We start from the raw sequence: 288358 nt of genomic DNA on the forward strand, positions 1-288358 counted from the left end.
TTTACTGAAAGTTGCCAAGTGCCACAAAGCAGCCCTGTTGTAGTTGATGGCTTTAATTTAAAGAAAATAATCAATTTGTAGGGCTGGCGTGATGGGGAGCAACAGCCACGATTTTATTTCAGATGTTTCTTGGAGTGGGTTTATGAAGATGTTTTATAAACAAGGTTTTAAAGTGCAAGGCTTGTTGTTATTTTATTTCCTCCAACAACCAGCAAGTGAGGGAGCCAGGGCTGTATTTATAGCAGGATTGGTTTATGGAGGAAACCTTTCAGTGGCTGGAGGGAGGAACACACATCTCCTAATGCAGAGCAATGATTGGGAGCTGCTGCTGCTGAGGAATGTGGTGCCAGAGATTAATTAGATTAATTATTATTAGATAAATTATTATGTATTTAATATAATATACAATGTATAATATAAAATATATAATATACTATATACAGTATACACTATAACACTATATACACTATATTGTATATATATATATACAATACACTGTATTGTATATATATACACAATATATTATATATTATATATTATATATTATATATTATATATTATATATTATATAATACACTATATACTATATACTATATACTATATAATATATAATATATAATATATAATATATAATATATAATATATAATATATAATATATAATATATATGAGAAGGATGAGAAGGAGCAGGTTAATCCTCCTCTCCCAAATCCAAATTCCTGCCTGCCTTTTCCCCATCCCAGCCTTCCAGATTCTCACCTGGCTAAGGCTGGGGCTGGGCTTAGCCCAGGCAGGGCAATAACAGAGGGGTTAAGCTTGGAAATTCTTCCCTCTGCTCTGCAGCACTGTTTGTCTCCTACTTTTCTCTGCTGGAAGCAGGAATACAAAAAAAAAGTACTTCTGGCTCAGCCAGTGGATGATTTTTATCAGCTCATTTTAGTCAATAAAGAAAGAAGTCAATCACTCCTGGAAAATAGCACTTTCCAGCGCTGTATAAACCTGGCCAGTACAATTGCAGAATAAATCAATAACTGCATTAATCAATAGGATGTAAACTGCTGATCTCTGTGGATAAATTGTACTGATGTAAGAAGGCTTTCAAATAAATTCCAAACCCACTCAAACTGCACAGGCTTTGAATCTGCTGAGGGCACTGGGACCCGGGGAAGATTTGTGCTGTTTCTCTTTAAAATCTCTGGGACAGCACGGCTGCAGAATAATGTAATTAAATCATGGTAGCAGTGCTCCCACAGACCACTGCAGTGAGAGCTCCAGGAAAGATCCTTGTGCTCAGATTTGCCAGGAAAAGGGGATTTCAGGGGGAATGGGGTGGGCAGCCCTGGCACAGGTGCCCAGAGCAGCTGGGGCTGCCCCTGCATCCCTGGCAGTGCCCAAGGCCAGGCTGGGACAATCTGGGACAGTGGGAGGTGTCCCTGCCATGGATGGGGTGGCACTGGGCGGGATTTAAGGTCCCTTTCCACCCAACCATTCCATGATTTCCATTATTCCTATTTCTGTGACTCTAAGAACAGCCAGAGGTGCACACAGAAGGGAAGGTGCTGCTGCTCCACCTGGAGATTTGACAGCCCCAAGAGCTGTAGAAAGTTTGGCCTCTCCATCCACCTTCATTCTTTATGAAACCCTGCATTCGAGCACCTCAGTTTGTATTTTACTTCTTACCATAACAGTGACCCAATGCAAGGCTACTAGCAGAACCCATGGATGGCTTCTAAGGGAAAAATTGGATTTTACCTGAGGAGATGCAGCAGAGTGGTTGGAGCAGAGGGATGTGACTGGGAATGTGGCTGGAACACCAACACAAGGAGAAATAAGGACATGAATGAGGAAAGTTTGTACTGGACATTTCACTGGAGGAAATCTGGAAAAAAACAACTGTAAGGACTTGATGACTCAAGTGCAACAATTCCATTTATCTTATTGGAATATTAAGATTCCTATCCTGTATCTAAGATTCCTATATGTATATGTGTATATGTGTGTGTGTATATATATATATATACACACATATATAAAATTATTTGGGATACAAGCATCATATAGCCAACCCAGTACAGCACCTTACAAAAAACCTTCTGCTCTTCTGGGATCCCCTAGCATTTCAGAATTATTCCAGTTCATTCCATAAAGATGACAAACATTTGTAGCTGCTTTTCAGCACTGAAATATATTGGTGTCTATAAAATAGGTTAAGCAAAGAAACAATGCACACCAGTATGATTAATATGACATTTTAATTGCTACGTCAGACCTATTTTCAAGTATTTAGTGCTAGGAACTGACAAAAGAAGTTCCTAATAAAAAAGCCTGAATGATTGAAGCTATTTAGAGGCCCTCATTGTACTGTGCTGTCAAAATGTCCAACTGACCTTTTCCTGATGGTAAATTTTTCCAGGGAAGATTTCATACAGGCTATTTTAATAGTGCTGATTGCCCACCCTCTCCTTCAGTTTTTAGATTAGATAATGGTCAGAGTGAGAGAAATGTCACATCCTTACCCAGACTCCGGATTTGGCCAGGGGCATTCTGTGCGAAGTCTGTGGAACCTTATTTAAATTTTAAGGTGGATATTTCTGCATGCATCATTTGCCGTTATTTTATATTTTCAGTTCAGAGCAGTCCTGGAGGTGTTGTCCCTCCCATAAATTCAGTCAGGAGCAGAGGGAGCCTATGGAAAATGGCTCAGCTCAGTGGAGAGAGGCTGGGGCACCCCTTGGCAGGAATGATGGGCTGGGGGAGTCCTGCTGTGGCTGTACCTGGGGGAGCATCCCAGAGCATCCCTGTGTGTCGGATCTCAAGATCTCAGTCCTGAGATGCTGAGCCTCCGAGACCACCTTGGGGGGCTCGGGAGTCTTGGAATGTTGCCAGAAGTGTCTGGTGGCTGGACTTTGATCCTACACAGGAGACGACAAGGATGAGGGCTTCACCGGGTGAATGGCGAAAAGATTAGCTAATTAGAGGGTGAGAAACAGGGTTTAGGATTTCTGTACAGGGGGGTTTAGAGGAGTAAGATGGAGGAATTGGGGCGTGTCCTGCCCTCCTTCTTCTTCCTCCTCTCCTCCATCTTCTTTGGCCACGGTGGCACTCTTGGATTGGTTATTACTGAGAGTACACCGAGTTATAAGAATAGATGGTATTGGGGAAAAATGATAAATATTGTATACGTAACAAAGGGTATAAAGATACGTGGCTGCCTGGGAGGGCAGACAGTGTGCCCATGGCTGACTGCTGAGCAGATCTTTGTTCGGCTGAAAGAACATCTTTTAGATAAACAATTAATAAACATAAAAACCGAAAGAAGAACTGAAGCCTCTTCTCGTCCTTCGATACGCGGGCTGCCCCAAGGCCACCCCGGGCCTTTTCAGGCCCCTCAAACAGCCGAGATAACCGGACACCTGTGGGAATGACTCTGTGCCCGCCCCCAGAGCTCAACCCACTCATTCCCAAAGCCAGGTCACCCCTGGCAGTGCCCCAGGCCAGGCTGGACAGGGTTTGGGACACCCTGGGACAGTGGGAGGTGTCCCTGCCATGGCAGGGCTGGCACTGGGTGGGATTTATTCCCAACCCAAACCATTCTGGGATTCTGTGCTTCCATGACATTGTGGCTGCACCCACAGAGGCACCTGAAACCTCATTTTGGGAGCACTGAGATGCAGCAACCCTTGGGCACGTCCAGGGCAATTGTGGGGGATGATGTCTTGGAAATATCAGTGCTGGAGGGGAATAAATCAGACATGGGAGGAGAGAAATTCCCTTAGAGTAGAAATTAATCCTGGATTTAGATGAAGTGCGCTCGTTTAACTTGTTTAACTCTTGTCACCATGATATTTTCTGAAAAATCTTCTTTGCCCAGCATTTTCTCCTGAGAAGCTGAGAAGCCACAGAAAAGAAACGCAAACAATAATTAACTGATTGCTTTGGAATGTGGTCTGGAGGTTGCTGATCAACAGGTGCATCTTTGATTGGTTCCATGTGAATTGTGTTGACCTAATGACCAATCCCAGTCCAGATGTGTCGGGACTCTGATCAGTCACAAGCTTTTATTATTAATTTCTTTTCTAGCCTTCTGATGTATCCTTTCTATTTCTTTAGTATAGTTTTAGTATATAATATGATATAATGTAATATAATATAATATAATGCAATATAATATAATATAATATAATATAATGCAATATAATATAATATAATATGATATAATATGATATGATATGATATGATATAATGTAATATATATAATATAATATAATATAATATGATATGATATGATATGATATGATATGATATGATATGATATGATATAATATAATATAATATAATATAATATAATATAATATAATATAATATAATATAATATAATATAATATAATATAATATAATATAATATAATATAATATATCTGCCTTCTGAGAACATGGAGTCAAATTCTCACCTCTCACATCCTGGGGACCTCACAACACCACAAACTGGACCTTGCTTTGCTCACAAAGGCTTGCAGAGATGGACAGAAGCATGCAAGGCTCTGATAAGAGTTTTCCACCTCTACCCTCACAATAAACCACAGTGGTTTACTCAAACTCTGATGTCTTTTGAGCAGGGAAACCAAAACCATTGGTTTATTCAAGTTCTAACATCTTTTTTGCTCCCTGAACAGACAAAATCCCATGGAGGGGAGCACAGAGGGAGCCAGGATCCCCTGCCTTCCCCCAGAGAGCCCCCAAACCCCTGTGAATAAATGAATCCCCTCCTCCACACAGCCCTACAAATCCCTGCAGGGAATTCTCCACCACTGAGGTGGAGATTAATAAAATATTAATAAAAAACCTTTTTTGCACATTTACAACACATTTGTTCATGGGTGTGATTTAAATCTCGGTGTCAAGGCATCACCAGGGCCGCATTCCAACAACCCACAGAAAACAAGGAGTTTCTGCACTCTGGGATAATGTTGATTTAGGGGCTGGTGCAATAACACACATGGGCTATTTTATTTCGTTTCTTGGCATTCCTATTCAAAAATTGCCCTATAAAGAAGGGAGAAGGTGTTAAATAAAGTTTAAATGCTCGTAAATCACAAAGAAACATTGTGCTCGGAGTGAATGGAAACATTTGGAGAGGCTCAAAATTGCTTTTTTCATGGAGAAATATTTTGTTGATGTGTTAAATTCAAAATGAAAATCCCTGACTGTGAGTCTCTTTCATGTTTTGGTACTTTGCTTAGGTTATCAAAAGAAAATAGGTATTATTTTTCCAGCTGTCTGAAAACTTTGGCTGTTCTGTGATTTTCTCTAAAATCTGCTAAGTCTGGGCCCAAAATTCCCTTTACTGGGCACCTTTAAATGGGGTTTTTAATTCAGGTTCTTGGCTGTTAAAAATCAGGAGCACTGCAGAGTTTTTCTGTTGTTTTCTTTTCAACTTCTGGTTTTAGGGGATTTTTGCTGCTCCTATTTCCAAAGTTTTTTTCCTGCAACTCTAAGTGACAAAATTCTTTTTGACCCTTTCTCTTTTCTTTTTAATGAAAGCTGCCAGCCATGTGAGCTCTTTCCATTTCAGCATCAGCTGCTTTAATAACACTTGCACATAAAAAGAGCTGGACTTTCAGTGCTTTGGGCAGCTCGGGCTCAATTTGTCCTGGTGAAACACCAACAAAAGGAGTGGGGAGCTGCAGAGGAGAAAATGAACCTGCACAAGATCTGCAGAGATTTAGGGAGGGTGGGAGGAGCTGGATTTAAAGTTTTTTTTTTCTCCTTAGGACTGCTGAGCTCTGCTCCTGTGTCCGGTTTATCTCGGCTGTTTGAGGGGCCTGTAAAGGCCCGAGGTGGCCTTGGGGCAGCCCGTGTATCGAAGGACGAGAAGAGGCTTCAGTTCTTCTTTCTGGTCTTATGTTTATTAATTGTTTATCTAAAAGATTTTCTTTCAGCCACCAGAGATCTGCTCAGCAGTCAGCCATGGGCACACTGTGCCGTCCCCCTGACCGCCACGTATCTTTATACCCCTTGCTACGTATACAATATTTATCATTTTTCCCCAATACCATCTATTGTTATAACTCGGTGTACTCTTAGTATAACAATCAAAGGTGCCACCGTGGCCAAAGAAGATGGAGGAGAGGAGGAAGAAGAAGGAGGGTAGGACACACCCCAATTCCTCCATCTTACTCCTCTAAACCCCCTGTACATAAATCCTAAACCCTATTTCTCACCCTCTAATTAGCTAATCTTTTCACCATTCACCTGGTGAAGCCCTCATCCTTGTCGTCTCCTGTGCAGGACCAAAGTCCAGCCACCAGACACTTCTGGCAACATTCCAGGAGTCCCGAGCCCCCCCAGGGTCTCGGTGGCTCAGCATCTCAGGACTGAGATCCTGAGATCCGACACTCCTGAGGCAGAATATTCACCCTGCAACTCCAGCTCCAAGGGAATTCAGCAAGGGAACGTTCACTCATATTCCTGGGATTCTGCAGTTGTCCCTTTTTTATAAAGGGCTGCTCCCATGGGAGTGACAAAATGGAGAAATGCTGAGGCTAAAGAGTCTGCTTTGGATCTTCTACAGCCAGAAAAGAACGTCATTGGTGCACAAAAGGGAGAAGAAATCTGAAGAAGTGTTTCATTGTTTACTTCCACCGCAAGGAAAAATGTTTTTACTTCATTAAGGTATTATCAGGATTTTCTATAGCACATTCATTTCTTTCTAAACCATTCTCCTCTTTTGAAAGCTCTGTTAAACCTCTTCCTAATAACTCCTGTGATTAGGAACTTTGTAGAAATCCCAGAGGACAGACTTCTAAAAGTGACATTTTATTTCCAGAGCCTCCCTGTAATTAAGCATCGCTCAGGCATTCTATTGAGCTGTAACTGCTCTGCAGAAAATCTCTTTTCACTTGAATAAAAGGATGTTTTGGGTAAAGTTAGCAGAGAATTACATTTATGTTATGAAGTATAAGAATTTCAGATTCAGTTTAATGAAGGGAAATAAAAGGAACCTGTTGTTTAATGGGCTCAGAAGGTCTGGGAGCGAGCAGAGGTCCTGCTGGACACCTGCTGGGAAGGAATGATGCAAAAAACTCTCTCAAAACCAAATAGGAGTGACCTCTAGAAAATATTTTATTGAATGCAGTCTGGGGGTTATTAAATATCACCAGCTGGAAGAGATCTTCAATGTCCCTTTCAACCCAAACCATTCCATGATCCTGTGAAGAGTTACTTGCTTGGACATCAATCTCTACCATGTGGTTCTGCAATGATTTTATCATTTTTGAGTTTATTTTCTGCCAGACCAGCCCATGGGCTCTGTGAGGAATCAGAGAAAGGTTTGGCTTGGCATGGACCTTGAGGAGGTACCAAAGTTTTGGAGCTTCCTCTGTGAATTCCCATTGCCATGCCCATGGATAACCAACATGGTTTAATGTGTTCTTTGAAGGATTTCCATGCTCAGCTGAACTTCTTTTACTCATTCATGTGCTGACACATCTTCGCCCCCATTCCAACAGTCCCCTTTTAAAAAATATTTGGGCTATTTGGTTATCTTGTAGTTATAAATGTTTACAAAGATCACACAACATGGATCTGACAGTGGGGAAAAGAAAACAAACTTCAGAGCAAAGTGAGAAGGAAGAAAAGATTTCCCAGTAATGATATCAGGCAAAGAACACCTTTTATCAGATGTAGTTGAAGCTGGCAGGAGCGTGGCTTCAAGTGTTGAGCTGCATCTCCTGAGTTGAAAGCCAAGCTCTGGTGTTTAATTTGTCATTCTGGGGACTCAGGAGATTGAAGGGCTTAATTAGCTGCTTTTATTTATATTTCAAGATGATGAAAATCAATGTTCTTCTCATTTACCTTCACACTCAACTCAAAGATGAATCTACACTTTCAAGCCACAGCAAAGAATAACAAAATCAGGAGAGAGCATCTGATCCTGCTTAATGACAGCTAGACTTCAGTTCTCCCTCAGAAAATATTCAGTGTCTCTGGAAGTTGTGCTGATCAGAACAGTCTGTGCACGGAAAAGTCCTTTCAAATGGATTTGAGAATATGTGAAGTGTCTGATGGTATAAAAGGTGCTGCTATTTCAGCTCTGCTTCAAGGCCTGCTGAAACCACTGAAAGTTTTTCCTGTGGAATTCAGTGGGCTTTGGGTTGGTCCATAGGAGACTCATTTTATTTATAAGTTTTATTATAAATTCCCCTTTTCTGCAGAAAATAGCACAGGATACTTCAAATAATGTGTTTTATGACACCTCCTCTAATACAGACAAGTGCAAAATGTAAACAAATAGCTTTTATTTAATTGAAAGTGGGTTTTTTTAACAGGATACATTGAAGAACATGAGATAAATAATATCCACATCACAAGAGTTTTAAATCCCTGCTCCCCTGCGTGGCATCAGCTTGCACAGGTTGACATTCCATTAAAATGCTGTTCCAATAACAACTACTCGGAGAAAATTTGAGACCACCCACGTGTCAATCCCAAATTAGGTTTGGCATCACTCCGTTTAATTAATGCATGTTGATTTACCCCTTCATTTCCAAGCCTATTTTTAAAAATTCATGGAATTTTGATGCCTAATATTTTCTTAATGACAGACCACTTCCTCCTCCCTCCCCCTCCCCAGTGCTGATTTTTCTCAGGAATGTTGGTTATGGTGAAGAATTAAGATAAAATCTACACTTTTATTTTTAGAAGTCCATGGCAGAGAATTGCTGGAACCAGCAAGGAAAAGGGTTTAGAAGAACAGAACCCAACAGCAGGATCCCAGATGCCAATGTAGGGTTTATCCTTTGGGATAATTTCATTGCTCCAGAGCTTAAACCTGTTCAAATATAAACAGACAGAGGTAAATCTGTGTCAGAAATTAGTTTTTCTTTACATTTTAGCTTAACAGCAATCACTGCTCTCTTTTCAAAATGAAACATTATCCACAGATGTAATTTCTATTTATTTGTTGATTAAACTGTAGTGACCATTTTGTGGAGTAGGGTTTTGGATCAACATCTCACCTTTCCCATGGGTGTCTTATTCAAGAGGGGTTTGACTATTTTGTTGCAAAACAAACTATGAATATAAATATAAAAATACTCCCTTTTCTATGAATAATAAATGATTTATGAGAGCAGAGGCTGCATCCTGGCCCACCCCAGCACAGCCATGGGACAGGGCTGAGATCTCTGTCCAGGGCAGATTTAGAGCCACATTATATGTGAGAACTTTGACTTTCCCAAGAAATCTTTTTCCTGTGTCCTTCCCTGAGCTCTGCATGCCACAGCAGCAGAGACCTGCAGTAAAAATAAGGTGTGGAGCAAAACACTCTCTCCTCTAATGAATGTCAGAATATCAGAGACAAATTTATAGGAGCCAGCACCAAAAAGCACCAGGAGGGAGGACACCTATGGCAATCTGGGAATCTGTTGTGCTTAGAGGCACAGATTTCTTCTTATGCAACAGCATTCAGAGGGGGAAAAGAAATTCTCTCACTTACTGGATATTTTTGGAATCCTAATTTCCTCACTGCTGCTGCCATCGCCACCATCGCTGACGGTTCTTATCTCGATGAGATAATCTTCTTCAAACGGGACCAGAAGTTCAGCTGAAGTGTTGTTTGTCTCCAGGATATGGGCTTTGCTCTGCCTGTTCTGTCTGTACAGGATCTGAGCAGAAAAGGGATTGGAAAACAAGAGTTTTTTCATTTTGGTTTAAGTTTTAATGGGTTTTTTGGGGGGGACTGAATGATTCTTCTGTAATGTCCCAAAGTTTTCCGAGCACTCTCAGCATCCTGCAGGGTTTTAAAAGCAATTTAAATAGGGGAATAAATTCTTCAGGATTTTGGGGTGGGTACCACAGCAGGTGGTTTCCTAGAACCTGAGAATAATCAAAGAATTCTGCAGCAAAGCCAAACTTTAAAATAAATTTGTATTTCCTTTAAAAGCAGATTTATGGGAAGGCTTTTTGGTTCATACATAGATCTTTGTGTGAGTATCTTTCAGCCTCTTTTTTAAAGGTACATTTATGAACTGCCAGAGAGTGAGAATGTTTAAATGTAGTTTATGACTGCCTTTAATGCTTCAAAGACTGTTCTCTATTCCTTATACATTTGTGCAACTCCTTCCCTGGAGATATGAAAGCAAGAAACTTTAGATAAGTAAGATCACAAGGGGACAAGAGAAATACAGGAGAGGGGACAGAAAATCCTTCTGTTGGGATAAAGTCCTACTCAGTGAATATTTGTGTAAACATCAGCCAACCATCCCAATAAATCCAGAAAAATCAGTGTTCCAGGTAATGAACACTCACTTTCCACCAAACCCCTGTACCTGTATTGTCACCAAAATTTCTGATTAATGAGATAAAGAAATCACTTACTTTGTAGCCCAACACCTCAGACTCATTCTCCATTGTTTTCACATGCTCCCAGTTGAGGCAGATTTTGGAATTTGTCAGCTTCCAGGCGATGTTCGCTGGAGGTTGACTGGGTGCTTTAGAAAAAGAAATAACAAGGATTATGATAATAACGAGATAAACTGAGTATTAATTTTCATAGTGAAGCTGAATGAGCTGCTGATATGGGAGTAGCAAATGCTTGGGTGATTCCAACCTAAAAGAGCAAAAACCATTTTCCAGTCCATCATTGCTCTGGTATTAGTCAGAATAAAGATCTATTCATAGCACAGAACCTCTTACTGTGAGGCTTCATTTGCAAAATTAGGCACAGCCTGACAGTGTCTGACAGTTCAAGTTACATTTAGAGATTTTGTGGAAGGAAAATGTTGTTCCTCTCTGTATTTCCATGTCCTAGAGGTTGTTTTGCTGTCTGGATCTCAGAAAAAGCTAAAACTGAGAGCAAACACAGAAGCCAAGGTTTCCATCAGCCAGGACAGGTTACAAAGAGCTGCACATGAAAGTCTCCATGTGATCCACCATGAAACATTGTAGGATTTTAGAAACTCTCAGCACAATAGGCTGAGAGCAGCTTTTTCAAAGGCTTTTTATGCCTAAGTGCGAGGACTTTGAAAATTTGCCTACAAGTGACTGGAATTGAATCCTGTGTGAACATGTGAGGGTGGAGCTGAGCCTTTGAACAGAGCTCAGATTTAGGCCAACACGTTCTCTCCTGCTCCATGGCACATCCTGCAGGCCCTGCTGCCTGGTGGCACAGGAAAGGAGGATTGAAACACAGGGAAAAATGAGGAGAGAGCTGGAGAAACACATTCCAGCCCTAATTCTAAATTGTTTAACTCTGGGATCCTTCTCTTCCCCGCTGCGTGTTGGTGAGTGATGGAAGGAGCAGTTGATTTGGTGATAATTTCTATCATTTCCCACAGAGATAAAACAAATGGATGGGTGCTGCTGTTTCATATCCATCTGCCTCGTGGCTTTGGAGAAGTTTAATCCATCCCTCTGGCAGGGAATGAGGTGTTGGTGGAGCTCCCAGGTGAATATCCAGGGGTGTCCTTCCATCAGCCACACTGTCAGTGCTGGGAAAGATTCATTTCTTTCTGAAGACATTCATCTACTCTCACATATATCAAACTGCAAATTTATTTAAATATGGCTTGAAAGCTCTTTGTTGCTTTCAGGAAACATTTTATATATGGAATTGGATAACAAAATAGTCACAAGAGGCAAAGGATGTCAGATACTTCATTGGCTGTGCACTCTGAAGAGGTTTGAAATCACTCAAAAATGGGTGAATTATAGCTTTGACCAAAGCTTTTTGACATAGAAACTCAAAGCTATCTTAATTCATGATCTTGGGGCTGAAAAACCACCACAGGAGGATTTGCAAAACAAAATTATCTGGATTTTTTTCCCAGGCGGAAACCAGAATAAATGATAAGAGCACTTTCCCAAATCCACAGGAATATCTGCTAGCAAAACCAAGCAGTTCCAGATCTGAGATTGGCAGATTATTTCCTCAATTAATTCCTTGTAATCAATGCTGTCAAGAACAATAGAAATCCCAAATATCTGCTTACGTTCATTGAGGTGCTGGTGTTATTGCCATGGTTTAGGTAACACTTGGCTTTGTTGCTGTACTGTGCTGAGGTTTATCCATGCAAGTATTTCCAGTATCTATATGTAATATTGATATATTTTGGGTGTATATGTATCTATTTGTAAGGGGAAAAGAAGAGGAGAGAAAAAAGAAGAGGAAGAGAGAAAAGGGAAAGGAGAAGGAGAGGAGAAGAGAGGAGAAGGAGAAGAGAAGGAGAAGGAGAAGGAGAAGGAGAAGGAGAAGGAAAAGGGAGGAGAAGGAGAAGGAGAGGAGAGGAGAGGAGGAGGAGAGGAGAGGAGGAGAGAGGAGAAGGAGAAGGAGAAGGAGAAGAGAAGGAAGGAGAAGGAGGAGAGGAGAGAGAGGAGGAGGAGGAGGAGGAGGAGAGAGGAGGAAGGAGAAGGAGGAGAAGGAGAAGGAGAAGGGAGAGAAGGAGAAGGAAGGAGAAGGAGAAGGAGAGGAGAAGGAGAGAGGAGGAGGAAGGAGAGAGGAAGGAGAAGGAGAAGGAGAAGGAGGAGAGAAGGAGAAGGAAGGAGAAGGAGAGGAGGAGGAGGAGAAGGAGAAGGAGAAGGAGGAAGGAGAAGGGAGAGGAGAGGAGGAGGAGGAGAGAAGGAGAAGGAGGAGGAGGAGAGAGGAGGAGGAGGAGGAGGAGAAGAGGAGGAGGAGGAGGAAGAGGGGGAGGAGGAGAAGGAGGAAGGAGAAGGAGAGAGGAGGAAGGAGAAGGAGAAGGAGAAGAGGAGGAAGGAGAGGAGGAGGAGAGGAGGAAGGAGGAAGAGGAGGAGAAGGAGGAGGAGAAGGAGAAGGAGAAGGAGAAGGAGGAGGAGAAGGAGAAGGAGGAGGAGAAGGAGATGGAAGTTGAATAGAAAAGGAAGAGGGAAAGAAGGGGAAGAGGAAAGAGGAAGAGGAATTTCTGCAATCCATGCCATACAATTAAAAAACCAGCAGAGAACAGCTCTTTATGGAGCCATGTCCATGGTTTGAGGACCTCAATTCCACCTCCCTAAGTACTTTTAACTGAACCCAGGATGTCACCTTGGACCTTACATCGATCTTCGAGAAGAACACTTCAATCAGAATTGCACCTCTTTGGCAGAAGGATCATTTCAGCTCTGCTGAGTCCCTGCAATAATGGGATGAGCAGAATGCAGGAATGCTGGATGCTGAGCAGGAAGACAGAGCTATTACTTTGGAGCTCCATCTCCTGCTCCAGATGCACATTGTTTATATTCTCTTGACATATTATCTCTTCTCTTATTGCAAGCGCTTGCATCTTCCCCAGACAGAGCTTGAAATTTTAATCTATATATTTAAATATTAAAAAGGTTATTTTGACTTTAATTTTTAAATGAACCATTAGCACAATCCTGAATTTGACAGAAGATAAAGTAGATGTAAAACAAAAGCAAATTTATTCCTTCTATGTTTTGTCATTTGACTGCCATGTCTTTAACTTGTCTTTCATTCAGATGCACATAGGAATAGAGGGAAGAATTCCCAGATATGAATCTATTTTCTATTGAAAAATGGACTGTGATGAAAGTAATGAAATCACAGAATGGTTTGGTTGGAATAGCACTTAAATTTCATTTCATTCATGGTCACAGACACCTTCCACCATCCCAGGTTTTTCCAAGCCTCGTCCAACCTGGTCTTGGACAATTCCAGGGATGGGTCCTGTTTGAGCCCTTCAGAAATATCTTCTCTGGATTTATTTTTCATTGTTTTATTTACAATAAATATTGGGTTTGTGGCAATTAAAAATCAATTAACTCATTCTACAAGTTGTTCCTATCTTGCACTTGGAGCAATGGCATGGAACAGCATATAGAAAAGAGGAAAAATTGGTGAAACTCAGGAGAAATATTTCCCTTTTATGCTAAAGTACTGATCAATAATTTACTGGGAAAATAGATTCCAAGGAAAACAAAACAGCAGAGGGCTTTACTTTTAGTATTAATTTTAAAAACCCCAAAAAACCTAAATTGTGTTTGTATCAATATATCCCTTATGCTGAGCTCTGCAGTGCAAAGTTCAGAGGTGTGAAAACCCCTCTGTATTTGGTGCATTCAACAGCTTCCTTTGAAACCCCCAAACCAACACAGCCTCACCCCAGAATCTCTTGTCTGACCTGTTGGACTTCCCTCCTTTATTGGCTCTGCACCTCTGGAATCCCCTGGAAGCAAGGGGGCTGCTGTTCCAGAAATCCTCCCTCGTGGGCACTGATTTAGGACCAGAGGAAGTTTCTCAGTCACAGATTTTGTTGTCTGACTCATGAAGAAATTTGGGATTTAGTTTTCCTAGCTGTTGAAGCCTTTGGCAGGGATGGGTCATGGGGAGCTGGGATGTGCCTGTCCCAGCTGGGAATTTGGGACCCTTGTGGGGAAGCCATGGGACAGAGAGAGCAATGGCAAACGTCTCTCGCAGCGGCTTGGGAGAACTTTCAAGGAGATGTAAAGGTGTGATAACTTGTTAAGTAAAAACAGTCTACAGGGAGTGTTTTTTTACTTTGTCTTTCTGTTCTTCTCAATTCATACAATTCCCTGGAATTGTATGAAAAAGGTGTTTTTGTTAACTAACCAAACAAATAGAATCTATCATTTCACTCTATAGAAACCACGCGGTTCTCTTGAATAAAACCTTCTTTTGCTCTTCCTACAATCCTGCCCCTCATCCGTTCCTGTGTCATTCTCAGCACAAAAGTGACACCCTTGTTGTGCCAGATCCAATACTCACGGGATTTTTTGGTGGTGACATTAACGGGGGTGCTGGAGGGCCCCGTCCCCGCAGTGTTGTAGGCTCGCACTGCTGCAAAATACACCGTGTTAGCTCTCAGGCCCGTGATGTTTTTGGCTGTCACATTCCCACTGACTCTGACCTTCCCAGCTGTGCTTTCCTTGGGATCATCTATCCAATATAAAACCTAAAAAGCGAGAACAAAGAACAGGCAATTCATTGTGTTCCAGCAATTAGAGGCTTGGCTGGGAAGCAGACATGCTGACAAGGACGATTTCGAGGAATACAGGAATTTTTTTTGTACTCCAATCTAGCAGGATGTAAACCCAGGCATGAATATTTATAGAGAAGCAATAACATTTCAGAGACTGAATCCCAATTAAGGAACTAAATGAAATCCTTAAACTTACAGATGTCCAGAAGGAAACCTTTGATAAGGTAAGGAATGATAAAAGCTTTGTTGGTTTTATGGTTGAACACAATGAAAAAAACCTTAAGAGACACAAAAGAGCATTTATCTCAATCATCTAAAAGGTTTTTAATTATTTTGTATCCTGGCTCTAGTTTTGATTCAGTGACACCTACTTAGACTTGCTATTTTTTTTCATTGAGTAATTGATTTAGGAAGGTTTTTGGACTGTACATGACTCTTACTACCTTCATTTGTACCTTGCAGTGGTAGCATAGAATTTAAAGTGTTTTTGACTTGTTTTCCTCTTATGTTCAAATTCAAAAAAAACCAAACAAACAAAAAACAAATAAACAAAAAGAAAGAAAAAAAGAAATTGCTTCACTATGCAAATAAAATGACCAGGCATGATATCTGACAGTACTTAATCCTAAAATCATGGAATCATTTGGGCTGGAAAATATCTTTAAGTCCAACCATTAACTCAGCCAGCACTAAACCACGTCCCCAAGTGCCACATCCATAGGGCTTTTAAATTCCTGCAGGGATACGGACTCCTCCACTGCCCTCTTCAAATGTTTGAGCTAATGGTTGGACCTGATGGTCTTAAAGGTATTTTCCAACCTAAATGATTTTATTAAGAGGAAGGAGAAGTTAAAAGCCTTTCAGTGCACCACAGCACAAGCTCTGGGTAGTTCTGGAGCACATTTATCCTGCCCTGCTCTGTCAGCAGTGCCTCCTGTGCCTGTCCCCAGATCTGAACACAGAAAGTCTGTGACAGAGCTGCAGTTCTGGGCTATAAACCCTCCCGATTATCTCAGGTGGCTTGCTGCTCATGAGAGCCAGGGGAAGATCTCCATGCTCTTGGAAGCAGCAGTTTGTTAACTGGGAGGAGGAACCAGAAGGCCAAAAGGATTCTGGAGAGGAAAGGGACAACTTCAAGGCCTGTCAGCCCATGGCCCAGCACCTCACCTCATAGCCCAGCCCCTCACCTCATGGCCCAGCACCTCACCTCATATCCCAGTCCCTCACCTCATATCCCAGCCCCTCACCTCATAGCCCAGTCCCTCACCTCATATCCCAGCCCCTCACCTCATATCCCAGCCCCTCACCTCATAGCCCAGCCCCTCACCTCATAGCCCAGTCCCTCACCTCATAGCCCAGTCCCTCACCTCATATCCCAGCCCCTCACCTCATATCCCAGCCCCTCACCTCATAGCCCAGCCCCTCACCTCATGGCCCAGTCCCTCACCTCATAGCCCAGCCCCTCACCTCATATCCCAGCCCCTCACCTCATAGCCCAGTCCCTCACCTCATATCCCAGTCCCTCACCTCATATCCCAGCCCCTCACCTCATATCCCAGTCCCTCACCTCGTAGCCCAGCACCCTGCCCGTGTGCCGGTTCCAGGGGATGGGCAGCCAGGACACCTCCACCACCGCCGCCGACACACTCAGCGCTGAGGCGCCCGCCGGGGCCATCTGTGGCTCTGGGACAGGGAGAACAGAGCTGCTGAGACACGCTGTGACCACAGGGACAGTGCAAGGGAGGGGAAACAGCAGGAAGAGCCCCTGGTGTAACCATGAGGTTTGCTCTCCGCTTATGGAGGGATGTCAGCAAAACCTGCTCTCAGAATTGTCCATTCCCTGTCTGCTGGAGCAGGTTTTCAGAGATCAGCCACACTGAGTGGTCTGAGGAACCAAACCCTCTGAGAGCAACACCTTTGAATGGCTCCCAGTTTTCCCAATATACTCAGCAGGAGCACCTTGGGGACAAATTAGTCAAAACAGGCCCTGTGCTGAAAATCATTCTAAAAATTTGCCCCTTGCTATTTTTAGTTCAGATCCCCATCTCTTGCCTCATGTCTATTGTAAATATCCAATTAGCAGGTTTGGGCAGGGCCCTTAAAAACCCTGTGAGATCTGGCTGACCATATCTGTCACCTCTTGCTGTCACACACCCATTCCCATAAGAGTAACTCGTGTTACCATCCTCTCCTGAGTAGATGATGGAAATGGAGCTCAGGGTCCCTTCTCCCTCGTTGTTGTAGACACCAACTTTGACCTCGAAAGGAGACAGGGGTGTGATGCTCTCGTTCCTATAAATGTATTTGCTGGATTCCACCGAGGCCACCACAGCTTTGGTCCAGGTTGTGGAGCCAAGGGGACGGAACATGACGACGTAGCCAAAACCTTCCCCGTTCTGGAGCTCTTCTGACACCGGCTGTGGTGACAAGGCAGTCAATAAAGGTTTGCATGTATCCACAGTTTTAATTGAATCTTCAGTCCCTGACTGTATTTTAGTGCTATTGATTTAGTTGGCTGTGCCTTGGAGAAGATAATAATGTTTGTCCCATCCGTCAATGTAATATTGAAATAAAAATCAAAATAATAAATCTATCGGGGCAATCAATTTAGAAACAAAAGATCTGATCAGCTCCATTAAAGTTGTCTCTTTCAGGCATGAAGTTTGCAAAATTAAAAGCATTTCACTCAGTACAAGTTGTAGCTTGTAGATTTTTTCCTTTCCCCAAAGGGGCATAGGAATGCTAATTTTAAATAAATTATTTTAAAGGAAAAAAAGAGCTGGGAAGGAACAAATGTATACAAAGAAATGTGTGTCAGTTGTATAATTGCCTGCCTCTGAGTACAGTACTGATGTATTTTTTTCAGCAAGGAAAAAGCCTCAAGTGCATGAACATATTCTTATTTAAGTTCTCAGAACAGAAATGTTCCTGCAAGTCAACATGGCAAAATTAATGTTTCTATTAATAAAATCTCATGTCAAGATACGTATGAAAGGCTCAAACTGAAAAGGCAATTACAGCAACACCGTGTCCAGCATGAAGTTTGGTTTTTCATGGATAAAAATACTTCCACATTCTCCAAGCAAGAGGACATTTATGAAATAAAATCAGGATTAAATGGAGAAAGGAAGTGTTTCTCAGTAAGACTGCATTTATTTCGGAGTCTTGCATGAAAGGAAGGGGCATGGAAAAGCAGGCATGGAAAATGGTGCAAAAAGACAGAAAAAGGGTCAGGACCTGAGTGCTGACCCCAACATCTTCTGCAAACTCTTGGGAGCACAAACCGTGTGAGATGATGGGGGAAATCTGGAAGCACTTCAGAACACTTCAGGGCACTTATGTTATTTTTATCATAAATTCCTTCTAATTCTAATAATAAAAATCCTGATAATAAGCCTGCCCTGGCATTTGTAACACATGTATTTCCTTCAGTGTTTTACCAACACCCAATATTCCATTTTCCATCTCTTTTCCAGCCCTGAGAGAGTTAAATGTGAGAGATGGTGCCTCACTGGGGATTTATAGGAGTCGAAGCTACTTTCTAGAGCATTTAATTTGTTTTTGAGGCTTCTGTGACCTCAGATTTAATCAAGACATTTAGTGAGTTCATCACAGAAAGCCGCAGAGTCGTGTTCAATGTTGTTTGCTGGCCATAATTATGATTTCTTCTGATTGTTTTCCGGGACATAATACAGAGTCCAACAGAATAATTTGATTGAGACCTCTCAGGTTGTTTTCTATTTTCATGTTCTTCTCCTCCCAAAGAGGAGAAAATGAAACAAAAGAGTGAAAGGTGCAGATGGAGGAAAACTTAGTTCAGGGAAAGTGGAATTTCACTCTGTTTGCAGCACGGGGAGGGAAAACATCAGCAATGTTATTTATCTAGTGGGGATTTTTAAAAATTTCTTTTGATCTGATTTTTCACTTTTTTGACCAAGCACCTACCCCATCACTTCCCAGGCTTTGCCAGAGGCTGCCTGCCTTCATCCCAGTGCCTGTGGGAAGCTGCTGGGAGGCTGGAAAAGGAGGCTCCTTCCCACAGCACTCACTTTCTACTCTCTGAAATGACCTGCACTCACCCTTTGCAACTTGTCTGGCATTAACTGCTCTGGAAATGTGTATTCTCTGCTCTCGCTGGAGTGCTGCAGAATTAAAGGGCTCATCTCCTTTAACGCATAATAGGATATGTCTTGTCAGCACAGTGTTCCAGAATGGAAAACATGTAAACAAAAGTAGGAAAAATGTAAATGCAGAAAATGGCCAAGCAGATTAGTGTGTTAAGCACCTCCTGTACAATGGAGATAAGAGGGTTATGCAGACTTCTAAACATCTTTACAACATGCCTCTTAAACTGTTTATTTTCACAAATTGTTCCCTATAACACAGAAAACTTGCTGTATATCTTACAGGCTGTTTGCTCTCCACATCCAGGGTGAAATCCAGGCTCGACCAAAGCCGGTGACCAAAAGCCTTTGGATTTCAGCAGGGCTGTGGTTTCACCCACAGATTTATCCCTGTTGGACAGCTGAGGTTCAGTGAGCTCAGAATTACCTCCCATGTGATGACGAGCTCGGAGCGGCTCCCTCCTCCTCCGCCGATGTTCGTGGGTGCCACCACGGGAACTGGAGGAGAAAAGAGGTTGGAGTTTGCAGCTTCCCCAAGGCTCAGCTTTGGGGCCAGCCCTGTTTAGTGTCTTTACAGCTGATCTGGGCCTCAGAAAGTTCACAGCTGGCACTAATTTGGGTGGGAGTGTGGATATGGGCAGGCTGGATCCAGCGTTGTGAGGCTCAACAAGGTAAGTGCAGGGTCCTGTTCTTGGGTCATAAACCATAAACCACATAAACCATTGAGAACAGCCCCATGGAGCACTCCAAGGTGAGGGAAGAGTGTCTGGAAAGTGGCTCAGCAAAAAAAGGACCTGGGGGTGCTGAAGATGAGGCCAGGTGCGCCCAGGTGGGGAGGAAGCCCGAGGTCACCCAGCCTGGATCAGCAATGGTGTGGCCACAGGAGCAGGGCAGTCATTGTCCCTCTGCTAAGGCCACACCTCCAGTGCTGTGTCCAGCTCTGGTCAGCCAAATGTTGGACTCAGAGATCCTGGAGGTCTTTCCAAGGGGGTGATCCAAGCATTTCCTACCTCACCTGCAGCCTCTCAACAGTGGAACAGGGATTACATTGCACAGCAGCCCATTTGAAATGAAATGAAATGATGTTTACACGTTTTCTGAGGCTGAAGCCATAGATGAATTTGATACATGAGTACCCTGGTTCAAAAAATTAATTAAAGAACTGGGAGCATCAAGTATCTGACATTATTATGCCTCATCAACTAATTGGCAAAATGATGTTCCATTCAGACTGTAGCTGCAACACTACTGATTTACTAATTACGCATTTGTTCAGTAAACATGTTGTTGGAGCAATATATTAATTTTTTTAATTGGTTGTATGCTTATCTTAGTGAATTCAAAACTCACAAATTGCTTTTCTCCTTCTCCCAAGACTATAGGTACCCAAAAGTTGGTTGATGAGAGTTGGATTTCTCCAGCATTCCACAGGTGTGTGAGAGGTACAGGACTGAGATCAGGGGACTTTGTTGACGTTGAAGGGGCTCATGGTGGAGAGCCAAAGACAATATCAGCATTTCCTGCCACTTGCTTTATATTTCTTCTTTAAGGTCCCTTCCAACCCAACCCATTCTATGGTTCCATGATATCATATTCTTTTTCAGCTGCTGGAGAAGTGTAAGAGAAGAGGACATCCCTGGAATGGGCAGAGACAGGAACCCTCTACAGGACATTTAGTGGTACCATCTTCAAATCTTATTTTCAGAAATTTCAAGATTGTTTTGTCATTGTCCTCATTCAGCTCTCACTGTCTGAAAAGATGATGTGTAGGGTGAGAAATAGGAGGGATGTTTGCATCTCAGAAACCTTTTTTCCCAGAGATTTTGGGCAAATTTTACCAAATCTGCTTGTCCTTCCCATTGACAAATGCATTAACCCAGCTCCAAGGGTGGCAATAAAAGCAACAGTGCTTAAAGTTCACAGAAACTGACGCCAACCCATAATATAATTTATCTATAATTAAATATATGAATTATATATAATTTCCAGATTCTAGTCCATGTATAAATAAATATCCTCTAGAAATGGGAGGAATTTCAGAATAATTTTGCTGTGCAGCCATAAGAGTGAGTCTGAGAGCAAACAGCCTGGGCTCTCCTGGAGGGTTTCACAGGGCTGTTCATTTTTGTCACTCACAATCAATGTCTTTGGGCGCATCAGAGGCAAACAATCTCAGACTGACAAGAACGGCATGGAAACAGCAAAACAAACTCTCAAGCCTGGTGTTTCACTGTTTCATGAACCAAGTGATGCTCAATTAGCTCATGTGTTAAATGTGTTTGGTACTTGTACATTTGCAAGGGGAGAATTTTGTGCTGCGGCTCAGCAGAGCCTCAACTGGGTCGGAGTTGAGAAACAGATGAAAATTTACAGCTGAGTGCACCAACAGAGGCTCAATTAATTCTCAGCTCCATTTTAATGAAATGAACAGTGGCTCATTTGCATTCACAAATCTACTAATGCTCAGATTTTAGCTGCCAAAATAGTTATTACAACAGCTCAAATTCACCCTTTCCTGGCCATGTGTTTGCTGTCCACACTGCCCTGCCGATTTCAGGTTCCTATTCTGACTAAAATATTAATAAAAGCCAATATTGTCCCACTGCACTGCAACATTTGGAGACAGGGGTTTGCAGCAGTGAAGGAGTTAAGCAGCTAAAACCTGAAGTGAGTCTTTCTGTCTCTTTTGTTAAACTTCAGACAGTGCTACAGAGCACAGAAATAATCTTCCTTGTGTTATTGCCATGATAAATAACAATAATTTTATTGTTTCTTTCTCCTCGTTGCCCCAGTCTTGTGAATCCCTCTAAGAAATAAATAAATAAAAGCTTTAAAAGATGAAAGCTTTCACTGCCTGTCTGGTTTTGAATATCCCACTTTACAAAGCCCCACGGTGGTAACAGCCACAAAAACATTCTCAAGATTAATTTGGTCTTTGTGATCAATCATGTAATGGAGAATATTCATTTGAGATACTCTGCTGGGAAATTTAAAAAATCTGACCTCCTCTGGAAGGTGCTGGGGTTGGAACTAGATGGTCTTTAAGGTCCCTACCAATCCAAACCATTCTGGGATTCTATTCCCCAGAAATAAATGGATTCCACATTCTAAAAGAAACGTGTTTTTTTCTGTATAATGTACAATACTGTATTTTGAGTTCTGTCCTGAAATGCAGCTTGCCAAACTTCAGAGCTCGGCAAATGAGATAAACAGAGAAGAGAAAGTGGATTGTAAAAGCTGCTTCCATTTTACTGCTTTCCATCCCATAAACACTGATTTTATAGGTGGGAGACAGTTGATAAGCAGGGAGCTGGGAGGAACATAAAACAAACCAAAGGTTTGGGCTGCAAATAAATTGTACCAAACTGAGCAGGTCAAAGGACTGACAGTGTTGGTCACCCAGGAATGAGGCAGCTTCCCCTGAGGTGCCAAGTCCCAGAAGATACATGAGTAAAGGTCAGACAGACAGACAGAAAATATTCCACTCTGGAGCCAGTAGAAGCTGTTGGTTTCACTGGGCTTTGGATGCTGTCATTTATTTCATCCAATATCCAGAGTTAAAATTATCCTGCTCCTCCTGATGCTCAGATATCAAATACCTCTGCAGCCAAGGGACACTCAGAGAGTGGAGTTATCACTTGATGTGCAAGTCCCTGAGCAGGGTAAAAACTTGGATTTAATTGGGAGAACAAAAATTGTTCTCCGCAATTGCATGAGTGAAAGGTTGATCAAAGGGAAGAACATAGGATAACTCCAGCTTTTATCATGGAATGTCAGAACGGTTTGGGTTGGAAGGGACCTTAAAGCTCATTCAGTCCCACCCCTGCCATGGGCAGGGACACCTTCCACTGTCCTGATGCCCTGTGCAGGCTGCCCTAGAGCAGAGGCTGGATGGAGTTACAGAATAAAGGGGATTTATTAAAAGGATATCCTTAATGGATCCACCTTGGGCAGCACAAGAGCCCAGCCAGGGCTGCACCCAAGATGAACCAAAATGGTCCCAAAATGGACAACCAGTCACAACCAGTCTCACTTTTATAAGTTCTGCTCCATTTGCACCTTGCAGTTCATTGTCCCATCCCAGCTTTAGCCCAGGCAGTCCCACCCTGCTTGTTTTTCTCTCTCCAGCCCACGGTGTTTGTGCTCTGGGGCTGAGATTTGGATCATTTGCCTTTTGTCCCAAGCTAGAGAAGGAATTGTTTTGTCTCCCTACTCTGTGAAGAGAGCTCACCATGCCCTGATATGAAGCCCAGACCCACACTCTAAAGCAGCTCAGAATCTGAAAATACAAAAGCTAAACCTGAGACATCAATCCCAGGTTGCCCCAAGTCCCATCCAGTAACGCGTTCTCATGGAACACGCTGGATCCCTGCCCGTGGAATTGGGTAAATAACCCTGTAGGAATGAGTGGCTCTGCTGCAGTGAAATTCCCACAGCTGGGAGCTGGAAAAGCCTGGCAGGAAGCAGGGCCTCACCTGCTGCTTTGGTTTTCAGGAGAGCTGAAGGCCTGCTGGGCTCCCCGATCCCAACGCTGTTGCTGGCGACCACGCGGAACTCGTACTCAACCCAGGGGCTTAAATCCACCACGGTGGCCTTGAGAGTCCTGCCATTAATGACCTCGGGAGCTGAAGGCAAACATGACACCATCAATGGGTTTTTGAGGTAATTAATGGTACACACAAAATAAAAATTCCAAGGCAAGTCCTGGATTGCTCACCTGTGGCGACTGCCTGCCATCCCACCGAGAAGGGAGTCCTGGTCTGGACACTGTAGATCTGCACTGGGCTGTTGTTATCTGCTCCAGGCTTCCAGGATAAGCCAGCAGTTGTGCTAGAAACATGTTCAACTTTAACATCTTCTGGTGGACCTGGAGGGCCTGACACGATCAGCATTTTAAGAGGAAGGTATTGGGAAGAGAAGATTCACCGCTGGAATGGGTTGGGCAACTCTTACTTTCTCAACTCAGAGGAATTATTCATGAAGCTGCAGTGTCATAAAAGCTGCACAATCCCTAAATGATGGCTCCATGCCTGGATTACATTTTTATGAGTCAGGAAAATTAATGTCTTGACGTCGCTAACATGAAAACTACAAACAAAGGAATGATTTCTTCTTTGTGTCTGACAAAGAAAGGCACCCGGTGTTGTCTTTTGTTGAACCATTGAACAGTCTGAGAATTCCTACTGAATTCAGTCAAGACTGAGGTTCAGAAGGAATGCAGGATGGTGCACTACACAAGTTTCTGATTTCTCCTAGGGTTTACAGACCTGCTCCCATGACAGCATTTCCTCACTGCTGGCAGTAAAAAGCTGAGTTAGAAAATATTATTTTGTATTATCTCCAAATAGGGGAAAGGAATGAGGTATTTTGATTTTCCCAGCCTGCACAGTGACCCAGAGATGCCTGAAGGAAACAAAAACACTGCTGAAATTAAAGGATTTCCCTCCCATCTGTGTAGCCCAAAATTTTTGCCAAAGACACCAGGGCAGAACTGCAGAGGTTCCCCTGGGTTGGCTGAACACCAGGACCATGCTGGCCACGATTTTGGGGCCAAGAGTAAAAGAAAGAGAGCATTTCACTAATGAGATTTGGAATTGACATCCTAGGAATCATTTAAACAACAGCTGATGTTAAGAATTCCTAATTCCTCTAGAAGATAAGTGTGTCTCCCTTACAGACATACCTCTCACAATTATATCTGCTGTTGCAGATTGACTGTCTAAAGAAGTTTGCACCATGCACACATATTTCCCAGAATGATGCAGCTGAATATTTCTTATCATCAAATCCCCAGAAGATTCCTGGAGAGATTAAAAAAAAAAAAAAGTAAACTAATCACTCACAACATGCTTTCCATACTGGGCATTTTTATAAATTGCTCAATATTAATACAAAATTCAGCTTTTAAATTAAAATATTCATAGCTATCATCAGTTTCTTTCATGGGGACATTTTTATTATGGCTTCACAAATAACTCAAGTGCCTTTATGAAATTTAGGGAAGAAAAATAAATGTTTGCAGCCCTTGTAAAGAAACAGTGATTTGCCAGGCACATAAACAGCCAAGGAGGAATTATGATAAACACCCGTGTCGTGTAAAGACTGTGGCAAAGAGTTTCATGAAGGAGTTTGGGAAACTCACCCTTCCAATCCTTTCAAAGTGATGGATTCCCCTGCTCAAATCAATCCTCTGGCCATTGAATGACCACGAGAAGGCCACGTCCAGGGAGGGGTCGTGGGACGCCTGGCATGGCAGCACAATGCTCTCTCCAACTGTTGCATCTGTGTCAGAGGGGGGAATTGTGATCACAGTCCTGTCTGAGGAGACAAAAAAAAAATGTATATATTTTTAATTGAAATACTTATAAAAATAGCAGCTATTGAAGGAGGTTTGTGCCATTTGGGAAATGATTTCAAACTGGCCCAAATGTTCTGTAATAAAGGGAATTCTCTCTAAAATAGAGATGATTTTAGATCACTCCTATGGCAGTACCACGACCACATTGTGTGCCTGAGAGTGAGCAGATGTGAGAGGAACACCCTAAATTAGTTTATATTTATATTAGGAACACTCTAAATTGTACTACTTGATAAAGCCCATAATCAATAGTTATGATTTCAGTCAAAAGCTTCAGACTTCTCTTAAAAACATGCCCATGCTTCTCCAAACTTGAAGAATCCTACTGGCCAAAAACTGCAGCAGAAGCAAAATTGCTGTTCATCTCCACTTACTTTACACATTGACATCCTTAATCTGTATTAATGTCAGTGGCACTTTACTCCACAGCACTGCTCAAGTTACAGCTTCAAAGACGTTCCCAGGCAGGAAAATTATTTATTTGATCATTTTTAACCCATTACATTGAGACCCAAACTTGTAGCTCTTATGAAGGGAAGTATCAGCTCACTGAAGGGGAAAGAAATGGGTTTATATGGCTGCACTTTTGTTGATATGACTGGCAGACAGATTAGAGATAACAACCACTTTGTTGTAAGCAATTCCCTTGAATAAAGCTTTTGTGCATGCAAGTGTTGTAAAGTGGTGAGAATTTAGACACATGTAGAAAATGAGAGCAGAATCACTTCAACAATATTAATATGATCTGAAAATAATGCGAGAGGAGGAGAAGGAAATGTGCACGAGCTGGGTTAGTTCAGTGCTCATCACAGCTTAACTTCAGAATTTAGGTGATTCTTAAATCACAGAATTTTGGGAAGGTTTGGGTTGGAAAGGACCTAAAATCCCATTCAGTGCCACCCCTGCCATGGCAGGGACACCTCCCACTGCCCCAGGGTGCTCCAAGCCCCATCCAACCTGGCCTTGGGCACTGCTGTTATCATAAGAAATCTCCTTTATTATTGGCCTGAAGCTGTTTACCTCCACCAAATAAATCTTGAAAATTGTCCCTTTGGGACTTACACTGGCTTTTGGGCATGAAGTGTGTTTTTTAGTAGTGATAACAAAACATAAATTAATTTATTATGGTATTCCCATCTTCTTGCACCTCTTGTTGTATCCTCCTCATGCCCACTAATGCAGAATGTTCACCTGGGTGATATTTTTTATTTCTTTTATAGGCTTGCCTTCAAAACTTTTATCTCAAATACTTTTAAAAGCTTCTTAAAAGCTCTTGGTTCTGCCTTATCCATCTATCTTGCTTAGCAACAGCAAACATGCATTATATGGCAAATCCCATTCCAGAGGAGAAAAGAGGGGAGATGTGAGTGCTGGAGGTGTAATAAAGACTTCTCCCACAAAGAATAAACAACTCAATGAGCAGCAATAAACTTAATTTGCACATTAGCCATGCTTTCCCAAGTTCTGACATTTCAGTTGAAAATAATGCTGAAGCAATGAGGCCTATAATTGAACAGCCCAAACTTCTCCAGAGGGGAAACAAAAACAAATGTTCCCTGCAAACAAGATCATTTTTATACCATGTTGTTACTCGGTGTTTTAATAAACTTCATAAATGCCAAACAAAATAGGTTTGGGGTTTTTTTTTCATGTTTTAATGGGATTTTCCCATATTGCCACAATGTATGGGGCATGTGAAAGGGGGAGAACCTTAATGAGGTCAGAGCTGCAGAAACCCTGAAGTTCTTGGTGCTTTCATCGCTGGCTGTGCTGCAGCCCCATCTCAGGTCACACTCTGAGCTGGATCAGTGCTAATTGCTCTGTCAGAAGGTGAATATTTAAAAGATTTTTGCCAGATGCAAATTTAAAGAGGAGCTCACACTGCAGGATACAGCACCATTCTGGTACTGCTGAAAAGAGGGATATTAAAATAAAATATTACAAAATCAGAGAATCTTGGGTTGGAAGGGTTTCTGAAGTTCATCTCAGTCCATAAAAGAAGGAAATGCTGAAATACCTTTAACAATGAGGTTCCCTGAGTTTCTGGCAGTTCCAAACTGGTTCGTGGCTACACAAGTGTAAAGCCCAGCATCCACCTTGGAGATGTTGGAGATCCTGAGGCTGCCATCCTCCAGGAGCACCACCCTGGGGAAAAACAAACAAAATTTTTATTTTTAATTTTTTTTTTTTTATTTAAAACCACAGAATCCCAGAATGGCTTCGGTTGGATGGGATCTTAAGGCTCATCCCACCCCTGCCATGGACAGGACAGGGACAGGGACAGAGCCCTGCCCAACCTGGCCTTGGAACTTCCAAGGATGAGGAATCCACAATTTCCTGGGCAACAATAGGAAAATAGAAATAAAGAAGACTTCTGGCCGAGGAATAGTAACAGAAATGCAGTGCGACTTTTAGTATTTAAATATTTATTATTTTAATATTTCCATTATGATTTTCCCCCTCTACAGCAAGGTGAATCTATGTTAACCAATTTTCGCCTCTTCTGCTTATTAATTTCTATATTAGAAATGTTTTATTGGCAAACTGGGGTTGATCATTCACTTCTCCAGGCGACTTCCTTACAGCAAAATCTGGAATCTCAAGAAAAAGTCAAAAGACTCAACTTGCTACTTACTTGCATTCTATTTTACCATGGTTTTGTTGTTTTTTGGGTTTTTTTTTTACAGATCCCAGTGCTCCTAAGCCAAGCTAAGGTTGTGTGTGAGCCCAGCTGCCTGTGGAGTTCTGTCAGGATTATTAAAAGATATTATCAGACTGGCTGAGGTGCTCAAATGCCACCTCACAAGCCAAGGAGCCAAATCAAATCCATCACTGTCTCATGGGGCCCCCAAACCACACTGGAGTTACTGAGTTGTTTATGTCAGTGTTCAAAGAATTGGAGAAATTGCATTTAATGGTAATTTCAGGACCATTCCTGGCTTTTATGGACAAAATTAATTTTTGACCTTGTTCATATTTTATTTTTTCATGTTTTTGAGATGCTTTGGGATATAAGTCAGGACAAGGATTGGATGTGATTTCCTGGGATAAGCTGTCACTGTGCCTGGACCCTTCTGCTGTCACATACAAGGGCAGGACTTCAGGATTTGGGGGATTTTCTACAGAATCACACAGAACACACATCCAAAAGTAGAGGATTTTAAAATCACAGCTGAATTAGCAATGAATTAGCACAGAAAATATTATTCTGTAATATTTTGGGGTTTTTTCCCCCAGTTCTTCAACATCCACATAGTAAATGTGGAACTTGAATAAATTTTTTTCTGAATTTAGAAGAAATTTAAGACATGTAGGTCCTGGAAGTTTCATAAAAATGGGGTCAGGGTCCCTGTGTGCACCTCCTCTTGCCACTAAGCTCATTCCTCAACAGGCATTAGAGAATCTGCACCCAATGCCACATTTCCTTACACTCAAAAAAATTCAGTGTAAGCCACGACTCCACAGGAAACCAGGCTCCATTCACTCACAGCAGCACTGCATCATTTTTTATATCCCTCATTTAATTGACATTTAACTCTAATACAAGGCTCCTTTCATAAAATAGAAAATATCTAATTCATGCATCACAGCTTGGGTATTTAATATTTATTACTAACAACATAAGATTGGGTGATGTACTGAATTATTAAAGGAAATGAACAATCACAAGAGCAGAAGTTGGAGCTGGCAGCAGCATCAGAACCATTAAACACACAAAAAAAACCCCATCACAGTGTGTTTCTGTTTCCCATTCTGGCATTTGTACATTTGTAACTGCAAGTGGAACACACATCAGACCTTGTCCTGCTCCTGTCACACCTCCCAACAGCTCAGCTGGGAAGGAGAAGCACTAAACTTGGATTTCTGCTGATCTTCTGGCTTATACCCCCCTAATTTCACATGTCACACCATCATCTGACCTTTCCCTGTGGGAATTCATAAAATTAGAGGGAAAATTAAAATTAAAATTAAGCACATCTTAACAAAGGTCTGCTCCTGAGCAGGGCAGGGTGTATTTGGGGGACAAGCAGAGATGTCCCTGTACAGCTGGGAAGGGAAGGGATTTAGGGTTCGGTGAAAAATCTTTGTTTCCTTGGCAATAATCACCAGGTGCTGCAGCAGCTCTGGGTTTGCCACTCGTGGTACAGTGAGGGAATAAGTTCAGGTTTAATAATCCATCATTTTGAACAGGAACTGAGCAAAACAGGAGAAGGGTGAAGGGTATTGTTTGGATAAGGAAGGGGGAATGAAGTTGTGCCAGGGGAGGGTCAGGTTGGATTTTTGGGAAAGGTTTTTCCCCCAGAGGGTGCTGGCACTGCCCAGGCTCCCCAGGGAATGGGCACAGAGGCTGCCAGAGCTCCAGGAGCCTCTGGAAAACCCTCCCAGGGATGCCAGGGTGGGGTTTGGGGTGTCTGGGCAGGGCCAGGAGCTGGATCTTGGCACCTGGGGCTGTTTCTGATCCTTGTGGGATCTTTCCAGCTGAGGATATTCCATGATTCTGTGATCCCATGAACTGAGCTGGTGTCACAGCTGAGCATCAACAGCAGCCCTGGGTCCTCTCCCTCACCCACCTCTGGCTGTTCCAAAGGCAGCTTTGAGCATGAAGAAACATTTCCAAGCATTCCCCTTCTGCCTCTGCAATATTTTTTGCATTAATGCTGCTTTTCTTCCCATCTTCCCACCAGAAAAACTGCTGGTGATAAAACAGAGGATGCAATGGAGTGGCTGGGTAACATATGGTGTTCATCAAACAGTACCCAAAGAGATTCCAGTGTGAATCAGCAAATGTTCATAAATTGGGCACCTGAATAATAATTCATAGCAAGCCACCTCGGTGTCTTTCCATCAAATATTGATGACCTGTTACTTTTACTGCAGTTGCACCTAGAAGCTCTTAGGTGCAAATTAAAATCCAGAAGTGGCATAAAGCAAAAAAAAATATAAAAAGACCATCTCCAACCCCAAAGGCTTCAGTGTAGATAAATACACAGGAAAAAACAGTCAGTAAAATACAGAATAGCAAAGGGGAGAAGCTTTGAAAGCTCCATCTTAGCCCCTGTGGATTCTGGTTACAGCTTTTCCACTGAAGTTTGGTCATGCCTCAGATTTTTCATCCCTGTATTCTTCATGATGAATTGAGACCTTGATAATTCCCATCTCTCTCATTTAGCCACTAAGAGGGGTTTGTACCCACTCAGGAGCTGGCAGTGTCACGTTTGATCTGAAGAAATGCTGCTCTGAAACAATATTTCAATGGCTGGGCAGGCTGAGGATGGAATGGCTCTTTTAATGGATCAAAAAGGAGCTTAGCAGAGAGAAAATCTGCTAAATAAAAGCTCCTGAGTTGTTTGAAACAGGTCACGCTACCTAACAACAATTAGAGCGAGCAGTAAATAAGACACTCAGGCAGAATTTGTGTAACAGCACAAAGAACTCCACTGTAATTAGTTTAGTGGGGAAAGGAATGAAAAAAAAATGTTTTTAAAAAGTGAGAAATTTCCAGCTGTCCTGAGGTCTGGGATAGGAGAGGGATGGGAAGACAGAGCACAGCAGAAAATCGAGATGATGCATTTCAAATGCAAGAAGACAAACAACAAATGTGAAATGCTGCCCTGGGTGCCAAGAACAGCAAAATTGCCCTAAACTCCCTCAGAGCCAGGACTGTGTGCCCTGGGTGGGTTCAGGGGGCTGCACTTTGTCCTCTCCCATTTCTCTCCCAAATCAGGGAGCTGTGATGCACAAGGCTGTGGGAATATTGTCTTTAATGGGCTTTGGATCAAGCTCTGACAAATGGTTTAAAAAGAAGCTGTGAAAGGCACGCCTCACCTGCTGGAAACCATTCCTTTTCACAACATTTGAGGCTGTGTGAAGGCTATAGATAATAATTCTTAGCAGCTGCATCACAAGACGAGGTAATTCCAAGTGCTGTGACGAGACAGAAAAGTTTAACTTGTCCAACACAATGCAAGGAGAATATTCTGCCTGCCAGGAAAACTGGACTTCTCTCAATAAGTAAATAAGTGCCTGTCAAGGGCCCAAAAGCACAAGATGTGAAGCAGATCTGATAAATGCAGAGCTGTGAAAGAAGGAGGAGAAGGAAGAACTCAGGGCCCAGCTGAGTTCATAAAGCTCTGAGGCACCAAGGGATTGCTTAAGCCCAGCCTAACTCTAGGCTGGCATTTCTAATTTACAAAATGCTTAAATCCTGATCAGAGTCCTGCTTTCTCCTGTCCTCCTGCCTGGTGCTACCTCTGGGTGAGCAGCTCAATTAAACCAAGCTGCTGGGAGCAAAAGAAGAGATGAAAATCAAGTTCTGACTATTCGTGCAAAGTTCCTGCACAGAGGGCAAGTTGGGAATACACAGAAATATTATTCCATGTGGAATTGTGGAATGGTTTGGGTTGGAAGGGACCTTAAAGATCATCCAGTTCCATGGGCAGGGTCATCTTCCACTGTCCCAGTTGTTCCAAGCCCCATCCAGCCTGGCCTTGGCACTGCCAGGGATCCAGGGGCAGCCTGTGCCAGCATTTTGTCACCAGCAATGTAAAATATTTCTTCCTCATTCCTAATCTAACCTGACCCTCTTTCACTTTAAACCCACCAGATATAAATATTGAAATTCCCCTCTGAGTGCCTCCATCAGGGGATGAGCTCCATGTGCAGGCAGGAAAACAAACATCTTCCCTGGGATCTGCTGGAGCCAGAGCTCCGTGTGACGTTCAAAAAGAAGAGTTTGCAAAGTTTGTGCAGAAGCCAGAGGCTGTGGGGAAGAGGTGAGAGCTCATTAAAATTGTCACACATACTTTTTTAAGCAAAGAACTTGAGAAATCAAGCAGGGATGATAGGTGCAGCTTTTAATTAACCAGGCCAAACAAAGCATCTCCGGGCGTGTTGTCTCGTGTGAACAAAAGATTGTTGATGGCTATTTGCTTTGATCTTAAGAGCATGAAAGAACAATATGTATTTAACAAGGCTGAGGGAAGAAATAAAATCTGAGAAAAGAAAGAGGTGTCAAGTCATTAGATTTAAAAGTGCAGCAGGGGTAGCTTTGTGCACTGCTGCATTGTTCAGCCAATGTGTTTTTGGGAGAGGGGGATGTTAATTCATGGATATGAAATGCATGGATTCAAACAGCAAAGGGCTTTGAAATCCCCATCAAAATCTTGAGCTGGATCCGTGTAAAACTGGGTGGATTCTGCAGCTTTCAGCACTGCCAGAAGGGCAGCTCTCCCTTCGAGGGTGTAATTCTTTTCCAAATAAAGTAACCCTGGTACTTTGTACAGATTCCCTCTCCTTGTCTCCTGTCTGCTCTCACATCTGACACCTCCCAGCCTTATTGAAGCCTCATCACGGCGCTCTGCTGATAAAAAGAGAGGAATCTGGATCTGATGAAATCAGAGGCAAAGTAATTTTTATTATCTGAGAAATCCTATTTGAAACCATGTCTGCTCAGCCTCCCTTTGCTGCTCAGGAGCAAACCCCCTCTTTATTTCCAGGCTGTGCAAAGAGATATATTGTTTATAAATTTCTCCAGACATGCTGCCAGACACTGAGACAATATCTGACTCCTCTAATTTTACCAAGATTGAGGAGCAGGAGAGGCTGCATTAAAAAACTACAAAGGGAAGTGAGTGAGGGGCAGAAGGATGAGCACAACTCCCAAACGAGTTGGAATTAGCAGTGATTTATGCAGATGGAAATGTGAGCAAAGTTTGGCTGAGTGAATGACTTGTCCCTGCTGCTGACAGCCCTGGTATTTTTGAAAAGGTCCCACTGAATCCCATCTGAGATCTGACTGTCTGTATCATATGTTAATGATCTTTGTACCTGTTTATTCTATTCTGAGCATAATTTGTATGCTAATAGTGTTGCCATTTAATAAACTGAGCTTAAAAAGATTTTCCTTATCTGCATGCTGATATAAATGAGCTTCAGGGTTGACTGACAATTAACTGGGAATCAAATAAATGTCATTATAATCTTTTAACTATTTGGATCAAAACACAATCCAGCTGAATACTCTTATTAAAATATTGTAGAAAATAATATTATTAGAAATTATTAAACGTGACGCTAGAACTCTTCCATCCTATTTCTTAAAATTCTCCCTCTCTTCCTAAAAATAGAATTATTTTTGCATCAAATCCCTGCAATTGGGACCACAAATATTTATTTATGTAAATATATACAGCCATCTGAACTGAGCTGTACTCCATCATACAGATTCCAGAGAAAACACAGGATTTTCAGGAGCTGCTGCTGCCTTTAACATAAAATAGCAAAAATTGTTTTGCTCTGTCTGTAACACACTCAAGGATTAAATGTGAGGCAGATGTTCCTCTGCGATGGCCAAAGGAAAAAAGTGACAAAAGCACCCAAATGTGCCCAAATGTCTTGTGGTGACACGTCCCAGAGCTGGCAGCCAGGGAATACTGGGCAACAGCACCTCTGTGTGTATGGGAAAGAAAAGCAGAAAAGGAGCAGAACTGCCAAATAAAACAGCTGCCAATTTCTTTATCTTCCAAGTTCTGCTGGTTTTATGAAATCTTTGTAACTCCACTACATCAGACAAAAGCTGTTCCAGTGCAGGATGGGATGTCCACACTGCCACTATTCTAATCCCACCATTAATCATCATTTTTATGATCCAGGCACTATCAGGAGCTCTGACTCAGCCCTTCACACAACAAAATTCACTCCAGATGTAAAACTAAGCCCTTAATATGGGATTTTAGTAGAATTTAACCAGTACAGAAGGGCCTGAATTGCCCTCTGTGTGGGAGTTCCATTCACTTGCAGGAAGCTGCTTCCCTCTGCTTGTCAGAACACATTTCAGGAGCACAAGAACAATAAAACCTACAGGTAACCTTAAGGAATTCTGTCCAGACAACAAGCAGCTGACACCAGCATGGCCCTGCTTGGATTTCAGAAACCCTGGAATAGAATCAGAGACCAAAAACCCCCAAAACAGAATCAGAGAATGCCAGGATGGTTTGGAGTGGAAGGGACCTTGAAGCTCATCCCATTCCACCCCTGCCATGGGCAGGGACAAATTCCCCCACCCCAGGGTGCTCCAAACCCCATCCAGCCAGGTTTCCTGCAGCTCCAGGGGGAGCCCAACCAACAGGCACAAGAAATTAGTGCATGTTTTCCAAATTCTGAGCATGTTTTCCAAATTTGGTGCATGTTGTCCAAATTTGGAGCATGTTTTCCATATTTGGTGCACGCTTTCCAAATTTGGTGCAGGTTTTCCAAATCTGGTGCATGCTTTCCAAATTTGGGGCATGTTTTCCAAATTTGGTGCATGCTTTCCAAATCTGGTGCATGTTTTCCATATTTGGTGCATGCTTTCCAAATTTGGTGCATGCTTTCCAAATTTGGTGCATGTTTTCCAAATTTGGGTCATGCTTTCCAAATTTGGTGTATGCTTCCCAAATCTGGTGCAGGTTTTCCAAGTTTGGTGCATATTTTCCATCCCACACTGGCATTTTTGGATGCTGCAGCAATACCATCAGCAGCAACAATGTGCATGGCAGCACAACTTGGACTGGAAGAGAAGCACAGAAGGTAGAATTCTCTCATCACTTTTTTTTTTTTTCCTGCAAACTCCTAATTAGGAACCTTGATTCCCAGCCTGCTCAGTGGAAAAAGATCCACTGAGATTGTCTGGATTTGGATGGAATCCTGAACATCCATCAGAAAATGTGCATGGAGCAGGGACAGGACACTGGAAGGGGGAGAGGGCACAGCACTGACACTCACTGGAGATTGGATTATTGCAATTCCTTTTGAAGGGAAGAGAGGCAGATTTCCTGGGACATCTCAGCAAGCAGGACAGCCCCTTGGAAAGGCTTCCCTTAACAATGCTGTCATAACTTGAGTGGGAGCATTTTCAAATTGCATCAGAGAGGTGCCCTGCAGAGGGGAGTTGGAATAAATCCTCTTTTTCACGTGAGAACATCCGCTTCATTTACTTCCTCCACGCTCCCATTACCTGGTGTGCTAAACACTGGCACTGAGCACTCAGCAGTGCAGGGTGAAATTAGGTTTGTTGGCTGGTTCTGTTGTGAAACTCTCCAAGAAGAGAGAAAAGAAAGGAAAAACCCTTTTCTGCTGTCTTCCCCTGCTCCAATATCCTCTGGCTGCTGCCTGGGTCAGGTAGCAATGGGGGTCCCCTCCTGCCTCCTCGTTACTCTGCAGTGCCTTGACTTCAAATGGAAACAGAACAGAGCGAGAAGAAAGGGGGAAAACAAAGGAAAATAAGATAAAGAAGAAAAAAAATAAAGTATTTCTTTTTTTCTTCCCATCATCTGTGCTCGTTCTTCCTTCTCCTTATCTCCCTCCTCATCTTTCAGTCAAAGTTTCCATTCCCCTGCCTTCACTCTCAGCGTGGGGAACAAGAATAAAATAACCAGAAAGATGGAGAAGAAGGGAAGACTGAAAGCACTTCAGGAGAGTTTGGGGTGTTTTCTGACAAGCCTTTGGTTGTAAAACTTCTGCCAAAATCAGCAGTTCTGGTGATTCCTGTGGCTGCTGCCATGTGTGATGTTCCTCCAAAATCCAGTGGCACTGGAAAATGCCTACAACCAACACCAAAACCAGACAAACCCCAAAACCAGACAAACTTCCCTGCTGAGAGCAAATAAATCCTCAGTAAATGCATTGGAACTGCCTCTCCCAGTTCTCTGCAATTCCCTTCTGTTTTCTGTCTGAAACCAGGACCAATGGATATTTTTAGCTAGAAAATCCATCCTGCAGCTCTCAGCATTCCCTGGGGAATGGTGTGATGGTGGGGCTTGTCTGGTTAGCACCAAATGTGCTGTGACACTGGGGTTTCAGAGATAAAAAAACACCTCTAAACAGCAACCCCAGGTTTGTAGGAGTCTTAAAGAGTAACTTCAGACCAAACACTGGAAACAGGCAGGTAAATCCGTCCTTTTAATTCCTGTCAGTCTGTTTGTAAGCAAGGAATGGAGCTGAAGTGATGAATCAAATTTAGCAGAGGTGGAATCAATCCCAATGGTTCTCCAGGCAAAAGTGGGATTTCATCAACAGATAAGCTTAATTTGTATTCGTGTTGACTTTCAGCAGTGGTGTCTGAGATAGCTGGAATTGCTCTGATTGCTGGTGCCCACACTTCAAGTGCTCTATTTAAATACTAAAATAGGAAATGAACTTCTTTACAAGCACACAGACACTGATAAACTAGAAGGGTTAAGGCATCTCATCAAAGCTATGCAAAACTGGAAAAGCAAGGAGGATAAAAACAGAGACACACTTAATCCAGGCTTCAAAAAACAGACTTAAAAAATAAAATAATAGTAAAATTACTAGTCACCCAACTGCATTGCTGTAGAAAGCTGGGAATAGAACAGTAAGTTCTGGAATATCATAAGAAAAATAGATTTTATATGGAACTTGGTATCTGCATGCAAATATCTGGGGTATTTTGTGTGCAAGCAGGGGGTGAGGAAAGCAGGGTGGTTTGTGGCACTAAGCAGCCTGGCTCCTCTTTGCCTGTGCCACTCATCTGCTTTGACTTAGGGCAGTTGTGGTTTTTTTCAGACACTGTGGATGGATTTCATTCCCTCAGCTTTGCTCAGCTAAGTTTGGTGTCTCATTTGAGAGGGAGGCACCTGCCAAGAACAAGTAAATAACTCCCTTAGGCTGCATATTGACTTCAGCTAAAGAATAGTCAAGTGCCATCAATCTCCTCCTTTGTTAGCAGACTAGTGCAAATTTTAGAATTTTCTATCCATTTGGTCTTGATTCCTCCCCAAGCAGATTTTTTTTTTAATTTATTTTTAAGGATAACGGATATTCTGAAGCTAAACCAACAGCATTGACATTCTGGTAATTGAAATGCTTCCCTGAAGTTTGCTGAACTGTCCTGACACATTTCTGCTCAAATTGGCTGGAGCTGAGATGCTGTTTCACAGACAATGCATTTTGTGTTTGATCAGGCCATTGAGTGAGGACTTCTCCTGTTTACCAATAATCACAGCACAAGAAGAGCTGGGAGGGACCCACAAGGATCAGAATCCAACCCCAAAATCCCACCCTGGGCATCCCTGGGAGGGTTTTCCAATCTCTCCTGGAGCTCTGGGGCTGTGCCCATTCCCTGGGCAGTGCCAACACCTTCTAGGGGAAGAACCTTTCCCAAAAATCCAACCTAAACCTGCCCTAACACCGCTCCAGCCATTCCCTGTCCCAGGGAACAGAGATTGGAGCTGCCCCTCAGGAGGAGCTGCAGACTTTTTAACTCCCTGTCTGTCTAATTCTAATTTGTCTAATTCTAATTTGTCTAATTCCACAGACACAAAACAATCCTTTACCCAAATAACCAAAAAAAAAAAAAAAAGTTTAAATGTGTTAAAATGCTGCTGGGTTTGGAATCTGGCTGTGAGCAGTGGAAGAGCAGAAGGAAAGCACAAGCAAGGGGTGGCCCAGTGTGGGGTGGGAGAACAGATCCTGAGGATATAGATCCTAAGGAACAGATCCTAAGGAAATCTACTGGGTCCTGGCTGCTCCCCTGGCAGCAGGAGAACCCCTGAGCCTGGGCTCCAAGGGGCAGCTCCAGGAACTCAGCAATTCCCAGATATTCCAAGGACTCAGCAATTCACACTCTTCAAGAAATCAGCAATTCACAGATACTCCAAGAACCTCAGCAATTCCCAGATACTCTTCAAGAACTCAGCAATTCCCAGATACTCCAAGAACTCAGCAATTCCCAGATAATTCCCCCACCCATCACAACATCTGCTCCACTCACTTTCCATGGAATTTAAGAAATGCAGCTTCCCACCTCATTGCTTTCCCATGTTTCCTCAGATTAATGGCAATAACCTGAGTGTAAAACACCAGAACCAAGAGTGCCACAGGACACAGAATTCACCAGCTGTATTTATGGCAGAGGATCCATTCCCATCCCTCACAGAGCTGGGACTGAGCTGTGTCCTACCAGCAAGGCTTGGAGCCAACAAGTATTGAGCATATTTTATGATCTCTAAATGCACTTCTTGTCCGGGCCCCCAAAAACAATTTAAATTATGAATATTTGCTTATTACTGATTATTAATGCATGGAAAGTGCTGTATATGACTAATGCATTCTTCCAGCCTACCTCATTTCTCAGTTTTCCCTCAGCTCTCCTCATTGAAATTCCGAGTGAAGTGAATCCCATATGTTTCCATGCATTCACTGCAGGGCTCAGGGATGCTCAGCCCAGGCTGGGGGAATAGCACCTCTCTCTGGCAAAGCAAAACCAGCCCCAATTCCCTTCCATTAAAATGCTCCCATCAAAAGGAATTTTTGTAAAAGAAGTTTTCCATGAGAGTCCCAAATCTGAATTCACTGAAGGCACAAAGACGTTTGTGATGAGACTGGTGTCTAGACTTGAAAATTTGTTTTATTTAATATATGAATTGTTCCTTTCTTCTCTTCTGTTCCCTCAGTTGGATACGAGGGGATAGAAGCGAGGAGAGAGATGAAGGAAGCTCCTGTTGCATGCACTGAGGATGTGACACACATGAAAATAGCTGAGATCTGTGTCAGACTCCACGGGAAGGGAGTTTGGAGCACACAAAGCTTGGCTTTTGTTGTGTTTCCTTGCTACACTGAGCTCAAACCCCCAGCACACGCCAGGAAAAGTTCTTTATCCCAGCTGTCCCTTGCAGAAGTGGCATTGCTACCCAAACCCCATTTCTGCAGATTTTGACCCAAAGAAGGAGGATAATTGCCCAAGAGAGCACCTGAAGCTGAACTGGTGGAAATCACAGGAGGAGGGAGCAGGGAAAACCAGCAGGAGGAGCCACTGTGGGATTCCCTTGGATTCCTGCAGCTGATAACCTGGAATTCCCTCTCAGGTGCCAACACCATGGACAAATCCCATTACTGGGGCCTGAACCCTGCCAATAACAGTGGAATGGAGTTATTGCTGAAAATTTGGAAGGGAAACTCAATGGAGAGGGCTGGGAATGATAAACAGGTCTGGAACTGGTATGTCCAGGTTTTATTTCACCATCTAACATTAAAAAAATATTATTTTGGCATTTTCTGCAGGATTTACATGTGTGCTTCAAGTGCAATGAAGTGTTTTACAGAAATGAGAGCAGACAAGCTGCTGAAGAGCTGAGCAATGGAGCCACAAAAAGGATGGGAAAGACAAATGGGGCTGGGGAAAACTCTGCCCTGAAGAGGGGCCTGAGGGCTGAGGACCTTCACTGCTGAACCCCAGCAAGAAATGCAGAAAATTACCCTTCAAAAATTTTTAAGATATTTTTCAGAGAGCAAGGGCCCAAATACTGCAGCTTTGGAAACTTAAAATTGACCTCAAGAACTCAGAAGAAATCTAATTAAAAATATTTAATTGTGGATATATTAATATGGAAAATCTAATAATTAGTGCTCCTATTTAGCACACTTCTCTTTACACACTTGCAAACTGAATTTAATGTAATCTCCTGTGATATCAAGAGTTCAGCTGATCAGGGAGAGTGGTTACCATGTATTCAGGACTATCAGGAATAAACTATTATCAGGAGTGAAAGGAAAAAGAGGAAAATGAAGGAATATTTTTTCCCCTTTGGGTGGAATAGGTCTGGTTTCATGATTTCTTTAACAAAAGATTAAATTTGTCTAAATAATTTAAAAGCAGCTGCATGATCTGACTTATTTAAGAATGAGCCATCGCAGAACTGGAAGGGATTGGTTTTCCCTTTTTTTAGCAACTATAACCCTACCAAATATTTTAAAAAAGGCCAATAAAAGAGCCCATAAAGGTTATAATTGCAGCACGATAAAATGGGAGCAGAAATAGGCTTTGTCAGGGTTTAATCATATCTGTGGAGAAAGGCAGACCATGTTCCCTCTCTTTTTATGTGTAATTCCAGCACTTTAATTAGCCATGTACTTTACAGCCACACGAACCCTTATTTCATTTTGTTTTCTGTCAGGGAGATCTCTGGACTAACACTGTACTGCTGATTTATCTCCCATCCTTTTTAAACCACGGCATTAGCCAGTTTGTCATTTAATAATCAAACAGCCTCATAAATTCCACTTTGCACCAGTGGCCACACTGGCAATAATGTGCATGCAGAGAGTTTAAACTCTGCCTCCTTTGTAAATCCTGCTCCTGTTATTTGCTCCCGCCCAGCAGCAGGAGCCTTCTGGGATACTCAGAAATTACAGTGTGCTCAGAATTATTGTTAGTAAATTAATACAGGAGCACAAGTAAATACTGTACAGAGTGTGTAAATATTTCTTATATCAGTAAATCAGGTGGGGAATATCAGAGTAGTGGAACCTCAAGATCCAGGCTTAGTTCAGCCAATGGAATAGGCAACACAATCAAAATGCAATCAGAAGACAAATAGAGATTTGTTTAAACACTGGTTAGAAAAGTGTTTTCCATCGTGAGTGGTTAAAATGAAAATAAAATGGCCACTTCTTAAAGGGGGAAAAGCCATTGGAAAGTTCTCTTTGGCCATGGGATGGATTGCTCACCCAAATTTCTCACTTCCACCGCCAGCACCTATGTAAAATTCTCAGATTTGCTCCTTCTTTCATAAATACTCCTGTGATTTATCTCTATTGTACATTCCTGCAGTGTGGCATAGGGAAACAATTCTCTGTGCCACCGTTTGGGATAATGTTTTAGAGAATTATCATCATTCTAAGTCTGATGTGACCCAAAGTAACCTCGTTGAGCAAGTGGTCCTGTGTGAAAATCTGTGCTCAGCTGCCAGAGCTTCATGAATTACTGATTATAGATTTCAAAGGCTGACAACAGAAGGTGACAAGAGAGGGTTGCTGTTATATTTGTGAGCTGAAAGAGATGCTGAGGAGGACTCTCAGACATTCTCAGCACTTCTGAAGACACTGCTGCCCATTTCATCCATCTGTCTCCATTTGTGTATGGAAATATCCTCAGGCCTGTATGCTACTGACAGAAATGAGGGATATTTTATGCAAGACCCTTTGATTTTAATATTCCCCCATTTAATTGCCATTAGTGTGGAATTATAGAATTATGGAGAAGCCTGAGCTGGAAGGGCTCAGAGGGATCATGGAGCCCAACTCCATGGGGATTGCCCACCCCAACAACCCCACCCTGTGCTATCAGTTTCTCTGGGTCTGGACTGAAGGCACTTGAGAGGGTAGTTCATATTTGGACTCAGGTGTTTATTATTTCTTATCAGTAAAACAGAAGTTTTACCAGTTTTATCAGTAAAAGAGAAGAACAACCATGAGTTTGGCAGCTTTTCATTGGGAGGCACAAAATGGCCAACAATCTCTTGTTACAATGTCTCCTAAAACTAAATTATCCAATTAAGAACTGACACCTGGATTATTTTCCATTTAAACCCAATAACTGATCCCAAAGAGCTGCAATGCAGACTTTGCTGCCCAATGACAAAATGCCACCCAAACCCATGGAGAAGAAGGAAGAAGAAGCATGAAGAAGAAACCCAGGATGACACCCTGTGCCCTCCATCTTGCTGCCATCCTCAACATACTAAAAATCCCAAAACCTCAATTTCTCACCCAGTGACACACCTACACTGCTCTCTATAATCTATTTCACACTTTTGTGGGTTCCAGTCTATCTTGAAGTCTGGGAAATTTTCTCCATGAATGAGGGTCAGAGTCAGTGCTGCCCTGAGGTCAGGGCACCCCAGAGCAGACACAGAAATATTCCCTGTGTGCTCTGGGTTTCCACCCTGTGCCTGAGGGCATTGAAATACAATAATGGAGATGCTTGCTGGCAGCTCAGCCATGAGGAATTGGCTCTCACCAAAGCCCACCTGACCCAAAGCAGTTGGTGAGGCCTTGTCACTGCTGGGCCAGCAGCTCAATCCTGCCTGTACGAGAGCGACAGGATGGGAGGCCAGGGGTTATTGTCCAGCCTGTAGAGCTGCACAGCAACTCTGCCCCAGCCTGGGGGCACATCCCACCTCTCTGGCTGTCTCCTGGTGAGGCTGATTCCCTCCAGCCCATGCTGGCCATGGATTAAGGGATGCTGAGCACAGACGGACAGATCACGCCATCATCACCCGCAGCTCACCCCGCTTTGCACCCACAGAGCTCCAGAGCCACCCTAAACACAAAGAGGCTTCTGGCATTGCCACCAACGAGCTGCCAAGAGCAATCCTGAGCCAGCTGGGCTCCAATCAGCTCTAAATGATGTCAAAGCAGAGGAAATGCAGCGGCCCAGCCGCTGGTTGCTGCCCGTACCTTTTGTTGTGGCGCAGAACCTCCGCACCCTTTCTCCAGGAAACAGCGGCTCTGGGAGAAGCACTGGGCTTACAACTGATTGTAACTTCCCCTCCAACCTGCACAACAGACAGCTTCTTCACGGGGTTTCTGGAAAAATCCGGGGCTGCAGCTAAAGAGAGAGAGAAGGAAGAAGAGGTGTTACTAAAGGAACTTGCCAGATTTTTCTCTTTGAGTTCAGCCAGAAGATTCAATGATTGTTTTGGCTTTTAGATTTCTGCAAAAGTAAATCTAAATCTAACATTAAAAATGCATCTAAGTACCAAAGAATTCTAATTCTGTTTCTAAAGCTGTCTACCTACCTAGAGCTGTGTCCTCTGACAAACTTTCCTGAGGAAATCTGGAGACTGGGAGAAGTGATCTATCCATGATGGAAAACAAGATTATCTGAGCAGGATAAACTTCACACTCCTGATTCAGCCACATATATTCATCTGCAGAGAGTACTCTGTCATAAGCACAGTTCTGTTCTGGCTTTCTTTTCAGAGATCTACTCTGTTTTCTGAAAATATGTTTATTTTTCCAGCAGCTTATGTGAAAATTCATTCTTGAACCGGGAGAAAACACAAGGCACTGGGTGCTCCTGAAGTCTGTGTTTTACCAGCTCTGATATTTGGCTGTTGAGCAAACTTTACATTTTGAAGTTTAGAACAGAATACTTTTACAATATATGAGCAAGCTCCATTCATGTTCATCTCTGGTTGTCATTAATGAGATTCCCTGTTCCATGTTTCTTGTTTATGTCCATATTTGCCATATGCTCTTTGTTTATAGCTAAAGCTATTTTCCCTGCTTTCTGAAATAACTTTAAAAACCTGCAGAATAACCATTAATAACTCAAACTAAGCGAGAAACAGCATTCATTAAACTGGTGTATATGTGATAATAAAAAAGATCATGCATGGATTAGATTCTTTCCCTAAACAAAGCATGAAATAAAACTAAAAAAACCACATTTCCATATGGGCAAAAAGCAAAGAAATATCAGGTTTGAACTGCCAGGTTTCATCTCCTCTTTTGTTAAATTCAAACATTTTTCAACAAGTGTCCTTTTTACTGGTACCTGCACATTTCAGTGACATTTACTCACCAATCACCCTCAGCTCAGCATTGGCATAAATGGTGTCATATTTATTTTCTGCCACGCACTGATAGAGGCCTGAGTCTGACAGATTCAGCATGGGGATGAGGAGAGTCCCATTTTCTATTTGAATTCTTTCCTGATAAGAGAAAAACAAGGAAAAAACATTGACAGAGCCGATGAGTGAACAAACAAAAGGTGTTTTAGTGTCTCACTGATGCACCTGATCAGGATTCAGAAGCAGAAATGTTGCTTTCTTGGGAGCAATGAGGATGGGTGCACCAGAAATGGGATGTGCACTCCTCTGTGTGGTGGTGGTTGTATTTCCAGCCCTCTGAGCTCTTCCAGCTGCTCAGGAAATCCAGGCACATGTTACAGCAGTTTTTCCAGGTTTTCCATGTGTTTCCCTGCACTGCTGAGCTGGGAATGTCATTTTCCTTCTCCATGAAGGTGGCACAGAAGGAGTTCCCTGTAGGGATGCTCCACACTGGGAGCCTGGAGCATCTTCAGGATCCTGAGAGGCAGCACCTCATCCCTGGCTGGTGGGACACCATTCCATCATCCCATCAGCTAAATGAGATGAGGATCACCCTCGGTGATCCAAAAGGCTCCACAGGAGAGGTGCTCCAATAACAGCAACATTTCGAACATCATCACACCCTGAGTCACAGAGAAACGAGCCACAGGAAAAGCTCCACTGAAAGCCAACACTTAAATTCCACTTGGAAAGCCCCAGGCAGCTGCTGAGAGCACAGGGAGAGCATGTGCCTCCTCCAGGCCTGCATTTCTACACACACCAACTTTCTTCAGCAATTCTGCTGAAACAGAGGCAGCTGCACAGTGGGTATATTTGGACCAGAGCTTGGAATTTGGTGTATTAAAAGAAGTTTTACTTGCTCTGCTTTGGAAAACAGAAAAAAAGCCTGTTTCATGCTGCAATCATAACTTAAAGCTAAATATCTTGTGATTTTACAATTACTACCCTCTGGAGACAATAATAGCTGTACTGCAAAGTGGAGCACTGAGGAGGAGAAAAAAAAAAAACAACATTCCCCCAAACAGATGAGTTTGGAAGATACCCAGGGGGAATATAAATCCCATCACCAAGTGCAAGCTGGAACAGCAGATATCACGGGGAGGATGCTGCTTCTCACTCAGCCTGGCTCTCCTGCCTGTGGAGCAGGAATGGAGGAGTTTGGAGTGCACGGTTTGGGGATGCACTCCAGCGTTTGATGAACAGCTACAAGCACCTCAAATGGATTTGTGAAGTGCTGAAAATCTGTCATAGAATGCTAGAATGGGTTGGGTTGGAGGGATCTTAAAGCTTCCACCTCCTGCCATGGCAGGGACACCTCCCACTGTCCCAGGTGCTCCAGCCCCAATGTCCAGCTTGGGCACTGCCAGGGATCCAGGGGCACCACAGCTGCTCTGGGCACCCTCCCAGCCAACAATTCCTTCCCAATATCCCATCTGAACCCACTCTCTGGCAGTTTGAAGCCATTCCCTGTGTCCTGTCCCTCCATCCCTTGTAAATATTCTCTCTCCATCTTTCTTTCAGGCCCTGCAGGGCCACCCTGAGGTCACCCAAAGCTTCTCCTGTGCAGGTGAGCAATGCCAGCTGTGCCAGCCTTTCCTGCCAGCAGAGCTGCTCCATCCCTGGGCTCATCCTGGAGCCTCCTCTGGGCTCTGCAGCAGCTCCAGGGCTGGGGCAGCTCTGCAGGTGGGGGCTCACCTGGGCACAGGGCAGGATCCCCCCTTTCCAGCTCTGGGGGTTCTGGGGTCAGCCCACACATCCAGATGTTTTCCAACACCCCAGCTTTTCCTTGGAGGTCTCCCAACCCCGAACTGACCCAGCCCAAGCTTGTTTAGCTTGGAAATGTGATGAGAGCACAGCCTGGGGCTGCAAGGCTGGTGTGTGGCAAGCTAATTAACAACATTACATTACTTAGCCTCTGATAATTTTTTCCGAGGCTCTGGCTACAGATATCTTTTGCATACTTAGTTTTACCTCCAGGCTGTTTGCTATGCTCTCAATGCATTCTATTTTTACAAACACCCTTTGAATACAAAACCCCCTCTCTGAAGCAAGGCTCGCGTTCCATCCCCATCCCAAATTCCCCACCGTTCCCTTTTGAGCCGGGCAGACAAAGGGAAGAATAAAGCACACGGTGTACAGGAGCAGGGAGGGTGCTGGGGTGAGCAGCCAGGTGGTCAGGCAGAGAGCTTTGACAAAGAGGAGACAATCAGAACCAGCCCCAGGGTGAAAAGCGTCGGGATGTTATTCTTCCTGGGAGAATTCCGACACGCGGGGTGCTGCGACAAACTGAATATTTTATTACATCTCCCTTGTACTTTCCCCTCCAAAGTGTCCATTCTGTCCATTGAGCAATAACATCCAGCACTTTGTTGCCTGAAGAATTGCATTTACAGCACACTGTAAGTACTGTGAAAATGCTGCTTGAAAATGTGTCTGTGAGCGTTTCATTCCTCTTTATTGAAACGCTGCAATTGAAGAGTGACAGACTCTAAATATTGCTGCCTTCAAAGAGAGAGAAACAAGATAATCTCGCTCAGAAAAAGGTGACAATGACTACAATGAGCAGGTTCAGAAAAATTGCAGTCCAGGTAAATTCTGGCTATTTTCCCCAGATGCAGGTTGGGTCTGTTTAGGACTGATCCAGCAGAAAATTATATGGAAGATTGGACCCTACTCCAACAACTTAAAATAAGCACAACTAAATCAAATAAATGCTGGTTCTGCAGCCCAGCAGGTGCTAATTTAGCCCATATGTTCTGGAAATTCTCCTGTATGTGCTCTTGCTAGGCAGGAATTAATCACAGAAAGTTTTTTTTTTTTCCATCCAAGTGAAAATGCCTCGCAGATGAGCCCTTGTGTGCTCCAGAGATGCTGGGTGGGTGCTCCATAAAATTAAAAAAAAATCAAACAAAAATAAGGAAACTTGGCCTCAGCAGAATGCAAAAAGCTTCTTATCACAGATCTCCTCCATGAGGCGGAGGATGGATGGAGCCTGGGATCCCCAGGACTGTGCCTGGAAGCTGGGCTCTCAAAGACCTGGCTTGTCGGATCTCAGCATCTCAGTCCTGAGGTGCCGAGCCACCGAGACCACCCTTGGGGGGCTCGGGAGTCCTGGAATGTTCCAGAAGTGTCTGGTGGCTGGACTTTGATCCCACACAGGAGACGACACCTGTATGAGGACAGGAGGGTTTCACCGGGGTGAATGGTGAAGGGATTGGTTAATTAGAGGGTGAGACACAGGGTTTAGGATTTCTGTACAGGGGGGTTTAGAGAAGTAAGATGGAGGAATTGGGGCGTGTCCTGTCCTTCTTCTTCTTCTTCTTCTCCTCCATCTTCTGTGGTGATGGTGGCACTTTGGGATTGGTCATTACTAAAAGTGCACCCGGCAATAGGAATAAATGGTATTGGGGAAAAATGATAAATATTGTACACGTAACTATGGGTATAAAGATAGGTGACTGTCCGGAGGGGGGACAGTGTGCTCATGGCTGGCTGCTGAGCAGAGCTCTGTCGGGCCGAAAGAAAATCTTTTAGATAAACAATTAATAAACATAAAAATCGAAAGAAGAACTGAAGCCTCTTCTCGTCCTTCGATACGCGGGCTGCCCCAAGGCCACCCCGGGCCTTTCCAGGCCCTTCAAACAGACCAGAAAAACCGACACTGGCTGATTGATGAAGGATCTCAAGGTGGTTCCCAAGTGTTTGAGCTCCAAACTCCCCCTCTCCTCCTGCTCTCCTACCTCCCTTCCCACTTGGTCCTTTCAAGTGACATTTTGCTCTTATCCAGCTCCTCCTTTTACCTTGGCCTCGCTTTCTTTGGGTTATCCTGCTACAAAGCACAGCAAATATTACCCTCAAAAGGAGCTGATTTTCAGAGCTGACTGATTAATTAAGGTGAAGAATTAACTCAGCAGGGGAGCAGCACTCTGCATGAGACCAAAGGTCCACCCAGCTACTGATTTGGAACAGAAACAGAAGAAAAGTGCAATTCAACACTGAGCATTTTGCAATTTCAGCTCTGGAATCCTCTTCCAGTCCTTTGGCATCCTACCAGTCCCCCAAACGGCAGGTTATGTCTACAAATGTATTTAGTGATTCTTTCACCAATTATAATTCGTATTTTTAAGCCTTTCTATACCTACAGCCATATATTGCAGCAGTTAAATAATTTGCATTAAGAAATTGGTGTTTCTCTCTCTCTAAACTGCAATTTCATACATTTCCAATAAGGATGAAGTCCAAGAATTGAGGCTATGAGTTGCAAAGAGTTTGTTTGTGCTATTATATTTACTTTGATATATTAATATTTACCTATTTTGGAAAATTAATTAATATATTGTGAAATTAATATAATGACTAAATAATGAAACAAACAAACAAACAAATGAAAAGATGAGGAAGAAATCAAAGGAGACAGGAATCTTACCTCTGCCATGAGGGGCTGGCCATTTTTTAGCCAGCTGTAGGAAGGGCTTGGTTTTCCTCTTGCCTTACATTCCCAAAATAAACTGTCATAGAGAGACAGAAAGGCATTTTGGATTTTTTTATCCCATTCAGGGGGTGCTGAAAAGAATATGCAAAGCATTTTAAGCAGGAGAAAAAGTATGCTGCCATTAATTAATGAACTGAGCAGGGCTAATTAATATCTGTTCAACACATTTTTATTATACTGCAGGTGAATTCTGTACAACAATTCTCTGGCATTAACTTTGGGGCAAGCTTGGGAAAATTTTAGAAATCAATGGTTCATGGGTAAGGAGTTTGGTTGAGATTTTATCCATTTTTGTGGCCAAAATGTGCAGAAATGGTGATTTTAGATGCCAGAAATCAGGAAAGCACCAAGACATGTCATTTCTGCAAAGTTTCCCTCTGTAGAAATTCACTGAGGTGTAAAAGCAGAATTTGCAGGAGCTCTGTAAACAACTGAGCCTCAAGGGCTGAGCTGGGCAGGAGCTCCCTTGGGAAGGCTCTGACATTCAGAGCAGGTTGGAGGGGAGACCTGGGGAGAATGAATAACACCAAATAAAGCCAAATAACACCAAATAACACCAAATAACACCGAATAACACCTCATTCATGGCAGAGACACCTTCCATTCTCCCAGGCTGCTCCAAGCCCCAATGTCCAACCTGGCCCTGAACATTTCCAGGGGTCCAGGGGCAGCCACAGCTGCTCTGGAATTCCATTCCAGCCCTCCCCACCTTCACAGGGAATGATTTCCCCCAAAATCCCATCCATCCCTGCCCTCTTGTAGTGGGAGCCGTTCCCTGGGTCCTGTCCCTCCATCCCTTTTCCAAAGTCTCTCCTGGAGCCCCTTCAGGTGCCCAAAGATCCTTTAAGGACAGAGTTCCCCCTGCGTAAAAGCATTCGAATTACATTTAATTTGTACTGCTCTCAGGAGGGATCACACAAAAAGCAGTGTCCAGGAAAGAATCTCTATTTTTTGGACACAGCCTTCCTTCCTCCAGAGGAAAACCCCCAGAGAACAGAGAAGGAGCAAGAGGAAATCAATTACAGAGATAATTCACCAGCACACTCCTAATATGACAAAAAAACCTCATGCCAAGGCTTCATGAGTGCTGTTTATACATTGCTCCATGAACAGCTATTAATTAATGTACAAAGCACAGTTAATAAGCACATTGTTTTAGATTGAATTAACTGATCATAATTTTATAATTGCCTGTGCTGTTATCAATCACGGCCAGGTAATCTACTGAACTTAAATTTAATAGAACTGTTTGATTGACGTGGGGAAAAAAATTAGTGAGCAACAAGCGCAAAATCTACCCCCTGAAAGCAAGGAAATAATGAAATATTTAAACCAGCAGCAGACTGTTCTATTCCTGGCATATATCTTGATATTAGCCATGGCTGCAGGAGCCTGGGAGCTTATCAGCAAAGCCTGCATCTCTTCATTAGAAGAGATTTACTTTAAAAAAAAAGGGAAAATGCTTGCCAGAGTCTTCTCAACAGATGTTAACTGGAGGCTCAGTCTTGCTTGCTGTGATTTTTTTTTTTTTCTCCTTGCTGTTATGTTTCATTTTCTTTTTTTTTGCTTTCTCCTTTGAAAGATTTATGAGGTAAAGAAAAGATCTCTCCTCTGATTCCTGTCCAAGTGTGCTGCTTTCCCTGGGTGTGAAGAGCTCCACTAAAGTGCCCTCATTCACGAGGGACCATCCCGTGGGACTGCAGGGAAACAATGCCCATGGGAAGGGACAGGGAAAGGGAGAACATTCCCAGGTCATTCTCCACTTTTAGCCAAGCTGGATGAGAGGCAGGAATGGGATGAGTTCCCTCTGCTTTGTCCTGCTGTGTTTATGGGACAGCAGGAGGTGAAATCACCTGCACTGCCACCTTCCCTGCATCTCTGCTGGACACTCATCCCTGTCACCATGGTATTTTAGGAAAAATCCCTTTGCCAGGATTTCTTCTCCTGGGAAGCTTCAGCTTCTCCTTGTTTTGCTGCTTTGGGATTGGAGAATCGTTTACCCAGCATGTGAAATTGTTTTAATTTAATGACCAATCCCAGTCCAGCTGTGTCAGGACTCTGGTCAGTCACGGGTTTTTATTATTCATTCTTGTTTTAGCCTTCTGATGTCTCCTTTCTCTTTCTTTAGTATAGTTTTAGTATATCATTGTATAGAATAGAATAGAATAGAATAGAATAGAATAGAATAGAATAGAATAGAATAGAATAATAAATCAGCCTTCTGAGAACTTGGGGTGAAATTCTCATCTCTCATCTCATCCTGGGGACCCTCCCAACACCCCAACAGATCCCTGCCTGCCTTTCCTGTCTCACACACCTGCACAGGGATTCCTCTCTGCTTTTATTAACATTCCCAACTTCCCCCCCTTCCAATCCCAGCTTTGATGTAAAATATCTCTATTTATTTGCTGAGGCTGTAACTCAGTGAAGGTCACTGAGAGCCCCCAATCAGTTTTTAATCAGCTTAACCTGACATGCACTTTCTACCTCCAGGAAGGGGCTGGGAGACTCCATCTGCACAATGCAGCACAACTCCATCCTGCTCTTCATTAAAAAGCAAAATTCACTTAATCTGCTTACCATAGACAAATAATTGACCTCTTGCAATGTTTATTCCTCGGGTGTTTGCTGCGATGCACTCGTAGGAACCTTCATCTTCCTGCTCAACGTTGGGGATTTCAAGAACTCCCCCAGTCCTGTTGTGTTGGATTTTCTTTGCCAAGGATTTTCCATCAGACCTCCTCCAGCTAATGCTTGGGACAGGACTAAGGAATTGTATTTATTGGAGAAAAAGAGACAGCATTGGTTACAGCAGAGGAAAAAGAATGTAAAATCCTTTCTTGAGAGTAGCAATATTTTTTAAAAAGAAATAAATCCTAAGCATGACATACAGAGGTTCATATAAGACTGAGACTTTATAGCATGTCCAGTTTATTTAGGAGCACAGGTCCAAAGAGGGATGAAATCCTCAGCCAGTTCTATGATTTTTCCTTAGGCCAATTTGTGTTTTCCCCTTAGTAACTCTTACCTGGGGCTCAAACCTGTTTTTAAGCCCTGTGACACTGAAGCAATGACTTTGCAAGTCCAAATAAACACCACAGAAGTTCTGAATTATTGACTGGTTCTCCCAGCAAACAAATTCCCTGCAGCACTAAAGGCATTTTCATACCCCAAAATAGGAAATATTGGCCAAGATTTCAAAAGATCTAAAAATACCAATAAATCTAAATATAAAAACAGGAGCCAAGGTAGAAGAGAGCAGACAGAGAATTGAGTGAGGAAAGAACAAAACATTGAGGCTGGAAAGAGACAGAGATAAAAAAGGAATATTTCTTTTTTCATGTTTTTGAAGCTTTCTATCATTTTCATTTGTATTTGGATCAATGTATCCCATACACCACAAAACAGTGAAGTGTGAAGGCAGCTATAAATACATCTTGGATTTCTGGTAATATCACAAACCATAGATGCCTCACTTTCATGATCTATTATGTCACCAAAACACTTTGAAATATTAATAGTCGTGGATTTCACAGTTGTTTGCTGTTTCTGCAAACTGAACTAAGTTTCCTTTTCTAACAAATTCAATTTTTAGATTTTTTACAGGGGCTTTGGCTCAATGCTGACTTCTTTTCTGCTGGAAGTAACATCCAGAGGAACTGAAAACACAACTTTCATGGAAGTTACAAGTCCTTGTTTCCAGTCTCCAAGGTCTCTGCCTGCAGTGCTGACTTACAAAGGATTTATTCCTTTTTAATAATAATAAATTCCTTTTATTCCTTTTTAATTCCTGCTCGCACCTTAAATTATTCAAATTGAAGTCCTTGTTTATTGAACAAAGAAATCAAGTCACAAATACAGAATGGATTAATTTCTTAATAATTCAGGAAGTTTGGGCCTGATTTCTGCATTTTGAGTCTGTGTGTCTGTGATGTTCACAACTTCCTCTGAGCAAGAAGGACCAGAGTTGGGAGAAATGTGAGTTCTCTGAACAATTTCCTACAAACAGGAGTGACTGGGACATGGCAGATATTGTTAACCAGTCAAAGGGCTGCGAAGCAAATCTGAGATTTTATTCCACTTTTCCTCATTTTGGTCAAATTCTAAAAAACTCCAGATCTTTCTGCACAACAGCCACTGTCACCACTACGTTTATTAATTGTCCTTTCCAACAAGACCAAAAGCTATTTCAGATATTTAATACCATTCCTTCCTAGGGAATTTCTAAGGGTTTGTTTTCCCTGGGGGAATTGTTAAAAGGTGCTGTCTCCTCCAGAAACCTCAGCACAGAACCACAGGATCATTCAGGCTGGAAAAGATCCCTGTCAGCAGGATATTTGCTGAAAAATCCTTTTGCCAGGATCTTTCTCCTGAGAAGCCTCAGAAAAGAAATGTAAACAATAATTATCTGATTGCTTGGGATGTGGCCTGGAGATCATTTACCAACAGGTGCATCTTTGATTGGTCCCATGTGAATTGTTTTTAATTAATGACCAATCACCATCAGCTGTGTCAGAATGAGTCAGTCAAACTTTCATTATCACATTCTTGTTTAGCCTTCTGATGTGTCCTTTCTCTATAGTTTGGTATAGTTTTAGCATATAATATAATATAATATAATATAATATAATATAATATAATATAATATAATATAATATAATATAATATAATATAATATAATATAATATAATATAATATAATATAATATAATATAATATAAATATCAGCCTTCTGAGAACATGGAGTTCAGTTACACATTTTCATTTCATTTTGGCAATTGCCTAAGCCGTTTATTTTTTCATAATTCTTTTGCATTCAAGTTCGTAGCACAGGCTAGGGGCACACAATACAAAATCATTTCAATTAATATTTATGTTGTTTTTAAACTTTGAAGGCATTTTTACTCTATTACTTTACAAAATGTCTTTTAATTATTTTTTTTCAAAGTCTATAAAATTATTACTGTTAGACCTGATCCAGATATGCCATGTAGGAAATTTGCCATACACCTACACATTCTTACCAGCAAACATCTACACATCCACAGGGGCTTTCAGCTGGCAGGGGGATCAGATAGGCTTTTCTGGAAATGTACATCCTTGTCAAGATGACCTTTAAAAGAGATGGACTTATAAGCCCTTAAGGCATCTCTCATCACATCCTGGGGACCTCACAACACCACAGACCTCCAAGATCAAGTCCAACCTTCCACCCACTCTCTAATCAGGAGGTGCCACATCTGCTCATGGTTTGAAGCCTTCCATGGCTGGTGACTCCAGAATTTCAGTGTTGCTTTTCCAATGAACCAATTTTTCTAAAAATCCACCCCAAACCACTCCTGGTGCAGCTGGATGGCAGAAGAGCCCATCCCCACCTGGCTCAGGCTCCCTTCAGGTGTTTTTAGAGAACAGCAAGGTTTCCCTCGAGCCTTCTTTCCTCCTGCAGGATTTCTCTACAGCACGTTAGTTTCAGTTATTTATTGAGTTATTTATCCAGTTATTTATTCAGTTGTTATAAAGCAAGGTAGTTTTGGCTGTTTAAAAGGAGCACAGCTCTGGTGCAGCCCCAGCCTGGCTCATGTCTGCTGTGCTCCAGGCAGGAAAACAGCCAGGGGAGCTTCCCAGCCTGGCTGGGACTGATCCACAGCAAGGAGAGCACGGCTGCCTCTCCAAATCCTCCTGCATATTCAGCACTTGGGGAGCAGCAACTGTGCAGCAGCAGCAGCAGCCTGCAGAATGCCAGGAGCGTTTAACTGCTTGCTTTAAAGGCGTCTCTTCTGGATTTAATTTTGTTTTTTTTTTATAACAAAGAGATTAAAGGGAACCAGCAGCCGTATGGGAGGAAAAAAACCCAATAATTAGATGCGTTCTGCCACCTGAAAGAGCTTCATCTCCATATTTCCCATTCTCTCAGCCATTTGTTTTCTCTCAGCTCTGGTTGTTGGTGAGCGAGGGAATTCTGTGCTGACACCAAGGCCAGAGGCAGTGCTGGGTGGGAAAAGGCTCCTTCTGTCGGCTTGGCCAAGGTTTGAGCAGGAGATGCTCCCCTGATCTCCTTCTCCACTCCACAGACTTTTAATCACGTCCTTGGGGATGTCTCAAGGCGAGCTCAGCTCATTTTTGGCCGAACACGAGGGTGTTTGACACTCACTCCTGATGTCAGCTGAGCAGGAGGACAGAGAAACCTCAGAGCTCATCAGCTTTGCTGTGTTTCAAGGCAATAAATCGTTATCTGCACTTGGTTCTCCTGCCAGGCAGCCTGGATTCATCAGGAGGGGCAATTCCTGGGTCAGGGCAGCAGCTCCACCTGAGCTACAGGTAAAGGAGCAGAGTCTGGCAGGGTCCATAACTCAGCCAATGCATGGGATGGACCTTCCTAGAGAATATCTGCATTTCTGCATCGATACCTCACTGCTACAGAATTACCAGCATCTTCAATTGCTGTATTTTGCAGAAAATAATGGTTTTTTGGCTGGTTCCACTTTTTTCTGCTGCTAGTTTCCACCTTTATAACCAAATCTCTTAATAGCAACTCTTACTTAGGCAATGTGAAACCTTTCAAGGTTAAAAAAAATAAAACCAGTTTGATTAAATTTGGTTTTGGTTTTCTAAATAATCTATTTAGAAATTGATGCTTTAAGGAGTAAATCATTCATTTAGAAGGAGGTAATTGTGTATAAAACCTAATTCAGCCTTGTGAGTTTTCGTGGGATTGTTTTGCATGTTCATATTCCTTGGAAGGCCAGGACCTGTCATTGCTTCAGCCCTTGCAGCTTTGGGGTGGCCCTGCCCCTCATTGTCCTTCTGTCCTTCAGTCCCTTCCAATAACCAGATTAAAAATAATAACTGCTTGGGCCTAAAAAGTTTTGGAGTACATGAAGAAACAATGAGTGCACTTCCCAAATTTATTACACTTCATACACAAAGTCTGGCTTTCTCCTGAGTAAATAAGAAAACAGTGCATAAATATGAGAGTGTCTTAGTACATAAATCTGCAGTTTATTTGAAACCTTCAGAGCATCCAGGAGCACTAATTTAATTTATATTCCACCATACAGGCAGCAGAATCACAAAACCATAAGTTACTAACTGGGAAAGAAAAGGAGATGGAAAATATTTTGTGGTTGGTGACAAGTTCTTGTCACAGCGAACGCGAAATTAATTTGTCTGCAGAATTAGAACCCACACCACGAGGGAGGTTTCACCTTTTTCAGCAGAGATGATGCATTGGGACCGTGCCTCATCTTTTGTCCTGTGCATCTGGGGGCCCTTCAAAGGGAAATTCAATCTGCATTTGGGATAATGAAGCCCGTGGTTCGTTAGACAAATGAGCCCGAGCTGAGCTTTGAAAGGCGCATCACTGCTGACACCGGGGAGAATTAGGATCTGAGGAGCGCCATAATTAAAGCATTTAATTTTGGATCCTCCTGATGGATTACCTGGAAACAGCCGTTTTCTGAAGCCACTCTCCTGGAGGCACAGCCTGAGCTGTGTGAGAGGGGATCTGCTCAGCCCTGGAAGGACAAACCCAGGCCTTGCTTTGGTCAGAAATGGAAAAAAGAAACTGGAAACTTCACTTGTGGAGCCCAAAGTCATCCCCATATCTGGGATTTCCCATAACTGACCCTTTTAAAGCCTCCTACATGAACAGTTTGAGAATATACCAGAGGTGAAGCCTGGGATTTTTATGTAAATTTAGTAAAAATGGTTATTTGGAACCCCCTTGGAGCTGTGTGATTATCTACTTATTCCAAGAGCTGCTAGAAAAAAACCCTTCTGTGAATACGTTTAGAGGAATAGGTGGGAACTTCCCATGAAAAATGAATATTCTGGGGTTGAAAGAAATCTTGTTTTATGTTATTCACATATGCTTTTTACAACCTCAGCTGGCAACAGCCCATCTGCAGGGATTGTGAACTGATTATTTCCTTTTCTTTGAGAAGGGAATGAAGAAAAATATAAACCACAGACAGAGTTTAATAAATACGTGCACCAGACATGGAAACTACTTTGCCTTTTTTCATTCCAGGGACTATTCTTATTTATCCAACAAGAAAAAAAAAGTTATTTTGAGAGAAATCTACAGAAAGCAGCACAGTGTAACTCAACTGAACATAATTCTTTCCATGGTGCTCAATCCCCTGAAAGACAGGGAGCAATAATTTGGATATATGGCATGATTAATAGAGCTTGATCCAAACCAGGACTTTTAATCCTGGCATAATATTAAACACTGTCATTGTAATGAATATTGGTGCAGAACACAAAGTCTCATCTCTTCTATTAAACTGCCACAAGCTGCAGGATTTGAAATAGTGGAGCCACTATTTCATATTTCAGTTTTCCCTCTTTCAAAGGATTAAGTGCAAGGTGCAGTTTTTTGCCTGTTTAGATTCATCAGAGAGCTGCACTTTATTTTATAATCCCATCGGAGTGAGCACTAATTTGCTTTTCCAAATCTTCTATTTGTGGTGTCTGCTCTATAAAAGAAGGTTCAAAGTCAAGGACTGGCCTGAGATCCTTTGTCCATTTGGGATCCATCCCTCCAAACCCTCTTTGCAGGGAGAAATCTTTATTTAACCCCTTATTTTCCTCAAAACAAGAAGAACTTCCAGGGCTGGTAGATGATTTGTAAAAATCCTTAGTGATATTTTAATGTGAAGTGCAAAAAGAGCTTTGCAACAGATCCATGTGGAATGCACCTACCCCAGGGTGCCCCTCAGGAGCACATTTGGGTGACTTTCAGCTCCCCCACATTAAAAAAGGCATTTCTGAGATGTTTTAAACCAAGTTTTAAACTCAGCCAAGAGCCTGGCCTCTCCTGGCTGCACCTGAACTGTGGAAGAGCCTTTTGAGCCAGGCCCAATTGGTGTGATTTGCTGTTCCACGCAGAAAAAGAGACGCTATTTCTCTAAATACCACAAAACTACTTTCATTTAAGACTTCTGCAGCCCAAAACCCCAGCGGGCTGCCTATGATCTGCCTTCAGCATGAAAGATTTCTGTTATTCACAGTGCCCAGGCAGCAGCAGCCGCAGCATTGTCGGAGCCAGCGGCCTAACAGTGTGAATATAGAAAATTATGGATAATGGGAAAGCAGTTCTGAAACCTGAGCGAGATAATAACCACCGGTGCTCGTGGCAGATCAGAGGTGCAGCTCAACAAATGCTGGGCTGAATTGATTTTAACATAAACAGACAATAGCAGGGGCCAGGGTTTTAGTGGAATTTGGGAATCTGAAGGTGCTGCTGCATTTAGATGGCTCTGCCTGCAATTGTAAGCGGTTGGAGGCAGGAAACTTCCAGCTTTTCACAATGCCACTAATCACCCGCATACCTCTAGAAATCTGGCCTTATCTAATAAGTTAAGAGTGTTTCACCTGCAATCTGTTTTGCTTGCTTTATTCACATCTAAGTGCCAGCTCTGAAATAAAGCTTTTGCACTGCTGGACATGTTGGTGAAAAGGTGGTTGAAGGCTCTGTTTAGGGAGAAAAAAACCACACAGAGTGAAACCTGTGCAGTTCTGTACGAGACATTGAACTCCTAAAAATAAAATTTAAGAGGAGAAATAGTGAGAAATTCTCCAGTGTCAGCACCCAAGGCCTCTGCTCCCAAGCAGCACCTCCAACACGGGGTGCACATCAGCACTGTGACACCAGAGTGTGTGGAAAGTGGATTTTGGCCATGGATCCCTGGTATTTAGGCAGGATAACTCCAGGGAGGTCTGGCAGCACTGCTTTCAGCTGCACATGAAGAAGAAAATCTACATTAAATCTGCATTAACCCTCTCAGGCATTCCTAAGCGCCGCATAGAAGGGTCTCCCTGAGGGATCTCATTATCCATATGTCCTCTTAGTCCCCTTTTTTCTCCTTAAGATGTTCTTAAAATGGCAAAATCTGTTCATCACATTAACATGACCCATCTTTACCCCTTCACTAAGATGTCAGTGCTTTGTACATCTCATTTCCTGGCTTTTTCTCCAGCATTGTTCAATGCTTTCCATGCAACAGATGGAAATAAGAAATGACAACTTGAAATGTAGAGCCTGCACGGACTAACACACAATTAAGGAGGTATTTAAAGAGAAGTAGCTTGACAGAATTTGGGAAAGAAAATCAGCTTTAGTCTAAGTGTGCTAAAGTCTGCTACTGCTTTTGAGCCAAAAAAAGTCCATATACCTTTAATAAAAATTATCTCTAGTATTAGTTTGTGTAGAAATCTCATCTGAAAGGCAAGGCCATTTCAATCTTATTAACTTTTTATTTGCTTTATTTTTCTACTTGCCAGCCTGGGTTCCAGAGGAACATTTGATTAATTTGTGCTGTCTGCAAGTCAGGCTTTTAACCTCTGGGAAAGCTCTAAACACTTTAAAAGCTTACAGCCTTAAAATGGATTGTCAAAGTGAACTTAAACTAAATAGAGGTCAACAATCTCAGGGTTATTTGGGCTTTTCCAACGATGCTCAGTGGAAAGACTGGGGTTTGTGGGCTGGTTACAGTGATTCAGTCCCCCAGCTGCTCCCTGAATGCAGAGCAGCTGCCTGAGCCACCAGAGCAGCTGGGAACAGGCACAGCAGTGCAAGAAAACACAGAAAAATGCAGGAAAATGGACTTTTGGAAGGAAGGGCTGCTGCTGGGTCTTCCCAGGGCTCCTCAGCATTGCTTTGGAGACAGGAGGGTCAGGAGATCCGTCCCCCCACACTCTTCAAATATAACCTGATTCCCCACGTTTGATTTTTAGCAATGAGAGAGCCCAGAGGAGGCTCCAGGATGATGCCAGGGATGGAGCAGCTCTGCTGGCAGGAAAGGCTGGCACAGCTGGCATTGCTCACCTGCACAGGAGAAGCTTTGGGTGAGCTCAGGGTGGCCCTGCAGGGCCTGAAGGGGCTGCAGGAAACCTCGAGAGAGACAATTGACAGGGGATGGAGTGATGGGACAGGGGGGAATGGGTTTAAATTGAAGAAGGGCAGGTTTATATGGGATATTGGGAAGGAATTCTTGGCTGTGAGGGTGGGCAGGCCCTGGCACAGGTGCCCAGAGCAGCTGTGGCTGCCCCTGGATCCCTGGCAGTGCTCAAGGCCAGGCTGGACAGGGCTTGGAGCAACCTGGGATAATGGAGGATGTTCTTGCTGAGGGCAGGGGGTTGAAATTCGATGAACTGGATGAGCTTTAAGGTCCCTTCCAGCCCAGAGCAGTCTGTGATTCCATGATGCCACACAAGCAAAAAGCCATTCCTTTTGTGATATCTATCAGGGGGTGAGGGTGCAGTTACACCGAGTGCTGTCGCCTGGAGTCAGGTCTCATCTCAGAGTCAAAACTACTCTCAGGAAAGAAAATCTTTGTTCCAGTTTTCCCTCCTCTTCCCACTTTCCCTCCCCCTGCACCCACGTGAGCCTCAGTCATAGCACAGTGCTCTCTCTCATTTCCTTGGGAGCACATGGCCCAATCAAAGCAAGGTTAAAAACCCACAAGATTCCCAAATCTCATTCTGACCAGAATAATTCTAACGTGACAGGAGCAGTGTTAAACCCCAGACTGAACAAAAACAAAGCTCTTACTTTCCCAGGGCGAAGCACTCCAGTCTGGCAGAGGAGCCCTTGGCGGCGTAGGTCGTTTCTGGAAAACGCACCTCAATCTTTGGCTCGTACTCCCCCATCACACCTGTGGAACATCAAAACAGCTCACTGCAGCTGAGCCCAGACCTTCTCGTGCAACACAGCTGCAGGGTGAGAGGGAGGGTGCCATGAATCTCTTCAGAGCCTCATGTTCCACCCGTGATGGAGCAGGTTTAACCTCCTGGGTGGGGTTCAGCCCTCTGCTGAAAACTCTGTGAAATCTCTCCATCTAGGAGAGAAATCTCTTCCCTGCATTTAGGAGTTGAAGAGTGTGACTTTATGCAAGTTTTACATTCCAAGTCTGCTGAGCATCAAGGTTTTTGGGATAATTTTGGGTTCACACCTCTTATCAAGCAACAGTTTTGCCACTAGTCAATCTCAGGACACTGCATTGACTCTATCTGCAAAAAAATTAGAAAATCCCACGTTCAAACTGCTTGCAAAACTCTTAAAATGTCTTTAAACTATCCAAATGTAAGTTGCAGACTTCAGGAAGGCTGATGTAATTAGATGGAATTATCATATTTGAAAATCTGGCTGAACATCTGATAAATCACAGATAATCCAGTATTAATTTAGGGCATTTAATTTTGCAGCAGGTTTGGGATGGATTTAGGAAACTAAACTTTTAGCTGAACTTCTGCAGTATCTTTTATGTGTCTCACAGTGAAACTCATTCCAGCTGCAGGGATGAACATAAATCAGGTATTTTCCTGCAGTGTCTTTGCCCAGATCCCACACAGGAAATGAACCAATTCTTGTTTTATATTTAACAGGCATCTGCATAATATTGTACATTCAACTTCCACTGCTGCCTCAGAGGCTGCCAGCATTGGAGCCAATCCAGAGGCCAGCAGAGAGAATGGGAGAGGAGAAAGGGGCTGATAGAAGGAATCTGAGAAAAGGAATAGTGATGAAAAGGAAAAAAGAATCAGAAAAGATCTTAAGCATCTGCAATCAGAGTTTGTGCCAAATTATTAACTTTGGAGCTGAGGAAGTGCAGCTTTGCTTTGTGTGATCTGCTGATGTTACTGAACAGCAGAGCCTCGCAGTGACAGCATTATTCCATGCTTTATTTATTTATTTATTATTCCATAATGCACAGCTGAGTTTTGTTTATCCTCCAAATCCAAATCTGCACAGACTTTTGTCACTGATTGTTGCCACTGCTTTGCAAACAGCACGAGTATATTGAAACTTAGGTGGGCAAACTCCCAAAACAAACTTTGTGTACAGATTTCCAGGTCTGTATTTCTCCCCATGAACATTTAATTACAAATGTTGCCAGGAAGGCATTGGTACGTGTGCAGGGGAGTTTCTCACCTCGGCAACTCGAGGCAGCTGTCTGGATTTGATATTTGAGCTATACTTAGATGACAAATTTAGAAAGATTTGTTGGATTTAAACCTCAGCATGGGCATGAGGTGGGAAATATTAACGTGCCATGTGACATTCTCTTGTTGTTCAGGGGCATTGAGAACTTTCTTTGTGTGTTCATCTCATCCCTGATAGCTCAAATGTCACTGATGCCTCAGGATTTCAGCTTTTCTATTTTCCATCTATTTGTAATTCTGTAATTCTTCAGTGTGTAACTCCAAACTCAGTGTGAGCTGCTGCTTTCCCATTTGGGGCAGACACAACAATTCCTCTCCAGGCCTGGCAATCAAGGACACCTCACTGCCTCAGGCCCAGAGATGGGAACAAAAGTGAGTTGGGGGCAGCAAACTTGGGGTCAATGACTTCATTACCTGAAGCTGGAATTGGAAGATTCACCCCCAATATGCAAATGGGCCAAACTCATAAAAGTGTGAAAACCAATGATCTATCATCCATTTTTTGGGTGTAGCCCCAAGGGGCTTTGTCTGCCCTAAATGTACCTGAAGCCCTTCAATAAATAGAACAGTTTCAATTAATAGAACAGCTTTTTATTGCCTTAATTCAGTCTGGCCTCTGTTTCAGGTAATCCCAAAAAGCCGTCATCACCGTGGGGCCATGTCCTGCTGCAGAACCTTCACTGGGGCAGTTTTCCCTCCATGGGGATGAACTCCCCCCATCTGGGGCAGGATCTGTTGGGTTTTGAGGCCGCCCAGCCCCTCTGTGCACTCACCATCGCCCCTGAGGCTGAGGGCAGTGGGGGCGCCCCACACCTGGCGCTGAGCCTCGGCACTGCTCACGGCACAGGTGTAATTGCCAACGTCCCAGGGCTCCACCTTGGCCAGGTACAGGTTTCCTGTGGCCTGGGAAACGAAGCGCCGGCTGTCTGCCCCAAGATCCAGGGTGGTGTTGTTGAAGATCCACGTGTAGGACAAGGCTGGAAAACACCAGACATGCATCACACATCCCTTCCCAGCACAACTGGTGGGGAGAATGAGAGAAAACCACTGGGGAGGCACAAATTAGCCAGGTGTGGCATCCACATTCTCTGAACGTGATCCCTTCACCCAGGGTTTTTCTCCTGGGAAGCTGAAAGGCAGCGAGAGAGGCCTCAGAGAAAAGGAAAACAATTCTTATCTCATTTGCTTCTCCTGTGTTGTGCTGCTTTGGAATGTGTTTGGAGATTGTTTACCCACAGGTGATTGTTCCATTGGATTCTGCTGTGAGTTTTTTTCACTCATTGGCCAATCAGGGCCAAGCTGTGCTGGGACTCTGGAAAGAGTCAGGACTTTTCATTATTATCTTTATTTATATATTTAAAATATTCTATATTTATTATCTTTTTAGCATTCAGTAAGTATCCTTTCTGTATTCTTTAGTATAGTATTCTTTAATATAATATAGTATAATAAATAGTACTACTACTACTATTATTATTTATATAATAAATAATATATATTATTTAAATATATAGTAATTAAGAATTTAATAATAAAATATATAATGAATAATTATTTAATAATAAAACTATAAATACATAATATATAGTATATAAATATATATATTTATATACTATATATTATACTATTATATATTATACTATATAATATATAGTATAATCTCTTATACTATATTATATATAGTATAATAATATAATAGTATAATATATAGTATAATAAATTAGCCTTCTGATAAGATGCAGTCCTCCTCATCATTCCTTCCTTTGCTGGTGACCCTGAATTTCACAATAGCCAGGTAAGCATTGCTCGAGTTTTCAGCTCATTTCAAGCCACTTCAGGAGGTCACAGCAGTTTCTGTCCCCTGCTACTTCTCATTTCCCTGCCTAGCCTGCTCCTAAGCAGGAATGGTGGTGCTGCGATGGTGTGGGAAAGCTGCTTTAGTGAATAATTTCTGTTTATGGCGCTTTCCCTCAGAAAATCCAGAGGGCAAATTACTGCTTGGTGCTACAGCTCCTTTCTTCACTCTCAGTATGGAAAAATTAAACTGGTTACATGGAGCTTGAGCACTGGATTTTCATGGAGGGATGAGCTGAGCTGCACAAAAGTATTTTGGAGACAAATTAAAATTTGATCCTATGGCCCATTTGTAAGAACATCCCCTTATCTTCCATACTTCTTGCCCCATTCTCACTTCCTGCTCTTTTCTGCCCCCTTTTCCCACATGGTGCTCCACAATGCAAATCTTTATAATGTACATCTATAAGACCAGGAAACTTGAAACTGATTTATTTGGCTAGCCCATCCTGGAAAAGCAGGCATTCTTGTGAGTTTACCATTCCCTGTTTTGGGAAAGTTTTTTGGGCAATGAGGATCAGGTTCAGAGCTGGTCCCCCAGTGTGGGGTGGCCCAGGGTGTCCTGGCAGCCCCTCTGTGCAGCTGCTCTGCACCCAACAGCAGGAGCAGGGCTCAAACCCTGCCTTTTACAAGCCACAGTAAATCACAACTTTCCAAATCTACCAGTTTAGCTCCTCTTAATTAAATGCATAATTCATAAGCTAACAGTGTTCTGCCAACAGCTTCATTTTTACACATTTCCCCCATCAACAACCCCATTCCAAAAAGATTATTTACGTTGCTTTCCCCCCCTCAGCTCCAGCTTGGGAGCAGTATGGTAATAAGTCTGCAAACTCCAGTAGTTTTGTGGAGTTTTATGTTATCAGCTTCCAGCATTTTAGGACTCTCATTAGAAATGATGCATCTCCAGGGAGCAATCAATGACACTTTCTATACTTGGCTAAATCCTGCAACGGGCTCCCTTTTCCTGCAGATAATGCGAAACTTGGCCGTGCTCTGCAGTAAACCTGGGAGATGCAGCAATTCATCCTCAGCGTGTGCAGGTCCACGTGCTCACCCACAGGATCAAAGCCCCACTTTTGCATATTTACCTGCCCTTGGACTTTGAGGTGCCTTAAAGCATCTATTTATTGAAGGAAATCTGGAGGTGGGAGGGTTTTCCTGCAGGATCAGAAATAAGGGATGCAGCAGTCTTGCAGAGACACACAGACTGTTTCCCTGTCTCAGGAACAGGTTTTTGCTGACTGCAGACTGTCTGGGCAAGCAGACCAAAGTGTGCAAAATTCTGATTTCAGCTCATTTTTTTTTGAAGGTCTCTAAGCTGCAAGACGGGGACTGTACAGAAAACGCTGAAGATTTGCAGGTAAATATTTTAAGCTGTGTTAAATTAAATGTTGTCCACATTTCTGTGGAAGAAATCCCTTGGATCTGCCTTCTCCCCAGATTTCCCAAAGCACTGAGGGCTGGTACCCCAATGTGTTTTCCTGCCAAATGGAATTCTTGCCTTCCTCCTTACTCAGACCTGCACTAAAGCACCTCTGGAAAATAAAACCACTCTGAGTGCTTGGACCTGACCTTTGGATGCCCAGATTTCCATGCCAGGATAGCTTAAACAAGAGAATCTGGGAATAATTTTAAGAATGAGTAATAGGGAAAAGCAGTTTGGAATTTCTCTGCCAAATTCTGGTGGTGGCAATTACAGAGTGAAGAAAGCCCTGACCCCCTCTAAGGGCATCCCTGTACCTGCCAAGACTCCAAAAGGATTCTCAGGAAGGACCTTTAAAATATTTTATGGCATGGAACCAAAACCAGCCATGGGAGCAGGTGATGCAGCTGAATTCTCTGTGCAAGATGGAATAAAATAAAACTCTATTAATGCCAACTTTGTGCAACACAGACATTCTTCAGGAGGTCAATCTGTGAATTAATTAATCGATAAAAGAGAACCAGACCTTTTCTGTCCTGATTTCTGTTCTCAGGGGGCTCCAGCTGACTTCATTTTCTGAAGATTCTCCCTGCCTGCTCCCCACCATTGCTTCAGGGACTATTGATGAATTTTTCCATTAATGGGAACAAGCACAGGCCCCTCTTAGTCATATTTAAATCCTTTTTCCCCCAGTATGAGGGATAGAAACACTCCCCCTCTCCTAGCTGCAGGTTCATCCTCACCCATCTGCAGGCCATCCTTGCCTAGAGCCTAATTCAGCTCCACTAAACTCTGTAGAAACCCTAATTTTAATTGACTTCAGTGGGAGTTGGATGAAATCTCAAGAGGAAGGAGCCAAACTTTGGAGATTGAACTCTTTTTTTTCATGCTTTAAAGGCATTATACCAACAACCTACTCCCTTACTCAGGATCTTTTCTTGGAAAGTTACTACAGCAACAGGTAATACAGTAAAAAATCCAGAACTGTGTTATAAAATCTTTCATTTTGGGCCACTTGGAGTAAACTAGATGAGCAGATCCACTGAGTGAGCCAAAAAATGGAGAAAAGGTGCTTTGCTCTCACTTTTATGGCAGAGCAGGAGTTATTTTATAGTGCTGCAATGTTAGGGTGTGTTTATTTGGGTTTCTTTTTTTTTTAATTTGTGGTGTCAGTGTCTCTTCTCACCCCAGAGACCCCAAAATCTGGTTAATCCACCTTCTCCTCCAGGTGGGCAATTCCTGAGCTTGGCCAGGCTGGAGAGCATCTCCCACCTCTGCCAGCCCTGAGAGTTTCCCTGCAGAGCTCGGCTGGGAATGAGCTGATAATCATTCCTGATAGACAGATCTGGGGGGATTGAACATTCCAGTGCTTCCCTCAGCCCGAGCAAACCCAAACCAGTGCTGCTGCTCAGGCTGGGCTCAGGGAGGGGGATTGAAGATTCACAGGAGCAGAGAGAAAGGCACTCCCAGCCCATGACTGGGTTCTGTAGAGGGAGAGACACTTCAAACCCTCCCTTTCAGATCCTGCACTTTATCAAGGGCAGCATTTAATAGGAAATGCAGAAATCAAAGGCCCTTTCTCAGCTCATCTCCTCCCATCCTCTGCACACACCCAGTTTCACGTTTCACCTCCTTCCCCAGCCTCCTGCAGGCTGAGAATTGGGAATTTTTACCCTCCCAAGCAGGTCCACAGGGGGCTCCAGCATCCTCAGGAGTGTTCTGGGGTTTATTTATCCTCCCTACAGCAATGTCAGCACTCAGGAAAGCCCAGAGCCTCCGTCCCCCTCCCAGCCCTGGCAGCTCTTGCACACCAATAAATGCAAATGCAGAGTGATCCTGCTGCTCCTAACAAGATTAGCAACTTCCTTAAAGCTCTGCAGGGAGCCAGCTCGGAGGAAACAGCCTTTAGATCACGCTTCACTTCTGAGGAAATAAATGAACAACAGTCCACCCCATAGCCTTGTGTCAAGTATTACCATTTAGGCAGCAGCTTCTGAAGCACAGGCAGGTCAAGCTCGTGTTTAGCTGCAGAAATTAAAGCTTCTTCCAGCTTCCTCCCTCCATGCCTTTCCTTATCTCAGAGATCTCTAGAAACCAATTTATTTTTTTTCACCAGGAAAACATTACTATATTACAATAGAGTAAAATATTGCTATATTACAATAGAGTAAAATATTGCTATATTACAATATAGTAAAATATTGCTATATGTTGATTACACAGGGGAAAAGGGCTGACCTAAAGAACTTAAGGCAGAGCTGGGATGAGGTTGAGGGAGAAATCCAGCTCACCTGGTCCCCCCTGCCCTGCTGAGCCTCACTAACAAGCAGAGGGATGGCAGAGCTGAACTGTGCAAGGTGTGGAAATGAGCCTCATAAATAACCAGAGACATAAATTAGTGAGGAGGGGCAGGCTGAGGGAATAAAGAATAAAGGGGTTGGGCTGGGTCAGGTAACCTGGGGCAGCCCTGCTCTTGCTTTAAAAACTAATTACAGGCTGTGATTTTTTTTTGTTTGTTAACTGTAATTTTTAATGTCCTACTTGATCTAAGATATAAACTTGGTTGGGTATTTTTTTATTTCATGCTTGTGTTTGATCAGTCGTGAAAGTCCTAATATTAGTTCACAGCAATATGGAATTCTCTTTTTGTTCTCTGAGATGCTTTAAAGCTGATGTGAAAGCTGCTGGAGAAGCCTTTTTGTACATTTGTTTGTTTGCTTGGTGAGGTTTGTTTGTTTTTGGCTTCTAGCTGACTAATATATTTTTGTCCTCTATTTAAATGAATCACTCATTTTTCTTGTACAAAAATAGGTTAGCAGTGCTCTCAGCTAAGAAACCAGCACACAAAAAAGAAGCAGCACATCTTTTCTTGTCACCTCTATTGGAAAATGAGGTTTAATTCCAATTGAGCTTTAAATATTTTAAATATTTTTGACCATGGACCAACACTTTAGGTGTCTGATAAGCAGCTGGGTGTCCTGATGAGCTCTGCAGAGTTTTCCTGTGAGCAGGAGGTTTGACTCCAGTGCTGTGGTGCAGGACCAGACAAACTTGGCAACGTGAGAAAGAGAAGTGAGACACTTCCCTGGAGACCATGGGTGGTAGAAACACTTCTGCAGCTCTCATTCCATCTCCTTGATGTTATAGGGGAGGAATTGAATTAATGAACCCTCCTTGTTTTCCAGTCTATTATTTCTATTCCTCTTCTTCTATTGTTATCCTGGCTTTCAGAGGTTGGCAGGAGGTTTTACCCAGTGCTTCCTATTTCACATTTCCTATATTAATAGCAGCTGCTTCAAACAACTGCTGTACAGAGGGTTCCTGTCTTCCTTCAAGTCATTACATCACAGGAAAGGCAACTCTTTCCCTGCTGCTGGGGCTTATCTTCCAAATTCCTTGACATCTCTCTAATTCCTGACACATTTAAAGTGCTGCACACAGCTCTTGTAATGTGAGCTGGGAGCACAGTTTGTAATCCTTCCTCCTGTAGGTATTGAGAGGTGGAGGCAAGGGCTGCAATTAAAAAAACCTAAATATACAATCCTTTCCAGCAAAAATGACTTCCCAAGCATCTTGAAATAGTCTCTGACTTGTCATGGCTCGCACCACGTACTCCATCCCCATGGTATATAATTCTGGATGCTGAGCAGAGTGTTTAGGGATGACAAAAGGACTCGGGCTCTGCTCTCTGGGGACTTGTTATTGCAGGGAATGGATTTTCCAGGCTGGTCAGCAGCTCCCAGCTGCAGGAACACTCTGGGAAAGGCTTTGCTGGTGGATACCATTTTGTCACTTCAATTAATCTGGGGGGAGCTCACCTGGTAACTATTTATTTGTTCTGAATGTTTTCCTCCCCTCCTTCCTATTTGTCAAATCATAATTTTACCCTGCAGCAGGAGGGAAATGGATAGTTCAGTGGCTGCAGGATGGATGTGTTGTCTTTCTGCCTGTCCCACTGATGCATTTGAGGAACTCTTTGAAGCCTCTCGTGCCCTTAAGGACCTTGTTTCACTTCATCTCCTTGATTATATCCTCCTTTCATATGGCTGTAAACACCCAGTGAGCTGACACTGCCTCTCCCTAGGACTGGAGGGGCTGCTGGTGATTGATGGGCTTTTCTCCCTCTCTGAAATGCTGCCTCCTCTTTCCACATCACTATTCACCTTCTCCTGGGAGTTTGGCTCATAACTGCTGCTTTGAGAAGGATTGAGCATTGCTGGGAGCGGGACATGGGAAACTGCAGCTCCTGTGGGTGTGTGGTCGCTGCTGCCAAAAGCAGGAAGGGAGTCATCCTAGAGCTGCTCATTCTTTAAGGGCAGAACAGGACAATTTGGTAACTTTGTCATTGATATTTCCCCTCTATTAATGAATGTTTGCTTTACTTGCTTAAAATTTTCACCTGGATTTACGCCACCCAGAAAGGAAGATCTCCAGGGGCTTATGGTGAGCACCCCCAAATAATTAATCAGAAAACTCCTTTTCATTCCCCATCTGAAGCACTGAAACCTGATCTAAGCCCTCCTTTAACCAGGCAGCTCACCTCTCCAGAAGCCCCTTCCAATCTAAATTATTCTCTCATTATCAGGCAGGGATAAAATCAGGGATTCAAGAGCAGAACCCAAACCTTCAAGACAAATGCAATGTGTCCGATGCAGGATTCAAAGGAGGGCACTGAGCAGCAAGCACTAAAGGGGAAAGGAGCCTTTCCATGCAGACCTGGTGTGGTTTTGGTGCAGGAGGAAATGCTGAGGGCTGATTTTCTGCCATTCCATGAGACCCAAGGCCCTGGGATAAGCAGGAATGTCAGCAGAGAGTCTTCATGCTGTCCTTGCCGTGCCCAAGGAATGACAGGTCACATTTATACCTTGAGTTTTAGGTTTTTCTGTTCTGTTTTGGTGTGCAGCTTTTAGCTTTATATTAAGTGTTACTGGGATCTTTCCACAGGGTGGTGAGGACAAAACAATCCTGTTCTAGCTGGAGACTCAAGGACAATCTTCAAACTTCAGGCCCAAAGCACAAACAACAGGAAAAGAGGAGGGCAAGCAAGCGAGGAGGATGAAACTTCATCATTTGAAGCTATTAATTGGACAGTTGGCAAATGGAGTAAAACTTATAAAAATGTGAGATCTTGTGACCAACCCCATTTTGGAGCCATCCAGGCAGAGCCACAGCTGTGGCTCAGGTAATGCCAGGGTGTGGCCTTTGAAGGCACTGCAATAAATATCCACTTTATTCCTCTTAACTCCATTTAGCCTCTGTTCCAGCTCCTTAACACATCACTACTCCCTGATATAATAATAAAATAATGAAAATAATTAAATAATAAAAATAAAATACAAATAAAATACAAATAAAATAATAATAATAAATAATAATAATGAAATAATAAAACTAAAATAATATAAATAAAATAATATAAAATAATAGGAAATAATAAATATAAATAAAATAAAAATAATAAACCTAAAATAATAATAAATAATAAAATAATACAAAAGAATAAATATAAATTAATTAATTAAAAAATAGAATAGAATAATAATGAAATAATAATATAATAATAGGAAATAAGGAAATAATAGGAAATAATGAATAACAATAAAATCATAAAATTAAAATTAAAAGAACACAAAATAATAATAGAAATAATAATAAAATAATAAAAAAGGGCCCTGAAAAAGCATTAACCCAGCATCATTTGAAGAAACAAAATCCAAATTTGTTGTAAACCCAGGTAATTGATGCAGGAGCAAATATACCTCCATGGTGGGGGGGAGTTCCACAGAGCAGGACCACTCCTTGTCCCTCTCTCACTGACACCGGGCTTCTCGGCCTCGTCTCGAAGTTTTCCAGGTCTTGAGGGAGAAGGAGAAAACAAGGCCTGGTTATTGTCCATCAGAGCTATTCCCAACTGCATCCCAATTTATTAACTCAAAACCAGCCACATATTGGACAGCAGAATTTAATTTCCTGGAGAAACTGTATGCAAGAATAGCTTGTCCAACCTGATATTGTGGAATTACAGGATCATTGAGGTTGGAAAAGACCTCCCAGCTCCTGCAGTCCAACCATTACTGAGTCCTTTGGCATTCACAAAATATTTATTCCTGCAGCATTTCTACTGCAACTTTGGGAATTTGTGTTTACAATTTCTATTTGCAAAGCCAGTCTATTATTCCACTGCTTTTCCAGCATCATTTTTTTGGAACTTGCCAGGCTGGATCTACATGAGTTGGAAAAAAAATGTATTTTGTTGTGTTTCCTTTTCCATAGAAATAGAGAACAGCTGTGTTCTATATATACAAGTGATAATTAAAGATCAGCAGGACTCCCACAGAGTGTAGGTTTAAATGATGATAAAAATATGTTGTTTTCTTTAAGATTCTGGGCTGGCCCAAACTGGCTGCAGTGTTTGGATATGTTTTGATTGCCTTGAGCTTTAGCACTGGTTTTAGAGGGGAGAAGAGAGGACTTCCAGTGGGAAATCTCCTGTCCATGCCCATCTCCCACAGGTGATTTTTATGGCTCTTAATGTCTATTTTTCAATCTGCTGCTTCCTCATGTTTCACTGAGATGTTGAAGAATTACCAGCTTGGTTCCTGTTAATTCAATTACAAAACATGACACAATAGCTGTGCTTTTAAAAGAAAAGATTATTTACTTTTTGATCCAGTTCTCATCCTAATGAGAACCCTTCCCATTTTCTTAGAGCCATTTGGGAAATGATTGCTCGAAACTCATTCAAAATATGCTTCAATACAATAAATATCAGCTTCCCCTTAAACCTCTTTATACCACAGAGCTGTAAACTGCCTGCCCTAAGCTCATTTTATTTACCTTGCTGCAGATTCTTGTTTCAAACAATTGTTCCATTTTTCATCAGCTGAACACCAACCTGAGCCAGAGTTCAATAGAGAGAAACAGCCCTCGTTGGTCAGAGCAATAACGATTACTACCTGTACAGCCTCAGCTATTTATGTCAATATATCAATTTTCTCCCCCTTAGCTGAACTTTACACAGTTAATTTTTCTTTTCCTCCTCTTCATCTCCTGGATATTGGTCTCCTATGAAGACATTGTCTGCTCAGAGGGGGCTGGATTGAATTAAGCACCTGTAGCACCTCCTCGTGCTGTCATAGCACAATGGATGGGCCCTGTCAATACACGGGGAAAGGGTTTTAAACTCTGATGTTCTTTTAATTGCCTGCTGGCTACAGCTCTGCCTTGGATTCTGGGTAGTCCAAGGGGGAAAAAACACAAGAAAGGCCAAGAAAAATAGAAAAAAAAAATTATTTAGTTGTATTTCACCCTCTAATTCTATATAAAAGACAAGATAGTAGACGGACATAATATGACTAATTAGAGTTTGGCTTCATTAGAGTCCAGTGTCTGAATTTGTGGGTTTATTTACTCATTTTGAAAATTCCATCCGAGAAATTTTACCACATTTTCTTTCTTTCCTGGCAATTGTTTTCTGAGAAGAAAAAGGCCAGCACCAAATATTTGTGTGGAAAAATGGTCCCTGGAATTCCTGTCAAGATTTGCTTGGGGTGCCTGCTCTGAGGCTTTGTGCCCTGGGATAAGGGAGGAAAAGATCCTCAAATTTCCATATTTATTATATTAATTTTTTTTTTTTAATATTAGAAAGGTGCAAAAATTCAGATTTTTTTAGGATTCAGGCACCAACAACAAAATTGGTTGCAGTTCCTTCAGCTGGTAATACAAAACAAATTGCAATTTCTACTTAAAAATAGAGTTAACACCCTCCCAAAAACTCTGGGGCAGTATGGAAAATCTGTGCACTCTAAGTAATTCTTCCCAACCTTTTCACTGTGGGAAATCAGCCCTATTTTTTATTTTTTTGCTGAGAACAAAATTTCAGTTGTTATGAGACATCCCAGAAAGGAGGGAGAAAAAATAAAGGAAGCACAGTGCAGCAGCAGGAAAAGGTTTTCCTGACAATTGAGAATTAACTGTGTAATACCTCGCTCTGAAATGGGAATAGATTTTGGAAAGTAATGAGCTGCTAGTAGCAATTTTTAGTTTAATGACACAATATGTCATGTTATCAGTTTTACTCTCATTTTAGGTGCTGTGTCACCTGTCCGTGTCTCTCCATTAAAACCGTGACGAGTGTCCCTGACTGGAATAATTAAAAGCAGGAGGATGAGATCTCTGAGGGATCTGCTGTTTTGCAGGGAGCAGGACTATTTTTGATTGTACAATGGAATCATGGAATGATTTGGGTTGGGAGGGACCTTGAAGCTCATCCAGCTCTACCCCTGAGACAGCTTCCACCATCCCAGGCTGCTCCAGCCCCAATTCCAACCTGGTCTTGGGCACTGCCAGGGATCCAGGGCAGCCAGAATTTCTCTGGGCACCTGTACCAGGGCCTGCCCACCCTCCCAGGGAACAATTTTTTTCCCAATATCCCATTTTCCCAATTTTTCCCAATTTTTCCCCACTTTTTTCCCAATTTTTTCCCATTTTTTTTCCCAATAGCCCTCTCCCTTTCAGTTGAAACCATGTGGGGATGAAGTTGGCTGTGCCTTTTCAACCTCCACTTTCCAACCTTGAGGTTCAAAATCCGTGGGCAGGAGTTTGGCCTCTTTCATGGCCTGTTTGTAGCTTTGATATACAAAGCAACTCGGATTTTCCAGTGAGGGAGAGGAGATTTCCATCCCTTTATGCTTATTAATCATAGGTATAAAAAAGCAGCTGTGGAGGCACATAAATCATCATTTAATCTCTTCATCTCACCCATGACAGGGACAAATATGCAATGTCCTTATTTAACCCAATTTTTAAAGGCCTTTAGGAAAAGACATTTTCTTTAAAGAATTCACTGCACTGCTTAACTCCGAGATCTTCATCATTCTGCATCCTTTAGAAACCCTCACCTCCCCAAAATTTCACAGGCCAAACCAGAAATGATCTTTTGCTTTGATTGATTTTGATAGATAATTGTACAAAGTGAATTTATTCAGTGCCTTTTTCTGTAATAAAGAATCATTGAAGAACAAAAGAGCCCCAAACCTCTGAAAGAGCAAACCAAGGCAAAATAGATGAAGAGAATTCATTAGTAGAGTCGGTGTTGCTTCTGTTTTCATCTTTATTGGACTCTTCCTGCAGGCAGGCAGCATCTCCCATGGAATATTGTGACACCTCATTCGAATGGGTTCAATAATGAGCTATAAAATAATCCACTTTTGCTTTGCAGTCCAGGTGGATGAGAGAGGAAAGAGGTGGACCCTCAGAAATAATGTTTGTCTTTGACACAAAGATTTCTCCATCTATTTCCCTACTTACAGGGTTGCATTTTCGATGATTTATTGCATTTTGAAATGCGTTAAGTGTATATATATAGGAAAAAAAAATTACCTGAGGATACAAATGCAGATATTCTACTTTGTTCTTGTTATTCAGAAATTCTGGCTGCTGTCAAAAGCCCTTCTCCTTGCCCTGGGTGTTCGTTTACACCAGGAGAGCACAAGCACTGTGTTCTTCCAGCTCCTGTTCCCTAGCACAGCTCTATAACGTAACATGACATAACCTAATAAAGCAGAATGTTGCTTGTCAAAAAGAGTATCAACTAAGAAGGCTAAGATCAGGTGTTTGGCACACATTTAGATTGCTAATATGCACTTAGGAATAAGATGACTATTTAACAGATGGTATATTTGCTAACTTCAGTGTTTCTGCAGAGATCTATAAATAAATTATCACCTAGTTCCTACATAATTCCTTTCATTCTTTGTCTGTATTTATCTCACTTGAAGAACAACAAGTTCCCTCACACTCCATTGCTCTCTCAGCTGCGAGTTTTAACAAAAAAACCACTTTTTTTTTTTTTTTCCCCTGGATCTGTGCATGTTGGCAGACTGCTCTTGGTGGAGCAGGATTAATCAGTTGGATGTGATAATGAGGTCGTGGGGGCCAAGCAAAATGCTCAGTGATCCTTCCCAGGGAGGAGTGGGAATGATGCAGGGACTCAGCTGCGGGTGGCACGGCCTCGTCTCCTGCAGGGCTGAGCTCTCAGCACCCCAAACAGATGGCATTTTGTGGGGTGGGGTCAGGGAAGGGCCTTTTCTGATGGGAGCAGGAGTTCTTGGGGTGGGGGAGGCTGTCAGCCCCTCGCTGGGAATGAGGGGAGGAGTGGGGAGAAGAAATGGGTCAGAGCATTTTTCGCTGGTGTAACCCAGCTTTACCCTCTGGGCTCAAGGATGTCATCATGTGCAGAGGGGGGCATATGTGGCCCGAAGTTTAGAGTCCGACTAGCTGAGGGCGAAAGGCCGACGCCCCTCTGCAATTCCTGGCCAGCACCCCTTCGGCGTCTGAGGGCCTCGGGCTGTGCTGGCTGCGGACTGGCTCACACCGCTGGTATTGGGGAGGAACGGAGCTGACCATTTCCCGGGGGTTAAACATCGGTTTATTGAAGGTGTTGCGGGATCCAAACGCGGGAAAAAGTTTTTTCATAGGGGGTGAAACAGGATTATAAAGGAGGGGGTGGGTACAGGCGGAACCAATCGGGAAAGGTGAGGGGATGAACTTCACAGAACTGATACTCCATGGAGACCAATAATCAAAAGGTAAAGGAGGTGTCCTGGGACCCCAGCCAGCCACCATCTCCAGAGAGAAGGTTCTCGAAACCTGGGAGGAGAAAGGGAGTGATTGACTGGACCTAGGGAGGAAACAACTTTCACTTATAAGGGAAACCAGGGGAGGAGCAATTACACATCGGCAACTATGAATAGCGGTTACTATAGCAACTTAGCTGACAGGCTAGCCCTGGCGGGAAAAACTGGGGGAACGAAACCATTTTACACATAATAGGGGAGAACAATACATAAATTGGGGGAATAACACAAGAAACTTAACAACACACTACAACAATCATGGAATTACAGAAGGTTAAACCTTAAAGCTCATCCCATTCCACCCCTGCCATGGGCAGGGACACCTTCCACTATCCCAGGGTGCTCCAACCTCCCTTTATCCTGATTTATGGCCTGAAAGTCTTCCAGGTAGATGTTAAACAGAATAAAACCAGAGCTTGAGAAGAATATCAGTGTTGAAGAAGAATATCAGTATCATTTTTCACCTGGTGTAACCCAGCTTTACCCTCTGGGGTCAAGGATGTCATCATGGAATTACAGAAGGTTTGGGTGGGAAGGACCTTGAATCCCATCCCATTCCACCCCTGCCATGAGCAGGGACACCTTGCACTACCCCAGGATGCTCCAACCTGCCTTTATCCTGATTTATGGCCTGAAAGTGTTCCAGGTAGATTTTAAACAGAATAAAACCAGAGCTTGAGAAGAATATCTCTGTTGGATGAAGATGACCATCACTTTGCTGTACAAATGTGCCAGTGAGAGAAGCAAATCCAGGCTGGGGGAGGTGTTTGCCTGAAAAAATGGTCTCTGGAGACAGCAACAAAATGGAAGTGGTGGACAGAAAACTTTCCTGCTGAAGCAATTCCATTAATTAATAGGTTAATTAATAGGTTCAGCCATACCTTATTTTTTCCTTAATGTTTTAAAGCTCCTAAAAATTGAAATAATCATAAATCCCAGAGTGCTTTGGGTTGGAAGCACTTAAAGCTCATCCTGTTCCACCCCTTGCCATGGGCAGGGACACCTTCCACTAGACCAGGGTGCTCCAAGCTCCAGTTGCTGACTGCTCTTTAATATATTTATTTTAATTTCCCCACTATTACCGACATCTGGGTTTTTTGTTTGCTTTATTTTAATTTAAAACTGCCTTTCAGGTGTTGGAATACCAAATTTAACTACACAACAAAGTGATAGGTCAATTTTCCTGGGATTAGGGAACTGCTTCCTAAATATATTGGATAGGAACAAAAACCAAATCACAAGCAGAAACTCATTTATTTCAACCTCCCAATTGTGTTTGAAATTCCTGAACCTGCTCAGGGACAGTCCACCCAAATCCATCCATTCCAAACCAGTCCATCCTAAGAAGGAGCATAGAACTTCTCCAAGGAAACCAAGGAAATTTGGGTGTTTTAATATATGAAATTTTTACAGACAATTAGAGAAACTCCAATTTATCACCTTGCATAATTACCACAGTTCATCTGAATTAAAGTGATTTCATGCTTTCTTGAACTTTTGATAATTTTTTTTTCCCCTCATAAATGTTTCGTCATTACATAATCCCAAATATAATGGCTGTAATTACTTGGTATTGAAATGTGCAATGAATGTTAAGGCATGAGGAGTAAGAGCTCCTCACAAATCAGCCACGCTCCTGAGGACAAATCAATACAATTCCTCACATTTCCATGTGCCTGTGTCAAATTGTGATAGATCACTTCTGTTCCCCTTTTTTTTCCTTCTGTGTCTCCTCTAGCCTGTGATATATTGCAATGGGAGAGGTGTTCCTGCAGTGAGGCAGCACAACAGGAGTTTCCTCACAGGGAAATGGGGCACAAAGCTCAGCACTTTTCCAAGGAAGCTCCTGGTTATGATTTGCTGGGAGTATTTCCAGCACCTGTGTTATCAGCTGATCATTAGTTATTTTCTTTTGCTCTGGCTGTAATGAATTAGGGGCCCCATTTGGGGCTGAATTTGGTGCCTGAATCTGAGAATTTAGATAATAAAAATGAAGCCTATTGAATCTTTATCTCAAATTCTAGAAGGCCCCATGCTTCCAGATTTTGGGTTTGCTATTTCTTCTCTCACATAAAGGAAGTCCCAAAAAATTTGGGGTTAAAGCTCTTTTAGCTACAGGCTGTGCCTATCCAGACCATCCCAGACCCCTCCTGGACACTAATCCCTGTTCTTTGCTTTTCTGAGTATTTTTGTACTGAATTACCTTGTAGGAGAGGAGCACCAATCTCTTGCAGCCTGGATACTACAGGGTATTTTATGGAAAATTCCTTATTTCTCCAAATATGTCCCAAAGGAATGGCTAATCTCCTTCCCTCCAACTTCCACTGCAAAGTAAACTCTCTTTTTCAGCTTTCCAAACTGCACTAAACTTGCTGAACAAACCCTCTGACAGTTCCTTTGTCTTGGTAATACTGTCAATACATTAATCTTTCCCCGTTAGCATCTAATCTCAATTTTTTAAATGTTCTAATTGATTTTCTATGAATTCAATTCTGAGATTAAGAGTGGTGTTATCTCTAATTAAGGTGTCTGAAAGCTGCTTAGTATTTCCCATTTCCTGCCTTTTAAATACTTGGATTTTCTCCTCAACACCTGCTGAGTTCCTCTGCTCCATCTGAAGCACTCGTGAGCCTTTAACACTTCAGGTCTGGAGGATTTGGAGCTGAATCAGCCAGGAGCAGCCTGGGCAATGCCTGAGTGTCTCTTTTTACCAGCACAGGCTAAAAATCCACTGGAATTACCACTTTTGTTCTCATTTCCACCTTAGGGGGGCACTGCACCCCAGAGTGGATAAAGGAAAAGCTGCCCTGTCCCCCAAAACTCCCTGATGGAGCTGCTTGTCAAAAATGAGGGGAAACCACAATCACTGGTCCTGTCCTTATCTGTGTAATCATCCAAAGACCTTCATCAGTGCTTCCTTATTTAGTTAAATTACTTTGGAGCTTCCAAGGGCAAGGATCTGTAATTTACACTTCAGGATGGACACAGGCCCTGGGTCCTCAATTCAGCTTAAATGATCTGAATGGCCAATCCAGGCACTCATTTTCAAGGTGGGGAACAATAATTTCTGCCACAGTCTGATTGTCTGATTCAATTAAAGAGTGAAAATGCCCTTTACAAAGTAATATCAAGCTTCTCTAGAGGAAAAAAGTGGAAGGTCACAATTAAATTAAAAGGGAGGGTGAGGTGAGAGGGGGGGAAAAACCCTGAGCTGGCTTGATTTTTGTTCATGCACCAACAAACCCAGAGCACAGAAACATATGCTGGGAAGCTGTAGAGCAGGTCTACATCTGGCCTTTGTTATTTTTTTCCCCCTGCTTTTACAGAGTTAGCAGCATAAAATATTAAATTTCTCTTCTGAGCTGAGCACAGGACTTGCTCTGAGCAGTAAGTGTTGACACAGCCTTGGGGCTCCTGCTCCAAAGCCCATCTGCAGGCCAGAGGCACAGCTGAGGAGCTGCCCCTCTCCCAGGGAGGGGCACACAGGGAATATTTCTTCAATATTTCATATTCCTGAACAGTTTTCTCACTTGTCACGGCACAGTTCATTTGTCACCTGTCATCACCAGAGTCACTTCGCCGTCTGCAGGAGTTTTCTCCAGACTGGAGAGCTCTTAAAGACAGATTTCTCTCCCTGGGCTGAACCTCAAGGGTCGGATTTCTCCCTGCCACAACCCCACTGATCCTCCTGACTTCCAGGGGAGACAGCCCTGGCTGCTGTGGCAAATGTCCTTTTGGCAGGGGGTTCATTCTTATCCAAACCCTCTCTCCCTCATATTTCCCACTGCTCCCACAGCAACCTGTTTTTAACTACGTGGAGATGGTTCAGGAACTTCTCCCTTCCCTCAGACCTTGACCTTGCTGTTGGGGACACATAGCTGTACCCTGATTCTGCAGGAAGGAACCTCTGGCATCCCTGCCCTGGGTTCTGATGGATACAGTCCCACCTAAGCAAATAATTCATTCTATAATGCTTCTACCAACAAAATAATAATCAAAGCTCATAATACATCCAACAAAAAATGGCAAGGAAGAGAGGAAAAGTAGCAAGAAAGAGAGGAAAAGTGGCAGGGAAGAGAGGAAAAGTGGCAAGGAAGAAAGAGCTCTCACACACTGCTGTCAATGACCGTGCCTGTTTCAGCCCTTCCCAAATTCCTGCCCAGCCCTTTGGAGATCTTGATCCAGCACAGAATTCTTGTAGAACTACCCTGAGTTACCCCAGCCCCTTCTTTACCTCCCTCAATCCAGCTGCAAACCCTCAAAGAATTCCTTCCAATGGGAACTTCAAGATTTACCCGAGCGATCAATGGAGAGGATTTTTGGATGTGAATCTGTCAGTGGGATTTCAGGTGCAGGTTACATTATTTGTTCTTGCTGTAGCATTTAGAAATGGATATTTACAGCTCAGTGCACTCTCTGTGCCAGATGTGGTTTTGCTGTTGAGAAAAGCAATGCCTCTGACCTCATTCCTTCACTCCATGAAAAGTCCAAATGTTTCACACTGTTCCTCCTTCTCCACTATCAGCTGCAGAATAGACATTTTATCTGCTGCCTTAAAACATTACACAGGATAAACCTTCACTGCAAAAAGAATCGATCAATTAATTTCATTATTTTATTTTTAAAAAGCCAATCATTTATTCCAAATAATTCAGTATTTTTTTCCCTTGCAAACCTCCACCATAACTTCTTTTGTCACACCAAAAAAATGAACAATCTGATGTGAACATCGTGGATATTTCACTCAATAATGTATTGGAATCTACATAATCTTGTCTGTAATGAAAGAAGAACAGATAAAATAGCAGATCTAGACTGCAAACATAGACAGGTTTTATCCTTCCCCAGTATTAAATTTTATCAATCAGAATCTATCAGCTCTGGGACCTGTGGATGCTTTGTTCCCCACCATATCTCAATCACATATATTGCTTTTCCAATACAAGTGGCAATGGGTTGATTTAGGATAAACACTTTTAAAGGACCTAAAGAAGAGTAAGTAATATAGAACTGAAAGATAATCTTCAAATACTCTATGTTCCCTATTGCTACTTTATCTGCCTGGTTCACTGCCTGTAATGCTCCTTACAACCTCTCTGCAATGTAGATCTCTCTTGCACAGATAAAAAACCTCCTTTTATAATAAAAGTCTAAGGAACTAACCTGGAATAAAGCAGCTTTAACCAAGTGCTGATAGAGCAAAGCCTTGAACACAGTGGTTAAGTACTCTGAGAGAGATGTTTAAACCATGGGAGGGGCAGAAAAGTGGAATTTCTGGTGTGCCTGGTCCATTACAACTTAAAATAAACAGGACACTTGGTGTCGATGGACATCATGTGGGCTCTGAGAATGCAGAGGAGACAAAAAGGGGGAATGATGGAGAAAGCAAACCCCCTTCCTTATGGAGATATCTTCTGGTTTTAAGATTCCAGGCTGTTCTCTGTGTCTTCAGGAATGTCAGGAGATTTGCATAATCCCATTCTTGTGATGCCAGAGTTTTAAAATAGAAGTTCCATTATCACCCTGCCTTGTCCTGTCAGCAGGCAGGTGAAACCCTTCCAGGCTTCCTGCTTCATCACTGCTGAGTGGTGGTTCTTGCTTTTCCTGGAGCTTGTGAGGGGGTTTGTGTGCACAGAATTCTGCAAAGAAATAAACACTGGGAAGCTCAGAAGGGAGATGAGCTGAGCATGGTGAGGTCTTGCAGTGGTTTTGGTCTCGGGGTGATTAAATTGCATCACTTCAGAGGGATCTCTGCATGTGTTCTGCTCAAAGTGGCCCTGAAGGATGCCCAGAGCCCCAGTTTGGGGTGGGCAGAGCAGGACAGTGACCCCTTGGAGAGCTCTCCCTGTTGGAACCAGCCCAGAGGAGGCCACCAGGTTGATCAGAGGGCTGGAGCACTTCTCCTGTGAAGAGAGCTGGGAGAGCTGGGGCTGTTACTCCTGGAAATGTCATATTCCTTACAAGAGTGGTTCTCACCAGGTTTTTCCTGATTTTCTCAAGAAACTCTGTGAAGTAAAGGGGCAAAAAAAGAAAACAAGCCTGAGGCTGCTGGGTCTGGTCCATGGAGAGCATCCATTAAGCAAAGACCTTGGTGTGGTCTCCTGCCACGGGAACTGCTGCAGAGAGAGCTGGAGCATTGGCACAGAGTGTCCATAACAATCAAGAAGTGATAAATGAAAGTTCTCTTTCTTTCCACTCCAAGCAGAATTCTGACAAAATACAGGGTTTGTTTTCTGTAACTCATTCTGCTCAGAACCTGGCCCTCAGCTCCCCACACCAGGGAGGGTGGCTGCTGCTGCTGCTGCAGTGATATTGGATTCTACCTGTGCTTAAAAGTCCAAAAGGCAATTTTGAGCTGTGAGGCTTTTTAGTGACATATGGAAGAGATGACAGCAGCACTTCCATCCTCCACACAGCATCGATCCACAGCAAATGTTCCCGCTGCAGGTTGCATTTGTTCCTCACCTGCTGAAGGGAAGGCTGGGAGGTGTTACCAGGATCACCAGGAGGGCTCTGCAGAGTGTGCAAAGGAGAATTTTGTGGGTGATTCTCCACATGTCTGCCGTTCAGATGTGTTTCTGCATCAGAGGAAGTGGGGTTGCAATGAGGTGAACTATAAGGTCCCTCCCAAATCATTCTAGGATTATATAGAAAGCCAGCCTTTTAAAACAGAGAGGTGGGGTCAGTGCTTTACTCAGCACATGTGGGGTAGAGAGTGGTGCTGGAATGAGGACAGAGACTAAGAGAATTGGGGTGGTTCAGCCTGGGTGACCTCATGGTGGCCTTCCAGTGCCTGCAGGGAGCTACACGAAAGATGGGGAGAGACTTTGGAAAGGTCCTGGAAGGGCAAGACAAGGGAGAATAGCTTCCAAACTGCCAGATGGCAGGGTTAGGTGAGATATTGGGAAGAAATTCCTCCCTGTGAGGGTGCTGAGGCCCTGGCACAGGGTACCCAGATAAGCTGGAGCTGCCCCATCTCTGGATATGTCCAAGGCCAGGCTGCACAGACCAATTGGTGCAGAGAAAAGTGGCAGAGGGTGGAACTGGTTGATCTTTAATGTCCCTTCCAACCAGGCCATTCCATGATTCCCTGTAGATAGAGGCAATTCTATGGCTTTACCTGACACGTCCCTAAAGGGAAAAAAGGAATTTAGAATGCCATGTCAAACTTTTGGGGATGTATTTTTGATGGTGAACTTTTCCTGGCACTGACAAGCTGAGCTCTTCCTGCTTCCTGCTCCTCAGTTATCAGCTGGTCACCCCTGAGTGCCTGTTGAGTGCTGAACTGAGCAGTTTATGCCTCCTTTTGAAAAAGAAAGGCACTGCCAGAGTTCATTCCTGCAATCATCTGCCAGGGAGCCTGATCAGCATTCCAGCCCTCGTGTGCTGTGATGAATTAACAATCAGCTTAAAGACCCAGAGAGCTTTACTCCAGGTGGTAGTTACAACAGCTAGCACACCTTTTAATCAAATACAATTGTTACAGAGGGATTTCTGGACACACACAGCACCACAACACAACCCAGCCAGAAGTGTAGGTGCCATTTAGCCTTAAATTCATGCATGTCCAGACTTTGCAAATTCAGCCTATCTGATCCAAGCCTATTGATTTTTCCATTTTCTGTTTCAAAGCATACACTGCCAGTGAAAAGGGTTATGACATCCTGAGGCTGCTGGATTGCTTTGTGATGTTTCTGTAATTTTTGTGCACTCAGAGGTAAATAACACGATGAAGTAATCAGATGAAAAGTGGGCTTTTATGCTGGCTGAGCATCTCCCAGCCAGCCCCTCCAACAGGGCTCTGCTAAAGCTCAGCCTGTCACCATCCAGCAAACACTAAATGGGTTTGATTGGGTTTAACATATTCCTCCCTGAAATGGTTAAATGCTAATGGTGGGCTGTTATTTTTGTGTTTCGGAATGGCAAAAACTCAGTCCAGGAGAATTATTGCTTCTAATTTGTTATTTCAGCAAAACTGTGTCTTCTGTCTCTGACAAAAAGCATATGGAAGCTCTTGGGAGCTGCAGATTTCCTTCCAAGTGCTCCAGCACTGTCACTCTCAGCCACACTGCTGTGAGCACATCATCACTGGCCAAGAGCAGGGAGGGTGGCAGTGTCAGGAAAATGCTGCTGAGAATAAGCACCAAGCAAAGCCCTGAGCAGCACTTGGAAAACCAGGAGAATTTGGTTGGAGCCCAAAAACTCCAAGGAGAAATCCCTCTTTGGTCTGTAACATTGTGGGGAACTTTAAAATACTAATGGCTGCACTGTGTGCCCTTCTGTGAGGTTCAGGGCAAAGGGACCAACTCTAGGCAGGAAATTAGATTGTTGTCCTTGTTTCTCAGAATTTCAGGTCTGAGAAATCTGCAATCATCGTGACTTTTATCATCAAGGGTAGAATAATTTGACTGAGAATCTGATTTAAGATCCCTAAGCAGCAAGATGCTTTCAATTAATACTGAATTTTCTGGGTTTATGCCCTGAATAATTATGAATTAGGTTTGCATTTGATTCTTTTTCATTGTGGAATCCTTTTTTATTCTGGTTTGTTTAATTGAACTTCTTAATTCTCCTGCATATCCCTTAATGCCTCTGCTATAGATGTGTTTGAGAACTAAAAGAACAAGTAACAGGCCTGGACAGGCTGTTTCATGCAGCCTGTTACAGGGATTTCCCTCAAGACCAGTTGTTTGCACACAGTTATTTTTGCTTAAAACTGAGGAAATAATTAAAGCAAATCCCCTGTGTGCCTTGGGAGAAAGTTCTGGTTGAAGCCATACTGAAGCAGTTTTCCCCAACAGGTTTTTTGTTTGTCTTTTTTTTTTAAGGCATGAAATGCCTTAAACAAAAATGCCTTAGGAAAAATTTCACCGCTGAAAGAGTGGCCAAGCTCTGGAACTGGCTGCTCATGGAAATGATGGAGTCCCCATCCTTGGAAGTGTTCAAAAAAATGAGTAGATGTGAAATTTTGTGATGTGGTTTATGAGCGGGGGGAGATTGGGCAAAGGCTTTTACTTCATTTTAGGCTGAGCTGAAGAGTTCCAGCTGACCTTGTGCTGGGTGTCACCACTGGCCTGGCAGGTGGAAGCCCTGTGGGTGGCAGAACATGACCCCAGCCTGGACAAGGACAAGGACCAGGACTCTACCATTCTGAGCTGTGGAAAAGCTGAAGGAAAAGCTCTCATGTCCCCATCTCTTCAAGCTGAGTTGGGCCTAGCTCCAAGATGAACTTCCCAAACGTTTTACTTCATTTTAGGCTGAGCTGAAGAGTTCCAGCTGACCTTGTGCTGGGTGTCACCACTGGCCTGGCAGGTGGAAGCCCTGTGGGTGGCAGAAATGCCCCCAGCCTGGACAAGAACAAGGCCCAGGCCCAGGCCCAGGACCCTGTTCCTGTGCTTGGCGCTGGCTGCATGAGCAAAGGCCCGACACCAAAGCTTTACAAACTTCCACCCCAACAACTGCAAAAACACACGTGGGCTGCTCCAAACGTACTGCTGGCAGGGAGCAGGGGACGTGCAGGATTTATGGGGAGCTTTGGAGTTTATTTATGACAAAACAAGCCTCGTGCAGGAAGGGGGATGCCAAGGGCCTGCCATCCTCATGCATTTACGTGCTCGCTCTCCCTGCCACTGCCTCTCATTTTCAGCTTGTAGCTTTAATAATCTATGCCACTGCCTTCTGTACAATATTCCTCCTGCAGCTTTCCTTTGACAGCTCTGGTTTTAATAGAGGATAAGCACCAAACTCCAGCTGAATCTGAAGACATATTTCTAATCTCGTCCCGCGTTTATTTTGCTTCTCGGAGAACTTCCTATCTTGAACAGAGGAAAAAAGTATTTTTTATATATTAAGTTGACATGTTGAATAGGTTTCTGGAGGTATCATTAATTCAAGCTCCAACTCAGAGTTAGTTACCTTGTAGTAAAGAGACAAATACACATAAACCCTGGTACTTGGATAATAGGTTTGATTCAATTCTTTATCAGGGAGATTGCAGTAATATGCCAGGCATCCCAGTCCAGGGAAAAATCCCATTTTGTGAGGTGTTGAATGAAAGTGTCATCACAGCAACGTGCCTGCCTGCCTGGATTTTAAGATACAGCCTGAAGTATTGGTTGAAACAAAGAATTAAATTGGATGGCAACATGAAAATAAGAAACAAGGAAATGTTGACTGTGAAATAAGAGTTTCAAGGTAATTTGTTCCACTATTCTCATCAGGTCATTATGACGTTTTCCATGTACTGTGGGTTTTTTTCCTGTTGTAAGACAACTTAAAACTCCCAGTTCTGCACTGATGCTGCTAAATTGAAGCATTTTCCTGTAAATTTGTGCTTGTCAGTGTAAATAACAGCCTTTGATTTGTCTGTCCTCTCTCTTCTCCATGGGGAAGGAGGTAAATATCTGTCACCACTACTGGAAAAGTGGTGCAGTGCTTGATTATGGGATAAATTTAGGATTCTGTGGTGCTGTTAGAGCTGGAGGACTGGAGCAGGCTGAGGGCTGGGGGCAAAGCAGACCCAGCTGTGGGATCTGCTCCCTGCAGGAACTTTGGGAAGTGTTTGGGTGGGGGTGTAAAACTTAAATAAAGGAACTGCTTGATGTAAAATGCCGAATAATCACCAGAGCCCTCTTTCTTTCACAGATATTCCTGGTTTTCCCTTCTCCCCCCTGCTTTCTTTTTTTCAGTTTCATTTTTTTACACCTTGTTTGTCCCTGCATTTAAGGATATTCACTTTCCTTAGGTCTTTTCCCAGCTCCCTGCCTGGCCTGCCTTGGTTCCTTGAGGATTACAGACTCCATGGACAATTTTGAGGTGGCTGTCTATTCTTGCTCCTTTTTAAAATGGAATTTGTTCTGTCACTAACCAACTTTCACCTCCAAATCTCAAAAAATATTCTCACACAGGAAGTCTGGCTTGAATAAATGTTTCAGCAGAAAAAGTGGTAAAATAATGAATCAATTTTTTTTTTTTTACTTTTGACCAGCCCTTGGGAATCAAAGCTGTTTGAGAAATTCAGGGTAAAACATTATTAAATGAGGTACCAGTGATACACCTTTTGATCAGCTCTGCTGAAAGACACTCTGTGAACCAGCCTGACCTCTGATGTCTCCTTTGTGTAACCCCTGTGACACGAGGTTTGCTATGAGAAATGGAACAAGATTAATAATTAATCCGTTTGCTGGTGTCTGAAATAGTGACACAAGGTTGGCTTTAGTCACATGTTTTATTAATGAGCTTTGAAAACAATTGCTTTCTCCCAGCAACAGACTGCTCTGAGCTTTAGACTGAAAAAAAAAAAAGAAGGGCTGGAGGGAATATCTGGAGTTTTTTGGTTGTCACTGTTGTTTCTCCCCCTCCCCAGGGCATTCACAGAACTCGGTCACTGCATCCAAACCTTGTGAAAAAGGTTGTGAAGTTGTGAAGGAGTGAAACGGGGAGCAAAGATGAAATAAACTTTAAATCATCTCAAGACAGACAACGTGCTCGACCTGAGGGAGCTGAAATGTGAAATATTTCAGAGAGCAGCTCACACTTTTACACATTGTGTAAGGAAAAGGAGTGTTTCATTGGTAATGTAAAAAAAAAATTAAAAAATCAGTGTGCCAATTAGGGGAACAATGTTTTTGTGTCTCAATTAGACCTCGTTAGCTACAGAAAACTCAAAGCACAACTTTTTGCAACAATTCCCCCCCAGCTGTAGCTACCTGTGGGATAACAACAAAACCATTGTCCTAAAAAGTGAGAACACCTTTATTAAGTGAAGATAATTGTGCTCATCTTCCTTGACCTTTCAATTTCCTGATTTTTATTCTGGCTCCCGAAGGCAGCAGCCATCAGATGTCTGGTTTTGTTATTAATATTTACTAGGAACATTTTGGGGGTTTTTTTAGGAATTTTTTAGGAATAAGCAGTGCAGAAGGAAGTCAAACCTTTTGGACAGAATCCCCAATGATCCTTTAATTACCCAATAAATTACAGTCCATGTGCAGAATTAATAGGAAAATAATGCTCTAATAAATATGATCTTCCCAACTTACATGCAAATTGAAGCTTTGCCTTCCTGCTCAGAATTGTTCCAAATGAATTTGTGGCCAAACACTGGTATGTTCCAATATCCTGATTTTTATGTGGGTTATTGATTGCCAAGCTGCCTCCAACCAACCTGTAGTGATAACTCATGGTAAGATCAATATCTGTGCCATTTTGCTTCCACCTTTGAGGGGAAAAAAATCAAATTATGCTTATAATTTACAGAGCCTATTCATATTTATCTTAAATAGTGTGCTGTAGCATACCTGTAATGATAAAAATGTAGTTAAATATCACAAAATTAGATCATTTTTCACACATGACTGCTTCTTACATCAATCATAATGATAGCAATAATGGCATTCTTTGGAAAATCTTTACTTCAGTCACCAGTGTTCACCCAAATGTCCACAAAAAGTAATTATAACTTATTCAAACAAAGTTATCCATTCAGTCCAGAGGGGGGTTGATACCTTGTCTACAACTACATTATTTTTTATAATATGAATGTGCTTTACAGTCCTTGCAAATGATTAATCATGAATTTGGCAACCAAAATGCTTTGGAGATGTAGATGAGGAAGGATTGCACTTGAGAGGGCAGAACAAGAGCTGAGAGGGAAGTTTTTATGCAGCAAGTCTGAGACTGATCATTTAATGATGAGAACGCTGCTATTTTAAATCTTCATTTGTCCCCGTTAGTCCACTAAGCAGAAAATGGATTGTGTCTGCAACATTACCCAGCTGTTTACAGATGTCAAAATACAATTTCTCTTTCAAAGAAAATAAATATTACGTGTTTCAGGAAGAGAATTTTTGTGGCTTTGCCATTAGTCTTGCTGGGGTTGAATTTTCCTTGCTCACGTGGGGGCCAAAGGAAGAATAAAGGACTCAGCCACTGAGGGCTGCAAGTTTTGGGGTTGTTAATGCCACTTTTTAGGTGGTCAGCAATCCTAAAATGACACAACCAGGTATTCTCTTCCCCTGATTTTATATCAGAGCCACCTCCTCAGCCTTTGTCATCTGTGCTGGTCTCTGGGTGTGATTCCAAGCCCTCCGTTGGGTGGAAGGTTCACACAGACATTGCCAATGGCTCAGTTTGGGTTCCTGGCAGTGCCCAAACCAGGGGCAATCATCTCCTTGTTAATTACCTGAAGGATCACAGCATAAAAATGATCCATTTCTGCTCATTTGCAGAGCTCCTGGCAGTGAGGGCAGTTTCTCCAGGGAACAAACTCAAGCAAACTCACATTTATCCCTGGAAATCTGAGCTGGATACGCAGCACAGGATTCTGTCAGCCCTCTCTCCACACACCCACACTGCTCAGGAGCTGCTTTTGTGCTGGAGCATTTCCACCCTGGGCTCTGAAATGCAATTCTGTTCTCCAAGCACAGGGAGTGCCCTGACCTCCAGATGAGCACTTGTTGTTGTGAAAGATAATGACTGATTAAATATGAAATCAGTGGAATTCTGTGAGCAAATTCTAATAATGTGAAATCATTTCTTTGCTTGCTGTCTCCCCTTCCATGGATGCATCCACACTGAATAATTTGGGTGCAACTCTCAGGAATTCTTCCTAAAAATTCCAGCTGATTTTTGGTGTTTCTGTACCTCTCCTCAATTCCTTTTTGATATTTGCTTTAGTGGGTTCAGGTTTTGCTGTTATTTTAGGATATTACCGTTAGCATTTTGCCATATTTCAGGATTTACATATGCTCCAAGTTGTCTAAAGCTTTCCATTTTCTAATCTAAGATATTCTGGTATTTAATTTGCCAGTTCTCTTTAATTTCAGAATCAATCACTGAAATAACTGCTGTCATCATTGCATGGCTCCCAATTAAGATCTATAATTGTTTTTCCAAACAAATGGGAAGACGTTGGCTTAGCTGCTGCAAATGAATTCTTCACAGTATCCCCATAATCATTCTAATCACCATGGTACAATGATTATTAAACTTTGCATATAGATCAGGGGTTCAGCTCCTGGTGTGGCTTTTTCCCTAATTAATATGTTTACATCACTGAAGGAAGCGAATTAATGAATTCATGTGGTAGACAATGATTTAATGACTTTATGTGTTCTGCAGTGTATTAATACACAGAAATCTGGATAATTATTTTAGGGAATTTTTAACATGAGCCCCTTAAGGCAGAGATCATCGATGTAGTTTTGTGCGTTTTTTTCATTCAACCATTGGAAAATATTTTTCCTCAGTTATGGGAAATACATTCTGGATTGTTTTTCTTTCACCAATTGTTTCAGAACATAAACTTTAAAAAATTTCCTATATTCTGATGCTGAATTGATCAGTTCCCTAGAAGCCCAAGGACTGTGAGTGGGTATATGCTCACAGGATTTAACAAATTCTCTTTTCAGCATGCTGCTATAATAAAAATATCAATATTTTTATGACTTCATTGTGTTCTATATTTCTTAGATTATTTGCATTCAAATGGAAAAGTCCTGCCAAGCCACCTGAGGCTTTGTTGTAATTGGGAAAAGGATTTGCAAAACCCCCCTTCATGTACAGCACTTCCAGTCGGGAAGAAAATGGGAAGTGTAAAAACTCTTTTCTGTGAACAAGGCAGCAGAGGGTGAAGGAGATTTTAATCCCACCCCAGTTTTGAGGCAGAATCTGCACTGATCCAAGGAAAAGCATCCCAGGAAAAGGACACAAGAGCAGAGCTGCAATTTCTGTGCCCAGGGTGGATTTTTGGGATTACTGGGAATGCTTCTCCAGCTTGATGCAATGATTATCAACATATTTGATGTCATTTGCAAGCCTTGGAGACTTCGTGCTCTGTTCCCTCCCTTTCATTTGTGTGCTCCAGTTATCCTCGTGCTGTTGGATTTGGATCGGATTTGAATCTCTTTATCTCCTTTTAGTGCAGAATTCTGTGTTGGGCTGAAATATTAAAATGTTCTTCTAACCAATGCTGCTTATGCTGCCCTTGGATTTATTTATTGGTTCCATTGACTCCTCCCTGAGAAGATTATGGAGGGGGAAACACCCTCAATTTCCAACTTGTATGAAAATACAGGATTGTGGGGTTGCTCTGGATATTGAATGGAAGTGCAGGAAAAATCAAACAAAAAACATCAAAATACTGCTGGAAACACTGCAGGGTGTTCAAGGATAGGCTGGAAGTAAAAAAAAAAAAAATATATGTAAAATTAATTGAGTCAGTTGGTGATAAACCCTCTGGTGTTTATAACCAAAAAAGCTTAAGTGCAAAAAATGATAAATCTAACTTAAAAATTTGTGTTTATTTACCACCAACATCACACCAGGAAACACCTGGAATAATGTATTTGATAATATAGACTATTTTGACTTTATAAAAAAGGCATAAGAGATAAAATTATGCTTATCAGAACATTTATATAGATTTCTTAATGGTTTCAGAGATGCTTCCATCCACATTTTTGTTTGCAGTGTAATCTGTGTTCTCTGTTACTTCCAAAGGGAAAACTGTGTCTCATTTTTATTACTCAGCCCTTCCACCTACATTTCTACACAATTCTTGCACTGTGCTTCTCAGACACACAATATTTTGAGGAGGAGTTGCAAAAAAAATCTCACTATTTTTGACAAGTCTATAAGATTAAAAGAGTACCTAGTAAAATCAAACTTTTAGGAAATGCTAAGCATTTTTTATTTCAAGAAAAGGCATTTATCAGCATATTTCTTGATGTAAAAACTGCTAAATAGCAAATTAACTGGAATCTAACTTTCTTCCTGTTGGAGTGGTTCTGTATTTCTGAATCAAAGGGAAACCTCCAGCAGTCCTTGCTGTTCTTTGCCATCAACTCAGCAAAGGAGATGATTAAAATTTCATACTGGGCTTGATTTATCTAAAATTGTTGGAACTTTAAATATATGGGCTCAATCCTTATCTGACAAAGGCAGCATTAGCTGTGGTGAAATCAAAGACAAGTGAAAAGCTCCCCGTTCCCTCCAAATCGTGGTGTAATTGCAGCAGCGATTGTCTGATAACTTTTAATTGACCTCAGGGCTCCAGGATCCATCCCCAGATGTTGATCTCATATCCCTGGAGCCACGGAGGCTTTGCAAGAAAAGAGAAAATGGGAATGGTGATTAAAAAACCAGGGGATTTAATTGATAGGTATGTAGAAAAAATTAAAGGTAAAATATGGATATCAAATATGGGATGAGGGAAGATTTCCCAGCTCTCCTGCCTGGTGGGAGCTGCTGTCTCTGCTCTTTGTGGGTGTGAGGAACCCATGGGAGATACAAGAGTCCAGGAATTTCCTAGGGAGCTGCTTAAATATGAAACAGAAGGGTGGAAAGACTTGAAATTCATGGCCCGAGCCATTTGATGTTCATGTTGAGAACAGGGAGAACAAATGGGCTGGGAAATACATGAGGGGTTCTACTCATAGGAGGAGAAGAAAAAGGAAATTAAGGATTCCTTTCATAAAGGAAATTGAGGGTTCCTTTCATACAGGAAATTAGGGTTCCTATAATAAAGGAAATTAAAGAAATTAAGGGTTCCTTTCCTAACACAATGTCTGGGGACAGATCAAGCCATGAAGTCCACAAGCCAAGCTGATAACCAGTGGTGGCCCTTCCCAGGGAAGGCTCTGGTGAGAGCAGTTAAAATCTCTTCAATAAAAATTCTCCAAGCATTTGATAGCACATTATTTTCTTTCATGCCTTGCATGAATGATTTATTCTTTATATATAATTTTCCTTCAACTCAACCATTACTTTCCTCATTATTTTCTGAAGAAAGCACAAAGTCTTTTTTTTTTTTTTTCCCTAGATTCTCAGCTTTTCCTCTTATCCAACTTGGATTTCCAGATCCTTGGGGCAACAAGTTATATTGTAAATGATGAATCCATAGTTACCAAATAAACAAAAAATCCTCTGTACCAAGGTTTTATTAGGTGACTCCTGTAAGGTATTGGAGCTGTTTCTCTAAACAAACACCATAAATATGAACATGAAATGCTGGAATTAGAAAAGGGAAGGATGTTGCTCTTCTGCTTTCCAAGCATTTATTAATGTATGGAAAGTTTTATCGAGTACAGATGCTCAGTGTTTCCATTCTCCCATTTTTCACAGCTGTTCTGTGGATTCAGAATTAATTCTGTATATTTTTAAATACTTTGGGGATGATTTTCAATTATTTTGTTTTCCTGTGTTAATTTTCTTTACAGCAAAGCAGCAAAAATATTTTTCCTTCATTCCTCAAAATTTACTGTAAACTTTGTATATTCTTTCTCTGAGCACTCAACAGATTTTGGGGTGTTTGTTTCTGGTGGTGCAGTGACTAAAACACAATTACACAATTCAAAGAGTGACAGTGAGACAGAATTTCCCCAAGGTTGACTTCACCTGTAGTATGGCAGTGGATATCCTTTAGCTGTGCAGTTCAGGAGGATCTCTGGATTTGCTGAGCCCATGGAATAAGTGATATCATATGGCTCTTGGATAAAAATAGGCCCATGAAGGGTTTCTTCCCCTGTGAAAGAAAAACAATAATTTCAGATTAGGTGTCTTTAGCGTGTCCTTCCACATAAAATTGTCCTTTGGAGTCCTTTGCTTTCAGCTGCAAGGTAAGCTCTGCTGTTATACCCACCAGAGAATCCACCTCCAGACACTGCACGGTTAAGGAGGAAATATTTCAAGGCTGATTGATAATAAAATCGCAGAGCTCAGCTGCTGCTGATTTATTTTGCAGGTGACAGTGAAGCTTCTTTGCATGTTTCCCATGGAAGCTCCCAAACGTGCCCATCCAGCTCCTCCTGGTGCTGTGCTTCAGGACTGGCAGCAGGACAGGATGGAATTGTGGAATTGTGGAATTGTGGAATTGTGGAATTGTGGAATTGTGGTTCTGGTTTGGTGCTCCCTGCTCACAGCACAGTCACAGGGAATCACTCACCCCCTTCTCCTCTAACCCTTCCCATCCCTTGAGATATTATATTTGTATATTTTATGTGTGAATTTTTATACTGGGATTAGGGTTGTTGATGGGGTTTTTGTTTGCTTTTTTATTGGTGTTTTGGGGTTTTCCCCTCCTCTTTTTCAATCATTTTAAAACAGGAGTAGCATTACATAATCAACCTTTATATCATATCTAAAATTAAATGATTGATTGCAAGGCAAACCAGAACTATTTCTATATTTCATGGTGATCTTCCTTGTTCTGGGGAGCAGGGCAGAAGACAATTTGTTCAGCAAACCACGAGGGCAAGGCAGAGCAGCTCTCTGGGATGCTTAAATAATCTTTGTTTCTTGGCCTGCCACTCTTCTGGGTTTAGTGCCTTGACAAATTTGAAGACTTCTTTTTTCGCTATTGCTACAATTGACCCTTTGACTTGTCTCTTCTTTGGGAGGAATTTGCTTCCCTTCTGGGTTCATTTCCTCAGTCCTTGTTACCTTCCCAGAAGAAACTGCCAGGAGAAGTTTTTCTGAAGCCACAAAATGACCCAGGGATCATTGTTCTGCATTTTAAATCCCTGTACCCAACAGGGTCAGTGGAGAACTACCTGATGTACATAAAAACCTCTACTTCACCTCATAAAAATGTAAATATTTTGGTAAACCTGGGATTAATTCCCATTTTTTTTCCTAAATGGAATTTAGACTCATTTGTCATTTGCAGACTATTGAATATCTTAATTTTATATCCCCTTCTCATGCCCTTAATGTGTAGAATAAGGACACAATGTTTTACAGCTCCTTTCCAGTGGACATGCCACAGTCCCTGTCACAAAAATACTGCCCATGAATTTTAGTACAGGCAGCTTCTTGCTGTTGTTTTGTTCTCTCTTTAATATCCTTTCCTTGCTGGCTGATCTGCAGCAGAGAATAACATCAAATTTGTGAGAAATGATGTGCACTCTCAGAGCCAATGGTGTCCTAGGAGTCCATCTCTTATTTATAGAAAAGGTCAGGCTGGTCATTTCTAATTTCCTGATGCATCCTTTTGTGTTTCCTATAGAGAATGGCCATATATTTCTTCTCCATCCTCCAGGTTCAGTACAGCCACTATGATTTCTCCAGAGATACACATGACAAATGCATTTTTGTTGGGCTGTTTGCTTTTGTTAAGGTTTAGATAGTTCAGATTTTTAAAAAAATCAATTGGAATATGAATATTTGTTTAAATGTTTCTATACGTAAAAATCATGTGTGAATCCTCAGTATAATACTTGAAAGTAAATATAAACTCTTCTAATGGAATGTTTGATAAGAACTTAAAATGTATTTCTTTATGATGCCAAATCAGTTTGATCTCCTTAAAGACCATAATTATGCCAGCCTGAATTCAAAGCTAAAGCAGGAAAATGAATCATCATTCCTTCATTCATTGCATGAGATTGTCTTCAGCCAATCCAGGCATTAACACAGAAAGAGGAAGAGGAGGAAGCCTGGTTTTCTACAATTATGGAAGAAGCAGGGGTGTCCCAGTGCTCCCCAGTCACTGGTGTATGGACAATGGGTGGATATGTCACACTCTGATATTCCTGTCAAATTCGGTTCAAGAGGTTTCACTCAGCCATAATAAATATTTAGATATTTATGCACTTCCTCATCCAGACAGGGAGAAAGAAGAACAAATCTGGAGTTCACACTTGATCAACTTAATTTCCAGCCAAATCCTGCTCCCTGTTCTTTCCTGTTTCTGACTCTGGCTGGATTCACAATCAGCTCCTTGTGAGGTCTCTGCCCAGCTGGAAATGCAAGGGGGAACATTCCAAGAGCAGTTTAGGCTGGCCCAGGCCCAGGCTGCAATGGGACGATGGATAACTCAGCAGCCAATATTGTAAATTAGCTGACTTTTATCCCTTTGCTGCACACATCTTCCTTCCCATCAGGATTTTTTGCAGAGTGGAGTTGGAATTACCATCACTCCAAGCTGCTCGGTGACAGCAGATAAAATCTGTTCGGTGAAATTGAGATTGCCCCAGAAACATCACGATCTATTTGCAGGGAGAGGTTTTAGGTTTGCCTGGGAGAATCAGCTCCAAGGAGCCAAACTCCCGAGGATTCGCTGCTCCAGGACCAGGGATGGGCAATTCTGGTGGGCTGGGAGAACAAAGAAACTGAGGCTGCCCCATCCCTGGAAGTGTCCAAGGCCAGGATGGACAAGATTTGGAACAACCTGGGACAGTGGAGAATGTCCCTGTGGGGTGAAAGTGAATGAGTTTTAATGTTCTTCCAACCCAAACCATTCCATGGTTCTGGATGTACCATATCAGAGAAACCTTACGAAAGATCACAAGGAGAAGATTCTAAATGCAAAACTGCCATAATTCACATAAGCAAACCAGATAAGGAGGAATTTATCCAGGCTATTAAGTTCCAGGAAGGCTGTAAATTCCAGGGGTAGTGAGTTTCTAATGAATCTTTCTTAATGTGCCTTAGATAGAGCTTCATATCTGATCCAAAACATTAATATGACTTTATGGGCCAAAGCTGACACCTGATTAAGAGGCGTCTTTTAAATCAGTGTGATAGTAAAACACCTGTCAGCTCCAGCAAAAGGGATGGGACAGGTGAATTAAACCCTTCCCCCTTCTAATGACAGCAGAAAAACTATGAAAAATCCAACTTCTTCAAAATCTGTTTAATTTTTCAGCTGAAGATGTGGGTAATTTGTAATGGGAAGACAGGGAGTTTATGGGGTGCACAGATTTTTAAATGTCATGGAGTGTTTCCCTGGGGTTTTTGATTGAATCTTGTCAGAAGCTGAATGAAATTATTATTTCCTTCCTCAAAGGCCTGGACCAGGGAGCTCAAGGACTTTGAAAGGAGCTTGACAGATGCAAAATGAGAGGTAATGGATGAGACACTGCTTGGTACCACCTGAAGTAACACACGTCCCTTCAAGGAGTCAGATTTTTACACTGGGAGAGAAGATGGGGAAAGATGAAGCAGAGAAATGGCCATGAAAATGTTGTGTGGAAAGAAAAACAGCTTGTCAGGAGCACAGGCAGGGTTCCCTCAGTGCCACCCAGCTCTCTGTAGTGAACAGGGACACCCAGATTGGATCTTGTAGGTTTGAGCAGCAAGAAGCAACCTAAGACCTGCAGGATTTTCCCAAAGGGCCTTCAACTTTCATGTGTTTTCTCCCTTCAGATGTTGATGTACAGAGCTCCAGAGGCACGGGGCTCCTTTCAAGTCTCAGCTTCTGTTGAAAGAGTCAAACTGGGAGTGCTGGTGGAATTCCAGAGTGTCTCTGCTGGCAGACACCAAACCAGGGAGACATTTATCTCCCTGTGATGTTGGGAGAAGGGGAGGCAGGGATGAGGCACTCAGGGGAAAATCCTGGATCTGCTGAAGTCAGAAAAACTCTCAGTAATGATGGGGAATTTGGCACTCAAGCCCAGGGTTTATAAATGAAACTGTCTTTAAAAAACAGGCCAGAGTGTAAGGCATCCCTTGCACAGAATCATGGATTCATTGCAGCTGGGAAAACTTCCAAAGCAACAAATCCATCCATCCATCCATCCATCCATCCATCATCCATCCATCCATCCATCATCCATCCATCCATCCATCCATCCATCCATCCATCCATCCATCCATCTCCATCCATCCATCCATCCATCCATCCATCCATCCATCATCATCCATCCATCCATCCATCATCCATCCATCCATCCATCCATCATCCATCCATCCATCCATCCATCCATCCATCCATCCATCATCCATCCATCCATCCATCCATCCATCCATCCATCCATCCATCCATCCATCATCCATCCATCCATCCATCCATCCATCCATCATCCATCATCCATCCATCCATCCATCCATCCATCCATCATCATCCATCCATCCATCATCCATCCATCCATCCATCCATCCATACCATCCCATCATCATCCATCATCCATCCCATCCATCCATCCATCATCATCCATCCATCCATCCATCCATCCATCCATCATCCATCCATCCATCCATCATCCATCCATCCATCCATCCATCCATCCACCCATCCATCCATCCATCCATCTCCATCCATCCAATCCATCCATCCATCCATCCATCCATCCATCATCATCATCCATCCATCCATCCATCTCATCCATCCATTCCATCCATCGTCCATCCATCCATCCATCCATCCATCCATCCATCCATCCATCCATCCATCCATCCATCCATCCATCCATCCATCCATCCATCCATCCATCCATCCATCCATCCATCCCAGCACCATCCCCACTCAACCACGTCCTCAGCTGCCACATCCACACTTTTTTTGAACACTCCCAGTGATGGTGATGCTGTTCCAATCCTTTAGAACATTTTCCATAAAGAAATTTCCTCTAATATTCAATCTAAACCTCCTCTGTCTCCACGTGAGGCTGTTCCATCAGGGAGACAGTGGGAAAATTGTGCCCCTTCCTTGAGATTTGAAAAATAACGAGGGCAAGCAGATGGAAGGAGGCACAGCTGGAATCTGGCATTTCCCAGGAGCTGGCACTCCAAGTGCCCCTTCCTTTGTCCCCTCTTCCCCTGTGGCTCACTTAGAGAACCCCACTCTTGATTTGAGTTTGGAGATAAAACTTTTATTTAATCAGGGCTCCTCCAGCCCTAAATGGCACAAAAATTTGAAATGTTTTCAGTAAGTCAATTCTGGATGCTGTCAATTTTTTTATCCTTGAGAAATGAGTCAAATATTCCAATATTTTTCCTGTTATTTTCATGTTATTTAAACAGGATGTCTATGGTGGGGCAGGTAGGGTGAGCTGAGGCTGATGTAGCAAACAACATGCTCAGGTTATGGACTGACTGCATATTTTCCTTGGGTGTGAAAACAAACAATCAAGCTATAAAATACAGATTTAATTCCTAATATAACTTATTGTCAGAAACTAGCATAGAAAATTAGGGTGTAATATATCACAGGTGATAATTATGGAAGTATTATGCAAAAACTGTCATAGTAATGAGAATTATGAGCCTTTTTCAATTAAATGTATATAGTGACAAAAGGTTTTGTCATAATGTGATACTCCCAACATTTTTTTAAAAGTTCTATAATAACCAGTATTGCTTCAACACTTTCTAGGAATATATTTGGGTAGCAGTGAATTTATTACTCATCTAACAGATACACACATTCTAATCCCAGAATAATTTAGGATGGATCCCTAAATGCCAAAATATGACATTTTCTCCTGCTATCACCCTGAGTACAGCAATCAAACCTCAGATTTACAGGACACCATGTTCCATACAAACCCCCAAATATTCCCCAAAGATTCCAGACCAGGAGTTCACGTTGCAGAGAAGGAAAATTGCTCCTAATGGATGGGTTGTGGAGAGCATTCAGTGGAGCTGCACTGATTTAAGCTTTCTGCTGGAGATGAGCACAGATTTATGAACAATTCATTGTGGGGATGTGTGGAAAGGTGCTCCAGGAGAGGGGCTATAAATACACAATGTGTCACCTGTATTAATAATGGAATATTTTACTGAAAAATAAACAAACATGTGAGCAACAGGGCTGAAATTCCTACCTGGGCCTGACTTTTTTTTTTGGCATTATGAAAAGATTTCCCAAAGACTTTGTGCTATTGTGGGAGCTGCAGACAAGTGAGATAAGAGGTGAAAATCACCTTTCCATTAGCGTGGGTGATTTGTTTCATGTCATGAACTTGGGCATGTCCTTCAGATGGAGAACTCTGGTGGAACAGACACCTAATTATGGAGACAAATATCCCTGATGAGGTTGGAGGGATGTGCCTTTCTGATGGATACCAATCCTGACGTGCCCCCTGCTCAATGAAACTTCATTAGTTTTTTGTGTTACTAGGCAAGATGAATAAATAATAATGAACCTTTTCCGGTGGAGAGCACAAGCATTTTGTTCACTGTAATTCCAGGTCTGAGGGAGCCCCAGATCCAATGACAGATTCTGTTTGCTGCATTGTGCTCCTGTAAAATTCATCTGGCACTGTTGCCAAACTGACTGAAGGCTTAATTCAATAATTTATGCTACAGGAGAAGATAACAGCTATATCATTTAATGTCCTGCCACTTAAAGAAAAGCCAGCATTTTGTTTCTCTCCAACTTTTCTCTGTTTTAAATGTAGCCGTGCTTTGTTCTTAGAGGATGGAGAGTAATTAAGCTCAGATGGTTGTCGTGTGAATTCTGGGTGATGACTCCCAAATTCCACTGATAGATGCTCTGTCAAAGCCTTCCTAATGTGAGAGGGAAACATTGACTTGAATAAGCACATAGCAACATGAGAAACTGCAGTTCTGCTTACACAGAAAATATTGAAAAAAATAGAGGAATTTGGGGAAATTTCAGACCCATTTGAGTCTTTGCAACTCTTCTTTCACACCCAGGGACTGTGGAGACAGAGGGGACAAAGGAGAATTGCTGCAGTCAAAGATCCAGCCACACTGGAATGGAGAGATATCATGGAAAAGGTTTGTTTGCAAATAATTTGAATTTACTAAAGCAAGCAGTGATTCATCTTTGCTTCCAGAGGCCACACTTGGTAATTCCCACTTATGCTCAACAGCAAAATTGTTGTAATGTGAAGTTGTATTTTGGTTCTGCAGCACTGAGAGTCTCAGACCTTGTAGAAATCCAGATAAAATCTCCATTCTACAGCACTATAATGCAGGTGGGTGTTTAAGCTCCTTGTAGAGTTATTTAAATTTGGTTTATTTATTTTGAATTGCTGGAACAAAATGGCTCCTTCCCAGATGCTTGTTTTTCTCACTAGGGCTGAAGCAAGAGGCATGAATTAAACCAGTCAGGAATTAGCTGCAAGACCCTGACATCAGTGATGATTTTATATGTTGATAACAAGGTTTATATCCTGGGATAACACTTAGAAATAATTGAGATCATGAAGATAATAGAAAAACACGTGGAGACCATTTATTTTTGTAGCCCAAATTACTGCCACGGCAAAAATTCCTCAGGACACAGAAAGATCTGATATAGAAATTTCAGGCTGCCACCTACTTCTTGCTTTCAGATGATTGATAGCTCAGGAAGAAAATCTTGGGGTATAAATCATCTCAAGCAATGATCCAGGCAGGATTAAAAAACTCTTTATTTTCTTGCATATAATTGAAGAGGAATGCAAGGGATATTTAAAACATTTTAAACCTAAGGCAGGTCCTGATTTAAATTAGATGATTCAGGCAGGATATTATCAAAATATTTATTGTATTGACTGACTGATTCGCATGCATTTGTCATCACAATACTGGCAGCCATTTGAAGGATCAAAACTAAATTTGGAACTTAAAGTTTTAGGGAAAAAATCGGTCTTTCTTAACCAAAAATCAGGTTGCAAAATTGACAATTTGCCAGTGAAGATCTACCTGAGATAGATCAGACCTCGTGTGGCTTTTTTGTGGCTGTTTGGGTAAGATGAATTTTCCTGGCCAGCAGCACTTGCAGATCTGCCTCATCTTGAGAATATTTATGTTAAATTCTTATTTTGTCATCCTGGCAAAAAAAAAAAAAAAAAAAAAGAAACCAAAAAAAACCCAAAAAACATCTTAACTATCATGAGCAGCAGAAGGGAAATAGAGATTTAAACAGCAAAATGTGATTGGGATTTCACTGGACATAATTTTATCCTTTGACTCCTCCTGCATTCCAGAAAACAGGGAGGTGAAATCACACCCCTGGAAAAGGCAGGATCATCCTCTGTTGTGGAAAATATCAGGCAAGGAAAATATAATTAGCATTGAATATTCTGTTATTGTGTCTAGCCCGCTGAAAGCTCCCAGGCACTTTCAAAATAAATAGAATAAACAGAGATGAATGAAACTGAACTCTGCTAAATATCATCAATGAGGATCTGCTTTATTACTGGCAATTAAGAAGGGAAAGTCAAAACACAAGCTCTCATTATCACTCATTGATTAAAACCCAGTTAGAACATTGCAATCCCAACCAGCCCACTGCTCTGCTCGTTCTGCATTTCAGCACTGAAAACAGCACAATATTTCAGAAATAATTAGGAACACAGAGTTAGTGATCAGCCCTAATGTTCCCCAATAAAATTGCCAAAGCAAATGATTATGGATCAGCCAAAAGACACTATTTGAAGCCATCATCTTTTGTGGCTGTTTAATACCTTCATGATGATTTTCTTTTTTTTCCTGAGTAAACGCAAATGAAGTTAAAATCTTTCCAATAATGCAACCCTGGAATTTAGCAGAAGTCACAAGCATAACTTTGCAAATGCTCTTTTGTTGGGAAATGACTGCCAGCCACTGAGTACTCAGGCAATTTTAGTCTCTACTCTCTATTTTAGAGGAGCTAATATCAACATTTCTGATGTAGAGCAAGCTGGGAATGTCTCACTGTCAAAATCACTGTGCTTTTCCATTCAAGGAAAAATGACCTTTATCTGATGTGTTCTACAAAAAAAAAATAATAAAGAATAAAAAAAGCAATGACAGCATAAACAACAAAACAAAAGGCAGCTGAAAGGAGGGGGAATGATAGGTGCTCTGAAATTCTGCTTGGGAGAGTGAAGGGAAGGGTAGCGAGGGCTTGACCAGAGACGTGACGTAAATGTTGCTGCCCATGTCAGCAGGCTGAAAATCCAGGGAAAATTGGAAATTATCCCGTTTAGATACTCTTTCCTCTCCTAATGTCAATGTTTGATGCCATTTTAAAGCCGCACAGGAGCAGCAGCCCAAATTTGGGGTTTGAGGTGTCCCTGTTCACCCTTCCCAGGGTCTCACCCAGAGAGGAGCCTGCAGAACATGGAATGCCAAATGGGAAGAGTTTGCACCATTTGTCCTCCTGTAGCTCCTGTGCAAGTTTCCAGAGGGAAACCAGAGCCTGAAATGCTTTTCATGAGCAAATATGAAAAATTCCCTAATTCTGGCAGCTGTTCCATGGCCGGTGCCAGTTCAGCTGCTCCATCACCCTCTCACCTCCTCCCTTATATCTCTACTTTAATTCTTTGTTTAAATCCAGCCATTTTAGGAAACAGGAATGATTTATTATTAAAAAATACTATTTTTTAATATATATTAAAATATATACATACATATATATATATACAAATATATAATAAAATACTATATACTTTTACGAGTTGTAATTTCCAATCAAGTCTTCTCCTATTCTATCATCAAAATTATTTCACAAACCCATTTTTTTCCAGCTGGGATTTACATTGATCCCTCTACACTTTGGGTTCTACCCTTTCCCATTATTTCACTTCAACTCCCTGGTTTTTAAGAAGCTCTTAAAAATTAATTTATGTCTTTTTCCCACCTGGAAACATCCAGAAAGGACATAAATGCAGGAGAAAAAGTGAGTCCAGGTTTAGGACGTCTCAGTCCATTGAGTTCTCTGTGATTTTTGTAGAATTTCGCTGCTTGGGTTGGAAAAAGAAATAAAAATCAGACAATCTACAGCAGGAATAGCCTGATGGGAGCTTTAGCACCGGGCCAATAATGAAATGCAGGGAAAACATTTCATATCTATTACTTTGGGGTAATTTTTCTCTAATCCAAAAATCACAAAACCGCTGTAATTCTGCGGAAATCTCGCATACTTGGCTGGCATATTTTCCCCAGCTCTAGGAGGAACTGATAACAGGCTGCTGAATTACTGCTTAATAAACCACTAAATGAGTGCCATCCAAGATAACGGGGCATTAAATGACGGCTATTCAGGGAAAAAGTAGAAGTGCAGAGAGAAATGCAAGAGGACTCTTTGCATAGAGGGAAATTGGATTAGGCATCTCATCTCTGCCAGTGGTGGAATTCAAACTGCAGCAGATTGGGGGAAAAAAAATTATGGAAAGTGTTTTGATGCCAAAGAAAGGAGGACACTCCATGCAGGGGCTGCTTGTCATTGCCTGAGCTGGGACAGAGTGTTAAAATTGTGGGGGTAATGTGAGCAGTGAAATGTGATAAATGCAAAGACAAAATGAAATGAAAGCAAAGATGAAATCCAAAAAGGGAAATAATGGATGGGTGAGATTATAAAACAAAAGAAATCAAGAGGTGTTAATAAATATAACAATATATTATATAATATATATTATATATTATATATTTATTATATAGTATATAGTATATAGTATATAGTATATAGTATATAGTATATATATATTATATATTATGTAGTATGTAGTATGTAGCATATAGTATATACTATATAGTATATACTATATATATATATATATATATACTACATTCTATATCTATATATGATATATATTTTTATTAATATGTTTTATTATTATATATATTATATATATTATAATATATCTAAAATATAATTTATTTTTAATAATATAAATAAATCAGTAAATATAGAGGTGATGGAGAATTTCAGGATGTGAATGTGAACACAAGGGTAAGTGTTGAATTCGGGCTGGATCATTGAACTACACAATGCTTTGAGTTGGAAGGACCTTAAATCCCATCCAGTCCCACCTCTGCCATGGGCAGGGACACCTTCCACTGTCCCAGGCTGCTCCAATCCCACCCAACCTGGCCTTGGGCACCTCCATGGATGGGCAGCCAGCCCTTCCCTTTTCCCCAGGTTTCTGTGGGATTCAGAGTTGAAGTTCCTGTCCTTCCCCAAGGATCCAGTCCCGATCGCAGCGCGCAGGTGTGTGAGGAGCTGCCCTGTCCCTGCCATCCATCTCAGCCTGGTGCCATCCATCTGCAGCAGGACGGGTCCCACAAGGCTGCTCAGAGCACATTTGCTTGACTTGTGGTGCTTGGGAAATTGTGTCCTCCTGAGTGATGGCCACGGTGCAGCATCTCCAGCAGAGTTATGACAAATCTGCCCAAGGCCATATTTCTGGGCAGTGGCATAATCAATGATGGATTCAGCTCAAATTTCAGGAGATTTAGACTGCAGAGTTTCAAAGCAAAGAGAGGAGGGTGTTCCATGTTCCCTCTCCTCAATAATTGCAGCCAGCTGAATTTACAACACGTCCTATTTCACCGCATTCATTTTCTGTGTGTTTGTGTTTTCACATCCCTAATATCTTGAAAGCTATGCAGACATCTGGTAAAATGTCACTGCAATACAATAAATGTTTGTTTGAGTATTTTGATTTGACTGGACATCCACCTTTGGGCTGACAACAATTTTCTTGTCTCAATTCCTCCTATAAATTAGTTGTGCATATGCAAAAGCATTTTTCACATATCAAACTGGGACAGAAATCTTCATTCAGGTTTGGTTTCCTTAAAGTTTGCATGAATTTCTGTTGGTGGTGTGGTTCAGATTTTTATCCAAAACTCTTAACCCAAGTTATTTCAAGGCACAAATATGAATCAGGCTGAATTCTGTTCACAGGATTTTGTTCTTTTCCATACAAATTCTAGATGCTCACCTTTCAGGTCACTCTTAATCTGTAAATATTTTATTTTAAATTAAGAACTTGGACATTTCTCTGGGAAGGAGAGGTTTAATAATATGTAGATATTTCTGCTCTCTAAATCTCACTGTGCACTCTTAGTTTTATGTGATTTTTCTTAGATTCTCTGAAGAAAAGACATTGTTGTTCCCTGCCAGTGAGCACTGAAAGTCAGTGGCATCACTGGCAATAAAACCATTTTAATTTGCAGCCAGACTGGTGGGATATTAATGAGGTTTACCTTTCTTTAAGGCAAATTTGTGGAGTACATGTGCAGCACCATTTTAATTGAAGCACCACACATAATTTCGTGTATCGCCAACTTATCTCCTGGAGAGGCTGGGGGTTAATTGAGTGAATAAAATAAATGTAGACTAATTAGGAGATGACAAGTTATAGCTGATAAGGTCACTTGTCAGGCAAATATGAATTCAATATCTGTTGCATAAATTGTTACATTTTCTCTGGCCTAGAGCAAACTATTTGTGTGTTGCAAACTCACAAATGTACAAGGAAGACACAGAGAAAAGTCTTTTATTTCTGCCATGTTCAGTGTAAATCAAAATAAATCTAAATAGAAACAGAAGTTGGAGGTATCACATTATATTCTGATTTAAGTTGCATTATACCATCAGTGATTTTAGTAGCTTTAGACTAATATGACTGAAACATGAATCTGATTAATGCTCAATAAGTTACTGGAGATTAACCCCTTTGTTGATATTGTATTGATACCCATTTTTTTATAAGCTGTAGGAAAAATAATAAATCATCAAACCCGATTTGGCATAAGCGTATGAAGTGAGACAATGTTAGAGGATGAAGAAATTGCATTCCATAAATCACATGGGGACTGGGGGGAAATCCTTTCTGAGGATTGAGCCTAAGTTTGGATAGATTTTATTCTAAAGCACCTTAAATTTTCCAGGGTGAGCCCAGGGCACTGACATGGAGCCTATCCCAAGGTTTTGGGGTGGCATCCTGGGACCTGCTGGGCAGTGAAACAAAGCAAACCCAGCCTGGCCAAGGGCACCCAGCAATGCCCCAGAGGAGAGGCCGCTCCCAAGGGACAATGTGCTCTGATTTTCTGACAGGCTGCTCCTTCCCCAGACAATTCTCCCAAATGATAACGAGCTTGGCATCTGCTTTTAAGGAATTCTGGTGGTAAACAACCCACCCAGGCTGGAGTGCACAGAAATAACTTGCCATGGAAATAACCTTTCCTTGGCTTTGCAGCGGTGCTGCAGTGGTGCCTGAATCCCTGCCTGCCCCTGGGATGCAGGGATGCTGGGGGTGCTGATACCTGGCACAGGTGCCCAGAGCAGCTGGGGCTGCCCCTGGATCCCTGGCAGTGCCCAAGGCCAGGCTGGACATTGGGGCTGGAGCACCTGGGACAGTGGGAGGGGTCCCTGCCATGGATGGGGTTGGAAATAAATGATCTTTAGGGACCCTTCCAACCCAAACCATTCTGATTCTGTAATTCCCTGACTCTTCCCACAGCCATTTATACCCAACCTGAAATCCCCAGATAAAGCCCAGCGACCAAGATTGTCTCTTTAAACTTTACCATTAATTTCTGAAGATTGTTAAACTAAAACCAAATTAATATTCCTACTCTACCTATAAATACAGATATAAACTGGCACAGGTGCCCAGAGCAGCTGGGGCTGCCCCTGGATCCCTGGCAGTGCCCAAGGCCAGGCTGGCATTGGAGCTTGGGGACACCTGGGACAGTGGGAGGTGTCCCTGCCATGGATGGGGTGGCTCTGGATGAGCTTTCAGACCCCTCCCAACCCAAACCTTTCCATCACTCTCTGATTCCATGACAAAAGAAAGTTGAAGCTGCTGCCTGTGTGCACAGGTTTGTTTGCAGAACAGCTCCAGCACAAAAAGCTCCTGCAGAAAAGCTCCTGCACCTTTTCCACGCCTTTTTTACACTCCCCTGAAATGGCTGCAGAAAGAACCGTGCAGAAATAAACCCTTTTTTCTCTGCTTTTCCTCAAACTGCTGCAATATTCAGGACATGTCAGAGGTTCTGTCACTGGGAGAGAGCCCTGCTAATGCCGGGCCCACGCCAGGAACCCCCTGGCCATTAATGTGAATTTTCACTCATGACTCAAGCACGACCTTTGTGTGTCTCCTGTTTGTTTGGCACCAAAGTGAGCAAAGCTCCCAGGCAAATAACGAAGAGCTGCTGCTGCTCCAGAGGAAATATTGCCCCAGCAAACAGTGCGACAGATCCGATCTCACAGAGAGGACAATTTAAAGCTACAGCGATTTCCTTGCTGATACCTTGAAGAGCTGGAATTTTTCAGTCACCTCTCACTTTTCCCTCAGAACCCTCCTCCCTCTGTTGTGTTTGGAAGCACTGAGGACAATTATTCTGTTCCTGAGGAGCTCCGGGGCTGCAGTGAAAGGTGCATTTGTCATTACAAATATCTTTGTCCACCAGAACTTTTCATTGCCACCAAGAGCAGCTCCCACCGCGGCAGAGCTGGAAGGAGTTTGATTAAAAGAGCTGATTTCTGAGCCGAAATGAGTGAGTTACAGGTAATTAGAGCAGGCTGAAAAGCAGGACGATGATGTTTGGAGTGAAACAATGTCACACACAGTGCCTTAATTAGCAGCAAAAGTGATTTAGCAAAGTAATATTCTAATTCCAATCCAATTGCTACAAATTATTAATAACAATAAGCATGGAATAACCAAGATTCACTAACAATGAGATGCAATATCTGTCACAGGAAAACATAGGGCCCCTTTCATAATGAGATTGTAATTAGAATAGAACAATAAAGCAGATATTAATATTGAGCACAGGACAAAATACTGGCTATGCTATAACCAGGAGGGGGAAAAGTGCTATTGCTAAAACTCTACAAGGGTCTAAAAATCAACTATATCAAAATAAAGTTTATAATGCTGCAAAGCAGGAGGGAATTCAGGCAGTGTCTGATCCAGAGGATGAGGATTGGCAGCTCTGGGTGGCCTTGGCACACAAGGGGAAGCAGAGACCCCTGGAAATGGGGGCTGCAGGTCCCCCCTGTGCCTGAGCTCTGCCTCCGCACCCCAAATTTGCCCTCCTGCTCCCCTCTCACCTCCTGCAGGAGCAGCCCTGGAGAGCTTTGTCTGCCTTTGGATGGTGATGGTGATAACTGTGCCAGCAACCACAGCAATTGCTGAGATAAATCCTCTCATGGTGCACGTGGGGCTGCTCCTGCAGCTCCTGGAGCTCTGCAATTCCAGGACAATTTTAATTTTTAATTTTTTTAAGAGTTTAATCCTAAATATGAACGGAGTAATAGAGAAAAGGGGTGTTCTGGAGGATGAAAAACAAATGTAAGGTAAATAAAAAAATTCCATTCACATTATTACTGGCTGGCTCAGGACTATAACCCAGTCTCCTGGGAAATGCGTGGTTGGCCTGTGATTTCCATTGTTTTGGGAGCTAAAACTGGGAAAACTGTGGGACCTGGGAATCTAACTCTTCTTTTCGATATCCTAGTGAAAGAAATAAACATAAAACTGAAATCAGATGCTTTAGGATTTATGAGGCTGATTCAATTTTTTTTTTTCCTAGTGACTGTTTTAACAGCCTATTAACAGAATGAAAAATATATATTTGATCCAATCTATCAATGAAAGGAGAGCTTTCCTCATGGCCCAGCTGTGGCAGCTTCGGAGAGAAGCTACCCCAGACACTTCCATCCATCCAGCTGGAATAATCCATATTTCCCTCCCACTGTCCCAGGACTGCCACATTCCAAAAGCAATTTTTTGTGGCAATCACCAGATTTCCTCTTGCAGACTGGGATGAAAAAACACCTCCCAACACCAAGAGGTTTATTTTTGTAATATAGGCACCATAACCACAGCCTAAATCATCCTGAGGGGTTGGAAATCACTCTGGGAGCTCAAATTCTGTGATAGCACATTTTCTGACCCCAAATACTAATAATACTAATAATACTACTACTACTACTACTACTACTACTACTACTACTACTACTACTAATAATAATAATAATAATAATAGTTTGATATTTTATATAACATATAATTACGTATTATTGTTATAATAAATATAATTTAATATTATTATTATTTCCTCTTGTAAATAATAGTAATATTCATTTATATAATAATATAATATAATATAATATAATATAATATAATATAATATAATATAATATAATAATATATAATAATATATAATAATATATAATAATATATAATAATATATAATAGTAATAATATTATAATAATTTTATATATTTATTTATATTTTTATATAATACATAATTCTATATTATTGTTATAATACTTTTTAAGTGCTTTTTTAATACATTAAAAAGGGGGTTTTTTTTAAAAAAATAATACATTTTTTAAAATTTATTTCTTTTTTGCTGCCAAGAGGCCAAAGGAGAAAACGCCAATTTTTGAAACCCCCAGCTGGAGTGGAACTGTGGCAGCAAGATTTCCCCAGGAATGTCAAGTAGCTGTGAACGCAGTGAATTCCAAGAAGTTTTCAATGTTAATTCCTGCTCAACAAAAAGCACACACATAAACAGCGATCAATAGGCGCTAAATGAAAAAGAAGTAGCAAATCAATAACCCCAGACGTTTTATTTTCCAGCTTCTGCAAACAATGGGAGGGATGATCAGCCTGTGATTGCGTGGAAGTCGCAGATTTTGTTGCAGCACTTCAAAGTTTGTGGGCACGATCTTTACCCGTGTCAGGTTTGCATGTCAAAATAAAGTAGAGTTAATTTTTGGGGTTTTTTTTGTTTGGTTGGTTTGGTTTTTTTAGGGTTTTTTGAGGTTTTGGGGGGGTTTTTTGTTTGTTTGTTCATCTGTTTTGGTTTTTTTGTTGTTGTTGTTTGTTTTTGTTTTTGGGGTTTTTTTGCATACCCAAGGTGTGATTTCTGAAAATAAAAAAAGAAATTCTCACTACTGCTCGTTTAAAATTAGACTCCAGCTGGATTTCTCTCTATTTCATGTCGGACACAGATGATCCTTGAGGTCCCTTCCAACCCAAACCCTTCAGTGATTCCATGAATTTATGGCCATCATTCTCTCCATAATAAAATCTGAGGTTTCAAATGTCCATTCTTCAATTTAACCACTGGTTGTGGAGATTAAAAGGAGTGGATTTGGTTCTCAAACTCAAAAAAATCCATGTTGGTAACTCTAAAATGGAGAATCTCAAAGTTCAGCTTCTCTGGGCAACCTGTGCCAGAGCCTCAACCATTTTAGGGAATAATTTCTCTCTCAAATCTGATCTAAACCTACTCTTTGTTTAAGCAATTACTTTGTTTAACCAATTACTTAAAACCAGCAATTTTCCTTGAAAATGTTGTGCTTCAATAAACTGTTTCACTAATATATTATTGTGCTTTCTTAAGTTTAATTTCTTTATATTTAAATTTGCCATTGTTGACAATAGAAAACGCTCAAAATATTTGAAGTGCTTAATCACCTGCTAATTTCTACTTCTTGGCAGTGATAATAAGGTAAAATTGAATTGTCTTTGAAGCTGTTGCAACAAAAAAAGTGAAAAAAGAAATTAATGGCTTCTAAAGTACCAGGATGTTATTTTAAAAAGTTAATGAGCCTTTTGTGTTGGGAGATAAAATGGGCTGATATGAAACAGGAAGAAATCATGTAAAGTTTAAATAAAAGGGGAAAAAAGTAATGCAAAGCAACTAATTGAAAAGATTGGGAAACAGTAATTATTTAAACCAGCATAAAAATAGACAAGGCCTTTCAGACTAAAGAATTTAGACACTAGAGCCATATGGAAAACAGAAAACTCTGGTGAATTCACAGCCATGAGCTGCAGCATCTCCACCCCACTCCAGGACCTGTAAATAACATTTCCCTGATAGGGAAATCAATCTCAAAGTGCACCCTCAAAGCAGCCCCTGAGCTCTCAGCTCTCTCCACCACATCCCTGCCCTCAGGGGAATCCCAAAGGGAGGATTTTATGGGAGATGAAGCACAATGAGGGAGATTCTTCTGTAGGGTGAGTCCAGCCCATGGTCGGGAATGTTGGACACAATTCCTGGCTCCAGCTTTGGGGTGGTGTCAAGTCCTGTCATTATAGGACATGAAACAATACACACTGCTGTTCTCAGGGTTAAAAAAGTAAAAGGGAAGTTTATTTTCTGACTCCAACATTTATAGATGTCCCAAAGTGACAGTGGATTGGAGGGTGACGGTGCCACCTCTCCAATGACACCGGACAAACCAACAGCCCATCAAACTTTCTCCATAAAAGAATGCAAACCAATAAATTATTTACAGAAAGTGTGTGAGAAAGTTCGTTACAAGAATGTAAACATCAGAAAGCTTAAAAAATCTTAAAAAATCAGGGTGACAGAGTCCTTGGGAAATGTGAGTGGCACTGGTGTCGCTTTGTCCTGAGTGGGTTTAGGTCAGCCTGGTGGAAAGCCTCAGACCCCCTCACATCTCTAAATGTGACTTTCAGGGAATGAGGTTCCCTTTGTCCTGGCTCTGTTCCACCAGGGGTGGTTGCTGTTCAGTGATGTTGGGGAATGAGCTGAACTCCTGGCACCCCACAGAACAAAACAAAAGTTCTCCAAACGTCACTGCTGCCTCTCCTGGAGGGACAGACTTCTTGCGAGTCCTTCACAGAAATTCAGCTTTTTATTTCCCAAAACCACAAAAACCTCCATGCTGTCTGAGGAACACCTAATTATCATCATTGTCTGACTCATCAGCAGCTCTCCAGGTGCTTCTGGTTGTTCAGGGAAGCCGCAACATTTCCAGGCTGGACTAGTTCATCTCCACATTTTGCTGTTAGAAATAGCAAAGATGTCACTTGTCTTAAAATATATGGTGTGCTGTTCCATCCCTAAAGGTGCTGTTATGCCAACAATAAATCTGCCAGACACTGCAGGCAGAGTGTGGGATGTGCTGTGTTCAATATTCATCCTGCTGTGACCCAGAGGAGGATCAGGACACTCTGCATCAGGAAACGTCTCTCTCTAATTTAACACTTTCCAAAATGATGGGCCAAAAGCCCAGCCTGGGAGGTTGGGGTTGCACCTCGGATTGATTTGGAGGCCAGGAGCCAAAGGGCTGTGTGAAAATGCAGCTGATGCCTCATTTCCAAATCCAGGTCAGACTGGCTTGGGATATTTCTGCTGTCCACAGCCTGATAGAATTCAGGGCCATTCTGCTTTTTCCTTGTCTTTAATCCTGGAATTCCCTTTGCTTGCACGGTGGGGCCAAGACCATCAGCAGAACAAAGGGCAGTGACAAAGGACAGTGACCAAGGCCACCTCTCCGTGTGTGCAAAGGGATTTATTGGAAGGGAAGAAGCCACCAGGAATCAGGTCAAAGAGGTGCCTTTTCCCTTTAGGAACAGGAGGGACACAGAAAATTGGGATCAGCAGTCCAGGAGGAAGACAGACCCTTGGAATTATCAGGAGGCAATTCCTGATTGACCCTGAGAGAATGGGGGGACCAGAGAGAGAGGTGAGGGAATTTCCTCCATCCTGATGGAGAACCTGAGCTGGCACCCCCAAAGAACAGTCTGAGCTGCATCTGATGGACACTTAGGACAGAAATATGATATTAAAAATGAAAATAAAATTCTGTCTCATCAAGATATTCTTGGCAGCCTGCCTTGCGCAACAGCTCCAGAGGAAGCAGCACAATCCAGGAGCTGCCGTAGGAGCAAAACCTGAGAGAGTTTTGGTGTGAAGAGACAATTATTTTATTTTATTGAGCACTTTGGACAGGTCTGTTCATTTCAACTTCCCAAAATCCTGTCTACATCTTTAATCCAGAAAGTGAAGGCTCTTTCCTAACATATTCATATCAAATAATGTTTAAATTTCAATGATGTCAGGAGATGGTTGTTGTACATCCCTATAGCAAGTACACAGAATTTAAAGTAATGATCTCTGAGTTTATCTTCATCACCCTTCTTGCCTCTGGTGCTCTGCTTAGATCAGATTATCTCATTTAAATAGCAATGGGTTATGAAAAAAAAAAAAATCTAATCTGTTCCCTCGCTGTGTCACTGTGCATGCATTACCTTATTTTATTTTGTCCCCTAAGGCACTGCAAGAAAACCCTAAAGACCCTCGTTGAGACACATAAAAAAGCTTTGCTGGAAAATAAGAGTTGGAGGAAACATTATTCTTGCCACGATTTTTTGCCTACAAAGAGAATATAGAGGGCAGCTTGATTTTTGAGTAATTGAATTGCCATTTAGGGGGGCTAATAATATCCAGTTCTTCTGCACAGCACATTTAATCCTGAGATTTAAAATTAATTTATAGGTCAGAATCATTTTCATTCTGCATGTCAGGTGGAATTGAGGTAGAAACAAGGAGGAAATGAGTGACCAATGCCATCCAACACCCTGAATTACCCTTCCATCCCCAGCCACAAAACTGCTCTGCTCAGCACCAGGGCTGCTTCCTCGCCTTCCCACTCTTTTCTATTATTCCTAAATTGATGTGAGCCTTCCATGTGATAAATCAGAGAAGTTTTGCCATAAGTGCAGTTTGACTGTTACCATCAGGCATATTTCAGAATGTCATGGAGTGAAAATCAGCGGAGCTCTGCTGAAATCAATGGAGTTAATTTATACCCAGGAATAAATTAACTTATCCCAGTGAAGTCAGTGGGAGCTTTTGCTGTTCCTTTAATTGAGAGCAGGAGCAGGACAAAAGGGCCGTTGTGAGCTGCTCTTGGTGCCTGGGAATATGGAACATTTGCATTTTTAGCTATTTTTAAGTCTTTAAAAGCTGAACATGTTCATCTAAAAGTGAGCTCCCAGTACCTTTTAACTCAGGTTTAAAGCCTGGGACTGGGCTTGTTAAAGAGGATCCTCTGGCAAGAGTGATGAAGATGACAAAAGTTTCAAAAATTAAAGCCTGGGGCAGGGGGAAAATGAGAAAAAAAAATAAGGAAAAGATTCTTTTTGGAGATACAAATCATGGGTGCGAAAATATCTTGTCCCTCATGCATCTCTCCTGCTCCTCCAGCCGTTCACATTCCAGGACCACCATTTATTTCCCAATATTTCCCAAGAAATCAGGGGAATCCTGTGCAGGGGAATCCTGTGCTCTGAAAGACTGCTACAAGTGCTTTACTCAGAGTAGTAAAGGAGGGAAGGGTCTGTGAGAGGAACCCAAGAGGGCTGAGTGGGACAATGAGGAATTGAAGGGAATATTTGGGTCCTAAACACGTGGTTGTTGAGATAAGTTCAGCAAAGCTGGGCTTAAATGAGCGACTGCTCACTTGGAATATTTTACATATCACAATATTTTATATACTCCAAGATTTTTAGTCCTTAACGTGCTGGCTGTTTGTTACTGAAATAGCAACTTTGTATTGATTTAACAGAAAGTCTGATCCTGAGATTTGTTTTTTTTTTTTCATCCTGAGGTTTACATTTCACATTTAGATAAAACAGCATCGAGGTTCATTTAAATTGTATTTTAAAATGGTACTGAAGTCTGCCCTCTGCTCTGTTTCTCCACTTCAAACAGCTGCTGACTCATGCACTACATAATTAATTTAAGTACCATTTGAGGTTACTTTAATACAATTTCCTTGTAAGTACATGAGTAATATCCTGGCTATTTAGAGTTCAATGCATTAATTGGAGACAAAAGTCAGTTGTCATGGTTTCTATCACAGCCAAGTGTGAGGGGTCAGTCCATCCCCAAATTCATTAGAACCTCAAAGAGTTCAGCTCCCACTCAGTGCCTGTTTGGAGAGGAGCTGTAATGAGCCACATGAGTTAATCCCATTTTTATGGCTCTATGAAGCAGCATTGTCAAGTTATATGCTTTTAATTAGAAGAAAGGTTCAGAGCAGGAGTGAACTCAGAGTACCAAACCCTCACTGTGAGCAATGCCCAGCCAGGCAGAAAAGAACATTTTACCTCACAATATGCTACAAACTGTTGATATTTTAAATAAACACAGGGGATATTCAGGAAGGAGAATGGGGGGAGGCATTTCTCCTTCCTCCAAGCACATCTTGTCCTCTGATCCAACCTGAGGAGTGTCAGGGTGGGAGGATGAGGGTCCATCACCACTCCATTGTCATTGCATTTGCTTTGGGCTTTAAGCAAGATTTTCCTTCCTTTTTGTGCATTTATATTGACAGTCCTTATGATTCTCACCCTTCACAAATAAATACTTTAATTTGCCTCTCAGTTAACTGTGATTTAAAGACACTTCACTGGCATGGAAGCACTTGGAGGGTGTGATAGGAAATGTGGAATCCAAACCATTAATTCAGTGCTCCCAAACTGGTCTGGTTTTCAATCCAGCTTCATTTGCTGATATTGTGGCCAAGAAATGTTTTCATGATGTTGTCCCCCAAGTAACAATTGTTCTTCTTTCTCACTGTTACAGCTTAGACTGTTTTTTAAAGCTATTACCTGGATTCCAGCTTTCTTATGCTCCTGAAAAGTGCTTTTCTGGTTCAAAGGCAGCACCTGGAGTTGTTTAAAATTAAAGTGTGTCCTAATGAAAAGCTCCTTAGTCACTTGTTCATACAAAAAAGGGCTGTTAATTTTGGTAATTGCTGCTCCTTTCTCCAAGAACTATGACACTGACAGAGATTTATCAATCACAAACACTAATAGTGGAACATTTTACCTGTGCTGCAGCTCATGAATGGCAGCAGACTTATTAGTTTCCATAGCAACACCATCTCCACTTTCCAAGGTCAAAAATTCCTCCCATCCAATCAGTGGAAGAAAGTAAAGTGTGTCTTCCTGTGACTACCTGGATATTCTGCAAAAACAGGAAGAGATATTGGGCGATTAAAGCACAGACCCCGAATCAATACCCCAAAATTCCCCAGGTAAAATCACCTTGTACTGCACCTTTTGGAGACTCAGGCACTGCAAATGCAATGGGATAGGATCATCCTGGCACAAAAAGAATTCCAGAATTAAAATAATGGGTAATGTTGGGGTTCCTCCCATCCTCTCCATGTGCACAGAGATCTCTTGGATGGGAGGGAGTTTCTCCAAGTAGGAAAGAAAAATCTGCCTGTGGTCCCTCTGCCAGACAGGGCAGGGATGGAGGAAAAGGTGTTTGGAAAAAATGGGCTTTTTGCAACTGCTAAATGTTCATCAAACGTTAAGATATTTCTTGTTCCATCAAAGGGAGCCCCTCTGGATCCAGGCTGGGGGAACTGAAGAGGAGAAGGATCCAGGGAGAGCTCAGAGGCCTTGCAGGGCCTGCAGGGGCTCCAGGAGAGCTGGAGAGGGACTGGGGACAAGGCCTGCAGGGACAGCACACAGGGAATGGCTCCCACTGGGAAAGAATAGGTTTGTATGGGATATTGGGAATTAGGAATTGTTCTCTGGGAGGGTTTGAGATGGAATTCCCAGAATGTGCCCCTGGATCCCTGGCAGTGCCCAAGGCCAGTTTGGATGGGGCCTGGGGACACCTGGGACAGCGGGAGGTGTCCCTGCCATGGATGGGTGGCACTGGGTGGGATTTAGGTCCCTCCCAACCAAACCAGTCTGGGATTCCAAGATTCCATCGTGGTTTGGTTCTGATCCCAGCCAGGATCCTTTGGTGAGTGTGTGATCCACCATTGATCTCCCACGGGAGCAGAAGGGATCACAGTGTCACACACACCCCATGTAAAAACACAAAACCACCTTTTCTGTGGGAAGTTTGATCTTTCAGAAATGAACCATCCTCAGTAAGGATTTACATAACAATTTCCTCTAATTTCCTTTGACATTTCAGTCAACAGATGATGAATTAAGCCAGGAAAAAGTATCTGTTTGGCCTATACTCCCAAAGGGCAAACGAGTGATTTACTGTGGGGGATCAGTTCATAAAGCAGCTGAAACCAGAAATCACTTAATAAAATGAGTTTACAAAATTGTAAAATCATTCCAAACCTTTTAAGTGCTGAAAATTTTCCACTGAGAAATTACAATTATGAGGCACACTTATGGATCCATATTCTCTTCTCACTTGACTCATTTTTCACAGCAGTGTGAAAAGATCTCACCCAGGGTTGCCCTGGAACTTATTGCTCATAGGGGTGAGAGAGATGTTTTTTAGAAAATTAACAAATCCAAATCTTCTGGAAGGGACTTAATTTTGTTAACATTTTCTATAAACTTCAACTATACAAATGCAGATCGTCTCAAGGGAGACCCTTAAAATCCCGAGGAATGATCAAAATTTGACAAGCTTCTAAATTTTGGGAAAAGACGATGGAAAAACCCCAGAGTTTCTTTTAGCTTTTCATGATGTCCTACTTCACACACAGCTGTGATCTACTGAAGAACATTTGCAAAATTTATAAGTGTTTGAAAGGAAAAGGATTAAAAACTATTAAATTATAATTCTGTCGAAGTAGAAACAGAGAAGGATGAGCTGGGTTGTACCTTTATATATCAACACTGCCCAAAGTGGCACCTAAACAGCCTCAATCAATATTTCCTTTCTTTTTTAATACTTTTGGGTGCTTTTTTAGAGCACTTGCCTTCAGTCCAGGTTCCACTCCAACCCCTCCTTTAAACCACCTGGTGATACTGAAGGTAGGCATTGATTATTTCTGCTTCAGTGGAAAACCTGGTGCTTTCCTGTATTGAATCACATCATATTTACTTCACACCCTTTCTCCTGCTTGCCAATATTTGTCTCAAAGCTCGCGTACATATCTGTGATATCTGAGACAAAAAAAAAATAAAAACCCTCTTTAGATTTGTTTTCCCTTGTCCTTCGTGAACAGAATGTATCCCTTCAGATCAAAAACTGTAAGTTAGGATTTTAATTTATTACTTAGATGTCATCTAATTCTTCCTGTATTAATTTTGTAACTTTACTTGTCCCAGTTTTAGATTTTTTTTTCCCTGGAGGAGGGAGAAGATTCCCCAAGCACCCAGGGCCTGTGTGCAGCACCCCAGGGTGAGGAGGCTCAAATTTCCCATTTGCTGACCAATCATCCTGGTGGGTGCCAAGTTGGCTGTTAGCAGATAACAACCAGTGTTTGTCTGCAATTTATCCCCTTTTGCTGCAGTTGTTGCCACGAATTTTGCACATTTTCCTTGGCATTTCAATCTGGATTCCCCTCCTGTGCTGGGTATTTTTCTGTGCTCATTTTCTTTCCCAGTGCTGGTCCCATCCAACTCCTTTTCCTTAAGATCTCCCAAATATATTCAATTTCTGCTCCTTCTGCATTGGGTGTGTGAGTTATTTAGTGCAGAAATCCCTTCTAAAGGTGCAAGAGTTGCCAAAGAAAATTGGGGAATGGACTTAGACCATCCAGAGTTACATACGTCCTGATATTCCAAACAAAAAGTATCCAAAACAAAAAATATTCCAGACAAAAAATAACCAATAAAAGCCAAATAACTGACCAGATTTACTCACATGCTTCCTGATATTCCAAACAAAAAATAACCAATAAAAGCCAAATAACTGGCCAGACCCTGCATTTTCCAAGAGGACAGATCCTTTTTTTTTTTTTTTTTGCAAGGAAATATCCTTTTGAAACCCTCCCTGCTTTCTATTCTCCTCTTGTTGGGTTATGGATGAGTCTTTTGGAACCCTGAAACAAGAACCTGCAGCTGCCAATATCCAGAATATACAACCCAAACTCTTTGTATTCATAGAAGGCATTGATCAATCCTCAGAACTGTAATTCTTCTGCTCCTAGGACTGCAAATTATGGGGCATTACTGTAAATATACACACACACACACACACAAATATTTCCTTTAAGTTACCCAACTGTTTTATTCCCTTCCCTTTGACATACACAAGGACTGAACTGGCGAGCAGGCACTTAATATTTTTTACAACATCTTTCCAACAGCTGCTTCCATGGGATTATTTACTGTCAAACTAAATCAAGAATAAATGAAAAAACTGAAATATTTATAGCATAAGAAAAATCTGGTTCAGACCAGAAATCCCAGACTGGCATTAAATCAAGAAATGTAACAAGATAAATTCTGCCATCATACCCTTTGTTTCCTGGATGTGCTGCTATCACTTATTCTAATTGTTATGCCATGGTTTGAGCAGAGAGATGGATGGAAAACAAAATATGTTAAATATGATCATGGGGGAAACATTACATTTCCCCCTAAAAATCCTGATTGTGTGTCCATTTGTCAGCAGGATGTAATTTATACAAATATGTTTGTTACAGAAGGAGGCAACATCATTTTTTGTTGTTTTCCCATTAGAGAAAACAAGTCCATAGGAAAGAACTCAGTCCTCAGATAATTTATACCTGTCATTTTCATCTCTGATGTGTGAGGAAGGAGAGATATTTTCTCTTGGGACATCCAAATGTGTGGGATACATAGGAGGTGAATATATGGAAAAAGGTGGAAAAAATTCCCAGGTCAGCAATGGATGAGTTGAGCTGCACCTGCTCCTCCTTGCAGACACTCTGGGAAAGAAAGTACACAAAACTATTGCTGTCATCAAACATTCCCTCCTGGACATCTGGAATATTGAAAAATTCAGTCAAAAATGGGATTTGAGTGTTGACTTGGCCCTTAGCACAGGGAGGGAAAGGCTCTCTTGTTGAGGGGCTGGAGGTTTCAGTTGTACTGCTGTTTTCATTGGAATTTAGAAGGGAACAGGCTGTGCATTCATTTATTAATTAAAATAATCTGACATATTTAAAACATTAACACAAATGCCAATGTCTTGTTCTTTACTGAGCCCAACCTGGTGCCGAGGTTTTGGTTTTCAAGACTCTTCATTTCTACAATCACTTATTTTTTGAGTAACAAAACATTTACAGGACCAAATCTGTGACAAAAGACAAAGCTGCTCTTCTGGGGTCATCTGAATTTTCATGAAAATAAGCCCCATTTCCCACTTCTGCCACAATTTTCTGTAAAGTTTTCTGCAAGTAAAAGTTGGTTCAGGTGGTGATGTGACATTGAACTGGGGTAAAACCTGTCAGGCCCTGGGAATGATGAGATTTTGCTCTCAGCTAAATTCCAGCAAATTGACATTTTTACCCATGGCAAAATGTAGCTGTGCTTGCAGAAAGAGCAACTTTTTGACCTGGTGGGAGAAAAAAAAAAAAAAAAAAAGTGTAACAACAGGGATTTGGGGCCAAATTCCACAGTGGTGCTGGTGGAGGAGCTTCACCCCAGGTTTATTGGTGTGACCATCTATGGAATGGGATCGGTATGGCAGAAGAAAGGAATGGAAATGAAAAATGTGGAGGGAAAGGCTTTAATCCAGAGAGTGCATGCACAGCCCTTTTATTCTGCAGCCTCAGCTTTCCCTCCCACCAGCTTCCACATCTCTATTATCTTTTGAATTTGGCCTTCCACACTTTTGTATTCCTCATGTGCCAGGAAATAAGTCTGTCCCAGCCAGGCTTGCATTCCTGGCACACCATTGCTCCTGATCTCTCTATTGTCTCCTGAGCACCTGATTCCAAGGCATCTAATGTGAATTTTCTCATGAATGCCAATGATATACAGCTACATTTTTCTTTTCAAACTTTTTATCCCTGAGGCGCTTTCTGCACTCAAACTATTTTCCAGATATCCATAGCAGAGTGAATAGCAAACACTTGCAGCTACCAGAGCAGGAGGAGAAGCGACCAGTTTGCCAGGCTCCAGCAAGATTTACGTATGCTGTTGGAGTTCTCAGTGCTTATTTAGAATTATTGAACCATATTTTGAGGGAGAAAAGCACCCCGTGCTATTTAACAAAGGTTTCCGATACTGATCGCTCCTGTTTTTCCTCTCTCACAAAAGGACTTGGATTTCCATTTGGTTTTCACTCCTGACTGCTATTGCTTACTTTTCCTAGGGAAACTGAAAATATTGTGGCTCATTTGCAATTCAAATTCAGTGCATGGAGCCCTCGGGGAGGGTTTAAATCTTGTGTTTTCAAAACATTTTCCTAACTCCAAGCAAACAGCTCGTTGTGTTTCAGGTGACATTGAGATCCTACAGAGTGTGGGACACTACAGAGGATTTTGGTGTCTTAAACTCCCCAAATTAAGGCATTTGAGGAGGAATGGGATGGACTTTCTCTGGTGTCCCAGATGGACTCACCAGCATTGAAATGGTCCTGGCACAGGGAATTTGTGGATGCACAACCCTGGAAGTGCCCAAGGCCAGGGTGGATGGAGCTTGGAGCAGCCTGGGATAGTGGAAATGATGCCTCAGGTTTAACTTTTCTATTTTTCAGGTTCTGTGCTGCTTTAGTGCTGTGCAGTTCTGAGCTTCACATCAGGGCATGGTGAGCTCTGTGCACAGAGCAGGGAGACAAAACAATTCCTGCTCCAGCTGGGCACCAAGGACAAATGATCCCAATCTCAGCCCAGGAGCACAAACCCCGTGGGCTGGAGAGAGAAAAACAAGCAGGGTGGGACTGCCTGGGCTAAAGCTGGGATGGGACAATGAACTGCAAGGTGCAAATGGAGCAGAACTGATCCCAGGGACAGAGCCCGTGCCCGGCCGTGCATTTTGGGGCCATTTTGGTTCATCTTGGGTGCAGCCCTGGCTGGGCTCTGGTGCTGCCCAAGGTGGATCCATGGAGGAGATGCTTTGAATAAATCCCTGCTTTATTCTGTGACTCTGCCCAGCCTCTGTTCCAGGGCAGCCTGCACAGGGATCAGAAGGTGTCTCTGCCATGGCAGGGGTGGCACTGGATGGGCTTTAAGGTCCCTTGCAACTCAACCCATTCCATGATTCTAAACATCCTTGTCAGGATTCACACGTTCTTTAACAGCCAAGTGCAAGACAAGGAAGGATTTAAATATCTTTTAAATGATTTTGATTATTTGCTGTGTGCCAAACCTTGTGTGGGCATTCCAGCTGTAAATAACCCTGTCTGCACAGGCAAGAGCCAATGAGAGAATTTGCTGTACTTAACCCAAATACAAAGGCTGAAAGGTAGAAACCCCAGTGGGCTTTGCTGTTGACAAATCAGCATTAAAATGTCTTTCAACAGCAAAGCGCTTAAGTGATAATGAATATTACAGAGAATAACCCAGTCCTAGCCCTCGTGCAGGTGTAGCTATCTCATACAACCCCATTTTAAGCTGTATTTTGACACCCTTTTTTAAAGTTTATACACTATGCAATGCCAGTAATCAGCCTGAAAGCGCTGATTGCTCATTCTTTGGTTAAAACAGTGCTGCTCTCATTTTAATCCCTAAATATGTGGGAATGAACCTCCAGCACCTGTGTGAACTCTGTCCTGGAGGTGTTGGTGGGATGAAAGCATCAGTTCAGCCCTCAGAGATTTGTGGGAACTACAGGAGAGAATGAGAGAATGTTTTCCATGTGAATTAGAATTTAGAAATTTTCATCATAAAGATAATTTCCAACAACAAGGAGATTCTCTCACAGTCATTTAATACAGACTGCAGCAATTACTGAGCAAACATTGAGATGGAAAAAGTCTGATAAAAATGCTTCCAAGGCCTGGCAGAAATGTAAGTGTGGATCAATTTTCAATACAATACACTATGAATAAAGTTTTTGAAGAGATCTGAAAGTGTTAAATTTACCAAATCTGATAATATCACTTTTGAACCAATTATTACTTTTCTTTTAACTTGTTCACAAACACTAAAGCTGCAGATCTTGATGGCACCAAGCACTGGGAATGAAGAGCACACATTGTTCTTCCCAGGTGAAAAGTTTAATATCTACTTCATATCTGTGAGTGAAAGCTTAAGAAAACCTCCTTCTAAATATTAACAGTGTAATAATGATTAAAAAATTGATTCTGTTTTGAGTGAAGTCAGCAGCAAAATTCCCATTTCTTCAGTAAAAAGAGGATCAAAATGAGAATATCATCAAAAGACAGTGTGCAGGTTTCTTCAAAGATATGGAGGTTAATAAAGGAATTGTTGATAAACTTTTACAATGATATTTTGAAGACTTCATCTCTTTCAGGATCTCATGCAGCAGTTGTTTCTCTCTGAGCCTGATATCCCAGTAATGCTTTCATTTGTGCCACCCTAAAGTCTCTTATTAGGTGTTGGCAGTTTAATCTTCTGCTTCTTCACATTCAATATCCCAGATCTTTTTATTAAAATCAATATTAAAGGCATTGTGATATCTTTATGGGGCTCTCCTTTCAAATAAACAGTATCTTTAGTATTTATTATTTTTGCTGCTGCACTTCTCACACACCTGGTCCTCCAGCTGGTGGCCTTCACAACACCTTAAAAAAAATAAATAAAGGCGATTTCTTTCCCCACTGGACACAGAGAATTCCATTCCAATCCACCAAACTTTCTTCCCAAAGGGAATGTGGAGTTGAGCAAAACATCCCTGGAGTTTTGGAGTTGGAGAAATGTTCTTTTGAACCAGTAGGTTCAAGGACAAGCACCTGCAGAAGGGACCAGGGCATCCACCTGCCACTCCTGCCTCAGAAATTTCTGGATCAGGGTTAAAATTTGCCAAAAAAAAAAAAAAAAAAAAAGAAGTGAAACTGAAGCTAATTTTAGACAAGAACCTGGAAATCTTCCAGATTATTAACAACTGGCTTTCAGCCTGTCAGGAAGTATTAATAGTACCATGAAAGGAAATTATGAACTGTAGATTTCCCCTGAGAGCTGTCAGGAAATATTTGGATTTTTTAATACCCATATACTGCAGTGCAGCAATAAATAAAGTGGCCAGGACTAGTTCTGGGCTGACCTGGGTGAGCACGGATTTAAACCATGATTAGGTGGAATTCTAACCAACAGAAATAGGAGCAAGCAGGGCTGCAATCCCAGGGTGACTTTAAGATTAGCTGAACCATCCATAACCATTATTTTTGCCCGAGATGAAGGCTGTAATCATTTTATTTGCATTTGTGCATGCAGGGGTGTCAGGAGGGAAAGTTAATTTCAAGGCTTATTGTTTAACAAGTAATGATTCAGTGTGAAATGAGGATCCTTCCCATCCCCTTCCTCCTTGTGATGCCGTTGCTGTTTATTGCTATCATTTAGAATCTCTTGGATAATGAGGAAAAGGAAGAAAATAATCAGCTGGTTTCTGGATGAAATTGGACTTAATTCAGCATAATCTATGTATTTTAAGATAGAGGACACAGCCAAGTGGAATAATCAGAGCAGCAAACAGATTGCTTTGATGTCTAGACAGGTTTGAAGATGATCTGGAGATGGGATGAGGAATACAAATGATTTCCCTCTTCTGCTGGAGCTCCAGAGCTGGAAGATGTGGAACTGGTGGAGGAAAGCGAGGCTGAGAATAAGGCTGTGCAGCACTTTGGATTAAAGCCTTTCTCCTTTCATTTCCATCTTCTTGCATACCGATCCTCCAAGATGGTCACACAATAAACCGGGATGAAGCTCCACCAGCCATGGAATTTGGCCCAATCTTGTTACACTTTTTTTTTTTTTTTTTTTCTCCCACGAGGTCAAACAACACCAAGCTGGAGTTTCTAAAGGATCCCCCATGGAAAATCCAGATCCAAGAGGGATCCTGAGCCCTGGGTGGGTGAAGGGGATGCCCTGAGGGGGCTCTCACACCAGCCAAGCCAGGCAGGAGGAAGGACAAGGACTGGAAACTGGGAAAGTGTGGGAAATGGATTCATAGAGCTTTGCAAATAACTCTGGTTACTTTGGAGAAATAGAACTGTGAAAGATGCATTGGAGTGGGAGCCAGGAGGGGTGAATTTAGAGGATTGGCTTTAAGGCATTTACAGCATGGGGTGGCTAAAGCTGACAGGCCAAGAAATGCTTATAATGCACTGTAATTAAGAAATACTTGGCTTCTGATTGTGATGGCATGAATTACAACATCTGTATTGTCTCACCCTTCCCATGAGACTGAAAATGGAATAAAAGTTTTTAAAACACCTCTCAGTTGCCCCATCTCTGGGTCAGATAGAGGCTTAATCCAACAGGAAAGCCTCTCTGCCCAGAGTGAGCAGAAATTCCACTGTTCTCCATTAAAATTATTGAGTTATTAATTCCACTGTTCTCCATTAAAATTATTGAGTTATTAGGGTTTAATAAATATAAATAGCCATGTCCTTCTTTAACAATTTTAACAATAACCACTGTTTAGATTTTGAGAAGATGGCTGTGTTTCAAGTCAGGGAATAACTTATAGACTTTTTTTTTGTATTTAAATTGGCAATTTGAGAAGAAAACATGATTATGAGCTGTGAATTTGAGTGTATTGGAGAAGAACATGTCAATGTGAGCTGAATAGAGGTACAACTTCAGATTCATTTTATTACAGAGAATGTTTTGGTGCATTTAAAACAAAATTATCTATTTTTCCCTTTTTATGCATTAAATATGTTTTTATTTTGCTACAAGTTCCATATGAACATCTAAATTCCCGCAAAGTCACCTCAAAGTCATTTCACATGATGAACTGTATCAAGTTGCTTGAAAATCATGATGTAATCCTGGGCCTAAAATGAATTGATTTGTGATTATTTGTTGCTTATTAATTAATTCCTTCTGCAGTTCATGCTCTTTCCTAGAACTCATGTATGAGCTGTTTTTACCAGTGGGTAAAAGGAAGAGATAGAGAGAAACATTAATCCATTTTATGACTTTAATTATTATTAGAGGCCTGCTTTGCACATGGCAGATGATTTGTTAGAAATTGATTTTATTCCTGGATAATTGCCCTGCACTCCAAACAAGTCACACACGCAGGAATTGATGCATTTGCATCTGCTGGATATGCAGCAGACAATTCCTACAAACCCAGAGCAGGTTAGGAAAGCAAAATGTTTGCTGGAATAGTAATCAGGATTTAGGGAACTTTTCCATTCCTGGGTGCACTAAAGAACTTGAACTTGCTATTCTGGAGGTGTTCTGGGTTTTTAGCAGGTAAACAGGGTTGGCTACTCCAGGGTGAGAGCAGGAAAACCTTGACCTTCATGGAAAAATGCAAATTTGCACCAGCTGGGAACCAGGACCAAATCTATTTGGCAGAAGAACTCTTTGAATTTATCTGGTTTATGATAAGAATAATAATTTTACTTAGAGTCTCCTAATACACAGAGAGGTATATTTAGGATGCACTTATTTATGTATGCAGTTATTTCAAATAAATCTATTCCAAAATTCCAAAACGTGAGGGGCTGTGAAAGGCCAGGACTGGATATAAATATTTAGCAAGAGATTTATTTCCCCTGGCAGTGCATTTTTTTTTTTTTCCAGAGGCAGAACTTCCTTTTCATTTCTGCTTTGTTTCCTCATCCATTAAACTGGACACTGCAATCTAACAGGATTTTCACCTGTTGCCTTTTAGCATCAGCTCTCCAAGGAGCCTCTTTTATCCCCTTCTATTCAGTGCTTTCATTTCCACTCTCTTTATGCACCAAAATATGTTGTTGGAATCACAGAGAATAATTGAGAGGAGAGAATGCCAAATGATCTGTTCTAACACAGAAAAGGAAAAGTGAATTTAGCACTGCTGTCTCACCCCAGGCCGTGAGGAGAACTTGGCAAAGTCCTGATGCAAATGATTTTGCTGTTGAAGTGCCCAAATTGCAACAGGGTGCTGGAGAATTATTCCAATTATTCCCTCACCACCACGGTCCTGAGCACCCAGGAAAAGTGCAGGGAAAACTCCAAATTAACCAGAGAAATCTCCAGAGGGAAAAATCCTGAGGGTTTCAATGATGTTATTGTGAAATATATTTCATATATTGTGAAAATTCCATGTTTAGCTGGTTCTACCTCCCTTTTCATCCCCCTGCTCTGTATTTTCCATTCCACTTTTATATCCTATTTCTGTGTACTTCCCAAGCAGTTCCTGCATCCTTAATCCATTTTGTGCCATTCTGGTGGCACAAGAAGTGAAATTTCTCTGCTTTCATTCCTGCATCAAAATGTTTGTTGTAAACTCTTACAGTTGTTGGTTCAGCAGAACTGAAGAATATCAAAATCTGTCTTTCCACAGCAAAGGGATTCTTTCCTCATTCTCTTATCATTCCTTCATCCCTTATCAAAAGCAACTTTTTGCCTTTTGGAGTCTCTACCAAAGCACACGATTTCACCAAACCTCTTACAAAGGCTGTCCTTTGTTTTAAGTCAAAACCACCACATTTAGAACATGAAAAAAATGTTTTGTCCCAAGAAATCCATGAGTGCATTCATTATCAAGGAGTCACATTTTCATTTTCCACGTGGATAAAAACAAAACAATTCAACATCCCAAATTTCCCCTTCCTTTTTAAAGGTGCCCAAGAGAAATTGCCTTCAAAACGGGAGGCTGGTGATTTAACACTGCTAATATTCCAGAGAAAAACAAGGATTTTTTAAAGGAAAACATTGAATTTTAGGGGTCTTTGGAATTTAAGCTCTCTGCTTCAGGGTCTGTCTAATGCCAGCTTTGTGGAATGGCTGCTCCATACAGAAATTGCTAATTAACAAATTTTCAGGTGCATTCTTTGCTGAAGGATCACTCTCATACCAGCTGAAAAAGATGGATTTAGGTGTTTTGTTGAATTTGGGTACATATTGAAAGGAAAAAAATAAATCATTTGATTTATAGTTTGATTGGTAAACCTGAACAGTGAAACCCCCATGGTTACATCTCTCCTCCCTCTCTGGGGACTCTTTCCATGGGACAAGGATCTGAAATATTTAACAATAAAGTTTCCTTTTCTAGTCTTTCTTTCAGCTCTCAGGAAGCTGTGCTGGTCATGCCCCGTTTCAGGGAGGTTCAGACCAATTTCACACCAGCACTGACACCAGCTCAGAGCCACCTCTGGAGCCTTGGCCAACCCCAACCTGCTGTTCCCCCAGCACCATCAAACCCACCCCAACAGCCGCAGAAAAAACACTGTAAAAGCCTCATTTTCAGCTCACATCCCTGCAAAGCTGCTCCATCATCGAGTTTCTACACATTTCCTTGGAGCTGCAGTGGTAAAACCCCAAAATAGAGTTTGGTGTCTAATGGGCTTTAAAGTGCTTCTGGTTTAGAGGGAGAGACTTTGAGGAGGATCCCGTGGTGAAGTGTCTGCACTTTGTCAAGCTCATCACACCTTCCCTGGAGTTCTGCTCTTAATAATGCAGATTGTTTCCTGGATACTGAGCTCTTCCCCAACTCCTTGTCATGCTTGTGTCTGATTGTGCTCATAAATTCCTCTAATAACTCCTGCTGGTGTCACTCTGTGTCACTCTGAGCCTCGGCTCGCTCCCTCTCGCAGCCCAGGCTCTCTTGCAGGTTCAGCAAGAGTTTAGGAGATGGAATGGAGATGATAAGGAGGAGATGGCCCTGCTTTTCAGGCTTAAAAACATCCATTTACTGGTGCTGATCTAAATAATGGACTATTTCTCTTTTTCCCCTGACACATAAAACAATGTTGTTACCTCATAATGACACAAATCCATTTTTTTTTCACCAGTTCTGTGCTAAGAGCAACACAGGGATTATTTCTATTCCTCTCATGGTCTGCTCCTCTCACAAAAATCTGTCATCCTTCAAGGGAAATAGCAAGCTTGGGGTCTGAAGGGATTCACTCTGTGGCATTCACATTTTCTGAAAAATCCCTTCACCCAGGATTTTTCTCCTGGGAAGCTGAGAAGCCTCAGAGAAAAATGAAAACAAATATTGTCTCATTTGCTTCTCCTGTGTTGTGCTCACACGTGGAATGTGTTTGGAGATTGTTTACCCACAGGTGATTGTTTCATTGGATTCTGGTGCGGGTTACTTCCACTCTTTGGCCAATCAGGGCCAAGCTGTGCTGGGACTCTGGAAAGAGTCATGAGTTTTCATTATTATCTTTTTAGCCTTCTATCTGTATCCTTTCTGTATTCTTTAGTGCAGTAAAGCATTCTTTAATATGATATTGTATCATAAAATAATAAATTAACCTTCTGAGAACACAGAGTCAAATTCATCCCTCCCTTCATCACTGTCTTTTGATTTTCTTTCTTTTATAGGCAAACCAGAAAAAGTTCACCACCATGTACTTCTATTCCTTTACCCAGGCAAATCCCACAGCCACAACTGCTCTGTGTGGAGGGGAAATCACCCAGGAATTAATGGAGATAATAACGTGCAAGGGCTGCTCCAGCCCAGGGAAAGGGGAACACATCCCACTGATTTCAGCAAGATTTAGATCAGATTCCCCAAGATTGGAGCTTCACTTAACTTATGAGACAGCCTCAAATTGGCTTTTACTCTGTGTGTATCTCCAGGTCAGTGCACTCATACTTCAAGCAGGACCTACTGAGTAAAATCTCCTTTTATGTTTGTGTGCTTGGCTCCAAAAAATAAAACATAAAAAAGAAAGGTCGCATTTGCTCTGGAGTTTTGCTCCTTTGCTTTGAAATTACACCGGGAAAAATGATGTTGTGTACAGGCCAAAGGATATTGCAGAGAGAAAAGTTGTATTAGAGAAAGAACATCTTAGTCATAAGCACCAGGCACTGCAGTGAATTTCCTCACTGGGGTGGGGATCATTCTTCCTGAGAGCTTTTCCAGCCCTCCTGATCCAAATCACCAAAGCCAAGCTGATCTCTATTTGAGCAGCCCCCAGGCTGCTGCTCAGAGCTCCTTCCCTTCCCTCCATTACTCACATCCAGCAGGAAATTCCTGCCAGGAAATAAACAGAGTGTGCAGCTACACCTGAACATCTCTTCTGCACTCATTCCCTGTCCCAAGCTTTATGCCCTCATCATTTTCCTGGATTACTTTTTATTATATTTCCTGATATTATCAACTGTGACATCCATGTGGCCAAGCTGGGCAGCCACAGGCTTGATGGAAATAAAAGTTGTCCCTTCAAGAAGATTCCAGGCAGTTTGTTTCTGTTTCCTTTGGTCTCATTAGGCTGCCACCACAAGATTAATGGTTTGGGTTAAGAGTAATTTAGTTTATGGCACAATAGGTATGAAAGGTTATTCCTTCTTATGCCCTCCTCACATAAAACCTCCCTTAAAAAAAGCAAAGTCTTTATGTCTCAATAAACAGAAGCCACAGAGAAATTGTGTAACAAATTACATATTGGATAACCATCTATAAAATTTTATTGGCTTATGAGGTTTGCATTGATTTGAATTTTACCCAAAGCATTACTGCTCCTCCAAAACACTGAAATAAAAGCAAAACAGAAACATCCATTAGGGTTTTTTTTATTTTTTTAACAGTGAAACACCTCTGAGGAATGTGAATTCGTGGGAACAGCCTGGAGATGCACTGTCCCTGATCAGCTCTTCCTGCTCGTTCCAAGCCCAGCCTGGGCTGGAAGTGTCTCGGAGTCTCTGTGGTCAGGATGACCCCAAGATGTGTCACAGTCTCTTTTCCCAGCCTGGCAGCTGAAGGAGGAGTCAGGATTCTCCTGTTCTGCTTTTCAAGGTTGTTTATTTGCTGTTTTCTATAAAATTCTTTCTCTGACCCACCGAGGTCTTTCCAGCAGGTCGGGTTCAGGCACACTGACTGCCTGGTGTTATCTTTTTGTACTAAAAACTACCTGTACATTATTTTCAATAATTTTCCAATATCTATCACCTGTGTTAGACAGTGAGTTTCTACTCCAAACCCATCCAAAAGTGCCACCATCACTTATTGTGTACATTATTTACAATAATTTTCCAATGCCTATCACCTTTGTTAGACACTGTCTCTACTCCAAACCAATCCAAAAGTGCCACCATCACCCAGAAGATGGAGGCCAAGAAGAAGAAAGAAGGAGGACAAGGCACACCCAAATCTCTCTATCTTGGCTTCTGAACCCCCACTCTAAAAACTCAAAATCCTAGTTTTTTATCTTGTAACAAGTTAACCATCGTTCTACTTAAATTTTCATGCCTTGTGAGTCCTCATATAAGGTTGGTAATTGTTTTTTCCAAGGGCTAAAATGGAAGGCGCAGTTGGTTTTGACCCCGTGCCAAGGTCTCTGAGCTCCCTGTCTGTGGGATCTCAGCACCTCAGGACTGAGGTGCCACCGAGACCACCCTTGGGGGGCTCGGGAGTCCTGGAATGTTCCAGAAGTGTCTGGTGGCTGCACTTTGATCCTACACAGGAGACGACACCTGTATGAGGACAGGAGGGTTTCACCGGGGTGAATGGTGAAGGGATTGGTTAATTAGAGGGTGAGACACAGGGTTTAGGATTTCTGTACAGGGGGGTTTAGAGAAGTAAGATGGAGGAATTGGGGCGTGTCCTGTCCTTCTTCTTCTTCTTCTTCTCCTCCATCTTCTGTGGTGATGGTGGCACTTTGGGATTGGTCATTACTGAAAGTGCACTGGACAATAAGAATAAAAAGGATTGGGGAAAAATGATAAATATTGTACACGTAACTATGAGTATAAAGATAGGTGACTGTCCGGAGGGCAGGACAGTGTGCTCATGCCTGTCGGGGTCTCGAGTCCTCCAGGGCAGCCAGAGGAATGTCCTGGGCTCTGGCAGGAGTGCAGAGTTGGGCTGGGCTTTAGAGGAAGGCAGAGTTAACCCAAGCTCTGGAGCTGACTGATGCAGTGAGACCATCCTGGAGCATCTCTTGCGCCTTTGGCTGTGCAGGGCTGGCTCTGCATGGTCCCTAACTCCCTCCCACTCTGTGCTCTCTCATTCTATAACCTCACAAACACTTTCTCACCTGCTTTTTGTTCCCTCAAAGCATTGCTTTTGCTTCTGTGGATTCCAGTGAGAGGTTTTATGACTTACTCACACTCCAGTGAGCCCAATGGGGCCCCCTGGTTAGTCAGGGCTGGGCTTTTATTTTTGGGTATTGCTGCTGCTGCTTCCCTGGCTGCTCAATCCACCCCCTCAGCATCCTCCAACAAAGCAGTTTCCTGCTAATTCCTTTCAGGGCTTAGCTGGATTTGGAATCAATCTTGCTGAGAAAGTCAGCCAGACAAAGAGGTAAAATCGTGACAGGCTTAGTCATTTTTGTTTTGCCTGAATCAGTGAGAAAGGTGCTTTTCTTCTCAGCTCTTCAGTTCAAATGTAACTTTCATTCTGCTAATTTTTGACAGAAGTTTGATTTTGGGGCTGTCTCACCTATGTCTTCCAAATCAATCCCCTGAATCCCTAACCCAAAGTTTAATATCATCCATTATTCAACACCTTCAGTAGGACTAACTTGAAAATGAGTAATCTCTGAGTAAAGCTGTGCAATTAATGCTGAAATACCTCAAGTACAGAGGAATTCCAAACAGCACTCCCCACAGCTTTCCTCAGAGCATCCCAAAATGCCTCTGAAGTCTCTTGTTGTCAGCATTTCTCTGAGATTCAGTGGTAGATCCTGGCTGACTTTAGTGGCCATTTTGCATTAAAGCGAAAAAAATATTTTTCCTGAAAATTTAATTCCACACCAGCTCTTCTTCCACTGAGCTTTGCCCATTTTGCCCTATCATTTTTATCACTCTTTAATTTGCCATATCAATCATTCCATGGGTGCTGCTCCCAAGCACAGCCTCCCCTCACTCTCACCATGGAAGGGCTTTTCACACCCTGGACTTTCCCTTCTCCTTGAGGTATTTTTTGCGCTGCCTTTGGACAAATCTCCCACTTTGGCAGCCTTTCCATTCTTTGTAGCTCCAACAGGCTGTGTTTTATTTGGAAACATTGCATTTACTACATCCTAAAGTGGCCATTATTGTTCAGCTGTGCTCACCACTGCTCCCCTTTCCCTCCCCTCTCTTTCCAGCTGCTTTCCCAACTTACCCAGCGTGTCCAGGCTCACTCATCCCTGCCTGCACCAGATTCAGCACAGTTATGCTTCTTCCCCCCAGCTCAGTGTCCTCAGAGGAGTATTTAGGTTAAGAACAGTTTATTCCTGGTTGGAACTGCAGCAATTGTGAGCAGGTTCATAAGCCAGGATTCTCCTTTGCTGCAGGCAGCTGAGTGAGAGCTGAGGTGATGGAGTCAGACCTGGAGAGGGGGATGGAGCAGCCCTGGCTCCATGTCTGGGGCATGGCAGCAGCACAGGGGGTGGATAATCCTATTAACAGGCAGGGAAAAAATATGGAAAAGTGGCCAAATGATGGATTAAACACCCAGCTCTGTGCTCAGCACACAGGGAACAGGAAGGGCTCTGTGAGACCTGAGCAGGAGCTTCAGGGAGCCCCACATGAGCAAGGGGTATTTCACAGAATACTGGGATTCTGAGCTTGGAAAATCCCTCCAGGATCAAATCCCAGGATTCTGAGCTTGGAAAAGCCCTCCAGGATCATCCAGTGCAGCCTGTGCCCAATGCCCACCTTGTCCCCAGCCCAGAGCTCTGAGTCCCACCTGCAGCCCTTCCTGGGATGGGCTCTGCATCTCCTCACTCTTCCTCACCTCCAGGGATGGGGGTTCCACCTCTCCATCCTTCCTCACCACACCTCCAGCCCAGCACAGGTGATTTTCCTGGCAATTTTTGCACAGACTTCAGCCTGACTTTATCCTGCTCAAATCCGCTTGGTACTTAAACAGCAACAACAAATATTCGGAGCACATTCAGCTCTACAAGAATTCTCTCCTTTGAAAAAAAAAAAAGGAATCTGTTTGTTTCTTTTTATGTAAATTTTTTCAGAGAATCACAGAACACTTTGAATTGGAAAACACCATAAAAAAATCTTGTCCCAACCCCCTGCCATGGGCAGGGACACCTTTAGCCCAGGTTTTTGCAAAGGAATTCATGAATAGCTGTTCCTATTTCAATGATGTAGGAAACACAGATTTTCCTTGTAAGATCCCTCTGACAAGCCTTTCCCCTGTGGCTCTGCCCTCACAGACAGATGGGAATGCAGCTGCCCAGGCATTAGAATTTTATACCAAACATTGGCATTTATTTGGATTTTGGGGTGGGAAAATTGAAAATACAAACCTAACTGATGGATTTGGTGGAATAGAGGAGCCTGAGCATGTTCAGGAAAGAAATTAGACCTGCACCTCCAGTGGTTGTGCAGTCACACAGGAGAGGAAAGGGTTAAAGATAATATTTATGGCTTTTAGCTTTGTGTGATAGCTCCAGAAAGGGCTGGGTGACCTCTGTGGAGAGGCTGCAGCAATGTGTCACCACTAATGATATCAGTGCTGAGGGAAAGGTGGCAGTTTAAGTGACTTTAACAGGGGTAAAACCTCTAACCCGCTGTGCAGCCCAAGTGCTCCCTCTAAACCAGCAGCCAAAACAATTTCTGGGAGAGAAATTCCCTCTCTGGGGCCTGCAGAGCTTCCCTGCTATTGCCAACCAAAGGAAAACAAACCCATCAGTGGGGAAACGAGGGAAATGGGCAGAATGGATCAGTGTGGGGAGAGTCTGGATGTGCAGTGCCAGGGACAATGACAGTGCCATGGGTAAAACAGGGTAAAACAGCTCCAGGGTTATCCCCCTCTGTCACTACAGGACATGAAAAACACAAGCTCACACTGCTGCTCTCAAGGTGAAGAAAAAGAGAAGTTTATTAGACTCCAACATTTATAGATTTCCAAAAGTGACAGCGGATTGGAGGGTGACAGTGCCACCTCTCCAATGACACTGGACACACCAACAGTCCATCAAATTTTTTCCTCCTCCATAAAAGAATGCAAAACAACGAGTTATTTACTGAAAGTGTGTGAGAAAGTTCCTTACAAGAATGTCAACATCAGAAGGCTCAGAAAATCTTAAAAACCAAGGTGACACCCCTCTAAAGCATCAGGAGCAGTGGAACAGCGGCTGCCAGCTGATGGATCAGAGGAGGGAAACTGAGGCACGAGGTCAGGCTGTGGGTGCCCAGTGCTGGCTCTGCTGTGGGAACCCAGGACATCCCTCTGGCTGTCCAGGATGGCCAGGACCCTGCCAGGGGGCTCAGAGACCCTGGCACGGAGCCCAGAACACCTGCGGGTTTGATATGACCCGTGGAGCAAATTACCAACCTTGGATGAAGATCAGCAAGCCCTGACAGTTTAAACAGAATACTAGTGAAGGTATCACGGGGTGGAAAAGTAGATTTTGGGGGTTTTGGTATGGGGGTTCAGGGAGCAAATGGAGGGAACGGGGCATGTCCAGCCTTTCTCCTTCTTCTTCTCTACCTCCATCTTCTGCTGTGATGGTGGCACTTTTAGACTGGTTTACAGTAGAAGCTCACTGTCTAACACAGGTGATAGGTATTGGAAAGTAATTGTAAATATTGTACATGTAGTTTTTAGTATAAAAAGATAACACCGCCCCAGGGGCGGGCAGAGTGCCTGGACTGTCCTGCAGAGTGGACCTTGGCTGGACAGGAGAAAGAATTTTATAGATAAGATACAATAAACAACCTTGAGACTGAGAAATGAAGAGCTCTTACTCCTTCTTCAACCACTGGGCTGGGAAAAGAGACTTTTGAACTTTTCTCAGGGTCTCTCTGATAAGCTAAAGATCCCGACACTCTGTGAAGAATTTTGGGTTTGTTTTCCTTTCCTTGGCTCCAGGACAAACCCTTGGAAGCTGCAACACCCTGGGAAAGGCAGGGATTCACAGATCCACTGCTCACCGGCCCAGATTCTGCCCTGACTGAGGGTTTTCAGCTGAGGGTGGGACTCTGGGTAGTCCATGTGACACAGCTCTCTCATTTAGCTGATAAGAATCTCCACCTTATCTGGCTTCCTTTCCAAATGGAGGGAGTACAATTTCCAGGGAGGTTTGCTCTGGTCCCGCTGCTTTTGTAATTTCATGGTAGGATTATCAGAAACTGCTGGAAGAGATGAAGTTGCAGAAACTTCTGTGCTTTTAATCCCCATTTCTCTCACCAAAGGCACCACTCGTGTTCTGCACACACCAAACTGGCTGAGGGAATGTCTGGGAGAAATGGATTTGAATGGCTGAAGAGCACCAGGGTTTCAGAACAGTGCCAAGCTTTCTGTGATGCAGGCAGGCCCATTCCTGATGTCCTGACCCCACAACAGACCAGGCAGTGGGAAAGGTGTGTTTGAAGCAGAAATAATCACTAAATGTCTGAAAATTCATTCATTTCAATGAGAAACTTGGTGCAGAACTGTCTCAGACATCTTTTATGAAAATCCTTTCCTTAGGATTTTTCCTCCTGAGAAGCTGAGAGGCCTCAGGAACAAAATGCAAACATTGATTATCTGCTGCTGTGGAATGCAACAGGTGCATCTGGGATTGGTCTCATGTGGTTGTTTCTAATTAATGGCCAATCACAGTCAGCTGGCTCGGACAGAATCCGAGCCACAAACCTTTGTTATCATTCCTTTTTATTCTTAGCTTAGCCAGCCTTCTGATGAAACCTTTTATTCTATTCTTTTAGTATAGTTTTAATGTAATATATATCATAAAATAATCAATCAGCCTTCTGGAACATGGAGTCAGATCCTCATCTCTTCCCTCCTCCTGGGACCCCTGTGAACACCATCACACAAAATTCATCCCAGCCAGGTCCTACATTCCCAGTGTGAATCACAGGGATGGGAATTAAAATCAGGTGCTGCTCAAAGGTACACACTTGGTATTTACACTCCTTTTTCCAGCCAGTCTTGCCCCATTTAATAAGAGATAAGTTTAATAAGAGCATTTTAATACAAGATTCCTTGCAGCCATCCCCACAAAGAGAGATTTGGGATCTCATGATTTGATTGTAGCCATGGGAGAGCTGAATTCATTACTAAATATAAAGTATTTGTATTTTTTCTGAAGAATCTCATTAAAAAAATGGATCTTATTGGTGATCACATCAGGGTGTGCTGAAGAGAAGGAAGGATTTATTGCAGGAAAAGTAGGCAGAGTGTTTTTATTTGTTTGAGCTGCCTCAGGTGGGAGCTGGATCAGAACCCTGGGGAGGGTTTTTGTGTACCTGGGTCATTCATGTTTGGATATAGCCAATAAACCAGTTCCTGGGAAATCAATTCCACTCCTTCCCATAATATTGTGTTGTGCAAAGAGCAAGGACAGAACACAGCTCCTCTCATCATTCTGATGTTTTCCATCTCTTTTAACAAGAGCATTACAGCAGATGCTGTCAGGAATTTTAATAAAACAAACTGCCTTTCTGACTCACTTGGTCCTTTCCTTCTGGTCTTCATAGGCTAAAAATACATCTGAGGGTGTGAGGGAAATTATTTTTCTCCCCAGCTCCTTCCTCCCATCCCTCTGTCTCAGTGTTCCCCTCAGCACTGCATGCTCTGGAGTTGGAACTCTTAGAGGAAACCCAGAACACAAAAACCACAAAAATGAATAAAGAGATGAGATATAATAATGAAATTTCTTGGGTTGGAAGGGACCTTAAAGCTCATCTCATTCCATGGGCAGGGACACCTCCCACTGTCCCAGGTGCTCCAGCCCCAGTGTCCAGCCTGGCCTTGGGCACTGCCAGGGATCCAGGGGCAGCCCCAGCTGCTCTGGAATTCCATCCCAGCCCCTTCCCACCCTCACAGGGAGCAATTCCTGATTCACAATATCCCATCCAAACCTATTCTTTCCCAGTGGGAGCCATTCCCTGTGTCCTGTCCCTCCATCCTTGTCCCCAGTCCCTCTCCAGCTCTCCTGGAGCCCCTTCAGGCCCTGGAAAGCTGCATTAAAACAGATCCATCATTTTTCCCCCAAAATTTTGGGAAGAATCCCCTTTTCCCTCCAGAATAAAAGCAGCAGGAAGTGCTGAGCAGTTTCCTCATCCAGCAAGAAAAGCCCCAGCTGGAGCTTCTGCACCAGGAGCTCCTTGGAGGAGAGGAGACAGAGCTGAGAGCACAAAGGTACGGAGAAATTCCATCTTTTCCTCCCTGCTTCTTCTCCAGCCGCTGAAACTGAGCGGTTCAAGTCCCCATGAGGGATTTTAGTGCAGAAATATCTTGCTGGCTCGTTGCTCTGTGCTGACCTGGTGTGTTTAGCACTTTCCTAGCTCCAGGTAGGGTTTCCAGAGCTCTGATGCTCTGTCTCACACTTGTGTGTGGTTTTTTCCTCCAAAAGATGAAGAATTGTTAAGTACAGTGCCCGGATCTATTTTAATTTGGGTTGTTTGCTGTGATTAGGGCACTTGAACATGCTTTGTTCTCTTTTTAAGGTGTTTATTTTTTCCTTTAATATTCTACACTTGTGGAAAGCCTTTGTGTAAATAAGAGAATTGTGGAGCCTGATCATTTTTGGCTGGAAACAGGGTCACCCACTCACCTAAATTCTGCTATTTCTGGGGGTTTTGTGTGTCCCAGGGATGGTTTTTGCCAAGCAGGGAGTTGTAGCTGTAAAACTGAGCCTGGATTTCTTCGTGTCTCCGCTTCTCCTGGAGACAGACGAAGTTACAAATTTCCCCAAGCACAGAGTTATGGCCAGCCTGAATGCAGCCCTTGGGAAGAAGGAATAAATGACTTTTTGGGCCAGACTTGCTGATTTTCCTCCTCTGCAAGGGCCTCCCCTGCTCCTGAGACAGAGGCTGGGGACAAGCAGGGCACCATTAAAATGGTTTTTTGTGTCTCACTGTCCCTGAGGAAGGTGAGCAGAGGCCAATCTGTGGCAATCTTCTGCAATAAACTCAGTTTTTAACAGAAGGAATACTGTAACGTGCAGCTTTGGGGAGGAAAATACAAATTTGATGCTGTTTCGTAGAGCTGATTCATCCCCACACACTCACAACATATATTCTAATGAAAATTCTCAGCTCAAACACAAACAGTGCTTTGAGCCACCCAGCTTTGTGTTTTAAGGCCCCTTGGGCGCACTGGCACCTTGTTCTGTGAGGGAAATACTTGCTCCAGTGGCAAGAAATTCATTTTAGGGTAGCTTATTATGCACCACAAACCTTTTTAATAGTGGTCATAAAGCTGGAAGCAAAGGAAAAGAGACATGGCTCCTGCTTGATTTAAAGCACTTAGGTTGTTATGGATTATTTATAATTTTATCCTCAGCATGGAAGGTAAAACTTGTAATCCATGGCCAGCAGTACCTCACCAGCATCTGAAACCCACAGCTGCAAACATTGGGGGGTTTTTATTTTCCTTTTTTTCCACGATAAAGTGTGATCTATGGTTGTTGCTGGCTTCATGGAGGTACTGATTTGGGACTTTTTAGTGTCATAAAACCCACGAAGCAGAGACTTGTGGAATGTGAAACACTGACACAGTGCCTCTGGAGCACCACAGGCAAAGCTGGCTGATGGAGATGGGTTATTTGTGGGGATTTGTGGTGCCTGGAATTGCAAACACTGCAGGGTTTAGTGGCACACACTGAAAAATTCTCTGAACTTTCAGGACTTTGTGTGGAAGTCACAAGTCTCCTTTGTTTGGGGAAGAAAAATAAAAACGGAGGTGGAAATGCTCCTTCAAGGAGTAAATATTTGGATTTTAACTCACAATATTTATCTGCAAAGGGTTGCAGTGCTGATAAAAGGACAAGTAACTGTTATTTGCAGAGTGTTTGCATCTTGCTTGATCATTCAGCTCCATAAATGCTGCAGGAAATTGTCAGCTTGGAGCATCCTGCTGGAGGAGCCCCTTCCCACATACAACAACTGTCTGAATCCCAGGATCCACCCCAAAAGCACCATGGGAATGTCTGATTTAACAGAAAGTTCTAGTCAGGCTCTTGTTTTTGGAAGCACAGACTTCCCAAACTTTTGATAAAGTATCACATCCTTTAAAGCTGTGTCATGCAGTGTAAATAAACAACAACATCCAAACTAACGCTCCTGCAGGTCCTTGGGTGCAGACCCAAAGTTCAGCACAGGCCGTGAACCTGCTTTATATTCTCCTCTGACGATTCAAATGAGCAACAGGGATAAACTTTCCTTTTAGGACTTACCTACGTTTCCCTGCAGATTTATATTTATTGCTTTTCCACCTTCAGCGGGCAGAAATGAGGTTAGGCTCTCATTACCCACTCCAGCTTTTCACACGCTGCAGAAAGTCGTCTGGAAGTGCCAGAATTAGCACCGTCATGCTCTGTGTGCCCGTTCCACTGCAGCAGGGAGCTGAGAGAGCCCCAGTGCTGCACCTGTGGTGCCTGTGGCCAGCACAGGCTGCGCTCTGCTCGCCTCGCCCTCACTCGCATACAAATCCATCCCACACCTCCTTTTCTGCCCAGAACGCGCCCGTTTGCAGCATCAGCCATTTCCAGGCACGCAGGAGAAATAAAGCAGCCACTTTTTCCCCCTTCTCTCCCCCTTATGCAAATGAAAAGGAGCGAGGAAGGATGAAAAGCCAGCCCAGCGAGCGCGGCTCCCCAGCAGCATCCACACACGGCAGCCACACGCGTCTGTACTTACAGAGCAGGGACATGTCTGGGGTCTCCACAATTTCCTGCAGGACTGTTGGGAGCTCTCAGCGAGGCAGGGTGCTCAGCGAGGCAGAACGGAGCCGTGTGGAAGGTCTGTGCAGCTGGGAGATAATGGAACTGTTTTCCCAGCTGGGACCACGAGCCTTTTATCCGCGGAGCGTTGCGCGGCTCTTCGCCGGTGCTGAGCGTGAAATGCGCTGCCTTCCCCACGCTGCTCCAGCCAGAACCCACACAATTAGTGCCTCAATCAGATAAACAGCTCCTGCAGTTTGTGCACAGCCCCGTCTGGAAATTGGGGATGTATAGAAATCAGCTCTGCCTGGCTCATCCTTCAGGAAAGCTGAGCGAGCGAAAGCGCAGCTGTCAGAGCGGAGCATGAAAGATTAAATGTGCTCTTGCTGTTCCTCTCGTACAAATATGAGCTCCTGTCAGGTAATCACAAACCTCTCTCCTCAAAAACTGGGTCACTGCACTGGGCTTAGGTTTGGAGCAGGAGTGGGAAGAGTTTTGTTTGGTCCTGGTCCCCACAGCCCTGCCAGGCTCAGGTTGTGGGGTGGGAGCTGTCATTGAATCCCATCCCAGCCCTGGGTGACCTCTGCAAACACTCAACTGCCCCTTCCTATGTCACATATTGAACAAATTTAAATTTAATTAGGGAGGGGAGACTTGCTTGTCTAAAGCAGCACAGACATAAATTCTGGTTGAACTCCAAACCTTCTTGGATTTCCATTTTCTCTCTTGGGACTGCTTCGGCAGAGGAAAGGCAGAGCCAGGCAGGGGAGAGTCCTTCCCTTAGTGAGAAAAGTTACTTGAGTGTGTCACTGAGTTCCGGAGTGGTTTGGGTTGGAAGGACCTTAAAGCCCATCCAGTGAGCATGGGCAGGGACACCTTCCTTCATCCCAGGGTGCTCCAAGCCCAACCTGGCCTTGGGCACTGCCAGGGATCCAGAGGCAGCCACAGCTGCTCTGGAATTCCAGGCCCCAGGCACTTCCAGCTGCTCTGGGAATTCCATCCCAGCCAGGAATTCCATCCCAATCTCCCATCCATCCCTGCCCTCTGTGTCCTGTCCCTCCATCCCTGTCCCCAGCCCCTCTCCAGCTCTCCTGGAGCCTTCTCTGATGACATTGGGAGCACCTCAGCTGTCCTGCTGTGCCCTTGGGCTGGGAAATGGGGACAGCAGGACATGGAGCCCCTGGAATGTGCCCACAGGTGCCCAGCAGCCCCATTCAGAGCTCTCCCCCTGATTAACATAAACAATTTTGCACTTTTCTTCCTGTGAGCTTCTCAAATGAGCTTTACTGACAATTAATTAAGCCTTGCAGCACCTTCTAAAGGAGATAGGCATTATAATTAGCAGCTCCATTTTTAATTAGGAATAAAATTTAAAATGGAATTTTAGGTATTTCCTCATTAAAATTTTCTTCTAAATAATTACGGGGCTTTTTCTAAGTGGTATCAAGAGTAAATAGACCAAAAGTTGCTTGCAACAGATTAGCCCAAGCTTCTTGTAGCCAATTTTAGACGTTTATTAAAAATTTAGCCTTTTCTATGTCAAAATAAAAGAATTTCCTTAGGCATTTCTTATTCCCAGAATTGCCAGAGCAGCTGGGGCTGCCCCTGGATCCCTGGCAGTGCCCAAGGCCAGGCTGGAGCACCTGGGACAGTGGGAGGTGTCCCTGCCATGGCAGGGGTGGTGGCACTGGGTGGGATTTAAGGTCCCTTCCAACCCAAACCTTTCCATGACCTCAGTTTTTTTTTCATTCAACAAAGACTGTAACACTTCTACAGCTGAATTTTGAATTTCTGAACATCTGAATTTTCTTTTTATTAGAACTTGTAAAGTTTTTGATTTAGATTTTTCTGAACTATCTTATACACTATTAAAGATTCTGCCCATATATTTGAGAAACGACAGAGAAAGTGATGACAAATTTGAGTATCAAACCAGTCTTTTCCTAGAGGTCAGGATAAAACATTTGCACGTTACACAAATTTTCTGGCTTTGCCCGGTACCCTGTCAAAACAAAAATTCATTGAGATCAGCATTTCTTTGTCAAAGATTTTGCTTTTGAAGAATTGTGGTATTCTATCTGAAAAAAAAAAAAATAATAATGTGTGGTGGTGTTCACAGGGGTCCCAGGATGAGGGAAGAGATGAGAATCTTGACTCAGAAGGCTGATTTATTATTTTATTGTGTATATTATATTAAAAGAATATTAAAACTATACTAAAAGAATAGAGAGAAAAGGATTTCATCAGAAAGTTAGCAAAGAAGGAATGGAATGATAATAAAATCTTGTGAATGACCTTGACAGAGCCTTGACACAGGTGGCTGTCATTGGTCATCAAGTAAAAACAATTTCCCATGCTGGATAAACAATTCTCCAAATCACATTCCAAAGCAGCAAAACATGGAGAAGCTGAAGCTTCTCAGCTTCCCAGGAGAAAAGATCCTGGCGAAAGGATTTTTCAGAAAATACGTCTGTGACGATCACATTTTTAAAAAACTAAGAAACAAACCCAAAGCAAACATTAATGATTAAAAAAAAAAAAAAATCTAACCATCTAACCAATTAAAGATTATCTAAATGTTTTCCTTTTTTTTCTCATTTGATGTAAAACCCCTCATGCTGAAAGTGTGTTCTACCTCTACTAGTTTTAATGCTAGCTGTAGAGAATATTAATAGGTATAGTATATCTTGGTTAGGATGAAAAAGCAGGTCTGATACATCTGTTAACATAGAGTGAATCACAAATGCAAATGTAAAAACCCCCCACATGTTAATCGCGTAAAAAGAACTTTTTATTGAAAATTCATAACAAGTTCCGTTGCTTCCTAAAGGCTACCTGAACACATCATGAAAATTCATGAAACTGTTGTGAGTTTCCAGCTGTCAGGAATGGACAAACAAAACTTTTCCACCATTAAGGAAGGGCTGCTCCTCTTGGAGTTTTGACAGTGTCAGAGCACAGAGAACTCCTGGGGCAACCTCAGAAGGTGCCTCTGGAGTGACAGAAATTTCCTCGTCTCAGGATGAAGTGCAGGATGTCCTTGTGCGGGCTAAAAATACCTGGGCGATGGGATGTGGTCTGTAAAGCAGACAGGAGAGCATCAGGAGCACAGGGAGGGAGCAGGAGCTGAGCCAAGGTGTCTCCTGCACAAACTCGGCCTGGGAGACGCTTTGTGCTCTGTCTGCTGCTGGAAATTGGAGATGCCTTGGGGTGACACTCGTGGGGTTTGTCCCTGTGCCTTCAGGAGCTCCCTGGGGCTCTGTCAGCGTTTCCGTCTCTCCTTCAGACACAGCAGATAAAGCCAGGATGTCTTTATCAACTTTTTAACTGAATTAGATCAAGGACTAACATGATCTAAACTCTCCACTGTGCACAAGCAGCAGCTTCTTCAAGGGCAAATCCCTGAGAGCACAAAGGCAAAATTTAAGGTCTGAGATGAGTTTTTTAAACAAAGGAATATGATCCCATCCCATGGGATGCTTTACTCAGTCAGTGCCACCTTCTGCTCTGACATTCGTCCATTAACCCACCTGAATTGCTGTTTGGTGTTGACCCCATGCAGATGTTTTGGTTTCTCTCAAATCCTAAATCACAGAATTGCAGAATGGTTTGGGTTGGAAGGAGCCTAAAAGTTCATCTCATTTCAACCTGCTGCCATGGGCAGGGACACCTCCACCCATCCAATGAATCCATGGCACTGCTCAAGTAAGACTGAATTTATTAATTTTACAGTGCCAATCAGTAATAATTTCCCAAAATATTGGCTTCATTTCCCCTCAGTCCTGTTAGACACGTTCTAAACTAAATTTCAGCATAATTTTTTCATGAATTCAACCTTGCAATTGTTTTTCAATACAGAGGTGATGTAATTTCAGATTCATGGAGTTACACCACCTTTGTCTTGTGAATATTCCTTGAGGTCTTGTCAGAGACAGGTATTGGAAACCTGAGAGCAAAAATCCATCATAATTCACTTGCATTTGTAAGAATTAAAATGCACTAGGAAGTAAATTGAGCTGCTGGACAGGCTGGGTAGTTGAACAGCGCAGGCACTGGGGAATGATCTGCTCTTGCATAAAGGAGGTCTTGAAATCCCACAAAAATGGATTATTGCACTCTGAATTCCCCAGAAGGTTTGCTGCTGGAGCAGAGAAACCAGAAAACCCAATGAAACCAAACCAAGCTGAATTCTTGATGACTTCTGGGCAAGTGACCACCACCAGGGAGGGAGGCGGCACAACCACTCCAGCAATGGAGCTCCAGGGAAAGGGTCCTTCCTTCCTTTTGGATCCTTTTCCAAAGTGCAGCCTTCTAGAAAAAAGAAAAGGAATTTGCTATGGAAGCAATGTTCACCATTTTTACCTTTTTGTGTAAATAATTTTTATCATTATTATTTTTAAATCCTTATTTTGCTCTTACCCTGCAACTGCAGAGAGCACTAAGTGCCTTCTCCATGTGTTTTAGCACTGTGAATTATATTGAAGAATATTAATACAGAAAAAATAATGTCAATTATAGGAAATTCACCTTCATATGCAATAGCTGTTTCTTCTGTAGATTTTGTAGATTTTATTTACTTGGGACACACACACATGATAGGGACATGACACTGACAAAAGAGATCTGCAGGTTTGACAGATAAATGTCCAAACAGATTTTCTGCTGAGTGTAAAAAGACACAATATTCAAAGTATAAAGTGTATTGGTCTCCCTTTTCACACTAGATCCACCAAAGAACCAGAATTAGGCTGCTTTATCCCTTGTTTGTATTCCACAAAGCTCCTTCCTCTGCCTGAACTTCAGGCTTTGTGTCTGTGTGGTTTGTTCAGGGCTCCACTTCAGAGTTATGGACAACCCCAATCAGAGGCTCTGCTTTGATAACAAGGGGATTAATTAGTTCCCAGCTCCACAAATAAACCAGAAAACAAACCCTCTGAACTGCTGCCTCTGTACCCCCACCAAAGATGATTAAAGAGGGAGAGAAGCAGCTCAGGGATGTTGTTAGTCCTGTGCTAAAGTGCCCCATTGATCTCCGTCTCTGGAATAAACGCCAAGGTTTAGTGGGTGTTAATCCTTGCAAAATGTGCAGCTTATTAATGATCCCCCCAGCAAAGGTGACCTCTGGAGCCAGCAGTGATGCTCTGAGAGGAGCCTGAGCAGCTCCTCCGCTCCCAGCTGCTCAGATAAACAGGTTTCAGCTCTGTGTCCTGGCTCCTGGGGTGGGAAATGCTCTGATCAATAGCTGGGGGTTTGTCCGTAATGGAACTGGAATCCCTCTAACACCAGGACAGCCCCGATTGGAAATGATTGGACAAGGAAATTTTAAAAGTATAAGCAAAGAGAAGTATGGAGGCTTTTATTGGAGTTATTTGTGCTGCAGCTGGTGGTGTTATTGGATGTGGTTTGTGTTTTGAAGTGCAATCACTGTTGAACAACCTTTGCTCTCCAGACAATCACTGTGACCTTAGTGAGACTTTCTAATGGCTTTGTGGCTAATCCTGCCATGATCTTCTACTCATAAAATGTGGGGAGCTTGCTTATCTCTTTGTTTCTTCAAGGTTTTGCGTGAGATGTGGTTTTTTGCTTTTATTTTTACACCTGTGTTTCTTTTGCTATTTTTTAAAATTTATTTTTTAAAGAAAAAAAATCCATCTGAGAAAAACACCAGCTGTGCATTTCCAGGGCTGCGTTCGTGCTTGTGCCTTCCCGGATGTGAAATATCTGATAAGTGACTCACATTCTGCATTGATTTTCCTCAAGGGAGAGAAAACATGGAGCAGGGAGCCCGGGAATTGCAGTGTCCTTTCATTGCTGCCCCTCTAGTTGTGCTGGATGGTCTCTGGATCGATGTCCACCATCTGTGCCCTGTGGAGGAGGAGACCACGGAGGCAGCGCTGCCTGCAGGCCCAGGGCACCAGATGTCACCTCATGGGTGTCAGCTGCCAGCAGCCACTCAGCTGTGACAGGGAGGGCTCCAAAACCCAGGCTGGAACAGAAAAATGCACAAACCCTCCCTGCTTACAGAAATTGGTGTAGCTACAAACCAAGTTACTCCTTTCAAGTGTGGCTTTCTCTTGTCGGGTGTCACAGACACATTTTATGAAAAATCCTTTCCTTAGGGTTTTTCCTCCTGAGAAGCTGAGAGGCCTCAGGAACAAAATGTGAACATTGATTATCTGCTGCTGTGGAATGCAACAGGTGCATCTGGGATTGGTCTTGTGTGGTTGTTTCTAATTATTGGCCAATCACAGTCAGCTGGCTCGGACTCTCTGAGAGTTCAAGATCTTTTGTTGTCATTCCATTCTGGAAGGCTTTTCCAAGCTCAGAATCCTGGGATTCTGGAGCTACACTTGACCAAGTCTACTATTCTTGTTAATAGTACTATTAATATACTATTAATATATAATATACAAATAATATATTACTATATAATATATTACTATATATTACTATATTACTATTAATATATAATATATATTATAGTAATATATGCTATAATATATTACTATAATATACAAATAATATATTACTATATAGTAATATATATATTATTATATTACTATAATATACAAATACTATATTACTATTTATATATATATACTATGTATATAAACTATACATAATATATTAATATATAAACTATTAATATATAATATGTTAATAATACTATTAATAATACTATTAATAACTATTCTAGTTAATGATAAAGCATTAGGAATTACAATCTATAAATGCTGCATCATAGGCACAGTTCTCACCAAGATGAATAAAAAGTGGATTAAAACCAGCAAATACGTTCAATTTTCTCTATGGTTTTTGCATCCTTTAAAGACTTGTGTCTCACTGCTCAGTACATTTCAGCCTTGCAAGAAAATGCTGGGTGTGAACTTTGAAAAAATTCATCTTGATCTAAAAGAAGGAAAAGAAAATGTGGAACCGTAGGGACAGGACAAGGAGAATGGCTTCAAACTGAGAGTAGGTTTAGATGGGATATTGGGAAGGAATTGTTCCCCATGAGGGTGATGAGGCCGTGGAATGGAATTCCCAGAAAAGCTGGATCCCTGGCAGTGCCCAAGGCCAGGCTGGACATTGGGACACCCTGGGACAGTGGGAGGTGTCCCTGCCATGGCAGGGTGGCACTGGATGGGATTTCTGATCCCTTCCAACCCACACTTAGCTGGGATTTTGTGACAATGGTTTTAGAAAATTCTACAAAAGCCCTTCAAGTGTTCTTGCTCCCTCCCGGTTCCTTCATTTCCAGCCAGGTGTTGATGTCAGTGGGATCAGATCCATGGGAGAGGGAATTTCACCAGCTCATTTTCCCCAGGGCTCACCAGGGTGATCTTGGAGCATCTCTGCCCTCATCACAGTCTGGCCTGACTGAAAGCATGAACAGTGCAGTGTCTGTGGTCCAACAGTGGCTGTAATTTCAGCCCTTCTTTTAGGGAGCCACTATATAAAATCCACTTATTAAAAATGTATACCTGGGAAGAGTGAGTGGAATTTTATAGATCTGGTTTTACTGCAGAAAATGTAGTTATTTGGGCCTCACAAAAGCTGTAAAGCTGCACCTAGGATTTTACAGCACCAAGAGATCTTAGGTGAATTAAAACATAACATTTTCCTGCATCCTTCTTTGGATTATGTTTGAGGACGTTTTTCATTCAGGTTATTATTACTTTTTTTTTTTTTAATTTCCAATGGCAAACAGAAAATATTCCTCTTTGCAGCTGCAGATAGATTTAATGAGGAATATAATATGCAGACAGGGATCATCTGTATGAAGTCACTTGCTGGATGCTTTGCACAGAAATATCCTCATGTTTTGACACACTGATTTCTTGTTCTCTGACAGGGCTATAATTTGTTTTAAGAATTGTTTCAGTCGTTTCCCAAATATTTTTCATGCTGCGTTGGGAAGAAATAATTGAATTTGGTAAAGTTATACCAACTTTCATTACGCTGAAAAAGAGCTCTCTTTATGTAATCCCATCAACTTCCTCCTCAAAGATCAGCTTAATTAAAACTCCACTCTCTTAAAACAGACCATTGCTTATTATTTTAATGAAGTTAAATGAAAACTAATGAAAATTAACTAATGCCGGTCAGTTTGTGCATCTCACAGGATGGTTTTGTATTGCTGTTGTCTTGTAGAACTGTAATAAGAGGGGATCTATCCAAGAGTAAGCCTGGCTTTGTATTTTAATACCCAATATATTTCAGGGGTGCATAAAAGCCTACAAGGATAAACCTTGCAAAGGATGAAGCTCAGTGAGAGGCAAAGCGCAGCTCAGGAAGGGTTTTATTTGCTCAGAATCTTCCCAAAATGTTGGGGAAACCTACAGGAGGTTTGCTCTGGGTGCTCCTTGTCCTCTTTGGAGGCGTTCACGGGGCTGATATCAACAGATAACAAACCTGACAAAGAACAGCTTTACTGGAGTCAGATTCTTTCATTTTTTTCACACAATCACAGGAGCATTAATGCTGGAAAAGATCTCTGAGATCACCAGGTCCAACCTTTGCCCAAACAGCACCATCCCCACCAAACGATATCAACAAAATTATTTTTAGAATGTACTTTTTCACAGCTTTAGATTTTTAGAGTGAATATTTCACAATCTGGTTTTCATGTCCTCCTTAAAATGAGAGTATTTAGCCCATTCTATTTCACTCTTACTCCAACAGTTCCCAGCAGTTTAACACCCCATCTCTCTTCCCATAACACAGCCATCACATAAATCATTCTGGGAAGAGTCCTCTCCCCTATCCAAATCTTTGTGCATCTTTCACCCATGCAAGGGATTTTTTCAGACTATTAAAAATAAATTATGCAGGCTTTGTGCCACACAATCAAATCTCTGCTTGTTAAGCATTTAGTGCCAGTGATCAAACCCCCTAAATGTCAGTGAGGTCAGAGCTTGGTTGTGTTTCCTGCATGAAAGAAAAGCTTGGCTGGTGTGCATTTTCCTGTACAGAAATGAACTGGATAAAACAATTATGTGAAACATTCCCTTGGAAATTGTGGGGCTTTTTCCATAAATTTGCAGTTTCAGCTCTCAGGCAAAATGAGTGAGGAGGGGTTGGACTTAATGATCTTGGTCTTTTCAGACCTTAATGGTTCTGTTAAATGAGAGATGTTTTATAGGATATTTTTTATTCCTGAGACCAAGTCTACACCTTTCCTTTTGCTTCCAGCACTGAAATCCAAAGGAATCCATGCCCTCCAACAATCTGCCTTCAGCCTTTGCCACTGCTGTTCTGAAAATTGTCCCCACATTTCTGCCTGATTTAATGAAATTTTTCATTTTGGTGAGGTCAGCCCTACACCTGGTCTATTCAAAAATTTGCACTTTCAACCTGAAATGTTGCAGAGGCCCTTGCTGGGGTTTGGAGCACCCTGGGATAGTGGAAGATGTCCCTGCCCATGTCGAGGGTTGGAACTGGGGAGTCTTTAAGGTCCCTTCCAACCCAAACCATTCCATCAGTGTGAAATGGCACAAGGAGTTATTGCCCACACTTAAATCCCAAAAACATTGATTTAACTTCTATCAGTGCATTAATCCTGGGTGAAATCTCCCATCTCCTCAGCCTACTTCTGCGAGAGAAGACAGGAATGATTTACCAGATCCTCTTCCACACAGAGATCTCCCTGTTATCTATTGATAACAGCTATTTCGACTTGCTCATGAAAATTGTTTCACCAATTTTTCTCCTCTTGGTGCATAAAGTGTAGTGAAAAAACAAACATCTCAAATTAACTCCACAGTAGCTCATTTTAATTCTGTCTTGTGCTATGAGGGAGCTGATAACCTAAATCAGCCTGATTGTTATTTCAGCTGGTAAACAGAATATTTTATCCTCTGTGTATCTCTGGTAATAGCTGGTGCTCCATCCTCAGGATCTGTGTATTCATCTAATTATTAATTTATTAATATCACCCTCGTTGAAACTACAGGAATGGTTTGGGTTGGAAAAGACCTTGAAGTCCATCTGGTTCCACACCTTCCTCTATCTCAGGGTGCTCCAAGCCAGGTCCAGCCTGGCCTTGGACACTTCCAGGGATGGGGGCACCAAGTGGAGGTAGAACAAAGGAGTCACTTTCCATCCCCTGTGTCAAAATCCCTCATTAAGAACACCCCAGAGGACTGTAATTATCTCAGGGGAAATGCTCACTCAGGCCATCATTGGGTACAACCCCTTACTTAAACCCCTTATTTGCACTTTGTGATGTCTTAGAGTGAAATTAAGTAATGTAAGAGTAGAATTATCTAAGGAAAGAGAGATTTTATTGTGAGCTTTCAGCAGCAAAACACTCTTTAAACACAGAGCCCAACAGTGTGGTTTGGGGTGTAGTGTGGGAAGGGCAAAGAAGGGTCAGCAGTTGGAGGAGAACCAAAGAATTCCAAATGTTTTGGTAAGAAAAGCCCGTGGAGGTCACAGATCCCAGCAGTGACTCCCTGATCCGGCTTCCCATGTCCTGCCCTGCCCCAGCACCCCTGGAATTCACTGGAGAAGGATTTTCTGGGTTCCCTCACTGATCTCATGTGCATAAAAGATAAACTGCCCATTATTACCCCAGTAATGAATTTACTCCTTTATCTCCTGTAATAAATGTCTGTAATTTGGACCCATGGTTGAAACCTCGTTTGGAAAAAGGTCATTGTTGTGGAGGTCATAATTGTCACCACAGAGTGTGGCTGTCCTGGTGTGGAGCCTTCAGCTGATATTGATCACTGGGCTCTCTATTTTCTTGATAAATACAAGAGATTTTCCCCAGATTTTGACCAAAGCCTTTGATCAAAATCTTTGACCAAAGATTCCTTTCATTCACTGGAAGGAGAAGATCTCTTGGCTGCCCCAACTTCCTCTTGCACTTGTAGAAAATTAGAATGAGATATTTAAAGTGGAATTAAATCCATTGTTCTCAGTGGTGCTGAGGGGGGGAAAAATGGTGTTACTGCTGATTTATGTTGGGGAGAATAAAGACAAAACTGAAACCCCAGTTTGGCTGACAGTAATGGTGGGCTGGAGAGCAATTAGGACTGGTGATACCGACATGAGAGATTTTGGATTATTCCAGTTTATTTATAATATAATATATTATATATCTATATAATATATTATATTAATATATCATATTACATCATATTACATTATATTACATTATATTATATTATATTATATTATATTATATTATATTATATTATATTATATTATATTATATTATATTATATTTTTATAATACATATAATAATCCAGTTTGGATTATTCCAGATTAGTCCAGCCTGGAACACAAAGGGACAGGAGGGAGGAAATGTGTGGCTGTGCCATTGCTGTATTCATGGAATTAAATTCATTATCCACCACTGCTTTCTGAGGAATAAATCTGTTTGAACATCAGACCTGTGCCCAGGTCAGCCACCAGCACCAGGCAGGGATAAATCCCAGGAAATCTCCCACAAAGGACGGGAGATGGAGCCTTTTGTGAGGGCTGTGTGTGCCAGCCCTGCAGCTGCAGCTGCACAAGGAGGCCAATCCCATATTCAGCCACATTGTCCCTCGAGTGCTTGCCATGAATGGGTTTTATCCCACAGGAGAATAAAACCCAAATGTGCTCGATGCAAAGCTGTTGTTTGACACCCAGTTGGTCTGGCTGGAGCTCAGGCAGCTGAGGGATGGCTGCCAGGGCACTCACAGGGATGGCTTTTCCCTTTTCTCCACATCATCCCCAGGGTAGGACACCCCACAGTGGAGCCGCTTCCTTTGGGCGCAGCTGTGCTGTAATCCAGATGTGAGCTGGCTCAGCCCTGCCAGGGGTGTTGGGTGGTGCTGTCAGCCCTGGAAAACCCCTTGGTTTGTCAGGGATCATCCCTTGGGATCATCTCCCAGCTCTACCCCTTGTTATCACCACGATTAACAAGGCAGCCACAGGATCCCCCTGCGCCCAGGGCTTGATCTCACTTTTGTCACTGACAAATCTGATGAATTCAGAGGTTTCAAGGTCAAAATACTGAATAAAAATCCAAACTCTGAGCCTCATGCAGTGCCCAGGATTTCCCAATCTCGGAGCTGTGCCTTTTGGGATCGTTGGTAAAGCTGTGGTCTTAGGGAGGTCAGGACTACTTGTGAAATGTTGATTAAAAAGTTGATTAGTTGGCTGATTAGATGTGAGATTTAGATGTGGATTATAGTTAAGGATCAGCTGCAGTTAAGAGAAATTTATAGCACGTCCTAAGCACCTCAGTCACAGCAGCTAATGATATTTTAGCCATAAAACCTCCTTTCAGGTGATAGTCCTCACCATTAGAACAAAAGTAGAATCAAAGGATTTAAGACTCTTTCTTCTTGGTTTACAATCTTCAATTCTTTTTTCCCCTCTGGAAGCCTTAAAAAGAACTGCAAGAAATATAAATTTAAGGAAAGGAAATCAAACTCCAGTTTGAATCCCAATGAAATTACTGAGAGCAATCCACAGACTTTATCCATCAAAACACCTTGTAAGTGTTATTTATCTTCACAACACACCCTTGAAATAGGAATCTTCCAATTTTACAGGGAAAACCTGGCCCTTCCAGGGGAAAGGCTCAGGATCTGGAGTTGGTTTATTTTTTCCCAAAAGAACAAATAAACCAACTAAAAATAACTGGGCAAATGAAGCACCAACATTCATGGAATGTTTTCCCATGGTGGTTTGGCAGAGCCACAATCACAACGTGGAGTTCACGTGTCTGCTCTGAGCCCACTGATTATTTCCTCCTCTAAAGACCAGGAGATGTTTAAAATACCCCAAAATATTGAGCAGAACACACAGTGAAAGTTAAAGGAGATTACCAGTAAACAAAATCCTATTATTTGATTTAGGTAAATCCAGTTTTTACTCTAGCAAAGCATCACTTCCCTCTCAATAATGTCAAATAAAGAATCAGCACATCCAAATGTCTGTTGCCTCATGGAATAACCATTCCTCAGTGCAAATGGTGCACAGTGCTGGTTTGGAGGTCCCTGGTAGGCAAAAACCCATTTTAGTTCCTTTATTGCAAATCTAAATTTCCCTTTTTAGTGTTGCGGGATCATACAACTTTGTAACCAAGATCTGTGGGCTGCACCAAGGGCTGAATTCTCCTGTATCTGACATTAAAAACACCACCTATATTTGTTTCTTTTTTTACTATTATTTTATTCCTGCTATAGGTCTTTTCCCACCTGCATAATTCATGGCTCGAAATAGAATTACATGAACATTCTTGCAATAGCACTTAATCCCCTCTATACCTTAAAGGAGATATTTGATCTTGAGAAGGATTTGTTTCTTGAGACAACTACAGCAGTATTTAATTATTTCTATTTAAAATCAAGCAAACTTCATAGACAACATTCTTTAGTGTTAACCTCAGTGGATTTGCTTTTAATAGCATAAAAGAAGTGTGGCTAATGATAAGACTCTTAAATTCTTCTATTTTAATCCTTTTCCAACCTTCTTGTCTTCTGTAATCTTTGGTAACTGCACTCAAAAAAAAAAAGTTTCCTCCATTTCTTCTGTAATGCAGTAAATCTGCAAATTACAGTGATTTTGATCCATAATCCCCCAGGTACTCCTGCTTCTGATTCTGCTCATGTTGGAAATACTGGAATGTTTGAAGATCCAGCCTGGTTTGTGTTGGATTTCAGGCAAGGCTTTGTGTAGGCCACAGCTCGTCCATCACTTCCCATGTGCAGCTAAGATTTAAAAATACCCAAATTCATTGGACAATTTCAGGCATGAATTGGGCCTGGGAGAAGCTGATTTCTGCCCTGACACCTCAACACCCACCTGGGAAAATGAGGATTTTATTGAGTGCTCAGGGAAATCCCAGCTCTGGTGCAATGTAGGCAAAATCTCTTGCATATTTAATTTGAAATTGTCTTTTTGTGGTGGGGAAAAAACCCTCCTCACTTATTAATGGTTGTGGGATCATAATGATATGAAATGTTTCAAAAATCTTGCTTTTTAAAATAACCAATTAATGCCAGTGTAGTGATCCCAGGCACCACAGCTTGTTTAAGTACATGTGGGAACAAAGCCACTATAAAGTGATTTAGGATTGATTCACTATAAAACTTTATTTGTAAAAAATAAAAAAGATAAATTCATTTTTATGTCACTTTCAGTCATTAGAACATAAACAGGCATAATACACTCCAAAAATCCAATTCTTGAGGACCTCAAAAGCAGCTTCTTTCTCTCTGTTTACTCATTTTTATTCAGAAAACCTGCCAAAAAAAAAGTATTGAGAGAGACGGGAAAAAGTACTCAAAGACACAAAAAAAAGGCATTCAAAGACACCAAAAAAGGTATTCAAAGACACCAAAAAAATCAGTAGCATTTTATTTCAAACAAAGGCAGAAAACAAACCCAGGCTGTTGCTTCCACCCCTCGTTTGTTTTGCTTTGGCTCTTTAAACACACCCTTTCCCAAGGGGGAAGAAAAATCCATATTGTCCAATTGTCTTTCCATTAAAACCTGCAACAAACTCCTGCAGCTTTCCAGAGCAGGGAGATGGAGGTGGGGATATTTGTGCAGGTATTGATCCCTCCTGCAGGATGTGGAGAATCCCCCATCCCTTCCCACCCCACCACCCCAAGCAGGAGGAGATTGCTGCTTTTTGTCTGTGTAATTGCTTTGGAGATTTAGGTCCAGATTTTAATCTCAGAGGGGCAATATATCTGGGAGAATCCCAGGAGGAGGAGTAAATAAGCTTTGCTTGGTCTTATCCTATGCAAGCTGTTCCAGCTCCAGAGCTCAGTCCCCAAGGGACTGGGTGCCAGAAGCCAGCTCGCTCTCAGACCAAGGCCGCGGGTCAGCCCCTAGCAAGCAGGGAATATTCAGCTCTTAGTGATCAGGCAGCTCTTGTGATTTCAGCTTTGCTTGCTAGGTAGCTTTTCCCTTGGCCTAAGGCTCCAGCAGACGGTAGAGAGAGGAGAAGCAGAAGACGCTGGCTGTTCCACGAGTGTGGCTTTATTGGAGGGTCCCTGAAGGGTCTCAGCTCTTCTTCTTCCCAGTTAGTAGGGGTACAGTGTGCTACTTTATACCCTTGGCCTGGATCCAATCCTGACCAATGGCAAAGGTGTTAGAGTGACCATAAGTGACCAATGGTAGGGTTTAACACAATATTGCCTTCCATGGCTATAGGGATAAGGTACAAGGCGGATGTCCCTGGAGACAGGAAACTTCTTTGCCGCTGTGTCAGCATTCTATTCTCCAAGGGGCCCTGGCTAAACCTGAGGGGTTTACTACAGAGGAGGAGGGAGGAAAGTGTGGCCAATGGATATGCAGGGAGCATCTCAGCGTGGAGCAAACAAGGCGTGACACGGACCCGAGATTGGGATCTGGCAGTCGTGAAATTCAGATGGAGAACCCTACACAGAGCTCTTAATTCCACTGCCAGCGGTCAGAATCTGTCTCATGATAATCTCAATAATGCTGTAAATATAGTTATTTGAGGAACTTTAAGCATTTTCGCTTCCAAATTTTGCCTTTATTCCTTACTCCCAAAGTGTGAAATTATTTCCCTTTCCTGAAACAGCAACATTTTAATCACACAACCCCTATCTAGAGTTATAATTTTTTAAAATTTATTTTTATTTTTATAATTTTTAATTATAATTTTTTTAAATTTATTTTTATTTTTTTACAATTTCCTTAGATTTGGCCCTGATATGGTGGTGGAGTGGAAGGTGTCTCTGCCCATGGCAGGGAGTTGGGATAAGATGGGCTTTAAGTTCCTTCCAACCTTTCACAGGAGTCTATGAAATAACAAAGGTAGGAAAAAGTCCTTAAAATGATAATTGTGACCCCTCAGAAACAGGATATCCACCCTCCCCACACCTACGGTTTAGAAATTTTTGAAAACTTTGAAGCCACAAGAAGGATTTGTGAACTTGCATTTGAAGTCTCATTTTCAGGCCAGATTTTTTTTCTTTTTTTGCTCTTACAGTCATTCATCAGAAACAAGAAAACTCCACTGCTTGTCTTGACATGATTATTACAATCTATTCTCTAAATAGTTGGTCTTTTCCATTGATTATCAATTCAGTCCATGGGTAATTGACTCCTAATGCCCTGCCTGGGCTGAGGTGAAACCCCCTGGGGACTATCAAGGTTGTGGTTCTCCACTGCAATGGAGCATAATTTATATTTTCCCTCCTCTAAATGTTTCTGTTGCCTGTAGAGAGTTGTTATTTCTGCTGGAATTTCAGTCCTGGATTTGGAATTAGTAATGGACGATATTTCTTTTCCTCATGTTTTGGTGTCTTCTGTATTGCATATTTGGCTTGAAGTAACGTATCCATATCTGTAATATAATTATCATTAATATGGTTACAGCAGAGAATGCAGCTGGAGTTGAGGCCCTTTTTGGCAATTTTTAGTGTTCTCCATGAGGCCACCAAATATTCCACCTTGAGGGATCCACCAACAACATCACCAATATCCTGGAATCCCAGTTTGGGTTGGAAAGGATATTGGAATGTAATATATCCTTATCTGTAATATAATTATCATTAATATAGTTAAAGCAGAGAATGCAGCTGGAGTTGAGGCCCTTTTTGGCAATTTTTAGTGTTCTCCATGAGGCCACCAAATATTCCACCTTGAAGGATCCACCAACAACATCACCAATATCCTGAATCCCAGAATGGTTTGGAAAGGATATTAAAGATTGGGTTGGAAAGGATATTAAAGATCATCTAATCCAACCCCCTGCCATGGCAGGGACAATTCCACTGTCCCAGGCTGCTCCAAGCCTCATCCAGCGTGGCCTTGTGCATTTCCAGGGATCCAGGGGCAGCCCCAGCTGCTCTGGGAATTCCATTCCAGCCCCTCATCACCCTCACAGGGGAGAATTTCCTGCATTTATCCAATTTGACCCCATTTCCCCTTGTGGTGCCTCTCCAGTTCCTGGTGCAGAGTCCCTCTTTGGCTTCCTGGTGGTACCTTCAGATATTTTCCATGAGGTCTCCACAGAACCCTCCTTTCCCCACTTTCCTCATCCTTTCTCCACAGGAGAGATGCCCCTGGAGTTCAGGTTGTGTTTAGTCCTGTGCCAAATCCCCCATGACATCCTATTGCACCTAAAACTGGGAACCTGAGGAGAAATCCCACGTTTTCTGCATCCCATAGCATTAACAAGCCTGCAGAAATTTGATAGAACACTTTGGATGTTTTGTACCGAAGCTTTTTCTTCCCCCCCAGTTGTTGCTACTGAAGTCAGGGAGTGTTTGAAGATCTGAAACTTTTTCTTTTTGAGGCAAAAGTCGCCTCCTTGTTCTTTCCCCCACGCTGTGTTGGCATGTTCTCATCAGCTACATCGTGTTACCTCTTCTGCATTAAAGCCTAATCACAGCCTTGGAGTTTGCAGTTAGCAGCTACAAACAGAGAGATTTCTCCCTGTGAGACCAGAGCATTCCTCAAGCAATTTTCCACCTTTATGCAGGGTTTTGTTTCAGCAGGGTGGATTTGTTTTTTTCGTGTTGTTTCTTACCATCTGCCTTGCAATTAGGCTGTTTAAGAGCACCCACATCAAAGGAGGGCTCTGGTTCTCTACAAATAGACCTCTCTGCTGCACTGCAGAAGTGACAAAAATAATCCACCCAGTTCCACAGTTTATAATGATGAAATAAATATTTTTCTTGATTTTTTTTTAATTGACTTATCAAAAAAAAAAAAAATCAGAAAAAAAAGGTTATGTTAAATATGTCTAAATTAAGCAGTTCTTTGCTGGAGAAAATCTAACCAGCAACATCTTTATTCTTTATAAGTCTTTCTATACAGACACAAAGGATATTATAAAATTAATGGTAATTTATTGTGTTTTTTCAGATTTTTTTGATCCTCAGCCAGCTGGAATCACCATTCCTGGGGGTTTGAGGTGGGGATTTCTGTGTTTCCATGGACATTCGACTCCTAGGTGCCACCAAAATTGCCTCTATTAAAACCACGATGATAAGATCCCATCCCTATATTACATTTAAAGTTATTTTTCCTGGAAAAAGCTAATTGTGGTCTGTATGTTATTTCCAGTGTTCAGGGTTTATGGAGTGTGGAGAAGAGGAAGCTTTGAAGGAAGAGGTGAGAGATAAGGGCTGAAGAGCAAACTTAATGCTGAGTCAGCCAGTGCTTCACTTTAATTGTTGTAGTAGGGGTGAGTTCCTCAAAAGATACAATATTTAAACAAAAATGTAATAATGAGTGTAAAGAAAACCAAATGGATTCGAGAAGCTGTTTAAAATAAATGGCATTTTATTTTTTGGGGTTTTTTCCCACTTCATAGAATGAATGGTTTGGGTGGGAAGGGATTTAAAGTTCACCTTGTTCCAACCTTCCTCCATGGGCAGGGACAGCTTCAAGCTGGCCTTGGGCACTTCCAGAAATGGGGAAACCACAGCTTCACAACATAATTTATTATAATTATAATAGAATGAAAGCTTGTGGAGGAGAAAGAAAAAGAGAAAATCCAGTGTCTGAGGAGAAAGATTTCCAAAGGTGAAAACGTGCTGATGGTTTCCATGGTGTGACACCAAACAGCTGGATAAAAAGTGGCCAGGACTTGCAGGTAATTTGAGGTAACGTTTCAGTGCCCAGGTGGGTGATTGCTCACAGTGACCTCCCTAAACAACCTGAAACCAAGCTGAGAAAATGGGATTTTCTGTTGTCTTCCTTGCTGACCTCTGCTGTCAACTCAGAAAGAAAGTAAATTAATCAGAGCGTGTTTGCTTTGTTCAGGGAGTAATGTTTTCTTTTCCACGCCTTGTGTTTTATTTCAGCAGCTAATGGTCCAATTTATTAAGGAAAAAAGGCAGGAATTTTGCAAATGCCTTTCCCTCATTAGAGCCTGATGAGGAGCCTGAACTGGGCTGGCCCAGCTCCCCCAGCACAAGGCACAGCCAGCAGGTTTTTAACCTGATATTCCATTGCCAGGTGCTCCCCTAGGATTTCACATCAGGTCTGTGTGTAGGCTGCTCCTAAGCTGAGCCCAGAGAGGCAAAGCTCAAATTCTCTGCTGTCCCATGCACTGCAGTTTGCCTCAGACAAGTGACACCACCATCTCCTCCCATTTGGAGATTTGTTTTGGAGCTTTAACCTCCCTTATTGTCTCTAATTTCAATTCCCCTGGCTGTATTCACACACGGCTCTCCAGAATTTGCCCTGATTTATCTAAAGGAGCCAAGGAATTCTTTTCCCACAATGTTTTTTGGGTTTTTTTCTAGCCAGCAATTAAAATTTCTGCCATCCTTCTGCAAGGCAAGTGCAGGGGCCTTTTGACCCTGAGAGCAAAACTTCACTCTTAGAAGTCATTTAAAACTCTTTCACCTCCTAGACATTTATTTCTTCTCTACATTTCAAAAACTCCAGCTCTCTTCTGCACCCCCAGGTGTGGAACCAGTGCTCAGCAAAGCCCCATCGCTGTCCCTGCTCCTGGTATTGATCCATCCAGACTGTCCTCTATGGAAATCACATTTTTCTCCCTTTGCAGTGATCAGGGCATGGAAATTCAGCACAAAGTGTTGGGAGGGGTTTATCCAGCTTTATTCAGCTTTTGGGGATGGTTCCTTACTCCCTCAGCCAGCTGGAACCACCATTCCTGGGGGTTTGAGGTGGGGATTTCTGTATTTCCATGCACATTTGACTCCTAGGTGCCACCAAAAGCTCATCAACTCTGAAGCAATTAAAACTTGCGATTCATCACCATCTTTGCCTCGTTACACTTTTCCCTTTTTGCTCTCATTCCAGTGATTGCAAGCAACCAAATTTCAATTAATTGTCAGATTTTGAGAGAATTAGGCTGAGTGTTTTCAAAGCGACGTCAGGGCTGTGGCAATCACTTTGTTGCTGCCTGGTGCTGTCTCGGAAGGTTCCCTGAGATGGAGCTCTCATGCAAATGCAGGAGCTGTGTTTGAAGAGCTCTGGGAAGGCTCAGATCAGAGCTGCTGTCTCTGGGCCCTTCTCATCGAACGTCACCTCACAAGGAATTTGTTTGCACGCGTTATTTACCTTTGGATTCCTCCTTCTCACTGATCCAAAGCTGATGTCAGGCACTAGAAGAAATTGTGTCAGGTAAAAAAAAAAAAAATTGTCTGTTGGTTTCATGTCCGGTTTATCTCGGCTGTTTGAGGGGCCTGGAAGGCCCGGGGTGGCCTTGGGGCAGCCCGCGTATCGAAAGACAGAAGAGGCTTCAGTTCTTCTTTCTGGTTTTATGTTTATTAATTGTTTATCTAAAAGATGTTCTTTCAGCCGAACAAAGATCTGCTCAGCAGTCAGCCATGAGCACACTGTGCCGTCCCCCTGACCGCCACGTATCTTTATACCCCTTGCTACGTATACAATATTTATCATTTTTCCCCAATACCATCTATTGTTATAACTCGGTGTACTCTTAGTAATAACCAATCCAAAGGTGCCACTGTGGCCAAAGAAGATGGAGGAGAGGAGGAAGAAGAAGGAGGACAGGACACGCCCCAATTCCTCCATCTTACTCCTCTAAACCCCCCTGTACATAAATCCTAAACCCTGTGTCTCACCCTCTAATTAGCTAATCTTTTCGCCATTCACCCCGGTGAAGTCCTCTTATCTTCATAAAGGTGTCGTCTCCCATGTAGGGTCAAAGTCCAGCCACCAGACACTTCTGGCAACATTCCAGGACTCCCGGGCCCCCCAAGGGTGGTCTCGGGGGCCCTGCATCCCAGGACTCAAATCCTGAGATCCCACAGTTTCAGAGGAGCTTCTCTCCATGTGAAGGGAGAGGAGTGAGAGTCATTCCTGGAAATGCTGGTGCTTGTTCCCTGTCCCATCAACCTGCCAGGGTGAGTTATCCTCACTCCTCTGCTCGGTTTTCTTCTTCTTATGAAACCCTCCTACCCCCTAGAGGAGGCTTGAAGAGAGATGTGTTAATTGGGAGTGGATTAATTAGCAAAAATAAAGCTATTGTAGCCTTTGTACTACCAATATTAACAATATTCTCATTTAAAATCAAGGGAGCTGAAAGGGTGGAAGGAAGAGCAGGATTTCCACCACTGCTCCCTGTGATATATCGAGTGTATCAGGTGAATTTTCATCTCTCCTTCAGCCAAGTTTTACAAAATTAGAAGTAAAGGTCATCAGCATGAGGACCATCAAGTTTAGCAGTTCTGGATAATGTAAATGAATACATCTTTTTAAATAACATTATGGCTAAAAATCACGTAGCATCACTATGGCCCAGTGCTGGACTCATCACATTCTTGTTTCTGAATGAAGTTTCTCTTCAGAGGAGTCCTCCAGGGCTGCATTTATTACAGGACAGCAGAATGGTGCTGAAAGCATAAAACTGTAAGCAAACCTTGAAATTCACCCCCAAAAACCTTTTAGAGGAGATATTCAGAGTGAGCTCTGTGGTGCCTCTGTGTTACTGCCTGAAATTTACACTTTAATGGGCAGGTGTTAATGAGCAACAGCCCCAGCCTGATCTGTTCTCTCAAGAGCTGCTGCAGAAATAAAATCTTTCCACCTAAACTGAGTAAAAAACCCTTAAATTTTGTCTGTATGTGGAACAGAATGCAGGGAAGGATAAACCCAGTACAGAAAGCTGGACAGATTTAAACAATGCAGAAACCAGGACGGATCAAGGTGTCATAATTGTGCTGAATTTGTTAATTAATTGAGGGATTGACTTTTTATGAGGGAAAAGCAGAAGAGGACCTGAAGGAGCCAACAGGGAAGATGGGGAGAGACTGGAAGGACAGGACAGAGGGAATGGATTCCCACTGCCAGAGGGCAGGGGATGGATGGGATATTGGGAATTGGGAATTATTCCCTGGGAGGGAACAATGGAATGGAATGGAATGGAATGGAATGGAATGGAATGGAATGGAATGGAATGGAATGGAATGGAATGGAATGGAATGGCATGGCAGGCATGATGGAGGAGTGGAGTGAGTGGAGTGGAGTGGATGGATGGATGATGGAGGATGGGATGGATGGAGGATGTGGATGGAATGGAATTGAATTCCAGAGCAGCTGGGGCTGCCCCTGGATCCCTGGCAGTGCCCAAGGCCAGGTTGGACATTGGGGCTGGGAACAAACTGGGACAGTGGAAGATGTCCCTGCCATGGATGGGGTGGGATGGGATAAACATCAGGGTCCTTCCAACTCATTCTATGCTCCTATGATTTACAACTTATCAGAGTTAATGTACATTGTGTTGTTTTGACTTTTCTTTCAAGGTTAATTTTGACTCCAAACACATAAAGATCATTTTCACACAGCTCTTTTAAAAATGAACCGCTGCAAATCCCAAATACACGTGGCTCCAGCAGAGCTTGAGGAGGCAGAGCAACAGCCACAATTCATCATGAAAAGCAGGTGTGAAAGGTAGAGAAAAACTATAATCAAAATGAAAAATGACCGGGGTTTGTTAGGGAAATTGTTATCACTAATTTGATCAAAATATTATATTTTTATGCACCTTTTTAGGTGGGTCCTTCTTATTCCCTCTTTACTAATCTCAATTTTCAGGATACCCCAGTCTGTAGTGATAACAGACATTATATATCTTCCATCTATGTAGTCTCTATAAAGATTCTCAGGAGATTCATCAACTTTACAAGGCATACAGAAATGAATCCTATACAAATTACACATCCCTGGGGTATCACCGATGCCATCCTAAAAAAAAAATAAATCCCTGCCTTTCCATTACAGAGCAGAAAATTCTGAAAGTAAAAGCCCTGCAGGAGTGAAGGGTTAATAAATTCCATGTGCTGTAGAAAACAAGATTGCAGGCAGAGCTGTGAGTGAGTGCAGAGCTGTCCTCCTTCCCTGATAATGGAGCAAACAAGGTGATTTCAGCACAACTAATTGTCAGAGATAAGCAGCAAATGTCAGGCAGGGAGGGGAAGCCAGCCCTGACACTGGGAACATGTTAAACACCTTTACCTGCCTGGGCTCAGCCAGATCAGAGCACACAGATTAAGCCTCATTTGCTTAGCCAAGAGCTGTGGGTATGGTTTGTTTCCAAAACACTCCCAGTCAGGAACGTGCTTCAATAACAGCCCCAAAAAAGGCAGGTTCAATTCCCAGTTCCCCAGGGTTTGTCTGTTTGGGAAGAACTCTTTTCCCAGCTCCAAAATAAATCAGAGGGCTGGGTAAATAAAGCCTTCACAAAAGGATGTTTGCTGTCATTATCCAAAGCACTCGTTGTTGCAAGTATTCCTAAGTATTCCTTGGAGAACAATTTCATCCCAGGCTCAGAACCGTTTGTGCTCCACGAGCCTTCCACCAGCACTCACTAAACTCAACTATCCCAGGAGTTAAGTGGGGTCCATTTATGAATAAATAGAATCTGGGAGTTAAATGCCATTAGTCATTTCGGAAGTAATGATAGAGCCTCTTATCAGAATGATTAGAGATGTTCCTTCCTTCTCCAGGCATTATTATCCATGGGATTGGGGGATGGAGCAGGACTGGTGCTGCTCTCAGGGAAGCATTTGCTGTTCCACAGGGTTTGTCTGCAAGCAGCTTTTGATTTAATACATTCCCAATGTGCTTCATGCATGCAGAGTAACCCCAGGTGTGGCTGTTGCATTTGGGACATTCAGGAATCCCAGGATCTTTGAGGTTGGACAAGATCTCCAAGACCATCAAGTCCAAGCTGTGCCCAGCCCAGAGCACTCAGTGCCACCTCCAGGAATTCCTTGGGCACCTCCAGGGATGGGCACTCCAAGCATCCCTGGGCAGTGCCAATTCCTGACACCCCTTTCCATGAAGAAATTCCTCCTGAATTTTCTCCCTGCATTTGCCTTCACCCTATTTACACAAGGTAAGGTTGAAACGTTATAAATGATCAATGGGAGAACTGAAAATCATTCCAAGTTTTAATGATGTTTCTGACTATTCCAAAGCCAGCTGCTGTCAGGCAGGGAGGAAGGGAGCATTTTCCCAGGCAGAATTCTTCCTCAAATGCAATTAAAAGTAGTAGAAGGTTAAAATAAAAGTTATAAGAGAGCACAGCACAGCAGGACTGGGAGGAGCAGGGCAGCAAACAGCAATCCCCTCTGGACTATGAAATGAAAAAGGCTTACTAATTCATAAACTAAAGGTGTCTGAGCTTTAAAAGAGAGAACTTGTGGGACCACAGCTTCGATTTTTCCATTTTATTAACCATATGATGTGCTGTAGGCATGTAATTTTGTGAGTTTGGAATTCACTCACTCGCTCAACTCTGTCCTACAATCCCTGCCAGCCCCTTGAAATAAGAGCATTCCACAGCAGCAATATCCACTGGCAGAGGCTCCCAGCTGGGGGGGGAAATCCATTTCATGTTCTGCAGGGCTGCCAGGGAGCAGAAGAATGAGGGAGCAGGGGAAGGGAATAGTGATGAAAAGGGAGGAAAAGCAGGTTTTTCAAAACTGTATTGATTTTTTTTTCCTTTCTTTTTAAAGAGGTATCCTTATTAAATTTTTTGTTGTTGTTATTATTATTGCTGTTATTTTACTGTGTTGCTACAAGGGCAGCATCCTGCCATGATGCTCAGGTAGCTGAGTGAGGTGCTCTCCATTCATGTGCACCTTCTGTATCCTGAGAATAGGATTTGGAAGTAAAAAAAAAAACCATATGGAATATAGGAAGTGTTGTTATCACCCTTGTCCAGGCAGAGGCCCAGAAATGAGTGCAGGGAGAACAGAGGAAAAGGTGGGAGCAGCACGAATCATCTCCACTCTCCTGGGTCAGAGTCTGGATTCTTTCTTTATGACATCCCCAAATGGACAAAATTTGCCAGGGATGACTTGCAAGAGGGGGAAGGATTATTCTTTACCTGTCAGGTGATAAATAATTCCATAATCATCACTGCCAATTGCTAAACACATCCTTACCCTGACCAGCCCTGCTGTTCTTCTGTTCTTTATATTCCCTGAGAGTGGCAGCATCAGAAACAAGATATTTCCCTTCTGCTTGAACCCTGGTTAAATTTTAACCCTGGCTTTCAAACAGGCCATGGCATGAGCTTATAAACTGCTTTAATTGTTTGAATCCTGCTCTCTAATTTGTCCCTGAGCCATCCCTGTGAAGGAACTGTTGCACAGGGTACGACTGGAAGAGCCACAGGTGAGCCCTGGGTTCTTCAGCAGGTGATTTATGGAGCCTTCTGGCCAAAGTAGTGTTAGCAGTAAAAAGCAGCTCTCTGGGGAAGAGTAAAGCCAGAGCAGGGAGTGGGGAATTGAAAGACACAGTAAAGAAAGATTATTTCACTTAATTATCCTCCTCAGTGCGAGGCCTGGCTCCCTCCACTGATGGCGAGTGCAGGCAGAGGGACACACACACACACAGAGCAGCAGCTGCTCCCCGGGGATGTGCCTTTAAAAACCTGCAGACACAGCTCATCTGGGGACCTGAGAGAATTCCCAACTTCCTCATTTAGCTCTGCATCCAGATGGCACAGGAAATTCCTGAGGTGCAGGCAGATCTGCAGCAGGATCTGCTGCCCACGGCAGGGAATGGTCCCAGTGCAGGCAGTGAGATGGCATTTCCCATGAAATGGGGACAGATTTGGGGAAAATGCGTTTGGGAGGTTGTTCCTGCAAGGCTGCTGCCTTTGGGAAAGGTGTCCTGTGGTCTGGCTGAGGTGGGAATTGCCAAGGCTCAAGCAATCCACAAAGGAATGGGATGAGTTCTGCACCTGGAGCTGGTCTTTGCTAGAGCAGGTTTAAACCTCTGGGTTTAAACTCACCCCAAAAGATGTGCAGCCCTTCACTCCTCATTATCTGCACTGGTGGGATTCGTTCTGGCTTAAGGATTTGCTCCACAACAAAGGAGTTGCCTTGAGGATGTTGCCTGGCTGATTACAGAACCCCAGAATATTCTGAATTTTAAGGAACCTTAAAGCCCCTCTCATTCCAGTCTCAGGCAGGGTCATCTTCCACCATCCCACCAAACCCCATCCAACCTGGCTTTGGATTCACAGTTTTCTTGGATTCACAGTTTTCTTGGATTCACAGTTTTCATTTTGGAAAGTCTCAATCGAAGGCCTTGGACAAAGTGTCCAAAGGCACCACAGTTTAGGCAATAAGTTAAATAATTGCATTGCCAATTAGAAATATTTTTAAAGCATTTTCATGCATTGTCTTGCCTGATTAAACTTTGCTGTGACATTTCAAACTGCTAATGTGTGCTGCTTGTAGAAGTTTGCCAGTTAAATGGAAATTGAGACCTTCAGGCTGAATTGTAACTAATTATTCCAAATATTGCTATTAGTAGGCGAGAGCAAATGATATGAAAATGAAAATGTGGCTCAGATGTCTAAATTTTGTGCTGTACAAGTGGAGCTCTCAGAGATTTCCATGCACATGAATTCATATACTGGATATTGCTGGATAAACTGTAATTCCATCCAGGAGATTTTGTAGGAATAACATTCCTCTTGCTGAGAGCAGAGCAGTAATAAACCCCACATATTCCAGGTGCTCAGATCTGACACGTAACATCCACTTGGTCAATAAAGGGTGAATTTTATGAGTTCTGCTGGTGTGGGGAGAGAGAGAAAAAGTCTTCATCCTGATTTGATGGGACTGGATCAGTCTTTAAGTACCAGCAAAGCTCCTTGCAAGGGCGACCCTAAAAACTTCAGATCAGGGTATGGAAAAAGCATTTTCAGTACGAGGAGCAGCTGCAACTTTAGTGTAACTTTAAAGCAGCTCTATAGAGATGGATTTACACTATTTCAGACTTGACCTTGAGAGTGTACATAATCTTCAGCCCTTATTTTCACTCTCTGAACCACAGTCACCTTTCCAGTGGCCAACAAATTCATGGCCCAGTGGCTTTGAAAAGGGAAAGCAGCAGAAATTGGTCTGAAATCACCAAACATCAAAACTTGGTGAGATTTAACTGAGTTTAGTAAGAAAGGGGGAAAAAAATAAAATTGAAGAAGTAGCAATCCCAAAGATCTTAACATTTCTAATTCCACTCTACAAAGACAATCCCTGAAACCACTTTGAAGTGCTCCTGAAAATATTTAATGAACTGTGAACCCTTCTGTTGCAGAGTTTAGAAATTCATCCCTTTTTAGCTTTCCTTAGTTCACATGGGTTTTATTCTGTGTATGTCTAAAAGGGAACAGGGATTTCTGCACGAAGACACAACCCAATATTTATGTGCCAACAGCAAAGACAGGCTAAGTCTAATTACAAGAGAAATTTGAGTGATTTCCATACCCTAATGGCAAATCCTTGCTTTTTGCAGTGTTGCAAAGCTGATGGAGAAAATGAACTGCCATAATCCAATTACATCTCAGGAGCTGTCTGGTGATTTTAGAAAAACAACATTTACTAATCTGTTAAGTAAGTCACTGATATGATAAAAATTATGCTTAATATGATAAGACTTCATTTTGCATTAAATCACAATCACATCTGGGAATTCCAGTCCCAGTAACACTCTCTGGGAGCTTTGTGATTTAAATGACTTTAGGTTAAGGAAAACAAGAGATGCTCAATGATTGTACAGCCATTTCAGTGCAGCAGCATCAAGGGTCTCAGTCCAAACTCAGTAAAAAGTGACCTGGTCAGGAAAGGAGCAGGATGGGAGCTGAGGATGATGAGGATGGGAGGGTGGCACTCAGAGCTGGAGCCTCTCTGGACAGCCCTTGACCTTCAGCTAAACCTCCCCTGCCAGCTGGGATGAATCCCTTAAAAAGAAAAATTGCCCCCCATGGTTTGAACAGAACAGATCTGAGTTTGCCTTGAAATGTGGAAACTTTTTACAGCCAGGAGCCAGTGCAATAATATCAAGATATTAAGAGGCAGTTTCTGCTGGTGTTTTCCACTTCTGACAAATATCCTCTGTTATGGGCCACAAATTTGCTGAATTTGGAGACAAACTTTCTCCCTGTGTAGATTCAGGAATTCACTCCCTTCAAATCCATAGGCTTTTACTTCCACGTTTGCTCTTTGACAAGGAGCTGGCACAGGATGCTTTGGAAAGAAGTAGATGTCTGGAACATGCCAATTTGGGCTGTTAGGCACTCCATCTTCATTCATAATCATTAGTGAGGTGCCTCTAAACCCAGATGCATGAAGCTTCGCGTCTCTTTTAAAATTTCCAGCTAAATATGCTCTAAATAGATGCATGTCTTTCTATTAAAGCACAAAAAGATAAAATGGTATCATTAGAGACTGGCTGCTTCTAGCAATGACCAGCTTTTAGAATCCATCTCCATTTTTTGCATCAATTAACTTCTCTAACTAATCAGGCACTCCATGAAAACAGCTCCTTTTTAGCCACTTGGGGTAAAGTGGATAATGTTCAATGATCCCTCATTTGCACGATCTGAGGTGCTGAGAACCTCTCTCAGCCATTCATTATTTGATATAATGCCCCTACTTTTTCTGCATCCAAAGTGAACAGCTTTGCTTTTGCAAATTCCTAATTCCCATCATCATGCCAAAGTTGTTTCCATAACTAAACCACAAATACCAGCAAGTGCTCAGCAAACCTTTATTCCACACAGTTGCTGGATTCGTTTTCTGACCAGCTTATGACATATTGAAAAAAAAAAAAACCACCAAACCATGGAACCACCAAACCATGGAACTGCCAAACAATGGAACCACCAAATCATGGAACCACCAAACCATGGAACCACCAAACCATGGAACCACCAAACCATGGAACCACCAAATCATGGAACCACCAAACCATGGAACCACCAAACCATGGAACCACCAAATCATGGAACCACCAAACCATGGAACCACCAAACCATGGAACCGCCAAATCATGGAACCACCAAACCATGGAACCGCCAAACCATGGAACCACTGAGGCTGGAAAAGCCCTCCAAGATCACCAAGCCTGACTTTCCTCCACATCCCCCCATTCCCACTGCCCCAGGCTGTGCAGGGCCACATCTCCTCATGGTTTGAGAGCTCCCAGTGATGCCTTTTGGGGCTGCCTAAAAACAGAGGCCAGACAGAATTAGGGGAATAAAAAGCTGTTCTATTTATTGAAGGGCCTTCAGGTACATTTGGGGCAGACAAAAATGCCAAAAATGGACCAAAGGTCACAGGTTTTCACACTTTTATATAAGTTTGGTCCATTTGCATATTGGGGGTGAATCTGCCAATTCCAGCTCCAGGTAATGAAGTCATTGACCCCAAGTTTGCTCCCCCAACTCACTTTTGTTCCCATCTCTGGGCCCTGAGGCAGTGAGGTGTCCTTGATTCCAGGCCTGGAGAGGAATTGTTGTGTCTGCCCCAAATGGGAAAGCAGCAGCTCACACTGTACTAGAGCTTTACACTAAAGAATTGCAGGATTACAAATAGATGAAAAAATACAAAAAGCAGAACCCTGAGGCGTGAGGGATGACCTGGACAATGGCACCGAGCTGCCCCTGTCCCTGCAGGCCTCAGGGGTGACAGCAGTGCCGGGCAAGGCCGCGGTTCCAAGGAGGTGCAGGGGAAGCTCTGCAGGACATACTGGGGGCTCATCTTCCAATTCCAGCTAATGAAGTAATGCACCCCAAGTTTGCTCCCCCAACTCACTTTTGTTCCCATCTCTGGGCCCTGAGGCAGTGAGGTGTCCTTGATTGCCAGGCCTGGAGAGGAATTGTTGTGTCTGCCCCAAATGGGAAAGCAGCAGCTCACACTGAGTGTGGGGTTTGGAGTTACACACTAAAGAACTGCAGGGTTACAAATGGATTGAAAATAGAAAAGCTGAAATCCTGAGGCATCACCAGGGATGGCAATTCCACCACTGCATCCTGGGACTGGGCACCCCAAGTCACCTCATCCCTCCTTCTGCATTTATTGCAGACAAATCTGCTTTCTGCCATTTGTTTACCCTTGGACTCTGCCTCCCTGCCTTGGCATGCATTTTTAATTAGGTGCTCTCCAGCTCCTTCCCTGCCTGCTCCAGCTTTAATTTGGGAAGCGCAGTTTTCATTAGCTCTGCAAATATCCACTGCTCTTTGCAAAGTCAAATCTATTACTCGCAAAATAACCTTGCTTAGCCCTGGTTATCAGTTATCCCAATAATGCTGGGCTCTCTAATTAGTCCAGCTGTTAACTGTTCAAATTCCCAGGGCTTAGCTGCATCAGGCAGCTCGGCATCCTCACAATCAATGCTGTCACTTGGCAGGGATTTTCTTGCAGGCAAAAGTGGCTTTTCCAAGCTCCTGGGGAAGGGACAGGTTTGGGTTGCTTTTTTGGGTTTTTTTTTATAAATTTCAGAACGATTTGCTGGTGCAGTTTGCACTTTCCTTTGTAATCCCTCTGTGATGCACTGCCTGTTCCTAATGCCACTAAACCTGCCACCCACACCTGGGGATTTTCCTGGCTCCAGGATCTCTCCTGAACACCTCAATGAAAATTCCAATGAAAACACGAGTGCTGTAATTTTCCCTCCTGTCCTGGGCCACGTTCAGCTCCTGCCTCAGAAATTCTGGTGGCTTCACCACCAGATAATGACCAGAGGCTCCTGGGGAATTTTGGGAGATCAAGGGGTTTAGGATTTCTGGCCCCAAGAGGTAGAACAGGACCCAATTTCACTGGAAATTTGGGATACCACTGATGAAGGACTCAGTGCAGGTCTTCCACAACTACAATTTCTTATCAGACAGTGTATATTTTTAAGAGCATTCTCAAAAATCAGTATTTTGTGTTAACTTCTCTACCCTGAGCATCAAAGATCAGTGTAACCTTTCTTATGGGCCACTGCAGAAAATCATAGAATCTGAAACTTTTATTGACTTGCTCATTTTATTGCCAGGTTTATTCAGTCAAAAAAGCTGTGGGGAAAAAATCCCCCAAAGAGTAAACCCCAAACCTCAGGTATGTCCAAACTTCCTGATGTAAATCAACATAATTTTTAATCCAATATTTACCTCCTAAATATATTTTCCTCTCATTTGTAGATGTTTAAGCAAGCTTTCAAGTAGAAAAGGGTATTTAATTTTGGATTTGAAAGGAACATTCTGTTCAACTCCAAGAGAAAGCTTAATTATTATTTTTAAGTCTGCCGAAAGCTCAGACAAATTTTCATGTCATGTTGATGGAGTTTGGGGTGTTTTTTTTAATAAATTGAAAATAAGCTACAAAAACCTTTCTCAGGCTGTACCTCCAATTCTTCTTTGTGCCTGGAAATGAAGTGCAGTGTGAGAGGGGTTAATTCTCATTTCTTTTTCATCCTTGTGTGGGGTCACAGGCTGAGAACTGGTCTGAGCAGAACCTGTTTGCAAAATCAGGTGACAGGGAGATTTCACTTTCCACTTTCCACTTCAATTCGTGTGAATTAACTGGGGAAAAGTTAACCCACAACAGAAAACAAATGCACTGATGCAAGGAGAAATTTAAACCCTTTTGAAACAAGCCCAGAGCATAAAGGGATAATTTTGCACATTTGCCCACTGAGGTTTTTTCAGCAGCACTGAAGATAAAGGTTTGCCTTGCCTTTGATGTAGCCAGGGAGTCTGAGAAGGTTCCCAGGTGATCTGAGAAATGGATCAGATTTGAATTTCAAGGTGAGTGCAGCACATCCCCTGTGGGTGGAGGTTTCACCCACGCTCGTGGTGGTGACCAGGGCACCTTTCACTGCCAGCTCCCAAATTCAACAGGTACATCAGCACAATTCAGGGCACATTATTAAACATCATTTTTCAAGATTATCATTTCTCCATAGCAACATCTCCCTCTTTTAACTTTGATTTACCGTGACAAGCAAGAAAGGATGAAAGTTACTGCAGTAACTTAAATAAATACCCATAAGTTCTAACACTCAGCAGAGACTCTGCAGGTCAGGGGGAATTCCTGCAGCTTGGGAGAAGACAGGGAAAAGCTGTTTTCCAGGTCCTTCAGGTAAAAACAGAGGGATTTTTGTGGCAGAACAGAGGCTTCTCCTCACCACACTTTCCTTTCTCCACAGTGTGGAACATCTCATGAAGGTTGGAGCAGCATCACCCAGATGGGTGCCTTTATTTGGGACAGCCCAGATCTCCTGTGCTCCTCTTTCCTAAAGTCATCATTGCAGATGATTTAGAGAAATCCACATCAGAATTTGGGCCAGATCGAGGCTCTGCATGAGTAGAAATATTTAAAATTTTCAGGAACTGCTCTGGAGAGAGTCGGATGGAAAATGTCACTTAAGAAAGCAAATCATCATAATTCATCTGAGCTACAGCCAGGTAAAAAATAAAAGGTTTGGAGATGAGGAAATTGAGGGAAATTTGTAGGTGGAAATATGGAGAACTTAGGCAAAGCAATCCCTGCCCAGAGAAAGCAGTGAATGCATAAATGAGTGCTGGACAGGAAAAAAACATCCTAATATTCCAGATAATTTATTTATACCAAAATAGTTCAGGCAGCACAAAAGATGTGCTATTTTTTCCTCAGTCTGGAGAAAAATCTTCAAAAAGCTTTATTATACAATATTAAATATTCTGAATAATGCTGGCCAGTGGTTTCACACCCTTCTTAGCCCACAAAGAGACCTTGGTGGTCCACAGAGACCCCTCAAATTTATCCTGGACAAGGAATACAGCCCAAACTGTACCAATAATTTGTCTACAATCACTAATTGTCCTTCAGGCACTGCTGGAACAATTCCCTGCTCAGGATCTCATCCAGCCCTGACAAATCTTCCTGAGGGATCTCTGCAGAGGGCAGGGAAATCAGGGAATGTCACTGACAGCTCCAAGGAAACACAAAAAACAGAGCTTGGGCAATTTTAGAACCCCAGTGATCAGCTCAGCTTCAGTATCAAATTAGCAAATGTAAATATCTTTATCTCTTTCTTTGTTAAGTTAACCCTTGGATAATAAATAATGCATGGCATTTACATTCCAGTCTCTCTTTTTGCATCAGCCCAGGTAAGGAGTAAAGCAATGTTTGCTGCAACGCTTTCCTGGAGCTTCCAGAAAGTTGTCCTTGCAATAAATAAATAAATAAGGCAATGAATAAATACATATTAATTGGGAAGGCTGATTTTCAGCAGGGACACACTGGCTTGGCAAACAGACATTGTACTCAATCTCAGGGACCATTTAAATCCAGGTTTAGAATTCATTCTCAATTCACTTCATGGAACAAAAAAACCATAAGGAATGAAAACATAATTTTCCAAGATGCAGCTTCCATTACCTTGCAAGAACTATGACCCAGTTAGAGTTCAGATGGATAACTCCTTACCTCAAACTACAGAAACATTTTTAAATCTTCCAAAAGATCACCTTAGGTTGGATTCTTAAGGAAAAATCTCACTGGAGAACATCTCAGGAACCCAGAGAATGTCTCCTCTCCAACAATTTCAATTTCATTCCCACTTTTTCCATGAGTCAAAGTGCTTTATTCCCATTTATTTGATACTGCAAAACCTTCTGTTGTCATCTCCTGATATTTCCTACTGGACCAAGGAAAGATATAAAAACTTGTGCTCCCTTCCTTGTTGTCCTTCAGGACCAGGAGTTTTCCTGGCTGTGTTGGGATTGCTGAGCAGGACAGTCATTTGTGCATCCAGAAAGGTGGAAATTTCAATTATTTGGAGGTTGTATATAGATTTTTTTATGAGTGATCCTAATAACACCTTTTTAGCAGTGGACAGGCAGAAGTGTGAGGGAAAGGAAAGGAAAGGAAAGGAAAGGAAAGGAAAGGAAAGGAAAGGAAAGGAAAGGGAAAGGAAAGGAAGGAAAGAAGGAAAGAAGAAGGAAAGGAAAGGAAAGGAAAGGAAAGGAAAGGAAAGGAAAGGAAAGGAAAGGAAAGGAAAGGAAAGGAAAGGAAAGGAAAGGAAAGGAAAGGAAAGGAAAGGAAAGGAAAGGAAAGGAAAGGAAAGGAAAGGAAAGGAAAGGAAAGGAAAGGAAAAGGAAAGGAAAAGGAAAGGAAAGGAAAGGAAAGGAAAGGAAAGGAAAAGGAAAGGAAAAAGGAAAGGAAAAGGAAAGGAAAGGAAAGGAAAAAGGAAAGGAAAAGGAAAGGAAAGGAAAGGAAAGGAAAGGAAAGGAAAGGAAAGGAAAAGGAAAGGAAAGGAAAGGAAAGGAAAGGAAAGGAAAGGAAAGGAAAGGAAAGGAAAGGAAAGGAAAGGAAAGGAAAGGAAAGGGGGAAGGGAATGTTCAGCAGATGCACAGAGAAATCTGAGTGCACAAACAATGTCTGAACTCCAGGCTCTGAGACAGCTCCTTCAGGGTGCAGAAAAGAGGTGCCTAAAGGTGGCCTTAAAGGTCTTTGCCATCCCAAATGGTGCTGTGGGAAATGGGGATTTCTTTGGAAATGGGGATTTCTTTAGCACCAGTTGGTGGGAAGACAAACTTTTTAGCAGGACCTGTTGTAGGCTGAGGGTTATTGGTTTTAAACTAAACAAGGGTTGATTTAGATCAGCTCTAAGGGATAAATGTTTGGCCATGAGGCAGGACTTGGGTTTCCCAGAGAAGCTGTGGCTGCCCTGGGTCCCTGGCAGTGCCCAAAGCCAGGTTGGGCAGGTTTGGAGCCACCTGGGACAGTGGAAACCATTCCCAGGGATCCCAGGGCTCCTGCAACCTGGGATTTCAGGGGTGAAGTTTGAATTTCACCCTCAGGGGTGTCTGTAACAGATCCAAAGCTCTTCCCAGCAATGCTGAACATTCAGGGAAAACATTTCCTTGCTGAAATCAGGCTCCAGGCTCTAGAAAACACTTGGACACTTTCCAACAATGATATCTAGGGCTGCAGAGAGGAAGAGACCTCCCTGTAGGATTTGGGGCAGCAGATTTTGGGACTGGTGCTGGACTCACCCCACCATTAGGTAGAACAAGGAGCTGTGCACGACCAAGGAGCAGCTCCGAGCAGTGAGGACAGAGATTTTTGTATTTTTGTATTTTCAGGATGTGTTTTTGCTCTTCATATCCACCCACGCAGAAGCAAAATGCCAGCAGGGACAGGTTGTATTTCTCTTTTATGTAAGATAGATGCTCCTGTGGTCCTGTTACCAAAACATCTCAGCACCTCCTAAATCTGTCATTTCCTTCTCAGCACCACATTAAATGGATATTATGGACTGTGCATGTACCAGGGGACTGAGCAGCACAAACAAGTCTGCCCAGGGGCTCTGGAGCCCACGGAGCAGGGAATTGCTCCTTCATTTTCCTCATTTCCTGACCATCCAAAACCACTTTCCCCTGTGTTTTCATCCTTTGCCCAAGATCACACCAGCTTCTGCAAAAGCACAAATGCTGCCATCAATTTCTGCTGTTTTCTCTGAAAACTTCAAGTTTTATCCACGAGCTTCACAAATTTGGAGTTTATTTGCTCTAGAGGGGCAAGATCAAAGGCTTCTTTTTTTATGTGCCTCGTGACATGAAAACAAAGCATTTTGCTTTGCCATTAATTGATCACACTGCTCCCCAGAAATACATCAGTGAGAAGGAAACCTGGGAAAAGGTAAATCCCCAAAGGCCTTTGCAGGCCCCAGGTGATGACGTGGCCAGGGAGTAAATCACATTTACACCACACATGTGGTGTGGGAATTGACCTTTCTCCTCAGCAGACAGCATCTTTATGGTGCTCTTTGTGGGAGGAAATAGTGGGGGCAGCTTTGCTGTGCTGCCCTGAGATGCCAGCAGGCTTTGGGAGAACCTCTCCAGCCAGGCCTGGTGACAGATTTGTTCATTAGTGAAACAAAGGAATCATTTCCACAGGTGTTATAAATGCCCAGCGCTGCACAAAGCTCTCTCCTGGCTCTTTGTCAGTCACCCAAACCCTTCAGTGACTTGATATGGGAATAAATCACACAGGAGTTCATTTTCTTCATGGAGAAAAAGCCATTCTTTATTCACAAAACTCCTTTTTGTACCACTTTAACCTCGTGTGGGACTCCAATTGGTTAGTAGTTTTATGCCAATTACTTTATTGGTTATTCTGTATTGATTGGTCTCTCAAACTCTCTATGTGTACATACAGTGAGAGATAATTTTCATTTTTCTATCTAACAGTGTTATAAAACCAGTTTATACAGGTGTGAGTTGTTTTTTCACCCAGGAATAGATTGTTATCCTAATGAATTGCTCACATGGGAACTTGCAAAGTGCTGGCTTTGACAAGGCCAGCCACTGATTCCTGGAGAGCAGACTCAATTTTATGAAGCCTTTCTTTGTGATTTTTCTACCTTACTGCCACAATTCTATGATTTTATGGCCTTAATTCTGTCCAAAATAAAATCTGAAGTTTCACATGTTGGTTCTTCAATTAAGCCGGTGGTTGTGAAGATAAAAAGGGAGTGGTTTTGGCTCTTAAACTCCAAGAGAATCCATGTGGGGAACTCTGAAATGGGGGATCTCAAAATCCAGCTCGCAGGATAAACCTGGGAGCATCATCAGGTGGGAGCTTAGGAAAAGCTGGGTTTTCTCCAGCCAGCTTGGGAGATATTTGTTTAGTAATATATTTAATTTAAATACATATATATATATATATATATACATATATATGTATGTATGTGTATATATATATATATATATACACATATATATGTATGTATATATATGTATAAATGTATATATATGTGTGTGTGTATGTATATATGTGTATATATGTATATTTATAAATATTTATTATATATACAAATGTATATAGAAATATATAAATATATTTTTAAATAAATATATTTTTAATAAATATATTTTTAAATAAATATATTTTTAAATATATTTATTTTGCTGCGATGAGAACACAGACCCCAGCTTCAGACACAGAGAGGAGCAGTGGCCATTGACAGATGTGCTGCAGAAGTGCCCCTCAAAGTGCTGGGGATGTGAGGAAATAGAGAAGGATGCAGAGATGGATGCAGGAGCAGAGGGCCCTGAGCATCCTGGGCACAGCTTTGGTGCTGGGGCAGTGTTTGGTTGACTCTGTTTGCCTCTAACAGATGGGGCACAGAGCTGATCTGACAACCCTTTATGGAAATACTTGAGGAAATATTTCAGGGCAAAAGCCACTTCAGGCTGTGGAGTCCATAAGCCTGAGAGGAATTTGCCATAAGGTTTGTTCTTGTCTGGGTGATTCTGTTTCCTCTCCCCTGCAGGCAGAACTATTAACCAGCCATGAGATCTTTATTGTTTTTGTGTCAGTGCTGGAGGAAAGGATCCTGCACAAAATGCTTGTTAAGAGGGAGAGGCTGTTCCTGTGCTGCTGTGTAAGGGTTTCTATTTTTTTGTTGTTGTTTTTTCATTTTTATTGAGTCGTTTGTTGTTTATTTTTAATGTAGACTTTGCAGAACACGTTTCTGCAGCTGCACATCTGCTTTTCTCTGGTGTAATTGAATGATGAGGCTGCTCCAGGGTCAGCAGAATGGCTGATTTCTGTTCCAGGGCCCAAATCCTGGTGCCATTGCTCACACTGAGCAGCACCACACTCAGCATGAGGCCTCACTGCAGGATCTGCCTGCAAATTCTGCTGCTGGGAATGAAACTGGTGCTCCCCAATAAACGGAATCACAGCACGGGCTGCAGAAAACCCAAAGGGGTAAAACAGGTCTGGGAGGATGGAAAAATTTCAGGTGCACTTGGCTGCAAATGACCTCAAGCTTTGCTCATTCCAAAAGAGCAAACCAAAAACAAACCACCAAAAATCAGCAGTAAACTTTAGGAAAACCTCTAATGGATGGGCTGAGTTCCTGTGAATTAATAGAATCCCTTTTTGTTTCAAATAGCTGCTGCAAAACTTTTGGTACCCAGAATGAAACTGTTCACTTCCTAAAACTGATTTTTTTCAGTTTCCAGTGGTGAAATCTCTTGAAACTTTGTGTGTGCTATAATAGAAGAAGATTCCCTGCAACACATCAATGTTATATCCTGATTCTTTATATATCCTGGCTCTTCTTTATGCTCTGTTCTGCACTGCTTGCCTTAGCAAAAAAAAAAAAAAAAGGAAATTTCAGGTCTGGTCTCTGCAGCCTTTTGTCCACAAACAAAAAGGAGATAATGATGAGGTAAATCACAAATGTCAGATCATGTCCTTGTGTTACTCTGAGCAGGGAAATGTGGTGCTAACCAGAGAGTTTACAAGTCATCCAAGCCAGAGGGCAATTAAGCATGAGGATTGCTAATCAGGCACTGAGTAATAAAGCAAGGAATGAACTGGAGGAAATGTGGGAATCCAAAGCACTTGGTGTCCACTCATCTGGAGCTCCCTGGGAACAGGAATCTGGCACTGACAACATTTTGTCCCGTGTAAAGCAAACATCTGCCCTGCTGGGATTAAAAGTAGCACTGCATGCACTAATTCCAGGGAATATTATCCAGAAAAAAGAGTGGGATTTGTCCTCCTGACTTCACTGCTCTGGTTTCCCTTGGCAGCAAAGAGATCCTCCAAGGATAGAGTGAAATATCCCTGTCCACCTGAGTGCCTGCATTCCAGGAAGGAAAACCTTTGGAGGCTTTCATATCTTCCCTCTAATTTTGCCATAAATAATACTCAGAGCCAGGGAAGCTGGTCCTTACTCCCAGTCTACACCCTGGAATGGGAATTACACTCTGTGTTAGTCAGGCTGCACCTCTGACAGGTGGGGATCAGGGAGACTGGTGCTGAATTTCCAGCTGGTTGGATTTTCCTGGCAAACCTCTCACACTGGGAAGTGTAGATATGTCATAAATACTCTCAAAAATACTTTATATTTATATATTTATATTTATATTTATATTTATATTTATATTTATAAGTATTAGCATTCATAATATTAATTGTGCTTGCTGCTGGTGGGTTTGTTCTCTATTACATCCCAAGGAGAAAGACTGATTTTAATTTTTTTTTTTTTTTAATTTAAAAGTGTCTTCTGGATGTAAAACCTTTTTGGTCTCTGTGACTTGGAGCAGATGGCTGAGGGATATTTCCTGCCTAAGGAGGAATATTTTGGGATGGGTGTCACCCACAGCACCTGTGAGGTGAGGGGTGTGGCAGTGAGCTTTTAAAGAGCTCCGTCATTTAATTCCACATCCGAGCATAAAAGTGGAAGATCATTCTTTTTGATCTCCTCAGAAGGAATTTTGCTCTATGAATGGAATTCTCAAACACAAAAAATCCTGCCCAGCGACTTCCATGGAGCATTCTGATTTCGGAATCTTGCTCTACCTTAAAAATAATCACAGCTCTTGGTGTCTCCTGCTGAATTTGCTCCCCATTCAGCCGAGGTACAGCCATGGAAGGAGCAATTAAAGCAAGCTGAGAGGAAGAGCAACGTGGGCTCTGTGTGTGGGATGGCTTCCAGGTGGGATGGCTTTCATAAGTGCCTCAAAAAAACATCCTGCCACATGGTTCTTTAGAGGCCTCCCCACAGAAGCAGCTCAATTATTCATTCAGAGCAGAAACTGCTTTATTACATGTCTTGTAGTTCCAATGGTTCCACTGAAATGTGGGACACTCCGCTCTCAACAAGGTTCTGGTATTTGCATTTGTACTTGCACTTGTCCTGTGGAGCAGTAAAAGAGTTGCCAGCACCAGCTGGGAGAGAGGAATATCATTAGCACATATTTTGTTTTGTATCTTCAAGGTTAGTACAAATCACAAAATCTCTGCAGCTGAAAGAGAAGGGGGAAAAAAGAAAAAAAAAAAAAGCACAGCTCTGGAATGAAACTTATTTTTCAAATCAGTCAGAAAAATTTGAAGATTAGACAGAACATTTGCTGTGGCCCAGGGGAAGATCACTGCAGTATGGCACTGTCTCACTCGGAGTTTGTTTTCATCCTTCCTGCAAAATGGCTTTTTCTGCCCCAAAATCTGTAATTTCCACTCTCAGGCTGTCAGAAGGGCTGGTGAAATCCTGAGCAATGCACGGCCCATCCCTGGTGTCCCTCTGCCACCTCTCCCCACCCAGAGACACTGAGGAGCTGCACTCAGGGTCCTGCTTCCCCTCCATGTGCTACCAGGGTTCTAGCCAGCTTTTATGTGGTTATCCAACTGAGAGATGGGATTCATACTGGATTTGGGTTAAAAAAAAAATAAAGTAAAAATTCGGAGAAGAAAAATGAAGTTTCCCCCTTCATATCCAGCAGGAAGTTGTGTAAATCCAAATGAATGTTGTGCCATGAAGGTCCAGGGTTGGATGTGGGGCTGTGAGGTCCCACAGCCTGGCACTGCCTGAGCAGTGAATGATTTCCAAAGGTTTTCCTTGAGCTAACATTGACTTAATTGTGTAACACATCCCATATTACCATATGTACACATTACTGAGGCTCTTGATTATTTCCTAATTTGAATTTCTCCAGCGGTTCTCCAAAGGGCACTAATTCAGGAGCACTGGAAAATGGAAGTTACTGAGCACCACCACTGCCTGGATGTCTCCCCATTTATCCATAACTGTGAAGGATGCCCTGTTAATTGTGGTCAGTGTTTACAGAGGCAATGAGTGTGCTCTCAAATTGCTCTGTTCTATTTTCAAATGGGATTAATTAGGTTATGATTCCTCACAAAGCCTTTGGCCGGGCTGGTTTGTCGACAAAGCAGCAAATGAATCATCTCATCAAACACTTCCATTCACTTTGCCAGGCCATGTCCTGCAGGGAGGCTGAGCCCTCATCTCAAGGGCAAGGCTGGGATGAAGGTTCATCTAGGAGCTCTTCCAGGGGGATGTGGTGGTCTCCAGTTGGGATAACAGCCTGGAGGGAGCAGGGATAGATTTGCTGATTTTATATGCTCCACATTTTATTTCCCCGGGAAAAGTTATCCCAGCTCCGAGCCAGCACAACATCTCCCTTCTCCCATGTTTGAGAGGAAATGCAAAATCCCAGTGGTGACATGCTCAGAGTGGCTGTCACACTATTCCATTCCCTTCTTAGCCATCCCAGACCAGAGGGATCCCTGAGATTTGGGGTTTTTCTGTGCCTATTCTGCTCCATTATTCTGGTTTCTTCTCCAGTGTTTTGGTGCCACGAGGACCAAAAATTCCAGGAGCGTCACAGACATCTTTTATGGAAAATCCTTTCCTTAGGATTTTTTTCTCCTGAGAAGCTGAGAGGCCTCAGGAACAAAATGTAAACAATGGTTATCTGCTGCTGTGGAATGCAACAGGGGCATCTGGGATTGGTCTCATGTGGATGTTTGTAATTAATGGCCAATCACAGTCAGCTGGCTCTGACAGAGAGCCGAGACACAAACCTTTGCTATCATTCTATTCTTAGCTTAGCCAGCCTTCTGAGGAAACCTTTTCTTCTATTCCTTTAGTATAGTTTTAATATATATATATATCATAAAATAATAAATCAAAACTTCTGAAACATGGAGTCAGATCTCCGTCTCGTCCCTCATCCGAAAACCCCTGTGAACACGGGCACACAGGAGCTCCCCATGCATCCAGAAATGAGCAAGCAGAGCAGAAGGCCCAGCTGAAGGAGTTCTGCTTGGAACTCAGCAGCTGTGCCTCTCCCTGAATTGGGAATCCCATTTTCCAGCCTGATCCTCCCAAAATCTCCTTCCACTCTCTGATTGGCCCCTGAGGAGACCAGCAGGATGTCCAGGCTGGGGTTCAGGCTGCAGGTTTATTGGAAATAAAGAGATCTCACGCTCTGCACATCATCTCCTGGGCCATGGGATCTCTAACACAATATCATCTTGTGCGGGGCACACCCACAACACAAAATAACAGCAAATCAGCTCAGAGAGAGCTGAACCTCTGGGAATTTTTTAGACAGTGGCCCGAGGTTTTAATTTACAGTCTAACCCCAAGCTCAGCGGATCTGAAGCTCCCTGATTTCTTGCCCAGCATGGGAGCACTGCAGTCAGCACCTCACTTTAATGAATATGCTAATTGGGGATCTGGGGAAGGAAAGGAAGATGGGAAACCTCTGGCTAAAAGCAGCTGGGAATTGAGATGGCTTCTCCTCTGCCTGTGCTGACACAGCTCTCCTGCCACTCTCTCCATCCCTAGGCTGGACCAATCTCCTCAGAAAGGGAAATCATCATAATGAAATAAAATAAGTGTGAATTTCAATATGGATAAAGAGCTGAGCAATTTCAAGAGAGTCCAGATGCCAGTTCAGATTAAAGAGAGCAGAATTCCTCAGCTGGGGCAGGTTTCAGCTCCATCCTCCTGGTTGTGACTGAACTCCAGCCCTGCCCTGCCTGGAGCCGCTGAGAGCTGCAAAACACTGAGGGGTCAGAGAATCCATTTAAAATGAAGACATAAATACACGTACAACTGGTAACATGATTATTTGGGGATGGCAGGGCTGACCTGACCTGATCTCCTGAAATGCACAGAGGGAGAATGGCCCATGGGCGAAATTCCAGGCACTGCTCTCTTTTGGGGAAGAGAACACGATTGACACAGAGCAGCACCTGGATTTTCGCATGGCCCAGACATTCCTTGGATCCAAACACAGTTGTGGATGGATGTGCACTGGCATTTTTGTGCTTTATCACTTTCTTCCTGTCTTATTTTACTCAGTTTCTCATGTATTGTGTATTGGAATGTTCTCCTGTCACTAAAGCATACCTAGACAGGACTCTCTCAGAAATGCATTTAATTTTTAACCACTTTTCTTGCTTTCAGACAAGTGCTTTTATACCTTGGTGAATATGAGTTTAAATAATCCAAGTGAAACATGAATGTTTGGTCTGTAGCACATTCATAGCCCTCAGTGTCTGAAGTGAGTTTATCCAGAGGATTCTGTTCATACACAAGGAATTGTTCTGATCAATCACCACATACCCAGGGATCAGAAAAACGCTGCATTTCATTTTAACCCTTCAGTGAAAACAAAGGGACACTACAGAGGAGCTGCTGGATATTCTGCAAGGAATCTACAGCTCATTTTGTATATTTCTTTCCTTTTACATCCCCCAATTCCCTCAAAATTATATAAAAACATAATTTGTTTGACTTATTGTTTCCTTCCCATTAAGTATTCCTGGCTAAGGAATTAATCTGGGGTTTTTTTTTCTTTTTTTTTAAATTTATTTATTCCATGAGTCTGTATTTTTAGCAGTTTTATTTAAAATCACCTTGCAGGGACAAGTGTATTCACCCCTCCTGTCCGTGTGTCCCTCTAAATCTGCCCTGGGGACAGTGTGGGTGACATAAAGACAGGGCTGGGGAGCAGAAGGCAGAGACAAACCCAGCTCTGCTCTGAACCCATTGGGACAATTTAGGGAGCTCAATTAATTCTGTCACTGTGAGGCAGGAGAGGCTCAGCCACATCCCCAGAGTGTGGGCACTGCACCACTCCAAAATTAAAATATTTTTAATTTGCAGCTCTGGAGGCCAAAAGGGAGGTTGTAAGTAACCCCAAATGTCTCATTTTACCTGATCCTATTTGTCACAACAGCATCCAGCACCTCAGTCCACCACAGAGAGATGCTCTTGCTACTACTCTGAGCTCAAAACCTGATTTTACTCCAGAGAAACACATTCCAAAGAACAACTACAAAGACACACAGTGAGGATCCTGCCTTTTTTTTCGTTTTTTATAAATTATTTCATTTTTCCATGTAGCAGGCAGGAATTCTCATGGAGGCCATAAAGTGGACGAGAAGAAAACAAGAGAAGGGAATTCTTTGCCACACTTATTTAGAGCTTCCTCCCATGGAGGAAAAGGAGGAAAATCCTGACATTCTATCACTCCTTGTGGCAGTGCTGATATGGAAATGAAGACATTTCCCAGCAGAGGGATCAGGATTGATAAGGACAGCGCTGGAATTGTCTGGGAGAGGCCTCAGGAGGGGAAAGGCTGTAGGATTAAATGCTTTCCATTAGGGTTCTCTTCCTTAGGGTGGTGGAACTGTGGCCATAAGAGGGGATGGCTTGTGCAGAATTAATTGGTGTCCCAGGCTGGGTAAGAGTGCTTGGGACTGTGGAAACCCAGAGCACACAGGGAATATTTCTGTGTCTGCTCTGGGGTGCCCTGACCCTCAGGGCAGCACTGACTCTGACCCTCATCCATGGAGAAAGTTTCCTGGACTCCAAGATAGACTGGAACCCACAAAAGTGTGAAATAGATTATAGAGAGCAGTGCAGGTGTGTCACTTGGTGAGAAATTGAGGTTTTGGGGTTTTTAGTGTGTTGTGGATGGAAGCAAGATGGAGGGCACAGGGTGTCATCCTGGGTTTCTCCTTCATGCTGCTTCTCCATGGGTTTGGGTGGCATTTTGTCTTTGGGCAGAAAAGTCCCCATTGCAGCTCTGTGGGATCAGTTATTGGGTTAAAAGGGAAAATAATCCAGGTGTCAGTTCTGAATTGGATAGTTTAGTCTTAAACTACCTTGTACCAAGAGATTGTTGGCCATTTTGTGCCTTCTAATGAAAAGCTGCTGAACTCATGGTTGAGAGACTGTTTTACTGATAAGGAATAATAAACACCTGAGTGCAAACATGAATTACTGCCTCAAGTGCCTTCAATCCAGACCCAGAGAAACCAAAAACTGGTGCTGCCACAGGGACCAAGGAAATGGATGATCTGTCAGCTCCCCAAAAGTTCATCACTGCCCTCTCCAGTGTGGGGTAATTAATTAGGTAATTAATCAGGATGGGACCCTGGGATCCCCTCACCATGGGTACAGGGTTTGCACACAGAGGTACAAACAGAGCAGGGATAAGCTCTGATGCCTTGGAAACATTGCTAACAGAATTCTTTGTACAAAAATCCCAGCCCCTGGGATAGGAACTGTACCTTGGAAAATTTGCTGGCACAATTCCTCTCAGAATTATCAATTTTTCCAAGGTATCAGCTTGGCTTGGAGCTCTGACTCCCCGTGCACAAATCCACCACCTTTAACCTATGGAGTTCAGAGTTCCCATTCATTCAGGACTTTTTCCTGTTCCCTGAACTGCAGACTCTCACTTTGGTTTGTTTTTAACATCTGATCTGCCAAGGCAGACTCTGACTGAGCTCTGGGGCTCCCTGATCTGCTCATCCCTTCCTGGAAAAGCAGCTCCAGGCACAGCAGAGCACATCCAGGAGGATTTGCTGCTCCTGTCCTCTCACTCACCACTCAGGGACTGAGAAACTCAAAAATTCAGTCACAGACTGAAACAAATTTGCAAAGACTCCATTTGTTTTACGCATCCCTGCTTTGCCTCCTCCAGTGAAGTATTGAGAGGACTCAGATCCAAACTGAGCTGTAGCTGTGAGGGTTTCCAAGAGCCAGAGGCCCTGGCCAAGCCATTCCCAACCTTCCACTGGTGCCCAAATCTGCAGCAGACTCAGAGATTTGAACACTGCCTGCCTACTTCGTGGTGCTCATAAATGATTCATGTCGTACAGCTCAACAAGCCAGCTTTGACAAGAAAGAAAACCACAACAAACAAACCCCAAACCCAAACTAACCCCAAAATGAGCTGTGTGATGCTGCTGGTTGTGTTTTCCAGCCCCCATCCCCTGGTGCTGTGGTGCGGGGGGTGGAATACACACAGAGCTGGGTTTGCCAAGCCCTGAAATGAGAAAAAACCAAAGCTTTGCTGAGCAGAGCAGCAGGAGCCATCTGGGTGCTGGCTCCTGAGCCAGCTCTGTGCCTCCTGCCCATTCCCGGTGTCTCTGCAGTGCTGGGGAGCAGTTGGATAATCTGAATTCCTGGCTGTGGCAGCAGGAGCTCTGTCCAAGGCTGTGATTGCCCTGCCACGGGCAGTGGGCTCCCCACTCCTCTGCAGCCCTTTCCAAAGCTGGGGCTGCATTCCCAGGGCTCACAGAACCCCACAGCCCCCCAGGAGCTCTCACTGCAGCCTGGGCACCCCAGGATGCTCAGTCAGAGGGGCAGGAGGTGTCCGGTTTATCTCGGCTGTTTGTGAGGCCTGGAAAGGCCCGGGGTGGCCTTGGGGCAGCCCGCGTATCGAAGGACGAGAAGAGGCTTCAGTTCTTCTTTTGGTTTTTATGTTTATTAATTGTTTATCTAAAAGATTTTCTTTCAGCCCGACAGAGCTCTGCTCAGCAGTCAGCCATGGGCACACTGTCTGCCCTCCCGGGCAGCCACGTATCTTTATACCCTTTGTTACGTGTACAATATTTATCATTTTTCCCCAATACCATCTATTCTTATAACTCGGTGCACTCTCAATAATAACCAATAGAAAGGTGCCACCGTGGCCAAAGAAGATGGAGGAGAAGAGGAAGAAGAAGAAGGACAGGACACACCCCAATTCCTCCATCTTACTCCTCTAAACCCCCCTGTACAGAAATCCTAAACCCTGTGTCTCACTCTCTAATTAACTGATCCCTTCACCATTCATCCGGTGAAGCCCTCATCCTTGTCGTCTCCTGTGTAGGGTTAAAGTCCAGCCACCAGACACTTCTGGCAACATTCCAGGACTCCCGAGCCCCCCAAGCTGGTCTCGGGGGCTCAGCATCTCAGGACTGAGATCTTGAGATCCGACAAGGAGGTGCCACCAAGGCTTTGGGGGCACACCTGGAGGGAAAAGCTCAGGGAAATTTGAGTTTCACGCATTTAATTCACCTGTCTCACAACTCAGGCGCTTCAACGGGGATAAACTCACCACAAGTCTTAATTAATATGCCACGAGCTTGCTAAATGAAGCACTTTGGGATATTATCTGAGCCTGATCATTTAATGCAGCACCAGGTGAAGAGCAGGGAGCTTTTGGAAGGAAATTCAGGCTCCTCCTTTCCAGAGGTGCTGGTTGTAGCAAGGTCAGGGTTCTTTAGCAGTTTGCTGGCTCCCAGTGAGAGGCTGCATCACTGAACCTTCCCTTGTGGAAATAATTTGTAGGAATGAATGTAGGAATTGAAAATTTGTAGGAATGAGCCCTGATATTGTTGGTACTACCAAAATGAGGTTTTTATACAGTCATAGCTCAAAATTTTCAGAGTTTCATATTTTTATTGGTTTTTATACTCATAGATTTTGCTATTAAAATTCATTATTTTTATGTATACAAAGCACTTGTACCATTGCTTTGTATATATAAAAATGTGTACATTTTTTTATGTATACAAAGCAATGCACGATTCTGTGCTGCACAATTCCACTTTTCCTTTACACCAAATGCTTTTCACACATACTCCTTCATTTAAAAACCCCAAAAATCATTGTTGGACTGTGTGCTCTCCTTCTTCCCACCCTGCCCTCCAGCTGGGACATCTCTGCTGCATTTCAAGGTCCTGCCCAGGAATGTCCCTGGCTGCTGGATGCTGCACAAACAGAGATAAAGAGAAGCACCTGCTCCAGGGAGATAAAACCGGGATTTGTGCCCTCAGGTGAGCCTGCAGAGGTGAAAGAGCCACTTGGATTTGGGAGGTGACAATCCAACCTCAGGAGACTTCATGGCAACCAGAAGCTGCAGAGCTTTAATTTCTTTAATTAATAATGGATCTATCTTGTTTTATATATATATATGATATTATTATTAGTAGTAGTAGTATTTAATAATAATGATAATAAATATACATATATTATTATTACATACATATACATATACATATACATATACATATACATATACATATACATGTATATTATTATAATTACTATTACATATGTAGGAGAAATATTCTCTTTTTAATAGAATCAATTAAAAATTGATCTATCTTGTTCATATATTATTATATTATTATTACATATATAATAATAATATAATAAATATACACATAATAATGTTATATTATTGTTACATACATACGTACACATAAATATTATTATAATTACCATTACATATATAGGAGAGATATTATTCTGTTTTTAATAGAATCAAATAAAATTGATCTATCTTATTTTATATGTTATTATTTATATATTATTATTATTATTACTACTACTACATGTGTGGTAATAATAATATAATGAATATACATATACCTATACATAGGTATATTTATTCTATTATAAAATAATATAGTGAAAGGACAAGGGCAACGGTTTTAAAGTGATAGAGGGAAGATTTAAATCATATTTTGGGCAGAAAATCTTTACTCAGAGGGTGGGCAGTGGATCCCTGGCAGTGCCCAAGGCCAGGTTGGACACTGGGGCTGCAGCACCTGGGACAGTGGGAGGGGTCCCTGCCATGGCAGGGGTGGCACTGGGTGGGATTTAAGGTCCCTCCCAACCCAAACCATTCTGTGATTCTACAAAAAATTCAGTTTGAGCATTGGGAGTAATCAGCACTGAAACTCAGTGACTGAAAAATTTTTTAGGGGCCCAGAGAATTAAAAAGCACATCTGTTAATAGAATTAATAGCCATTATCGTAACTCATAATAAAAAATAAATACCGACAGCTCAGTATTTTACTGTGGGCACCAAATCCTGCAGAGATTTTGGACAAGCCCATCTCTGCTGCCAGCTCCCGAGGTTGGTGTCTGTGTCACCCACCCAGCGCAGGGATCAGAGCCGGCACTGATCGCGCTCTGAAGGGCAGCACTTGAGAGGTGTTTGTTTAACAAACATTCCCTGCAAACCATCCTCGGCCAGGTTTAATGAGGGATCAGCAATGAGGGATCAGCATCCTCCCGTGCTGCTCCTGCACTCAGGGAGGGACCACGGCCCTGCCAGGAGCTGAACTCCTCGCTCCGGGGCAATTCTGTCCCTCATCACAATTACAGCTTTAATTCTCATTAATTGCTCACATCCTAGTGGGAAAAAACAAATTCCCAATGTAAGGCTTGGCTATAGGAGTTCTGACAACCCCAAACCCATCCCCGATTTTAATGCTCAGAAATCATAAAATCCCGCACAAAACTTTCGCCTTCTTTATCAGTTTTATTTCAGATATCGATTACAAAGGGGCAAACATTAATTAACACCATTAGGTTGAAACTCCCATAATTAAGTGAGAGGATTGGCCTAAAGCTGCTCAGGGAACCTTAAGAGGTTTTTTTTTTTCCCCTCCCTCATTTTCCCCTGGCAAAGCCTATCCTGATGATGCGATAATGGGTGCGCTCCTCTTCCAGTTCCTTTCCCATTGAGAAGTTTAAATATTCCAAGTTTTTTTTGTTTGTTTGTTTACTTGTTTTATGGGGGTTTTGTTTATGTTTTGGTTTGGCTTTGGGGTTTTTGGGGTTTTTTCTTTTTCCTTTTCCTCGGGAAGTTGCAGCGCTGGAATCATGCTGGAGAACTTTATTTAAAGAAAAACGACCCAAGGAAGATCAGCGTGGGAACTCATGAGCAGCTGGGCGTGGAAAAAAAGGTAATACCCGCTCAAAAATACATCTAAGCCCTTTGAGTCTGCACTTTTAATTCGGTTTAAAGCAAAGTTTCCAACTAGAGCTGTCTCATTTCCCATCCTGGACCCGTCCTGCTCAAGGGCATCGCCCCCAAGAGTTAACCTGGGTTTTCTGCTGGGATTTCCCAGCTAATTCAGCTTTTCCTCAAGTGAAGCATCCCCAAGGAGCATTTGGCATTCCGCAGGCTGTAATTACTCCGCCAGGTTCGATGGAAGTGACCTTTGCTTGTGCCAAACGCGTTTTTATCCCTGAGATGGGGAACTGCAGCCGAATACTGCAATATAAAATCCTAACGGAGCGAGATACGAGGCGCTTTTATTCTCGTGGCTGTGATTAAATCAATAATGCATCTGCCCCCTCTAATCTATTCAGCTGCGGAGGTTAAAAACAGACAGCGTTTTGTTTCGCAAGAATTTGATATTTAAATGTACTTAAAAACAAAGCGGCGAAGCTCCCAAATCACCTGGAGGAGTTTGTGCCGATCTCCCTGGGTTTATTTGTGTGGAGATGTGTTGGAGAAGCGGGCTGTGAGATTTTGGGTTGCTTTTCTGGCTCCGTTTCACCCGCGATGGGGGGTGTTTAAGTGGCTGATGAAGTGCGAATCTTGTGGGGATGGGGAAGGTGTTTTACAGCCAGAGCCACGCGGAATCTGCATTGCAACAGAGTTAAACGCTGGGGGAAAGGAGGTGGAAAATCTGAGTTTTAGTGTGATCTGTAGAATAGTTCAGTGTTTTGGTAACTGAGGGGTTTATTTAGGAAATATGAGAGTAGATAGCACCATGTGCCTTTTTATCTTTATTTTTTCGACGTCGCTCCCGGTGTGTTGTGATTGCTGAATTTTTGTGACGCTGGTGATGACCGCGGTGCGTGCAGGGCTTGTTGCCACAGGGATGCATCTAAAAGGTTGTAAGAGATAAAAATCGTTGTCGTTGTCCCTAAAGCACTTCCGGACAGGGGCTGAACCAGGGACAAACCCAACATTATTCTTCCCTCCAAATTCCATCCCATTTCCAGCACAGGGACAGGTGAGGCAGCAAACCCCGCTTAATTCAGCACTTAGTTCTCAGCTCAGGCTTAAATTCCCATCAGTTTTAGGGTGAATGGCTCTGAAAGGTTCACCTGCGGTGGAAGGATCAGGACAGAGCTTCCCTGGCCTTTTGGGCATCCCAAATTCTGCTGCACGCCTCCTGGGATGGCACCTGGCCCCTCTCTCTTGGTATTTTTAGCTGTGTATTAAAATGCTGGCTGCGTAAATCCTGCTTAAAAAAATATTTTAGCAAATGAAAACGTCATCCCTGCGTAAGCCTGTTAGGCTGGGCTGTCACTGTGAGATTAATTATTGCATAAATAATTAATAAATATTGCAGGGGGGGCTGGACCAGGGGGTTCATTCGCCTCGGGTGACCCCGGGCGAGTCAAACCTGAATCGCTGAGAAGGACAATGAGTCACAGCGCTAATCTAAAGTAAATAACCTTCGTTTTAATCGCGCTAAAAGCGAATCTGCACCTTCTCCCCAGCTCTGATGTCACTGCTGCAACCCTAAAGCAAAGATGCTCTTGCCAAAACCTCTCAGAAGTTGAGAAGGTTGGGGAAATTAATAATTTTTAATTTGGATTTTTTTGTATTTTTCAACCAAGTGTTTTGACTGGAACTCATTGAGATGGAACAAGTTTTACTACAGACAACTGTGTGATTCTTTTACAACGTGAGCTACCACAAGAGATCTTACAACAGACGGGATGCTGCAGTATTTTAATCAGCATTTCCTTCCTTCACTTGGAAAAACAGCCAAGGAAAGATTCATTCCAGCAGCCCAAAACGTTGTGCTGGTGGAGATGGCAAAGGGACTCAACCTCAGGGACATTCCTGTTCTGTTGATTTATAGAATATATAGATAAATAAATATATATAGAAGATATATATATAATATATATATAGAGATATATATGCACACATATATAAATATATATATTACAGAATACATATATATATAATATATATATAGAATATATATTTGAAGAAAATATATATATATATATATCTTTAAACACATATTTTTGCATCAAGGACAAGAAAAATCACGACTTTGATCACTCCAAATTAAAAACAAAAACAAGACATTAGACAATAAGTTATTTTAAGGGTTTCTCCTCTGAAGCACAGATGCTGCAGCAACAGAGAGAGACCAGAAGTACAATCTTTGTCTTCAAAGGCATTAAATAAAAGATGCTGAATAGCTTCTTTTGTGCTCTCTCCCCATAATTACAGGAAATAATTAAAATTATATCACACCTGCATATCCTTCTACTCAGCTGCTCTGAAATATATTTGCAAACACGAGAAAGGGAGCACAATTTTCCATTTTAATCTTGAGCCCAGTCAAGTCCAGTTGATTTGGTTTTGGTTGGGTTTTTGTCTGCAGACCATAAGGGGCACAAAAGGTAAAAAACTGGGAATAGGGGATCCCACAGGGCATTTTATTCAGGATACTCCCCCAGCCTGGCTGGAGTCCTGGATGAGTCCAGGATTGACTCCTTGTGCCTCATCCCATTGGGAAGAGGGAGGGAGGCTCCATCCAGCACCACCGGCTCCAAGAGCCGCCCTCGGGGTGGGAGCTCTGTGCAGAATTCCCAGAATTCAGAACTCACTCAGGTGGAAATTGGGTTAATTTATAACCCGGCTCTGCAGGGCCGTGTTCCTCAGGATGTGTTTGACACTGCAGGAACCAGGGAGGCTGAGTGTGATCACATCACATCCCAACATTATTCCCCATTAATAAAACCACTGAGCTCAGCTCCCTGCTCCACGCACAGCTGATACAATCAACCACTGGCTTTTAGCTCAGACATGTCTTATTTTGATATTTCTTGTGGAAAACAGTTAATTTATTAAAAGAGGGAAATACCCTCCTTGTGCAGTAGTCACAGCTTTTCTTGACTTTGAGGGTTTTGACTTTTCAACACTTTGGGGATGCTGAAAAGCTGCTCAGAAATAGGTATTTTTGCAGCTAAGTGAATAATCTAATGATTACAAAATCCAGTTTAGCTCTTGGCAGCTGTGTTCAGTCGTTATCCTGCCTTCCTTTGTCACACACCCTGAGATCCAGGGAAAGCTCTGATGGGCTGCTTTATTTATTAAGCATTTGTTAAAATGGAGCAGCTTGAATTTTCTGAAGCTCTGTCTAAAAGGAAGATGAGCAGCCTGTGTTTGCAGGAAGGGATGGGATAAAGCTGAGCAACAAAGAGGGAATAATCCAATGGAAAGATTTTGGACAGAATTGCTTCTCTAATTACTGCATTGAGTGTTTACTGCTTCTTTTTTTCAAATTATTGTGCCCAACCCTTTCATTGCAATAATACAGCTGAGAAGTGCAGAGCTGGAAAGAGAAATATTTCCAGAAAGTAGGAGCTGCCCCTTATTGACTTCAGTATTTACATAAAAGTACTCCCACTAATCTGTGGCGAAAAACCAAGCAAACAAATAAACACCAAACCAAGCAAAAAAACCCAAACACGTTTTCAAACAATGTTTCTGTCAAGTAAGAAAACATGATTGTGTCTAGCTCAAGTGAACTCTTCCTGCTGCTACTTTGATGGCTGAGGCAAAATCTGCTTTACAAATAATGCATTTCCCAGGAAAAGTTTACATTTTTGTAAATAATGCCATTATTTTTATGCTGGAGAAAACCCCCAGAAAGAGAGAAGCAACACAGCCCAGCAGGAGGAGCAGGCAGGGGGGAGGTAATGGATTCTTTAACTGAAAGAAAACTTCCAGCCTGTGATTCAAGGAATAAAAATAAATAGGAGGCTTTATTTTATCTCACACAGTTGTGGAGAATTGAGTGTTTTGATGGATTTAAAGCAATGTCTGTCCTTATGCTAATACAGAATAATTCCTTTCCTGTACCGTGGCCCTGTGGAATTGTTCTCCAGGGAAGTAAGAGAAGGTTTTAACCAGGGAAAGAGCTCAAAGTAAAATTCAAGTTAGGACTTCAGTTTTGTGCTCAAGATATTTGTATTAAATAAGATTCACTTAGATTATCCAAATCTTCATTGCCCACCTAGAACTGTGCTCTAGAAGCTGTCCTTATCTACTGGTGCCAGAATTCAGCATTCATCTCATTTTTATAAAAATTGGTGTGCTGGAAACCACAGATGGATAAAATAAGGCACAAGAGCACAAACATCTTGATATCAGGGGTTCAAATTGTCCTGTGAGGGCCCAACCCCAATTCCTCCCAAATGTGGGTCCCTTCTCTGTCAAGATACCAGAAAGTTTTTCAGTCCTTTTTTTGTTAGAAAGCTCCTTCTGGTGGTTTTGTTTCTGTGTGAGCTTTGAAGAACATGGAGAGGCTTTGGTGTCTGCTCTGGAGCTGCCATTCCAGGAGGGAATGGAATATTTGGGACAGCTCTGCCTGAGCCCTGCTCTGCTGGGCTGGAGGGTTCCACACGAGGAAATGCTGTGGTAGGATTGAGTACAGACACTCCTGAGGGTCTGTAATATATATTTAATTAATATATATAATTAATTATATATTACAGACACTCCTGAGTGTCTGTAATATATATTTAATTAATATATATAATTAATTATATATTACAGACACTCCTGAGTGTCTGTAATATACATTTTTAGTGTGTGACCCACCTGACACTGTCAGATGCTGACTCCTGTATTTGCTGTGATTGCCAAAGCCTCAGCAACTTCATCTACAACTTCACAATTTTTTCCTGTATTTTTTTAATCTAATATTTTAATGCTGCAGCAGGATTGAGGTACAGACACTCCCGAGGCTCTGGCAGTGACCGAGGAAACCATGGAATTGTTTGGGTTGGAAAAGCCCTCTAGGATTGAGTCCAGTTGTTCCCCCAGCACTGCCAAGCTACATCCCCAATTCCCACACCTGCACAGCTTTCAGTCCCTCCAGGAAGGGAAGAGGACAAGGAATTTTGCTGTTAACAGGTGGTTTTGGCCACTTTTAGAAGTTTCTGAATCCCTTGGAGAACCTTTGGCAGTCTCTGGTTGCACCATTCAAAAGTTGATTGAGCAGGATCCTTGATCTTGAGCTTTATGGATTTCCTCTCAACCCCATTTACCCTCAGATATATATTTTTTTTGTAACATACCAATATTCCCTCCTCTAATTTAAAGTCTCACTGGAGAATGCTTGTGAACCTTTTAATCTACAAGGAACAGCCCTGTTATCAAGTGTTATCTGAAATCTGGAAACGCACCATGATAACTTGTTCCTGTCTGAGTGGAATCTGAATCCACAATTTAAAAGATGCCGGGTTGATAATTTCAGCAAATGAAAAATAATAGAACACACTAATTAACAATTCCTCGTGGCCTTCCACTGTAATAAATGACATTGACTCTGAAAGCTCCCTCAAATTTGAATTTATTTCCTGACAGAACCCTGGCAGCATTTAAAAGGTCCGGGGTGCTTTGAATTCCTGATTGGTTTGACAGCTTGACAGGGATCTGTAAACGGAAGGTGTTGGCACAGCTTGTGCTGCTGGCAGAGCAGGGACAAAGTTCAGGCTCCAGACCAGGCCCTGCTGGAGCACAGAGATGAAAAATTGCTCTGATAAACGCTTGCACTGCAGGAGGATGAAAGGTCCTGCTCCCAAAAATAAGAAGATCTGGTCCAAAAAGGATTCAGAGCCATGGAAAGGCTTCTGTTAATTCTGGTGGCTGTTGAATCAATCACTTTTTTCACATGTATCCCATTTTATGGCATATTGAGTTTGTGTTTGAGGTTTATCCAGAGCTAAAACCCCATGATCTACATCAAAAGGAGAGATTTCACCAACATTAAAGAGGCAGAAATGCTTAACAAGATGAAGCAGGTAGATAGAGTGATTTATATTCTGTAATCATATAAAATGGGCTGAGCATCAAATCTGAGAGTCCTTTTCCCCTCTTTCTCAATCTCACAAATTCATATTTTCTACTCACCTCAAAGCAAAATATTTTAATTTATTGGGATTTCTCTTTCACACAGCAGAAGCACAACCCTGCCTGCAACAGGGCCACTTCAGCAGGCCATATTTGCAATTTCAAAGCAAAAAAACCTAATTTTCAAAGATGGTTGCTTTCACCATCTTCTGCTGGGCTCTCCACCAACCTAGAAATAATCAAACGGGGCAGCTGAGCATGAAACACCACACCTGCAAAGTTTGTTAGCCATGAAAATCTCCACTTGTTTCCCTTGCAGGGCTGCATTTTACCCATTAAACCAAACCCACGTTCCATGATGAAACCACAAATTTTCATGGATTGCAAACTTTGTGAGGGTGGCATTCACTGCTCAATTGCACTGGTTAATTATTCCGGGATTTTTTTCCCCCCAGCATTGCAGGACACTTGGAAGCTGCACACGTGGGCAGTAAATCCATTTTACAGGGAAAAATGGGAATATTCTGGTTAAAATCACGGGGTTTTTTGTGTTTTTTTGTTGTTTTTTTTTTTTACAATGCTCTATTTTTAGCTAAACTCTGGGGATGTTGGCAAGGCAGCAGAGCTCTGCAGGGTGGAGAGGGATCCTTCCCGAGGGGAAGCACTGGAATGAAGAGGTGTTAAGAGCCACTCCAGGAGCTGAGCTGTCTGCTTGGCTTCTGACTCCTGAGAGGCGCCAGAACCGTTCTCAGCAGCTCCGGGCACCTCTTGCTCTCCCTGGGCTCCTCCTGAAGGGTTTTCTCAGCTTTTCCCTCTCCCAGGGCTGTCCCTGAGAGCTCCCCAGCAGGGAAAGCTGAGCTGGGATGGGCTCCTGGAAGATGCTGCCCAGCCCAAGCATTCTCAACAGCACAACCCCAAGATTTTGGCTTGTGATCAACTAAATATCCAGGGGAAAACATAAAAAAATGGCCCCAAAATCACCTGGTGAGGTCCCTCCCAGCCTCATTAATTTTTGACACGGTGTCAGAGAGACAGAGAATAAATATTTTTAGTGTGTGACCCATCTGACACAGTCAGATGCTGACTCCTGTACTTGCTGTGATTGCCAAAGCCTCAGCAACTTCATCTAGAGCTTCATCATTTTTTTCCTGTATTTTTTTCTTTTTTAGCTAATAAAGTGGAATTTGCTCTATTTTAGCAGCCTGGGAAGCAGATGCAAACAGAATCCATACCTGTTCTCTCAGCATTAGCTGAGACTCCTCAATTTGTGTCAGTCATGTCCCATTTGATGTGATTTACCCACAAAAAAAGCCACTTGGTGCAACTAAAAATAGAATCAGCATCCTAAATCCCCAAATCCCAGCCCTGTCCCTACCCCAAAAGATTCAGACTCGGGGACAGGGATGCTCAGCATTTAAGGACATGGCAAAAGCTCACCTGAAAAACGGGGATTTTATGGTGAGGAAAATGGAGAAGGTCACTGGAAATGTGCCATATGGAAAATGCTGTTTGTGTGCTGGGTTCTGCTGCCTCACACAGCCCTGAGCCTTCCATTAGGCTAATGCAGAACAATATTAATGAGGGAATCAAGGTGTAATGTTCTTGCAAGGATGCTGACAGAAGGGAGCCCGAGTTTTAAGCAGGGATTGCTTGCTTTAGCATTATCTCCATTGCTGTTAAACATGCTCTACATTTTCTGGGCAAATATCATTTGGAATTAATTGAATGGAAAAGAGGATGTTCAGAAAATGCATCTTCAGAGCTGTTGAAGTATGACTTTCTAATCAAACTGAGTGATTGTAAACATAAATTAGTTCTTGTTCTTCCTGCTGACTTGGAAAGGGAGAAATGTGAACGCTTTGAGGTTAAAATCTTTTTCTCCTGAGCTTGCAGTTTCAAACCTTGTAGATGTTTTGCTGGTCTGGTAGAACCATTATGTAATGATTATTACTGGAATGTTACTTGAAGCACAGACTCTGTATACAAATTGATTTTTTTTTTTAAGCTTTTGCTATATTCCATCATTCTCCATGTTCCCAAAATGTCATCTCGTGGCAAAATTCTTCTTGTCCTTCTATCCCCTTCCTCTGGGAGGACATTTCAGGGTGTAATTTCTGATGTATTTTCTTCATAAGGAGTGACCTTCTTCTTTAGGGCAGCAGTGAGCAAAACCACCAAGTGTACAGTTTCTCCATGCAATTTTCATAGGAAGTGAATAAAGCTTTGGAGTCTTGCAGGTCTTCAGCCTCTGTGGAGTTCTGAGGGAGGAAAAGAACACGATGTGGATGTTCTGAGGATCCAACAGCCTAATTAGGTCTAAGCTGTAAAGCTGAATGATCTCATTTAATATCTGCTGGATGGTCTGATTAGAGTTTGGGCAGGAGCTTGATGGGAGCAGAGGGAAATCTGAGCATCAATGCCTGGAAGGAAGGAAGGAGCAGCATCCCAGGCATATTCAGGGATTTACACCGAAGTGCAGCTCCTTTCATTTGCACAGTCCCAGTTATAGAAAGGGGAATTAAAAGAGCTTAAATAAGTAACTGCTGCATTCACTGAACACCATAAAACCCTCTGCAAGGTGTTTAAACCCCTCAGCCCCCAACACACAGGAGCAACGAGTGAAATGTTAGTGAGTGAAAATAATGGGAAAATCAGACACCATCTTTGGGCAGTTTCACACATTTCCTCTGATGTGCCCCGAGTGCCTCTGCATGTGGTGAACACAGAAATGGCAGTTCAAAGGGACCAACAGCACAATTTGCTTTAATAGAAAATACTTTTGCTGGAAGTTCAGAAGACCACTCACTCTGAATTTTGATGACCACGTCTGTCTGAAGTCTAAGGGTTTCTTTAAATGTGTAGTTTAGCAATAATTGTTATTCCCAACATAAAAAGACTGTAAAGGGAATGGCTTTAAAGAACTGAGAGGGCAGTTTTCCATTTTGTTCTTTAAAAGGGAAAAACCAGATCCTCCTTCCACCCTGCCTAATGGCCAAGTCAAATGAGAATGAGGTGGGCAGCAGCTGTAATCCACAGAATTCACCGCTGAAAAACAGATTAATGCTCTGCTCTCCTGTGCTTGTTTCTGTGTTTGGTGAGGTCTGGGGCTCAGACTGGGGTCCTTATTTCCATTCCATGTCTGTAAGGCGTCTCAGTACTCATTAGCAGCCTCCAGATCTGCTTCACTTTGCTGCTTTTTATTCAGTCTAAAAGATGTGGTCTTCTTTTTGTTCTGGTTTTTCAGCCAATTTTACAGTAAAATTTTTTAGGGAGTTGAAGAGGGTTCTGAGGGTGCTTCTGACTCATGATTTTATTGCATAGGGGCTCCTAGAGATATTAAAAAAAGCTCAGGCTGTGGCAAGGGTTCATGTCAAAAAGTGCCCAACAAATCCCAGCAGGAGAAAGCAGGAGAGTGTTTCACCCTCCTTCAGGGATTTAGCAAGAACTGGTGTGACTCTTACAGTACACAACGTCCTGGCTCCAATAATTCACTCCAGGGCCTTACCTCTGCCCAGAGGATCTGTGGGATGCTCCAGCCCATCCTTCTGCTTAAAGTGTTAGAAAATTCTGCCAGGAAAATCTAATTTTCTTCTGGTTTGAGTAATGTACTTAAAATGTGACTTAAAATGTTTGTTTAAAATAATTAAAATCTGTGCTGCAGCTTAGTCTTCTTTTTCCTGTTTCAGGAAGATCTTTGTCCCCAAACCCTTCTGAACCAAGGCAAGACCTGATTATCCAGTAGCTGTGCCGTTAAATGGCAGTGGTGGCACTGCAGGGCTGAGTTTTATTTATTTATTTTCATTACCTTAACACTGGGCAGCATCAGAGTCACCAGGGGCACGATGAGTTCATTGCCGTTCTGAGCCTGGGTGAGAACTTACGTTATTGTTGGCTTTGGCAGAGCTGGGAGAACAGCAGGACTTGAGGATCTCAGGGGGCTTTTCCACCCTCAATGACTCTGTAATTGCCAAGTTGCACCAGGAACTGGAAAATTTGAAATAACAGAACTGTCTGAGAGCAAAACCTGCCACCGTCCTTTTCCTTTCAGTCTCCCACCATGGTGATTCTCCCATGGTGAAACCATTTGAAACCATTTTCTCCCCAACTGGCAAATCCCCAAAGTGTTTCTGTCCCTCAGCCCCAGGGCAGGTCACCTTTCTGGAGCCTCTGGGTGGTGTTTGAAACACAAACTGGCTTCCCTTTATCTCATCGTCTTCATTCTCACGCAGCAACAAGGATATCACTGCCATCTTTGGGACAACCATCAAGTGGAGCCGTTGTCTCTATCACTGTGTGTCAGGCAGAGTGAAACAAAACAGCAGAATTTGCTGTTTGCTAACAAGTCAAAACTCCTCGTTTTGTCTACAACAAAATCAATGTCATCTCTTGGGCCCTGCTCCTGATAAGAGAATGCAAATGGGGCAGAAACTCAAGCACTGCTTTGATGGATGCAGCTCAGAATTTCCAGCTGAAAGCTGCTTTACCCTTTGGAAAGGACTGGTGGGGTTTGCCTGCTTTAGGACAGTCAGGATTGTGGGTCCCCAAAAAAACCCCTTTAACCCTTAATTCTCCTCCTCCCACCTTCCCTCAACACTGCAGATGTTGAGGTGTGGGAAATGGTGAAGGAAAAAAGCTTTGCCTTTCCAAAATAAATACTTCTGTCTCTGCCAATTAATGTGTTTAAATGCCTGGGTAGATGCTGTTGTTTGACCCTCCTCAGAAGAACTAAAATCCCATTAACTCTAACAAGAGCTGCAAGGCTGAAGGGCCCATCCAAAGCCAAGGTGATATTGTTAATTCCTTTTCTCCCCTCATTTTAATGGACATGAATATAAAAGAAAATAAAGCTGGAAATCATGTTAATTATGAGGATTTCATTTGTCTGTCCACAACAGAAATTGGTGTTAGAGGGTGAGAGAGCTGAGGATGTGGAGTAACCAAGGGGAGAGGGACAGCACAGCTCTCACAGGAGTGAGGCATCTCTTAAAAATACCAATATTGTGGGAAATAGCAGTACAAGAACATCCTTTAAAAAACTGAGAGGATTCACCATTCTCCTGCATGAAAATGAACAGGAATTGGAGTAATTCAGGAGTAAGAGGAGTAAAACAGATTCAGAGAGACTGAGCCAGCTTCAGTTTGAGAACACAAACTAAAGAAAATTCACCTGATGGTAAAGAACCAATCAACTCCTCTCATTCCTGCTTTCATTATTCCCAATAAATAATTCAGATTGTTTCGAATTCAGGTCATGAGTTTACTTTCAACAATTCCCAGCTTTGCTTTTGGTAGGGGAGACCATAAATTATCCCCTGGACTGTTCATGTCACACAGAACTAACCAGACACAGAAGCATGTATGATATATTAAAGTTCCCCTGTATTGAAATCATGTTAATTATGAGGATTTCATTTGTTATTAGTGTGGCAATACGTAGTTCTACTGCATAACTGAAATTAATGGGCTGTAAATTCTGACAGGTTGCTAACATCATCTTCAGTGGTTCTTAATTAGTCACGTGTTGTTTCTTTTTTGGCTGCCTTGTTTGTGTTGCAGGCTCTTTATTGCCATAAATCAGAGCTAGAAGGTCCAACCCAAAGATTTAGAATGAATTCTTTTTTGGAGGTCATCTTTCAAAGGCAAGAATTTCTCTTAGTTTCACAGGGACTGAAGTTAACAAAAGTAAGAGCAATTATATTACAATTATTAAAAAAAAAAAAAGAAATAATGTGATTATGGGTATTGAATGAAAAAATAGTATTTGGGGGGAAAAAAAGTTCTTTTCAATTCCATGAGTGACTGCTTCGAAGAAAAACTGGAAAACACAGGGAATACGGAAAAGTTATTTCCAAACAGCCATAGTACAAAGCAAAAGAAACCTGATTTAATTCCTGTTTGAAACACATTCTGATCTTCCATTTCTACAGGCAATAATGAGAAAATAATTAAAATTTATAAGTATTATTAGTTCACTAAGGAATGTGGTGCTTTCAAACCCTGACGGTTGTGGTTATAAGTGAAGTTGTTGAATTCTCTGGCACTTGGCTTTGGTAGGGAACTCCAAAGCCTGGAAGAGCAAACAACTCTTTCTCTGCTGTGCTGGTTTTCCAGGGATATTTTGATTTCTTGGAGGAAAAAAAAAAAACAAAAACAAAAATCAGTCAACTTATAAAAACCCAACTCTGCTGTGCTTGGGAGCCTTTGGTCACAGAGGACACCTGTGCCTGAAGATTGCTTTGGGGTGCTGAGGGATGAAAATTCCTTCTGTCAAATGCCCCCCCGTGCAATTATAGAAGGAAATCAATCGGGGGAGAAATGCACCAAAAACTTTTGTGCAAAAGAATTGAGAGTGACAGATGGTCTGAGCCGGGAACATATGGATTTTGTCAGACAACAGGAAAAAAATACATAAGATCATGTTGTGGAAAAGTAGGTGTAACCTCTGTGTGTGTCACCTCAGAGGGAAAGGAGGCGGCAGAGTGTTTCAAAACTTATCATTTTTTCTTTGACAACGATTTAGAGAAAAGTGGAGGAGAAAATACTTGGTCCTCCACCTTTTGTAACTTCCCGAGGAACGCCGGTGCCAGGAAAAACAGATGGCACTCGGGTCTCTCCTGAAATGATAGTTATTCCTCTCCTGCCAGATCACCGTGGTGTGCAAAATGTATGGTGTAAGTCACCATCAGAAAACAAGCCATTAATTAATCACATCCCAGTGCTCAAGGATCAGGCGGGTGAGGCTGCCAGGCAGCAAACCCGGCTGGCAGAGCAGGGCAGAGATCCTGCCCATCCCTGCCTGCAATGCAGGCATCCATCAGTGCAGGTAATCAAGCCTAAAAGTATTTGTCATCCCCAGGGCACGGAGCTGTTTGAGGTTCAGAGTATAAAGAGAACAGCAGCGCAACAAAAAACGATCAGTCAAGTGGAAAAAGAGAAAAAAAAAAAAGGTGGAAAAAACAGATAGTAGAATAACAGAAACGGTCTAATTAAATTCTTACTGTAATTAAATTCGGTGTGACGAGACAAACAGCACTTGCAGAGTGATTTTTGCTGTCGATGCTTTTGCTGTACAACATTCAGCATTCTTTCTTTGTGGCTAGCACTCTTTTGGTGAGGTTCAAGCAGGAGCACCAACACCACCTTCATTTTACTCCAGGATTTCCAGTGGACCCAGCTCTATAGGTGGTTTGAAATCAGGGTTTTCCATGAAAATCAGGACATGCCCTTCACCAAAGCAGAGACCAGGACACTTCTCATCCTCCCCACTCTGCCACTGCCACTCATCTCTACAAGCAGAGCACAGTAGGCTTGGCTGCAAATCAGGAATTTACTAATAGCAGCATAATTAAAATGAGAATTCCTTGAAGATCACTTTAAAGGTACCTTTGGCAGTAACTGTTCCTAATTAAACAGAACAAGCCTATTGAAAAAGTGTAGGTTTAGAAGGGATATTAGGAGGAAATGGTTCTCTGTGAGGGTGGGCAGGCCCTGGCACAGGTGCCCAGAGCAGCTGTGGCTGCCCCTGATCCCTGGCAGTGCCCAAGGCCAGGCTGGACATGGCTGGGAACAGTCTGGGATAGTGGGAATTGTCCCTGCCCATGGCACTGGATGATCTTTAATATCCCTCTAACCCAAACTTACTGTGGTTTTATGAACCTCAGAGTGGCTGTGGCAGGCAGAATGGGGTTAGAAGAATATCTGTCTCATGGGGAAACAATTTCATGAGTGAGCAGAAATTAGTTTCCCCTCACTTTGTTCAGACTTAACCAGAAATTCAAACGACGGCGAGCACTCGAGAAATATAAGCTCGTTATAATGAACAGATGGCAGCTCAGTGAAGATTGGTGTGAAGAAGATCACCAGTCCTTTTGTTTACAACACATACATGTCCTGTTTTGTTTTAATTATAGTGTTGTTTTTCCACCCAGGCTATTCACTTAACCAAACAGCAAAAACACCCCCCCTCCACCCTCCACCACTGTGTTTATGTCAGCAGAGCTAATAAGCAATCCACAAACTGGAACGGGGGAGGCAAACGCTCATGAATACTGAGAACTCTCTGATAGATGTGGTGTCTGCCTGTGTTGTCTGGATCCATCTTGATGTCCCCTGTGAAGTCAAAGGAAGCAAGAAAGAAAATCATCTTCAATCGCTGTCTGGCCAGGAGCTCAGGGCTTTGCTACCTGGTTTTATGTTAGGCTTTGTTAAATCCATTTAAGAGTCTTATGTTCGTCAGACTGAAATATATAAGGGAGGAAAGCCCAAATGCTTTCTCTTTTGTCAGAGGCTGGAGGTTTAAGAGAGGATTTAAGCACTTTCTAACTCTTTTATTGTCTTGTATACTTTGCACTGTAAATGGCAACGCTTAATTACAGGTAATAAACACAGAAGCCCTTAATAGGATTATCAGGAGCAGCTTTCAGTGCCTGGTGGAACAGGGAAAGGTGCAGTAGAGAAAAATCACCACGGCTGGGTCTGAAGGGTGTGTGCTTGGCAAGAAAAAACCATTTCAGGCGTTCACTGAGCTTGGTGTGAGCCTGGTTTGCGAGAACCTTGTGCTGCTTCCCATGGCTGTGACACCCTCTAGTGACACAGCGTCTGTGATTCAGGGATTTGTCACTCTGTGCCAGCACTGCTGGGACAGGGGCTGGGGACACAGGGGTGTGACACTGCCCAGCTCAGTGCCCACCCTCCAAGTGTCCAATGCCACCAGCACCTGAGGCTCAGCACAGTGTGACAGCTGCAAAATTGACTTGCAAAAATACCATCAGCAGGCTAAAACTTGCAGTAAATTCGGGAATAAATCAGGTGAAAGCCATACCTTTCCAGAACCTTGGTTTTCTTTTTTTAATTCTTTCCTTAATACAGTGCCCAGTTAAAAAAAAAAAAAAAATATATATATATAAAGAAAAAATAAACCTGTCAATCTTCTACTTCATTTCTAACTTTTTTCAGTGTTTTATAATAAACCCCTGAGCTGTTGCAGTCTAGAAATACCCAAATTCTAATAGCCCTGCACCTCAGCTGTCAGCTGCTAATACTCTTCAGTCAGTCAGTATTAAGCAAGGTTTAACAACCTTCTCTCACATAAAAAAAAAAGCCTGAGTAAATTATGGCTATGTTTGACTTAAACCACCATCCTTGCTGAAACAAAAACGTGGAGTCACCGGAGTTCTCAGGATGATAAACTTTTGGTGGTACATTATATATTACTGAAATTAAAATAATTTAATGCTCCAGAGAAGCCCTGGGAGCGTGCAGAGTTGCAGGACTCGTTTCTGTCAGCATTACTGTCAGCACTGCACACACAGCACCCTGTGCCTGGGCCATATTTCACCCTGGGCTCTGCTCCCCTCACTGCACCGAGGGACAGAGCCCATAAAATTAACACATCCCTACTCTAATCTCTGCCTCCAGACCTTGTGGAGGTTGTGACCAAAGCCCAAGTGTGAAATGGTTTATTTTTCATCACCTTTCTGACTGCTGGGCAGCAGTTTTGGGGCAGCACAAATGCCAGCCTTGCTGGGGAAAGGTGCAGTGGGTGCTGATTCAGAAACTGAGGCACAGGATTTTGACATGGATGCCAAAAAAACGCTCTAATTCCAACTGCCACCGTGGAATGATTGTTCTTGGAGTATTTAGCATTTCCCAGGGCTGTGGGAATAATTTTAGTGTGCTTCAGCTGCTCTGTTCTTCTGAAATACGACCTCAGACGTGGGGCTGGGAACATGTAAAATACAGGGTACGTACTCAGAGCCATCTTTCAAAACTTAGTTCCAGTGATTTACTTGTCATCACACAGTTAATCTGAGCTCCTTCAGCTGTCTCCCTCACAGAGGCAACCTTCCTCCTCCAAAAATCTCCCACTTTTGGGATGTTTCTTAGGCCTCACAGCCAAGCTTGTGCATTTCTACGGTTGGGTTTGGTTAAACACAACTGCCTGGTTTTGACACTGATTTAAAATTCTCTGGGGTACATCAGACCAGCTGTACATCCACAGTTGTAAGGGAAAACCTTTTACCTCTATACCCTCTGAACTCTCAGGGCTGAGGTGTAGGACCCTGGTGATGTGGTAAACTGGTGAAGCTGAAGGCAAAGATCCTCTATTATTCATTTTGCAAACAGATTCTTGCTGTAAGAAGCCTTCAAGATTTACTCACTGGTAGATTACTCCAAAAAAATAAGAAATGGATCACTTGTGGTCAATGTTGAGGAAGAAAACCCAACCAAGTTGCTCTTTATGTTGCAATATTCCTTAAAATTCTCTTCAGATTGTGGGGAAAAAGAAAAATTTTGGTTGTAAAGATCGAGGACACAAAACTGGATTTTCCTGTCAGTGACTTTCAGTGGACAATGAGGGATGTGCAGGTTTTTTTCAGGGAACCAACAGCAAACACTCCTCATCAAAAGCTCTGTTTTCCATCAGAGCTCAGCCAGTTACTGGGTTCAATCACCCCTTTGGCACTTCCCACAGAGACGACTCCAAATGACCCTTCAGCTTTGTCCCCGCGGCTCTCAAAGCCTTTGCAGGCTGCTGTTTGCAGTGTCAGATGAGGAGAACAAGCCCTGCTGAGGTCGTGTCTCTCTGAAGTGCTGGTTTTAGTGGAGGCACAGCGCTTGACCTGCTTTGTTCTCTGAGCTGCTGCCTTCCCTGCCCTGCTCTGGTGTCCTGGCGTGGAGCCACCACGTGAGGCTTCACAAGAGCCAGCCAGCCTGGCAGACCTTGATCAAAAATCCCACTAACTCCTATTAAAACCCTTTTTAGCTCTCTTGCTCCTCAGCAGCATCACAGCCCAAGCCTGCTGCTGTTTGTATTGATTTCTGCCTCAAAGTGTGAAAGTTGTGATTTCTCCTTGCCCACCTGCCTTTGTGGGGCCTCACACTGGTGCCTGACCCTGCAGAGGGACACACCAGGTGCCACCTGAGGCTTTTAATGAACTTTTCTGCTTGCTTAGCCACACTGTTCCAGATTGCAAGGCAAGATGTTTTCAATTACCATTGTCTTTTGTCAAGTGGGCAGTTTGCCTTATCTCTCTCTTTGAGTGACCACAATCACTCCTCCCTAGGGAGGGGACATCTGCTGATAACAGCCATTGAATGTCCCTGCATGGCTGATAAGATATGCAGCATCCCATTGGGAGATGTGAGCCCAGAGGGAGGAGCCAAGCATTCCTACCTGGATATAATCTGGAGGTTCTGGAACACCAGCCAAGCATTCCTGCCTGGATAGAATCTGGAGATTCTGGAACACCAGCCAAGCATTCCTACCTGGATATAACCTGGAGATTCTGGAACACCAGCCAAGCATTCCTGCCTGGATATAATCTGGAGATTCTGGAACACCAGCCAAGCATTCCTACCTGGATATAACCTGGAGATTCTGGAACACCAGCCAAGCATTCCTGCCTGGATATAACCTGGAGATTCTGGAACGCCAAGTCGCCAACGGAATTCTGGACAACAACCCTGGATATAATCTCTGGAACCGAGCATTCCTCTGTAGAATCGGAATTCGGACACCAGCCAAGCATTCCTACCTGGATAGAATCTGGAGATTCTGGAACACCAGCCAAGCATTCCTACCTGGATATAATCTGGGGATTCTGGAACCACCAGCATCTACCATAGCTAATTCCAATCCTGGATATAACCTGGAGATTCTGGAACACCAGCCAAGCATTCCTGCCTGGATATAATCTAGAGATTCTTTCCCCACAGGATTCCTCCACCCTGAGCCACAGGGTGTCAGGTTGGGTTCTGACTCTGTCAGTGTTGTTCTAGTGAAATGCATTGTTTATTTTATCCTTTAATTTTTTCTTCCCTAGTAAAGAACTGTTATTTCCTGCTCCCATAATTTTTGAGAGCCCCTTAATTTAAAATTTATAGCAATTTAGAGGGAGGGGGTTCACATTTTCCATTTCAGGAAAGGCTCCTGCCTTCCTAAACAGACTTCTGTCTTTCCAAACCAAGGCACACACAATAAATAACTTCAGCTTTCACACCCTGGGACCTCCAAAAATCCAGACCAGAGTGGCCTTTGAGGTTTCACTGAGGTCTCACAATGCTCCTGTGAGCATTGCAGCTGTTGGGAGCAGGAGAAATCCTCTCCTAAATGGAACAAACGAGGAAAATGTTGATGATATATCCCTGTTTCCACCTCCGCCGTTTAAAATATCTGGGTGAAGCATGAATTAGTAAATAAAGAAGATGAAATATTCAGTATTATTAAAGCTTTCATTAAAAAAAGAAGCAAAAAGATCACTGTTTTCCAATGTGGCATGACTGCCATAGGATTAAGTGTGATTTTTGATTTTTTTTTTGACATTTGCATAAAACCAACTGAACAGTTGGCTGGGTTAAGCCATGTAACTGTGGCAGTATTGCTGGAGACAACAATAATCACTATGGAGATTAAACCATTTTGTTAGATGAGTGTTTAACCTGCTACAGCCCATTCTGAATTGGTGAATTGAAACAGACTTTATGAGGAGTCATTAGAAAATGAATAAATAGGTACAGGGAGGCCTAAGGTGATGCTGCTGCATTGATCCCTGCTGCTGCTGGCATAATCATGTCACTAAAGCATCCAGGGTAGATCAGGCCTGAAAAATATTGCTAAATTGGAAAATTGATGTGGTAAAATGATGCTAAATGTTCATTACAGAACCAGAAACTGCTGGGACCAGAACTCTCTGAGCCCTGGGCTGGTGCCAGCAGGAAAGGGGGGATCCAGGTGCAAGAAATATTCTCTTTTTAATAGAATCAATTAAAAATTGATCTATCTTGTTCATATATTATTATATTATTATTACATATATAATAATAATATAATAAATATACACATAATAATGTTATATTACTGTTACATACATATGTACATATAAATATTATTATAATTACCATTACATATATAGGAGAGGTATTATTCTATTTTTAATAGAATCAAATAAAATTGATCTATCTTATTTTATATGTTATTATTTATATATTATTATTATTATTACTACTACTACATGTGTGATAATAATAATATAATGAATATACATATACCTATACATAGGTATATTTATTCTATTATAAAATAATATAGTGAAAGGACAAGGGCAACGGTTTTAAAGTGATAGAGGGAAGATTTAAATCATATTTTGGGCAGAAAATCTTTACTCAGAGGGTGGGCAGTGGATCCCTGGCAGTGCCCAAGGCCAGGTTGGACATTGAGGCTGCAGCACCTGGGACAGTGGGAGGGGTCCCTGCCATGGCAGGGGTGGCACTGGGTGGGATTTAAGGTCCTTTCCCAATGCAAACCATTCTAGGATTCTGTGGTATCTTGTGAACCAATACCAGACACTGGAGCACCATCATAGCTTGAGAGATTTCTACTCTGGCTTTTGCTTCTATTCTTATATTCTGGTGAGATTTTGAGCCTCACTAGTGGTGATGCTAAAGAGAGATTTTTTTTGACTTGATAAAAATTGGATCAGCACAGCATTTTGATTTAAGCTGCACCAAGACAATTTTCCTGGCACTTCTGGAAAAAATCAGTGTACAATAATGATGGGTTTTAGTAAGTGTAGTTATTTGCTCGTGGAGCCCCTCCCACATTAATAACTTCTCATTCCTACCCATCTAGATGACATTAAAAGCATATTAATGCATTGCTTTTACCCTGTAAGAAACAGAGAATGTCAAAGGAGACTCGAACTATTTATTTTCATAAACGCACTTTTCTCGCTCTCGGAATGTAGCATTTCACAAACCTCAATTTTCTCCCCAGTCACAAGTAGTAAATAACTTAACTGTATCACATTATAGCCATTTAACAAATATTCCCAGACCAGCAGCAACATTTAGCTCTGTGAAATAGATTTGTTCTGGATATAAAGTGGGGAGAGCAGGATGCACATTCCTTGGCCCTTGTGGGCTGACGTGATGGAGCCGTGTGAGATGACTTGAATTAAGATGGAGCGTGTGCAGAACGAGTATCCCCCGGACAGGGATGTTTACACACATCTCCTCCCAGCCTCCCCTTTTCCCTCCCTCCCAAATGCAGCTTATTATGCCTGGTTTTCCCCCCCTGATAAGTGGATTTTAAAGTTATGTGGCCGTTTTCTCACTCCCGGATAAATGTGTGTAATATATCTCTCATAAAATGTTACTACACAGATGGGACTGAGAAAAGTTTTTTTTTTTTTCCTTCCCCCAGTTTATGGAGCCACCGTTGGTAATATCTACCACTTATGAATAATAAAAGCAAACGGCCTTTGGCGAGTTTTGGAGTTTTGTTTTGCTTTCTGTGGGGATCCTTGAAGGAAAGGAAAGCTCCAAAATCAAAGGATCAAAGGGCTGTGCTACACAATTTCCTCAGGTGCAGTCACAGCCAGCCTGATCCACATGGGTGATATCTCTGGCATGTGCAGCAAATCCTTTTCTTGTCTCTTTTCTTTTTGCTACCACTCTTTTACCCACAGCAAATCTCAGCTGCAGTCAGCTCTCAATCTGTATTTTTAATGAGCAAACAGAGATAAGCTTGGGTACTACACTTTTATTGGGTGTGATGAGTGTGTCATAAATCCTTGTCTCTCTTTGGGGTGGCAAGTGAAAGAAGGTATTGCTACTAAACGGGAGTCAACTCAATCTGGAGTAAAGACTGACCAGAGGAAGAGATGATAAAAAAGATAAAGTTTTATTTTATTAGGAAATAAATGGTGGTGAAGGGTAATTGTTTCCCATATAACTGGAGCTGTAAAAAATGGGAGAATCTGACTGTTCTGGGCTCTCAGTGCCTCAGGGAGCTGCCAGGGGCTGTTCTGAGTGCCCTGTCCTGTTCAGACAGAATCATGCAATCTCCTGATGGGAAGGGACCCACAGGGATCATCAAATCCAGCCCTTGGCCCTGCACAGACACCCCAAATCCCACCTTGGGAGGGTTTTCCAAACCCCCCTGGAGCTCTGGCAGCCTCAGGGGTGTTCCCATTCCCTGGGGAGCCTGGGCAGTGCCAGCACCTCTGGGGGAAGAACCTTGGGATGTGTAAAGGCTGAAAACATCCTTGGATATCTCACTCTGAGCATTGATGCTTCAGCAGGAAGGGAAATGCTAAAGGGACTGGGATTTACATCACAATTCTGGAGAACTGGTAATTTTTGAGACCAGGTCAAATGGAGCTCAGGTCCAGTAAAAGCTGTCCCTGCCCATGGCAGAATGGAATTGGAGGAACCTCAAGGTCAGTTCCAACCCAAACCATTCCATCCTTCTGTGGTTCTCTGAGCTGGAAAACGATGAACTGGAATTTTACAGAGTGCAAAAACACAGGAGCCAGACAGGAACTTCCTGCAGGCTCAGGAGACTTAAGCAAGTTTGAGATTTGGCCCAAAGTCTTCAGTTTCTAAAAGAAAAATGAAATATTTGCCTCATTGTGTCTTTGGCAGAGCTCAGAGTTGCTTTTGTTCATGTTTTGATTTACAGAGCGAGTCTCTATCAGGCACCTGCTGCTGGATGGATTAACAACACCCAGTATTTATTTCTCAGCATGTGATGCAAACTTCTCAGCAAAAGGAGAGAGAATAACAGTGGCTATAAATTGATGCAGTATTTCAAGTGAGAAAAAACCCTAAGTTCACTAATCAAACAGTAAATTATTAAAACATTCCTTTCACTTATCATAACAACAAAGGACAAGAGGCAAAATGATACATATTTCTGGAAAAAGAAAGATATTTATGTCTATATTTATATTGGCATGTTCTGCTCCTAATTTACTGAGCATTGTCATGGAACCTGTGAGCAAATCCAAGTCATAACTCTGCAGAGACAGGATCTGCACCTGATTTTAAGCATATGAGTAACGTGCTTGACTCAAGTGGGCTTACCTGGAGGTTGAAAATTGTCTTGCAATTTCTTGTCATAGCTGGAGCCTTATTTTCTCGCTAATCCACAAGTAGATCAAATATCAAGCCTCTGTCTAATTTGATTTAATTAGTAAGTAGTGAAATGAATGGTGTCAATACGTGAGGTAAGAGGAGGGAGAGTTAAAAATATGGCACTTGAGACAGAAACCTGAGTGCTCTGACTGGGAATTCAGAGGGGTTTGGAAAAGTGCAGCGTGATGCTGTTGATTCTGATTTATGTCTTGTTGGGGCTGGTCTGAAATGGACTTTTAGGACCAGGATTCACTCAGTTCTGTCCAAAGAGTAAGGAAATCTTAAGCTCCCATTAATTGAATGCAAACAGAAAAAATAAATACCACCGATGAAATGGCTTTTGCAAAGTTGGATGCTTGCTGCTGAGAGCTGTCTGACCAGGTAAAGACAATACAAGCCACTTGTTTATGTCATTTTTCTTCCAATAAAAGGAAACTAAACCTAATAACATCTATAAAATGACTGATGATGCAAAAATTCAGGTATATTTGTATATACACAGGTAGGTGCAGGCAAACCTCAGCTCCTCATTCCGAGCTGGTTAAACTCTGACAGTTCCAGTCTGAAAACCATGAAATAATGGAAATGGAATGAATTAAATCCTCATCAGCCCAAGGACATTCGAACAAAAGCTTTTCTCAAGGCTCAGAGAGCACCTTGTCCCTGAAAGGAGGTTGGGGACAGGTGGGGACAGGGTTCTTTTCCCAGGTAACAGGAGACAGGACACGGGGAAACAGGCTCAGCACCACGGGAGGTTCAGGTGGGATATCAGGAAATAATCACCGCTGGGAGTGGTTAAACATTGGAACTGGGGAGTGCTGGAATCACCACTCCTGGAAATGTTAAAATGCCCCAAGGAAATGTGGCACTCCATGATGTGGCTTGGTGGCCATGGGGGTGTCTGGTCAAAGGTGGTTTTGGGGGTCTTTTCCAGCCTTAATGATTCTGTGATTTTTCTGAAGGGAGTTGGGATGATAGGCCACCTGTATCAATCATGCTGAAAATTTCTAATTATAAATTATACAAAAATGGGGTTAAATTTTCTGTCCTGAGCTTTTTGTAACACTGAAGACCTTGAATGACAGCAAATGGCTTCATGGTGGAGGCAGAGCTTGGCTCCTGAAGGGGCGATGGATATGATTTTTTTTTCTTGCTTGACTTTCAGTTATCTGCTCTGCTTTAAAAATCTTGATATGAAATTGGTGAAGTACAACCTCCCCTCTGCTTTACTAACAAAGCTTTGAAACAAATGACTCAGTAAACCAGTGACTCAGTAAATAGAAATAACTTTATATTGAAGCTTCAGAACTGCAACTTGCTTTGTGGTTGCTTTACATATTTATAAACATCAACCCCAGCCCTGTGTGTTGGCCCTTTTTGAACCTTTCTCTGGCACCCAGGGCACGAAGCTGTTTGATGCAGAATCACACTGGGCATGCCTGGAAATATTGATCCATCGGGAATCCAAGGAGGATTCCCCCATCAGCTGAATCAAAGGGGTTCAGGCACTCACAAGAGAACTAATTGTGCTGCTTGATCTGAATTCTCTGTGCACAGAGCAGGGTGACTTTTCAGGATTTCTCGTAATCCACCTTCTCCATTCTGCTGCAAATCATTTGCAGCAGCACAAAATTATTTTCAAGAAAGGCTCCCTACATTGTTTCTAGTCAGTCTTTAATCACCTTTAGGTTTCCTGGACGTCTTGATATAAATTTTCAGTCCTGAGAAGATTTATCTACTAAAGGTTCAGAGTTACTTGTATAATGAATTCCCATGTTCTTTAAAACTCCTAATCAATGAAGATACATTTCCAAAATGACTTCCCATAACACACCTTGTGTGCTGCTGGCTCCTGAGAGATCCTGGAGATTTATGGCAAACATCATTTTCAGCCTTCACAAACTTCCAAAGTTACAGATTGCCTTTGGAGAGAGCTTCTGTTGTGCTGCAGAATTGTGTCTTTCTCGTGGATAAACACCAGCAGAAGCCACAGAATATTGCACCTGGCTTTGAGAAATTCCATTCAAATTGAGCAGTAGTGAAAAGAACACAAAATTATTGCTTATTTTATTAATTTCTAGTCCAGCTACTAAGAAACAAATCTTCTTCCTACAACCTGCATTGTTTTGTTACCACAGCAGTGTTTGAGCAGTGTTTCTCTAAAATATTAACCAGCAATTGAACACTCAATTGGCACATTAGGTTTTAATTCAAGGCTAATTGTAAATTTCAAACCACAGGGACAATTTTTGGAGACAAATCCATTCTTTTAGGTGGGTACAAGTGACTGTGAGAGTGACAGGAAAAGAGGAAATGCTTCTCACACCCCATAAAGGAGCTGACTTTTACTGTGGAAACTTTTCCTTGACCTTGTACGTCAGCAGTCTTTGTTTTAATGGAATTCATCATTACAGTGCCTCATTTTGCTGTTTCTAATTCAATTGAAAAGGCAATTTTCTTTGATGATGCATGTTATTTATTCACTGTAGAAAAGAAAGCAAACAACTATTTTGGGAAGCAGGTAGTTTTCCAAGAAACTGGGCACGAGGGATTCATTTACATGAGCAAAACAAATCTACTTCTGAAAGAGAAGTAACTTTCCATCATTTTCTCAAAGCAATGCTGCTAAATTTAGTTCTGAAGGCTTTCAAGTTTCTGGAACTTTCAAAGCCAGGACTTTCATTTTATCATGAAGGGTCTTGAAGATCTATTCAAAGCAGAGTTAATTGCATCCTGCTTTTGTTTGTCACTGTGGAGAAAAGGGTTTTTACAGGACATTTAAGGTACTTATTCTCTTCCAGAGAGTAGAGACCAGTGGAAATTAGAGTGAGTTAAAGATCTTTTTATTCATCAATGTTCAAATGTTTTATCCGGACACATTTTTGTTAAAGTTCCTCTAAATGGTATTAAAGTTCTGCAGGTTTCTGGCTCCTCTTTAGTTGGAATTCTTATCTCTTGTGGTCTCAGGACCAACACTGACAAAGTTTCCAAGGAAAACTGGAATCCTACCAAGGATGCAGCCAGTGCATCTCTCCTTTTGGAGAGAGTGAGGGTTTGCTTTTCACTGCAGAGAAGTGTGGATCACCTGGCTCCAATGGGAGCAGAGCACAATGTAATCGCTCTCCTGAAATAACAAAAGATATTACCTGGAGAGAATGACCCTGTGGCTGGACAGCTCCTGCTCCATATGCTGGAGATAACACAGGGAACAATCTGGGGTCGTGTAAAGCCAGGAGGTTTTTAATCTTAGCCCACAAACTTCAATGTGTAAAGCAAATGAGCTTGACTGCACAGAATTGAAATGCTGAAATCAGCATGTGCTGCTTTGAAAGGCATCTCATGGTTTCATAGAATCCCAAAATCCTTTAGGTTTTTAGGGAACTTAAAGCTCATCCCACCCCTCCCCTGCCATGGCAGGGACACCTCCCACTGTCCCAGGCTGCTCCAAGCCCTGTCCAGCCTGGCCTTGGGCACTGCCAGGGATCCAGGGGCAGCCACAGCTGCTCTGGGCAAACCCAGGGCCTCACCACCCTCACAGGGAAGGTTTTTTCCCTAATATCTCATCTAAACCTACTCTCTTTCAGTTTTAAGCCAATTTCAGAGAAGGCAGCACTGGAGGTCCATTAACCTTCCTTCATCCCTCCTCCCTCTGGTCTCCATCCAGGTCTAGCAATGGAAGTAAAGGTCAAGCAAGGCTCTTCTTCCCATCCTGGAAGGTATCTGCCTGGGGAAAGTTCCTGTCTTTTACCCTCCTGCATTACCTCAAAGATCCCCTTACATCCCACCTCGTAATATCAGTAATAAAAGATCCAATCTGAGCTCACAGGAGCTCCTTGCTGAGGAATTATCTGTGAACCCAGGTGGTGGAATTGGGCCCAGAGGAAAAGCTGTGATCAAACCCTTCTCTTGTCTCCATAAGCACTTTAAGCCTCACCTCTGGTACCTGCAGGTGGAGGCTTTGCTCCAAAATTCCCTCTCCCACCCTCGTGTGTGACTGACAGCTCTGAAGCACAACAAGCATAGCAAGGGTGAGCTGGGACACGCAGGTGGAAGCAAGTAGGTCGTGTTTCATTGAGAAAAGCAGCACTCTGAATAGTGTGGAAATGTATCAGCAGTCAGGTCAGGGCAGGAGCTGGAGGCTGGGAAGTGAGGTGGAAGTGTGATGCTGAGAGCAGCAACGGCTGCGCTCGCTCTGCTTGCTGCCAGCCTAATGAATGAACCAGTGGAAATGATGGGGAATTTTAAGCGTGGAGAAACTGGTGCAGAAGGAATATTCCTGGGAAAAGTACTTCTAGAAATGTGCCAGGTGATGTAATGGCACTGAGAAATGTGCAGGTTATGGGGATTTTTGAATGAGTTAGAGATGGGATTTCTGAGTTTTAGATGATGTGATTTATTGTTCTTATCTTCTACATGGACAGGAAGGGGGAGTTCAACTCACATCTTCACTGCATGGTTCAGAAGGTCACAAGACCCTTAGTTATACAAACTTTTAATGATTTCTTGACCAATAAAACACTGCCAACATGGATATTTATGTTTTTGACCCAATCCTTAAATATTTTGTTTTATGGTCCCATGCTACAGTGTGAGCTTTCTTAGCCAATCATGTTATGACACACAAACCTACAGTACTGCATTCTAAACTCCTTGTTTACCTTTATAACTACTTTTATTTTTTTCTCTATCTTAAACTCTAAAACCCTAAACTTTCCTCCACTAAACGTGTCTCTGCTTTAAACTATAAATCCACATTCTCACTTCTAGCACCTGAGTTTAGAAGCCTTTTCTGAGGTCTCAGATCAAATCTTGTGTTTGATTCTAAGCTTTGGCTTAGGAGCCCAAAGTTCTGAGAACTCCCTGAATTTCAGATTCCAACAGCAGAATAATCCTGTGTTCTGTGTCCAGTTTTATAGACTTAGGCACAAACTCACTTATGAATTCTCCCTATTATCATTGTCTAAATGCCTTTAAAATTCTATTTATTATTTCTCTGTGGATTTGTACTTTAGGAGGTTTTTGTTGGAATTTTGTCAATCCTTTATGCTGTTCATTTTGCTGGAAGTGTTCAATCCCAGGCTGGATGGGCTTTGAGGTCCCATCCAACCCAAACCTGGGATTCTATGGAAAACATTGTATAAAACCCTGTAGCAAATCAATCCCTCTAAAACATCAGAAAAGAGTGTCCTGGTTACAGAGATCATGGAAACATTCCTCAGGGCAGCTTTGGAGAGGGGTTCACCGAGTTTTAAAATTATTTATTGGTATCATTTTTCATCATCCCAGTTATTTCACATTTAGCCAGCCAAACACTGGTATTTTTAATTAAAACTGTTAATTAAATTCTTAATAAAAATGTGGCATATGTGGAAATATGCTGATGCTTCAGCAGTTTGTACTGGAATGTTAAAAAAAATTAGCATTTCATAATTCCCTTCTGAACGGAAATTCTGATTTTCAGCTCTAATCAATACTTGCATGTTTTCAAAATCCTTCTTAAATTTATCTGAAAGAGCTGTGGAGGGATTTCTTTTCCAGGTAAAATGGTTAAATATTCAAGATATAAAATTTTCAGCTTTCTTGTGTTGGATTTGGTGCCTTTTGAGATATTTTCCTTTTGGAAAAAAAAAATTCTATTCACTATAAAAATGTACTCAATTTTAGAAATTGGTTTTATGTCAAGCATTTAAATGGGTTTAATTGAGATTTATGTCAATGAAGGTGAAAGAAGAACCAGGAGAATCTTTGTAGGAGGATGTAAAAGGCTGAATTCTCCAGATGGGGAGTTACACTCCAAGCCCTGCCCTGCTCAGCAGAGAGTGAAGCACTGGTAAGAACAAATCATCTCAGGGTGGAACAAATCACTCTGGGGGCTTTACTCATGTCTTCACCCAGAACAAAAGGCTTTCTCACTGTGGAGGAAACACATGAGGAGTTTGGGCTCACATGAGGAGCTTAATTGAGTGAAGTCAGGTGAAATGAATCCAAGTCATCTTCAGCCAAAATCTGCTACTGCCTTGTTTCAGCAACAGACTCCTGGAGTTTCAAAGGATCACAGGATCACTGAGGCTGGAAAAGAGCTCCAGGATCATTGAATCCAAGCTGTGACCATCCCCTTTGGAGTTTCAAAGGGTTACAGAATGATTGAGGCTGGAAAAGAGCTTTAAGATCATCTAGTCCAAGCTGTGACCATCCTCTGTGGAGTTTCAAAGGATCACTGAGGCTGGAAAAGAGCTCCAGGATCATTAAATCCAAGCTGTGACCATCCCTTTTGGAATTTCAAAGGATCACTGAGGCTGGAAAAGAGCTCCAGGATCATTAAATCCAAGATGTGACCATCCCTTTTGGAGTTTCAAAGTGTTACAGGACGATTGAAGTTGAAAAAGCTCTCCCAGCCCATCAAATCCAAGCTATGACCATCCTTTTTGGAGTTTCAAAGGGTCACAGGATCACTGAGGCTGGAAAAGAGCTCCAGGATCATCGAATCCAAGCTGTGACCATCCCCTTTGGAGTTTCAAAGGATCACAGAATGATTGAGGTTGGAAAATTCCTCCCAGCCCATTGAATCCAAGCTGTGACCATCTCTTTTGGAGTTTCAAAGGATCACAGGATCACTGAGGCTGGAAAAGAGCTCCAGGATCATCGAATCCAAGCTGTGACCATCCCCTTTGGAGTTTCAAAGGGTCAAGAATGAGGTTGGAAAAGCCCTCCAAGCCCACCAACCCAAAGCTGTGGCCATCCCCACCTTGTCCCCAGCCCAGAGCTCTGAGTGCCACATCCAGGAATTCCCTGGACACCTCCAGCGATGGGCACTCTCAGTAGGATGCTGCTGTTACTCCTTTCATTTTAAGGGGTTTACTCTTAGCTTACATCCAGACCCACCAGGAATCCAATTCCACCTTTCATCTGCTCAATCTGACCTTTAGCTTCAGTTTTCCCAGCTCTCTTGTCTCTGTGTTGAATTACAGGTTTATGATTGAGGACAACAGAAATGTCCAGGGAAAAAGAAGTGCTGGCTCTAACCTTTGGTGCTCTGGTACCAAGAGGTTTTTTAGACCTCCAGATGTTCTGTGACATGTTTTAGAGGAAAAGTCCTACCTAAAATTCTTCATAAAGTTTGAATAAGCAGCGAGTTTGCAAAAAATCTTCAAAAAGCCTGGACCCTGGGAAATCTTCCCATCCCTAATTGGGATTCAGCAGTTCCTTCACTGTCAAACGTGTGATAAATGCCAAAGCAGCAAGAGCACGTTCTGCTCAGTGTGAAGCTAAAGGCATGTTTGCCTTTAGACCTCAGAATTTAATATACAAGTTTCTAAGCCAGCCCTATTCTTTCTGCCTTGGTCTGAGAGAAAAATCTCAAGATTTTATTTTTTTTCCCTTTTTTTCTCTCACACACTATTAGCTTGTCTGCTGGGAACAAAAGCACAGCTTGTACATGAAGTGAAAAAAAATAAAAAATCTTTTTTTGCTACCCTAAAGTGTGGGTTTTTAATAACACAGTATTGAAAGTTCAATGTCAGCAGCATTTCCTCTCCAGATGATCGAGAATTCAAACAATACACTGCACCTATTTGCGTATGTAACTGACAAAATGTCATATATCATCTGTCCCAACAAAGGAAATGAAAGATTTGAACATTAATTTCTATTTTTTGAAAATGAAAAATCTTCTGTGCTGCTCCCACTAATACGCAGAAAATGAAGAACTGAAGTTTTTCAGAGCTTTATTCAGCTTTTAGCTTCTTTCTTTTTTTTTTTTTTAAGTCAAAGAATATTGTGAAAATAAAATGAGAACATCAGAGGCTGATCTCCAGGTACTTCAACTTTTGTTATCCCTTATTCACCTTGTTAGAGGCAGCAAGAAGAAAAAGAAAGACACGGATTCTCTTGTGTGAACGCCCTTTCTGAAGGCAGAGGACCCTTCCTGCCTCTATTTTTTGGGGCATTTCTCCTCCTGTAGGAGGACCTCTGGTCAAAGAGCGACAGTCCTCCCCAAATCCTCAGGAACAAAAGGTTGCAGGGCAAGAAGGTTCAGATCCAGCCTTTGTTAGTGGTGGAAGAGGTTCGACCTTGAATATTCTCCATCCTGGGTAAGAAAAATATGAGGTTTTCAGAGTCCTCTGAAAGGGAAATATCCAGAAAGGGAGGGGGAAAAAAGCAAACAACTCAACCACAGGCCTTGCTGGTATAAACCTCCCTATTCCCCTTCCCCATCTTTGCCCCATATTTTAATAACATGTGCAAAAGGACTTCTCATTTTGTAGGGTGCACTTCAAAGCTATCAGCACTTTATGACCACAATCATTAATTCGTGCTTAGTTTGAAGCATCTGGTTTGAGACACTTTGGGAAATTGCTATTTTGAGTCTGAGAAGTCTCCCAGGAGCAGCGTCCTTAGGAGATGCTCTGTGGTTCCTGTGTTCAGTGTTGATCTGTCACTGTCAGCACTGCTGAGCAATTTGGGCCCCACAGGGCTGGGAAGCCTCAGCCAAGGTGTTCCCTCAGTGCAGTGCCCAAACCCCGCCACCTCAATGCAAATGAAGAACAAAAACTGATTTCTATGGACTCGTAGCAATTAAAAACTTAATTGAGGTCTTGACTGGCTTAAGCCACAGGAATTGTGAGTTATTAACCCTGGCCGTAAAATTATGGAATTTTTTGGGTGGAAGATCATCCCATGCCATGGGCAGGGACATCTTCCACTGTCCCAGGCTGCTCCCAGCCCCATCCAGCCTGGCCTTGGACACTGCCGGGGATCCAGGGACAGCCACAGCTGCTCTGGGCAGCCTCGCCACCTCCACATCATCCACCCCTTTCCCTTTTTTCGTCCTTGTTCCACCTCTACTTTGCCAGAGGAAGCTGTTTTCACCTTGAATTGTGGTGTGATGTGGCAGCTGTTATCTCTGCCTGGGTTTCACCCTCAAACCCCTCCGTGATTAGGGAAGTTAAACGTTACAGGCAGGTTTGGAGAGTGGTTGGGAGATAAGAATGAGATAAGCTGCTAACTACCCAGCAGATGAATAGCCTGAGCTCTAGGAAAAAACGGATATTCCACAAAGTGCCAGCAGATTTGCAGCCAATCTCGGTGCCATTCTCTGTTTTAAGGTATTTAGGAAATTTACTGCTTAAGTGAGAGTTAAGCTGCTCTGGATTTTCTAGCGGAGAAAGTTATTGTTGTTTCTTGATAGATTTCGTGAAGATATAGGCGGAAAAGTACTTTTATGTTTGTTTGTTTTTTTCTCTCTTTTTGGGTTGCACTAGACATGTCACTTCCATCCTGACCCGAGGTGATGTGGGGACCGAGGGTGACACCGGACCTGTCCTTGTCAGGAAGCTCCAGCTGCACAGATGAGCCCCAGGGCGAGTTCATTCCCTCTGGGAATTCTTTTCTTTTTCCCTTCCAAAGAAGTTTCCTTGCCTGTCTCAGCTGACTCCCTGGAAGTTGAACTCCGCTGCAGACCAAAATCAATTCAGAGATTCAATAACGCAACACAGACCGCTCAGCGGACAGGCTGACACTCGAACACACACTTAGATGAGCCCAAAGCCCCGATTTTCCTGTATTTTTTTCCCTCTGTCCCAACAGTTAGAGTATGAAAGCCTAAGAAGGCAGATATGAAGGAGAGGATGCTGAAAGTGAAGAGCTCAATAGGAAAAGAAATGCAAGTTGTTAAGGAGGGACGGGGCTGGTGCCAGCCTGCCCCAAAGGTGTCACCTCGGGCCCCGCTGGCTCTCCGTGGGCTGAGCTGACTGATAAAAGCACACACATGCTCTGCTGAAGGAAAAACAAGGAATGGGAAAAGTTTGTCTGCTCTGATTCCCTGAGAAACTCTCCAGAGCAATGCTCATTTCCAGCACAGACTGCCAGGCTCTGGTTCAGAAATAATCCACAGAGAGGTGGATTGGAAGCATCCCGGTTGTGTTTTCCTCTCCTGATCCTCTGACATTTCTGCTCTTTTCCACAAAGCAGTTTCAACAACAGAGGAGTAAAAATACAACTAACAACACCTTCATAAACCCGTTAAAATGTTTATTAGAATCATTGAATCATAGAATGGTTTGCTTTGGAAGGGACTTTAAAGCTTATCTAGTGCCACTCTATACCACAGGCAGGGACAACTTCCACTGTCCCAGGTTGCTCCAAGCCCTGTCCAAGCTGGCCTTGGACACTTCCAGGGATCCAGGGGCAGCCACAGCTTCTCTGGGAAATTTGTACCACTCCGCTATCCCAGCTCTGCCCAAGGAACCAGTTCTGGGCATTTCCAGCAATTCCCTGCAGCTCAGCCCTTTGTGTTATCACCTCCCTTCCCTGCAGCTCAAGGAATCTGCCTCAGATGGCCCCGATTAACACATGAAAAACGAGATCGTTTTATTTCAGTTCCGAGCAGGAAAAGAACGTCCAAAACCTTCTCAGCTTGTTGTCTTACAGACAGAACTTCCACAAGATGTGCGGTAAGTGAAGAGAAGAAGGATCCTTGACCATGTGCTTTGGCTCCAGCAGATAATGACAGTCATGGGAATTACACCGGGGGGGGGGTTGTGACCATGTGTAGGTTGAGATTTCTGTGTAGAAAACCAGGATTAAGCTTTTAACACCCTGGGAATAGTCCCCTGCTCCACCCCACAGGCGGCTGCGGCTGCCAATTGAGGGCAGAGAGGAAGTTCAGCCCCATTGGGGTTGGGAAGGAGGTTGGGCTCCTTTAGGGTTTCGCCGCCTGCATTTGGGGCTTGGAGTGTCCCAGGATGGGCTCCCCTGCTGGAACAGCGGTGTGAGGGGTGAGTAACCTCACTGGGGGTTTGGTTGGCTTTGGGGCCTATTGTAAAAAATAAGTTTATTTTTTATTTTTTTCTTTTTTTTTCTTCTTTTTTTTTTTTAACCTGGTCTCTGTTAAACTGGGGGCTGTGCGATGCTTTTTATTCCCCTGTGCTTTTCCTCTGCTGCTCTCGAAGCCATTGGGCAGCAATTCCAATTCCCTGGAGACTGAAAACTCTGCCAATTGTGTTTTATAAGGTAATGAGAGAAAATGTAGCCACAGGAAGCAGTATCCTGGTTATTTTCCTTTGGGATTAATGACCCCGGTGACAATAACTGGAAAAGAATTAGAATTGTAGCAGCAATGAAGCCTTAGGTTACCTTTACCTCTGAATTCCTGACCTGCCTCCTTCTATATAATTTTTAAAATTTCCATTATCTACTCCAGCTTTTGTCAGCAGCATGTTCACAAACACAAAATGCCACAATTATGCGGATTCTGCACTGCCTTTACCCTTTGCATGTTTAAGGAGAGTGCAGTAAAGGAGAGTGCAGTAAGTTGTTTAAGTAGCCACAGAAATCAGAGATAATATCACTTGACCCAGCGGGCGCAGCCATAAAAGACTCTGGGAAACATCTACTAAAAAAAAAAATGTGATACTTGCTAAAGAGAGTTCTCTTTGAATCCCAAAAGCCTGAAAATAATTTTTGTGTGTGTGTGCGGTTGTCTCAAAGCACTGCAGATCTCGGGGTTTGTTTGCCTTCAGCTCGGTGCAGGCGGGGCAGCTGTGGTGCTTTAGGGCTGTTGATTTTGCCACGAGAACTTGCACTTTTTGCTTTCTGCTGTGGTATTGTTCCCTTCCCCGTGGTGGAGCAGGAATGATCAGAGGGGTTTTATCTCACCCTTGTGTGTAGGGGGGCTCAGGGGCGCTGTGATGATGTGAGGAAATGATGATGTGAGAGGACAGGTCCCTGTTGCTCTGAAATGTTGGAGCCTCTGCTGGGTGATAGGGTTGGCAAAGGCGCTGAGCTGGCAGCACATCACTGGGTTAGAGGGTTTCTGTCGTGATGAGGGGCTGGGATAAATCCTAAATCCCCTCTGAGCTCTCAGGAGCTGCCCCAAGTGCGGGGTTTGCAGGAGGGACTGGGCCCTGCTGCCTCCCGCAGTCACCCGCTCTAAACGGGACCCAGATTTGCTCAAAAATCAGTGAAAAAAACTTCGTCCTCTTCATGCCACTAAATCATCTCATGGGTCGCTGGGGTAAATCCTAAATCACCTCTGAGCTCTCAAGAGCTGCCCCTAGTGTGGGGTTTGTAGGAGGGACCTAGCCCTGCTGCCTCCCGCAGTCACCCGCTCTAAACGGGACCCAGATTTGCTCAAAACTCAGTGAAAAAAAACAAACCTCCATCCTCTTCATGTCACTAAATCATCTCATGGGTTGCTGGGGTAAATCCTAAATGACCTCTGAGCTCTCAGGAGCTGCCCCAGATGCAGGGTTTGCAGAAGGGACTGGGCCCTGCTGCCTCCCGCAGTCACCCGCTCTGAACGGGACCCAGATTTGCTCAAAACTCAGTGAAAAAAACTCCGTCCTCTTCATGCCACTAAATCAAGTTTCAATTTGCAAAGAGGCCTGACAGCGGCTGAATTTTATCTTGTTTTATATTTGATTTCATCTTAACTTCAGGATTCTGCTTGCTGCACTATTCAGGTTTGAAAGAACCATCAAACACCTTCTTGCAAATAATTCAATAGAGCAGAGCCACATGCGAAAAGATCTCAGCAGACATATTTAACCTTGTGAATCAGATTCATTTCCTACATGTTTAGTGCTTTATGAAAATTCATGTTTTTATCTGCATCTCGCAAATTCTTCATTGTATCGAGGCTTTTTCATTGAAAAAAGTTCAAAAAGCTTGACTGATATTCTAATGAGCTCTTCTGCTGAATGCTGATCAGCATTAATGGGCAGACATTCCTTGTAGCTGCTGTTTGACTTGAATGCTGTCAAAATAATCGAGGTTGTTACTCCTGCACCTCCAATTTACTCTCTAATGGCGTTTTAGTTGTTTCTGAAGTCATCCTTCAAAGATGATTTTAAGTGACATCTGTGTAGGCCTAAAGACCTGAATTGCCTTCTAAATCATATCCACTTGCGCCCAGGGATTTAATTAAAATATTTTGAAATACAGAAAGAGGGAAAAAAAGCTTTGGAAGAGCTGGAAATCAGATTTTCCCCTACCCCCAGTCGGCAGCCGTGCTTGGAGAGACAGGGGACTGCTCATAAATATGCTCTAATTGCCTTAATGAAGTACATAATCACATGATATTGGAAAAATAGGATGGAGGTGATGTTTAATAGGATGAAAGAGTCTTTGCTAGTTCTAATTACAAGCTACAATTTCCAGGCTCTCATATCTGTCTTGAAACTTCTGAATTCTGGGTGTAGGACTGACATTTTGTACCTCTGGGTTTTACTATTTAATAAAACACACAAGCGACTCAGCAGGGTTTTACCCCTTTTAAACAATCCCCAACTCCATTGCCACAGCAGATTATTTAGATTTAGGGGAGAAATAAGGGACAATTAGACAAGTGCTGGTGTGGGTTAGGAATTTAAAATAGCTCAGAACTTTACTGTCTTATACACTCAGGTAAAACATTGACCAAAATGTGTTTTCTTTGCTATTTAAAGGCTATTTCGAGGCTATTTAAAAGGAGAACGATGCTGTGTAGTGGGAATGGTGGTGGCATTCATGGAGGGTCTGGTGATCTTGGAGCTCTTTTCAAACCTTAATGATGCTGTGAAAATAAAAGGGAGTCAAGATGCAGGACTGGGTTCTTAGTTAACCCTTACTGGGTTAAGGGGAAAAAATACTGAATTCATGTGGCTGTGGAAGTTCTCCAAGTGATCAAGCTCAGAGTGGAACCCTCCTACCGCAGTTGTCCCAAATTGCCGAAAATTTGCATGATTAAGGAGGGAAAAGTCCTTAAGCAGTGTTGCCAGGGGAACCAGCACCTTCCCGTTCCACTGGTGGGGACAAATGTGTCCCTTTTATTCCAAGCATAGGGGTGTGATCAATCAGTCCAAGCCCGTGTTCTGCTTGGAATATTACATTTTCCTTGCCGTGCTCCCTGGCAGGAAATAACGGGAATGGGCTCAGTGTGGTTTTAGAGGCAGAGAGGATAAATTCGAGGTGAACTACGAAAAGAAAAAAATTCTTCCTGTATTTACATGACTTTTTTGGGAGTTATTGTTCATCCTTCATGCCAGGTGAAATATCTTTAGAAGTCTCCAAGGAAAACATTGATGTTGTGCACTGAGCTGGATCCACAGCAAAGGGTGGATTCTCCTTAATTTCTGGGGAGGATCTGTCTGCTCCAGCACCTCATTTCATGTTCTTTGCTTTAAACTCCCACAAAGGGAGAATTGCAATGAAGTTCTTAAAATTCTGGTTGTTCCTTAAAATTCTGTATAACCTCAATTAGGTTTTCTTCTTATCCCTTTACTTGGTTTTGCTTTGGTTTTTGTGGGTTTTTTTTTGATATTGAAGAACTTTTCATCAGGTTCTTCCTGGTCACAGTCGATGCAATGGATGGATTACAGCCAGGAACAGCTGGACAATGTTTGCGTGAAACTTGTCAGAATGGTGACAATGTTTAAGTGAAACTTGTCAGAAAATGACAAAAGTCTTCAATTGTATGGGGGAAATAAAACAACAACCACAAATTATAAACAAACAAATAAAGACATAACAAGGAAACCCAAACTAGCAACAACCAAATCCCCCCTCTCAGCTCCTTCCTTAACATTTCCTTCATCCTTTCCTTGAGACCTCTCATGGAAATCCTTCTCTGTGTCACAGCATCCACTGGTGGTTGTAGCCTGTAAAAACTCTTTTCTCTGCTATTTGGCAAAGAAATGAGAAGGAAAAATGTGAACCATTTTCCTTATGCTCTCATCACATTTCCAAGATTACATCTGCCCCCTTCCTTTTTTCTTCTCTAATGGTCTTGAGCACTAAAACTTCCATGATTGTGCTTTTCAGACACTAACTATTGGTTTAACAGAAGTCCTCACAAAGGTATTATATTTCTGAAATATATATTTTAACCCATACCCATATAACAACATTAATTTTTAAAAAGTTCGGATGTTCATCTTATCAGAGAAATGCTTGAAATAAAATAAAAAAGAATAAAAGATTCAAGCCTGAGATACAGAACACTTTTTGTAGAATATGGGACAAAGAAGGATATTAATGTTTGAAGTGATTTTAGCTTTCCTGCACTCTTTGTGTGTCTTTAGCATTCTCTGCTCTCTCTAATCTCCACTGCATCACTCAGTTCTTTTAATCCTTTGTGCTGCACTTTCTGGCTATGGAATGTGCTTTTTGATGCTCAAAACCCTTCACTCTCAGACATTTGCTCTTCAACAGAACAGTTTTGATACACGGATAGGGAACAAGAATAAAGAAGTGCAAACAGTGTAAGGAAAGTCAGGAGTGAAGGCAGAAGAAAGGTGCTCTAATGAGAAAGACGGTGAAGGTACAGTGCCAGCATTGCGAGAAGATAAAAGTCTCTGCAAAGCTGAAATAACAGAGTGTTTGTTATTCTAAGGAGCTCAGCATCTAACAGCAAGCAGTGGTCTTGGAGCCCTCCAAGGCCCACCCCCAGGATTTCAATTCCTTCTCATCTCCCTAAGGAAGGCGATGATTTGCTCAGGCTTGGGCAAAGCTGTGCAAGTGTAAATGTGTCCCACCATGATCTGAGGGGGCCAAGGCAAACTCTGTGTCTGAAAGGCTCTGGTGCTCATCAGGCTTTGCTCTGGGGTGATGGGTGCTCCCCTCAGTTACCTGGCAGCTCCCTTGGTCTCTCTGTGCAATCACAGAGTGGTTTGGGTGCAAGGGACCTTCCAGGCCATCTCATCCCGCCCCTTGGCATGGGCAGGGACATCTCCCACTGTTGTAGTGTGTTGTTAAGTTTCTTGTGTTATTCCCCCAATTTATGTATTGTTCTCCCCTATTATGTGTAAAATGGTTTCGTTCCCCCAGTTTTTCCCGCCACTGCTAGCCTGTCAGCTAAGTTGCCATAGTAACCGCTATTCATAGTTGCCGATGTGTAATTGCTCCTCCCCTGGTTTCCCTTATAAGTGAAAGTTGTTTCCTCCTTAGGTCCAGTCAATCACCCCTTTCTCCTCCCAGGTTTCGAGAACCTTCTCCTCTCTGGAGATGGTGGCTGGCTGGGGTCCCAGGACACCTCCTTTACCTTTTGATTATTGGTCTCCATGGAGTGTCAGTTCTGTGAAGTTCATCCCCTCACCTTTCCCGATTGGTTCCGCCTGTACCCACCCCCCTCCTTTATAATCCTGTTTCACCCCCTATGGAGAAACTTTTTCCCGGTTGGTTTCCCCGCGTTTGGATCCCGCAACACCTTCAATAAACCGATGTTTAACCCCCGGGAAATGGTCAGCTCCGTTCCTCCCCTATACCAGCGGTGTAAGCCAGCCCGAGGCCCTCAGACGCCGAAGGGCGCTGGCCAGGAATTGCAGAGGGGCGTCGGCCTTTCGCCCTCAGCTAGTCGGACTCTAAACTTCGGGCCACATATGCCCCCCTCTGCACCCCACTGCTCCAGGGTGCTCAGCATCCAACCCAGCCTGGCCTTGCACACTGCCCCTCCTGCTCTCTGGTGCTCTCTTAACAAAGCCAAGCAGTTTTACATCCCTGTCTGACATCCCTCCCGTAATAGAGGGAGTCTTGTTGTTAGCTGGTCTTACCCTGAATTCCTTCCCTTGTAGTTTCTGAGGCCAGGGATTCTTCCTTCAAATAATGTCCTAAAATAGGTTTGTTATCTTGGGAGACTTAACATCTCAATAACTGAGTAACTTTTCAATAACTTTTCACTGCACAGTCCTGCAGTGCAGAGGTGTCTGACTGCAAGCCCCATGTGAGGTGTGAAACACTTGGAACCTCCAGACTGGGACAGAAGTGTGAATCCCAGAATATCCTGACTTGGAAGGGACCCACAGGGATCAGAGTCCAAACCCTGGCCCTGCACAGACACCGCAAATCCCACCCTGGGCATCCCTGGGAGGGTTTTCCAAATCTCCTGGAGCTCTGGGGCTGTGCCCATTCCCTGAGGAGCCTGGGCAGTGCCAGCACCCTCTGGGGGAACAATTTTTCCCAAAAATCCAACCCAAACCTTCCCTGACACAGCTCCAGCCACCCCATGAGCGTTACCTCACAATATAAGCAATTTTTTGCTAATTTAATCACTGACACATTGTTGTCTCTGTCAGTATTTCTACCTTGAAAAGCCAACATATCTCTTGCAAATAATCTTTTATAGAAGATGGACCTGAAATTAAGATCTTAGGGAACTTCTAGGGATGTAATTATGGGCCCCAGAAAAGGTGTATCAGCTGCATTATAAAGCTGGTTGTGCTAGTGGCACAAGGAGAAAATCTGAATTAACTGAGGGAGCTGTAGTTTTTAATTGTACTTTTTATCACTCAGAAGACTCATTAAAGAAGTCGTAAAGACTGTAAAAACCATTCCAGGAGATTTCACTTTTTAAAATTGAAAAAGGAGCAAGGCATGGGGAACAAAAAAAAAAGCTAATGAAGCTCTCTTTTTGTCTGAGCTTGTTATCTACAGGTAAATTTTTTACTGGGTTCATTTCACTTTTAATTCTTAATCTATATTCAAGCCTAAGTGTAATAGCAAGTGGAGAAGAGGGGAATCATGGAAGATATATCTTTGGAACAAAAAAAAAAAAAAAAAAAAACCACTTGGTGGATTTTTTCTCCCTCATGTGGAGTGAGAATTTGTCCATAAACCAAAGGAGCTTCTCAACATTTGGATTAAATTTGATGCCAGATTTTATAATATATATAAAATAAAGCAATGATACAGGGAAGGTGTTGTAATAACCCACAGATTACAGAAAGCAAGAGGAGCAGAGGAGTTTTTCCTCTTCCAGGAGCAAAGAATGATCCCAAATTGAAGAAGTACTGGAAGAAGAGGATTCCCAGAGTCAGGATGTTCCCCTGGGAGGGATTTCTTGGAGCAGGAGGGTTGGAGGAGCAGCTGCAGAAGGCAGGGGAGCCACAGCAGCAGAGACAAACATTGCTGCAGGATGGGACTGAGTGTCTGAGCCTGCAGCTCCTGGTGTTTCCAGCAGCTGGAGGCACTTGGAGAGGCTTCCCAGAACTGCTGAGCATCATCCAAGGCGAGCAGAGTGCTTTAAATAGGCTGTGGATCAGGCTGAGAGCGTGAGGGCAGCTGCAAAGAGCCTTTTCTGTTTGTGGAGCTGGGTTTTATTGTGGGGCACTCCTGGTGAGTGCGCCTCTGAACACCTCCATGGCGGCCCTAAAAACACAACTGATTCTTCCCAAAAGTAGCAAATAAATTGTTCTTGGTCGTGTATCACCTTTCTGTTCCATCCATGGACCTGTGGGAAGTGCAGGATATGGGGTTAGGGATGAAATTATACCCAGCAACATCCTCAGAGTGTTGAGTACAGGAATATTGTAGGGTGAATTTATTCTGAAGTCAGCCAGGAGTTGCTTCTTTTCCAGGCATTCTGCTGTAATATGAAAGAGTTTTGTAGATTAACCAGAGAGCCTTTCACAATTCAGCAAGGCTTGAATTCAGCCCAAATCAAAGTTCTTGGACTTGGGGTGTTTTTGGTTAAAGGCTCTGCTCAGAGTGGCTGGAAATGAAGAGACCTGGGGGTGGTGAGGGAGCTCTGTGCCCTGAGCTGTGATGGGAAGGATTTTGTGCAAATACCTCGCCCAGTGTAAATAAATGTCAGAAAATTATCTAGCACAGGACAAACATGGGAATATTCTTATTCATGGTGTCAGCATGGAATCCTGGAGGGGTTTGGGTTGGAAAAGACCTTAAAGAAAATCTCATTCCAGTCCCCCACTGTGGGAAGGGACACCTCCCACTGGACCAGGGTGCTCAGAAAAGCCAAAAGAGAAAGACTGTGTTGGTTCCTCAAGGGGAATTAAAACCTCTAAGTATTGTCAGATATTAACAAAACTTTCTGGAAAACAGGGCACTGTTTTTATATTAATAAAAGCAAGGGATAATTGGACATTCCTTTGATGTTTTACTTGCTGATCATTAAAATAAGACACTTCAGGAAAGACTATCCTGCTGAAACTTCAACCTGTTGCATAAACAAGAACGCTCCTGCTGTTTCCCAGACTTTGACATTCTCCATTCCTTCACATTTCTGCTTTTGTTCATAGAACAAAAGGAAAATTGGAAGCTGATTCATAAAGGGCTGGGTTTTCTACCCATGAGCAGCTGTGTGTTAATTGACTGCACTGGGATTCCTCTTGGTGCCAGGGAAGACTTTGTGTGTGCAAAGGAAATTGTTCAAGGAGAAAGTTATTCTTGACACATTTGTCTATACATTGTGTTACAGTGGTTTGTCAACAGCTGGTTAAAAATACTTTAGGAATAAATATTTTAAATGAGTAAAATTGGTTCTCTTTCAGTGTGTTAGCTCTAAGTGGAGGTAAATATAAAGATGCTGGAGGAGTATGGATTGAGGTTTTCACTCGCTTCAGGAGCTTCCAGATCATAATGTTTAACATTAAAATGTATGAGAAATAAAAAGATAGAGTGCTTTAGTTCTGATTTAAATCATTACTGCTTCATTTCTAATTTACACCAATAATTGAATAGTGGTAATGGTTTTGGTTTTTTATTTATTAGTGGTACAAAGAGACATCACAGGATTTTCTAGAAATAGTCACGAAGACTGATTCTCTGTAACCAATATCAGCTGCTCAGAGATGATCCCAAATGTGTATTACACCTATTTTTTGGATATTGCTTTTGCCACTCAGAGTCCTCCTTCCTCTCTCTGTTCATTATTCCAGTGTGCCTGAAACCAAAGCAGCAAACAGTACCCAAAGTTTGTTCTTTCTGCATAAAGAAAAAGGCAAAGGGCTGCAGATTTCAAAGGAAACTTCTCTGCTTAGCAATCTGGGAATATGTAGAAAGGTATTTGAAACTATAGCTCAAGGCAAGGAGGAACAGGATTTCAGTCTGCTCGCAATCCCTTCTGAGTGTCAGGCTGGGCTTGAGATGTGTTTTCATCCTGGGCTCTCAAATATGCAAAATCACCACCTTGTGGAACAAAATAATGATGAATAAACAGAAATTAATGTGCTGGAACTGAAAATCTTGTAGCTGGCTAAGCTGCCTATAGTGAAATGGCTGCTGTTGGTTTCCATACCTATAGGATAGCAATACTTGAGTATTAAAAAATAAAATTCAAAGCAGGGACATAGCCAGAAACTCCAGTGCAGAGTGTAGATTAAGAATGTGTTACAAGTTAGACATATGAGGGGTAGAACAAGTAAATCCTACTTATGGCCCACCAGATCATAATTAATTCTATTTTCCCAGTATCTATTGAGCCTTCCAGGCAGATATTTTGTGTTTCCCTGTCTGCCTTGGTGCAGTATTTGAGAGGAGATTCCAGACTTTGCCCTGTGGGGCTGGGTGTGACTTGCAGAGCTTTTGTGTGCTGCTAACAAAGGACTGTTCCTCCTTCTGTGTGGAATGGAACAGGTATTATGTTGATGGGGATTGTATCTAACCCAGGCAGTGCAGCCCTCAGTGAAAACTGAATGTGTTATTGTGCACCTGAAGCTGCTGGATAAATGGGTATTTTTAAATTAATGTGTGACCTTCTGCTCTGCACCGTGGCCTTTGCACTGTGCCTTTTGTGCCTTGAGAAGGCAGGGCCCTAATGCTGAAAAATTCCCTGCATGTAAGGGCCTGTTTCTCGTAAAATAGAAGTAAAATTGCACAGCTGGTAAGTTTGAGATGTTTTAGAACCATGTAAATATTTGCTGCTTGTTGACAGTCTGTGTTATCAGGCTGGGTTGGAGGGTGGTTCTCACTGTGCTCAAGAAGTGTTACATTTCTCCAGGATAGGCTTCAATATCTGAATGAATTTTTAGATCATGGAATCATTAAGGTTGGAAAGGACCTTTGAGACTGAATGAAATCACTATTAAACCGTGGCCCTAGGAGCCACATCCACGCTTTGTCACCAGGGCTGTGACTGCACCACTGCCCTGGGCAGTTCAGTGCCTGGCCACCCCTTCAGTGAAGGCATTTCCCCTCATATCCAACCTAAAACTTCCCTTGCTCAAGTTTAGACCATTCCCTCTGTCCCATTCCTTATTGTGATGTTTTATTTGTGATTGTGGAAAGCTTTCTTTGCACTTTTAAGAATCAGCAGATCCAGACCAAGCCCCAAAATTCAGATGCTCCCATTTCTTAGGGAACATGTTAAAAAGCCAGTGGCTTTTTCCCTCACTGCACCAGATGCCCTGAGCTCATGGGCAGTGTGTTTTCTGATCCTGCTGAAGTGGTTAAATTTAGCTGATGTAGACTGTTTGTTCTTAAGGAGTTTTTTTCCTTTCCACCCCCCTGGTTGTGTAGGCTCGTGGTACAGAATTGAGCACGACTGTTTTATAGTGGTTTAACAAGTTCCTGCTCGCCAGCTGAGCTTCTCCCCCTGATTCTGCAAGTGCTGGGAGCTGCACTTCACTGAGCAATGAATGCACTGCCCTGAACCCTGTCTGGCCATGCCACAGTGAATGCATTTCGCCTCCAGTTGTGTCGGATCTCAAGATCTCAGTCCTGAGGTGCCGGGCCATCGAGACCACCCTTGGGGGGGCTCGGGACTCCTGGAATGTTGCCAGAAGTGTCTGGTGGCTGGACTTTGACCCTACACAGGATGAGGATAGGAGGACTTCACCGGGGTGAATGGTGAAGGGATTAGTTAATTAGAGAGTGAGACACAAGGTTTAAGATTTATGTACAGGGGGGTTTAGAGAAGTAAGATGGAGGAATTGGGGCGTGTCCTGTCCTTCTTCTTCTTCCTCTTCTCCTCCATCTTCTTTGGCCACGGTGGCATTTTTGGATTGGTTATTACTGAAAGTGCACCGGGCAATAAGAATAAAAGGTATTGGGGAAAAATGATAAATATTGTACAGGTAACCATGGGTATAAAGATAGGTGACTGTCCGGAGAGCGGCACAGTGTGCTCATGGCTGACTGCTGAGCAGAGCTCTGTCAGGCTGAAAGAAAATCTTTTAGATAAACAATTAATAAACATAAAAACCGAAAGAAGAACTGAAGCCTCTTCTCGTCCTTCGATACGCGGGCTGCCCCAAGGCCAGTCCGGGCCTTTCCAGGCCCCTCAAACAGCCGAGATAACCGGGCACAGTTGCACTGGCCATGGCATGAGTAAAGGCAGCTCAGCAGGCAGACAGCTGTGTGGAATCCTTTTGCCTCCACTTGCATGGACTGGAGTGTCTTGATTTTTTTTCCTTTTTTTTTTGGTGGGGGAAGAAGTGTTTTCTTTTTGGAAATTAGCATTTTTTGCTTTTAATTCTGAATCTGGAGTGCTGAGAAATCCAGATGCAGTTGCAAGAAGAATGTAGGCAGCTGGCATCTGAGCTCTGACACCAACAGCTCTGCTCCATATGGCCCAGCTTCAGCACCAGAGAATTTTAACAAGTGAGGAGAACAAACAATCCATCAAGCTTAAGTACTGTTCATTTCTTATTTTTTAAGGGAAGCAATTTGTACAGCATCAAGACACATTGTTGTTCCCAGTGACTCCTCTTCAGGAGCTTTTCTTCCAGCCTGACTTGCAGCAGAAACACTGCTGTGATTTTCTTCGCAAAACATTCAGAGTTCTGCTGGAACAACAAATTCTTGAAAACTTCTTCATTTTGGGTACAGAATGCAGGAATTAACCCCATGGCTGAGTGAGCAGTGGGGGCTGACTGGGGCTGTTGCAGCATCTCAGGTGCTCAAATGTAAAATATCCTGGCAAGGGGCTCAAGGTGTGCCAGGGAAGGTTCAGACTGGGTATCAGGAGTTCTGAAATTTCCAGGAATTTCTTCATGGAGAGCAGTGGAAGGGGCTGCCCAGGGAGGTTTGGAGTCCCCATCCCTGGAGGTGTCCAAGGAAAGGTTGGATGTGGCACTGAGTGCTCTGGGCTGGGGACAGGGTGAGGATCGGGCACAGATTGAGAGGGCACAGCCTTAAGCTGCACCAAGGGAAATAAATACAGGTTGGATATCAGGAAAAAGTTTTTTACAGAAAGAGTGATAAAGTTCTGGAATGGCCGCCCAGGGAGGTGGTGGAGTCCCCATCCCTGGGTGTGTTTAACAAAGCCTGGATTTGGGGTGTCATGGTTTAGTTGAGGTGTCAGGGCTGCGTTGGACTCGATGATCTCGAAGGTCTCTTCCAACCCAGTGATTCTGTGAATTATCATTTCTCTATCCCATCGTAATAAAACCAGCCAGTGTGAAGTGGAACACCCAGCAAAGCTGTTCAGAGTCTGGAATTTGCTACAGGTAGAACAGGACAAGTAATTTTTGCTCCACTGTCCCAATGTGGAGGCATTAAAAAACAAACAAACGAAAATATAAAAAAACCCAACCAACAGCAAAAAAGCATCAACAAAAGCAAAAATCTCACAACTAAACCTGTGAATATCCTTGGTTTTTTGAACATTTGTTAAGCCAGAAGCACAAATTCTTTACAAGGTTGAGATTAATTATTAAATCTAAAAGCCCTGTCATGATTTGTGTGTTGGAGCTGTCATTGCTTGGCTGATCTCTCTTCTGACTGGTTTTTGAAAGACACAGGTGCTGTTTTGGGCATTTCCTCCTGAAACTCTGCTTGAATGTTATCTTAACTACTAAGGAGACAAACACTACAATGCAAATTTGTCCTGAATCGACAGATGGAAAGCAGAGTTTGAAGTTCCCAAATTAAGCAGCATCTCTTCAACAGCAATAGCACAAAGAAAGTGTTATTGTGTGAGAGAATCTATGTTCTGTAATTTACAATAACTGAGTAATGATGTGGTAAGGATGCAATTAGATCTCATTTGCTTATGTAAGTGAGCTGAATAAAAAAGATCAATATTCAGTCTACACCTAGTGTGAAAAACAATTAGTTTAATTGACAAAAAACCTTCTGCTTCAGCTAATTACATAAAAATGACCTAATACTCATGCAAATTAAGGTTATTAATAGTACATGAGTATTTTTAATTACATAAATCATCTTACCTGTGATGTGGTATTTTCTCTGTAAACTTAAGGATTTTAGTTTTAGGAAAATTACATTTATCCTTGTTTTCAAAAAGTTCTATATTGCCTCTAGATTAGAAATGAAGCCATTTCTCTCACACTGAAGTGCTGTGGAGCATCAAAATCTACTGTTCTGACCATCCAGCTAATAATGAATCCAGAAACAAAGGGGAGAGGCAAATGTGATGTCCTGAGATGCTTGATGTGGATGGCATGGGTAATTTCCTATTATTGCCAGAGTGATGGGAAGGGGGACAGGGCTCCTTCCCAGAAAATTCAGACCACAAAAAATTAGATTTCTCTTCTGAATTATCTCTGAAGGCAACTCTTCAGTCAATGAGAGGAGGCACCTTAATTTGTGATTTTTATCTATAATGAGCCTGTGCTGGCCTCTCCATAGCACGATGGGGTGTCAGAACCGTGGCTTTAAATTATTTTCTAATTTAAAGGGAACTGCCACACATTACCTGGCCGTGTTTGGTGTTGAGGATGAGGAGGAACAACCTTGCTCCTCTTGGTGGCAGGAGGACAAGGAGGGAGGCAGTGCCATCCTTAGTCTGTCAGGGCAGGAGGGAACAGGTTCCTGGCCCAGCTCTTCCTGGAATTCTGTACGTGTTGCAATAGAAATAGATGGCATTCTTGATTTTTTTTAACAGAGAAAAGCTGATTTTTATTGTATAGTTTATATTTTCATAGGAATATCAGAAGGTACTGCGTTAAATCTAATTGGTTAATAGTACATTGATGCTCAGTTTATTGGTTGGTAAATGGCTAGGGTGTTTATTGAAACCTTGTTTTTTTGGTAAATGGCTAGGGTGTTTGTTTATTGAAACTTTTTAATTTTTGGTTTGTTTACATATTTTTAATGGGATAAACTTCTGTTTTTGTAGATGCGCCTTATTGTTTATGTAAGAATAGATTGTTACGTAACCTAATTTTTATTTTCACAATTTTTTCCTATGGGAATTAGTAAGTTAGCCACTAGTTGCACTTCATTGAAGTAACAGGATTGAGCTATGATTTATAAAGTTTTTTTTAAATAAGGTTTTTATTTCTGTGCAGCAGCTTGGGAAATGCTGTGGCTCTGAGGGGCAGGAAGAGTGAGGATTTAACATTTTGCAGGAGCCGTTTGTCAGTCCAGTGGGAACTGGAGAAAGGAGAGCTGCTCTGAGCCCTTCCCCATCCCTGCCGTGAGCAGTGGGTGCAGCTGGGGAGGGATTGATGAAACCCCTGTGCAGGAACAGGAGGTGAGACCCTGCTTGGGATATAAAAGGGTTTGGAGCCAGTCCCAGTCTCTAATTCCCACCTTTTCATCCTCTTCCATGGGCACAGTTTGTGCATTGCAGGAAGTGATGGTAACAGGGAACAGTGCAATATTTCTGATCGTTTTACAGATCTGCACACGTTTCCAGGAGTGCTCAGACCTTTGCACCAAGGAATACAGAAAAACAGGAATGAATCTTAAATTTTGTCATATTTTTCCATCCCCTTCTCAGCACAGTTCCTGATTAAGGCCACCTATCCGTGGAATAGGGGACATCATAAAACCCCTTTAACCCTTCCAAATCCATCATTCATTGATCCACACTGTGCAACTCCACATAGCCTTCAGCCTCCAAGCTCTCCCAATCCTGCAATCCACCAGTGTATTTTTTTTTATAATATATATACAGGTCTGAATGCAGTTAATAGATTTTTTACCCTGCAGAGAACAAAATCCTCTGCAGAACAGTTGGTATTTTCTGGCTTTCAGCACTGTATGGTAATGTAAATGTCAGGACAGCATAAGGTAATAATTATGAAATCATATTTTGCTGCTTTAAGGAACTAAAAGGTTTTTAAAAAGTAAATAAAACTTGTCTTTTCCACTGCAAGCTCTCTCAGCCAGTGACTCTATTTTCATGTGTTTGTGGACATTATTTAGTGCTGTCTGAATGCAAATGGTATTTATTGGAATAATAAAAGCTGTTTCCTAGTTATCCTCTCATAAAAGCTTACAGTGTTCACTACCTACAGCATTGCAGCTTCCCAGCAGGACAGGAGATGCTTTGGATGCAATGTCTGTCTCATAAAATCATCACAGAGTGGTTTGGGCTGGAAGAACCTGAAATCCCATTCCATTCCATGGTCAGGGTACCTTCCACCATCCCAGGCTGCTCCCAGCCCTGTCCAGCCCGGCCTTGGACCCCTTCAGGGATGTATTTTAGGTGATTTTCCTGTAGACATAAAGTGTGTGACCACTGACAGGAGGCAGGAATGAGTGGTGGCAGTCAGTGCCTTTTCCCAAGTGGCAGCACAGGGGAAAAATGTCTCAAGTTGTGCCAAGGGAGGTTCAGATTGGGTACTGGTGTGCCAGTGTTCACAGGGGCTCTTGGATGAGGGAAGGGATGAGGATCTGACTCCATGTTCCAGAAGGCTGATTTATTATTTTATGATATATATTACATTAAAACTATACTAAAAGAATAGAAGAAAAGGTTCTCATCAGCAGGCTAGCTAAGAATAGAAAGGAAAGAATGATAACAAAGGCTTGTGTCTCAGAGAGTTCGAGACACCCAGACTGTGATTGGCCATTAATTAGAAACAACCCCATGAGACCAATCCCAGATGCACCTGTTGCATTCCACAGCAGCAGATAATCATTGTTTGCATTTTGTTCCTGAGGCCTCTCAGCTTCTCAGGAGGAAAAATCCTAAAGAAAGGATTTTCCATAAAAGATGTCTGCGACATACTAGGAAAAAATTAAAAAATTATTCACGGACGATGTTGTCAAGCCCTGGAGCAGGCTGCCCAGGAAAGTGGGGCCCTGGAAGTGTTCAGACAATGTCTGATTGTGCCACTGGAGGATAAAATTTGCTGGTGAACATCCTGGTGCTGCTGGGCTGACATGTGGACTCTGTAATCTTAGAGCTCTTTTCCAGCCTTGCTGATTTCTGATTATCCTGTTTTACCTTTTCCTCTTCTGGGCCAGCCAGGAATGGGCAGCAGGGCTGGGGCTGTCCCTGGGAGCAGAGCACTCACTGATCATCAGTGATCATTGAAAACACCAAAAAGCTCTTCACAAGCCATGCCTCATCCCAATTCTCAGCCAGGGATATCCTGATTATCTCCCAAGCATGAAAATAAATTCCTTCAGATGTTTAAAAAGACAAAATATTCACATGTTTCATACCCAGAGGGACCTTCTGGTACTTGGTTCAAGGCTGGAGATGAACCTGTGCAAATCTCTGGGCAGTGAAATCTGTTCTGTGAACACTTCCAGGTTTCACAAAGCTGTAACATAATTGGAGGAGCCAATAATCTGTGGTTTGAACCCCCTCAATTAATTGTGTACACAAAAAACCCCAAAAAACACTTTAAAGTGCAAACCAGACTGAAATCAAAGACGTAATATCTTTCCTTATTGAGGTGAAAATATCAACAAGATTTTGGCCAAGGTATTTCTCCATGCAGAGTTGGTTTGGTGGGGAGAGTTTGTGTGAATGAGGAGGGGGTGGCCTCTAAAACCCTCCTAGAGCCTGCAAAGAGTAAATCAGAATTAATGACTGTGCTTGTTTGATGGGGAGCTGCATCTTTTTGTGTCTGTAAATAAGAACAGATGTGTTGTTGCTTGGAACGGTTTTGATGAGGGATTTCCCAAGCATAATCTATGTTTGTGGGTATGTTGGTCTTGAGAAAACAGTATTTTCTGTCAAATCAAGAATTGTCAGATCTGTGTGTTGCCTTGCTCATCGCTAAAATGGAAAATGCAGATTTCACGTGCATTTAAAAAGAAAACTAAATTGCATTTAAAAAGAAGGCTAAATTGGTAATAAAATACATTAGTCACTTAAAAAGAAAGGCAGAGCAGGTCAGAGTAACACTTAATTGCTCTTATTCATTAAAAAGATGTTTAGTCAATGGAAATGTTTGATTGAACTATCTCCTCCTCTTCCAGAGCTACTATTCTTCCTTTATGGTTTCATTCATCAGGGCTCTGTTCTGACAAATAACTGTTCTCTGCAGAGAAATACCCAAATTCAGATTTGCTTACTGCAAACTTTAAATTGTGGCCAAATTCCCAGTCAGCATATAAAGTGTGAGCTGCTGTGTGCCTGATTTTCCTGACTTAACCTCTGAAGTCACGTTTGGACCTTTGGGATTTGTGGAATCTTTTGAGAGTAGTTGGTAGATAATTAGATATTAATATCCTGAGTATTAGTGAGATTAGTAGTAGTGGATATTAAGAAAAAAAACCTCCAAACTTCCTTTGTCATGCTGAAAGTTTTGCCTGGAAAAGGCAAATTTTGGGACAGATGGAAGTGGAACTGCTGTTCCCATGTTCCTGAGTCCATCCCAGTGCTCTCTGCAGCTTGCATATCCCAATTCTCCTTCCCTTCCTCCTCAGAGGTTCTTGAAATACTCTTCCCTCTCTTTCCACGAAGGTTTGGGCTTGTGAAAAACCCCTTCAGTCTCATGTGAAAATGTAAAAAGTTTAATAAAGGACAGTAGGAGACAAAGACCATAGAACAAAGGTTATTATGGCTGGGTGCATCTTGGCACTCAGCTGAGAGCACCCCCACTATTTTGGAAACCTCCTTTATTTACTATTTCTCTTGCATCAGCCTGTTGCATGTTCATAAACAATCGTGCATAGTAAACCTTTCCCCAGACTAGTTTACATGTTTTAAGAACTGTTTAGCATGGCTCCTCCTTGGGTTCACCTTTTTCGAGCATGGGTATTCTTTTGGCTGGAAGAACCTTAAATCCCATCCCATCTTTGGTTGTGGTTTTAGTCCTTTTTTATCATCACCTTCAGTGTTGGGCCTTGGTGTTGGGCCACACCATCCTGTGTTCAGTCAGTGAGTGCTGATGTTGGCACATCTGTCCAGGTGTGCTCATCCTGTGTGCATTGGGTGTTATCCCATCCCAGCAGGCAGTTTAACACAAGCACATTATATCAGCTATTGCACTGAGCTTAATTAACAACAGAAATAAAAACTATATCTGTATAACAAAGTTACTTTACCACCACACATATAAAACCCATTTTAAAATTTGCAAAAAGCCAATATTATAATATGTTTCTATAACAGGCTGAATGGCAGTGCTGCAGAGCCCTGCCAGTGTGGATCTGCATGCAGCTCACATCAGCCTTTCCACACGGAGGTGCAGGGAAGGCAGCCCTTAATGAGAATTGTCAAAGTGAGAAAAGAGAACGTTGTTGTGAGCAAATTCCAGGGCGAGCTGATTAGAAAGGACTCTGCTCCTTCAGATGTTCTTGCAGGCTGCTAAGTGCTGCATACAAGCTTGTAAACTCTGCACACATTATTGCTTTACAGTCAGCCTTTTTTGCTGGGGATAGATTGGCCAAATGTGGATTTGCATTGTTGCAGCACCCCAAGCTGGGTGTTTGGATTTGGAGATGTGGTTTAATGTGGGTTGAACTTGATGATCCTAAAGGTGTTTTCCACCCTGAATGGTTCTGTGATTCCGTGTGTGTGTTCAGGCTGGGGACTGGCACATCTTGGAGGGGATGGTGAGGGGTTTTTACCTGGGTTTTTTACCCTCCTTGAGGCCATTTTCCATCCCCACTGCTCCTGGGAGGACACCTGAGCTTGAATTGTGTCACAGAAAGCACTGAGAGTGTTCCAATAAGTAGAACGCTCCCAAATTCAGGTTTGTTTGACCAGAAGGAGTTCAATACAAACCTCTGCCCATAAAACCTTGGGTTTTCATGGCCTGGGTGCTTTGTTTGTCTCTGATCTGGTGGAAACTTTGGAAAACTGCACACAGGCTAAAATGCAATCTGTGGAGATGTGCATTCCTGAATGATGGACGTGGTGGGTAGATTTAGATGGGATATCAGGAAGAAATTCTTCCCTGTGAGGATGGTGAGGCCCTGGAACTCTTTCCATTCCCTTTCATGATAATCACCCTGAAAATACCAAGGAAACATTTCGTAATCCTTTCTGAAATAAAAATTTTAAAAAAGAGTTTATTTTAGGGATAGCTGTTTAGTAGAAATCACAAAAAAAAAGAGTAAGATTCACATTTTGGATTTTCATCAGAATGTTCCTATTCCATGCTAATTTTCAAAGATTTCAATTATTTTATTTTAACAAAACCCCCCAAATGTTTTCTTTTCAATTAGCTTTCTATGCAAATTGGTCAAGCTCAGTGGAAATGGCTGTCTTAGGCCACAAAGCTTTTGGCAGCAGTCACAAATAAAAGGCTTAAATTCATTTGAAAATGGATACCTTTCAATGAAAATAGATCTGTTCTTTTGAAATCTGCTGGCTGATGTGGCCTGGGAACGTACAATGACAATTCCCTTTATCCACAGGGAATTCTGCTCATCCACTACACTGTATTTCCAGAGGGTTTATGGGTTTGTCTTAATTTTTATTACTGGACTGATCTGCATGAGAACAGGCCCTTTGTTCCATGGGGATTCCTTGGATCCAGATGTTTGTCATAATTTCATTTGTGACATTGCACTGGGCTGTGGTGACAAAGACAGGATTATCACTTCAGCAGGGGATGAACGGCAGCCACTACAGATTCCAGTAAAACAATGGCCTTGATTCCCTGCAAATTCATTCTCTAACAGGAAATTTTGCATAGAGGGTGAGAGAAACCAGAACTAAGAGCTTGTGTAGAGGGAGCAGAGCTGAACCTGCAGAAACCTCTGTGCTGCTTGGTGGGTCCTTGCCGCCCACTCAGCTTTTCCAGATTTCCTCATGCCAAGCCCATCCTGAAGTTTGTCCCTCGTGCTCTCCCAATTTCCAATGTCCAGCTCAGCCCTTCTGCTCCCCATCCACATCTGGGCAGATTTTAGGACTTCAGTCCCATTCCTGTTACTCCAGGTCTGCATTTTCCCCTCTGTTTCAGGGGAATTGATGTGTGGAATGTTCTGGGAGGCACACAGGGAAGTTGGCCTTCACGTGGCTGAGTTTTGAGGGATCTTTGCTGCTGCCTCAGGAGTTTCACCAGCATTTTTCCTTTCATTATTCCCTGGATTCCTCCCAGACATCTCCAGGGATGCTGAACCACATTTAAAGGGTTGTTTTCCCTTTCCTTGAGGTATTGCCTGGCTCAGCTAGGACAAACCTTTTTTTCCCCTAATAAAACAAACAAACAAACAAACTCCCCATGAATTTTAGCAGGAAATGGGAATTCTCTATATATCTTCTCCACATATATTCTCCATATTTCCAAATATCCACGTGGCCCTATATAACAGAAATCTGTTTCTTCTTTTTCTTTTCAAGGTTTTTTGAGATACAGGATCTTAGTTAAAAAAAAGTAAGACTCTGTATTTTTGAATGATTCCAACCTATTTCGTTTTTCAATGCTGCAGCATTCCAGAATTAGTAAAAATAGGAGTTCATGGAATTTTAATTAATTTTTAGCCTTTAAATGTGTTTGCAGTAGCTGTTAGTTTGGACACAGGACCATGCTTAGAGTTGATAAAGGCAGCTTAGTTCAGTAACATTATATTGAAGATAAATCTTGGGGTGTGTGGTATAATTTATAATCCTGGATATTTAATCTTTATTAGGTTTAACGATATCAGATATTCTGGTTGTTTTAACAAGTTTGGTCAAATGTCAAAGCTAGTTAGCATCAATTACCAATAAATTTTATTTTTTTGCCTCCAGCTTTGGACTTGCAATTTTCTGTGTGTTCCTGTCTGTGTATAACTTAGAGAGATTCATTGGGAGCTGTAGAGGAGCAGAGATTGAGGTTTTTACATATAAAATAAGAAATCACACTCTGCAGAAGGCTCGAGGGAATGTTAGAAACAAGGAGCATTTGTCACTTACAAGCTGAAGCAAAGTGGTTATAAATACATGGCTCTCATTAACGTCCCACCTCCTTTTGGGTGCACTGCAGGAAGGCAGGGAAAGGATTGAAATGGAGAAGCCACACAAGCAAGAGGAGCAGAATTGCTGATCACAGGTGGAAGGGAGTTTTTAGGGAGTAGCAGACTTTGGGTGATTGTCACTGCAGAAATATAAAGTCCTACCCAAAGAGGGGGCTGAGAGATTGCATTCCATAAACAAGGCAAATAGTGAAGAGAATGAAAACATCACTTTAACTGCGTATTTTTATAAATATAACAGACCAGGATGATGGTGTTTTTTTAGTGCTCAGCCACTTGCTGCTTCATAAAACTTTGGGATAATTATGGCAGGAAAAGGAATCGGAGTGAATGGATTCTAATGAATGGAAATTAATGTTTGAAGGGCATTAAATCATCCCCACCTCATATTTCTTTTACACTATTGCTGTCCCTGGAAAAGCTCATAACATGCTTTAAAGGGAGCTTTCCAGTGCTGAATGATCCAAAAAATAAATCTGTAAAAGGAGTTAAAGTGTCACCCATTGTGATGGTATTCACAGGGGTCCCAGGATGAGGGAGGAGATGAGGATCTGACTCCATGTTTCAGAAGGCTGATTTATTATTTTATTATATGTATTACATTAAAACTATACTATAGAATAGAAGAAAGGATTTCATCAGAAGGCTGGCTAAGAATAAAATAGAAAGGAAAGAAAGAATGATAACAAAGGTTTGTGTCTCAGACTCTGTCCGAGCCAGCTGGCTGTGATTGGCCATTAATTAGAAACAACCACATGAGACCAATCCCAGATGCACCTGTTGCATTCCACAGCAGCAGATAATCATTGTTTGCATTTTGTTCCTGAGGCCTCTCAGCTTCTCAGGAGGAAAAATCCTAAGGAAAGGATTTTTCATGAAATATGTCTGTGACAACCCACGATGCTGAAATGTGGAAAATTGAGGAATGTGTTAGGAAGGGTTTAGGCATGGTTGGAATCTCAGTTTGGAATGGTTGGAATCTCAGTTTGGAATGGTTGGAATCTCAGTTTGGAATGGTTGGAATGGTTGGAATCTCAGTTTGGAATGGTTGGAATCTCGGTTTGGAATGGTTGGAATGGTTGGAATGGTTGGAATCTCGGTTTGGAATGGTTGGAATGGCTGGAATCTCAGTTTGGAATGGTTGGAATCTCGGTTTGGAATGGTTGGAATGGTTGGAATCTCAGTTTGGAATGGTTGGAATGGCTGGAATCTCAGTTTGGAATGGTTGGAATCTCGGTTTGGAATGGTTGGAATCTCGGTTTCTTGGAGCACTGCAGCTGCTGAGTGAATCCTGCCTCAAACCCAGCACCCACCCGGCTCCTGCTCAGATCAATGTCAGGGCATCCTCAGCCTTCCCCAACTCCAAACACAAAAGTAAGTCTGACTCTTTTAATCCTCCATCAGGTCCAGAATGATTAACATTTATTATGGAGCCACTTAACAGCCAGTGGCCATCCAGTCAGAGGAGATTTATATCTCCTTACAAGAGCTTAATGTGGACTTATGCTCCCCCAGGGCCCCTTGTCCAGCTGAGTGGCCAAAATGAACGTGCTCAGAACTCTCTGACTCTCAGCAAACTCCAGACCCAGTGGCTGCCTGCACGTTTTAATCTGATTTATCTTGTCAAGGGTAACACCAGTGCCAGGCTGAGCTGCAGCAGCAGATCTTGTGCAGGCCCTGCCTGCAGAGGCTGCCCTGGGCTGTCAGAGCTGGGGGCTCTGCTGGCCACAGCCTCCTCTGACCCTGGGTTAACGTTTGGATGCAGAATGAAGCACATCTCTGTCCAACTTTGGCTTTGGGGCATCGCTGAGCAGCGCTGGCTGTTCTCATTTAGGGTTAGGAAATATTTAATGTAAAACCTTCAGGTGTCCTTGTGTGAGGCCCAGATTCAGAGCCCTGAGCGTTTGAGCTGAAGAATAATGTTGGCATTGGGCGTACAGGATGTCAAACTGTTGTTATTATTATATAATAACTGTTATATTATATATATATAATATAACAGTTATTATATAATAATAACAGTTATAATATATAACAATATAATATTATAAATATTAAATAATAAAATAATATATATAATATAAATATAATAATAAAATAATATATATAATATAATATAACAGTTATTATATAATAATATAATATATTATATATATAATAATATAATATATATAATAATATAATATATTATATTATTATATAATAACTGTTGTTATATATACACTTATGCTAAGTGTAAATTCACAATATTTTGAGTCTAAGTCCAGGGGTAATAGCTGAGCATCACGGCTACAGAGCATGGCAAATAATGCAGCTAAAATGAGTGTGCTTCAAAAGATCAGCCAGAAACAACATTTTCTTCAAGCCCCACTCTGAAAGTCTCTGTATTTGCTTATTTTTACATAAAATTTCCCTCTTTAAAATGAGGGAATCATCCTTATTTATGATGGAAACATTCTTCAGTCAAAGCCTCTGATTTTTATGGGTATGTAGTTACTCCATACTGGAAAAAGAGCTAAAAATATTTTCGATTTCTTTTTCTGGATCTGATGCTCAACAAAAGCAGCTGACTGATGTTTTCTCTTTTGCTCAGAAGACAGGGAAGCAATCTCCACTTCATGGGCAAGCAAGTGGATGAAAATTTCCTTCTTTCTGTCTTTGGCTTGTGCTTCTCCAGCTGTGATTTCTAAATCATTGCCTTGCCCGGGTTCACCCCTCTCAGATGAGGTGACTGCTCTTGCATTTGGATTGTTATCCAGAAATGCTCATCTGCTCTGGGCCTGCCCTCCTGCCTGCAGCTGCAGAGCAGAATCTCTTGAGATCCTTGCAGAAATTCTGTCAGGTCTTGCCTGCAGTCAGGTTTCCTGTGGTGCTGTTCACAGGGGTCCCAGCACGAGGGGAGAGATGAGAATCTTGACTCCTCCATGTTTCAGAAGGCTGATTTATTATTTTATTATATATATTATATTAAAACTATGCTAAAGGAATAGAAGAAGGGATTTCATCAGAAGGCTAGCAAGGAAAGGAAAAGAATGGAATGATAATAAATTATAATCTTGTGACTGGCCAGAGAGTCTGAGCCAGCTGGCTGTGATTGGCCATTAATTAGAAACAACCCCATGAGACCAATCCCAGATGCCCCTGTTGCATTCCACAGCAGCAGATAACCATTGTTTACATTTTGTTTCTGAAGCCTCTCAGCTTCTCAGGAGGAAAAATCCTAAAAAAAAGGATTTTTTCGTAAAATATGTCCATGACATCTGCAGAATTATTTGAATCCCAAACCCTTCTAATTAGTGCACCCTAATCAGCAGGACTCCAGGAGCTCCCTGGCCCCCTCATTTTGTTTCTCTGGTGTCCCACAAAGTGCCTTGTCTTGCCCAGCAGCCAGGGGAAGCTGTGGCAGCTCCACCTGAGATGGTTTTTCCTGGGAAATGGGCAGGATCCCAACACACCTACTGCTGCACCACGTGGAGCTGAGCTCTTTGGATGTGCACCATAAATGGCATCAGTTTATATTAAAAAAGGCAGGAGCTGTCCTGGTTCCCCACGTGAGGGAGCGTGTGCTGAGGCTCAGTGCTCAGAAGGAAAGCAGAGTGTGCTTTGTGCCCGTAATCAGCATCTTTCCAGCAGCCTGGCACATGGTTTATGATATTATTCCTGCACCATCAGGAGCAGTCCTGCATTTCAACTTAATTGAGCCACTGCTATGACACAGCCAAGCTTTTCAAGTGGTAAAATTGTAATTACAGAGAGTGCTTCTCTGGCATTTTCCATTGGGTAGATGCTTGCTTGCAAAAGATGAAGCCCTTGGAGTACATCTGTGAGGGAGATTTTCCTGGGGAAACTTTGGGTTCGTGTTTGCTGTGCCAAGCTCCTGAGGGATGGTTGGGATGGTTGACTTGGTGATCTTGGAGTTCTTTTCCAACTTCAGTGATTTTCTGGAGCATTCTTCTCCATTTCCTCCCATTCCACAAGGCCACCCTTCCCTTCAAGGATGGGTTGTGCCAGGAGCTCGGGGCTGAGGTGACACCCCCTGTATTCCACACCCAGGCACGGGAAAAAATGGAAAACTTGTGGAAAATTTGTCATGGGCTCACTTTTCTCTGATATAATAGACCCTTGAGCAGCCTGTTATGGAGTGTGGCATTTTCTGAACCTTGCTGATGCACATACCACTGAGAGAGAACAGCATGGGGCTGGCAGCGGGGCTGGAGCTGCAGGTAATTATAGATTTGTCCCAGGAAGGGTGTGTTCTACCAAAGGTCACCATTTGAACTATCATGGGTTGATTCTGCAGGATCTATCCATCAGGTGTAGCTTCCAGGGGAGGCAGAGAGGCTCAAGTGCCTGTTTGCATCAGGAAATGTGGGATAAAATGGAAAATGAATGGTTTATATCCCTTTTTATATCGCTTTGTGCTGCACTGAGCCGGGAGAGAGCTGGGATAGCCAGGCTGGGAGAGTGCAAAGTAAAATAACGAGGACAGGGAGAAGGAGCAGCCTGTGTGCCCTGGGATCTCTTCCTTTGCTTCACTGCTTCGAGTTGGAGAACAGAACCATTGGGCAGGGTTGGATTTGCAGGCTGCTGTGGAAACAGCTGGAAACAGCTGGATTTCCTGAGTTCTCAGAGCACCTTGGGGGCAGATACCAAATCAGCTGCCTCCTGACAAACCCACCCTCTCCTGCTTTCAGGTGAGAGCTGAGAATCAACTCCAGCTCTTGCTCTTTGGGTGTGGATTCTGATGCTGGTTGTTTTTTGGGTGTGGATTCTGATGCTGGTTGGTTTTTGGGTGTAGATTCTGATGCTGGTTGGTTTTTGGGTGTGGATTCTGATGCTGGTTGTTTTTGGGTGTGGATTCTGATGCTGGTGTTTTTTGGGTGTGGATTCTGATGCTGGTTGGTTTTTGGATGTGGATTCTGATGCTGGTTGATTTTTGGGTGTGGATTCTGATGCTGGCCGATTTTTAGATGTGGATTCTGATGCTGGTTGTTTTTTGGGTGTGGATTCTGATGCTGGTTGATTTTTGGGTGTGGATTCTGATGCTGGTTGATTTTTGGGTGTGGATTCTGACGCTGGTTGGTTTTTGGGTGTGGATTCTGATGCTGGTTGTTTTTTGGATGTGGATTCTGATGCTGGTTGGTTTTTGGGTGTGGATTCTGATGCTGGTTGTTTTTGGGTGTGGATTCTGATGCTGGTTGATTTTTGGGTGTAGATTCTGGCTGGCGATTTTAGAGTGTTCTGATCTGGTTGTTTTTGGGTGTGGATCTGACGTGGTTATTTTTGAGTGTAGATTCTGATTGGTGTTTGGTGTAGATTCTGATACTGTTGTTTTGGTGGATTTGATTTGGTGGTTTGGGTGTGGATTCTGATGCTGGTTGATTTTTTTCCCCCTTTTCCTTCATCTGCTGTGAGCTCTGCTGCTCCATGGCTGAGAAAAGCTCTGGGCCATCACCTGACGCTGCCCTCCTGGTGCTGCATCGATGCAAATCATTGCTGGCTCTGCCTGCCTTTCATCCCAGACTGTCTGGCACTCTAATTGCTTGCTTCTAATATTTCCTCTCCCAAGGCTATCAATTTGTTTTCAATTTCTCCACCTGTTGGGTTGGCTCAGGTATCCCACAGGGTTTTGTCCTAGGCATCCCCTCCTTCATTTATTATGCTCCCAGCTCTGGAACATGGGCACCCTGAAGCATTTTTACAAGCAGGATTCTATTAGGGGCTTGTTTTGTTTGCCAGAGATTTTGGCAGGAAAGGAGGAGAGTTTTCATCTTTATTTGCTCCATGCAAGCCTTGCTGTGAAGCTGGTTATTATTGCACAGCATAAATCTGAATTCTTTGAGCAATTTTCTGGTCAGGAGTGTGCTGTGAGTGCCCAGTGCCACAGCACACACTGAGCAAATGGCCAGGGTGGGGGAGAGCCCCTCAAAAAGGGCTTTGCAGGTGATGTTTCCACATAATTCACCTGCCTTTCCTGTGGCTAACCTTGAAAATTGCTTTGGGAGATGATGGGAGGAGGCTAGGTTTTGCTTTCTGCAGGGTGGATTTCAAAAAGCAGAATTTCACTCACTGGGAAATGAGCTGGAATCACATGGATAAAGAGAGTGGGAGGAAAAAGGTCTGTCCTGTTAGCCAGGGCTCAGGGGCTGCTGCTGGACTGTCCCAGGGGAGACTGGGATGAGAAAAGTAGGAAAAGCAGCCTTGAATCACTTCTGTGCTTGGCATTTGAAGCTTTCTAGCTGTGCATCTGAAATATGTATCTGAAATACCATGTAAATTAGTGTTCTAAAGGTTGGTATAGCTTCTTGCTGTCTGGAAAAGCCCTGAAAAGTAGAAGTGGACAAAATCCAGAGGCATAAAAGCCACACAGCTGTTTTCCAGCCCTGTTCCACATTCTAAGTGAGCCATTTTCCCTTTCCATGGGATCTAACATGGGCTTTGCACGAGGGTTGTCTCTCAGGACCGTGTTCTCCAGGAGGGGAGAAGGAGGTGGTGTCATCCTTGAGCAATTTAAAACATCCTTAACAGAGTTCCAGACTTTCTTCTGAGCTCTGTGTAGCTGTTTCATTGTTTGGATGAGCCATCTGAGGAGAAATTTTCCTTCTTCTGGGTTCAATAAGGACTAAAAAGGGGTTTTAGGGCAGCCTTTAATCCCATAGTTATGAGTATGGGTAAGCACAGCAGAGGTGGATAAGCAGCAAAAATTGTGTTTATATGAAAAACAGTGAAAAAAACCCCAAATCCCCACTCTTCTCAGAGTCGGCTCCGTTGTCTCTTGATAAAAATGTTAAGAAAATAACTTGTGTGTAAGACAAATCTCAGTCACCTTGGTGACAGAGTGGCCGCTGCTCAATCGCACTCTGCATAACCTGCAATTTCTTACTCTTTCTGCTCTGATATATTAATGCTAAAATATTGATGAACCCTTTGTCTTATCCATCTTCCCTTTCTTCCAGCAGACAGAGCAAGTAAAAATAGCTGGAGCAGTGGGTTTTCTGCTTCTGCTGTGGCTCAGGCAATTCAGGCTTTGATTTGTGTGACCCAGCAATGTTTGGGGCAGGAGGGCTGAGTAAGAGAGGGAGTGAAAGCAAACCTTAAATCTCTTAGTAAAATGCTTGTTCTGCTCTTTCTGCTGAGGGGGATAAAGGGAAAAAAAAAAAAAAAAGATAAACAGCAGAGCCATTACAAGTTGGCCTGAGTCCAATCCCTTAGTTACATCTATGCCTTTAACTCTGCCTGAGAAAGTAATTTTAAAGAAATACAGTTATTACATGCATTAGTCCTCGCATCCTGGGAGGTACATCTGTACTCCTCAATCTTGCTGGATTACCTCAAATGTTTCCTGAAGGCTTTTAAATCCAGGGAAGACCAATCTGAGAGAAGTCTCGCTGCAATCCTTTTCTTTTTCTGGCTCTGCAGGCAGAAAAAAAATCTGCGAGAAGCTCGCAAACTATGTTTTAAAAAAGCAGGAAAACTGAGACAGAAAATTCAAAATGGTCTGTAAAAACAATGCAGACTGGGAATTTGACAGGAGCAGAGATTCTCTCTAGAACAAAGTGGGATGAACTTCTCAGACTGTTTTCTGAGCATGCAGGCCATGGGATCAGCTGGGCAGAATTATTGTGACTTCCCTGATTTCAGTGGATATGTCCCAGTTTGCTGCTGCTGAGAATGGGGCTGAGCAGGATCAGTGTGCACAGCCTTCAAAATACACCCTGAAGCAGCCACTTGATTCTGGTAATGCCATGTTGGTGTTTCACTGGTGAAACTCAGAGCTGCTGGTCCCACTTGACATCAGTGAGAGCTGAGAATCAAATCCAGCACCACTGATCCCTTGGATTCTGGGTTTGGGCATAGGGCTGCAATGTGAGCAGAGATAATTGCCCAGTGTTTGGTGTTCTGAGCTTCAAAATAAGCTAAAATTGAACTCTTTGTCCTAAAGCATCTCTCAGTAAACGCCTCTCTGTTTGCTTGGACTCACAACAAGACCCCAATTATGTTTTGTAAAGTGATTAATCCAAAGGCCGCTCGTCAGCTGACGCTGCTGGTCCTGCTGATGCCTCTTGGAATGTCTCTGGACTTGTTCCATGTCTCTTCCCCTGCTCCTGGTGCTGGAATTCCAGCTCTGGAATGTGCCATCTGTCTGTCCTCTGCTCTGTGCCCTGTCTTCTGCAGGGAGGGGCAGATGATGAGCAGGGCTGTGATGGTCAGGGGGTCCTGGAGGGGGTGGTCAGGCCAGCAGCCCCCTGCCATGGCCAGAGAGCTGTGCCCCCATCCAAGGATGGCTTCCAGGCTGATGGTTTGCCTCAGTTAGTGGGGAAATGTGAATTAAAACCCCGCTCTTGGTGCATTATAAATGGAAAGAATGAGGAGAACCATAATTTTTTTGTTGTGGTAAATACTGTGTTTGCTTTTTCTGTGCAGTATTCCCCCAAAAGAGCTGGGAGGGACTGGAATCATAGAATTGATACAGTTGGAAAAGGACTTTTCAATCATCAAATTCAGCACTAAAAAGTTCACCAGGAAGAAGTTCATCACCTTCTTATCCTTAACAAGGATAAGAACTTCTCAAGAGTTCATTCCTGCCTCTTCTTTCTTTCTTTAACACTAAATATTCATTGTAGAAACCAAAATTCATGTGTCACAGATAATATTTTCTTTTGGAGGGTTCCTTCAAACCAGCATTGACCATTCCATGAGAAAAGTCCTGTGGCATTGGCGTGTTCATTCTGTGAGTCCTGGGAGCTCAGTGAGAGCTGCACTGTGTTAATTGTAAAAATTGTTCCAGCACCAGGATCAGTCACTGCAGTTCGTGGGATACACAGAAATTAAAATCTCAAACAGAAAAGAATGATAGAATTCGGTTTTATTTTGTGTATGACTTCCCTGCTGTTAATCTGAGCTTTTAGCTGTACAGACAACTTCCCTTATGATGTCAGCTTGGAGCTTTTCCCCTTTTGGTTTAGCTTATGTGCCAGGCAAAAAAAATCCTGTTTTTTTCTGTTATGAATTGTCCAAATCAAAGGTCAATAGAGGTATCGTGTATCACAAGTCACTTGCCATGTCACCCAGAGCTTGAGGGCACATGTTTGAATGTGATCTGTCAGCCCTTCTGAGCAGATTTAGGGATGTACTTGTGATATATTAGAGCTTTCCTTTTTGGACTCAGCAGGAAATTGATTGCCAGCTCCGTGGCTCCCGAACAGAACCAGCTTGCTGGGCACGAGTTCCAGCCACAAAAACCCCAGCCAGGTGCTGGATGGGGCGTGAGGAGCAGGAGATGTCTGTGCTGGGCCGTGCCTGCTCTCATGAGGGCCGAGTGTGCGTTCCCAGGCTGCAGAAAAGCTCAGCTGGGCAGCCAGGGCCGGGCTCGTTTGCTTCCCTTTGTGCTGCCAGGCAAAGAGCTCTGCACACACAGGCACGGATCAAAACTCCCTTCCCTTTCCAGAGGCCAGAGCATCCCTGCCTGTGCTGCCTTTAATAATTGCTGAAATGCAGAGGAGAGCAGAGAGCTGTGCCGTGACCTCGGTGCCTGCGCTCACGTTTGGGTTATTTACTAATTGCCACCGTGGGATCTTAGTTAAAAGGGGAGACTTAACTCTGCTGGGCTGACTGCTGTTGGAACTTGGCAGTAAAATCACCCCGTGGGGTAAATAAGTGTTAAACTCACCCACAGCCCTGCCTGGGATGTGAGTTCTCTGTTGTAAATTCTATAGGAGACCATGAGTCAATCATATCCCAATGACACTGAAACAGGATGATCAGATTCTTCATCATTCTATTCAGCTATTCCTGCTTCTCTTAGGATGAACTCTTTTTTAGTTCTGACAGATCCCATTTGCCCCCTAAGTCTCAGCTCAGGTATTCGGCAGCAGCACAGGAGCAGGAATGTTTCTAGCAGACATTGTTATATCTGCAGCAGTTATCTGACACAACCAAAACAAAGTCACTGTAAACTAACATTGGCATATATTTCTCCTAAAATTGTCTCAAAATAGCAATCATTTTGTGGAGAATAAATAACTTCAGATTATCTCACCCTTTCTAGTGGCAGCTGATGTCACCCTGCACAGAGTTTTGTGCAGATGTCTGCCTTAACTTACTATTTTTAAATGTTCCCTCACTATTAAATGCCTCTTTATGTCCTTTCCCAATCGTTATTTGCTATTCATATTTAGTTTTTCACCACTTCATCATCTGAATTTTGCTACACAAAGGAACTGTTAAAAATAAACATCCTAAATTAATCCTGTTTATGGAACTCGTAAAATCATCTAAAAGGTGTTTGCAGGAATCGTTTTAGATTCTTGAGAGAACTTATTTCTTTTATAATCTTTTGGGCTTTAACCCACTCCAAAGCTTCTACTTTTGAGATTATTTAAATAACAGCTCTTAGCTGTTTTCCTCATGAAGTTCTGATTTAGTTGTTAACACGCTCTTAGAAGAAGATAGGATTTATTTTTTGAATGGACCTTTCTTGTTACACAAAAGACAATTAGAAATCCAAATGTAATTTTGTCTTGCCTACAGCCTTCCCATGGGAATGCTGCAGCAGATCCAAGAAACCCTCCCAGAATTATGGATTTCATATGTCTTATTTAGCTCAGGTTATCATCTGGCATAACAAGGCCCAGCTCTGTTTATTTTGGCTTTTTCTTGGAATATTTGCAGTGTTCAGACAGAGCAGGGTGGGAAATGTGTGAAAATGGATAAACTTTGTCCCTCTACAGCACTTCCAGCAGAGCAGCTGTGGATGCTCCATCAGAGGACCCATTTCAGGAGCTCAACTGTTCTGTCCTCTGACCAAGCACAATTTTAGGTCTTGGGAGCCTCAGAAAAACCCTTTATCTTCTCTGTGTGGAGATGAGATTCAAAGGAAGTTCCTCCACTGAGAATATTTTTCTTGAGATTTTCTTTGGGTCTCTCTTGTGTCTGCAAAGCTTCCACAAAACCCCAGTGTGGATCTCTTTCAAACCTCAGGATTCATAATTTTCTTCCAGCATGACAAATCCTCCCGTTTACAAAACAAAACTGTGTTTGTGGAACCAGTTAAACTGTAAGGAGAGATTTTTTTTGTGTTGTTGGTTTGAGAAGCAAAACGATCACATTAGAGAGGAGAAAATAGAGATGTTAGAGATGGGCCCATCTTGCTGAAATGAAAAGGCTCTTGGCTGAGTTTACACAGAAGAACGTTCCCTCACGGAGGAGATGCTTGTGCCAAACCCATCCGCTGCTTCAAGCTCTCTTTTATCATTTACGCTCTGTTTTCTGCTGCTGCTGCTGCTCTGCCTTCGTACTGTCAGCTCAGCCTCTTCCAGGAGCTGTCTGGAGGGCTTGGAAATCTTGTTAGGAACATAAAATCCTGTATAAATTGTCAGCAAGGAAATATTATTTGTTTATTTAAGCACGGGAGTCCTCTCAGACAGGCAGTCCAGCAGAACCACACTGCAGCAGTTTTCCAAGCCCTTTACCCTCTGTCAGTTGTCATGGCTGGACCTTTTTGGCTTTGCTTTCACTGCATCTCTGACAGGTTTGGAAATGAAAGATGAACAGAAATACCTTCTTGGTTGCAGGTGGTCACTTTGAGTTTCTGATTATTGTGGGGGTTTTGCTGTTCTGGCTTTGTTCTAAAAACACTTTTCCCCTTCTGGTGGAACTGATGTGGGACAGTTCAGCTGGAGCTGCTATGGATGAATCCCAGCTTTGCTCTGAGTTAGAGCTGAGCACCAAAAACTCTCTTTTCTGAGTGGCCTTGCTTCCCAGTCCCTTCAGTGAGTGACTCACAGTCTGTGTTTTTAGAACCCTCACCAATATCTCATGTTTGTTTTGCTTCTGGCTAGAGCACAACCTTTCAAATCCCCGGGCTCTGCAAGGAAATTGGAGAAAACTGGTTTTTCTTGAGTGCCATAGGTCGTTTGTTCTCCCCAGACAGGTCTATTCAGCAACTTGTAGTCCTTAACTATCAATTACTTAAGAGCTGATGCACCAAAGCCATTCTCTGGTGTCCTTAGCATAAGAACCGTGAGGCCCAATACAATAAAAGACAGTAGAGAGAGTCACAAGATATAAGAGTATAGGTAGTTCATAAAAGCACAATGGAATTCATAAATCACATTTAGACAAGTCCCCCCAACTCGTCACACAGCCAAACTCTGCTAAATGAGATTTTTATATTGGCTTGGGGGACTGAAGTTTGGAGCTTCAAAGGAGGGTGGTGTTTGCTGCTGTCACTGCTGACCTGAATCCTTATTAATAATGAATACTGCATGAGGGCTTGATGGCTCTGAAGTTGTTGTTGCTTTCCTCAGAAATAAACAGGGATTTCAACCAAATGGGGTGTTTTCCTATGACAGGAGACAGGGAGCAGCCTGAATTTGGGGAGACTTTGCTTCTTTGTCTTGGAATTAACCCAGTATTACCCCTGATACAAAATTAGAGAAGTAGGAATAGAATATCTCTTCCAGGAATGAACTTGTCCATAAATATTTATATCTCTCTTTAGAGAGGTAGCCAAGGAGTTTGGTGTTCAGGAGACAAGGTTATCCCAAAACACCAAGAATTCCTTTAGAGTGGAGCCTCCCAAGAGAGCAAGAACTTGCAAAACACAAGTGCCCAGCCCAGGATTTTGCACACAGAGCAGCCAGGCATTACTGGAGGCACTGAGGGTGGTGGTACAACCTTCCTGTGGGACTGGGAAAGGAAACAGGGCTGCTGAAAGGCTGCTAAAGAAAACCCCCAAACCAGCCAGCTGAATTGTGTCTCAAAATGGGAGTGAGCCTGCATCGTAATTTGAGTTTGTTGTCCCTTGACAGCTACAGCCAGAGCTCAGTGCAAGGCAGAATGAACTAAAATATGTAGAAAATGCAGCAGTGCCCTCAGCATCCTTTGGGCCAAAGAGCTGGAGCTGCTGCTTTGGGATGAGGCAGAAGAGGGAGAGTTTGTGCTGAGAAATGGAGAAAATGCAGCTTCTCAGAGCTCTGTGTTAGAAGGAAATAAAGGCAGGGCACGTTCACCTTTAGATATTCACCCCCTTTACCTGGAGTTACCTTCCTGCAGACCAATTCCTTCAATAAACTCAGAAACCAAAAAATCTCATTAAACACGCTCTGAGATGTGTTTGGAACAGGGCAGGAAGCTGTTGGAGAGATTTTTCCCCTTGGAAAGTTCCTCTCCACCAACAGGGAGCTGGAGAGCTGGGCCACAAGGAGTGTGTCTGATTGCAAATTTCCTTCTCCTTCAGCAGCACTTATCTCTTATTCAATTCTGTCTCCAGATCCAGTCAGTTTTATTGGCACTTGGCTGTGGAATTGCTCTGGTTTCTTCCTTTTATTGTCATGTGTCTGCCATAGGGAGCACAGGGGGTGAGGCCATCCCTGAGCTTGAAGGCTTTGCAGGATTCACGTGAGTTTGCATTGCATGGTGTGGTCTCAAAACTCAGAAATTAAATCCATCAGATTTCTAGAGGAGTGTGCAGAGAAAGGGGAGAATGGCAGATTAAATCTGGGGGAAGAAGAGGTCTCACCTCAAGGGATGCTTCCGTTGCTAAACCTAAAGAATGTGCCATGTACGTGGTGTCAGGTGTTATCTGTAAGTATTGCCACAAAAAAAATCCCTGAAATAATTTAAAAAAAGAAACATAACATGGCCAAAAGCCTTCTCTGTCATTTATTTTGTGGGCATGTTAACCTGCAGTGTGCATTTACAGTATTTCCCTCAACTGCTTCATCCTGAGCCAAACCCCTGAGCGAAAAACCAAGATTTCAGCATCATCCACATGGACAAAACTCAGTTTTCCTGAGGTAGCTACTGAAATTTGGAATTGAGTGGGCATTTCTTATAGTCACCCCTGCCTTCAGCATTGAAGGAGGGGGAAACAACCCCGTGAAAATGGGGAAACACCCCCCTGAATTTGGGGGGAAACACTCTGAATTTGGGGGGAAAACCCTGAATTTGGAAGAAAACACCCTGAATTTGGGATGGGCCCATAATTTGAGGGCTTTTGGGGGATCCAGAGAGGGTTATGGGGAATTCTTATGAATTTTTGGGAGATTTGGGGACTTCAGAGGGAAGGATGGAGCAGGTTGTTGTTGCCTGGTTTGTGTCAGGTTTGGTTTCCTGTGGGTTTGCTGTACCAGGGCTGTCCCTGGTAAAAGTGACGCTGCTGCTGGCCTGGGCAGGGTAATCAGGCCGGATTTCCTCTTCTAAATAATAACCTGCTTCATAATCATCGACTGTTTTCCTCCAGGAAACCTGAAAGAGGGAGGGAAATGAAAATCCTGGCTTTAAGTTATGATTCCTTAAAGAGCAGTGGGTGCAGAATGTGCAGTTAAGCTGAAGATGTGATGTAGGGATAATGTTGCCTTTTTTTTTTTTTTTCAAGCAGCAAAATTAACTACCGAGTGCCATCATTTTAAGACTATAAACCAGTGTAACCTATAAAAGATTTACTGGGAATCTAACTCTTCTTTTTGATATCCTAGTGAAAGAAATAAACATAAAACTGAAATCAGATGCTTTAGGATTTATGAGGCTGATTCAATTTTTTTTTTCCTAGTGACTGTTTTAACAGCCTATTAACATCTTCCCCACAGCAAATATATAACAAAATTGATATTACAGAATCAAGTTGGGATGGGTCCCATGAGTGTACTTAAATATACCGTAAACATCTAGAGCTATTCATCTGGATTATGGACTGGGTGTATAAAGTACATCTCTATAAATTCTCCTCAAGCAAATTCTTCCCAGTTCCTTTCGCAGAATAAAAAATTAAAGCTCCGATTCTGCGGAGGGTTGAGTGCTCCTGCTAAATTCCCAGCTCCCTTGTAAAAGGATGGTTCTCACTCGGTGCTCTCAGGGCTGCTCACAAAAGACTCATTTTCTCCCTCGCAAGCTGAAATCAGTTGTCACCGTGTTAAAAAGTCTTTTTTTACGGATGATTTGTGCCGTGCTAATTTCTGAAGCGTCAGCCGTGAGCGGCTGTAACTCAGGGCAGAAAGTGGCGAGGCCATTAAATGTCGCTAATAAAAGGAACGCGAGGGGTGCTGTGCCCAGCCCTGCTTTGCCATTTATCTGCATCCTGCTCTGCTGGGTGACAGCGTGGGCTCACCAGGGTGGGCCAGGTTTGCATCGTGCCTCTTGGGTTTGTGCCTCATCCCTTAAAAAGGCAGGAGAAAACTTTTTTAATTAGATAACCCAGGACCTAAAAAACTGCTTTTTTTTTTCTTTTTCTAATTTCTTGCTGGAATTTGAAGAGGTTAAGCTTAGGGACAGCGTGTTAAAATGATGCCAAAGTGCTGTTTGCATCAGTGGATGATTCAGTTCCTGCCTCGCTGCTCTCCTTTACCTCCCCTGTTTGTTCTGTACCTTTTACTGAGCTCAAGAGAAAACAATCAGAGAGCACCAGAGCTGTTTGGAACAGAAATTGCTGTGCTGCATCCAGAGTGGCCCAGTCGAGTGTTTGGAGGAGAGGATTTGTACAAAGGATTTAGCTCTGGCTTAGCTAATTCTGGCATTTCCAAACAGTATCTTGATTTCTGTGCAATTAAGGCAGGATAAATTCTGAATCGTTCGTATTATGATGTCTCAGTTCCATTTTATAATTAAAATTAAACTGCATGGCTGAAGGTTTCCAAACTTGGGGTGTTTGTGTAGTAAAGCTGAAAAACTCCAGGTTTTCCTCTGAAAGCAAATTCTGAATGGGAATCTTTCCCTGTAGCCAAAGTAATTCCATTAATTTCTTCAAGTGTTTTTCTGTAATACCCTGTTAAATCTGAGCATGGCCTTCCAATGAATTCCTTGCAGTTCAGCTCTGATCCGTTGACCATAACAGAGTGAATTTTGAGACGAGATTAACTCGATTTGACAGAGTAAATTAGTGACTCAGTTGGCACCAAAGTCTATAAAGTACCCAATGAGGTGATTTTTTTCTGTGTAGAGTAAGTGTAACTATCCTTGCAGCTTCAAACAGCGAGAGAGAGACACTACAACTTAAATAGAAATTGATTTATTCACTTAGGGCAAAAAATTGGAGCCTAAAAGCTCCATACTCGGAATAAATTGAGATTTATTCTGGGTTTTGAAGTGAAAACACATGGTATTTAAAACCTGGGGACTTCAGGGAAGTGTTTATAATGAATAGGGTAGAGTAAAGTGTATTGACAGCAGAGAATGCATCCAGTGGGGAAAGGCTGCAGGCCATGGATCTTTCATCAGTTGTATCCTCATGCCTGATCCCGTGTGGAGTTTCCTCGTGATGTTCAGCCAGCTATGAAAAGGTCAAGCAAACCAGAGGAAGGAAAAGAAAAAAAAGCTGAAAAGCTCCAGCTGTTTGTTGTCTCATTCTTTTTGAGTTTTAAGTGGAGAGAGCTGAGTAGTGGGACTTGACTCTCATCCTTCTGGTGAGGCCAGGGAGCCTTTGCGCCATGAATACTTGGGTATATTTTGGCAAAATTACCATGGGAGATGTTGTGAATTTAGTTTAAACCACAGGATTTACCCTCAGTAAGGTTTGGATTAAGCACAGTACCTTGGAAAAGGATTTTTGTGAGACTGTTCAGCAAGGAAAAGTTAAAACGAGCCAGGTCTAGAAAAATACTTCACAGTAATTCTCCAGGTATTGATGCCACAATTTTTTCTGCCTGCAGCTGATGCTTCAGCAGCACCTGTCCTATTTTCCAAATGCAAATTTTTGTGCCATTGCCTCAGAATGATGTTATTTTGCAGAGTCTAAAAATATTGTGATGTCTCAGTATTCACTGCAGCACAAAACACCCCAAATTAAAACAGCAGCAAAATGGAGATAATAGCTCAAATTTGACTATTCTTAGTGCTTGAGAATGCCAGAATAAATGAAAATTCCAGTAACAGACACAACCTGTGATTGGAGTGAATTTCCCCTATTCAGAATGTTCAGGTGTTTTATTTTGGCAGCGATCACATTCTCACATCACTGCACTCTGGTTATGACAAGGTGCTTTAGTTTCAGGGCATTTCCATGGAGTCACAGAACCATTAAAGTTAGAAAATACCTCGAAGATCATTGAGTCCAACCACGACCCCAACACCACCGTGTTCACCCCTGAATTGTGTCCCCAGGTGCCACATTCAGGGATGGTGACACCACCACTTCCCTGGTTGGCCTGACCACCCTTTCAGTGAGAAAATCTTTCCTAATATCAGATCTAGGGGAAAAAAAAAACAACTGAATGGGTGGTCAGGATTTTGAGAGTTTGAGATCCTCCTGGATTTGGTGGCAGCTGGATTTTGGCAGGGAGGGTGGAGAATCCCAGGCTGTTTCACATGAGGTTTTGAGAGATGGAGTTCTAGAGATGGCACAGACATCTTCTCATGAAAATCCTTTCCTTAGGGTTTTTCCTCCAGAGAAGCTGAGAGGCCTCAGGGACAAAATGTAAACTTTGAATATCTGCTGCTGTGGAATGCAACAGGTGCATCTGGGATTGGTCTCATGTGGATGTTTGGAATTAATGGCCAATCACAGTCAGCTGGTTCAGAGTCTGTCTGAGCCACAAACCTTTGTTATTCATTCCTTTCTGTTCTTAGCTTAGCTAGCCCTTCTGATGAAACCTTTTCTTCTATTATTTTAGTATAGTTTTAATGTAATATATATCATAAAATAATAAATCAGCCTTCTGAAACGTGGAGTCAGATCCTGATCTCTTCCCTCATCCTCAGACCCCGGTGAACACGGTCACATAGAGACACCCGATAAATTCCTGTCCACCACTCCTGCTCTGCAGCAAACGTGGAATCATTCCCAAATTCATTGAGTTTACCCTTGACCCTTTCCCGTGGATCATTTCTCAGAAGCCTGGGAGATCCCTCACTGTGTGAAAATGTGCAACCAGGGTGACATGAATGTCACACTCGAGCTGCCTGCACTGGCCATTCCCACTCCCCTCCAACAGCAGAGGGTTTGTAATTTGGGATTACAAGTTGGGACCCAAAAATAGATTGCTCCCAGGCAAACTAATCCATTTGCAACATGTCCTGCAATCACTCTGGATTGCAGCAGATGGCTCTGAGCGTGGTCCTGGATTCACCCTGCATTGCAAAACCAGGTTGTGTAACCACGTCAAGGTCACCAAATGACTTCTCCCCAAAAGGTAATGAAGGATTTGCCTCTTCCACCCTACAACATTTATTTATTTACAGGAGCCAGCCCTCGGTGATTGGAGGCTGCAGGGGGAGGCAGAGGGGGATTTAAGCTTCGGGAAGGCAGAAGTCCAGAGGGATTAATCCTTCATAACCATCATTTCTGTTATCCCTAATCTCTCATTTGCTCTCTCAAAGCAAGGTCTGGGGGAGATGTGGGGGAATACAAGGTGTGGTGCTGGTTTGCCCTTGTTCCCAAGACTTTGACAGCTTCAGTTCATGCTCTTGTGGCCAACAGGAGAACTTGGAAAAGCCTTTACTGGCTCACTTGGAAAATGCAAGGGAGCAAAGCTGGAGCTGTGTCAGCAGTGTAGTGGAGGAAGGACAAAAGTGGTCAAAATAATGATTTTACTGCTATTAGGAGAAGAAAGGGCCTGACCAAAATCCATTCTATTAAAAGCATACATTTTTATTTAGATTTAAATGTCTTACATTTCAATATGCCAGATTTGGCAGAGAAATGCAACTATTCTCTCCCCAATCAGAAGAAACTTCCAGTTCCTCCCAGTTTTCTGAAGCCTGTGATGTATCAATTCTTAATTTCCCAGAAATACATAAACCCTAACACGGTGAAGTTTTCATTTCTGCTGTCTTGTTTCTGATCTTTTCAGAACACACCTTTTACTCTGCTGTCTTGGGCACGGCTCAGTCTTTAAATGTATTAATTTTTACAACAGTCAGGGATTATCTTTATTTCACAGAAAAGTCCGTGAAAACACCTAAGAGCTACATTTTCAAAATAATCATCGAGCTGAACATAAAGAGCTGTCAGCTGGAAATTTCAAAGGAGCTCTGGTGCATGACACCTGTCTGGAGCCCTGCAATGACATTTATTTGCATACGTGGTTGCCTGTCTATCTTTAATTATTTAAGTTTTATTACTTAAATAAAAGCGCCGATGCTAAAATGAGTTACTCAGGGAGCTCCTTTGAAAGTGCTTTTTGCATTTCTAGTGCCAGGATTCCTTGGAAGATTAGGCTCAGATGATTACTTTGAATAGAGGTGACAAAATCCAGCTTGTTGTAATACGTGGAAGGAATTCAACTCCCATGCAGGGCTGCATTTCAGTGTTTGATGTGCTTTGTGCTAAAATTAAGGCTCAGATTTATTTTTTTTTTTCTCCCAAGATTTCTAAATGATTTCAGACAAAAGGAAATAGCTAATAGAAAATGGAAAGTCTCAGTGATGTTACCAGGAATGTTTCTGCACTGTGGATTAAGGGATTATTTGTTGTTTATCTCATGGGATTGTAGAATCCCAGAATGGTTTGGGTTGGAAGGACCTTAAAGCTCATCCAGTGCCTTCCATGTCCCAAACCCCATCCAACCTGGCCTTGAGGCCATCTCCTACAACCATCATTGTTTTAGCAGCACATGGATTGATAAAACACACTCCAAAGACACTTTGTTAAATTCCATTTAAATTCATAGTGGTTCTTGTTAGGTTTTTTGAAAAAACAAACTCAAAAACTTTTCATTATTTCTCATTAGATTTACCATTGACTCAATTAAAAAAAATTAAATCTGCTTCTCTTAATAAGGTTCAGAACATTCTTGGAAATGATATCACCATCAAATGGGCTTTATTTCTTCCAAGTAAATGAGAATGCTTTCTGTGAGGAATTATAAATCCCACAGGCACATTCCTGGTTTCCACAATGGCTGTATTGTGAGTCCAGGACAACATGCTAAATCTTTAATCACTGACTGCTTTATGTGGCTGTAACTGCCTCACTTTATTGTCAGTGCTTCCTGAAATTGTTGTTATGGAGTGTCATAAGCTGCTTCATCCTAATTTCAATTATTAAATCCACGGAGTTCTGTTCTGGGTGGATATTTATCATGGTACAACCTGAATGGAGCCTTGGAACAGCACAAAACTCCAGAACACTTTGAAGCACATATTAAGATAATTTCTGAAGGAAAAACTGAATCTTAGCTGGAAATCAGGAAAAAATTGTTCATGGAAAGGGTGGTCAAGCATTGGAACAGGGTGAAGTGGAGTCACCATCCCTGCAAGTGTTCAAAACCTGAGCAGATGCAGAACTTTGTGATGTGATTTAGTGTGGCTGTGTTGGGTCCAAGGCTGGGCTTGATGATCTTGGAGATTTCCCCAGCCTTAACAATTCTAAGAAATTGTATATAAAAGCTTTTAGTCAAGGTCAGACTGAGCAGCCTGAAGGGCAGAAGCAGATCTTTAATTTCTTGTTTATTTTCCATGAAGGTAGCAAACATGACTTTGTTTTTATTCCTGCAAACAGAGATGGGCCCCAGGCTCTCCTGCCCTGAGGTTGTTCCATTTTCCATCCCAGCTCTTTGTGTTGCTTCCCCTGCTCTGTGATGGAAGTTTTTCATACAATCAGGGCACTTTTTTTTGTTGTGGTAGCAGTGAGATGGACTTGACAAAACATTCCTTGGTGCTGGGAGTTGTTTTGAGGAGAGACTTTAAGGTGGTGATTGCATGAGCAAAATGCAAGCTTTAGATCTGCTCAGTTGAAGACTGTCGCAGACATTTCTTCATAAAAATCCTTTCTTTGGGATTTGTCCTTCTTCTGGGAAGCAAAGGGCCCCAGAAAAAGAATGTAAACAATTGTTATCAGCTGTTGTGAAATGTAGCAGGTATCCCTGTGATTGGCTCATCTTCCATGTGTACCATTAAAGGCCAATCACAGGAGCAGCTCAGGGACAGATTCCCTGCACACAGAACTTTGTTATTCATTCTTTCTATTCTATTCTTAGCATAGCTGCTCTCTGCAACTTCTCTTCGTTATTCTTTTTAGTATAGTTATAATGTACTATATATCTTATATCAATAAATCAAGCCTTCTGATCAAGAAACAAGATTCTCGTCCTTCTCTCACCACAGTGACTGTCTAAGGTCGCTGTAATAGAAGACCAAGGGGAAAGTTTTGGGGATGATTTGCAGAAATACTGAATGATTAGCCAGATGAAACTTGTAATTTTTAAGGCTGTTTGCACTTGCAAAAACAGGCCCTGTAAAGGCAGCGTGTGAGGAGAGCTGTGATTCATCTGCCTCAAAGGTGATAAAGGATTTTGGTGCTGTGGTGAGTGCTTCATTACCCTGCCCTGATCTCCTGTCAGGCATCTCAGGCCCATCACTTTGTCAGCCATCACATTTTTCTGAGGAGATAACTGCCCATCATCGTCCAATCCATCAGAGTTACCCCTTTGGAATGACAAGGATTGTTTCACATCCAGTTTTTCATAAGGCTCCAATTCCCTGAGGGACTTGGGGCAAATCCCACAGCCAGTCCAGTCCTTGGAGCAGCTCTTCCCTGTCCTGCAGCTGCTGTGACGCTCCCAGCCTGCTGCTGGGGAGGGCTCCCACTGCAAATAATGCAAAAGCAAATAATTCATTAATAGCAATAATTAATTAATTAATCAGCAATAGCATAATTAGCAAATGCATCATTTCCCAGGAAGCTGTGGCTGCCCCATCTCTGGAAGTGCCCAAGACCAGCTTGGATGGGGTTTGGAGCAACCTGGGGTAGTGGAGGGTTTCCCATGACAAGGATTTGGGACTGTAAAGTCCCTTCCAACCCCCAAAATTCTCTGATTCTATGAAAAATGTGTAGCAGTGAGGAGTTTGGTGTTTCCCCCCGGAACAAAGCAATCAGCCAAGACTCCTGGTAGCAAAAATGATTCTAGTTCAGCTTGTAAAATCAGATCTGCTGCAGTTTATGTGAGCTGAGGATGTGGTACATAAAGAATGGAATTGGGAAACTGAAGGCAATTATAAAATATCTTCCTTTCCAGTGGAAGGTGTCCCTGCCCATGGCAAGGAGATTGAAACTCGATGATCTTTAAGGTTCCTTCCAACCCAAACCACTCTGTGATTCCTCTGGAAAAGGACAGGAAAAAAGGCCCAAAACATTTTGATATAAAACCTGTAACAGCCACTGTAGTCACAGCTCATTTATACAGAACTGCAACACTGAGCACACCCTCTAACATATAAACCATTTAATTTTATTTATGAATTAAGCTTTTGAGCTGTAAAACAGCCATGTTCAAGCCACGTGTTATGTGACTGAAATACAGAAATACAGGCACTGCTGGTTGGAATGCACTTCCCTTTATGTGAATAAAGAACAGGATTGCTGACAAATCCCCGTGTAGTTAGGGTAGTAATTAGCAAAAATACATGTAATTTAGTTACCTTTATTTACCCAACTGATTGGTGCAAGTGCTTCTAACATATTTTGCTTTTTAATCTGCAGCCAATTAGATGGAAAACAAGGTATAAGCCACAGCTAAACATGAAAGAAAGGTTTTAAGTTATCTTTTCCTCTCCAGTTTCCCATCTCTCCTGCAGAATGTGTAAGAATTTGGGATTTTGCCCTGTTTTTTGAACTTGTTTGTGCCAGATTCTTGCAAACCTTTCTGAAATTCATTGTTAAATTGAAATTAGAGAATCACAGAATGATTTGGGGTGGAAGGGATGTTAAAGTCCACCCAGTGCCACCCCTGTGGGGTAACAAAAACTTGTCATTTTTGGGCCAGGCAACAGATCCAGGTTGAAGCCAGCTTCAAAATTAAGATGTGGGCACCAATCCCTGAGACACCAGGGTCTGGATAAATCCCAAATTTGGGAATAACTCTCTTTGTTATGTGGGAATTTTGGGGTTTATACAGAATCACTGGAGGAATAAGGTTTTCTTCCAGATCAGACCCATCTCCTAAGCATAGAAATCAACACTTCTAAATTTGGTGAAAATCTTCTCTCTTTCCTCAGCACTTTAAACAAAACACCTTAGAAAAGGGCATGGAAAATCACAAACTTACTATTTCCCCTCCAAATTATAAATATCTTGTTTCCATTCAGTGGCAGAATTCTTTGCTACTTGCTACTTTTGTTTACTTGTTTTTCTTAAATCCAACAAAATTACCAAAGCTCCACTCAGTGTTTTATTTATTTTTTTCCCTGGCAAATTCAAAGAGAAATTTACTTTTAATAAGTAAAATTAAAAAGTTTTTTATCATCTCATGTGTGGCTTGGATATGGACAGTTGCGTTTCTCCTTGCTGAGCACAACTTTCTAATTTAATTTATCTTTATGTTGTTAAAAAAAGTACTCCAGCTGTTGAGGGCGAGATGCTCCTGGAGGAAACAAATCCCTTTTTCCAAGGACAAGGAGAACAGAGAGCAGTAATCTGTAAATGCACACGCTGCAGGTCTTATCTCTGCTGTGGGAAATTGGCCAAAGAATCAGGTGGAAAAACTAATTTCCTCAAATATTTTTTTGGGAATGGGAGCTGCTCTCTGAGTATCCATAAAGAAAGGAGACAAGTCTTGCTCCTGGAGTGGGTCCAGGGCTCCTGGATTGTTTTATTTACACCTGATATTAAGGTGCTTTCCTGTGAAGAGCTCTCAGCTCTGCTGAAATCTCTGTAATTAATTCCTTCCACCTCAGCACACGGAGGGGAAGTTCAAGCAGCAGGAAGAAAATGCATTTAGAGGTGTCCTGGTGCTGTGGGAAAGGCAGGATTCCCCACCAGGCTGCTGCTGCCTCCCTGTGCCCTGTTTGGGGGACAAAGGCTGGCCAAAATCACAAATTTTCAGATTATTTATGACCCATGACTCTGAACTGGAGACTCAGGCAGCCAAACCTGCCCAGTGAAGCTTCCCAAATTTTAAGGCACCCTGTTGTTTCCTTAGAATAGAATTATACATCAGCTTTTTCTCCCTTGGGCATTACAGCTCTGGGGATTTTATCAAAATAAGATAGAGCTAAATATGGTTATTTAGAAAGTCACAGAATATCCTGGTTGGAAGTGACCCACAGGGATCATGGAGCCCAACTCCTGGCCCTGTTTATTGCTCTGCATTTCATGAGGTAATCCTTAAATTTAAAAGGTCTTAAACTCTTGTGGGGTTGTTTATTTATTTTTTCATTGCTGAGCAGTAGAAGAGTGGGGAAGGAGCCAGTGTGGGCTGGAACAGGAGGTAAATCTGGATCCATGGAAGATGCAGGTAGCTGAGAACACACCTGTGATGGGAGGGCTGTGCAAACATTGAGTCAAACCCTCCTTGTCCAATCTTTTCTGCAGAGGAGCTGGGATATGATCTAAAATATCAATTACAACAATATCTCTGACATGGGGCTCCAGCACTCACACCAGAGTGTAATTCTGTGTTATGTCCATCCCATTTAATCAAGTTACTGAGTGTGTGTCAGGAGCTTTGCCCTCCCAAAAGCTGAGAATGAGAAGGAGCCTCTTGAGATGGTGACCTTGTCATTTTTGGGGTGGCTGTGATCCACAGCCCTTTCTGGGTGACTCTGTAGATCTTCAGTCATTGTGCTGATAAATCCGAGATTTGTAATCAGTCCCTGCACATCTGCAGGTCCCCCTGGACATCCTGAGCATTTAGACAGACAAAATGTTTTGTTACAACACTTACTAAGGATAATCCTGATCTTTCTTTTGCCTGTTACATGGAGTGGCTGAATCATAATAATGCTTTTAGGCTCAGAAGCACAATTTGTAAAACCTTTTGTGAAGCTTGCAGAGTGCTGCAGGGTAACTGCATGATCAGCATCGTATAAATGTTGGTCATTAAGCAAAAAGAATCATAATAATGATCAGCAGTAAAACAACAATTAGCTGTGGTACCTGCTCACCGCTCATGCTCAATAAGCTGGGGATGGGACAGGGGCTGAGGCTTTGTCTGAGCTCAGAGCTGATCAATAATGGGAGCAGAGCAATGGCTTGCATTGACTCCAGCAGGTAATTTGTGCTCATCGGGCTGGGCTGCTGCATCTGAGCAGCAGGCAGAGCAAAGTGGCAGCACATCAATTCCTGCTGCTGGCTGGGGCCAATTACTGGAATTAAAATAACCCCTTTCAGACTGCTGCAAGATGAGCTGTTGACCCTGCTGGCCTAATGCAGTTGCTATTATACTTATTGTTATCATCAGTGCCTTTCCTGCCTGAGCTGCTGAGTCTCTGCCATTGAAGGCACGGGGCTCTTGTGTTTATTGTTGGTGCTGCAGCCACTTTCCAGGGCTTTGAGAAGTGCCAGGAACTCCTTGTAACAGAGCTGGAGGACGTCAGTGCACAAAACAAAGATAGCAGCTCAAGATTTAGTGGACAGAGGAGGAAAGCCACTCTAAGGCTGCACTCAGTGAGTCCAGGAACTACAAAAATCTGAATAATCTCTGTGTTATCTGAGGTTTAATTAATATATTTTAGTATATATGATTTTCCTCAGTTTGCAATACTTTCTCTTCCTGCTCCATGCCCAATGATTTGTGTGTAACTGCTGAAATTTAGCACAGTGCATTTGAAACTCTGCAGAACCAGTGCTGATCCGTGTTCCACCTGAGGAGTCTGGAATGTGGAAATCCATGTTAATGAGGCCCCTCAGGGACTTCCTGGCTCAGCCAGCCCTGTTCAGAGCCCTACGGATTGATATTCTGGATTGAGCTATGCCTCCTAGGAATACCTTTCTCTTGGAAGCTTTTGCTGTGCTATCTATTCATTATAATTGTTAATTTGCAGGGAAATTTTGTCCAAGGTGTGCACCAGCCCTGGCCCAGGCTCACAGTGGGATTGTCATGGCCATGGCAGGCACAGCCAGAGCAATGCTAATCCCCAAAATCCTGAGTTCCCATGGTCCACTGACCCAGTGACATGTTTATTGTGTGGTTCCAGTGAGGATGAGCCACCTCAATTGCCTTTATGTAGAAAATCAAATGTGTGTTCTCATTTCTACAGCGTGCTCTGGAGTTGAACAGGAGAGGATTAGGAATTTAAATGAGATTTCCACAACCACTCCACAGAACCTGTTAGGATTATGGTGTGGTATTTTCAGGGTCCCCAGGACAAAGGAGGAATTGAGAATCTGAGTCCATGTTCTTAGAAGGCTAATTTAGTAATATAATATAATATAATATAATATAATATAATATAATGTTATATATTGCTGTGTCTTGGGGACACAGCAATATTTGGACCCATGTCCTGTGGATGATGAGTTTTCCCTGCAGAGGGAGTGATGCCAGCTGGGACTGGAGCATGGGCAGAGAGCACCAGGAGCCACTGATACCTCAGGATTTCAGTTTTTCCATTTTCCATCTCTCTGTAACCCTGCAGTTCTTTAGTGTGTAACTCCAAACCCCACACTCAGTGTGAGCTGCTGCTTTCCCATTTGGGGCAGACACAACAATTCCTCTCCAGGCCTGGAATCAAGGACACCTCACTGCCTCAGGCCCAGAGATGGGAACAAAAGTGAGTTGGGGGCAGCAAACCTGGGGTGAATGACTTCATTAGCAGGAGCTGGAATTGGAAGATGAGCCCCCAGTATGTCCTGCAGAGCTTCCCCTGCACCTCCTTGGAACCGCGGCCTTGCCCGGCACTGCTGTCACCCCTGAGGCCTGCAGGGACAGGGGCAGCTCGGTGCCATTGTCCAGGTCATCCCTCACGCCTCAGGGTTCTGCTTTTTGTATTTTTTCATCTATTTGTAATCCTGCAATTCTTTAGTGTAAAACTCTAGTACAGTGTGAGCTGCTGCTTTCCCATTTGGGGCAGACACAACAATTCCTCTCCAGGCCTGGAATCAAGGACACCTCACTGCCTCAGGGCCCAGAGATGGGAACAAAAGTGAGTTGGGGGAGCAAACTTGGGGTCAATGACTTCATTACCTGGAGCAGGAATTGGCAGATTCACCCCCAGAATGGAAATGAACCAAACTTATAAAAGTGTGCAAACCCTGACCCATCATCCATTTTTGGGTGTAGCCCCTGGGGGGCTTTGTCTGCCCGAAATTGGGCCCTTCAATAAATAGAACAGCTTTTTATTCCCCTAATTCAGTCTGGCCTCTCTTTTTAGGTAGCCCAAAAGACATCACTGGGAGCCTCTGCAGTGCCTGTGATGTGAGGAACCTCTGGGAAATGAGTGAGCACAAGTGCCAGAGGGGCTGGGAGCACCAGCAGGGGCTGGAAACTCTTCCCCAAAGGGAGCTGCAGCACGACCCAGTCCTGTAAAAGGAATAAATTCACAGTGCAAAGCACCCAGCTGCAGGGAACAGCCAGCTCCTGTGTCATTAGGCTTGAATGGAGTGTCTGCTCTGCTCTTGGGGGGATTGGAAGGGGAATGTCACTGAATGAAATGTTGGGGTTTGGTTTTTTTTTTCTCCCTTTCCCCTGCAAGAATGGATTTCTGCAGAGATGTTTTCCCAGCAGGAGTGTAAAAGCCTTTTAGGAAAAAAAAATCATAGCAAATAATAACTATTTATTTTCTGACTCACATAACTCTTGCTGTTTCCAGCCTCTCTTAAAAAAATTGCATTTAGTTGAAAATGGAGGTTGTAATTAATTCTAGCACAGAGTTAGCAATGTGATTTGTAAAAGAGGGTCATGCACTTGTAGCAAATTTATCCTGGAGTATTATTTCTTGAGCCAGATTCCCAGAGAAGATGGAATGGAGCTGTTGGGGCTGCAGAAATGTAAATGCAGCCTGAGTGAGGGCTGGCACTGCAGCCTGGGATGCTGTGGTTACGTGGGGTGTTTGACAGAACAGCTACGGAGGAAAATAAAGAAGATGAACTATGCAGAACAAGCAGATGAGATTAAGAGTACAAGGTCAAATTTCATGAAATAACTCAAGTCAGGCATAATAAAAAGGAAAGACAGAGAGCATAAAATGCTTTGGAGGGACAGGATGTTGGAGAGGACTGGATGTGTGCTAAGCAGAAACCCAATAAACCCAATTACTCTGGTTATTACTGCCTTCAGTAGTGCTACAGAGGCAGCTCAGTGCCTCATTAGTCATTCCTTGCAGAATTATCATCTATCATGGCCTCATCTTTTCCTTTCTCCCTTGGGAATGCAGGAAGGAAAACAAATCCATAAGCTGTCCCCTCCCCGTGTCCCCAACGAGCTTTAGAGAAGCTTCCTCATCCTTCAGAAGAACAATCAATATTAAGCATCTTTTACTTTGCCAGCGATTGATTCTGTCTCATTGCCCATTACTCATAAAAAAGGGACATTTGGGCTCAATTTTATTTGTATTTAAGAGATGACAGAGACGCAGGTAGCTGAAAAATTCATGGAAACTTCCCTGATGTTTCTTGTAGAGCTTTGGCAGCAACCTCGAGGGGCAGGAGTGCCCCAAGAATGAAAAGTTCTCTCCCAGATCATCCTCTAAAGCCCATGAACACAAATAAATATGGAAAGAGCTTAAAACTCTTAGGGAAATGCTTCTTCTACAGAATGTTGCAGTTATTCTACTTGTGGGTTGAAATCTTAGGTACTTTTAAAAGTATTGCTTAAAAAAACCAATCTTTTGGTTAAAAATATGCAAGGAGTGTTGTCTTATTATTAATAATTTTTTTATTTTAATCAATACTGAAGTATTACTTGAAGCAGATCTAAGCTGGCTCCTGAAATTAGTGTGATTTTCATATGGTTGTTGTGTCAGTATCACCACACAAACACGGGCTAAAAAATGGCCTTCAATTCTAATTAATCTGACTTTGAAATTTCTCCCCCTGGGAAGGCCAGGGCCACAGAGCTGAACAGAAAACCTGTGTGCAGCTCCTGGATAATTCCAGGAGCTTGACAAAAGATGTTTAGTTCAGAACATGTCCAGAGTCAGCAGAATCCACCCCAACATTGTTGAGTAATGTCAAAACCTTTAGTAAGTGCTGACAAACGCCACCATAATTTGTCACAGGAACAAGGGAATGCCACAATATCAAAATTCCCTGTTCAGGCAAGAAAAAAAAGCCTGTAAATTGTAAGGAGTAAACTCTACCTTGCTATTGAAAAGAAAACAAAGAGCTTTGAGACAAACTCTGCTTTTCAGTCTTGAGAGGAAATTCTCTTTTCATCTTCGAGCAGCAATAATAAAGATAATAAAGCAGGATAAGCAGCCTGCTTTTATTGAACTGCTTCAGAACAGAGTCCTTAACAACATGTTTCCTTCCATCCTGTGATTTCTTCTGACTCCAATAAAGTTAAATCAGAGAGTCTGGAATGTTGTGCTGGGGCTGTTCAATTATTTCCTCAGAGTGTCCCTGTGAGTTAATGCCGTTTGAGGGAAGCAGCTCTTGAGCGCTCGCAGATTTGTGTTCAGTTCTGTTCATTCCTAGCAGATGTCTGATTAGACTAATTTGAAATTGAATGGCGAGGAAGGAGGAAAAAAAATAAAAGTTTGCATTCATTGAGAATGATTGAACGAAAGATGAGAAGTGTGTGTGTCTTTGTTTGCTGAGCATGGAGTGTGTGTGGGGCTGCTGAGCTCGGCTCCCTCCCATCCCCTGCTCCCCATTCAGCAGAACCCACCCAGACACCAGGCTGCACATCCCCCTTGCAGAGATTTATTTTAAATAAGCAAACACTCCGAGTTAAACAAACATTTGATGAACGCAGCGCTCTGGGATAATCAGAGGAATTGAAAATAAGGAGGCAAAGATACTTTGCTCGTCCTCCACAGGCTGGAATCCCAGCTGCCATCGTGGGCTTGGGTTCTTTAGCAGTCCTTTCCATGTGTTTTGAAGGAAATAAGGATCTGTATTTCCTGATGTTGTATCTAATCCTTTTCTGGAAGATGCTTCTGTGACTTGAAATTGTTTGTGCATTACTTGGGGTTTTATTCTTCTTTAGTGTCAAGCAGGGTTTGGACGAGTTCTGTCCTACAGAGAGTGTCAGAATGAGGTGTGGAAGATGCTTGGAGTGCTCCACTCTAGATTTGCCTCTTCAAAGATGAAGAAAAAGCACAGGAAGTAACATTCTAAACAGGGCAGATATTCTGGATAATTAAAAAATACATTAGAGCTGAAGTTGGGTTGGATGGTGATGCTGATGGTGATGATGATGATGATGCTTTGGAGTTGAAGTTGGGTTGGATGATGATGATGCCTCAAGAGTTTGAAGCTGAGTTGGATGATGAGGATGATGATAATAATTATTATTATTATTGTTGTTTCTTTAAAGGGATTAATGTATGTATTTTTAAAAAAAAGGGCATTTTCAAAAGTTCCTAAGCAGTGTAGCAAATTAATTGTGTCATTAAGCACGAAGTTCAAGAGTTGCTTTTAAGAGGATGATTCTCACTAGAGGTCAAATACTGCTGGTGCTGGGTGATGTGGTGAGGGTGGAAAGGTGAAATTCTTTGTGGCAAGGCCCAGATGATTGATGTGGCACTCGAGCAGCAGTTGGTGTGAGAATTGGGGCTGGAGAAATGCCACCAGCTTTTCTGTGTGCAGCAAACCTCTGTGTGTGTCGAGGCAGGGAGGGGCGGTTTGGATTTTCCAGCAGCTTCCTTGGCTGCTCATTTTCCCACCTCAGCTCTCTGAGCCCTGGGAACAGGGTTAGGATGGGTACAAAGGTGTTTCCCTGCTTGAGAGACACCCAAAAGTGCATTTACAGGGGGAGCCAAGGTGTCCAGAGTCCCCAGACTGAAACTGAGGAGCCTGACAGCATTTCTGGTTACAGGGAACATAATTGTGGCTTTACAAGTTCCTTAGGCACTGGGGAATTCTGCTCTCTTGAAACCCTGATTTTGAATACCTTGGTGTTTGCAGAAAGGCAGGTGCACAGGAAACTAAAGGAAGTCATTACTGCCCAGCACATTTCCAGCTCTTTTGGCACAGGACTGGAATTCTGATTATTTTTAGCTTAATTTCACAATTTTTCTGTTAACCCTGCCAAAGGATGGAAGTGCTCACACAGCTGACCTCCTCCTCCACCACATGAGACAGAGAGGAGCTGCTGTCCCATTTAAACGTTTGGACACATTTGAATTTTTTTGGTAATACTTTTGAAGGAAAATATCTGATATTTTTCCAAGCACCCATATTGCAGCTTGAAAATCCTTCTATTTTTAATCTGGTGTCTGTCAAGGGTGGACTCAACAATGTTTTGATGACAGCCCATATGCTTCCAGTGTCCTTCCTACAGCTCAAACTTCGGAAATTCCCTGTCAACAGGCCCAAACCCATTGGAATTTCACCCAACAGCCAAAAAGTTTGGAGTTTTGTAATCTGCTTTCCCATGGTTACCTCTGGAAGTTTCTTGGAGAAACTCAGAATTAAATGGCTGCTCCATGCTCTCAATATATTGCAGGAATATTAAAGATCTACCTGCAGTACCTAAGGCTACAAACATAATGTATGCAATTAAACCCTAGATAATAACTTTTTAAACTTGCCTTTAATATCCAATGAGTTTCAAATTAAAATGGAATTTTAGCCAATATAGCCTAATTTAATATATTAAAAAGTTCTGCTGTATTTTATTTATTTATTTTTTTTACTGTAACAGATGCATATCTCAGCTCTTATTTTATACCAAAGGTGCTGGGATTCTGTGAGAAACGGGTTTTTAGGAAAAGCAAATGTTTCCTTTGCTTGCTTCATGGGCTGCTGGAGGAATTAGGGATGACCCAGCAGCTCCAGTTCTTGTGTTGGCAGTTTTCTATGTGGATGCACAGGATGAACTGTTATTTGAATTTTCTCTTCTTTGCTACCTGTTTTATCCAAAAAATAGGGATTGCAAAATTATTATTCTCCAGCTCTGATGGTGAACTGGGGTCATTCTATGTGAGGGATTTGAGGAGAAATGGGAATGTTGTCATCAGAGGCACAAATCGAGGAGAGGGAGACTTGGAGAGGTGAAGGTTTATTTGGAGATCATTTCCAAGAGATATGGAGGGGCAAGATTTGTGCTCTAAATGGGTTCATTTCCTCGTGGTTAATTGTGGGCTGTGATTGATGAGCTGGGTCTCCTGATCCAGGCTGTGGGATCTGAGCTGGCTCCTGCTGTCCCCTTGTGCCAGCTCTGATGGCAAATGGAATTTTTTTGAACAGAAGGAGCACATTTTCCCTGAAGGAGAATAATGGGACAGCTAAAATCCACAAATCCACCTGTTCCTTCATCAGGCAGAGCAGATCCTGCTCCATGTGTGGCAGCCTTGGTTAATTTTAGCAGTAACCCAGGTTGCATTTTCTAGGGGAGACAGAGTTCATGGATCAGCTCTGCAAACTTTTCACCCTCTTCCATTGGGTTTGTGGGGCCTGGAGGAGAGGAGCTGCTGGATTTGGAGCAGCTGGCACAGGCTGGATTTGGGGAAGATGGGAGTGATGATGCTGAGGGAGGAAAAGTGTTGGGACCCAGGACATTGCTCTGGGTGATTCAAAACCCTGGCAGGGGGCTCAGAGACCTTGGCACAGAGTCAAAAACACCTGTGCCTTTGATTTTAGTCCATGGATACAATTACCAACTTTGTGTGAAGATTTACAAGCCACAAAAGTCTGAGTAAAATATTAGTTAATTCATCACAGGGTGAAAAAGTAGAATTTTAGAGTTTTAGAATAGGGGTTCAAGAAGCAAGATGGAGGAATCTCGGTGTGTCCTGTCCTTCTTTTCCTTCTTGTCCTCCATCTTCTGCTGGGATGGTGGCACTTTTGGATTGGTTTAGAGTAGAAACAGACTGTCTAACATAGGTGATAAGTATTGGAAAATTATTGTAGTTTGCAGTGTAAAAAGCTAACACCACCCCAAGGGCAGGGACTGTGCCACAACCCGACCTGCTGGACAGATCTCAGCAGGTCAGAGAAAAAATGGAATAGATAAGAAAAAATAACCTTGAAAAGCAAAACTGACCAATTTCAACTCCTTCTTCAGTCACAGGGCTAGGAAAAAACAGACTTTCTAATATCTCAGGAGTGATCTCAGCCACAAAAACCCAAAGAAAAGTGCTTTGGGTACTCAGCGAAACAGCAGAGCCCAGGCTTTGCTCCTCGAGGGCTGGGAGGCATTCTGGAGAATTATGTGGCACCAGGTTGGATAAATGCACTCCAGGAAAGTTTTACCTCTTCTTCCAGGTGTGATCTCTGCACAACCACCCACTAATTCATCATCTTCAGCCTCCACCCAGCACTTTGGGATCACCAGCTATGATTTGCTCCTGGTTTCTGCAGCCCCAGCTCCACGTGCCTGAGGAGAAATTGAGCTTTTCAATCAGGCTTTCCATGAAGCTCTGGGGCAATTCTGTGTGAAACAGTTTGGAAATCCCTCCTTGGGCACATTGGGGTAACAACAACAGCAACAGCCGGGTAATAAACTGGACAGGAAACATAAAGAGTGAAATAGAGTTCAGTTTGAGAGGAAACAAGAACACTGCTCCACTCTGTCCTGGGAGAATCTGTATTTATGTCTTTGAGGGCTCCTGCAAAGCCAGGAATGGGATTTTAAGCTTGAATGGCTAAATGCAAATAGGGAGTAGATGTTCCTCCAGCTGCTTTCCTTCTGCTCCCCTCTCCTGTAAAAACAAGGCATCAAAGCTGCAATGATCCCCCAGGCCCCCGGTTTTTAATGCTGTAGGACGACTGGTGCCTAGAGAAGACAGATCTGTATGGCAGCAACAGTAATGATTTTTAATTTGCATTTCAGTGCCCAGGTTATTGCATATATAAAACTTCAATTATGACTTTAAAAGGCTGTTTGGATGTGATCCAGTGCTGGAGGAGAGGGAGCAGGCCTCGCCCCAAACCTGTTGGTGCTGCAGGTGCTGCTTTCCCTCAGGAGCCAGCAGGAGGCAAAAATCTTGGTGTTCCTGGGATTTGGGGATCAGGTGTTGATATCTTGTATGTTTTACAGGAGAAGGAAATGCTGTTACCCAAAGGAGGAGGAGGAGATTTCCACTTTACAGTTAAATGCGGGCCATGCCTTTCCAAGGTGGCCTCAGCAGAGATAAAGTGCTTTTTCTCTTCTTTATTCCCCAGTGTCATTTGTTACCACGTGCTCTAGTTTTGATATTATAAATGCCTCTATCTCCCCTTCCCCTTTGCTGGGATTGGATTCTAATTTGAGATAAGTGGATAACAGTGAGACCTCCTTCTTCTTAAAGGCTTAGTGAATCCATACGTGGGTATCTCAGCTTTCCAGCACATCCTCCAGCATATCTGATCGACAGCACAGTGGGCAAAGCTATTTTCCAGAAAAACAGGGAGCAGGGAAAAAATCTTCCAGTGGTAGTTGTGGCACTGAACACCAGTATCCTATAAAATAATGCTGATTGCACTTGAAATATTTTTATTAAATGGAGGAAGATCACAAGGTTTATGGGGTTTTGAAAGCTGAAATGTTTTGTTAAAAGGCTTTTTATTTTGTATCCATTCTGCCACGTGTGTCTCGGATTTCACAGATTTTATGCAGCAGTAAAATCAAAACAAAACCCCGTTGTGAGTTCCCACATTGTTGCAAACACCACCCTAGATAAATAACTCATGAGGTAATTAATACAATTAGGATTTTCATAAGGCGAAGCAAGATTAAAGCTTGATGCTAAACGAGGTGAAGATATTTTTATTTAGACTAGAACTTCAGAACTGTCAAACTCCCAAAACTCAGGAAAATAAACTACTAAAATTTAAGAATATTAAAAAAAAAAAAAGAAGGGGAGGGGGATTAAGATGGTAATTTCATTTTTATGTTTGATTAGCAGGAAGACCTGGAGGAATTTATGTCCTGACTGAAACTCATTTTGTGAGCTGCCCACCAGTAGTTCATGGAGTTGTTTTTATTATTATCATCACTGAACTTTGACTGTCCTTCAGAACCTGAGGCAGAATTGAGTTGGGATTTCCCTCTTTTTATACAGAATGTGGCATTTTATTTGTTATTTAAATATCACGTGAAGCAAAGCTGAGATGACCAAAAAATCATGTCCAGATGCAAGTTGCACTTAAAATTTAATATTTTGTTTGTATCTACTACATCCATTACATTCCTGATTTCAACTGTTTGAACAGGGAAGGTGTAAAATATCTTAGTTTTTGTGCTGAAAGTAATTATTGGCTTGAAATTTCAACATAACTATCTAATACACAGGTCATGTTGTGTAATTAGTAACTACAAAGAAGCAGGGTGGAGATGTGCTAAGTAGGAGTGAGCTTGAAACACATTATTCATTTATAAAAAAAACTATTCCAGACTATTCCATTATGTAGCTGGAACCAAAAAAGAGGATATTTAAATTTTTTTTCAGTTTTTGTACTGAGCTAATTAATGAAGAAATTTATTAATTGAAAATTATTATGAAAGATAGGAAAGGCTGAAAATACTGGGATTTAGAGCAGTGAAACACGGTGTCCTATTTTAAAAATATCATTTAAAATTAATTTCTGGTTAATAATGGCATATTTCCCTCTCAGAAGCTGTTTGTGTACTCCAAATCTGTGACACACAAATGGAGGTTGATGTGTCAATATGATTCATTAATAAAAATTATCTTGTCCGTGGGTACAAATTGAGGCTTTTTGCAGGCATCTCTAAACAATCCCCATCTGCCCAAATGGCTGCAAATGTGGCTGTGAACAGATCTTAAACCTTCACCACCCAAATCACAGGCTGGAAAATTCCACATTTTTGCATTTAATGGACTTGTAGCAGATGGGGAACTTTTCGAAGTTGTGCTGTTCAAGACATCCCTGTGGAATGCACTTTTTCTGGATATTTTTTCCTACAGATAAATGGCAAAATTGGCTTTTGAGAAGCCCAACTCAGCAACAGTTCTGTTTATCAATATAGCAGCAAGCCTGCAAGTGAGCACAATCAGAGTTCTCACAGATGTTTTTCCTGAAGGGCAATAATAATAATGGTAGACTTTGAGCAGCTTCCATACCTGGGAGCTTCAAACATCCTTCCAGAAAATCTCCTCAGCTGTGCCACAAGTGCTGTGGCACCTCTGCCAAAAAGATAAGTACAAAGAGAAAAGATATTAACACAAAGCAGGGACTTTCTGAGTGAATTCTGGGGCAAATTCAACGTTTGAAGCTTATTCCATCCCAGCTGGATCCCTGACCTTTGGTTTGTGTAGGGGCTGTGCTGATGAGAAACAAGAAATCTGATCATTTATTTTACCTTTTCCCAGTGTTGTTTTCCCAGTGCTTCCCAGATTGCCACCCTCTGCTCTGCCTAATTAAAACCAGGTGAGTTTTTTTTGAGGGTGAGTGAGATAAGGGTTTGTTCTGTGCCTCCTCTGCAGATCACATCTGCCCTGATCTTTGGAGCAGTGTGGTGCTTCTGTTGCTGGAATTATTTTTGCAAATAGGTTTGCTCACCTGTGTGTTTGGGGAGGGGATTTCTGGTTGCTTTTTTTGTATTTTAGGAGTTTAAACCAATGCCTCAGGTTTTAGCTTTTGTGTTTTTCAGGTTCTGTGCTGCTTTAGTGTGTGGGTCTGGGATTCACATCAGGGCATGGTGAGCTCTGTGCACAGAGCAGGGAGACAAAACAATTCCTGCTCCAGCTGGGCACCAAGGACAAATGATCCCAATCTCAGCCCAGGAGCACAAACCCCGTGGGCTGGAGAGAGAAAAACAAGCAGGGTGGGACTGCCTGGGCTAAAGCTGGGATGGGACAATGAACTGCAAGGTGCAAATGGAGCAGAACTGATCCCAGGGACAGAGCCCGTGCCCCTCGTGCATTTTGGGGCCATTTTGGTTCGTCTTGGGTTCATTTTGGGACCATTTGGGTCCATCTTGGGTTCCATTTTTGACCATTTGGGTCCATCTTGGGTTCATTTTGGGGCCATTTTGGTTCATCTTGGGTGCAGCCCTGGCTGGGCTCTGGTGCTGCCCAAGGTGGATCCATGGAGGAGATCCTTGGAATAAATCCCTGCTTTATTCTGTGACTCTAGGGCAGCCTGCACACGGCATCAGGCACCATCTGTGGGCAATGACCACAAGTTCCCAAAGGATTTTCCTTCTCCAAGCAACCCCAGCAGAAAACAAAAATCTCACAGAGAGCCCTGAGCGTGCAGGAGGTGGGGACGAGGCATTTGGCACCTGCAGTAATTCCCTCCATTTGCTGGAGAGGAGCAAGCCAGCAATATCCAGGTTTTTCCTAGATTATCACTGCTGCAGTAATTTCTGAGGCAATGCAATTCTTAATAAATTTCACAGATTTGAGCAGTTTGGGGCTGCAGTTCTCACCCAGCCCCAGGCTGAGCCACTGTGCTCTTCACTCTTCCAAAAGTGAGGGCTCTGGCACAGGAGTTGTTTTTGCTGGAATTAGACAAATGCAGGTGGCAAGGAGAGTTAATTATGTAACAGTGGGAATGTGAGAGCTCCTAAAGGATTTGAGCATTTTCCAGTGATCCTAATCTGCTTGGGAGCAAGTAGCACCTGTGAGGGAACATTTCACAGGAAAATGGGGCTTTGGAGATACACATGGCCTTGTCCCAGAATTATTTTTTTTTTGTGTTGAATTTGAGCATAAAAAGGGGGAGAAAACAGGTGGACAAGGACTACAGAAAGTGGTAGCACAGAGAAAAGCAGAGAAGCCTTTATGTCTGCAGGAAAATAATCTAAAATTAGATTGGAAGTGTCCAAGGCCAGCTTGGAGCAGCCTGGGACAGTGGAAGGTGTCCCTGACCACTGGGGGGGCTTTAAGGTCCCTTCCAACCCAAACCATTCTGGGATTCACCTCAGCAACTGCAGAATCAGTGCTCCAAAAGCTGCTATGAAATAATTCACATAAAAGCAGTAAAAAAATAATTTTCATCTGTGTAACCCTGATAAGCAAAAGCCAAAGATCATCAGAAAACAGGAGCTGTTGGTGGAGGTAACAGAAAGGGTGGTTCCACCTCTGGAAATAAAAACACCTGGAAGTTTGAGACACTGACAGGAAAAAGGCTCTTGTGCCAGTGCTGGCTGTCACTGTCCTGGTTTGTTCAGGGTCACTGAGTGTCCTCACCCCTAAATCCACTCCCTAAATCTTGTGCTGGGCAGCACCCCGTGTTTTATGGCCCAGCTCTGCCCTGGCAGTGGCTGTGTGTGTTTGGAGTGTATTTAGAGCTCTGTGCCAGCAGCTGATGAATGGCTGGGTGCCAGCAGGGCCCTCTGGGGTCAGCACTGCTTGGAGGGAGTCCCTAAATTAACCTGGATTCAGCAGCTTTGGGACATCTTGCTGCATCCTGGTTATTCCATCTGCGTGCAGATCTCAGACCTTGCATCCTTGCTGCTGCTTCTGACAGAATCAGATAGATGGATTCCTGTCCGGTTATCTCGGCTGTTTGAGGGGCCTGGAAAGGCCCGGAGTGGCCTTGGGGCAGCCCGCGTATCGAAGGACGAGAAGAGGCTTCAGTTCTTCTTTCGGTTTTTATGTTTATTAATTGTTTATCTAAAAGATGTTCTTTCAGCCGAACAGAGCTCTGCTCAGCAGCCAGCCATGAGCACACTGTGCTGCCCTCCCGGGCAGCCACGTATCTTTATACCCATTGTTACGTGTACAATATTTATCATTTTTCCCCAATACCATTTATTCTTATTGCCCGGTGCACTCTCAGTAATAACCAATCCAAAGGTGCCACCGTGGCCAAAGAAGATGGAGGAGAAGAGGAAGAAGAAGGAGGACAGGACACGCCCCAATTCCTCCATCTTACTTCTCTAAACCCCCCTGTACAGAAATCCTAAACCCTGTGTCTCACCCTCTAATTAACCAATCCCTTCACCATTCACCCCGGTGGAATCCTCCTATCCTCATACAGGTGTCGTCTCCTGTGTAGGATCAAAGTCCAGCCACCAGACACTTCTGGAACATTCCAGGACTCCTGGGCCCCCCAAGGGTGGTCTCGGAGGCCCGGCATCCCAGGACTCAGATCCTGAGATCCCACAGATTCCATTAAATGGGAAAATGCAGGGGATGCTGGGTGCTGGACAGAGGTGCCCCATGGGCTGTGGTGTCACAGGGGGCTCAGGGTTTGTGTCACCTGCCAGGGCAAGGCTGCCCCCCTTTGGAAAGGAAATAGGGAATTATCCTGTTTCTCTTAGGATAATTGGCTGATTTCTGCTTTGCCAGTACATAATAATGATGGAAAAGTTGCTTTTTTGGATTATTTTTTGTTTGGGGAAGCATTGCTTCTGTTGCCTCAGTCTGTCAATGACAGTGTGGCACATAAATCAGCTTTTGACTTTCAGAAAAGGAGCATCTTGGGATGCAGAGATAGAAATTCAGAATTAGACCTTTTTAACCCTTTTATCATAGAAATGCACTTCTTCCTTCGCTGCTATTTTTTTTTTTTTTACAGAAATCATCCTCCTTTTGGCACCTGTTTTTCATGCTGGAAGGAAGAGTGGTGCCAGCTGAAAGGGAGTGTAAAGTCACAGCTAAAAAATGGCTCTGCCTCCTGTTCAGAGGATCCTGATCATCAAAATTCTTCCCAAGAGCTCTCCCTGGTTCTAAAACACTTTTTTGAAAAGCTGTTGAAATCCACAGTGTTTTAGACCCAGTGGGGAGATGGACCCTTAATGGTGTTAATTTCATTACCAGGACACAAAATGCATTCAAATCACAGAATCAGCAAGGTTGGAAAAGTTCTCCAAGACCATGAAGTCCAACCTTCAGCCAAACACCACCATTCCCACCCAGAGATTGGGAGCACAGGGTGAGTTCTGCCAGCAAATTTGTTGTTACCTCTTCTGAACCTCATTTTTCAGGCGCACAGAATAAGGACAGAGGTGACCAGCACTTAAAAACCACTTAAAGCCAGTGCTCAGCCTTCTCCTACAGGTACCTCACACTGTGTTAGGTTTTTTATATATTCACATTTTCCTCAAAACTTGAGCTTACTTTTTGATCAAAATGAGTAATTTGCTTTTCCTGGAAGCTCTTGGAAAGCTCTTGATGGCTGCAGCCCTTTGGGAAGCCAAAACCTCCACTCAGCATCTGCAGAGGCAATTCCAGCAGCTCTCTGCCCTCACTCATGAGATTCCTTCCAGCTGGATCATTCTCCCATTTTCACAGTGAAAGAATATCCTTCAGCTGGTTTCCCAAATGTCTTACAATGAAAAAAAACCAAAAAAATCTTTTGTTGATTTTTCTAAAAGTCTGAGAGGGGTAAACAACAAAACTGGCGTAGTTTTAAATAGGGTAAAATAAATTTTGCTCCAGCACCATTTAGTAGTGGCACATTATGAGGTCAGGACCCCAAAACTTCCCAGATAAGAAGTGGGGGACACCCTCCCTGAATGCACAGAGCCAAGTGTGCAGTAATAAATATTAAATGATGTTTCTGGCTAGGAGATGATTTGTATTCCACAGCTGCATTTCTTGTATTCGAGACAGAGAAGTGAATTTGTATCCCATGGAGATGTTTTATTTATGCTTCCTTATTTCCAAACTTGATAAACACACACCCCAAACTCAGAAACATAGAACTCCTCTTAGTTTAATCCAGCTTTTAATGTAATTTTGCTAGAATTAATAATTTGAGGTGAAAATAGAAAAAAATCCCCAACTTCTTGAACTTGCCATAGTTGGACTGGAAATCTGTGGGGATTTTAGCATCCACTAAAGACCAGACAACTGGAAAGGCCGGGAGAATTTTTAAAATTCCATATTGCAGAGGAATGGGGAAAACCTTCATTAGAAATGAGTCTCCTCACAGATTTTGGGTTCATTGCAACCCTACTAAAATATCTCAGTGGGCTTAACCCTCTTTTACCATATTGCAATTAAGGGCAAAACACATAAAACCAACTGGGGCTGGCATCCCTCAGTGGATGTGCTCTTGTTTTAAAGGACATCTCTATTTATAATATGTTCACATGGCTCATCCTTGGTTTTCAGGGAAATCCTGGGGAAGATTATTCCCAGTCCAGCCTAACCCCAGTATCCAGCCTGATCTTTGGAGCATCATGGTTCTTGAGTTACTCTGAGTATTTTTGCAAATAATTTTGCTCACCTGGGTGTTTAGGGAGGGGATTTCTGTTTGATTCTTTGTGTTTGAGGGGTTTAAACCATCAGTGGGCAATGACCACAATGGGACAGGGACATCACTGGTCCCAGATTAACCTGCTCCACTGGTTCTGTACAATGGGAAAAGTGTTCGAGGTTGGACCTGGAATAGTGGAAGGTGTTTCTGTGCCTGCCTGGGGCTGGGAATTAGGTGATCTTTAAGGTCCCTTCCAACCCAAAGCATTCTGTAATTCTGTGATGTGGAGAGTATTTAAGGGATTTCTTGCTGTTATAAAGCTGTTCCTGGTGTTTGGGGGTGAATAATGTCAAATAACCTCACTGGAAAAGAGGCTGGGAGCTCAGGGAAGGAATGCTAGCACAGGCTGGAGCAGGAAAACCTAGTGCTTTGTTTTTCTTTTTTTTTTTTTTTTAACTTTTTAGGGCCTCAGATTTGAAGATGTGGCACCTCAGCTGCTGGAGACCCACAGAATCACCTCTTCCACATTGCAGTTCTCCTGCAGAGTGCACCAAGCATGGCCTGTGTGCCTCCAGGTTCTGTGGGCTGGCTCTGAGAGCTCTCTTGGCTGCAGGGAGAAGCCATGGCTGGGACTCAGCTGGCCCCTGATTGCCTGCAGGTGGCTTGTTCTCCAAAATACCCTTGGAGCTGGAGCCTGCACACATCTGCCTGATGCTTCCCCATAACAGCTCCCCAGTTCCAGTGATGCTCTTTGGATTCCCATCCAAGGTGAGGATGTGCACAGGTTGTTGGGAGGCTGGCCCAGCACTGAGTGGAGATTACTTGGAAAATGTTGAACCATTGGTCATGTGGAATCCATCCCATTCCTAGCAGGGAGAGGCAGAACAGAGAGCTCCAATTAGCTGCTGCTCGTTTGCAACCATGTCAGTTAATTAGCTGAAGCCCGAGCAGATGGGGAAGGATTTCTCACAGAGCTCTCAGAGGCACTTCTTGTTGCCCAGTTTCCAGCACTTGGGATTTTAATTTTTTTCCATTTCTCCAGGAGGCTGGAGAACACAGGAAGGGAAATTGAGCTCCCAATCCTTTGTTCCTTTTGGAGAAGGGTTGGGTTCTCCTCAGGCACTGATGGAACCCAGGTGACTTTGTGCCAGCAGAGATCCAGCTCTGCTCTGTGTCATCATGGATGGGAACTGGGAGTGGGTGGGAATGAAGTCAGGCTATGGATGGGAACTGGGAGTGAAGTCAGGCCATGGATGGTAACTGGGAATGGATGGGAATGAAGTCAGGCCATGGATGGTAACTGGGAATGGATGGGAATGAAGTCAGGCTATGGATGGGAGCTGGGAATGGATGGGAATGAAGTCAGGCTGTGGATGGGAATGAAGTCAGGCCATGGATGGGAGCTGGGAATGGATGGGAATGAAGTCAGGCTGTGGATGGGAACTGGGAATGGATGGGAATGAAGTCAGGCCATGGATGGGAGCTGGGAATGGATGGGAATGAAGTCAGGCTGTGGATGGGAACTGGGAATGGATGGGAATGAAGTCAGGCTGTGGATGGGAATGAAGTCAGGCCATGGATGGGAATGAAATCAGGCCGTGGATGGGAACTGGGAATGAAATCAGGCTGTGGATGGGAACTGGGAATGAAGTCAGGCCATGGATGGGAGCTGGGAATGAAGTCAGGCCATGGATGGGAGCTGGGAATGAAGTCAGGCCATGGGTTGGACCTGGGAATGAAGTCAGGCTGTGGATGGGAACTGGGAATGGATGGGAATGAAGTCAGGCTGTGGATGGGAATGAAGTCAGGCCATGGATGGGAACTGGGAATGAAGTCAGGCCATGGATGGGAGCTGGGAATGAAGTCAGGCCATGGATGGGAGCTGGGAATGAAGTCAGGCCATGGGTTGGACCTGGGAATGAAGTCAGGCCTTCAGGTCAGCCTCTGCCCAGTGCCCTGGTGATCCCAGAGCAAATCCTTTCCGTGAGCTGACCAGAGGTCCATTGTGCATTCCAGGGCCCCTCTGTGATACACGTGGGCACAGAGCTGACCAGCAGCACTGGGACAGGATTTGGGGATTACAGAAGGAGCTGGAAATCTGTCTCCTCTTGCCTATTCCAGCACAGCTACAAGGATCGTGGAGGAACGGTTATTCTGGGCTGTGGATGCAGCCAGGTGAGTCCATGTCCTAAATGATGATGATATGTCAATCAAATGTCACATTTGGCAGTGACACCCACTCTGATATGAGTCTCCAAGAGCACTGACCAGGCAGAGACCACCTGCACCTTCCTTCCCCATATTTGCATTTTTAGAGAGCTCTGTTTTGCAGTCTGTGCCCTGCTTCCCCAGACTCCTGTTTGTGCCTCCCTCAGTTCAGGCTCCTCCACGATTCCTGCTTCCTTTGACATTTCTTTTATTGCTCTCCCGTGCACCAGCTCACATTAACACGTGTTAGAACAGCAGCATCTTTTTGTAGTGCTGGTTTTAATTAGCCTGCAGCTTCCCCTGGGATGGCTGTTTGCTCCAAAGCTTTCTGCAGGTGCTGTTCTGTGCTCTGTGACTGCATTTCCTGGAGGTGATACAATACAGGAGGTGGTTGTGTTTCAGGTGACTCCAAAAGTCCTCCCCAGCGTGCAGAATTCTCTGATCTTGGCTGATGAAAACCACTGGCAATGTGGAAGAATATTTTTAATGCTGAGGGAAGGGAAAGATGAAGGTGGGCAAAGCCACTTATTCCGAACCCACTTGTTTGAAAGGGAACCAATGTCTGAGTGCCATCAATGTCTTTCAAGGATTCTTTGTTTCAAAATACCTAAAGAACAGGGCTGGAGGAGCAGTTTATGGGATCAATAAGGCAGGTGCTGATATGTGGGATCTCAGCACCTCAGTCCTGAGGTGCCGAGCCACCGAGAGCACCCTTGGGGGGCTCGGGAGTCCTGGAATGTTCCAGAAGTGTCTGGTGGCTGGACTTTGATCCTACACGGGAGACGACACCTGTATGAGGATAGGAGGGTTTCACCGGAGTGAATGGTGAAGGGATCAGTTAATTAGAGGGTGAGACACAGGGTTTAGGATTTCTGTACAGGGGGGTTTAGAGAAGTAAGATGGAGGAATTGGGGCGTGTCCTGTCCTTCTTCTTCTTCTTCTTCTCCTCCATCTTCTTTGGGATTGGTCATTACTGAAAGTGCACCGGACAATAAGAATAAATAGGATTGGGGAAAAATGATAAATATTGTACACGTAACTTTGGGTATAAAGATGGGTGACTGTCCGGAGGGCAGCACAGTGTGCTCATGGCTGGCTGCTGAGCAGACCTCTGTCAGGCCGAGAGAAAATCTTTTAGATAAACAATTAATAAACATAAAGACCGAAAGAAGAACTGAAGCCTCTTCTCATCCTTTGATACGCGGGCTGCCCCAAGGCCACTCCGGGCCCTTCCAGGCCCTCCAAACAGCCGAAAACCGGACACTGATACAGTGCAGAAGGGCTGCTTTATCCACGTTTACAAGGACTAATCCAGCAGTAACTGCAATGAAGTTGTATTAGTTGTGCTACCAGGAGTGAGGCCTGGAAGGGCTCAGAGCCGCAGGGACAAGGCAGAAATGCTCATCCCTGGTCCAGGAGCTTTGGTCCTGCCCTCCTGCAGGGGAAGGAGACAGCCCCACATGGGAAGCATCCCTCAAAAAAGCATTTTGTTCTTCTCATTTCCTTGGCATTCAGTGCGCACATCACCTGGGGAATGCGCATTGAGATGTTGCCTGCACAAGTGCACCTTGGAGATGCTCATTCAGGAAAATCTGCATTTTTGGACGCTGATTCCTGAACCTACACTCTCTGATCTGACAGATTATTCACTTTGGATGTGTGAATTACCTTTTTTAACTCTCGATAAACCACCAGAATGTGCTTTGGGCTGGACTGGGGTGCAGGGAAGTTGTGAGATTTGTTATGAAATTCAAGCACCAGCGATTTTCCTACATCGTGCTGTGTGCAAGAGCATCCTGGCTGAACTCCTGTGCCTGGTTTGCAGGCTGGCTCTCCTGGCTCTCAGGAAGGTGGCTTAGCTAAAGCTGCATTGTGTGTCCCCTCCACAGAGCTGGAAAGAGAAAAGGCTGCCAGCAGACAAAGAATGGAACAAAGAATTAAACAGTTGTGTCATTAAGCCTTCAGCGTTTGTGGACAGGGCTTTGGCACAGCTTGGCTTCCCAGTGCTAAGCACTAAGTCTGGTTTTGGTCATTTAGTGACTTATTAAAGCCCTCAAAGCTTTTCCAGGATTTCTTCTTTTGTTAACTTCTGTCACACAAAGTGTTTTTAATGCTTTTCTCTCGTTTCCCGTATTACAGCTCTGCAATATTCAGATTAGGTGAGTGGAGAGAGCAGTGATTTAATTATGGATGTGGAAAAGGAGTTTGCAGGAGTTCCCTGTGACAAACAGACGGTAATTTTCCTGACATGAGTGGAACATTTGTCAATCTGCTGTTACATTTAGAGGTAACGAAACATTTTCAACTCAGGAAACCTCAGCTCAGCTCCACAATTGTTTTTGTGGGAAATAATCTGTCATTTGAAAACCTTGCAAGTGGAAATCAGTCCACAGTAACCCACCCAGAGTCCAAAGCAGGTCTGTGGCTTTTTAAAATAGCATTTTAACTCTTTCTGTGATGGGAATTGATGGGGGTTTGTCTTTGGGACAGTGCCCACCCACATTATTTTTTTCATTCATACAATTAAACACCATTTTGCTGGGACAGAAGTGCAGCTAAAAGGCTTAGGTGGTGCTTCAGTGATTCCTCATTAATAAATGCAGTGATTCATTAATAAATGCAGTGATCCATTAATAAATGCAGCTGGGATGGGCCTGTGAGGGAGGTGAGAAGCTGAGAGGAACTTTGCCTGTCTGGGTTCAGTGGGAGCAAAGCCAATCTCAGGTAATGGAGAAACTCTCTCTTCCTGTGATTTCCACCACAAAAAGCTTTGCTCCAGCAGCTTTGCTGCTCTCCAGGTGAGGAGGGGTGACCCCAGGGAGGGGTTTGGATGGCTCAGGATGGATCATCCCT

At 42.7% G+C, this 288358-nt stretch overlaps 1 protein-coding gene across 2 annotated transcripts; it reads right to left on the reverse strand.

Moving 5' to 3' along the window:
• Nucleotides 1-8278: 8278 nt before the first annotated feature.
• On the reverse strand, nucleotides 8279-140066 carry CNTN6 (contactin 6). Of its 2 annotated transcripts, none has more exons than XM_064724073.1 (23): nucleotides 139715-140066; nucleotides 115249-115386; nucleotides 92583-92709; nucleotides 87227-87351; nucleotides 70308-70403; nucleotides 62042-62245; nucleotides 59878-59980; nucleotides 50902-51086; nucleotides 48256-48392; nucleotides 43802-43931; nucleotides 42673-42823; nucleotides 27452-27579; nucleotides 25219-25394; nucleotides 24760-24877; nucleotides 23794-23952; nucleotides 23552-23701; nucleotides 19504-19574; nucleotides 17135-17369; nucleotides 16520-16635; nucleotides 14739-14925; nucleotides 10376-10488; nucleotides 9495-9663; nucleotides 8279-8828 (listed from the first exon to the last, which is right to left on the reverse strand). In XM_064724073.1, exons 2-23 carry the CDS (start codon nucleotides 115301-115303, stop codon nucleotides 8695-8697), a joined length of 3069 nt encoding a protein of 1022 aa, XP_064580143.1. In that variant the 5' UTR covers nucleotides 115304-115386; nucleotides 139715-140066; the 3' UTR covers nucleotides 8279-8694. The 2 variants fall into 2 exon arrangements, with proteins under 2 accessions (XP_064580143.1, XP_064580142.1); XM_064724072.1 differs by having other exon boundaries at nucleotides 87227-87402.
• Nucleotides 140067-288358: the final 148292 nt, after the last annotated feature.

Source organism: Zonotrichia leucophrys, chromosome 12 (genome assembly GCF_028769735.1).
Source record: "Zonotrichia leucophrys gambelii isolate GWCS_2022_RI chromosome 12, RI_Zleu_2.0, whole genome shotgun sequence".
NCBI lineage: Eukaryota > Metazoa > Chordata > Aves > Passeriformes > Passerellidae > Zonotrichia > Zonotrichia leucophrys.

Excerpts from the sequence above, each read along its gene's own strand:
- CNTN6 (XM_064724072.1), bottom strand. The coding sequence starts at position 115,303 with ATGGTGTTGCTATGGAAACTAATAAGTCTGCTGCCATTCATGAGCTGC. Across the intron at positions 92,710-115,248 it reads ATTCATGAGCTGCAGCACAG|GGGAAGAAACCCTTCATGGG; the intron begins GTAAAATGTTCC and ends TTTCTTTCACAG. Across the intron at positions 19,575-23,551 it reads CCTGAAAACCAAAGCAGCAG|TTCCCGTGGTGGCACCCACG; the intron begins GTGAGGCCCTGC and ends TTTCTCCTCCAG.